The sequence below is a fragment of the Eubalaena glacialis genome, chromosome 14, assembly GCF_028564815.1.
Source record: "Eubalaena glacialis isolate mEubGla1 chromosome 14, mEubGla1.1.hap2.+ XY, whole genome shotgun sequence".
Taxonomy (NCBI): Eukaryota; Metazoa; Chordata; class Mammalia; order Artiodactyla; family Balaenidae; genus Eubalaena; species Eubalaena glacialis.
In genome coordinates this window covers 53,197,013-53,470,568 of record NC_083729.1, presented here as the reverse complement: position 1 = coordinate 53,470,568, position 273,556 = coordinate 53,197,013, and the positions used below count along the sequence as shown (strand labels likewise).

The following is a 273,556-nucleotide window of genomic DNA, read 5'->3' as shown; positions in this document are numbered from 1 at the left end:
GTAGCTAGGGGGAACCAAAATGGGATTAGACCATTGCTCTCTGCCCATCCAGTAGCTGCCGCCACCTCTTAGGTGCCCAAATGACACCTACTTGACACTGCCACGCCATCTTCGGTTTTATGAAGCCGCCCAGAACATGGCGAGAGAGGAGTTTTAGTTCTCTTTGTGGTGTCCTGCAGAGGGTTTCCTCGAGGTTCCAGGCGAGTCTCGGGAAGTCAGAAACGCAAGCTGCCCAGACGCTGGGCCTCGAACCCGCGCCGCGGCCCAAGGGACAGGGCGGATACCTAGGTGCAGCCTTAATGGCTGAACTGTGACATACATTGCCCCCGCTGGATGGGGACTTGGCGCTAACCACACCCACCCGCTGGAATTCCGGGGACCACGACGCACCCTCCTATCCCAGCGCCCCCGCCGGCTCGCCAGAGCACTGCATTCTTAGGTGAGTCCGAGTTGCTGTTGACACAACTTTGAGGGCCCGATGTAAGCCCGGCGCGACCGGATGGAGAGGTTGCCCTGGCTTGAAAGGCCCAGTGCAGTGCAGTCAGCTCGTTTCCCTTGCGCTCCGCCGGGAGGTAAGCCTGGCCAGAGGCGCACTTGAAAGCTCCTCGTCTCTTGGTATTTATCTCTCCAAGAAGAAAGCAATCCCCTTTAGATAATCAGACTAAGGAATTAAGAACACCACACCCTGAATTATTTGCATTTTTCAGAAGGCTTTCTGAGGCGGAATTAGTTGAAAGAGAAGGAATTGCTAAAGTAGTAATTTCAGGCACCTTTGAGCTCAGCCTACTCAACTATGGGCCCTTACTCTTAATCCAAACTCAGAGCGAAAAAGAAAAGCAGGTGGATGCACTGCTGGATGCACTGAGCCACGTGGGTGCGGTCCTCTAGAAACAGGAATTCTGAGTCAGATCTGGGAAAGTTTTGATTTGCAGCCTTCAGTCCTTTTTGCTTTTATTTTGATCACATGATTCTCCTAAGACTGGGATGTAAAGTCCAAACAGTCAGATTTTTGTGTACTCATAGAAAAACATCTGGAAGGATACAGACAGGCTGTTAACCACCATTACCCCAGATGTGGGATTGGGTTTCAGAAGGAGGGGAGATGAGTTTTATACCCTTATTGACTTTGAGTTTTGTTTTTTTCCAGTTATATTAACTCTCATAATTTAGAAAACTAATGAAACATTTTTAAAGAAATAAAGATATTAGAAATTCTTTTAAGAACTCTTCAGAGTGTATAAATTAATAAACAAATGAAGCCTGAGTCTTTCATTCTGTGTCAAAATAATTAATCCTGAGTCCGTGTTCCTTGGTTTAAATAAAAATATCTCTGGCAGCTCTTCTGATCTTTAAACGCTGTGATGGGACAAGACAGACATCTGAAGATTTTTTTCTGCCATCAGATCAGTATATTGTTTCTACACATATGCCTTCGCTTTAAATGCACTCCCACTAGACACAGACATACTTTCAGGGACTGCCAGCCAAGGGGTTTTAGTAAAGGAACTGCTACAATGTCAGCTGGCAACCAACAAGGAAATTAAGCTGTATTCTCTGCAGCTGCCAAAAGCTGCCCAGGCCCTGAAATTAAAAAATAAGGGCATTCTCTTCATAGTGCCGTTAATTAATGCAGCTGGGAGTGTATCTGTAACTGTTACACTGTGTCTTTGGGGGAATTACTCAATGCTGAATTCCACTATTCCGCTAAACTACTCCATGCTAAATGCACATTTGGCTGCAGTCTCTGCTCTTTGTCCATCATGAGTAGGTAAAGATGTATTGTTCATATATTTAACAAATATGTGTTGACCACCTACTAGGTGCATGGCACAGGGCTAGGCACTGAAGTGGTGAATGTAGCGGACACACTTCCCTCTTGGAGCTCACAGTCTAGCTGGAGAGAAAGGAGCTTAGCAATTAAATGCACTATCAATTGTATAATTACAGTTGTGATATTGGCCAAAGAGAGTGCAAGGTAGAGGGACCATTTGTCTGGGGAGTCCAAGGGGAGGTGACATTGGGCTCTGAAGGGTGAGCAGGATTTACTCAGGCAAAGAGGAGAGGCGAGTGGAAAAGAGTTCCTGGCAGGTTCACACTACAAAGGGGGGTGTGGTTGAGGAGGAGGTTGGAGAGGTAGGCAGAGACTAGATCATCCAGGGTGTACTATACCATTTTCAGTAAGATCACCCTGATTGCAATGTGAAGAATGAATAGGGAAGGGGGAGGAGGGGGTGGAGGGACAGTTAGGAAGCTGCTGCTGTAATATAAGGGAAAGGGCTGTTTGTCTAAGCAGTTGAGCAAATGGAGAGAAGTAGATACCAACAAGACCTGGTGATTGCTTAGCTAGGGAGGAATCAAGGAGAAGCCCCAGGTCTCTGCTTCTTCAACCAGATGGATGGTGGTGCCGTTTTCTGAGTTGGGGGACCCTCAGGGAAAGAGGATTGAGAAAACCTTGCCAAGGTTCACATTTGGTCAAGGTGGGTTTGAGGTGCCTGTAAGATGTCCAAGTGGAGATGTTGAGTAGATGTTTGGCTGTAGGATCTGGTTCTCTGTGGAGAGGCTGGGGATGAAGTAGCTGGTGTAGAGGCAGCAATAAAGTGCCGAGAGTGAGATGGTGTCCTAGGAGAGTATAGAGTTCTATCAGAAGAGGGCCTAGGACTGAGCCTGATGAACCCTTATCTAAAGGCTGGCCAGAGGCAAACTATCTGGCAGAGGTGGAGGAGCAGCCAGAGAGGCAGGAAAAAAACAAAAACTAGGAGTTTGGGAAGTGGGGTCATGGAGCCAGGGAAAGGATGTGTCGTAAAGAGGCAGTAGCCAACAACACTCAAAATGGCTGAGAGACCCAAGGGAAATGAGGCCTGAATACACCCACCAGACTGGGTGACCTTGGTGTCATTGGGACTTTTACAGAGCAGTGACTGGTGGAGTGAAGGGATGAGAGATAAACTGGAGTGGATTGAAAAGTGCGTGAGAAGTGGAGAAATGAAGAAAGGTACTGACTACAGGCAAATCTTGAAAGGGTTGACTGTGAAGGGTCAGAGATAGAAATAGCTGGAAAGGAATGTTATGTCAGCAGTGGGTTTATCTTAGTTTATATTTATTTATTTTAGGGTGGAATAAATTGAATGTGTTTAAATGCCGATGGGGAAGACCTTATAGAGAAGAGGAAGAGAAAGGTACAGCAGGGGAAGGATAATGGACAATAAAGGTGGTTCCTGTGACCATGGGAGAGGATGGAACCAGAATCTGGGTGGAAAGGCTGACCTCATGCAGGAGGCCACCTCCTCTATTATAACAGCCAGGGCGCGGTTGGAGGTCAACTGAACCAGGCAGGTTTGGTATGGAACGTTGAATCCCTCCACCTGATGCCTTCCTCTTACTCTGGGAGGAGACTGGGAGTAGGGCAAGAGAGATGAGGGATTTGAAGAGAATGGAGAACGTTTGACACAGTCATTGCAGAAGGTGAGAGGGTTGAGATGACCAGAGATATGGCAGGATGGCAAGGCAGCATGGCAACCCTCCTAAGGTTGGTGGCTTGAACTTGTAAGGTGCCCTTTGGTCCTCCTCTGTGATTTCCTCCAGCAGAGCTCAGCTGTCTGCTCTGGTGCAGGCTCAGATGAAGGAATTGCTAGGGCAGAGGAGCAAATTCCTTTTGCCAAGGAATTGAGAACCTCGACAAAAGTGGGGTTGACATGATGCGTGATCAGAGAGAAAGGACAGAAGTCAATGGGCTGGAAGGGCCAAAGGCGTCAAAGCTCAGTCATGCTGGAAGGAGAGGGGGTTGAGTCAGAGATTTTGGATGCTTAAGTTTGTGGTTCAGGAGGTGGAGAAATTTAGGACAATGACAAAGCCAGGATGTGATGGGGGAGAGTAGAGGAGAAAGTCACTGGAGAATATAAGGTCAAGAGATTGAGAGGCAGGATATTGGGTGGGTCATCTGTGTGGTTAGTGAAGCCATCCAGGAGCATGTGGTCAAGAATTGGGGTCAGGGTCATGGTGTGAAGGCCATGACGCCAGGAGCTAAAGTCTTAAGAGAGTGAGGAAGAGAGAGTGACCAGGAGTTCAGAAGATAGGAACTCCCAGGAAGGGGAGGGGACTGTGGGCTGATGGCAGGATAGAGGATGCGTGAAGGAATGACACTGAAAGCAGGAATGAGTGGCCCAGTCGGTTTTGCCCCAGTTGTCTCTATGAAGCCTGACCCAGGAGCTCTGCAAGCCAGGGCCACATCCCCCTGACTAACTTCTCCTCCCCAAGATTCCCGTCAGGGAGAAAGGCATGTGGAGGCCTCCCTTCCTCCTCCCCCTCTTTTCCACTGGGGGCTTTTTTGTCCACCAAATGAACCCCTAAGGGGCACTGGCTGATTGGCTGTCAATCAGGAATCTCAGGCTTGTCTCACCTCTGCTACACACCTTCTGTCTTCCTCAGGTGGGTTGTTGACCCCTTCTGTCTCAGCTTCATTGTCTGTAAAATGAGGATGCTAAAATACACACCCCTCTCAGGGCAATTGTAAGGAATAGAGGAGATAACTTAAGTAAAAACACTTTCTAATCTGTAAAGCACTGTAGGAATGTGAGTGATTTCCCTTGTTCAGAAGCCCCTCACATACACCCACATCTCTCCCAGGAGCCCTTCCCAAAAGATTGTGAGTCCCTGCTCCAGAGGAAGCTGTAATCTTGCCCTGGAGACAGGACAAACACACACAAAACAATTAGAGAGGAATACACAGCTGTGTCTGATTAAGTGCTAAATTGTAAGGTGCAGACAATAAGAGCTCTGAGCTCAGACAAGGGAACAATTAGCCAGAGTTGGGAAATTCTGGGAGGCTTCCTGGAGAAGGTGGGGTGGAAGGGGCCCAGACTGCTCACTTATCCTGAGGAGAATATTTGCAAATATGCCCATTCCTTTGTGGCTGCAAAGTTGTCAGTCTGACAAGGGTCTACGAAAAGTTTCCAGGTCAAGCGTTTTGTCTTGGTGCCCCTGCTTCTGTTGTCACTCCTATAGCCCTGCCCCGCTCTCAATCACAGACCTGTGCTCCCCCTAGCTGGTTGGGCAGCCTGGGCTACACAATGGATCCCATGTGCTTTGCCCTGGGCCTTTCATGTTTGGGTCTCTCATGTCGCCCATTTCCTGGTGAAACAGAGGTTGATCTTCAGCAAGTTTCCTGTGCCCTCTTTGGTGCCAGCACACACCTGGTATTTTTGCCCAGCCAGACTGCAGGCTTTTGAGCAAGGAGTCCTGGATGCCCCTCCTTCTGCCATCTGCCTCATGGCATCTGGTCAGCCTAGGGCACCTGCATGTCCCTAGAACAAAAGCCCTGAGCCAGTTCCCACACCTGCCTCCTGTGCTTTTTACTGCCTTCACCTCATTGTCCAGAAGCACCCAGCAACCTGCCATTCAGATACAGGCGCCACAGAGCTGCCCCCCAAGAGCCCAAGACCTGCAACGCCAGAGCTGGCTTCCACCTCCTTTGTTATATTGAAGCCAGCTCCTGCAGCCCTCTGGACGCTGTTCAGAATGAGGGCCTTCCTCCTCAGTGGCTAGCCCCCATGGCCTGGTTGGTGCCTCTGCCCTGGACCTCCCTCCTCCCTTTACCACAGGCCTGGAAAAGATCCCAGCATGCCACAGAGCCAAGCGCACATGGGTAGCATCAGAAGCAAAAATCCCCAAATCTTATATATGCTGTGGGCGAAGGTTTCTTCAAAAGGACAGCAGTGATTGGCTAGTCTGTTAATCAGTTCCAGTTGGGGCCATGAAAACAATAGCCACCTTCTGTCAATAGCTAAAATATTAATTTCTGATGGAAGGGGTGAAATTCTTAGAATTCTAGTCCAAATCCCTTGGAACTTACAACTGAGAAAAAGAAGGCCCCAAAAGTAGTTTTCTGGAGGCCAAACACCTGATACTAGAGATAACATCTTAAATGTTGACAATTAAGTCACATGTTAAAAATCACCTGACTCCTAAAGCAGACCCTTTCTCCCAAGGTTACTTTGACTTTGCAACAGCAGAAAAACATAAAACCTCATTATCAGATGCAGATGCTAGAAACCAATGTCATGATTCCCAGGGGATTTGTTCCATAGCCCACAGAGTCCTGATGCAGGAAAAACTCAGAATTCCCAGGTGAGTAAAGTCTAGCTTGTTCATGACATTGTGGTGATGTATAAGGTCAGCAATTTGAAGGGGCACAAAGTGTCATCTCTACTAAGGGCATCATGTTGTTTAGGGAATGGAACTCTTGTTAAAGAGAAATGCAAAATCATATTCTCAATTATTGTCAAACTCCAAAATTACATTCAAGAGGAGAGGCCCATAATTGCAGCATCAAGCATGAGACAGTGCCATTAATACGATTATCAGGGCATAAGCCTATTAGAGAACGTAATGCCTCTTTGCTGGCATCATCCTTTGTAAAGCTTCCCCGGGTCTGGAAACTATCTCAGTTGTAAACACAATTGTTACACAACAGTGATTTCCAAGGGGCATAACAAAGATCTGCTGGCCTTTACCAAAAGTCAGAGTTGCCTGGCCAAGAAGAACAGAGAACATTTCCGAAAATGAAAACTCACCTGCCAACTCTAGTGGGCGTTATTGAGAAAGGAAGTACATCTAGCCCTGAGTCCTCTCCAGCCCTGCAGCAATTCAGTCATGGGTGTACCTGTCACCTGGAGATATGCATGTGCCACCTTAAATGGACATAGGAGCTTAAGTTTTGGCTGCTGCTGGTAAAAAATCATGGTATGGAAGCCTACAAACCCAGGTTCAAATCCTACTTTCAGATCAAGCCCTGTGTGTCCTCATGGGTATAGTAACACCTATCTCAAAGAGTTTCCAGGAAGGGAAATTAAGTCACTTGTGACCAAGTGCCTGCAGACACTTGTTGCTTAATAAATGTTTGTTTCTCCCTTGGCCTTGGCAGTGAGACCAAGTCCTCACCAGGACGAAGTTCAGGTAGTATCTTGGCATAGAATCCTGGGGATTATCAATCTTTGTCCTGGGAGCCCATAGGAGAAATTACTGTCTGTCTTCACTCCAGGAAGTTCAGACATCATCAATCATTATCACCGTGTAGAATGGAAAGATCACTTGGCTGTCCCTGAAAGGAGCCACCTGATTTGTCTTTAGGAATCAGTGACTTATGAAGCTCACGTGGCAAATTGTCTAACAGTAAAACCACCACCAGGAGGGGCAGGGCCTTCTCCTTAAACATGACAGAGAAATCTGAGAGCAATGGACCCCATGGATAGTTTTAAAAGGGAAGTAGGCTACATGTAACAATGTGGGTGAATCTCAAAACCGTATCTTTCATGTTGAATGAAAGAATTCATACACCAAAGAATATACATGACATTCAAGAAGACATGAAAACTAATCTGTGGTGGTAGAAATCAGAACACTAGTTGCCTTGGGGATAAGGAGAGAATTAACTGGAAAGAGGCTTGAAGGAACTTTCTGAGATGAGAGAAATGTTCCACCTGTTGACTGGAATGATGATTTCATGGGAGCATACCACTGTCAAAACTCACCACACTGAACACTTTGCATTTGTGAATTTTATTGGTTATAAATTAGACCTCAACTAGCAAAACTAAACAAAAAGGGAAGCAGCAGTGTTTAGGCAGAGGGGAGTACAGGCAAGTGGGAGAAAGAAGAGGGCTCCCCACCATCAGTCCCACTACTGTGCTGGGCAATTTCTCCAGCAACAAACTCTGGGACAGCTATGAACTGACGTGTCAAAATAAACTACAGATAGGAGAGGATGCACTTTTCTGAAAATGAATACGCTATTCTGGGCCAAACATTAGGTTCAAGCCCTTATTCCTCTACAATTTGAAAATCTTTCCGTCACCATTTCCTTCTTTTCTCATCTAAAGCCATCCCAGAACATGGTTTTCTAGAATCAGCCTCCTTTAGAAGTCACCCTCCCTCCACCCCCAGCTGCACATACACATTATTGCATAACATTAACTCTATAAACTCCATGCCCATAATGCCATAGAAGAAGGAAACAGAGTTTAATTGATCAACAGAAGTCAAATTAATGATCATCAGAAGTCAGAAAAAAGAGAGTTTGGGTCATCAAGAAACTTCCAAGAGAAAGAATCCTGACAAACAAACATTTCAAAAAGCAGAGGCCCCCAAAGGGTGGGAAAATGGAATGGGCAGTTGGAACTGGAACAAAACTCACAGATTGTAGAGCCAACTCCATCATCAAGTCCTTGTGTGACAAATCTCTCCTGTGCTGTCAAAGGGGATTTATCACAGATGACAAAAAGATCATAAGCAGGGTGGCCTCTGCTTCAGTTTGATTTCTCTGCTGTTCTCTTGGCTCCACCTTCTTCCCAGCTCTGTTCCTTTCTACAAGCATCTCATTCAGATAGAAAAGGGTCTCTTCTTCCCCTTGTCTCTTTTTATGATTCAGGAAAACTTTCCTATGAGATTCCCCTTTGCAACTCATTTGCTGGGATGGAATCACATGACCCTTCCTAAGCCAATCACTGGCTAAGTGAATGGAACCACCTTGACTAGTTTAGACTAATTAAGGTTTACTCCTGAATCTTCACATGAAGAAGGTATGGACCCCAAAACACAGTGCTACCAACCAGGACAAAGGGGGTGTTACAGGTAGGGTTTCCCTGGCCCTGCATGTAGGAAGTTTATTGGGGAGTACTCTCAGCATCAACACCTGAAAGAAGTGAAGTAAGCAGGAATGGACAAAGGGAGAAGTTGAGCTGCAATGAAATCACAATAAAAACCTTAGCTGATCTTTCAGGGAGCTCTGGTGCTGGGCTGGCTCAGAGTTGTCTCAAATTGAGGTGAGAGAGCTAGGTCTTTTTACTCCTGTATCAATCAGACATTAGATGTGGGCTGCCCCTGGGAAGGGAGCATTACCTGGGACAAGGTGGCTCTTTTCGGCCAAGGAAAAATCTCAGAGAGGGACTCAGCTGATGACTGCTGCTGTCAACCCTCCCAGGAGATGGGGAAATGAGTGCTTCAGTCTTGGAGGGGGGATCTGGGTGGCTCAACATGTCATCCACTGTTGGAGTGATGGATGTTGCATGGGCAATCCCTCAGATCTCCTAGAAACCAACTAGGAGTCCACACTCATGTCTAGAGAAAGCATTATATGTCAGCCTTTACCAGAACCATGTCTGGAACCCAATTACCTCGTTACCCTTCCACTTCCTTAGGAAGAGATGACAGGAGAGCCTCCAAGTGTCAGCTACCATCCTGGCTTTTAAAAGTGGGACAGCTGGGAGATGGCTATGTGGACTGAGTTTGGGTGGGACCCAAGCCCTCAGACTTAAGGAACGTGGTGCCCACAAGAATGAAAATCCACAGGAACAGTCTTGAACAAGCCAGGAGCCTGCTAAGCCCTGGCATCTGCTGAACTTCCCAAATTACACACATTAAGCTGTTCAGTTCCACATTTCTATAGTGTGCTTCCTGCCAAGCTTCCTAGCACAGTCTACACAATGGGAAAATCAAAACGAGCAGTTAGACCAATTACGGATACGACAGGTCAAACAAATAAGCCTTTATCTAGGACTTAAGCAGACACAGTCAACAAGGGTCTAATCCAAAAATTGAAATTTGGACAAAGAAAGGCTTTATAAAACAAAAAGGGGGGTGGGGTGGGAGTAGAGATATTTGCATGAATTTTTTCTCTGTCTCACTGAAAATACTAAAATAACATTTTATCCAGCCTCTCCATGCTGCCCTGTCCCCCCACCCCTAGCCTCTTGAACATTCTCTAGGTCTGTTACTAATCTGGCTGTAGGGCCAACTCACAGAGAAGTGTTAAGCTAGGGTATGAAAACAGTTGTCATTGAAAGGAGCTGGGTAATTTACTTTGTTAATTGTTATGTATCTAGTTAAATGCCCAAGAATTAAAGCCATACACAGGAGTGTTTGTGTGTATATTCAGGAAGTACAGAGACTATGTGTTACAGAAACCCCAAGCATTTCAGCTAAGTGAGAAACTCTAGGTAGAGTAAGGGACTTGAATCTAATAATGCCACTATTGTAGTCAGGAGCCAGATATGATAGGACTTTATTATCTTATTATTACTTTTAACAAGAAAAACTGTTTACAAGTTTCTGGTCACTCTCATTCCAGCAGGAGAGACCTCAAGTCTTGTGGATACTCATTGTTCTGTGGAAAGGGAAATGCAGAGCAGTTTTTGTTATCCTTTTTCCCCCTCTGGACTAACAAAGGCCACCCCTCTTCATACAGGTCCATAATCTTCTCTGCAATTCTGAAGTCCATAAATCTCTGGAAAATGAACAATTTTTTTCATAGTGGCACTATAACTAACTTAGTTACTTTGGCAGTAAAACCTGATTGGAATTTATGGGGGGGATAGTTATAGTTTTCATTTATCCCATATTTCACTACAAATATGTTAATGTGTTTGATCACAGGTGTTGCTCCAGGCATATTAATATATCTGAATGAAGATATATATTTCAGGAATTATCAGCATATAGATGGTATCTGAAGTCATGGGAATGGTTGAAATGGTCCAGGGAATGAAAAGAGACTGAGAAGAGAAGAGGGCTGAGAACCAAATTTAGTGAATGGGCCTGAGGGAGGATCAGGAAGCCAGGAAGAAGTGAGAGAGGAAGTGTAATCAGCTCTTTTGCCCTTTTTTTATCCATTTCTGTTTCCCTCAAACTTTAAAAACTTAATTACAGATGTGAGATTACTAGGCAATATTTAACCTAACCCCTGTAGCTTGTGCCCCATGCTTCACTAATCGGATAGCTTTTGCAAGTCCCTGATCACACACTGCCTTGCTTAACATGTAGATTCTTTTCTTAAATTAAAGAAGTAGAAATGAAGAATAAGTAATTAATGGATGACTAGATATTTTCCCCAGCTTCCCCTTTGGTAATCCTGCAAGCAAAGTGTGTGAACAAGATAGCATCTAAAGAAAGATCACAAGGAGTCAGCAAGTCTGCACCCGGTGAAAGATGATGAAGACAGTGACCCCCTCCCGAAATGATTAAGTGAGACTAGCTTCCCTTTTTTCCCTTTAAAAACTTTCATGGCCAAGCAGAATCTTGAGAGTTGGTTCTGGGTCATGAGTCCACCTTCTCCATAGGTTGCCAGCCTCCTGAATAAACCACCTTTCCTTTTCCAACCAACACTCGTCTCTTGAGTATTGGCTTTTGAGCAGCCAGCAGCCGAACCTGAGTTCAGTAACAGAAGGTGGAAAACAGGGTGTGGAGATGCAGCAGCCCAGGGAAGAGAAGGTTTCAGCATGACAGATGGTTATCAGTGTTGGCTGCATGGAAGTCAGTGGACGACCAGAAGGTAGCAAGGGGGTTTGCAGCCTTAGAGGTCTTGTCTCCTAGGAGGCTGAGAACACATCTTAAACGTATTTTACGTTTTTAAGAGTGCTGAACTCTGCTTTGTTTATTGTAGGTGCACATTAAAGACTTGTTAATTAATTGAATGTGTCAATTAAAGCCCTTGATCAGAGGGGCAAACCTGCTTTTGTGAGGTCTCATTTGGGATAAAAGGCTGGGAACACAACAGAAAGAGCATAGAGAAAGAGCATGGAAATGACTAAGAAGTGAGGTGAGTTTGCTCACTGACATGAAGAGTTGGAAAGGAGAACATTTCGCACCTTACTACATGGAAGAGCGGTGGGGCTGGGTAACAAGAAACAGTAAAATTGGTAGGTCTTTGAAATGAAAAGAGTTAAGAACCATGGTGGAATGAGAAAGTAGATTAACCAAATAAACATTTATTCTTAAACTATGGGTCAGGGCAATTTATAGAACCTTAGAGATAACCAAATCAACTATTATTTCACAAATGATAAACACTCAGAGAGGCTGAGAGACTCTCTTAAGGAAATAGCTAGTTACCCGCAAAGCCTGGACTCAAACTGAGGGCTCAGCCCCAGTCCGGTGCTAACTCCACTATAAACATAAAATCTCACCTCTGGGCCCCTCTTTCCATTTCCTGCCTCTCTTCCCACACTTTTACTAGTAAAAATCTGGGTAAAATGAACATCTGGGCAGCTATGATCATCCGCATAAAATCATAGGCACTGGGGCTAAAGCACTCTCAATGGGCAACAGGTACCATGATGGATTCAAGGGTCAGAGATGGAGGGATTTACTCATCTGCCTCTTCCAGAAAACCCTGGGAGGGAAGAGCCAAGCATGGCGTCAGAAATTCACCCTGGAAAATCATTTTTTAAATGTATTGGGTGTGGAGAAGAGTTTATTCTCTTTTCCAAATGGTATTTATTACTTTCATAATCAGAAGACATTCATTAAAAAAAACACAAAACTTTTTTTTAATGAGAGAGTAGGCAGTTGGGGAGAAAGAGTTAGGGTGAAACAGGCTTTTTGCCAGTGTGACCAGCAACCTCTTAGAATCAGGTTGTGCCAGATGAAAACCAGGCAGGGCTCAAGGGAAACCAATTTTACTTTCCTTTCCCTCTTATTCTCTTCTGGTTTGGTTTGTAAGCTGAACTATTGTGCAAGTCAGCAACTTGCATAGGGAAGACTATGAATGTATTTTCTTGACTTGGTGAGATAGGAGATCAATTAAAGGGGGGAAAGGGAAAGGAAATGGACACGGGAGAATGGGAGAAGCTGTGACTTTGGGGGAACCATTTCAGTGAAATACTATGTGAATGTCTGTTATAAGCAAGACCAAGGAGGATGAAACATGGTCCTTGCCCTTAAAACGTGTGACTGTTTACTGCTCTATCCTTCAACCACCAGCACTGATGGTACCTGATGGGCAAAAGGGGCTCAATCAACACCCCCTGAATGAAAGAATCAGATGTCCACTCATGAAAAGATGCAGCACATCCTTTTAAGTAGAAAAAAAAAATCCCATACCATTTTCCTTGACTTTTTTGGATCCACTAGTCCCAACAGGTACCCTCTGCTTCAAGATGTCAGGAAAACCAGACCTCAGGGTACTGAAGGGCCAACATTTCTCCTCTCTTGGAATTCAACATTGCCTGGCTGGCCATTAATTTTGCCAGCTGCCCCTCAGAGTCGTAGATATTGGGAGAAGACCCAGACCTTAGCAGAGTCTGCTCCAAGACTGCCAAGTCCTCATGTCTAAGGTCAAACATGCCATTCTGTCCCTAAGGAGACCCCAGAGACAGTTTCTCCCCATTTAGTGGCAAGATCCAGGCTTGGCTGATGTGCTGTGATATTGGGGTCTAAAAGCTATTCTTATTTTGCTTCCAAAAGTCACTTTTGGATGCCAGAAAAGGGAAGTTTTAACCTCTAAAGCCTGGAACGCAACATTACAAAACAGCTGGAAAGGCCTTGGAAACTTCTCAGATGAAGTTAATTAAAACCTTCCTCTGCCCCAAGGGTCAAATCCTGCTGTTCATGGATAACCCACAAGTTGTTGTCTAGCTTAGTCTCTGGATGAGCAGGTCTCCCAAGGACTTGAGAGTTTGGTCTGGAAAGCTGTGTCCTGCAGAATGGGCCAGCTGTTCCTGCAAGGAAAACAGTTGTTTTCTGCCTCAAAGGTTCTAGGCCAGAAATGTAAGAAGAGCCCAAAGACATTTCTGCTAGCAGCTTTTACTATGGTTCATGCCCCCATTTCTCAGCCAAAGGAATTCTACCCCTCGAATCCACCCAGGAAGAAAACATCTCCATGATACACAGCTTTGAGTCCTATGCTTATCATCAGAAAGGCCAGCTTCGCTCTGGGAAGAATCGATGGTGTCAGTCTCTCTGCACAATGTCAATAACTTGTATCACTGAAACGAAATAAGAGGGTTACCATAGCAGGAAGGCAGTGCCTCACTTGCTCTCCTGCTACTGTGAGACACTCCTTACTGCAAGGATCTGAGCCTAGCCCTAGCTTGGCCACACACAGCTGGGAGGCATTTCAGGAAAAAGGGAGCCATTGTTCCCAACAGGATGCATGCTTTGCCAGCATGTCTCTTCATCAGCCTAACACAGGTCAGCTTCTCTGCCTGTGGATCAGCAAAGTCCTTCTCAACGAATGTCAAATGTCTTTGTGTGTTAAAAGATCCCCAGGAACGGATGTGGTTGAGGTATCCAATTGTAACTTAAGGGTTATTTGCCCAATCTGATTCAGTAAATATTGACTAAGTGGCTGACTTAAAAGAAACAATGCCTTTGCTACTGGAAAACCAATGTAAGACCAGGTCCCTGATCCCTGACCTCCAGGAGCTTATCGTGTGGTAGTAAGGAGCCCTGAGCATGTCAGCTGTGGGCTCTGCCACACCCAATGTCTCCTACAAAGGGGGAGCCTCCCTTACCCAGAGCCCCCTGCTCAGAGAAATAGCACCAAGCTGTTCTATGTCCAGGAATGGCCACTGATTGTCCAGGACCAGGGGCCTACCCCAAATGCCACCCCCAATAGTCAATGTAGTGGCCTTGAGTGGACTGGCATGGAAAAATGGCAAAACCTAAGGGAGCTGGGTATATGTGGAGGAAGCAGAGCGCATATGCGTAGGTAGAAGCTGGGTCCTTAAAGGCCACGCCCTGGAGTGAAGGGCCTTTGACTTGGCTTTACCACTGTTCCTGCCTTTCCTAATGTCCAACTGTTTTCTTTTTTCTGGGCTCCTCTGTGTATGTAGCTTTCAAAAGCCATGCCTTAGCACACACACTTACACATACACACCCCCATTACCACCACTACTTATAGTAACAAGAGAATTTCTATTCCTGACCAAGAGGGAAGAGAAGTAAGAGAAGTCATGCGATCACCATGCTAGGTGGTGGAAGGCTTGTGTGATCTTAAACCTTCAGTCGAGCTGTAGTTTGAGCCTCGCCCAGCTGACACAGCCACAGGGATTGTAAGCTCCAGGAGGGTTGCCTTGTTTGCTGCTGTATCTCCTGGCGCAGTGCCTGCACAAAGTTGGTGATCAGTAATGCTGGCTGAATGAATAGACTGGGAACCAGAGAGATTAACGGAGGTTTAGCATTGGCTGTCTTTCGTGTGTCACAATCTCTCTCCCTGATGCTCCATGCCTGGGAGGCTTACCTACACTGACTACATTCAAAGGCTTCCTTATCCCCTGACTTCCAGTGGGGTTCAGCCAAATGGGGAACCCTAGCCAGATATCAGAGACAAGGAGGCAAGTGATACCAGGGTATACATTCCCCCACGAAGGCTACATTCTTACAAGGAGGCCCCTTCCATACTACCCCTCTGCCTCCCAATTCTCTCACTTCTTCAGGCCTTAGACATATAACGACTCCCAATCCAATGTTACCTGCCCAAGAAAACACCAATCCTTTATGGTTCCCCCACCAACCCTTGTAAATAATGCCTTTATTAAATGCTCCTCAAAGCACCCAGTTTGAATGTAGCATCTGTTTCCTGCTAAGACCGCAAATGACAGAGGTTCCAAAAATCAAGTGTACGCTTTTTGCTATCTGGTTTTCTCCATGTTCTAGTACATTCTGCTCAGCTCTATCAGCAAACACTCATTGCTTCACAGAGGCAAGCTGGTTGGGAGGGTATTTGCCCAAACTGGACCAGTTTGAGGTGAGGGGGTGGGTGGCAGAAGGGAAGCAAGAGAGTGTCCTGCCTCAACACTAGTAATAAATATACTGCATGAACACTTAGTGAGGAAGACACCTAATTTGGTTCCTACCTTCCCAGCATGAAGTTCGGGTCAGACCTCCCATTCAGGAAGAAAGTTTTCCTTCTCTGATAAAATTACTTTCTTTAGCTAAAAATGCTTTTTTTGAGTTATGTTTTATTGTACAACCACAAAATAATAATCAAAAAGGTTCTTTTGGGCTTCCCTGGTGGTGCGGTGGTTGAGAGTCTGCCTGCCAATGCAGGGAACACGGGTTCGAGCCCTGGTCTGGAAAGATCCCACATGCCGCGGAGCAACTAGGCCCGTGAGCCACAACTACTGAGCCTGCGCGTCTGGAGCCTGTGCTCCGCAACAAGAGAGGCCGCGATAATGAGAGACCCGCGCACCGCAATGAAGAGTGGCCCCCGCTTGCCGCAGCTGGAGAAAGCCCTCGCACAGAAACGAAGACCGAACACAGCCATAAGTAAATAAATAAATAAATAAAAATATAGATTCCTAGAGTCTATAAAAAAAAAAAAAAAGGTTCTTTTGGTAAGAAGGCCATTGCTCTGCTCTAACCACACATTTAATTTACCCAAATTAATGCAGCAGAAGTTGAGTGGGGGTGGAATCTTCTTTTCTATGTCATTTATGCCTTTTTAATATTGATAAGCTCTCAAAAAGCAAGGGTTACTAAGCATATCAAGCTGTGCTCTTCCTTCAGCCTTTAGTGTGGAGTTAGGGAGGGTGGGTGGAAGCAGTAGGGATATTTTATTTTTATGGTAATTTATCCTCTCTGAACATACTAATAGGGAAAAGTACATTTTAAATTTTCTGAAAAGGAGATTAAAAGGGTCTCAAGTGATCTGAAGCTTTCTCTCGCCTCTAAAAAAAAATCTTTCCATAGCTCTCTGGTGCATATTATCTTGTCAACTTGGGATCTACTATTAATGCAGGTTTCCCACCAGGCAGATTCAACAGCAGTCTAAGATAGAAATGCCTGATTTCCTACCTAAGACTCGAATGGAAAAACACAGCATCTGAATTTACTTGTTCTGGTTTTTTTTCCCTCCCTCTCACCCCTTTTAAAAAAGGACTGGTTTCTTCAGTTCTCAGCCTTTTGGCAGCTGCCATTTAAAAGAAAGAATCACACGGTAATTATTAATTTTGCATGGGATCAACTCTGGCCTCAGCTTTCATCTGAGATGCAGTTACATGAAAAACAGACTGCGTTAATTTCATCCCCTCTGGGGTTGCTTGGCAACAAGGCCTTGTTCCAGATCATCTTTTATTCTTGGCCCAGAGTGATCTCTTTGGGGCGTTGCTCATGCTAAGGCAATCATCATCCTGTTGCTGTCCCTTCTGAATGTGTCCCTATGGTCCTGATGGCACAGGGGGTTGGTGGCTTTGCTCCAGTCATACTGGCTGGGGTCTGTAAAAGCTCTGAGCTTCTCAGCACAGAGAATGAACTATGCTTGGGGAATTGGGGATTTAAACAATAGAGGTTAGACAGGAAAGAGAGTGAGGAAGCATGAGCTATGTCTAAAGTGATGCTGGAGGATGGTGGGGCAGAGATGGGGTAAATACTAATGGGATAAATACCGAAGTCTTTTTTTTTTAATACTTATTTATTTATTTATTTTTGGCTGCGTTGGGTCTTCGTTGCTGTGCGCAGGCTTTCTCTAGTCGTGGCGAGTGGGGGCTACTCTTCGCTGCGGTGAGCGGGCTTCTCATTGTGGTGGCTTCTCTTGTTGCAGAGCACTGGCTCTAGACGCGCAGGCTTCAGTAGTTGTGGCACGTGGGCTCAGTAGTTGTGGCATATGGGCTTGGTTGCTCCACAGCATGTGGGATCTTCCCGGACCAGGGCTCGAACCCATGTCCCCTGCATTGGCAGGCGGATTCTTAACCACTGCGCCACCAGGGAAGTCCCTCAAGTCTTTTTTAAATTAAAAAAAAAAAAAGCATTACTATGTTCTGGTTTGGAAATCTTTCTAAGCTCTATTGTTAAATGATAAATGTGAGTTCCAGAACAGTTTTTTGGGTGGGAAAGAGAAGAAGGGGAGGTATAAAAATATTTTGTTTAGTTTTGCATAAAGAAAAATATATGGATGGGCATTCCCTGGTGGTCGAGTGGTTAGAACTCCACGCTTTCACTGCTGAGGGCCCGGGTTCAATCCCTGATCGGGGAACTAAGATCCAACGAGCTGCATGGTGCAGCCAAAAAAAAAAAATACGGATGATTATGAGTGTTTGTGAGGGGTGAGAATGATGAGGTAGAAGGGTGGAGGCAAAAACAAGATTTTTCACCTGTGTACCTCTTTATATTGTTTTGCTTTATAAACTAAAAGAATGTGTTACTTAGTCCAAAAAAAAATTTTTTAATAAATATTCAAAAGTGTTAAAAATTCAGTGCAAGTTGTTAACGTTTGGAAGAGTTGGGAAAGTTGGGTGAAGGGTATTCGGAGTTCTTTGTACTATTTTTGCAACTTTTTGGTGAGTCTGGAATTATTTCAAAATTAAATTTAAAAGAAATTTAAAAAAATATTAGCAACTCCAACAAATTTTCTAGCCTTTCCTTCCTGTTCAAACACCATTCTTGCTATCCTTCAGAGGCAGTCAATCTGCATATATTGAACATTCTGAGTGACTTGGTAGGAGATGGGGATATCTTTGAGCATTTGAGCTGCAGAGAAAAGACCTCAGCTAGGAACATTAGCCTTAATCAGAGTGTGGTTCCATCCCTGTCCCAAATGGCTTTAGCTGTGGTCCCTAAAAATCTCAGAAGTAAGTGACAACCTCCTTAGGGACTGGTCTCTCTGAGTATGGAACTCCCACGATGAAAGCATCACTCTTCAATTCATGTAAGCCCTCAATTGTGCCTTCATGGCTTCCCTGGACATCCTTCAGTGTTTTTTCCTCTCTGCAGCCATCTCCTCATCTTTCAAATCACTCTGTATCTATCTTTCTCCACTAGACTAAGCTCCTTGAGGGTATGTGCAATGACTGAGCCATCACTACACAAAGCTCCCCTGGCATAGCATAAGTACATACTCTTTTTCTTATGTTTTTATTTAAAATAAAAACTTGAAATAATTATAGATTCACATGAAGTTGCAAAAGAATATAAAGAGAAGCTATAAATGCCTATATTTAAAAAGAAAGAAAAATCTTAACTCAATAACCTAACTTTTCACCTGAAGTAACTAGAAAAAGAAGAGCAAACTAGATCCAAAGCAAGTAAAGGAAGGGAGGAAGAAAAGATTAGAAAGGAAATAAATGAAAAAGAGACTAGAAAAACAATAGAGAAAATCAATAAAACCAAAAGTTGGTTCTTTGTAAAGATCAACAAAATTGACAAACATTTAGCTAGACTGAAAAAGATAAAAGGAGAAAAGACTCAAATGACTAAAATCAGCAATGAAAGAGAGAACATGACTATCAACCTTACAAAAATAAAAAGGACTATAGGGAAAACTATGAATAATTATATGCCAACAAATTAGATAACAGAGATGAAATAGACAAATTCCTGGAAAGACAAAAGCTACTAAAACTGAGTCAATAAGGAATAGAAAATCAAAACCACGATAAGATATAACTTTACACCCACTTCTATGGCAATAATCAAAAAGACAGACAGGGCTTCCCTGGTGGCGCAGTGGTTGAGAATCCACCTGCCAGTGCAGGGGACACGGATTCGGGCCCTAGTCCGGGAAGACCCCACGTGCCGCGGAGTAGCTGGGCCCATGCGCCACAGCTACTGGGGCTGCGCTCTGGAGCCCACGAGCCATGACTGCCGAGCCTGTGTGCCACAACTGCTGAGGCCCATATGCCTGGAGCCTATGCTCCACAACAGGAGAGGCCACCGCAGTGAGAGGCCTGCACACTGCGGAGAGGGGTGGACCCCGCTGGCCACAACCGGAGAAGAGCCCATGCGCAGAAGCAAAGACCCAACGCAGCCAAAAATAAAATAAAATAAAATAAAATAAAATAAATAAATTAAAAAAAAAAAAGACAGACAATAACATGTGTTAGTGAGGATGTGGAGAAATTGGAACTTTCATACACTGACGGTGGGAATGTAAAATGGCACAGCATCTTGGAAAACTGTTTCAGTCCTTCAAAAAATTAAACATAGAGTTACCACATGGCCCCAAAATTCCACTTGTAGGTATGTCCCCAAGAAAATTGAAAAACTACTTTCAAACCCTTGCACATAAATATTCTTAGCAGCATTATTCATAACAGTCAAAAAGTAGAAACAATCTAGATGTCTATCAATTACGAATGAATAAACAAAATGTGGCATATCTATATCATGGAATATTATTCAACCACAGAAAGGAATAAAGTACTGATACATGCTACAAGATGGGTGAATCTTGAAAACATGCTAGATGAAAGAAGCCAGACACAAAAGAACACATATTGTATGATTCCACTTATATGAAATATCAAGAATAGGCAAATCCACAGATACAGAAAGTAGGTTAACAGTTTCTAGAGGATGGGGGAGGGGAGAATGGGGAGCGACCACTAATGCATACAGGGTTTCTTCTGGAGGGATGAAAGTGTTCTGGAATTAATGGTGATAGCTGCATAACTGTGGATATACTAAAAAAAACAGAATTGTAAGCTTTAAAGGGTGAATTTTATAGCATAAAAATTATATGTCAATTTTTTAAAAAGAATGAGTAAAAGCAATAGCTAATGCCTTTAAAAATGTAATGAGAGATTCCATTTACCCTTTACTCATTTACTCTTTACTCATTTATCCCAATGGTAACATCTTGCATAACCATAGTACCGTATTACAACCAGACAGATGACTTTAGTACAATCCACAAAGCTTATTCCAATTTCACCAGCTTTATATGCCCTCGTGTGTATGTGTGTGCACGTGTGTGCATGTAGTTCTATGCAATTTTATCACGTGTATGTTCGCGTAACCACCACCACAGTCAAGACACAGAATTGTTTCATCATCACAAGGATCCTTCCTGCTCCCTGTTTGTACTCATGCCCTCCTTCTCTCTCTATCTCTAACCCCTAGCAAACACTAATCTATTCTTCATCTCTATAATTTTGTTATTTAAAATTTTTAATATAAATTGCTATATGTCAAAGTGTTATATAAATGTAATATTTTGTGTTGACTTTTTTCACTCAACATAATTTGAGATCCATCCAAGTTGTTGTGTGTATCAATAGTTCGTTCCTTTTATTTATTTTTAAATTTTTTGGTAATGCAGTATTTTACTTATTCTATTCATAATAACTAATATTTAAGAACATTTACAGTATTAATAGAACTTAATCTAAAAGAAGTTCAACTTACTTTTTTTTTTACATCTGAATACTGGGTATTAATAAGAGAAGAGTGAAGATAATTGTGGTCAAAATTACTATTTCAAAAACATAAATGCTTTGTGTTAATATGTCTACATATAACTCAGTTTGGGGTATAAAGTTCTTTGGCTGCAAGAAAGAACACTTGATTTATCACCAAGAGGAATATCTCTTAATGCTGGGGTGACTTCTCTTGGTATTTCTTCTCCTGTTGATTTTTAGCATAGTTATCTGTGACTGTATGAACTCCAAATAAGAGTACATAGCTGGTTATTGTAGCCACTTGCTATAGAAATAGGAGATAGACAGAAAAAAAAAGAAATAGGAGGTGGACAGATAATGTAACTGTCCAATATTTTTGAGGCCGAAAGATTAAGCCTGAGGAGTTAAGCCAAGATTCAGGAATAAAAACCCACAGGAGATGGAGTGTGAAGCCAAATTGGGAGCTAAGAACAAAGGCATAAATCGCTTTTTCTGGCAATGATGACGGTGAATTTTCCACCATTTTCCCAGTGGCTTTAGACAGTCTCAGAACTGAGCCCTCTGCACAAACAAGCACAGCAGAGGGAGACAGGTAGAGAGGAAAAATTGAAGGAAAGACCAAGGGGCGATGGTGCTCCCAGTCTGGGCACAGGTGCAGTGGGACCCCCTTCAGGTGGCACAGGAACCACGCCCATTCCTTTTATTTCAAAATAAATTTTTTTTTAGAACAGTTTTATTTTTCTTTTTTATCTTATTTTTTTAACATCTTTATTGGAGTATAATTGCTTTACAATGTTGTGTTAGTTTGTGCTGTATAACAAAGTGAATCAGCTATATGTATACATATCCCCATATCCCCTCCCTCTTGCGTCTCCCTCCCACCCTCCCTATCCCACCCCTCTAGGTGGTCACAAAGCACCGAACTGATCTCCCTGTGCTATGTGGCTGCTTCCACTAGCTATTTAACATTTGGTAGTATATATAAGTCCATGCCACTCTCTCACTTCATCCCAGCTTACCCTTCCCCCTCCCCGTGTCCTCAAGTCCATTCTCTATGTCTGCGTCTTTATTCCTGTCCTGCCCCTAGGTTCTTAGAACAGTTTTAGATTTACAGAATTATTGTGAAGATAGTACAGAGAGTTCTCATATACTCCACATCCTGTTTCCCCTATCATTAGCATTTCACAATTAATGGGTCAATCTTGATACATTCTTGTTAACTAAAGCTCATACTTGAGATTTCCTCAGTTTTCCCTTAATGTCCTTTTTCTGCATCAAGATCCCATCCAGGATACAATACTACATTCGCAGTTATATCTCCTTAGGTTCCTCTTGGCTGTGACTGTTTCTTGGACTTTTCTTGGTGTTTTTTTTGTTTTTTTTTTAAATGACCCTTAAGAGTTTTGAGGGGTCCTGGTCTAACATTTTGTAGAATATCTGTCAGTTGTGATTTGTCTGACGTTTTTCTCATGGTTAGACTGGGGTAATGTGTTTTGGGGAGGAAGACCACAGAGGTAAAGTGCCATCCTCATCACATCATATCAAGGGAACATATTAACAATATGACTTATCACTGCTGATGTTACCCTTGATCACCTGGCTGATAGTGTTTGTCAGGCTTCTCTACTGTAAACTTACTCTTTTTTTCCTCTCTCTTTCCATACTGTACTCTTTGGAAGAAAGTCACCACATACAACCCACATTTAAGGAGTGGAAAATTATGTTCCATCCTCTTAAGGGCAGAATATCTACATCAATTACTTGCATGAGAGATATATCTAGTCTCCCCAGTTTACTTATTTATTCGGTCATTTATTTATACCAGTATGGAATCATGAATTTTATACTTAGAGTTATAATACAATACTACTTTATTAATTTTGTTGCTCAAATTGTTCCAGCTTTGGCCATTAAGAGCTCTATTCCATTGGCTCTGATATCCCTTTGACATATGACCATCACTGTAGGGGTTTTTGATTTTTGTGAGCTTTTTTTTTTTTTTTTAACTTCCTGGCACTACAAAATGTTCTAGGCTCAAACTGTAGCTAGCCTGCCCCATTCCTAGAATCAGCTTTTTCTCCAAGGAGCCTTGGTTCCTTTTGTTGGAGAATGGTATTAGAAACCAAGATCTGGGCTCTAGGTGTGTTCATTGTTACCGGGGTGTCATATCTTTTAGGTGCTCTCAGTTGACAGAACAAATAAACATAGATGTGTATACTAACCCATATATATACACACGTCTTAAATATTTCTATTTGTAACCACTTGTACCTATATTAAGCTAAACATGAGTTCATACTGATATTTCCAACTCTAACCCATTAGGACATGTATTATTCTAGCTTCTTCCGCTTGCTTATCTATAACCTCCCACTCTAACAACCTTGCTCCCGTCACCCATCATTCATTTATTTAATTCTTCAATTCCAATATACATGTATAGTAGTTTCAGAATTCCTAACCCACACCCCCATGGAAAATGGTACTTATATACAATTCCTCTTGCTTTTAGTCATATAGACTCCTCTCATTTCCAAAGTACTTAGGTCAGCATGTTATTTCCCTTCCTATTTCAGTGAGGTTGTTTCACACATTTGGAATATATTTATATTCTTTAGTCACATCCTGTATTCCATCATGGGATCTCTGACCCTTTAAATTACTTCTTTTAATTTGCGTACATCAAGATTTATTCTTTGTAATGCAAAACTCAATGGCTTTGAAAAATGCTTAATGCTGTATTCACCATTACAGTATCATACAGAATAGTTTCATTGCCCTAAAAAAATCCCCTGTGTTTCACCTTTTCAAGCCTCTCCAACCCTGAACCCCTGGCAGCCACTGATCTGCTCACCATCTCTATAGTTTTGTTTTTTCCAGAATGTCATGTAATTGGACTCATACATATGTTGGTTTTTTTCAGACTGGCTTCTTTCACTTAGTGGTATGCATTTAAGATTCATCCATGTCTTGAACAGCTTCTTTTTATTGCTGTATAACAGTCCACTGTATGGATGTATACTTTGTTTAGTCGTTCACCTATTGATGGAGATTATGAATCAAGCTGTTATACACATTCACATGCAGGTTCTTGTGTTGCCAGTTGGGACATCAGTTTTCAAATCAGGAGCATGATTGCTGGATCATATGGTAAGATTACGTTTAGTTTTGTAAGAAACTACTAAACTGCTTCCAAAGTGGCTCTACCACTTTGGATTTCCAAAAGCAATGAATGAGAGTCCTTGTTGCTCCTTGTCCTCTCCAGCAGTTTTTTTTTTAAGCCATTCTCATAGGTATATAGTGGTATCACATTGTTGTAATCTGCGATTCCCTAATGACAAATGATACTGAGCATCTCTTCATATGCTTATTAACCATTTATAGATCTTCTTTGGTGAGGTATCTGTTCAGCTCTAACATCATACTTAGTTGTGAGAAACTGGATGCTTTCCCCTATTATTAGGAGCAAGGCAACGATGTCCTCTCACACCACTCTTATTCAACATTGTACTGGAATTCTTAGCTAGTGCTTTAAGGTAAAAAAGGAAATAAAAGCTATATAGATTAGAAAGGAAGAAACAAAACTCTATTCACAGATGACAAGAAAATCCCAAAGAACTGACAAGAAACCCTCCTGGAACTAAAAAGTGAGTGTAGCAAAGTCTCAGGATACAATGTTAATACACAAAAGTCAATTACTTTCCTATATAATAACAATGAACTATTAGAATCTGAAATTTCAAAAAGCAATTCCACTTAAAATAGCACTCAATAGGGACTTCCCTGGTGGCACAGTGGTTAAGAATCCGCCTGCCAATGCAGGGGACACAGGTTTGATCCCTGGTCCGGGAAGATCCCACATGCCGTGGAGCAACTAAGCCCGTGCGCCACAGCTACTGAGCCCACGTGCCGCAACTACTGAAGCCCGCGCGCCTAGAGCCCGTGCTCCGCAACAAGAGAAACCACCGCAGTGAGAAGCCCCTGCTCGCAGCAACTAGAGAAAGTCCGCGCGCAGCAACGAGGACCCAACACAGCCAAAAATAAAAAAATAAAAAAATAAAATTAAATTAAATTAAATTTAAAAAATAGCACTCAATAAATGAAAAATTTAGGAATAAAGCTAATTAAATATGTGCAGGACTATATGGGGAAATTAGAAAACATTGATGCAAAGAAGGTTTAAATAAATAAAACTATTTCATCTTCATGGATTGGAAGACTCAATATTGTTAAGATGTCAATTCTTCCCAACTTAATCTGTAGATTCAATATAATCAAAATCAAAATCTCAGCAAGCTATTTTGTAGATAATAACAAGCTGATTCTAAAGTTTATATGTAAAGGCAAAGGACCTAGAATAGCCAACACAATACTGAAGAAAAAGAACAAAGTTTCCAGACTCACACTACTTAATTTCAAGACTTACTACAGTATGTCTTCAATAATCAAGACAACATGGTACTTGTGAAGAAACAGACATGTAGATCAATGAAACAGAAGAGAGAGTCCAAAAATAGACCCACACAAGTATAACCAACTGATCTTTGGCAAAGGGGCAGAAGTGACTCAATGGAGAAAGGGTAGTCTTGTCAATAAATGGTGATTGAACAAATGGTGATGGATGTCCACATGCAAAAAAATGAACCTAGACACAGACCTTACACCTTATATATTGATGAAAAATAACTCAAAATGGACCATAGACCTAAATGTAAAACGCAAAACTACAAAACTTCTTGAAGAAAACAAAGGAGAAAATCTGCAAGACCTGGGGTCTGGTAGCGAGTTTTTAAATATAACTCCAATAGCATGATCCAGGAAAGAAACATTAATACGTTTGACCTTATTAAAATTAAATTTCTTTGCAGGAGACACCATTAAAATAATAAAAAGACAAGTGAAAGACTTGGAGAAAATATTTGCAAAACATACATCTGATACAGGACTTGTATATAAATTATACAAACTCTTAGAATTCAACGATAAGATAATAAACAACCCAATTAAAAAGTGAACAAAAGATCTGAACAGATACCTCACCAAAGAAGATCCACAAATGATTATTAAGCATATGAAAAGATGCTCTGTATTATTTGTCATTAGGGAATTGCAAATTACAACAACATGATACCACTATATACCTATGAGAATGGCTTAAAAAAAAAACCCAAAACTAAATACCAGCTGCTGGGGAGGACAAGGATTTTTGTGGGTGCTCTTTGTCATACTGAGGAAGTTCCCCTCTATTCCCAGTTTGCTGAGTTGTTGTTGTTTTTTTTAATCATGAACGGCTGTTGAAATTTTATTAAGTGTGGATTCACATGCAGTTGTAAGAAAGAATACAGAGAGATCTGTATACTGTTTACCCAGTTTCCCCCCAATGCTAATAGCTCTCAAAACACTATTACAACCAGAATACTGGCATTAGTATAATCCACCAATCTTATTTAGATTTCTTTAATTTAACTTGTACTCATGCATGTGTTTATACAATTTAATCACATGATTAGGTTTGTATATCCACTACCCCAGTCAAAATACAGGACAATTACACAACCACAGGAGCTCTCTTGTTGCCGTTCATAACTACACCCATCTTCATCCTGCTCCTTCTCCTTACAACCCTAATCCCAGGCAACCACTAATCCGTTCTCCATTTCTAAAATTTTGTTATTTTATGAATGTTCTATAAATGGAATCATATAGTGTGTATCTTTTTCGATGGGCTTTTTAATCAATAGTTCATTCCTGTTTATTGCTGTACAGTATTCTATGGTATAAAAGTACCAAAGTTTGGGGAATTCCCTAGTGGTCCAGTGGTAGTACTCTGGGCTTCCACTGCAGGGGACATGGGTTCGATCCCTGGTCGAGGAACTAAGATCCCGCATGCCGCGAGGCGCGGCCAATAAATAAATAAGTAAATAAATAGAAGTACCAAAGTTTGTTTAACCATTCACCTGCTGTTGAAGGACATCTGGTTATTTCTGCTTTTTGGCTATTATGAATAAAACTGCTATAAACATTCGTGAATAGGTTTTTGTGTGAGCACAGGATTTTATTACTCTAGGATAAATATCCAAGGAATGAAATTGCTGGGTCATATGGTAAGTGTGTGTTAGGTTTGTAAGTAACTGCCAAACTGTTTTCCAGACTGGCCGTACCATTTTACATTATTATCAGCAATGTATGAGTGATTCAGTTTTTCTGCATCCTTGCTAGCATTTGGTGTCATTTCTAATTTTGCTTCAGCCATTCTGATAGATGTGTACATACTTTCTTTTAGAGAGCCATAAACATCTTGAAACAATTGAGCCAATACTAACTAGCCATGTCTGTATGCCTCGCTCCAAGTTAGGCTCTTTGAGGGTGGAGGAGACTCAGCTCCTGCATGTGAGGAACTGTAGAGGCAAGATCAGAGCAGGAGAGGAAGCCAGTTCCTCCGAAGTCATCCCTATGAGCCATCAGTAATGGGCTCACTAGTAATTACGTGTGAACAAAGGAACCTGTGTCAGGGAAATCTCTGTGGTGCTCAGAGGCAAAAAAAACAACTCCACAACTCTGTGGAAGGGTTAAAGAAGGAAATCACTGCCTGGATCCAGCAGAGCCTCAAAGTTGGCTGTTTGAAACTCCAGGTAAAAGAAATGGCATTTACTCTCTGGATCTCCGAAAAGCGGTTCAGATTCTGCCTGTGCTTTGCAAAGAAATAGGACAAAGCTAACAAAGTTCACCTGTGACAAAATGGGACTGATTTTCAACCTGAGAGAGCACCCTATCCTGTTCTAGTGGATTCTGTTAAGGAAGATTCCCAGATTATCATCCAAGTTCAAGTCTCTCATTTTCTTCAACTTCTGTTCATTGTATCAAGCTTGCGAACATGGATAAAACCATGTTACTGTACAGTTATTGGATCTCAGTTATCTAAGGAGTAGAGGACCTTGATGTACCAAAAATATTTGGCTTTAAAAAAATAACTCTTTAGACAAAGGTCAGTTTTGTCTGGAATGACACAGAACTGGGCTCAGGACCTCATAGAGGCATAATGCTATCAGGGGACTTTCCATCCTTCCTAGTATACCTGTTTCCACCCTTGCCTTTCCTGACCTTCAACCCAGGGGACATCTATTGTCCACATTCCGGTCTGATTTTTCAAAAAAGTGTTTGTTTATACCCCACCTCATGACAAAAAAGCTTTGAAGAAATTTTAAAATTAAAATATTTTATGTAAAACAGAATAACAAAAAGGAAAACAGAACTAAGATTAGTTAAAAGGAAAAATAGATGTGGCCAAATTAGTATTTATCATCCACAATGATTATATTTCGCTTTAAAGAATGCTCTTAACTTTTAATACTCAAATGCAGTAACATTTTTTTAAAAAGCCATCATTCAGCTTTTCCCATATGATGTCTTCAAAGTTTTAGGTTCACTTTATATGCCTGTATTTTCCATTTCACTATTTTGCTCTTCAATTACTGAGCTTTTAGTGGCTTATCCACTTAAGTAAATATCTTAAGAAGGATTTTCCAGTAGTCTCATACTTCAGCTGATGGTTATTAACCCTTCTAGAAAACTCAACAGATGGCCCTTATGTTGCTCTCATGGACAAGCATTATTCATCTTGAAAACTTTCTGATGATAACTAGCAAAGATGTGATAAAGCCAGTTTCTCAACAGAGAAAAATCAACTGATGAATAAATATATATTACTTTTAATATATGCTGTCTGAGGTTAGGGGTCTAGTCTCTCTTGTCCACTAGTGTGCCTCATACAGTGCCTGAGACACAGGAGAGACTCAAATATTTACTGAAAAATTTTGAGTGCTCTCTCTGAGCAGGATACTCTCTTCAGACATTCTGGGAATATGCAGAAATAAAGGATTCAGCGGGTTCATGACCGGCACCCTCCCACATACCCACCCTAGGCCCATCATGGCATATATATGTAATGGTGGATGAAAACTTCAACTTCCTATGCAAAGGCCTTTCAGAAGACCCAAGATTCCCTTTGTGGTTCCCATCTTCTCTAGAGGCCATGGAAACCCCGCAGAGGCCCATCATGTGGCACTGGGAGGGGCATATCCACTGAAAAGACTTGGGTAGCTGAATGTAGAGATATCCTAGCATATAGTCACCCCCACGGCAATCAACCTCTGGGAATGGCCACAGTGACACCATTTCATGAGGGAAACACAGTAGCACAAAGTCATGTGTGAAATGACCTCTTGGATCCTTGAAGTTCTATGGCTGTGGTTTATCCCAGTGCCATGACAAGGCTGCCTCAAACTAGGACCAGACCTCGCAATCCACAGGCTTCACTGTCCCCCTGGGCCCTGTTAATGCTGCCACCTGACTTCCCAGTTGCTGCCCTATCATCTTTTCCAAATACTTAAGTGCCTATTAGTTTATAGTGTTGCTCAGATGCTGTAGCACTTTCTGTCTGGCTCCTACCCTCTTAGGCAACAGGCAAATGTTTAGGGTGAGAGAACCAACTGAAAGACCAACTGATAAATCATATGAGATACACACATTCCACACTCCAAAGCTCTCATCTGAGAATAAAATCCCCACTCTGTTTAACCAGACCATAATATTTCTCTTTTTGATAAATACACTGAGTACCACAGGTTTCTCAATCTTGGCACTATTAGCATTTTGGTCCAGATAGGTTTTTGTTGGGAGAGCTGTCCTGTGCTGTCGGATGTTTAGTAGCCTCCCTGGCCTCTGTGCACTAGATGCCGGTAGCAGCTGCCTCCAAAATGTCTCCAAACATCGCCAAATGGCCCTATTGCAAACCACTGGAGTACAGTAAGCAACACAATCTGAAACCCAGGCCTACAGAAAAAAACTAATGAATACATCAGCCTGAAGCCAATGAAATTTGACCTTAAAAACAGGCAAAATGTCAGTGATTGGTAAATCTTGCAACTTTTTGTGACTTTACATTTTTTCCAAATAAAAAGTTTTAAAAAGAGTGTGAAAGAGACACCTTGAGGGACTTCCCTGGTGGCGCAGTGGTTAAGAATTTGCCTGCCAATGCAGGGGACACGGGTTTGATCCCTGGTCCGGGAAGATCCCACATGACACGGAGCAACTAAGCCCGTGTGCCACAACTACTGAGCCTGCGCTCTACAACCCTCGAGCCACAACTACTGAGCTGAAGTGCCGCAGCTACTGAAGCCCACGTGCCTAGAGCCTGTGCTCCACAACAAGAGAAGCCACCGCAATGAGAAGCCCGCACACCGCAACGAAGAATAGCCCCCGCTCGCTGCAACTAGAGAAAGCCCACGAACAGCACCGAAGACCCAACACAGCCAAAATAAATAAATAAATAAATTTATTTATTTAAAAAAAAAAGAAGATAGCTTGAATTCAAGCTTTTTTTTTTTTTTTAGCTTTATTGAGATATAATTCACATACCATACTACTGGGTTGGCCGAAAATTTCATTCTGGTTTTTCCGTAAGCGCCTATGGAAAACCCTAATGAACTTTTTGGCCAACCCAGTATTTGCCCATTTAGAGGGTAAAAGGCAATGTTCTTACCTGTGAGTAAGTTCACAGGTTTGAGCAACCATCACCACAATCTAATTTTAGACATTTTCATTCTCCCCCAAGGAAATCCTATACCCATTAGCAGTCACACAGGTTGCCCCCAGGCAACCATTAATCTACTTTGTCTCTATAGATTTGCCTATTCTGGACATTTGATATAAATATAATTGTAAATATAATAAGTGTAAATATAAATGTAATATGTGGTCTTTGTGATTGACTTCTTTCACTTAAAATGTTTTCAAGGATCATCCATGTGGTACAAAAGTGTTTTCAAAAGTGACTGCACCATTTTACATTCCCACTAGCAATGTATAAGGGTTTTAATTTCTCTACATCTTCCCCAGCACTTGTTATTGTCTGGCTTTTGGTTATAGCTGTACTATCTCATTGTGATTTCGATTTGCATTTCTTTAATGACTCATAATGTTGAGCATCTTTGCATGTACTTATTAGCCATCTGTACATCTTTGGACAAATGTCTATTCAAATCCTTTCCAATTTTTTTAAAAAATTAAGCTTTTTATTTTGATTTAATTGTAGATTTACATATACCTGTAAGAAATAATATAGAGATATACAAAAATCCTTTACTCAGTTTTTCCCATGTAACATCTTGCGAAACTATAGTACAACATCACAATCAGGATATTGACACTGATACCGTCAAGATACAGAACATTTCCATCACCACTAAGATCCCTTATGTTACCCTTTTATAGCCACACCCAATTTCCTCCTGCCCCCACCCCTCCTTATCCCTGGCAACCATTAATCTCTTCCTCATTTCTATAATTTTTCCATTTAGAGAATGTTATGTAAATAAAATAATATGGTATATAACCTTTTGGGATTTTTTTTCCACTCAGCATAATTCTCTGGAGATTCATGCAGGTTATTTCATGATCAATAGTTTCTTTTTATTGCTGAGGAATATTCCATTGTATGGATGTATCAGTTTGTTTAACCATTCACCTGTTGAAGGACATTTGGGTTGTTTCCAGTTCTGAGCTATTATAAATAAAGCTGCTATAAACATATGTGTACAGGTTTTGGTTTGAACACATGTCTTCATTTCTCTGGGATAAATGCCCAGGATTGCAATTGCTGTGTTGTATGGTAGTTGTATGTTTAGGTTTTTAAGAAACTGCCAAACTGATTTCCAGAGTGGCTGTACCATTTGACATTCCTTCCAGCAATGTATGAGTGATCCAGTTTCTATGAGTGAAGCCTGGGTTGGGGAAAGGAGACCCGGTCCTCTCTGCTGTGCTTGCCTGCTATAGAGCTTTTGCAACAAGGGGCTATGGTAGGGGCGTGAGAAAACTAGCAGCCTGTCCCTCCTGGGGTTAAACTGTAATCCCAGATTGGGGGATTCTGGGGAGGAGCCCCTGTCTTCTTGGCTGTACTTGTATAATATGCCTGGGGTAGAACTTCCAGAACATGAAGCAGGGAGCAGGGGTAAAGGAGCTTGTCCATGTCTCAAATGCCATAGCCCCTCCCTGTTCTTACTGAATGAATGTTTCTTCATTTGCAGTATGCCCTTAGGACAATTCTCAGAGATTAATTTTTCACCAAATTGTTGTTTGCCAGAGAGAGGGTCTGCCAAGCTCTTTACTCTGCCTTTCTGGAAGTCCCAGCTCCTCAAACTTGATTCTCGATATGTCTAAGAATCTGACAGAGGGGAAAATTCCTCCATCCTGTCCTCAAATTCTGAATTACCAGAACAGTGGATCATCCCAAATCCTCCCCTGGCTGATGATACTGGAAGTGCTGTCACCTCCCTGCAGTCTCAGACACGTAATAGGCTGGCTGAGATGCACTGCCCAGATAACAGGTCTGGCCTGCCTTGACAAGGAAAATAGAGCTTTCTTTTTTTTCCTAAAGGAGATTGGGTATGTCTCCAGGCATTACATTAATGTAATGTAAAATGGATTCATGCTGGAAGACTGAAGCTAGTACACGAATTTTACACCAAAAATACTGCCAATTCCAGGAGCATGATGCCTTGATGCATTCAGCTGAGTGGATTTTAAGCTGGTCACCGATAGAGGAATCAGCAGATCAGGCCAAAGAAGTTAGGCAGGGACAAGGTTTTTTTCTTTTTCTTTTTTTAAATGGATAATACGGTAACATGGTTCACAGAATGGTATATATAGTGGGAAACCTTCCTGCCATTCCTGTCCCTCTGCCACCCAGTTCTCTTTTTCCAACAGGGCATCCACGAAAATAGTTTCTTGTATATTTTTCCAAGGATATTTTATAAAAGCAACTACAGACATATATTTTATTTTTTCTCAGAAGACCTGGGTTTGAATCCCAGTTTTGTCCCTCTCAAAACAAGCTGTGTAACCATGGATAAGTGACTTTATCTCTTTGAGCCTCAGATTCCTCACCTGAAAAATGGGAGTAAGAGTCCCTACTCCACAAGGTTGTGGTAAGCATTAAGTAAGACTGTGTTTAACTGTGCTTTCTAAATAGAAAAGTGCTGTACTAACATCAGCTTTGTTCTATTGGGAGCAGCAACCACGTACTAATAGTGCCGTGGAGATTGGCTGTACTTAGCAGGTGCTCTGGGGTCAGGAGTTGGTGGTGCTGGGGAAGCACCTGAAGCTGATTGGGGGAGAGAGAACATGGCCACAGGGAAACTCCAATACGGCTGAATCAGGTATGAAATAGGGTCTGGCTGGTTTGCAAGGTATGAACTTTGGGAAGTCAGTGACACACAAAACCCACCATATCACCCATGTACTGAAGGCAGCCAGCAGGGTTCAAAGTTAGCTGTGGCCCTGATAAAGAGAGGTGCCTTCTCCTGGGAAGAAGCCTATTTTTGAAAAAGTGACAATGCTGGGTTTAACCCAAAACAGACTTGGGCAGGTTAGGGTATTCCAAAGACCATCCAGAAGGACCTGTTCCAAAGATCATCCAGAATATAATTTATGACAAGGCTAACTCAGGACATCTGACACAGGCTCAGGCCAGGAATCAGAAAATTAGGACCCAAACTGAGTTAAGCTTCCATCTGTTTTCAACTTTTTCCTTTTTGGCAGAATGAGTGCAACAGCAGGGAAAGCAAGGAAAACCAGAGGGTCATGACAAGGAGTTCAAAAAATGTCTTAGGTCTTCCTCTATCTGGGTTACCACCTTGAAACATCCTGCAGGGAGTCTGTCCTAGGTTCTTATTGTCCCTTCAAACCAACTTCAAAGCATCATAGAGGGGGTGGTGTGAGGGAGATACCAACAGTCTCTGAATAGGATGGGATGGACAAACCCTTGCCCAGGAGAGATGACAGAGGTGTGTACAGCAGGAAGACAGCTGCGAGGCAGGAGGAGAGGAAGCCAGTTCAGAGGCTGGAATTCCCTTTGCTCATCTTCTGGTTTTGGAGGACTTCTACATGCACAAGATGTTACCTGCCATGCTGAGGACTACCTCTCAGGCCCAGATTGCAGCTTCAGCAAGCCTCTTCACCAGGTCTGGCTGAGGCACAGAGGCCTGCCAACTGCCTGAGGTTCGTCAGTGACTGAGGCAGCACCAAGTCAGACCCCAGAGACCAGCAGAATTGTCTATCCCTCTGCAGTCTCAGAGTCTGCTTTTAGTAAGAGCTGGGTGTTCATTTCACAGCCAAAATCAACTCCAGTTGCTGAGGATGAGGAGTCTGGATCACTACCACTCTAGTCCAAAACTCCCCATCAGGAACTCTGGAATGTTCCAGAATCACATTTCCCTCTGTGTCTCTCACTCCTGCTCTCTTGTTCTCTGAGATTGATTAAACAAGGAATTGAAGAAGAAACAGAAGGTTTGAAGGAGACTGCATCTGCAGAAGACTAAAGGGTGAAAAGGAGCCAGAATGGAGTTTTTAAAGAAGGACTTTATCTTTTATTGTTTGCCTTTTAATAATTGCTTGCTTTTCAAAAAAATAGCTGTCTCTGCCTTCTTTTTCCTCCCAACTTTTTACTATGAAAAGTTTCATTTCTTCACAGCAACTCCCCCAAAAAAAGCAGAAAAAAATAAAATTTCAAGCTCACAGGAGGGTTGAAAAACATGTACAATGACATCAAAAGAGCAACCCATAAAAATAAACTGGACTTCATCAAAATTAAAAGCTTCTGCTCTTTGAAAGACACTATTAAGAAAAAGAAAAGACAAGACACAGATTGGGAGAAAATATTTAAAAAACACATATCTGATAAAGGACTTGTATTCAGAATACACAGAGAGCTCACACAACAAATAACCTAATAAAAATGGGCAAAATATTTGAACAGATACTTCACCAAAGAAGGTATACAAATGGCAAATAAGCATATGAAAAGATGCTTAATATCATAAGTCATTAAGGAAATGCAAACTAAAACCGCAATGAAATACCACTACATATGCATTAAAATGGCTGTAATCGGCCATTTGACTAACAATGTCAAGTGTTGATGAAAATGTGGAGGACTATATTGTTGATGGGAATGGAAAATGGTACCACCACTTTGGAAAAGTTTGGCAGTTTCCCATAGAATTAAACATCCCACTCCTCAATATTTACCCAAGAGAAGTGAAAATTTCTGTTCACCCAAAAATCCATATGCAAATGTCTATAGTAGCAGTATTTATTCATAATTATAGTGTTATATTTAGTGTTATGTTCATAATTATAGTGTATAAATATAAATTATATTCATAGTGTTTATTCATAATTGCCTAACACTGTAAACAATCCAAATGTCCTTCAGCTGATAAATGGACAAACAAAATGTGGTATATCCTTTTTTTACTCGGGTTGTTTGTTTTTCTGATATTGAGTTGTATGAGCTGTTTATATATTTTGAATATTAACCCCTTATCAGTCATATCATTTGCAAATATTTTCTCCCATTCAGCATGTTGTCTTTTCGTTTTGTCAATGGTTTCCTTTGCTGTGCAAAAGCTTTTAAGTTTAATTAGGTTCCATTTGTTTATTTTTGCTTTTATTTCCTTTGCCTTAGAAGACAGATCCAAAATAATATTGCTATGATTTATGTCAAAGAGTGTTCTGCCTATGCTCTCTTCTAGGAGTGTTATGGTTTCAGGTCTTACATTTAGGTCTTTAATCCATTTGAATTTATTTTTGTACATGGTGAGGAAATGTTCTAATCTAATTCTTTTACATGTAGCTGTCCAGTTTTCCTAGCACCACTTGTTGAAGAGATTGTCTTTTCTCCATTGTATATTCTTGCCTCCTTTGTTATAGATTAATTGGCCATAGGTACATGGGTTTATTTCTGGGCTCTCTATTCTGTTCCGTTGCTCAGTGTGTCTGTTTTGATTACTGTAGCTTTGTAATATAGTCTGAAGTCAGGGAGCATGATATCTCCAGCTTTGTTCTTTTTTTCTCAAGATTGCTTTGGCAATTTGTGATCTTTTATGGTTCCACATAAATTTTAACATTATTTCTTCTAGTTCTGTGAAAAAATGTCATGGGCATTTTGATAGGGATTGCATTAAATCTATAGATTGCTTTGGGTAGTATGGACGTTTTAACAATATTAATTCTTCCAATCCAAGAGCATGGGATATCTTTCCATTTCTTTGTATCATCTTCAATTTCTTTCAAAATGTTTTATAGTTTTCAGAGTATATGTCGTTCACCAAATATACAAACAGCTCATACAACTCAATATCAAAAAAAAAAAACCAACCTGATCAAAAATGGGCAGAAGACCTGAATAGGTCTTCTTTTCCAAAGAAGACATACAGATGGCTAACAGGCACATGAAAAGATGTTCAACATTGCTAATCATTAGAGAAATGCAAATCAAAACCATAATAAGCTATCACTTCACACCTGTCAGAATGGCTATCATCAAAAAGCCTACAAATAACAAATGTTGGTGAGGATGTGGATAAAGGGGAACTCTTGTGCACTGTTGGTGGGACTGTAAATTGGTGCAGCCACTATGGTAAACAGTATGAAGGTTCCTCAAAAAACTAAAAATAGAACTACCATATGATACAGCAATTCCATTCTTGGGTATATATTTTTAAAACATTAATTCAAAAAGATATATGCACACCAACGTTCATAGCAGCATTATTTACAGTAGCCAAGATACAGAGGCAACCCAAGTAATTGTCCATCAACAGATGAATGGACAAAGAATATGTGGTATATATATACAATGAAATATTAGAGCTGTAAAAAATGAAATTCTGCCATTTGCAACAACATGGATGGACCTAGAGAGTATTATGCTTAGTGAAATAAGTCAGAGGAAGACATATACTGTATGTTATTACTTACATGTGGAATCTAAAAAAATAAAACAAATGAATGTACATAACAAAACAGAAACAAACTCACAGATATAGAAAACTAACTAGTGGTTACCAGTTAGGAGAGAGAAGGGAGAAGGGGCAAGAGAAGGGTAGGGGATTAAGAGATACAAACTACTTACTATGTATAAAACAGATAAGGAACAAGGATATATTGTACAGCACAGGGAAATATAGCAATTATTCTGTAATAACTTTAAATGGAGTATACTCTATAAAAATATTGAATCACTATGCTGTATACCTGAAACTAATATAATATTGTAAATCAACTGTACTTCAATAAAAAGAAGTGTGGTACATTCATACAATGGGATACTATACATCGATAACTCCCGAAACATGTGAAAACATGGATGAATCTCAAATGCATTATACTAAGTGTCATGGGTTCAACTGTATCTCCCCTCCAAAAAATATGAATTCCTAACCCCCCAAATCTCAAAACGTGACTTTATTTAGAAATAGGGTCTTTGCAGATGTAATTAGTTAAGATGAGGTCATGCTTGAATAGGGTGGGCCCTTATTCGAATATGACTGGTGTCCTTATAAAAGACAGACAGGGAGAACTAATGCAATGACAGGCAACACACAGGGAGAACACCATGCAATGTCATAGGCAGAGATTGGAGTTACACAGTTGCAAGATATAGAATGCCAAGGATTGGTGGTGACACCAGAAACTAAGAGAAAGTCATGAACAGATTCTCCCCAAGAGCCATCCAGAGAGCATGGACCTTCTGACAAATTGATTTTGGAATTCTAGCATCCAGAACTGTGAGATAATAAATTTCTGTTGTTTTAAGGCACCTAGTTTGTGGTACTCTGTTACAGCAACCCTAGGAAACTATTACACTAAATTAAAGAAGCAAGACTTAAAAGGCATTTATATCATATTCTGGAAAAGACAAAACTACAGGGATGGAGGACAGATCAGTGTTGTCAAGGGTTGGGGGTAGGATGAGGGGATGACAACAAAGAGTCAAGGGAGAGTTTTGAAGGCAATGGAAATATTCTAGATCTTGATCATCATGGTAGTTACACAAGTACATGTGTTTGTCAAAATTAATAAAACTACATGATGTAAATTTTAAATTTTTGAATTTTACTCTATACCAATGTAAATTAAACCTGACTCCCTCAATCCCAAAACCATAAACAAACAAAAAACCTTCTACAGTGACCATCTGTATACGTTTCACCCAAATTCAATGATTGTGATATTTGCTCATATTTACTTTATCTATACATGTATTTTATTCTTGCTGAATCATTTGAATAATTTGTCTAAGTTGTAGACATCATGACACTTCACCCTAAATATTTTATCATATATCTTTTAAGAATAAGGACATTTTTCTACATAAGATATTTAAGAAAAGTAACAATTCCAAAGTATCATCTAATATAGAGTCCATATTCCAACTTCTCAAATTGTAGTTAAAATGTCTTTTGTAATTGCCTTTAACCAATGAGGAGCCAATCAAGGATCATATAATGCATTTGTATATTATGCCTGTTTAACTTTTAATTTAGAATCATCTTCCCATCTTTTTCTTTTCATGACCTTTTTTTGTCTAGGCCAGTTGTCTTGCAGAATGTTTTAAAATTTCTGGATTTGTTTGATTGCTTCCTCATGGTGTTATCAAATATTCTATCTCTTTATTTCTTGTGAAATAGGAGTTAGACCTAAAGGCTTGATTAGGTTCAGGTTTAACTTTTGATAAGAATAGTTCACAGGTGATAGAGACCTATTTTTCCACCTTGTTTGCCTCAATGCAGACCTATTTTCCTGACTTTCTCTCTCATACCATAAAGAGCTTGTATACCCGTGGCCTGTGGAGGCCACAAATATCAATAAGACAGTTTGTCCTAAAGGAGATGAATGAATGAAATAGCATCCTTTATTAGCCAATAAATATTTAGTAACTGCTACAGGGAGCAAGGTACCATGCTAGGTGATGGGGACACAGCAGTAAGCAAATGCAAACATGGTCCCGCCTCCAAGGAGTTTATAGTCTGAGACAGACATTCATGAAAAAGAACATTTAAAAAATGACTTGTGATAAATGCTATGAAAGAAAAAGCACAGGAGAATATGGCTCTGTATAATGGGGAAAGCTTCCATAGGGGTATACCATTTGATCTGAGGACTGAAGGATGGGCAGGTACTAAGGAGGTGAAAGTCAGGGGGAGACAGGGCAGTGGGAGGTGGGCTATAAGAAGTTCACCGATTGGTGGGGCATCCAGGTACAATCCTCTCCAGTGAAGCCAGAAAAGGGGTCCATGTGCTTGACTTGGAGGCTCAGAGGCAGCTTTCCTGAGAGAGTGTTGTCTGAGCTTAGGCCTGAAGGGTGAACAAGTCAGTGGAGATAAACAGAAGAAAGATGGAGAAGCAAACAGCTAATTAGTTGCTAGAATTAAATCTCTGTAGGAATTTAGGCTCAAGAAAACAGTAGATAAAATAGGTAACTAATGAGAACCTACTGTATAGCACAGGGAATTCTACTCAGTGCTCTGTGCTGACCTAAATGGGAAGGAAATCCAAAAAAAGAGGGGATACACGTATACGTATGGCTGATTCACTTTGCTGTACAGCAGAAACTGACACAGGAGTGTAAAGCAACAATATTCCAATTAAAAAAAAAAGAAAGAAAATGGAAGTATTCTTGATACAATTTTTAATCTGAGCTAATTAAGATTCTAGACTTCTGGTTTACAGGAAGTAACTTTTAAATCACAGAGGAATTTTTTTTAAACTAATTTCACCTGTTTCTCTTTACATTTATTTATTTATTTTATTATTATGATTATTTTTTGGGCTGCGTGGCATGCGGGATCTTAGTTCCCCGACCAGGGATCGAACATGCGGCCCCTGCAGTGGAAGCGTGCAGTCTTAACCACTGGACCACCAGGGAAATCCCAATCACAAAGGAATTTTAAATCACATTACCTAAATTTAAAAACCCTAACCAGAGAAGTTCAGAATTATAGTCAGACCAAACCAGTGATCTGTGCTGTCATCCAAAAGAACTGTGGAATCCTGGAAGAAAAGATGGCCTGTTAAAGCCTTTTACTACATTTCACTTTCTTGAATATTCAAGTTAGGCTAGGGCTCAAACTCATTCTCCACTAAAATAAATAGCCCTGATATTATTGCTTCTAATATTAATTACGGTAATTTTTAAAAATTATGTTTTCCCTAAGCCACACAGCTAACAAGGGGCAGAGTCAGAATTCAGTCCAAAGTTCCTGGCTCCAAAGTACCTATATTTAACCATCACGCAACACTGCCCCCAGAAATAATGATACTGATACCTACCAAGGTGAGAGAAAGGGGCTGTTTGTAATACATCAAAAGAAGGAACAGATACTCTTTTAGCACAATAAGGACATAGCAGCAATGCCAGCAGGAGGTTAATTGGCCCAGTATGAATGGTCTGGTTATTTTTAGATGCTTGAACAGGAGGCCAGACCACAGTGGCCAGAAATTTCTACCCCCCACGCTCCTTCAGGAACAGAAAATGACTGTGCTTTTTAAGAAATAAAAGCAGTTGGGATCTTTGGGGGAAGAAACAGAGAAAACGACTATGGGGAAGGGGAATATGAGAGGAGACAGGAAGGAGACTGGGGGAAGATCTGCTAGCCAGGGGTTGGCCTATAAGTGCCATGGCCACTAAGCCCCCTTACTCATGGTTGAACAGTTTATAGAGGCACTCAAATCTCTGCCATGCCATGTACTCTAGGTTGGTTAGAATATGATGCATGAGCCTGAATAAAAAGATTCACTCACAACACTCCATGATTCTGGGTTCTCCGACAGCCAACTGGAAGATAGTTTTGTTAGGAACTGTTCCCTGAAGGAATCCCATTAACTTCTATTAATGTCGGGCACTGTGCTAAGTGCTTTAGATACATTCATTACCGCTAATCCTCTCAACGACCTACCAGAAGGGGTCATTGAGACTTACTCACCTAAGATCAGAAAACTGCCAAACCAGAGAATTTAAAAAATTTCCAATCTATCACAGCCTGATAATTTTGTAAGATACATAATTCTGTAAAACACAAAATGAAATTAAAGATATGCACAATACAGGCATACCTCGTTTTATTGCACTTCACAGATACTGCTACTTTTACAAATTGAAGGTTTGTGGAAACGCTGTGATGTCAGACAATGGTTAGCATTTTTTTAATCAATAAAGTATCTTTTTTAACCTCTTTATTGGAGTATAATTGCTTTACAATGGTGTGTTAGTTTCTGCTTTATAACAAAGTGAATCAGCTATACATATGCATATATCCCTGTATCTCCTCCCTCTTGCGTCTCCCTCCCACCCTCCCTATCCCACCCCTTTAGGTGGTCACAAAGCACCGAGATGATCTCCCTGTGCTGTGCAGCTGCTTCCCACTAGCTATCTATTTCACATTTGGTAGTATATATAAGTCCATGCCACTCTCTCACTTCGTTCCAGCTTACCCTTCCCCCTCCCCGTCTCCTATTTTTATATACTTTTTTTTAGACTTAATGCTATTGCACACTTAGACTACAGTATAATGCAAACATAACCTTTATATGCACAGGGAAACAAAAAAATTTGTGTGATTCGCTTTAATGTGGTATTTGTTTTATTGTGGTATTTGCTTTATTGTGGTATTCACTTTATTGTGGTGGTCTGGAACAAAACCTGTAGAATCTACCAGGTATGCCTGTATAAGCTCAACCTTCTTATTACATTCAACAGACATTGCTATAAATGTTTCTAACACTCTGAATGTCCGTACCAATCTTGCCACAGAATGGCACTAGTATAGAATAGTTGTTCCTAGTCATGAGGGCACATCAGAATTATTCCAAGGGATTAATTTCCAAAATATACAAACAGCTCATACAGCTCAATATCAAAAAAACAAACAACCCAATCAGAAAATGGGTAGAAGATCTAAATAGACATTTCTCCAGGGAAAACATACAAATGGCCAAAAAACACATGAAAAGATGCTCAACATCGCTAATTATTAGAGAAATGCAAATCAAAACTATAATGAGGTATCACATCACTCTGGTCAGAATGGCCATCATCAAAAAGTCTACACAGAATAAATGCTGGAGAGGGTGTGGAGAAAAAGGAACCCTCCTATATTGGTGGTGGTAATGTAAATTGGTACAGTCACTGTGGAGAACACTATGGAGGTTCCTTAAAAACTAGAGTTACCATATGATCCTGCAATCCCACTCCTGGGCATATATCCAGAGAAAACTATAATTCAAAAAGCTACATGGACCCCAATGTTCATAGCAGCACTATTTACAATAGCCAAGACATGGAAGCAATCTAAATGTCCATCAACAGATGAATGGATAAAGATGTGGTATATATACACGATGCAATACTGCTCAGCCATAAAAAAGAATGAAATAATGCCATCTGTAGCAACAAGGATGGAACTAGAGATTATTTTACTAAGTGAAGTAAGGCAGACAGAGAAAGACAAATATCATATGATATCACTTACATGTGGAATCTGAAAAAAAAAAAAAAAAGATACAAACGAACTCATTTACAAAACAGAAATAGACTCACAGACATAGAAAACAAACTTATGGTTACCAAAGGAGAAGAGGGGGTGGATAAATTAGGAGGATGGGATTAACATATACACATTACTATATGTAAAATACATAACTAACAAGGATCTACTGTATAGCATGGTGAACTACACTCAATATTTTTAATAACCTATAAGGCAAAAGAATCTGAAAAGTCATATATATATGTATGTCTGTATGTGTGTGTGTGTGTATACACACACACACACACATATATACATAAAGCTGAATCACTGTGCTGTGCACCTGATATTTACAATATCTGTGTACGATATTGTAAATCAACTATACTTCAATTAAAAAAAATTATTCCAGAACTTTCACCAAATACATATGCCTGCCCTCCACCCAGACTCTGATTCAGCAGACTTGGCATGTTTAATAGATATTCCCGAGGGGATTCTGATGTCCATCCCTGGTTAAGAACTACTTGCTGCTCTAACATATTACCAAAGCTACCATTTCCAGTTAAGTGCGAATTCAGAGAATCAAGATCCTCGTTCAGAATTCACTAAAACCAGTACTGGGCATGGTAGTGGGGGAAGGAGGAAGGGCAAGAATGTCAGGAAACCTGGGGATTCAAGAGTTTCCCTCCCTAACATCTGCATTACCACCTGGTACCATTTCAATATCTTTTCAACTTAAAACTTTTGATATATGGTTCAAGTATGAAATCTCTCTGAGCAGCAAATTACAAGCAGTCATAATTGCATTTGGCAGATAACCACTCCCATCTCAGATGACACCTCTATTGTTTTCTTCTCCATAGCCCTGCCTTTGTAAAAACAGGCCATCTCCTGAATCCTGCATTTGAGGGATTACGGGAACAGTCCACCCCAGAGAAAAACTGTAGTTCTTTTTTTTTCTTTTTTTTGGTTGGGGCGATTGAATTTTTTATGTTTTATTTTTTTATTTTTTATGTTTTATTTTTATTTTTTATGTTTTATTTTTTATTTGTTTTATTTTTTATGTTTTATTTTTATTTTTTATTTTTGAGATAAAACTGAAAAAATGTTTCAATGCATATAATAAAGCATAAAATAGTATACAAAATTCACCCTTATAAGTTCATATAAGACATATTGTATATTGTTCAGAAAGCTTTACTATTTGTGCACACACTTAATTTGATCAGCTTATGCTACCCTTCAAGGTAAATTATTTATTTTCTTTATCTTTTGAATTTTATTTTATTTATTTTTTTATACAGCAGGTTCTTATTAGTCATCAATTTTATACACATCAGTGTATACATGTCAATTCCAATCGCCCAATTCATCACACCACCATCCCCACCCCCCTGCGGCTTTCCCCCCTTGGTGTCCATAAGTTTGTTCTCTACATCTGTGTCTCAACTTCTGCCCTGCAAACTGGTTCATCTGTACCATTTTTCTAGGTTCCACATACATGCGTTAATAGACGATATTTGTTTTTCTCTGACTTACTTCACTCTGTATGACAGTCTCTAGATCCATCCACGTCTCTACAAATGACCCAATTTCGTTCCTTTTTATGGCTGAGTAATATACCATTGTATATATGTACCACAACTTCTTTATCCATTCGTCTGTCAATGGGCATTTAGGTTGCTTCCATGACCTGGCTATTGTAAATAGTGCTGCAATGAACATTGGGGTGCATGTGTCTTTTTGAATTATGGTTTTCTCTGGGTATATGCCCAGTAGTGGGATTGCTGGATCATATGGTAATTCCATTTTTAGTTTTTTAAGGAACCTCCATACTGTTCTCCATAGTGGCTGTATCAATTTACATTCCCACCAACACTGCAGGAGGGTTCCATTTTCTCCACACCCTCTCCAGCATTTGTTGTTTGTAGATTTTCTGATGATGCCCATTCTAACCGGTGTGAGGTGATACCTCATTGTAGTTTTGATTTGTATTTCTCTAATAATTAGTGATGTTGAGCAGCTTTTCATGTGCTTCTTGGCCATCTGTATGTCCTATTTGGGGAGATGTCTATTTAGGTCTTCTGCCCATTTTTGGATTGGGTTGTTTGTTTCTTTAACATTGAGCTGCATGAGCTGTTAATATATTTTGGAGATTAATCCTTTGTCTGTTGATTCGTTTGCAAATATTTTCTCCCATTCTGAGGGTTGTCTTTTCGTCTTGTTTGTAGTTTCCTTTGCTGTGCAAAAGCTTTTAAGTTTCATTAGGTCCCATTTGTTTATTTTTGTTTTTATTTCCATTACTCTAGGAGGTGGATCAAAAAAGATCTTGCTGTGATTTATGTCAGAGAGTGTTCTTCCTATGTTTTCCTCTAAGAGTTTTATAGTGTCCAGTCTTACATTTAGGTCTCGAATCCATTTTGAGTTTATTTTTGTGTATGGTGTTAGGGAGTGTTCTAATTTCATTCTTTTACATGTACCTGTCCAGTTTTCCCAGTACCACTTATTGAAGAGACTGTCTTTTCTCCATTGTATATCCTTGCCTCCTTTGTCATAGATTAGTTGACCATAGGTGCATGGGTTTATCTCTGGGCTTTCTGTCTTGTTCCATTGATCTATGTTTATGTTTTTGTGCCAGTACCACATTGTCTTGATTACTGTACCTTTGAGGTATAGTCTGAAGTCAGGGAGTCTGATACCTCCAGCTCCGTTTTTTTCCCTCAAGACTGCTTTGGCTATTCGGGGTCTTTTGTGTCTCCAAACAAATTTTAAGATTTTTTGTTCTAGTTCCGTAAAAAATGCCATTGGTAATTTGATAGGGATTGCATTGAATCTGTAGATTGCTTTGGGTAGTACAGTCATTTTCACAATATTGATTCTTCCAATCCAAGAACATGGTATATCTCTCCATCTGTTGGTATCATCTTTAATACCTTTCATCAGTGTCTTATAGTTTTCTGTATGCAGGTCTTTTGTCTCCCTAGGTAGGTTTATTCCTAGGTATTTTATTCTTTTTGTTGCAATGGTAAATGGGAGTGTTTCCTTAATTTCTCTTTCAGATTTTTCATCATTAGTGTGTAGGAATGCAAGAGATTTCTGTGCATTAATTTTGTATCCTGTAACTTTACCAAATTCATTGATTAGCTCTAGTAGTTTTCTGGTGGCATTTTTAGGATTATCTATGTATAGTATCATGTCATCTGCAAACAGTGACAGTTTTACTTCTTCTTTTCCAATTTGTATTCCTTTTCTTTCTTTTTCTTCTCTGATTGCCATGGCTAGGACTTCCAAAACTATGTTGAATAATAGTGGTGAGAGTGGACATCCTTGTCTTGCTCCTGATCTTGGAGGAAATGGTTTCAGTTTTTCACCATTGAGAATGTTTGCTGTGGGTTTGTCATATATGGCCTTTATTATGTTGAGGTAGGTTCCCTCTATGCCCACTTTCTGGAGAGCTTTTATCATAAAAGGGTGTTGAACTTTGTCAAAAGCTTTTTCTGCATCTATTGAGATGATCATATGGTTTTTATTCTTCAATTTGTTAATATGGTGTATCACATTGATTGATTTGCATATATTGAAGAATCCTTGCATCCCTGGGATAAATCCCACTTGATCGTGGTGTATGATCCTTTTAATGTGTTGTTGGATTCTGTTTGCTAGTATTTTGTTGAGGATTTTTGCATCTATATTCATCAGTGATATTGGTCTGTAATTTTCTTTTTTTTTGCATCTTTGTCTGGTTTTGGTATCAGGGTGATGGTGGCCTCATAGCATGAGTTTGGGAGTGTTCCTTCCTCTGCAATTTTTTGGAAGAGTTTGAGAAGGATGGGTGTTAGCTCGTCTCTAAATGTTTGATAGAATTCACCTGTGAAGCCATCTGGTCCTGGACTTTTGTTTGTTGGAAGATTTTTAATCACATTTTCAATTTCATTACTTGTGACTGGTCTGTTCATATTTTCTATTTCTTCCTGGTTCAGTCTTGGAAGGTTATACCTAAGAATTTGTCCATTTCTTCCAGGTTGTCCATTTTATTGGCATAGAGTTACTTGTAGTAGTCTCTTAGGATGCTTTGTATTTCTGCGGTGTCTGTTGTAACTTCTCCTTTTTCATTTCTAATTTTATTGATTTGAGTCCTCTCCCTCTTTTTCTTGATGAGTCTGGTTAATGATTTATCAATTTTGTTTATCTTCTCAAAGAACCAGCTTTTAGTTTTATTGATCTTTGCTATTGTTTTCTTTGTTTCTATTTCAATTATTTCTGCTCTGATCTTTATGATTTCTTTCCTTCTGCTAACTTTGGGTTTTGTTTGTTCTTCGTTCTCTAGTTCCTTTAGGTGTAAGGTTAGATTGTTTGAGATTTTTCTTGTTTCTTGAGGTAGGCTTGTATAGCTATAAACTTCCCTCTTAGAACTGCTTTTGCTGCATCCCATAGGTTTTGGATCGTCGTGTTTTCATTGTCATTTTTCTCTAGGTATTTTTTGATTTCCTCTTTGATTTCTTCAGTGATCTCTTGGTTATTTAGTAATGTATTGTTTAGCCTCCATGTGTTTGTGTTTTTTATGTTTTTTTCCCTGTAACTCATTTCTAATCTCATAGCGTTGTGGTCAGAAAAGATGCTGGATATGATTTCAATTTTCTTAAATTTACTGAGGCTTGATTTGTGACCCAAGATGTGATCTATCGTGGAGAATGTTCCGTGCACACTTGAGAAGAAAGTGTAATCTGCTGTTTTTGGATGGAATGTCCTATAAATATCAATTAAATCTATCTGGCCTATTGTGTCATTTAAAGCTTCTGTTTCCTTATTTATTTTCATTTTGGATGATCTGTCCATTGGTGTTAGTGAGGTGTTAAAGCCCCCCACTATTATTGTGTTACTGTCGATTTCCTGTTTTATAGCTGTTAGCATTTGCCTTGTGTATTAAGGTGCTCCTATGTTGGGTGCATATATATTTATAATTGTTATATCTCCTTGGATTGATCCGTTGATCATTATGTAGTGTCCTTCCTTGTCTCTTGTAACATTCTTTATTTTAAAGTCTATTTTATTGGATATGAGTATTGCTACTCCAGCTTTCTTTTGATTTCCATTTGCATGGAATATCTTTTTCCATCCCCTCACTTTCAGTCTGTATGTGTCCCTAGCTCTGAAGTGGGTCTCTTGTAGACAGCATATATATGGGTCTTGTTTTTGTATCCATTCAGGAAACCTGTGTCTTTTGGTTGGAGCATTTAATCCATTCACGTTTAAGGTAATTATTGATATGTATGTTCTTATGACCATTTTCTTAATTGTTTTGGGTTTGTTTTTGTAGGTCCTTTTCTTCTCTTGTGTTTCCCACTTAGAGAAGTTCCTTTAGCATTTGTTGTAGAGCTGGTTTGGTGGTGCTGAATTCTCTTAGCTTTTGCTTGTCTGTAAAGCTTTTGATTTCTCCATCAAATCTGAATGAGATCCTTGCCGGGTAGAGTAATCTTGGTTGTAGTTTCTTCCCTTTCATCACTTTAAGTATATCATGCCATTCCCTTCTGGCTTGTAGAGTTTCTGCTGAGAAATCAGCTGTTAACCTTATGGGAGTTCCCTTGTATGTTATTTGTCCTTTTTCCCTTGCTGCTTTCAATAATTTTTCTTTGTCTTTAATTTTTTCCAATTTGATTACTATGTGTCTCGGCATGTTTCTCCTTGGGTTTATCCTGTATGGGACTCGCTGTGTTTCCTGGACTTGGGTGGCTATTTCCTTTCCCATGTTAGGGAAGTTTTCGACTATAATCTCTTCAAATATTTTCTCGGGTCCTTTCTCTCTCTCTTCTCCTCCTGGGACCCCTATAATGTGAATGTTGTTGCATTTAATGTTGTCCCAGAGGTCTCTTAGGCTGTCTTCATTTCTTTTCATTCTTTTTTCTTTATTCTGTTCCGCAGCAGTGAATCCACCATTCTGTCTTCCAGGTCACTTATCTGTTCTTCTGCCTCAGTTATTCTGCTATTGATTCCTTCTAGTGTAGTTTTCATTTCAGTTATTGTATTGTTCATCTCTGTTTGTTTGTTCTTTAACTCTTCTAGGTCTTTGTTAAACATTTCTTGCATCTTCTCGATCTTTGCCTCCATTCTTTTTGCGAGGTCCTGGATCATATTCACTATCATTATTCTGAATTCTTTGTCTGGAAGGTTGCCTATCTCCACTTCATTTAGTTGTTTTTCTGGGGTTTTATCTTGTTCCTTCATCTGGTACATAGCCTTCTGCCTTTTCATCTTGTCTATCATTCTGTGAATGTGGTTTTTGTTCCACAGGCTGCAGGATTGTAGTTCTTCTTGTTTCTGCTGTCTGCCCTCTGGTGGATGAGGCTATCTAAGAGGCTTGTGTAAGTTTCCTGATGGGAGGGACTGGTGGTGGGTAGAGCTGACTGTTGCTCTGGTGGGCAGAGCTCAGTAAAACTTTAATCCACTTGACTGCTGATGGGTGGGGCTGGGTTCCCTCCCTGTTGGTTTTTGGCCTGAGGCAACCCAACACTGGAGCCTACCTGGGCTCTTTGGTGGGGCCAATGACAGACTCTGGGAGGGCTCACGCCAAGGAGTACTTTCCAGAACTTCTGCTGCCAGTGTCGTTGTCCCCACGGTGAGCCACAGCCACCCCCTGCCTCTGCAGGAGACCCTCCAACACTAGCAGGTAGGTCTGGTTCAGTCTCCCCTGGGGTCATGGCTCCTTCCCCTGGGTCCCGATGCGCACACTTTGTGTGTGCCCTCCAAGAGTGGAGTCTCTGTTTCCCCCAGTCCTGTCGAAGTCCTGCAATCAAATCCCACTAGGCTTCAAAGTCTGATTCTCTAGGAATTCCTCCTCCCATTGCCGGACCCCCAGGTTGGGAAGCCTGACGTGGGGCTCAGAACCTTCACTCCAGTGGGTGGACTTCTGTAGTATAAGTGTTCTCCAGTCTGTGAGTCACCCACCCAGCAGTTATGGGATTTGATTTTAATGTGTTTGCGCCCCTCCTACCATCTCATTGTGGCTTCTCCTTTGTCTTTGGATGTGGGGTATCTTTTTTGGTGAGTTCCAGTGTCTTCCTGTCGATGACTGTCCAGCAGCTAGTTGTGATTCTGGTGTTCTCACAAGAGGGAGTGAGAGCACGTCCTTCTACTCCGCCATCTTGGTTCCTCCCAGGAACCAAGACTGTAGTTCTTAATTCATCCCAGAAGATAGCAAGCTGCTGCGGCAGCCAGTCATTTTCAGGGAAGAACAGCCTGGAGAGAACAGCATTCCACCTTTTCAGATCAGGGCCAACAGTGAAAAGATGAGGATGAGACCTCACAGGAAGACTCACAAGAGACTTCAGTGTGAATAAGAAGTGCTGGTATATATATTCCTTCAGGAAAAAAGTCCAGTGACCTAACTGACCCCAAGAGAAGTGATCGATAATATGCTTATGAAAAATACGACAAGTAGCCTGACTGAGCCAAAATACAATTTATCTATTTTTCACAGTAATTACTTGTTATTAGTACTAGTGGTATGCACATGTGTGTTCAACTGACCCTACCACAATGGTACAAAGTACACATAGAATTTGATGTACACCATGTGTACTTTTCTCTCTCAGTCCCAGTCCTTGATGGGTATGTTCATATAGCAGGTACTCAATAGAATTTGGGAATATTCCTCCAATTTTATTATCTAAAATAGATTGAAAACTACTTGAAGGACAATATATTTTCAGACTACATCAAGGGCTCCAACAAATCAGTAAGAAAAAGATGAATAAGTGAAACAACAACAACAAGAAAAACAAACAGGCAAAGGATATGGACCATTTCACAGAACAGGAAATACCGATAAAATGTGAAAAGATGCTCAACCTCATTGATGACTGGGAAAATGCAAGGCAAAATGAGGTATCGTTTTTTGACTCATATTTGCAAAAAAGTGTAATATTATCAAGACACGTTCATACACTGCTTGCGAAAGTACAAGTTGGTTGGGCTACTTCGGAGGGCTATTTGCCGTTATCTATCTGCATCCTGAGTTTGAGGAATTCTTGAACTGTGCTGGAGCCAGTTCATACCAGCTTGCAAGAGCTGATGGTGTATAACTCGTCCCAAACCCAAGTTCAGTAATGAATATTAGTAGTTTGAAATTGGCCATGGTGGGAGAACTCACACAATGGAAATAGGACAAATGCTACAAATTAGCCCCTACCCCCTTTTATGGAAGACTGGTTGTTAAACATTTATCATACTCCAGTCTATTTGCCAGTGTCTAGAATCTAAAAAGCGTATAACCCATGATATAGCAATTCCTGTTTTCTAAGATATATTTGCACACGTATATAGGGAGGCATGTGCAAGTATATTCACTGCAGTATTGTTTGCCATGGGGAAAAACTGGAAACAACCTAAAAATCCACTGATAGGGAATTAAAAAAAAAACAAAACCCAAACCTATTGTGTCTCTGTAATACTATGCAGCAGTTGAAATTAATGAGGTAAATTTATATAAACTTTTGGGAGGAAAAACTTCTCTACCAACTTAGGTCTGACTGAGGGGAGTGCGACACACATGAAGTGACAATACACAAATTAACAGGAGAAAAATGTATTAATATTATGAATGCAGGACCACCCCATAGTACTCCCTGTACTACTCTAGAGTAGCTCCCAGAATAGCTAGGAGTAAAGGTTTATATACCAGGTTAATAGGAGGGGAGGGGCTTTGGGCTTCAAAGGATGGAAGGTTCTGGTGAGATGTGTTTACACAATTTTGGGGGGATGTCCCGGTGCCCAAGGTCAGCCTCCCCAATTTGAGCCGTAAGGGTGATGGGGGGAGAGTGCTGGCAGCTGGCTCTAGTAGAGCTCTGTTCTGATCAGATAAGGGAAGTTCTAATGAGATTTCTTTCAGCATCTTCTGTAGTTCAGATGCTTCCACTTTGAAATATTCTCTATATCAGTTTGGTGGGTTGTTGGTCTCTGTAGTACTGAGTTAGAAAAGTTCCAAAACATGCTGTTGAGGGAAAAAAGCAATTTGCAGGATAGTACATACAGTGTGATTGCACTTGTGCTACAGCAATACATAAAACAGTACTGTAAATATGGCCATATATGCAGGTAGGTAAAAATAAAAAAACCATGGAAGGAGATATACTCAAAGTTACCACAGAGATTATTGCTGGGGAAGAGGAGGAAGAAACCAGGATGGACGGTATTGGTCACAGGGGACTTTAGCCTTAATTATAAGGTTTAAATGCTTCTCAAGGACAGTGTATCCATGTATTATTTGCATAAAGTTAAAACCAAACCAAAACAGCTCCTTGAAGACAGAAATGTCCATACACTTCCACCCAAAAGGCCAAGGTCCATGTTCTGAGCTCCTGGAATGGGAGGTACCCTCTTAACCCTGAAATATAATCAATCCCTCTTCCAGTGGCCTGGGCCTCTTGGGCAGCCCTATACTCCTCCCACAGGGCACCCTGGAAACTTTGTGGGATATCAGGCCTGATTAAGACCCTTAACAGTCCCTGAAAAAAGATTATGAGTCTCCTCCCTTCTTTGTACTTATAATTTAAAAAAACTGAAAAAAACAAAAAAAACTATGAAAGCACAGAAATCCTACAAAAGTGCTGATTTTTCCTAAGACTATGGTGATACTTTTGACAGTTGAAACATTTTAAATCTCTCAAAATCTTAGCTGGAAGCATGTGCTTAATTCTGACTGACTGGGTGATTTAGCACCTGGCAAAATAAGGGTGAGAAATGGAACAAGTCACCAGTAATCTTCAGTCCTTTTCCAGGACAAGGATAAGACAAAATGGAAGGAAAGGATAAGAGTTTAATCCCCCGTTGTCTCCCCAAACCAGCTCCTTAACAAACCACAGTTAAGTGGTTTATTAATTGGCTAAGCTTCCAGGTACAAAACTAGGTGTGGTGTTCCATCTACAAAGAATGGCCCTGCTGTTATGCAGCAACCACTTCTCCCCGGGGGGCTCATGCAGGGCAACAGGGACTAGCTGGGTCTTGCCCCTCCAGCAGTGATTCTCCGGCTGCTTGCCCACAGGGGCTGCAAGTTGATTCTCCCAGGGTCAGGTCCCCTGTGAGGAGATTTCTCCAGCTCTTCAGGGAACTTTAGAATCAAATTCCCTTCTTTTTATTCAACAGCTCCCTATGTGTACAGGGAGAGGAAAGGGGACTGTTTGTTAAACTTCTGCCTTACTCTTCCCCATTTACTAAAATTACATACATAAGCATAGATGCAAAGAAGGATCAGCTTTTTTCCACCTGTCTCAGCAAGGGAATTGGGTGGGTCTGATAACTTGCCCACTGGATACTCCTCTACTCGAATTATCTGGTTAGTTATTATTTACTTATTTATTATTTATTTTACTTACTTCCTGATACTGGGGGAAAAGATTTTTCTCTAAATTCCCTATAGACCATATTTAAAGTGGTGGTACACTAATCAGCAAATGGTTACATCTATGGTTTAATGGATCATACAGTAAGTAATTTATGAAGTGATTTGCTTTCTTCCACCTCAGAGGGGATCTGGGGAAAGGCACCTCCTTGGTCTATGAGGTCCAAAGCCAGGTGGACCTTCAGTGCCCAGAGGATTTGGCACCTCACCTCTAGCCCCTACCTGGGCCGGCCACTCCAGGTTAGGCTGGGGCTCCAGGGAACAGTGAATGTTACCTGGCCCGTCTGCCTTCCTGGGCCATTCTTTGGCTGTTTGTTGACAGCAAATACAAACTCTCTGGGCAAAGTTCAGTTTTGCAGAGTAACAACCTTCACCCCTGTTAAGTCGCCACAACTGAACTCTGCTTTGTGGGAAAGAGCAGGTAGGAATTTATTTTTTTTAAAGAACACTCATTCCGGGCTTCCTTGGTGGCTCAGTGGTTAAGAATCCGCTTGCCAATGCAGGGGACATGGGTTCGAGCCCTGGTCCGGGAAGATCCCACATGCCGCAGAGCAACTAAGCCCATGCGCCACAACTGCTAAGCCTGCGCTCTAGAGCCCGTGAGCCACAACTTCTGAGCCCACGTACCACAACTACCGAAGCCCACGTGCCTAGAGCCCATGCTCCGCAACAAGAGAAGCCACCGCAATGAGAAGCCTGCGCACCGCAACGAAGAGTAGCTCCTGCTCACCGCAACTAGAGAAAGCCCGCGTGCAGCAACGAAGACCCAACGCAGCCAAAAAAACAAACACTCATTCCTTCCTGCAAAGTGCTTGCGGGGCATGAACATGAATCTCATGGGCTAAGACAAAGGTTGTTTTTTATGTTCTCCTTGCTTTCCTTTCCCTTTCCAGAATCTAGGCCTTGGGGATTCTCTGCAGGAGGCAGGTAAGCGACCCTTGAAAGAACAACAGACTTCACCTTCCTTCTCAATCGAGCCAGAATGGGCCCAGAGCTCCACCAGGGATGCTACAGAAACTGCTTGTGGCCTCACCTCCTCAGGGAGGGAGTAAGCCTTGGGGTTTGTTTAGTTGCACAGTCCTACATCTGTTAGCAGTCACAGATTCTCTGACTCCAGCTACGTTTAGCTTTGTTCGTCTTCCATGGGAACACAACTGCATTAGTCTCCCTTTTCTCAGCTCTCCATTTACGACAACTCATCACCTAGAACCTGAGCCCCAGATTGTGAGCCGGATAAGATTCGGAATTGTAAACGTCCACCAAGAGAAAAGGCAGGCCCCTTCCATGAAGAGGAGTGACCCTACCCATTCCTGGAAACGGGTTCCCTTTCCACCTCCAGATCCAAAAACATACCCCTCTATCTTCACAAGTTTACCTGATTTTAAAAAGTTTTGGCTTATAAACCTTTCCGGACGACTCCAGCCCCCTCTGACCTTTTTCTTTGCTGAAACTCTCATAGCAATTGTGTTTGTACCATTCAATTTAGCACTTAATTGGCCACTGACCTGAAATGCTTGTAAACTGCTTCATGGTTACTGGTTTTAGCTTCCTAAGAAGACAGTTCCTAACAGTAGTAATAATGATAATAAAAATAGCAACAGCAAACATTTATATGTGCCAACTCTGTGCAGATATTATCCCAGGTGCTTTCTACATATTAACTCATTTTATTCTCCCAGTATGCCAACTGAGGTAGGTATTATTGTATTATCATCCTATTTTTACAAATGAAGAAACTGAGGCAAGGAGATGTTAAATAAGTTGCCCTAGTTTGCACAACTTGTAAATAAAAGAGCCAGGATTTGACCCGGGCAAAGAGCCCTTAGGTCTCTAAAAGATGTCTTTTAGACTATCTCCTAAATCCTATTTATCCTATAGTATCTAATCCTGTGAATTCGATTTATCATCCCTTAAAAAAAAAAAATCAGCCCTATTTTTCAGATGAGAAAACTAAACTCACCTGAGGTCCCACAGTCAGGCCTGTGCAGAGCTGTGATTGAAACCTACATCTCTCTGACTCTAATGCTTTCTTTTTCCCTACTAAATGGAACCACTGGATTTGATTAATACTCAACTCAATTATCACATCTCTGATGCTCATTCATCTCATGCACAATTGTGGAGACTTTTGTAGGCAGGGGGAAGGGGAAGCATACAAAGATGATGAGATAAGGTCCCTCTCCTTAAGGAGTTCACAGCCAAGGGGGGGGGTAGGGGTGGGGGGAGACAGATGTGCAGACAAAGAGGTGTACTAAAATGCTTAGGCGCTGTGATGGCAGTTGTGAAAGTTCAGCAGGCACAAAGGGATGAGAATGGAATATTGAGGGATCCTTGTCTGTCACAGAAGGGAGTGAACTGAGACTTTTTATAATGTTTTTAATTCAAAGTTTTGTAATTAAAAAAGATTTTGTGATAAACTCTGTTGACCAGAAAATTCAACTAAGAGCACCCTGAGTATACGGATTCATTAGGTTTCTGCTGTAAATAATAATCCTCTCCAAATCCACTACAAATTGTTGCTATTTTCTTGGTTGCCCCTGGCTCCATAAACCTTAGGGGATTGGTAGAGGTGGTGCCAGATTGCTTTCTGGGAATTCATGAAACTCCTGACACTGAATGAAAAATTCAGTGAATATGTGCATGTCTTTTTTTCTGGAAAAGAGAAACCATAGCTTTCATTGGATTCTTTAAGACATAAAGTATCATCTAAAAGTTAAGAACCACTAAAATGATGCTTTGAAGGTATACTTGAACATATAACTATATCAACATATATATGGATATAGATATAGTGTATGTGTGTGTAGGTATGTATGTATATACCCCCTTACTTTGATGTGCCTAGAAAGTGTCTGGAAGGAAACACACCTTCCAGACTGTTAACAGTAACTACTTCAGGGGAGAGAGACTTTTTTTTAAAAGTAAAAGGCAAGGAAGACTGATTCTATACAATTCTATACTGATTTAAAAATTAAATAATCTTTAATAATTTTTAATGAGCACGTGTTACTTTTTTTTTTTGGCTGCACCATGCGGCTTATGGGATCTTAGTTTCCTGACCAGGGATCGAACCTGTGCCCCTTGCAGTGGAAGCGTGGAGTCCTAACCACAGGACAGCCAGGGAATTCCCAACATGTGTTACTTTTATAATTAAAATGTAAAAAAAAAAAAAATCTGACTTCTGTTCTACTGCACTGTGGGTAGACCATGTTGAGAAAACCATAACAGTGAGGAAGTGACTGCTACAGAATTCACTATAGACATTGTTATAATGAATTAATGAACAAGAGTTATGCTGTATTTAGTAAGCTTGGGTCATGGTTGTCCAGCAAGGATAAGGATAATCTGCTGCCTGTCTGGGTACTGTGGACAGCCAGGAAGCCCCATGTGGCAGCAGACTCATCTTGCACATTGTCCTAGAGATGGGTGGCACTGAGTGAGGCCAAGGTAATAAGATACAGCATCAGGCTCTACAAAGGACATTAGCAGCCTCATCTTGCACATTGTCCTAGAGATGGGTGGCACTGAGTGAGGCCAAGGTAATAAGATACAGCATCAGGCTCTACAAAGGACATTAGCAGCCTCAGCACAGAGACAGGTCTAATGTGGATGCAGGTTGCAAGTGACACTGGACCTCACAGCCCTCAAGGTCATATCTCCATACAAAAATCATCACTGGAAAAATTATCATCATCTAAACACAATGAGCTAGGACATAGGTATTTTTTACAAGCACATTTTATTCTTTTGGTGAGTCTGGCAGGTAGAACATACAGATGGAAGACAGTACCCTAAGGTCTCTTCCTGACGACGGCCTTGTACAAGTCCTCTGCCCTGTCTGTCCAGATGTTTCCCCATTTTGACAAGATGATAAAATAGCTTCTACAAAAGCCTCCAAATCAGTCATTCTGAGATCAGTGCCAAATTTTAGACATGGTTCTAAAAATAGCCAGAATATGAATCATATAAAATTCCCAAATTTTTTATTTCTTTAATGTAAAAACAGTATAATAGCAGCATTAAGGATTTTAACTATTTTCATTATTCAGCCTAAATTCCTTTTAAACTAGTAGTTTAATCTCTTATTCCACTGTGCAATCAAACCCATATTTCCCCCCTTCCCATTTCTCCCCCACCTCCATCCTGTAAATCAACAGAACTTGAAACCCTAACACTAGCAGGAAACAGAAAACTAGCCAAGAGCAGGTAAGAGAGAAACAAAAGGACTACTTACAGTGCTTGGTGAGTAAAAGATGTAAATAACCATATTTTACTATCTTCTCATGTACAGGCTTAGTATTTTATTCTGATAATATATGTACTAAACTTGTAAGTTATGTCGGTTGGCACCATTTATCTGACAGGAAGCAGGCCGAGGCAGGTTCCTCTGCAACAAAAGCTAGTGAGCACGGCATGTAGTTGTGATGTGGTAAGAGACGTTTATGGCTGTCCCCAGATAAGGGAGAACTGACTGCACTCAGATAAAAATTGCTATTTCTCAATTTTGAGGTAAAAAACTGTACACTTTGCAACTAGAGTTAAACGCAAACTAATTATGTTCTATTTACGTTTTCCCTTCTGCTGGCTAAATCACCATCTAAAATATTTGAAAACCTTGGCTGGGAAGTTGGACAGTTAAGAATTATAAGGTGGCAACTGTCTCACAAAGGCCCATCTTTTCGAGCATCCTGTTCTTTTTAGAAAAATATCAAATCATTTCTGAGCTGACTCTAGAAGGCCTCCTTCTATATCCTTGTCCCTTCACTGGTCTGGATATTTATTGTGTACCTCAGAAAACAATATTTTATAACATCTGTTTAACATTTATTTTCCTTTAATTTCTATTATATTCTGTTTTCCACATTTTTACTCAGGTCTAAAAAAAGAACTTCAGTAACTACTAGCTTGACACAATGTCAGCTATTTAAGATTTCAGATACTCAATGTGATCGTTTGCTTTTCACCACCTGCTTGCATTTGGGAAAGACTAAGTTAAACTAAACTTTAAAATGTTGTAATTCCTTTTGAATCATCGTTAAAGTAAGACTGGGGGAAGAGAGGTTATATAAAGGAAAGAGGAGGCTATAATAGTCGAATTTAAGCCTCCACTGATGAAGCTGATAGGAACCAGAGCTTCCAAGAAAAGGCAATCCTGAGAATAAGGCCAAATCCTTTGCTCCCTATCAACATGAAACTGCTAAAGTCTGGAGATTCTTTCTGACTTTATTTTGAAAGCAACGTTTGGCTTGTCTGTACTGTTTCTAAACAGACTGAAGTTACAGTGCTTATGGTTGAAGCAGGGACAATTTCTACAAGGCCCAATTCAGGCTGAGGATTATTTTTATTTTGCTCCACATTTCCTGAACTCAAAATAATGTGGTTTTAACCTAGGATTATAGAGGTAGGAAACCTAGTGGGGTCTGCTGGGACCCTTATGCCAGTTTTCTCCTTTCCTGGTCCTTTCTCCATGCTTGCACTATCCCCAGGAAGATGTCCTAGTATAAGTAAGTCCCCCTTGCAAAAATTTACAAAAACAGGTCAGTACGAGAAAATACAAAAACCAGATAATATCCAATAGGCAAGAAAGGGAATGATTTAGTCGCATACTTTCTTAGAGGTAATACAAACTGATATTAACCTTTTTGGAGAGCAATTTGTAATGTTTATCAAAGTCTTAAAAACTGTGTGCTCTGTACATCAACTATACCTCAATAAAAAAAATAATAAAACCCCAAAAAACCCATGTGCTCTACTTCCAGGAATTTATGCAGGGAAAGTCAACTCTTCTTCTAGTCCTAGCCTTCTTTTTGTTATCTCTGTATATTAGGTTGATGGGTCATTTAACTCTTCTTAGTGAGTGCTATATTTTCACAATAGACTATAATAAACATAATACTCCCTTGGCAATCAGAAAGTAAAAAATCACCAGTAAACATAAAACACACGCAAACATACCCTGTCTGAAACCACTTGCATTCAAAAGTGTTTAGTGTTAAATGTGGGGCCCACCTTCAGCAACCATTTCATTATTATTATTATTATTCTGAAAAATTCAGTATACATTAACAGTTTTACTAATGACCTAGGGTTTGGGGATATAATAAAAAAGCCCATGTCCACTTTTGTGGCTATTACTTTCACAGAATGACCTAAATAGAGCTTCAAACCACAACAATGATGGCCACTCCCTGTGGGCCCATGGACTGTTCCTTAAGGCTTCCATAGACTTTCATTGGAAATGTGACTCAATACTAACATGGTAGCTACAGTTCTTCCTTTCAGTGACATCTGGAATCCCATTATCTGATGAGATATTCTTTTCCTCCATTTTACAGCAGGAGACACTATCTAAATTCTCCTGGATCACGTGACAGTAGCCCTGAGAACAGAAAGCAAGTTTTAATAGTTCTTTCGCCAAACCACGCGCCTTTTCTGAATCTATTTACCATACTGTTTCAAGATGTTTTCTGAAGGGTCCACAGGGGCTACATTTAAAACTTTCTGGTCATTGTCTGCTAACTGCTGGGATGGTTTTAATCAGGGAGGAAGCCAAATTTTCTGCTTGGGTTTTGGAAAAGCTCCTAAAATGTCTTTAAACTGATTTAGGAGAAAATGCTTAACAGAAGAGGAATTATTACTGCCCTGGAATAAACTCATTAGAACTGACATATGCTGTAACCACAGACCAAGAGCACTACATTTTTGGGACACATTACATCCCAAAGGCAACTGAAGTTTCTAAATGTTATCAGTGTCAGATGACAAAACCTGTTCAACAAGGACCATAGCCTCAATGTACTTAGTTGACAGTTCCTCCTCTTAGAATATTCTTGGTGTTTGGTATAACTTCTCTACCAGGACCTAGTTTGTTTGTTTGTTTGTTTATTTATTTATTGGCTATGTTGGGTCTTCGTTGCTGCACGCGGGCTTTCTCTAGTTACGGCAAGCGGGGGCTACTCTTTGTTCCAGTGCGCAGGCTTCTCATTGCGGTGGCTTCTCTTTGTTGCAGAGCAAGGGCTCTAGGGGCGCGGGCTTCAGTAGTTGTGGCTCGAGGGCTCTAGAGCACAGACTCAGTAGTTGTGGCGCACGGGCTTAGTTGCTCCGCGGCATGTGGGATCTTCCTGGACCAGGGCTTGTACCCGTGTTGCCTGCGTTGGCAGGCGGATCCTTAACCACCGCGCCACCAGGGAAGTCCCAGGACCTAGTTTTTATGCTAGTTTTCTTGAAGAAATTGCCTTGAAGAAGTTTTATTTGATGACTTCGGTAAAATTTTCTGAGGTAAAGACCTCCCATCACTTCAAGGGACATTTTCCCTTCCCACAATCCTGACTTGAGATAAGTGAAGGGAGACCCTTTATGATGAGGCCAATTTAGTTCTAGGTTCCAGAAAAGCCCAAGTTTCTCAGTAGCTCACATCAAACCAGCACCCCCCCCCCAGATTTAGGCAGAACTAATACAAATACCTCAATCAGTTCTAGAAGCATCTCATGTCTTACTAAGGTCAGTAAACCTCTTCTAGGTTAGGCAGGCTCCTCTAGGCCTCAGCTCAGGCCATATTTGGTCAGCCTTGTATTTGCATGAGTAAAATGTTTTCTCCCCCTTTTCTAATTCTTGCATGATTTATCATGTATAAATTCCTATAATCCTACCCAGGAATAAGCCACCATAGCAAGGGTTTCTAAAGCTGATCCCACCCCAGTCCTACTGAATCCAAGTCTCTGCGGATAGGGTCCTTAAGGTCTTTTTTTAAAAAAAAAGCTTTTATGAGTGCCTTTGTATGCTGAAGTATAAGAACGTCTGCAGTAGATCAACTATAAGAGTAAATGAAAGGAAGAGAGAAAGAAATCGCAGCAAGCTGAGGCAGGCAAGATTTGAACTTGAGGATTTAATACTATTGGGGGAATAAGATTTTTTTTTAAAAAAAGCAGATCCCTGGGGAGGGATCATGAACACCTTTGCCTCAACAGCTCCATCTTCAGCTAGGCTGGCTGCATCAGTGTGCTGATACTTTCTTCTACCTCCGAGAGCTTCTTCAGGACTTGGGTGACCTTGACCTCATCAAACTCCAAACACAGAAATTCAGATTCCTGGAAAATATAAAAGGATATTTTAGACAAGACCCTCAAGATAGCCAAGGCTCTGGATCTGATGTGATCTAGCTCCAAAGCCCAGGGCCCCTACCCAGCAAGCCTGACTCAGGCCTCAATACCTAAATGACATTTTTACCCACACAACGCCCTAAATGAAACTACTTCTATGAGGTGTTTCGTAAATGCTAAAGAGGTATACAAATGTCTGCTGTTCTCTTTAAGAGGCACATGAGAAGCTTTTCTTGTCTGTCATCACATTTAATCCCATAATAATTTTTAAGGTAAGTACTTAAGTATTGCTGTTTTATAGATGATGACTCTGAGACACAGGGAGGTTAACCTGTATCACAAAATCAGAAAAAGGCAGAGTCAGATTGTGAACTGCCAGCTCTGGCTGACTCCAAAGTCCATGCTGTCTCCATAGCACCCTGTAATAAAAACAATGGAAGGAGGATTTAGATTGGCTCTGTGTTTGCCTGGGAATTGGGCTACCTTGGATTTAGTGGTTATACTACAGTGACAAGCTGTGAACAAGTTGCTTGGGAAACATCAACCAGATAATTGAAAGATAACCAGATCTTGAAACAGCCTTAAACATTTCTGAGGCCCTTGCACTTGCTACAAGCCAACTCTCCCAAGATTTCCCTCAAATACATTCCTCTCAATAACTGTTAGGATCAATCAACCCCAAATTAGGTAGAAATCAAAGAAAAAGGCCTTTGAAGTGTGGTGACAGAAATTTCATGTACACTGGACAAATCCTAGGTCCACACTGTCTTGAGACAAGGGAAAAGTATATGATTTTAAGAGTGACCATATTCAAGATCCCAAAGAACAATAACCATGTAATTTTAGAGCAGTATGAATTCTTAGAGACCATATAACCCAACTACCTTGTTTTTCAGGTTATGAAATTGAGGCCCCAGGCATGTTAAATGACATGCTTATTATCCCTGTTTGTCGATGGCACAGCCACCAGATCAATGTTCTTTTCTCTATATTTTCCTTTCTAAATACATGGCATTTCCCACCCCCATTCAAAGTGGCAGGCAAAGGAAGACCAATAAGCCCCTTCAGAGGGAGGGAGTCACTCTGTCATCAGCTAGAAGAACCTTCAGGATCTGATTTTGTAAAAGTACCTTTGCTGTTGGTGAGCTGCTGTGCTGTGTCTGTACTGATGGCACTGAACATCACCCAGGAGAAACAAGTACAGAGGGGAAGAAGGGGCCTCTCAGATGAGAGTCTTTCAAAGGGAGGAAAGGCAGCTTTCCCTGGCTACAAGGAACTTTTTCCTCAAACATGTATTTAAATAGGAAAGGGGTATAGTCTCATATGTGAGCTTAGAAACTGCCAGGTTTTCATTTAGTCGAAAGCAAAAACCAATTTAAAAAAAAGAAAGATGCTCCTGTGTTTGAGCTACAGGCAGGGTTATCTCCTTTTGGAAATAAGAGCAAATGTATGGCAAATTAGGTACTTCACTTGGCTAAATTAAGAACAGGTCTCAGATTTGAAAGCCTCTTATTCTTCATTCAGTTTTATTGAGCTCTTTAGCCTGACTTTAAAACATTTAAAAATATTTGGCCTTTGGAACAATGGTCTAGAAACTAATAATTACCAGAGTCTAACATATATATTTAGGAAACTGGCAGAAAAGATGATGTAATCCATGTTTCACCTCAGTGAGATAAAGTCCGTTACAATAATAAATCACCTCGTTTTCCACTTATATGGGAAGAGCCTATTAAGGACAATGTTCATAGAGATAGGAAAATCTGAGCAAAGTTTATTAATAAATAGCCAGGATCTTTTTTGACTGAAGGTCATTAATTTGTTATAAGTTTCAGTGTTCAAATTATCTTTGATTGGACCTCTAAGTATTAATGAAGCTTGGTTTACTTTTAAGGGTAATCGAATACTAGAGAGAAAAAGTAGGCTAAACAGAGTCCAAAGTTAAACAAATATTTTCCACACACTCCCAACCTTCAACTCCCTCCCCTGGAAACAATGCACACTAACAGTCTTAGAAAGACACATGTAACCATACATGACTCTTGAAGAAACAGTTTACCTGAAACTGTATTATCAAGGCCTAGCTTCATCTAGTTATGTCATCAAAATATTTTATCAGGAATTCAGGGGCCTTTAAACTGGGGCTTAACACATGGAGCTTTGTTCAAATTTTGCATTTGGCTGCGGTACCCTACAGAAAATACATCTAAAACACTTGAAAATATCTTTAGAAATGCAGGTGATGCTTTTCAAGCCAGACGCAGAAAGTACAAGAGCAATCTGAAACACTTGATTTTTTTCTCAAAGTCATCCATCTTGATCTGGTCATAATGAGCGATGATAAGACTAAATTCCTGTATTTAAATATCTGAGTCAAGAGTTAGAACCTGCTTCTTAGCAGAGTGTAAATACATCATGGGATAGAGCCAGAAAATGGTTAGCAGGTGAATAAGCAGGTGCATCATTATTAAGAATATGTACTTTGTGATCACAGTGAGTACGGCAGTGTACTAAATTCAAGAGTTTAAGTAACTATTCCAAATTAGAAAAGAAAGCAAAGGTAAAATATTCAAATATTCTTTCCAAGCACAAAAGCTAAAAATTCATAAAATCCTAAGAAGAGATCTTTGAGAGGCCACCCTCTCCAAACTAACAACAAAAAAACCAAGCTAGCTTTTAATGACTTCTAGAGAAGGACATCTTACATGTTCCTAAGGAACTCCTTTCCCAGGTAACCACTCTGACATTCTTCAGGAAACTCTTACTTGTCAAACCTAAATCTTTAATGTTTTAGCTTAAACTCGTTTCCCAACAGGGTCAGAGAGTATAACTGATTATTATTTTATATAAAAATTGAAGGCTGTTATTAAGCAAGTGTTTGGTTTCTCCATCTACATACTATTAAATAACCTCTCTGTGTGTACTGTCCATTTAAATGACTTCCTTATCTAGGTCCAGAAGCATACCCTGACCAATTCTTTGGCAAAACAATACTCCAGTGACAAAATGCTAAAAATAGAAAATAAAAAGGACTATGACTTAATAAATACCTAAATAGAACCATTTAGAATAAATTGAACATAAGAAAAAAAAGAAAAAAAAAAAAAGAAAAAAAAATATAAAAAAAAAAAAAAGAAAAAATAGAAATCTTACAGCCTATCTTCTGTATTATTTCCCATGCAAAGTTTCCACAAAGCCTTATCCCCAAATTATTGGTCATATTTAGCATTAGAATACAACTTTGGCAAATTCTAACATGTGTGGTCTCTTAAAAATTCTAAAGTTGTGGGATGGAGGATGAGAGTGGGAAAGGATGCCTTAGGATCCTGCTAACCAATACTGATTCAGAAGGCCACATACAGGTGACCAGCTTTCATAAGGCTATTCCAATTTTTCTTTTGGCTTCATTTATTGACACAAAGGGACTCTTGGCTGAGCACAAACTTTTAGCCATGAAGCCTATCCCTCTGTTTGGGCTGTCCTTTCCTAAACTTAAATTAACCCTCTGAGCTGCAGCTCTGCCACTTTGTGTCTTCTGGAGAGAGAAAGAGAACATATGGCAAAGGTCAAAATTGGCAATAGTGTCCTGAAGATCAATTACATAATAAATAAGATACCCAAAGGCTTTGAACATTGCCCACCAGAAAAGTTTAAAACAGCTTCGTAAGTAAATCTGTGTTCACACTCAATCCCATACTTTGTGCAGCTTTCTCAGAATTATACCAATACTGCTCCCTAACTCTTTCAGGAGACCTCAAAATAGCTTCTCTGTGGCAAAGAATCCTCCAAGTTACTTCATAAGGGACCACTTATCCAAAATTAAAATTTTATAGTTCCCTGAAAACTGTGCTGATTATTCTCCACTTGTCTTTTCATAGCCATTCTCCACCTTTCTCTGCCTTGTTCCAGGTCCTATAAGATTGTGTCATTCCTTTGTTCTCTGGCTTACAGTTGGGTTCTGACAAGAGAAGAGAGAGGTCAGGATATTTATTCTCTTACCCCCAACTCCTTCTCCTCTGCCATTTCCAGTATTTTCTACGTGAGGGTATCATTTCTTTATTTCCTACTTTACTTCTGGCCTCAGTCACTACTTCAGTATAAACATGAGTTTCTTCAGACTGTGAAAGTACATAATCACCAAATACAAACTCCAAAGATGAGCACAGTAAGAATTTTTATCATGCCTAAGTTGGCAGAAAGGCTGCCCTCTAAGTGATAAATATGATAGTATGAACCAGAACCAGTATTTAATTTTTTCTATTATCATTTGATATTAAAATTATAACAGCATTTTGATATTAAAAAAGAAGAAAAAGAACAATAGTAACAACAACTGTGCGAGATGACATTTCATAAAGAATTTGCATCAAGGGTCTTAATACCAGACACATGGCCTCATCTCTACAACCTGTTCTTATACCCTATATCTAAAGCAATGGATAGCTTATGCTGTAGCTTAAAACAGTACTTTCCAAAAGAAAACTTGTGATTTATAATGTTTTTTAATATTTCGACAAACATTTTTAGCAATACATAATTACAACCAATGGTCCTTACTCAGGCCATTTTTAATCCTGAGGAAATCCTCATTTCAAATATAATAGCTGACAAGTCCTACATCTACTGTGTAAAAAGCATGATAAAGCAATTTTCCAACAGGGAAAAAAAAAATTATACTGTAAATCACAAAGCAAATTATGCTACTGAAGATCAGAAAATACTAAAATCAGACTCTTTGGGAAGCTACGACTGAAACTTAATGACCAAGCAACTAAATTAAAATGATTCACCCCAAAACTCAACGGATGTCCATAATGTGCTAAGACCATATGTGGGACTAAGACATGGTACTTTCAGAGCTGGAGCAGCTTCTAGAGGAAGTATTTATCTCTATTCCTGCAATCTCCTAGAAGAAGAGTATTACCAGTGTAGTATAAAAGCATTAATCATAACTGGATAACAATTACTGAGTTTTCTGGTGATGTCATTCAGGCATTCCAAAACACTTTTGTGAGGACAACCTGACAATAGGAGTTTAAAGTGCTTAAAAAAATTAAAAAGTCCCCATTCTCACAAATTCTTATTACATTAAAAGATAAACTTTATGAGAAAACATGAATTTTTAATCAGTTAACTAGAAACTCAAGGGAGAAAACAGACATTAGGTATCCAGGGAGTTTCAGATCTACCACAGATATAAGTTACTGCTAAACAAATCTAAGGCACCTAACTTCAACTTTCCAAGTGGCGCACACAGGTTTTATATAAAGTGGCAAAATTTTTAAATAAAATAACATCAGATCTTCATTATTCAGAAAGCTACTATCTGGGTCTCTGCTGCTTGACTTCCTCCTCCCTTTTGGTCCATCTTTTAAGTATTTCTACAAGATGGGAAAAGGAAGTGAAATTTAAACTGGTTAGTATGACTAAATCACAGCAGCTCTGCAAAAAGTTTTATAGAAAAGGAACTTGGAGGAACTTTCACTGTGACTTCACATAACTACTTTCGAAAATCATACCCATATGGTGGCAATTTAAGCCAGAAAGGTCTTCTTATCCCCAATATTTCCCTTCCTTTAGTAACCAGGACTACTGTTCTCAGCCTAGATAATGTCTTTAAAACAGAAATACTCCCAGGAGAGGTAATACAAAAAAGTCATTAACAGCTTTCTACAACTTAAATCAAGAGATTTATTTTCCTCCAGAAAGGATGAACCCAAGTAGCCTGCCCTAAAACATAGGGTACCTACTATTAAGAGGGACTGGGGGAAGTGGGATAAATAGGTAGGGCACAAAACATAAAAGTAGGAAAGTACCAAAGGCAAATCCTTCTCCTTATCACATAACCCATATCAGATGCACAGATCCACAGATGAAGTATCTTAAGCTAGTCAGATCCCAGATCCATACTCTCCATGCCTTTCTAATCACCTGATCACCAAGGTCACTAGGCACCAGGAAAACCTAGTGAACCTTATAAAGGGGCATTAGCAAGATAATCTCAATGAAATCCAAAGGCTGAATTTACACACACACAAACACACACACATCCTTCTGCTGGGGTGCTTTCATTTTCATCTGCAGGCTCAGGGCCTGTGACCCAACAAGGCAATGAGATCCCAAGAACACTGTCCACTCAAAGCTGTTCGAATTTCTAAGAAGAGAGAAGGTGGGAATAGGCCAAGAACAGGACCCTGAGATTCTTTTGGTTGAATATTTCTTAGCTGGAAAAAATCTAGAGCTATGACCTAGAAGAAAACTGGACATGCCTGTCCTGCCAATGTGTGGTCAAAAGGAAAACCTATTTTGGCCCAGGCAACCTGACTTGTTTCTGAAAGGCAGAAAATAGTTTTGACCTTGCAAGAATGAGTGGTTCTTTCATTGGCCAAATTCTGTACTGCTAAACCAAGACTATCACTACTCTTCTTCCCCCAAAGATTTCAGAGCAGCCTGACACATATCTGCTCCTCCTCAGTGTAGAGTGAAAGGTAAAGGTACCATCAATCTTCATTTTACCACTCAAACCAAAAGAAACCCAGAGACTAGCCCCACTTACATGAAGCCCAGAATTCCCAGCTCTTTGATTCAATCCATTGCCCACTAACATCTACATCCGACCCTCAATATGGACACTTTCAAACCTGATTAGTGTAGATTTAACAGAGTAGAAGGGGAACTAATTAGAAATACCCGATTTTGTACTGATTTACATAAGCATCAAGACTTAGACGCATTTAGTATTTTAGAAATACCCAAAAAGGAAAATAAAATGGAGCCAAGTTATGTAAACACTAAAAGCTCAATACAATTAGATCATTGGCTGATTTCTACAAAATATTGTGCTCTACCTCATTTTACAACTTTTCATTTTCAGCAGGATTTAATATTTAGCTGTTAAGATTTTCTGTATTTTGAAAAACTGTGGCTGAAAAATATTTGGGTAAAAAACGAGTTTTAGGTGCTCTGGTTTGATCTTTAGGAAATAATACAGAATTTTGGCTAAGTAGAACTAGTTTCCATGTGACAACGGACAAAGAACCAGAGCAACAACTGCTAAACAGCTGAAAAGGCAAATCACGCTGAAGGAAGGAGAAATTTTCACTTAAATTTTAGAGAAACCAAATGACAAAACTCTTTAGCACATGAGAAAGAGAGTGTTGCTAATTTTAGTTTGAAGTTCACATAGGGGCCCTTCATCATTCCTGATGAGGTACATTCCAGAGCAAACTCATTTGCAAACAACTTTGACAAACAAACTAAAATATATTTACATGAAAGGAATAGAGAAGATTAAAAAACAAAAACAAACAAAAAACCCCACCTCATCCAGAGTAGCTCATTTAGGCAATACCATTAGTTAGGCAGGAACAAAGTATGCAATGGCACTTGCTTTCTAAGGGGTTCTTGATAACCTAGAGATTAAGATGGGGGAAACACCTTAATACGTCCAATAAGAAGACAAGAGTGTGGCAATGAATGACAAACTCCTTGGCAGGGGAAGAAGACAACTAGAGGACAACTAGAGGACGTCTAATTAGAGGCCAATGCCATTGCTCTGCCAATAGCACCATCTATCTATTCCCAGCTTTCTCAATGTGGTTTCTTTTAAGTCATTCATGATAGCACAATTAAGCAGAAATAGGCATAGTTATAAAGCAGCATTTCCCTTGGCCCTTCTTTATGTAAGGAGGGCAAAGGCTGAAATGACTAAGGATAAGAAGACTTTTGAATTCAGAAAACGCTGATTTGGGGAGAAGAAGTTTTGGATGAATATATATATATATATTTTTTGGGCAATGTTGTGGAGAATGGGGATTAATTTTGTCGGATTTCCAACTAACTCCAAATACAGTAACACTCTGAGGCACTGGAGGTTGGAACCTTCATTTTAACATTTGAATTTGTGGGGGACACAATTCAGTCCATAATAATCCCCAGTGCTTGGAGTGTACTGTGTTATCAGGCATCCCCTAAGTGCAGTTATGATGATGATGATGATCTCACACGAGTCTAGGCTTGCTGTTCATATTGTATAGAAAAGAATTTCTAATAGTCCAGAAACAAGAAACACACACACACACACACAAAAGCTATCTGCTGACTGCTCAGATCTGCCAGCCCAGTTTAGCAGAAGCCATATCTGGCCTCATCCTTACTGAACTCAACTTTGAAATGTCATTTAATCAATAGGGGCTGCCAGGAAGGGGGCTGGAAAATGGCACAAAAGAAATCTTTCCTAATCCTCACTCCCAGATCCTATTAAGTACCTTGCTTGCCACACTGTATCCCAAAGTCCAGCTCTGAAGACTGACTCAGAATCTGGCATAACATTCTGTAAGAGAATATGGGGATGAGGGAAGAAGAAAGGATTTGTAGTCACTGCATGAAGTTAGTCACTAGCCTCTCTAGCTCAAATAGTTTACTGCAAACTTCTGGAGGTGGCAGAAAGAGAGGAGATTGCATCTTTATTGTCCAGGGTTGAATTCTGGCATCACTTAGGTTGCTGGGGCCTTTGTTTATACACAATAATCATCCCTCATATTAACATGGTGTTTTACAGTTTAGAAAGCCCTTTCACATGCATGACCTACCTCAGCTGATCCTTAGAACGACCCTGTAACTAAGCAGAGACCAAGCCAGAGGTAAGGTACTTTGAACAACTGTAGAAGTGACAGACCTTGTCCATCTGACCCCAAATCACATCTTTTTAGCTATATTCAGCAGGAAGACTTCGTCAGATAATGCAATGGATTTTATGGGTTTTGATATACTTCTGATCCAATTTATGGAGGAAAAGAAAGTTAGGCCTCATTTGCTTAATATTGCCCACAGTTCTAGAAACTAGGATTAAATGTTCAGCCCTTTGCAAAAGACAGAACAGGTAGTCAGGTCCTAACTGGCGAAGAAAGAGAATTTCTTACTTTGTCACCATTCATTCAGCAGGCTTTGGAAGTAGTGGAGGGAATAGAAGAGATTGAGGGGGATACAAGGATCATCTCTGAACCCTGGGGGAAAATGAAATGCCTAAAAAATGAAATGCCTCAATTAAAAAGAAGTCAGCCTGGAAGGCAGGAGTAGGAGAGATTATGGGAAAAGTGTGATAAATCTGAAAACATCAGCAAATGTAAGCGGATACTGATATTACACTAACGATAATAATATTAATAGCAATGATAACTAACAATGGCTAACATTTATCAAAGATATAAAAATGCCAGGCATAACACTAAGTGCTTTACATGTATTATTTCACATTGGTGAGGAGAATTTTATCCCATTTTACAGATAAGGAAAGATGAGCAACTTGTTTAAGGCCACACAGGTAATAAGTGGCAGAGCCAGTTTTAAACCCAGGTCTGTCTGGCTTCAGAGTCCAAGCACTTAACCATTTCACAATCCTGACTCACATTCATATATAATAACATAAACACCATTATTTATAGTCACTAAGTACCCACATGTGAAAGTTAGTCTATGATTAAGTTAACTTTAACAGACTCAAAGGAAAGCTGAGTGTTGATAGTACGATAACCCAAAGTTACTATGCAGAGACATATTATAAAGAGACTGAGTTCTTATTCTGAAGCAAGATGGCCTTTTAGTCCCTCTCTCTTTCTGCGTGTGTGTGGCGGCAGGGGGAGGGAGGGAGGATTCAACAGTATATATAGTTACTTGTCCCCATCACCACCAGTGGGAGGTGACATTTGCTTTTGTTGTTCTATTGACTAACGTGTGGACCTCCTTGACTGAGACTCCTTCTCCCAGATCACAGTCAGTAGAACCAAAATACCTGCTTAACCCTGGGGTTCTTTCCATCTATAATCAGAAGGAATTCCCAGTTCTGCCTTGTTATCTAACCCAGGAACACCAAATTATTCATCTTGAAAAAAATCACATCAGCATTTAAAAGCACTTTCGGAATACAAAAAGATAAATATGATCATTTTGCAACATATACAAATAACAAATCATTATGTTGTACATCTGAAACTGATATAATGTTATATGTCATATCTCAATTTTTTTAAAAAGCAAAGAGAATGAAAAGGTATTGGGAAAAAGAGAAAAATATATTGAATTATGAGTTTAAACCTTTAACATCCTTCATATTTGGCCCACATCTGTTCTCTGGCCAAGGCAAGGGTAAACAGGGCTGCGTGGACTGAAGGAAAAGAGTGCCCTTGATAATGCCCGAAAGAGCACAGTTCACTCATATGTAATCAAGGCTGACTGAAAACCACCTAAAACTGAGAGAATGTAGGCGGCATATACACTGTTAAAAATAAAAATAAACAAACATAAATAATTAGTAAAAATAGTGTTTACTCTACTTTGTAGTTTATTCTTTTGTTAAAAAGAACATATTTAGCACTCTATCCAAGATTATGTCAGTAAGTCAGAAATATGAACTATCTAAGAGGGGCCAAAGAAATGGGACAAAAATATCAGCGAAAACAATGAACTATTTTGAAGAAAAGAGAGGTATGTCCCCAAAGGAGATATAAGAAAAACATCTTGACAGTATGACTTATGTTTCCTATTCAAAATAACAGTCTATGTTTACCTCCTCAACTTGGTTTGGCAAGTTCTTTGCCAATGGAGGAAGCATGAATAGAATATGGTCCTCATCTCCTGGCCCCAGTTGTGTTTTGAAGGTTTCTGAAGAATTTTAGCCATATTTATAGAATATAAGGCATTTAAAAATTTTCATTACATCATTTCAAGTATACAAAAAAATGACAAAAATATGACTCTACTATACTCTTTCCCCAGATTCACCATTTATTCAATTATTTATACTTTGCCACATTTGCTTTGTCATTCTCTCTCTCTCACAACCACGTGAGAGTAAATAGGTTATGTCATGCCCTTTTATCCTAAAAATTTTAGTGTATATTTCCTAAAGACAAGAAATTTTCGTATATAGTCACGGTTATACAATATTGATAAACACTACTATCTAACCCAGTCTACATTCAAATTTTATCAAATACCTCAGTAATGTCCTTTATGAAGTTTTTTTTTCCTGCTTCCAAATCAAACCCACAATCAATCACACATTGATTGCATTTAGATGTCATGCATCTTTAGTCTCCTTTAATCTAGAATAGTTTCTCAGTCAACCTGTCTTGTGTTTCTTGATCTTGACATTTTTGAAGAATATGTTAGTTATTTTATAGAATGTTAATTTGGGTTTGTCTGCTGTTTCCTCATAATGAGATTCTATGTACGTGCAAATGCCTATCTATTCCCTTGTTCCTACCCCCAGTGATTAGTGAACATGGGTTCTGAAGTCATACAAGCCTAAATCCAAACCTAAATTAAAACTTCACTACTTTCTAGCTGTGTGGCTGGCTAAGTTTTAAATTCCTAATCTGTAAAATGATGATTGGATAGGGTTGCTGTGAAGAATTAATGAGATAATGCATCCAAGGCAACTTAACACAGATGGGGTGGGGTAAACTGTATCTTACATTCTCTGATTTTACCACAGTATCTCATACCCCAGCAACATTAAAATAATATTGGTTGATTAAGCAGCATCTCTACTGACTCCAGGTTAGAGCTGCCAAGAACGTGAACTTGTTTAGGGGAGTGCTGATGAATACCGTGACTAAAAGCAGGGTCAGGAGCTCAGATGCAAAGCCTATCCCTTCCTGTCAACTCATCACTGTCAGTTCTAAGAAAAAAGAGAACAGCCAAATCAAGCAATTTTCTTATAGTCAAATTTTAATCTTCAACAATAACACTAAAAAATCAGGAAGCCCACAGTTAAGATGCCATTCTTTCTTCATTTCCGTAATTCCCTTGCCCATAGCAAGAGGGCAAGGGAGCTCGTGTGCAGAGCATTTCCAATCTATTGTTTTAGTACGATAATCTCATTCTCCCCACCTTCTCTTAGAAGACACCAATAAAATTATTCTATTTATGTTAAATCACCCCATGTCAGAGATTAAAACAAAACAACAAAAAAAGAATTATAGTAGCTGAACCAATTCTTCAAAGTACAGAAATACAAATCCACTTTTGAGATTTGGAATCGAATTTAATTGGTATTTTTCTATGTTACTATCTCAAATATTTCATCATTTTTCTGTTTTTTCCCCGTCTGTCAATTAGAACTTCAAATGAAAGTCAAATGATCCCTAGGGGGAAGAAAAATAAAATGAAACAAACAAGTAAATTTCTGTGTCCCAAATTTCAACCTGTGAGGAGGGGCCTCTAGCAAAGCAAGCGGAAAATTAGGTTCTCATCACTGTGCCAAAATGAGGGTTTACATCTGTAGTCTGAAAAGATAAAAGAAAATTTTATTTTATTTATTTATTTTCTTTTGACGGTACCGCATGGCATGCGGGATCTTAGCTCCCCTACCAGGGATCAAATCCACGGCCCCTGCAGTGGAAGTATGAAGTCTAACCGCTGGACCGCCAGGGAAGTCTCAAAAGAAAATTTTAATGCGAAGTCTTTATTTTCATCAGTGAAGAGTAAAAATATATAGTATGAACATTAAGACAGAACTTCCAGTAATTCTGTCATTTATAGGACAGAGGCCCTAAGTCTGAGTCTGCCTTCAAGAAATACTTAGATTAAAATGAACTGTTGGGCTTCCCTGGTGGCGCAGTGGTTGAGAATCTGCCTGCCAATGCAGGGGACACGGGTTCGAGCCCTGGTCTGGGAGGATCCCACATGCCGCGGAGCAACTGGGCCCATGAGCCACAATTACTGAGCCTGCGCGTCTGGAGCCTGTGCTCCGCGACAAGAGAGGCCACGACAGTGAGAGGCCCGCGCACCGCGATGAAGAGTGGCCCCCACTTGCCACAACTGGAGAAAGCCCTCTCACAGAAACGAAGACCCAGCACAGCCATAAATAAATAAATAAAATTAAAAAAAAAAAAAAAAAAAAAAGAGTGATTTATAAAAAAAAAAAAAAAAAAATGAACTGTTTTAGAAATGGGAATTCTCAACCGGAGGTTAAGTCTAAACATATGACAATGATGATGCTATACCCTGAAGATCACTATTAACCTCTGTTCTTTAGGACGTAATGGCTCATAATTGGAAATTTCCAGAAAGTAATATATACTTTTGCAAACATCTTTAAATTTAGGGAGAAAAGTACTTCTCAACCACTCCACTGCATCACCCATTAAGATCTTACTCAGTATTATGTTTAAAAGTTCAGTATATTTAAAACATTTTTAAAGTTAAGGTTAGAAAGGAGTATGTAAATGCATGTAAACTCCGCCATTTTATACTGTTTCCCTCTCCCTCTATAGGAAGATCAAGAAATGAGACTCCTCCATCATTACACATAGAATCCAAAGCAATATCATGAAGGGAAAAAAATCATTGGCTTGAGAGTTAAGACAATTTAGATTTAGATATGGCTCCACTATTAAAAGCTGTGTAACGTTGGGAAAGTCATCTAATTTTCTTAAGTTTTGGTTTCCAAATCTAGAAAATGGAAAAATTGTATTTATCTTATAGGACTGTTATAAAGATTAAATAAGATAGCATATATGCAAGTACCCAGCACTGTCTTGTGTGAAACAGACTCTCAATAAATGTTAGTCTCTCTTCCTACCCTGTTACATACATCCTGTCCCCTGACACTTCAAAAGGAGTTCTCCTGAACACTTTAACTACAGCTCTGCTTCCTTCAGAACAGGCACTTGGCTCTTAATAGTGACAAACAGTCATGTGAAAGACTCCTGGGACCTAACATTGTCCTGGTGAAACAAAAAAGAGCTCACATGGGGAAACAGCACCAACTGCTTCAGGCTATGACAAGCCCCAAACAGTAAATCAACTCCTGCATGTTTTTACAGTGTTACTTAACATCCTGAGAGCTCTGTGCTCTTTCAACACACTTTTTTTCTCCCTGCAAGGATCAGGCACACTATTTGCCCTCTCTTCCCTTCTTAATAGAAGTCTTTATTCAACAAGACCACCCAATGGATTCAAATATTAGGAATTAGAAAAGGCTACGCTCAACCATGAAGAAACTGGCAAAGTCTCAGGACTAAACAGTAAGCCCTTCTTAACCTTTCAGAATCTGGATTTTTGTGCTTTCTGTTCTTGGAAATAGCAGACTTGCTGATACACTGGTACAAACATGTCTGTTTATTTCCCTCGCCTGCATTATCACAAAAGTCTTACCATGTAGAAGACCTCTTGCTGAAGTCCAGAACCTTAGACTCTGCCTGTAATCCAATAAAGCAATGCTTCCCAACCTCTCCCACTTCATGGTATAGATAGACAACACAGGACACTTCTGAACTGAAGGGGCTTGAAAGTATTGATGGCTACAAAGGATCAAATACAAGCAGCATTGAGAGAAAAGGTATACAAAGATAAACCTATTTGCCATGTGACTCAGAGACTTTTATCACATAAACATAATTGTTTCAGCTCCAAGCTGCTCTAGGCCAATGTCCACACTCCTTCACAGGGCTGACCACCCATGTCAGACCTAAAGGAAAAAGTGGATTTCAGAAAAACAATCAACATTTTTTTTTTTCACACACACACACTGTATTTTATTTTTACAAGAGATAAATAGACTGACACCAAGCATTGTACATGGATGACCACAACAAAAGCAACAATGAAACAATCAACATTTGACTGGAGGCAGCAGGTTCTCAATGTAAAGACATTAAAACACTAAGTCAGTGAATTAGGCATGAGATACTTATTGACTGTCTTATATCTGCTAGGTATAGTTCTAAACACTGAGGATTCAGTGGTAAGCAAGATGGAGTCTCTGCCCTTGAGGAGCTAACATTCCAACAGGAAAAAAAGGCAATAAATTAAAACAATTTAAAAGGCAATTTCACTAGATCATGTAGATCAATATTTTTGATCTACAGTAGACATGTAGATCAAGACTTTTGACATTCAGGAATTCCCTGGAGGTCTAGTGGTTAGGACTCTGTGCTTTCACTAACGAGGGCCCGGGTTCAATCCCTGGTCAGGGAACTAAGATCCTACGAGCCGCGCGGTATGGTTAAAAAAAAAAAAAAAAAAGACTTTTGACGTTCTGAGAAAACCGTTAGCCACTTTCCAGGTAGTTTACTCAAGGAGGTAAAGAAGACTGAATAAATTATAAGAGGCTGTCTCAGTTCTAAAATTCATTTCTCACATCATTGTCTCCTTGCTATGGACCTAGCGTCATTGCCCCGCCCTTTGGTAACACATACAAAAGCACGATGAGATCATTCATAGGAAGATAATGAAGACCCAGACAGTATAAAATTACAGAGCACAAGACCAGAAATCTCAAGATCTAGGATCTACTTCCAATTCTATCACTTAATACTCGTGTGAACTTAGGTAATTCAGTTAAACTCCCGGAGCCTGATGTTCTTCATCCATTGTATCCCACTTTGTAGGGGTTTTAGGAAATTTAAATGAGGCAACATAATAAAAGAACTTATTTAAAACATTGGACAAATACCAACTATTATTGCCTAATCAAAATGTTTATAGGAAGGCAGATGAGAAAAGGGGCAGTGACTACATTTAAGGCCAAAATGAATCCCTACTCCTGTATATTAGCTGTTCTGAAAGCTTTGCTTCCATTCTATTGTCCCAAAGGGCTCACCCTTTGGAGCAAATGGATCCTAAAAGTGATGTCAAGTCTCAGACAGCCTTCTTAGTGATTACTCCCTATTCTGAGCTAAGGTCAGAACATTACTTTCTGAAAGGTATTTCATTTCTTGGTAACTTTCCCATGATTAAATATCCTTACTTTCTGAGTTATTTTCGCTGATTATTGTCAATTAGGAGGTAGGAAGTAACTATGAAGTGACCTTCCTAGCTGTTAAGACAGAGACTATCAAAGACCTTGATAATCTCTCCTTTCTTCTTGGAAGACTATCCTTTCATTTTCCTTGGGTATCTCCATAGCCATCATCTTAAATTCAATTGCCTATGGGGCAGAGGGCCAAGTAGAGACCCAAAGCAGTCTGGGGCAATAAGGGGAGAGAGTGAGGAGTGGTGGGATTAAAGTGGTGAATACAAGTATCATTTAAAGGGATAATAATTTCTCAGCTCCAACCTCTTATTTGTAGAAAACTGGGCCCGGTGTTAACCAATATTTGTTATTTCAAAAAATTCTAGAAACTTCATTTTTGTGTGACACCCCTGAAATTTTTATTTGCAAAATGCTCAGTCACCTAGGATAACTATAAATTCACAGTGCATATGCCTTCTGTCAGTGAAAAGAGGAGTCATTTATTTTTAAAGCATTTATTGATGCTGATATATAATTTACATTATTTTGATTTGAGGAAGTAACTATTATGCTGGGCCTTGCAACCTAGAGATAGGAGAGAGGATATTTAAGGCTAGGCAAACGTTATGCGCAAAGACATTGAGGGAGAAATATGCCTGGCATGTTGCCGGGAGGAAGGAGAATGGATAGACTTGCTTAGCTAAAAAAGAGAATTCCTTTAGAGAAGGAATGGGATGCAGATGGGAAAAAATTGTGAAAGACCTTGAATTCTAGAGTAAAGAGCTAAGATTTTAATAGATAACCTTTAAAAGATAAAGGCCATGATAAGGAGGGGAAATCATTGCATTTCGTATCTTGCCAAGAGTTATATGTTGCTATTCTTCACATCTTTTTCAAAATACAGGATAAGGCTGAATGCTGACCCATAAAACCTGGAGTTGTGAAAAATTCCCAAATGAATGCCAGTTTAACCAACCACACTATAAGTCAATTCTGTTGGCACTGTGGTGGTCAAGGCTTTCAAAGCAAAAATTAAATGATCTCTAAAGGGCTATTTCTTTCTGATCAATAAAAACATTTAGAATTTAAAACTCAAAAAAAGGGTTACTGGACAGTTTGGCAACATTGTCAGGTTAAGCATCAGACAGACTGCCTGTCAGCTGGCAAGAAGCTGGATAGGGAAGGCTGGACTCATAAAATTCTTCCACCAGGGGCACTAGCCCCTGAATGCACCACTATTCACCTACATTCAAAATGTAGAGACACGCCTCTGGCAGCTCATGTTTCAACCCGAGAGCCATTTCTCTTTTCTTCTGCAACAAATGACGATGGGGCTCCCAGTCCAACTGATATTCTCAGTAAAGTTCCTAGAGACAAATGACCAAAAGAATAGAGCTATGGACTTTCACCATGACCTGTTATACTAAAATACCAAACCTAATGGGCTTTGTTCTTTTAGACAAAACATCCTAGAAAGCAGAGTTAAAAAGATCATATATACATTACTAAGGAACTTAAACTTTATCACAAAGGTAATGCAGAAACCATTAATGATTTTTGGCCCGATAAATATCATTATCAGGAGATTTTAAGGAACACTAACCTGGTAGTACTATTCAAGGTGGCCTGAAGTAGGGAGAAAGACCAAAAATAGGGAGACTAACTTAGGCAAATGCACAGAACTGGGAATGAGCATGTTAGGTCTGTAGGACAGTGAGGAGGCCAGGTTGGGCCTTTCAGGGCTTATGAAACCATCAGGAACTGTTATTATTCTCGCTCACATACATGCAAACTCACACACAGACACACGTGCACCCCCCCAAACCACCCCCCCCCCGCCAACACCTTAGTTCTAGTCTCTTCTTCCCAGAAAACCAATTCTGCAATATACACATGATACACATAATTACTACTCTAATGCAAGCTCTATGTGACCTCTCAGCTACAATGCTCATCACCATCTGGCAGCTTCCCTACATCAATAAGTTGAAAATCCTGAAAAGAATCTATCTCAACCCTAAACCATAGGCTCTGCCTGAGCAGAGCCTGTTACACCAAACCATGTCACAAATACCTGTTTAGCCTATGGATGGGCAATCATTGCTCAGGGTTCCCCTGATCTAATTAACTGGGGATCAGTGGGTAGGGATAAAAAGCTGGCATGGTTTACTACTCACGTAGCAAGGACTATAGGGAAAGGAGTTTCTCTTAGGTCAGTTGGCAGGGTAGCACAGGCAATGATAGACATTTTTTGCTATAGCTTGGGAAAAGCAGAAAATAAGCTACCCTAGGGAGAGCACAGAGAACTTTTAAAGCCAAGTGGATGTGATAGTCATTTAAGATTAGCAAACATGTAAGATTAACTGGTACCCGATGGAAACAAATTGTTCATTTGACTAAATATGATGCCTGTGTATGTGTGCACCCTGATTTAAGCAAACTACCATATATGTAAAAAAACCTTAGTTTCACACAAGTGAAAAATGATGGTTCATTTTCTAAAGTTTTTTAAATTAGCATTTAAATATAATCCCCTAATGCTGAAAAATTATTAAAACTTAAAAAATTTGATGTTTATGATTTCCTAAGAACTTATATATTATGTAGCATGAGTAACATTTACTTCAAAAATTATATCTAAGTTTAATAAGTTCTATTTAGGTTTAATATTTATATATTACTATGTAATTTGGAACCTAATATATTCAATACAAATCCTAAACAAAATTAGCATAGGCAAGGAATGTGATAGACAAGCAAGGATTTAAATAGATATTTAAACTCAAAGCAAGCAATTTAGCACAGACTCCAACAATCATATAGAATAGATTTTCTGTATATCTTAGTATTTTGTACAATTCTTAATCTGCTATACTGTATATATTTGCTTTCTTTACATGACTGTTTCCTGAAACTAGAAAACAAACTACATTTGTTTACAGTTGTATCTCTAGCACCTAGAATTGTGCCTGACACAGAGCAGGCGCTTCTAAATTACGAAGAGCAGCTGGTGGGAAGGCTAGAAGAATGGAACAAACTAAGGGAAGTTTTGAATTCTGTCAGCCTTTATTAATGTCCTACAACAGTTTCATAGGAAAGAATACAGGTAGAACACATACTTTAAAATTTTAAATGTTTAGAATAGTTTACTATGGACAACAGAAGAATCCATTTCTAACTACATTGCTGATTTCAGGAAACACGTCCAAAGATAGCAACTTTTTCCTGAGTTTTTACCACCTATGAAACAAAATTATTCTTTCTAGTCATTTTTTTAGTTGTAGTAGGAAGATGAATCAATTTATGAAACTGACTTGCTCAATGAATTATAAAATTCCAGTAAAAGTTGAAAGCTAAGACTACTACATGCAAAGTTATTAAGGTGTGACTGTGTTCTATATACAGTCTCCACTGACAACAAGTCATGATCGTACGAAAGAAATGTATATACACAATGAACTACAATTCAAAATAAAATGTCAAGGATGTAAAAGAAAAAGGTTTAGCCCACGTATTATGAATGTATATACAAGAGGGATATTAAGTCTGACTGGAAGAATTAAAGAGATTCATGAAGAAATGGCATGTGTATTAGGATTTCTACGGGAGGAAACAGGGATATTTTGAAGTAGAGGGAACAGCAAAAGTACAAAAATAGTGCAGAGTTTCTGTATAAAGTTTTAAAGTCTAGTCTGATGGAAGAAGAGTCAGGATGGGATACAGCCATGATGAGATTTCATCGTAAGGCATTAGGAGTTAATGCCTAATTCCATGAGGAATGAAAGCCATTCAAGAGGAGTTAAATGGTCAGGTGTATATTTCAGGAAGCAGTGTGAAAGACTAGAGATGCAAAAGATTAGAGATCAGGTGAAGAGGGCCTGATCTCAGGCAGTGCCCATGGGAATAAATGGATAGATGGGTACACAAAAAACTGTAGACATACAGGACTAGGTAACCAAATGGATTGGAGGTAAGGAGAGAAAAGTAATGAAAATCACTAATACTTCCAGCCTGGTTTGTAAGGAGGATGGTGATGCCATTAACTGAAACAGGAAATGAGTGACAGAAATATGTTTGAAGTAAGAATAACACACATTCATATGTAGAAATTTCTTTATTCAAAAGTTAATAATATTAATAATCACCCCAAATAGGTTTTGGATGCTAGATATACTATCTAGCCCTGGAGAACATTTAAGAACAAAATGTTATTCACACTGAAAACATTTAGGTGACAAATAATAAATGATAGTGTGTCCATTGTTCTTTGTAATGTCTTAAATATTTTTGATAAGAGGGACCATCCTTAACTATTTATTAAGCATCCCAGAAATGTTTGGTTGAGTATGAAGTGTACTAACCAGACCAGACTAAAATTCTCATTTCAGCCTTTTATTTTTTGACTAGAAAAAATTTCAAACTACATTATAATAATCTTTATACCTCTGAAAAGAACAATTGTGGACTCAGAGTGGTCTAGAAAGATTAAGAAACAGTTTTTACAATTCATCCTTACTTTTGCCTTTAGCTCCACGTGGAACAGCTCTCTAACCTTTTAAAGACCACAAACTACATCTGTAAATTAGGGTAATAGTAATTGCCTTCCTACTTCAGAGAACATTTGAGAATTATGAGATAATGTTCTTGTAGTTCTCTGAACTGCACAGATCAAAGGCCTTAATTATCAATGATCAGTGGGATTATTCTGATGTCATTTTTCCTACTTCAGGTTTGCCTAAAGTCTGTGCTTGGATAAGGCTATAAAATTTTAAAAAATACTTTAGATGTAAGTCTTGGCTTATCTGATCTATTACAGATTTAGGCCAGTTACAACAATTATAGAGCCTATGTAGAACACTTAAAAGAATACTAGTCAGACAAGACATGCACATAAAAATAACGGCTGCCATCTAAAGAAAAGAAAACCATTTAGAAAACAACTGATAGCGGTATATTTTCAACTAGTTACAAAAAGATAAAATGAGCCTTTTTGAGATGTCATAAAACTGAATATTTTAATAATGAATTAGGAAGTCACTGCATAAGCTACCTGCTCTCCTGACTTATGACAATGGAAGCTGTGTTTAGAGCTGATCCTACAAAGAAAAACAAAACAAAACCAATCCAGAAACCATTCAAAGTTTTAAATTTTGCTTTATTTAGGAAAGAATAAAGAGATATTTAATTAAATTTTAAAAGTCAGAATTTCAGTAGCCAATCAAACTGAATACTTTGAGGGCAATGTGTCCACTAATGAATGATCAACAGATAGGAATGGCTTCATGAAAACTAAAAAGCTCTTTGTCTCCAGTACCTGGGACTATTCTGTCACTCCCTCCTTTCTGGCCGCACCTTTCCCTCCACAACACTCTACACCCTAAAAATCATCTCCTATTCCTCCCTTTAAGAAAAATTTCTGTTTAAAAACTCACCTATGAACTTGACAAAAATGTCCAGTCTAAATCTAATCAAATCTCTAGACTTAATTATCATTTTACAGGAACACAGGAACAAAAAGAACAAGGTAAATGACACATGATGAAGTATCAACAGTAAGATATCTAGAAAGTGAGACATTCTACAAGAGCACTGGCTTAGGAAGGAAAAGGAAAGCGAAGGGAAGGGAAGGGAAGGGAAGGGGAGAGGAGAGGAAATACAGAAAACAATACTGTATTATCATCATCAAGCTTGCTAAGAGACTAAATCTCAATTATTCCAACTACTAAAAAGAAATGATAATTATGTGACGTGATAGAGGTGCTAATTAGCACTACAATGGTAATCATATTACAATATATAAACGTAACAAATCAACATGTTATACCTGTAAATTTACATGTTACACATCAATTATATGTCAATTTTAAAAATTCACTATTTCTTTTATAATATTAACTCTAACAAGTATACCTAACAAAGTTAAAAAATTTTGTAATTTTATTACAAAATTGGAACAATGGATATTTTTCCCATCTTAAACCAAATTAAATATGTATAGCTAGCTAGTGTTTAAACAACATGAAACTGAACCTGCCTCATAAGAATTATTCTTAGCAAACAGTACACGCAAAATTATTTTTATTCTCCAAAGGTAAAAAAGATCTTAACTCTTCTTCTCACCCAGTAAACAAATGTTCCTCTATTTTCTGGCTTTTGATTTCTTATCTCCTTACTCCCTCTCTGGGTAAATGTGAACCAACTCATCGCCATGACAATCAACTCTCTGCAGATTACTTTCAGATTAATAATTTTGCCCTGAAACATCTCCTGAGCACAGTTCCTATATTTCCAACTATATGCTAGGCATTGCCACAAAGCCTTCGTGCTAGTGCCTTAAATCTAGTATGTGCCCCAAAATGAGTTCTGATGTCACAGAATCCTGGTTTGAAATCCTAATTCTACCACTTACTAGCTATGAGACCATGGGTAAATTACTTAAATTCTCCAAGCCTGTTTTCTCCCCTGTAATATGCAGATATGAGTAGTTCCTTCAGCAAAGGCTTGTTACTATGTCTAAATAAGATAATGCATGTAAAGACATAAGCACAATGCCTGACACACAGAAATTACTCAAAATACACTAGTCATTTTCTCTCTCAGATTTGCTCTTCACCCTGTTTTCTTTTATTTCTCCAAATAGCATCATTACCCTTCCAGTCCCAACCTCAAATTCCCATGGTCTCCTTTGACAACTTCCTTTTTCTTGTGGCTAACATCCAATTAGTTGTCAAATATTTCAATTCTGCCCAAAAAAATCCAATTGAAATCAACAAACATTTATGGAATGCTCACTATGTTTACAGGCAAATGTGTATGGGGTAAGAGTAAGACATAGAACCTGGGCTTCCCTGGTGGCGCAGTGGTTAAGAATCCGTCTGCCAATGCAGGAGACATGGGTTCGAGTCCTGGTCTGGGAAGATCCCACATGCCGCGGAGCAACTAAGCCCGTGTGCCACAGCTACTGAGCCTGCACTCTAGAGCCCGTGAGCCACAACTACTGAGCCCGCGTGCCACAACTACTGAAGCCCATGCGCCTAGAGCCCATGCTCCACAAGAGAAGCCACCACAATGAGAAGCCTGCGCACCACAAGGAAGAGTAGCCCCCGCTCGCCGCAACTAGAGAAAAGTCCGCATGCAGCAACAAAAACCCAATGCAGCCACAAATAAATAAATAAATAAATAAATTTAAAAAGAAGACATAGAACCTGCCTTTAAGAATGGGCTAGGAGTCACAAGAATGAGGCCAGGTGAGCAGAACTATAACCAATGAAGAACGGGATATGAATTCTAGCTCTTCCACGTATTATGAAGCCTTGGGAAATTTATGTGGAAAACTCATTTAGCCAGTTTCATTTTGTTCAACTACAAAATGGGAGTTACAATGCTTACCTCACCTGACTATATCCAGAATTAACTGAGATGGCATAAACAAAGGGCTCTGGACTTTTTTTTCTTTTTAACTCAGAGATCCCTTAAAGATCAAGTTGCACAATGGAGGTAGGGGGATTGGGGAAGGGGGTAAGGATTGTGTTAAATTGTTGAGATTTCTAAACTGCTTTTTAAAGGGGACTGTAGCCAAATATTGCTATGTAGGAACACAGGCCAATGATATGTATTTTTTAATTTTAAGGTGAGTCAGAAAGTTCACATTAACGTGAACCCTCCAGTTTTTTTTTTTTAAAAATTGGCATGTAATTAAAAAAAATTTTAAAGGGTGCACCAATATAATATCTGCTAAAAACTGTAAGTCACCAATTTGCAATCTATGCCTTAATGGCTCAGAGGGAAGGGAGAAGCTGCATATTAGTTCCCTTGCTAGAAGATTCAAAGACTTGGTGAGAGCGGAATGTAATGCTTTTGGTTTCATTACTTGGTTCTTAGTTTTCCCTGTGCTGAGAAAATGATGAGACAAAATAGAGAAGACAAATTAGATACTATTGTTGATAGAAAATACCAGAAATAGACAGCAAAGGCCTTGAATACCATTTAACTCTCTGGATCAAGAGTGTTGTATAATACAGATTTGCCTGGTCTTTGTGCCTGGTTCCTGAGAGAGCATCTAGACCCTTGGGATTTCCCCACTGATAGGAATGTCTTGTTATTCAGGGTGGGCTCTGATAGTTTACACTGAAGAGGTGACTCATTGTGGGCCCCTAGATAGCTTATACTAAAAAGATGACTCAGGATGGGGTCAGACCAAGCAGGAAAGACCAACCATGTGATCAGCGGGTTGACTCTGAGCCACTTAATATCAACCCAACATCTGGTGAGGGCAGGAGGGCTGGAGATTGAGTTCAATTATGTGACCAGTGATACAATCAATCATGGCTCAGTAATGTCACCCCAACAAAAACTCTGGACACAGAAGCTCAGTTGAGATTCTTGGTTGATGAACGTATCAGTGTGCTAGGAGGGAGATGAATTCAGATTCCAAGGGGAGAGGGCATGAAAGTTCTGTGTTTGGAACCCTCTTAGACTTTATCCTATGTATCTCTTCATTTGGCTGGTCCTGATTTGTATCCTTTATAATTAAATTGAAATCATAACTTTCCTGAGTTCTGTGAGTTGTTCTAGCTAATTATCAAACCTGAGGGGGGGTTGCAGGAAGCTTCTATATTTGCATCCAGTTGGTCAAAAGTGTGGGTGTTCTGGGACACCCAAACTTGCAACCAGAGTCTGAAGTGAGGGCAGTCTGTTGGAGGACCATGCCTTTAACTGGGAGATCCGCACTAACTTTGGGTGGTTAACATCAGAATTGAATACTTCAGTATTGTAAGAATATATCCTTTAATTGTAAGATTTAACACTATTAACACATTTTGATAGATCTAAATTGTTGGTGCCAGAGAGAATTCTAGTCTCAGGAATAATCAGGAGCCTAAACTCAAGAGCTTATATTTCAGCCACAAGTGATAATGTTAGCAAAGCAAGTACCAAATGTTACGTTAAGAAGACAAAGTCAGGGCTTCCCTGGTGGTGCAGTGGTTGAGAATCCGCCTGCCAATGCAGGGGACACGGGTTCGAGCCCTGGTCCGGGAAGATCCCACATGCCGCGGAGCAACTAAGTCCGTGCGCCACAACTACTGAGCCTGCGCTCTAGAGCCCGCGAGCCACAACTACTGAGGCCCGTGTGCCTAGAGCCCATGCTCCACAACAAGCGAAGCCACCGTGACGAGAAGCCCGCACACCGCAACGAAGAGTAGCCCCCGCTCGCCGCAACTAAAAGAAAGCCCGCGTGCAGCAACGAAGACCCAACGCAGCCAAAAATGAATAAATAAAATAAATAAATTAAAAAAAAAAAAAAAAAAAAAAAGAAGACAAAGTCAAATTGGAAATTATCCCTTTCTTAAAACAAAATAGAAAACTGACATTTATTCCCCCTTGAAAACTTGTCACAAGTCTGCCAGAAAGAAATACAACCAGTGAGAGTTTGTCTTTCAGGCCCCAGCAATATGTATGATTATTTATTTTCATTCAACTTTAAATCTTTGCCTTTCCCACCTCTCCCACCAGCCCTCTTCCCCTTCACAGGCAGGCCTCCCACCTGAGTTTCTACTCCTAACAAACACAACCTGAGCTCTAATTATTTTCTAAAGCCAAATAAGCTCCTTGGCCTTAATTGATGAAGGCTCACCTTCTATCGTATATCATTTACTATCAGATTGTTAAATTATTTTGCCTGCCTTGCTGAAAACCTTCCAATCTCCCATATCTGCCTCTGTTCTTGTTCTGCAGAGTCCAAAAATACACAGAGTTAATATCATGTTAACACCAGAAAAAGTAACAATGAAGCCAGAATATAAAATATCTGTCCTGTGTTATGCAAAGCCATTTTTTCCCTAAATCCCAAGTATTACAGCTCTAAACAAAAACTGTTTAATAAAGTGGGACTGACTGATTTTGACAGTGGTTGTCCTATTTTCCAAAAAGGTCTTTAGTATCCTTTCGAAGTTAATTAAATTTCATTTCTTAATGATTTAGTCATGTACTAAAGAATTTATACAACATGTATGTAGGGCTCTAAGAATAATAAAAACACATGGTACCCAATGATGCAGTTGAAAAATTAACACAATGTCAACATCTTTGAAACCGCTGTATCCCCCCCTTCCCTATTGCATTCTCTAATCTTCCCCTTGGAGCTAACCACTATACTTGCACTAACTTCTGGGAGTCACTTTTAATTCCAAATGTTTCTTTGCTCCTATTTCTTAAAAAGACTACCCTTTCCCCATTAAATACCTTTGCATTTTTGCTGAAATCAGTTGACCATGTATATGGGAGTCTACTTCTGGTCTTTCTAATCTAGGACCACAAACCAAATGACTTCAATTTGATGTCTACATTATGATCAGTGTGTTTCTTCATTAACTGGGATTTGAGACAGTAAGCAGCAACCTATAAATAGAATACGGGACTAAGAATCAATAGAAATTAATTCTAGTACAAGTCCTACCAACAATGAACTGAAGACTCCATGTGGCTTGGGGATAATGATCCCTATTACATGGGATCAGTGAAGGTCAAGTGAGAAAACATACAGAAAAATGCCTTAAGTGGGCCACACAACTAAAATATTTTTTTCTGATTTTTCATTTAGGAGTCTACAGCCTATCAAAACTGTATAAATTTAGTCTTGATTTGCATCCCTGATCAGTCACTATAGGAGTGAAGCAGCTGTAGTCAAAATTTCCCCTCATTGTCCTCTGGGAATTTAGGCATTTTCATAATCACTTTCATACAGATATTTTGCCCTCTTCTCCTCCCTCAAACTATAGTATAAGTATTGAAACGCTAAACAAAGATCATCTTAAGAGTTAGAGCACAACAACAGTAAAGAAAAAAGAGAGGGTGGGGTGGTGAGTTTTTTTCTACTCGTAGTTTCAGGAAGTAATTGTGAGATTAGAAATGATAATTCAATGAATCCAGCTGTCCTCCCTCCAACTTTATCTTTCAAAAAAAAAATGGGGACAGGCTTAGTAAATTCAAATTAAGTCTGAATAATGTCAGTTTCACTGCCTATAACCAGATAAAATTGAGTGGGAAATATCCCTGTTAATTCTGCTGTACTTCTAGAGTGGTAACAGGGAAGACCTAACCACCACACCACCACAGGGTTTGTCACATACTCCCTCCATGCACCCCCCCAAATCTAATCTCCCAATTCATCCCACTCTGTTGGGTCTTCGTTTCTGTGCGAGGGCTTCCTCTAGTTGCGGCAAGCGGGGGCCACTCTTCATCGCGGTGCATGGGCCTCTTCACTATCGTGGCCTCTCTTGCTGTGGAGCACAGGCTCCACACGCGCAGGCTCAGTAATTGTGGCTCACGGGCCCAGTTGCTCTGCGGCATGTGGGATCTTCCCAGACCAGGGCTCGAACCCGTGTCCCCTGCATTAGCAGGCAGATTCTCAATCGCTGCGCCACCAGGGAAGCCCCTGAAAAATACTGTTCTTGAAAGAGTATTTGAAATAAAAATAACAATTAAATTCCAGGTTCCCCTTAAAGTAAGTGCATACAAAATGTCACTATTGTAAATTTCTGGGTCATGGTAGCCTGGAGTTACATAATCAGTTTTGACTCATATATACATATATTTTTTTGTTTGTTTGTTTTTTTAATTTTTAAAAAATTTATTTATTTTATTTTTGGCTGCATTGGGTCTTTGCTGCTGTGCGGGGGCTTTCTCTAGTTGCAGTGAGTAGGGGTTACTCTTCGTTGCAGTGTGCGGGCTTCTAATCGCGGTGGTTTCTCTTGTTGCGGAGCACGGGCTCTAGGCCCACGGGCTTCAGTAGTTGTGGCTCGAGGGCTCTAGAGCGCAGGCTCAGTAGTTGTGGCACACGGGTTTAGTTGCTCCACGGCATGTGGGATCTTCCTGGACCAGGGCTTGAACCCATGTCCCCTGCACTGGCAGGTGGATTCTCAACCACTGCACCACCAGGGAAGCCCCAAAAATGATTTTTAAAGTACTCTGAAACATCTGAAAAGTGCTCCATGAGTAGGGAATGTACCTTTTCGCTTGTGTTAGAATTATTTCTAAAACATCTGCAATTTAATAAAGGACACAAAAATTCTTGGTTTTCCAGGCCTCATTTTATTTTATTTTATTTTATTTTTTTAATTAATTAATTAATTTATTTTTGGTTGTGTTGGGTCTTCGTTGCTGCACGCGGGCCTTCTCTAGCTGCAGCGAGCGGGGGCCACTCTTCCCTGTGGTGCGCAGGCCTCTCACTGCGGTGGCCTCTCCCGCCGCAGAGCATGGGCTCTAGGCACGTGGGCCTCACCAGCTGTGGCCCGTGGGCTCAGTAGTTGTGGCTCACGGGCTCTAGAGCGCAGGCTCAGTAGTTGTGGCGCACGGGCCCAATTGCTCTGCAGCATGTGGGATCCTCCCGCACCAGGGCTCGAACCCGTGTCCCCTGCACCGGCAGGCAGACTCCCAACCACTGCGTCACCAGGGAAGCCCAGGGCTCATTTTAAATGGACAAATTTAAATATAACAAAAAATATGACAACTACAATACCTCATTCACAAAAGGCTCTTTTCTCTGGGGTAAAGGGTGTGACACCAATGTGATAGCCATGGACATTCTCACTGTTCCTCGGAATTTGGTCAAATGTGTTTCCAGATGTCCTGCTGGACTGCATTATGGCCAAGCCAACCATTTCAGTCATCCCTGAAATCCAAGTGAGATCAGTCGAACCCAGGAATTCACTGGGTTCATTCAGACAACTGAAAAGAAGGAACAGGACCTGTCTATTCTTTTTTCTTAGAGTCCCAACATTAGACTCAGTTCATTAGTCTCAAAAATGCATTTGTTTTTGTTTTTTTTTATAATACATGTTTTTTAATTGGAGTATAATTGCTTTACAATGTTGTGTTAGTTGCTGCTGTACAATGAAGTGACTCAGGTATATGTATACCTATATCCCCTCCCTCTTGGACCTCCCTCCCTTCACCCCCCATCCCACCCATCTAGGTCATCACAGAGCACTGAGCTGAGCTCCCTGTGCTATACCTCAGGTTCCCACTAGCTATCTATTTTAAACATGGTAGTGTATTTATGTCAAACCTAATCTCCCAATTCATCCCACTCTCCCCTTCCCTCCCTGTGTCCACATGTCTGTTTTTTACATCTGTGTCTCTATTCCTGCCCTGGAAATAGGTTCATCTGTACTATTTTTCTAGATTCCACATACATGCGTTAATATACGATATTTGTTTTCCTCTTTCTGACTTACTTCACTCTGTTCAAAAATGCATTTGAATCATTAAGAATTGAGAATACTGTTTCTCTCATCCACTGGAAAAGCAAGGTGGAAGCATCTCCCATTTCTTTCCATTATATAAAACCCTATTAATAAAAATTTGATGCTTAAAAAGCAAGACAAGTACCTCCCCCAATATAGGGACAAATTATTTCCCATTAGCTGATCTTGGCCCTCATTTCTTTTCTAGAGATCCCAACTTCTCAGGGTTCCATGTTCTGTTGCTATGGACAGTATCCTGCCCTAAATGCCCTGCATTACTAGGAAAACTTTTCTATTAACACTGTTTGTGTCATTTTTTTCCCTGTAACGGCTCCCACACTCATCTTCCTCTCATTATTTTGTGACTCATATTTGAATCCTCCGATGCACTCAGGAGCTCACCTTTATAAGAAGGTGATGTAGGCATCAAAATTATAAAAGACATTGAGAATGATACTTTTTAATCAATCTAGGTTTCATGCTCAGGACTCTTTGAAGACTACATGCTGTCCCTTTGGACCAAATGATAAAGAAACTGCAGTAATTAGTGAGAAAATAAATTGTAACAATATATGGAAATTCAAAAAGAGAAGAGCTGTGTGACCACACTGACGCATGCTCATGACAGTTCTATTTCTCCTCCTCATCTTATTTTTTTTTAAAGTCCTTATTGAATTTGTTACAAGATTGCTTTTTTTTGTTTGTTTTGGTTTTTTGGCCCCAAGGTATGTGGGATCTTAGCTCCCCGACCAGGGATTGAACCCGCACCCCCTGCATTAGAAGGCTAAGTCTTAACCACTGAACCGCCAGGGAATTCCCTTTCCTTCTCATCTTAGTCTATTAAGTTCTTATCAATAATATCCCAAAGACACTATGCTAAAATTGGGATGAAACCATGTTGAAATTTATTCTATTCAATGACAGTGGAGGAAACAGAAATAATGGTGAGTGTGACAGACTGCCATCTGTTCCTCAATATCTATCGTCCCTTCTTCCACGGTACTAAAGTGGACACGTAGCTACCTAGAATAAAAACATGTCTCTCCCTTCCTTGCAGCTAAGTACGACCATGTGATTTAGCTCTAATCAACAGGATATAAATGTAAGAACAGTTGTGGCAGCTTCAAGGAATCTTTCTTAAAAGATAGGCGATATGTAACTTTTGCTCCTCTCTTCTTTCACTCTTTCCTGCATCCTGTTGCCTGAGATGTAGATACAGTGGCCTCTTGGGATTCACAGAAATATAGACAAGATGAAAAGGCAGAGGGCTATGTACCACATGAAGGAACAAGATAAAACCCCAGAAAAACAACTAAATGAAGTGGAGATAGGCAACCTTCCAGAAAAAGAATTCGGAATAATAACAGTGAAGATGATACAGGACCTCGGAAAAAGAATGGAGGCAAAGATCGAGAAGATGCAAGAAATGTTTAACAAAGACCTAGAAGAATTAAAGAACACACACCTAGAAGAATTTAAAGAACAAACAAACAGAGATGAACAATACAATAACTGAAATGAAAAAATACACTAGAAGGAATCAATAGCAGAATAACTGAGGCAGAAGAACGGATAAGTGACCTGGAAAACAGAATGGTGGAATTCACTTATGTGGAACAGAATAAAGAAAAAAGAATGAAAAGAAATGAAGTCAGCCTAAGAGATCTCTGGGACAACAGTAAATGCAACAACATTCTCATTATAGGGGTCCCAGAAGGAGAAGAGAGAAAGGACCCGAGAAAATATTTGAAAAGATTATAGTCGAAAACTTCCCTAACATGGGAAAGGAAATAGCCACCCAAGTCCAGGAAGCGCAGAGAGTCCCAGGCAGGATAAACCCAAGGAGAAACACGCCGAGACACATAGTAATCAAATTGACAAAAATTAAAGACAAAGAAAAATTATTGAGAGCAACAAGGGAAAAACGACAAATAACATACAAGGGAACTCCCATACGGTTAACAGCTGATTTCTCAGCAGAAACTCTACAAGACAGAAGGGAGTGGCATGATATACTTAAAGTGATGAAAGGGAAGAACCTACAACCAAGATTACTCTACCCAGCAAGGATCTCATTCAGATTCGATGGAGAAATCAAAAGCTTTACAGACAAGCAAAAGCTAAGAGAATTCAGCACCACCAAACCAGCTCTACAACAAATGCTAAAGGAACTTCTCTAAGTGGGACATACAAGAGAAGAAAAGGACTTGCAAAAACAAACCCATAACAATTAAGAAAATGGTAATAGTAACATACATATTAATAATTACCTTAAACGTGAAAGGATTAAATGCTCCAACCTAAAGACACAGGCTCACTGAATGGATACAAAAAGAAGACCCATATATATGCTGTTTACAAGAGACCTGCTACCAAAACCAGAAAACGATATCACAAAAAAAGAAAATTATAGACCAATATCACTGATGAACATAGATGCAAAAATCCTCAACAAAATACTAGCAAACAGAATCCAACAACACATTAAAAGGATCATACACCACGATCAAGTGGGATTTATCCCAGGGCTGCAAGGATTCTTCAGTATACGCAGATCAATCAATGTGATACACCATATTAACAAAATTGAAGAATAAAAACCATATGATCATCTCAATAGATGCAGAAAAAGCTTTTGACAAAATTCAACACCCATTTATGATAAAAACTCTCCAGAAAGTGGGCATAGAGGGAACCTACCTCAACATAATAAAGGCCATATACGACAAACCCACAGCAAACATCATTCTCAATGGTGATGAAACTGAAAGCATTTCCTCTAAGATAAGGAACAAAACAAGGATGTCCACTCTCACCACTATGATTCAACATAGTTTTGGAAGTCCTAGCCACGGCAATCAGAGAAGAAAAAGAAAGAAAAGGAATACAAATTGCAAAAGAAGAAGTAAAACGGTCACTGTTTGCAGATGACATGATACTATACATAAAGAATCCTAAAGATGCCACCAGAAAACTACTAGAGCTAATCAATGAATTTGGTAAAGTTACAGGATACAAAATTAATGCACAGAAATCTCTTGCATTCCTATACACTAATGATGAAAAATCAGAAAGAGAAATTAAGGAAACACTCCCATTTACCATTGCAACAAAAAGAATAAAATACCTAGGAATAAACCTACCTAGGGAGACAAAAGACCTGCATACAGAAAACTATAAGACACTGATGAAAGGTATTAAAGATGATACAAACAGATGGAGAGATATACCATGTTCTTGGATTGGAAGAATCAATATTGTGAAAATGACTATATTACCCAAAGCAATCTACAGATTCAGTGCCATCCCTATCAAATTACCAGTGGCATTTTTTACAGAACTAGAACAAAAAATCTTAAAATTTGTATGGAGACACAAAAGACCCCAAATAGCCAAAGCAGTCTTGAGGGAAAACAACGGACCTGGAGGAATCAGACTCTCTGACTTCAGACTATAATACAAAGCTACAGTAATCAAGACAGTATGGTACTGACATAAAAACAGAAATATAAATCAATGGAACAGAATAGAAAGCCCAGAGATAAACCCACACACCTATGGTCAACTAATCTATGACAAAGGAGGCAAGGACATACAGTGGAGAAAAGACAGTCTCTTCAATAAGTGGTGCTGGGAAAACTGGACAGGTACATGTAAAAGAATGAAATTAGAACACTCCCTAACACCATACACAAAAATAAACTCAGAATAGATTAGAGACCTAAATGTAAGACTGGACAGTATAAAACTCGTAGAGGAAAACATAGGAAGAACACTCTTTGACATAAATCACAGCAAGATCTTTTTTGATCCACCTCCTAGAGTAATGGAAATAAAAACAAAAATAAACAAATGGGACCTAATGAAACTTCAAAGCTTTTGCACAGCAAAGGAAACCATAAACAAGATGAAAAGACAACCCACAGAATGGGAGAAAATATTTGCAAATGAATCAACGGACAAAGGATTAATCTCCAAAATATATAAACAGCTCATGCAGCTCAATATTAAAAAAACAAACAACCCAATCCAAAAATGGGCAGAAGACCTAAATAGACATTTCTCCAAAGGAGACATACAGATGGCCAAGAAGCACATGAAAAGCTGTTCAACATCACTGATTATTAGAGAAATGCAAATCAAAACTACAGTGAGGTATCACCTCACACCAGTTAGAATGGGCATCATCAGAAAATCTACAAACAACAAATGCTGGAGAGGGTGTGGAGAAAAGGGAACCCTCTTACACTGTTGGTGGGAATGTAAATTGATACAGCCACCATGGAGAACAGTATGGAGGTTCCTTAAAAAACTAAAAATAGAATTACCATATGATCCAGCAATCCCACTACTGGGCATATACCCAGAGAAAACCATAATTCAAAAAGATACATGCACCCCAATGCTCATTGCAGCACTATTTACAATAGCCAGGTCATGGAAGCAACCTAAATGCCCATCAACAGATGAATGGATATAGAAGATGTGCTACATATATACAATGGAATATTACTCAGCCATAAAAAGGAACGAAATTGGATCATTTGTAGAGACGGGGATGGATCTAGAAACTGTCATACAGAGTGAAATAAGTCAGAAAGAGAAAAACAAATATCATATATTAACGCATATATGTGGAATCTAGAAAAATGGTACAGATGAACCAGTTTGCAGGGCAGAAATAGAGACACAGATGTAGAGAACAAACGTATGGACACCAAGGGGGAAAAGTGGTGGTGGGGGGTGGTGGTGGTGGGATGAATTGGAAGATTGGGATTGACATATATATACTAGTATGTATAAAATGGATAACTAATAAGAACCTGCTGTATAAAAAAATAAATAAAATTAAATTGAAAAAAAAATGGCCTCTTCAGACACAAGGACAAGGATTACACCCAAGGAACAATAGAGCTATCTGATGGAAAAGTCTGGAACTCTGAAGGCTGTGTGGAACAGAAACAACTCTGGGCTTTCACATAAAAGAGAAATAAATTCCTATCTTTTTAAAGTCTTTGTTAATTTGGATCTTTGTGACTGACAGCTGAACTTAATCCTAACTAATTCAATAAGTAAAACAAAATAGGATGGTGAAGAGATTCCTTTTGATTCAGTCGGAGAGTCATCCCTCTAAAGCAGACTGGAAGAGGATGATACATTCTTTGAGAAAGGAGATGAGGAACTTTTAATTACTATTCCTCCAATATAGTGAGGCAGGTCTGAAGGGTTGTTTGTATGGCATAAATAAGAGTCTTTTAAAGAGTGAACTCAGCTGAGTGGATCAGCTAAGTCTTTGGCATATTCACAGAATGCTGATAGTTGCTATGAAGCCTAATCATGTTGATGACTTGACAGAGTACATGAGCTTACTGAACCATTAACATGCTTTACTGAACATATGGCTTTAAAAACCTTTGGACTATTTACAGCCGTTGCTTTCAACCAATTCTGGGAGGCCCAAGTGGAACCAATTATTATATAACTATAGAAGACTTAAAAAAAAAAAAAAAAAAACCATTCCTAAAAGAGTCACACCTGAGAAGATCTGTAAAAGAATCACTCTCAACAGCATAACAGGGCCAAATAACCGATGGGATACGTTATATAATCACTCTCAGAAATCTGTTAACTTAAACAAAGTATCGGGAATTCCCAGGCAGTCCAATGGTTGGGACTCATTGCTTTCACTGCCGGGAGCCCAGGTTCAAGCCCTGGTTGGGGAACTAAGATCCCACATGCCAAATGGCCACAAAAAACAAAACAAAACAAAAAAGTATCAAGAGGCTTGAAAGATCAAAGAGAGCAGAAGAAAGTTTGTTATAAATCACTTAGATTGACAATTATGATGCAATATGAAAAAATGGTAAACTTTTCAGCACAGCAATAAAAGTTCTGAATCAACTATAAAATGACTACAATTTTTTTTAAATTGATGCTTTCTACAAATTATGGGTTGAGTTAGAGAAGTGCACATGGTTCACTAAAACTTCAGAGACCTCAGGTGGCTTAAAAGTTAAATGGACTTTTAAGATAACCAAAAAGTCCAGAGTATATGCTAATTGCTTGTCAATCTAGAAGCCTTTCATGAGACATACTGAGCCTAACTAAGGTGAGTAGGTGATAAGACAAATAAGCTGCATCAAAAGCATAGAGCAAAGGGTAATTTTCTCTAACAACCTGTAAACTTCTTTACAATCTTCTCATTAGAGGGCACTAATATAAGTAAAGACGGTCCCAGACTTAACAATGGTTTGACTCATGATTTTTCAGCCTTAAAATGGTGCAAAGAGATCCGCATTCAATAGCAACTGTACTTCGAATTTTGAACTTTGATCTTTTCTTGGACCAGGCAGAGAGCCACAGCTTCCAGTCAGCCACACAATCACAAGGGTGAACAATCAATACATTCACAACCATTCTGTACCCAGACAACCATTCTGTTTTTCACTTTCAGTATAGTATTCAATAAATTACTGAGATATTCAACACTTACTATAAAACAGGTTTTGTATTAGATGATTTTGCCCAACTGTAGGCTAATGTAAGTGTTCTGAAGCACTTCTAAGGTAGGCTAGGCTAAGCTATGATGTTAGGTAGGTTAGGTGCATTAAATGATTTTTGATTTATGATATTTTCAACTTAACGATGGATGGGTTGTAAGTTACTGGGACATAACCCCATCGTAAGTCGAGGAAGATCTATAAGTGGAAAATAAGATTCACAATCACAAATATTCAACTCACTCACAGACTTTCAGTACCTGCATATATCAACGTATGCCTGTACTTTAATCTCACATTTATCACTGAGCTTCCAATTACGAGGAATAAATGTTAGTTCCGTAAGAAAAAAACTGTTCAATTTCAAATAGCAATGACATGTTCCTTGCCTAGGTCAAGTTCCAGAATATCAGTTATGCATTCTCCAAGGAGAAAGGAAATCAAATTTAAAGGAACAGAATTTTCTCAGCTTTGTTTTTCCCAATGATGAGAAATATATTTTCAACTGCCACATGACATAAGTCAGCTTACAAAATGAAGTCTTTACAGCAAGGCACGTGATCCTTTATCCCTCTCAGCAGGCCTCTTCCTAAGTGATAAATTCTTTCCTAAACTAAATTATTCAAAGCTGAACAATAAAATGCAGTAGTAGAGAGGACAAAGAAAATGAGAAAAAAATAAAGGGGAATTTTTTTCTTCCTTTTTTCAACAAAAGCAGATACAGAATTGTATAATGCATATATTGTATTTAAGGATATATATTTTAAAGCCCTTAAGATAAAATAACAGAAAGAAAATATACAAAATATAGTAACTTTATTGGGGTGGTAGAGATTAGTACTAGAGATTTCCCTTTTTTTGTTGTTTTTCAAATGTTCTCCGACATTAATTTTATCATTATTAAAACCAGAAAGTGAAAATTAAAAATAAGTTAAAAGCAGAAAAAGCCTTTTAATCTTCTTCTCTTTGGTTGGAGAATAGTGATACTTCAAGCATACTTATTTTGTGCTGTGATCTAATGCTTCACCTAGCCTTCCCACCCAGAAGCTTGACAGAAATGCAGAATCTCAGGCCTCACCTCAGATGTACTGAGGCTACATCTTAGTAAGATTTCTAGGGACACATTAAGCTAGTGAAGCACTGTTCTAGAGTATTCACCTAGAAATAATCACCTATGTTGATTCCTTTCTAAGTCCTTCCTATCTGTTAATCTATAATGATCATGTTCTGGGATTTACCTATTAGATATAGACATGTAATTCAGTAAATACGACAATAAGAGATAATAATAGGAATATATTAATCATACCACTACAGTTTGGGTAATTTTTTAAAAGAAAGCATAGTTCCAAACTTCAAACCCAAGCCACCATCCCCTACTACTTTAACCATACCCACTGAAATGAACCAAAAGCAGAATATGAGTACATAAAGGAGTCTTTAAATAAAGCCTGAAACCCATTAATGAGGAAACAGTAGAACCTTAGGGTGGCATGACATTGCAGTATTGAAATGCCTGAGTAAGTCCTGACTCTACCTTATGAAGGCAATTTCATTCAGTTACTTTGAAACGTCCATCTAGGGCAGGGTTTCTCAATCTTGGCACTGTTGACAGTTTGGGCTGAATAATTCTTTGTTGTGGAGACTGTCCTGTGCATTGTAGGAGATTTAACAGCAACCCTGGCTTCTATGTACTAAATATCAGTAGTATCTCCCCAGCTGGAACAACCAAAAATGTTTCCTGACATTGCCAAACGTACTCTGGGGGCAACCCTTTCCCTGCAAGCCCTGATGAGAACCACTGATCTAGGAAGAGAACAGCCATCAGAAAGGGGTCCTCTCAATATCAATGATCTTATTTGGGATTTTCCCAAAAAGACAAATCTAAGAGTATAACTGAGTTCATAAGTTATAGACACATTTGCAAAGTTTGTTTTGAAAGCTCTATAAGAACAAGGGCTAGGTCTGTTTTTTTCTGGCTATTGTATTCACAGCAGTTTCTGGCCCATGTCGTGTGTAACAATGTCTGTTAAATGAGCTAAAATATATGGATATTCTACCCTTCGTATTGGGCAGTCAATTATTACTCAATTTTCAGAATAAACTATCATGATTTCTACTACGTGTATTGTCATTGCTTAGATGTATTTCTCTCACCCATTTTACCTAAAAAAAAAAAACTTCTACTAGTTAAATCATATCTAAAATTAATTATTAAGACCTATGATGTAACCACTATATCCAAACCAATTACCTGTACACTCTTGGAACATGGGGGATAGTAAAGGGAAGTAGGAAAATTAGCACAAGAAAGAAAGTAAACCTCATCAGGAATCTATGCTGAAGATCTAGCAGCTCAGGGCACTATTTGGAGAAAATAGAAGAAATTTTAGGTGCTGTCACTTTTCTGTTCAGATTGCTCTCTCTTCGCTTGGCTTATTGTTCAAAACTCATCTAAGGCCTCACTCTCTAAGTGTTTGCCAAATACTCTAGACAAGTAGTTTTTAAACTTTTTTTTGAAGCCACAGACTCGCTTTCAAAACCTGATGAAATAAATGGCAATTATACATCAATTGAAAAAAAGGGGGAAAAATCTGATGAAAACTATGAACCCTCTTCCTAGAAAAATGCACTTGCATACAAACTTTACCACAAAATGTGAGGGAGTTTGTGAACTGCCTAAAATCTACTGATGGACAATGGTTTCTCTCATTCCTCCACGACCTTTAGTATTTATTGTCCATACCATACATCTTAGCAGTTCAAGTAAGTGGTGAAATTTAGTTTCTCATCCAAGTAACTTAAATCATATAGCTTCTAGTCTGTCAACTGGGCAGCTGGTATGGTGATTCTGAGAATCTCTTAAAACAGAATATTTGAGAAAAGTGCTTATGAACTGTAAAGTACTAACAATACATAGCCTTAGGTTATGTTCTTCATTTCTGTCTCTCCAACCAGATTATAAAGAACTTGAGAGTAGGGACTGTATATTTTAACCCTCTTGAATACTTTTTGGTGTCCAGTAAAACTGAATGAATGTTTCTTAATGTCTATCTCAAGCAAGAAACTCTGGCTTATTTCCAGAGTTGAGGGTGGTGGTGGCAGTAACTACCTCTAACCTGCATCCAAAGATAATACAGAGAGACCAAACACTTTATTTGCTTCACAATAATGTCACTTGCCTAGTCCTATCTTTGTAAGTCATGTATTAGTTCACCTACTCACCTACTCCAGTGCTATAGCTATGGTAGAGAGGTAAACATTTGAAAAAATGAAGGCTTTGTAAATCATGAATTGGAGAGAAAGAGAAAAAAGAAATCAATCAAGTTTCTTTCCTTAAAACTGTCATCTGCTAAATTCTTTGAATCATGTTGTCAAGATTCATTGCAAAGAAAATGAACTGTTTTGAGGACCAAGCCAAGAGGTAGTACGTCTAAGCTCTTCTCTTTGCTTAACTTCTTCAAGGAATGTTTCATGGTGAGTTCTACACTAATTTTAATTTTCAGGCAAAAAGTTATGGCATGTAATGAATACCATAATGGACAACAAACCCCAGCTCTGTTAAAAGCCAAGGGACTCTGGATAAATCCTACCTTTTTTTGGAATCCAACTCATATCACCTTTTCATGAACTCTTTTCCCTTGACTTTGAGTTGCCTAGCATTTTTGTCCACAGTCCTTCAGATCACATTATCATAAACTTTACTGGTCAGAATTGCATACGTAAGTGCCTGTCTTATCTCCTTATCCAGATCAAATTCTGTGTAACATATTTGTGCAGCACAGATTTAGCTATACATTTAGCACTTGCTAAAGGATAGCAGAAATAGAATGAAGTTATATGACTTATCCAGGACTCATTTTCTTCTTCTATAGAAACAATACTAATAATCCCAGTTCCCCAAATGTCTGTATCACTGATCAAATTAACGTGAATGTGGTGACAGAAGGCCACTAATAGTTTATACAGGGAGAAAATAGGCCATTCTTCTCATGGTCAGAAGCCTGTTCCTTGGAGATCCTATATATAAATGAGCAGAAGCCAATTCTCACCAGACTGTTTCTTTGATAGTTGATAGGAGAAAGAATAGAACCCTGGTCCCTAAAGTCCTGTTCTGTTACTTCTTTTCGCTTTTCCTTGACACTGGCTGTTAGTCCACAGTACTTGGTTCACCCTTTGAGAAAAAGAATATAAAAAAAAAAAAACCAGAATAATTCCAGTCCTTTTAAATCTATTTTGTAAAGATGCCAAGAAGACAAATAAGACACTTATAGAACCAGGGAAGGCACTATGCAAACAAACTATATTAAAGAGCTACTTTCACATTTCTAAATTCTGTGCCTAATTTCCAATTTAAATTGGTAGTTTTAAAAAGAGGCCAACATAGAAATCAGTTAAAAGGATCAAAGTAGGATGAAATCAACAAAAAACAAAAGTAAGAGATGAACCAGGAGGTAGATTAGAAGGCTATCAGAAATAAGATAAATACCTCTCCCTTCAAAATGACATCTCTCTTCAACCTAATGTTACAAAGATTAATTGGAGAGAATGAAAGTTTGTTACATAAGCCACAAATTCAAGTAAATCTACAAATTAAAATCTAGTCTTGGTTAATCACAATGCAGGAAAAGAATAAACAAATGGATTACAAATTTGCTGCCAAAATTTGCAAAAATTTTGGAATTTAATTATTGGTATATTTAATACAAACAAGGGGGAAGCCAAAGAGCAAAAAGAACACCTGCAGGTTAGCAGCAGGAAGGCCATAAAACAGCAAAGAACAAAACTTTACTCCTTAAGGATCATGGTTTTTCTGTGGAAGATGTTTTGATGCGCCCTTCCTGCTAGAGACACAAAAACATTCTACAAATGATACAACAAATATTCCTAAATGACACAGTGAGTGATACAGAGCTATTATGAACAATACTGCTTATTATTTAAGGCACGGTTTAAAGGGTCATTCAAATAATTATTTTATTCCCCATCTTTCAGGCTCTACCCCCACACAAATGTACCCTCCGGTAGTTACTATGGTAAAAACCTATGTATCTGTAATCTCTTTTATAAATCAAACCAATGAACGCTCAGACAAAAATCATAAGCTGACATGAATATCCAAGAAAAAATTTATATAGAGCTTAACCAGGAAGAAGTAGAAAAATAAAATACACATACCCCAAAAGCCCAGAACAATAAATTTAGAAACAAATGGCTAAGTGCACCTGTGGTTATTAAAAAATAAGTTACTACCCACCTGGTAAAATTATATAGGACCTCCCTTAAAACAACTAACTTACTCCATATTCATCCTTAATGTTCTTCTCTCTATCTCTACTTAGACAAGGTAGTTCAAAGATTTTAGAGGGGAGGTCTTACTTTAGAGAACTAAAACTCTGGGGAGAATGAGTTAGGCAAGTCCTCACCCAGAATTATTAGTCTCTCATAACATTTGAACATTCATTTGCTCATTAATGCAACAAGTTTATATTTGGCATCACTATGCCTGGTATTATCATAAGCACCTGTGACTCAACAAGCAATAAGAATAGCTAATTCCTACTTTCATGGCCCTTACAATCTCGTGAGATGGATAGTTAAACAAGCAACCACAACTGGGATAAGGTATTGTAACAAGGGAAAAGGAAAAGCTATGGAAGGTATGTAATAGGGGGGACCAAGACAGGGAAGTCAAGGAAATCTCCACAATCAAGGAACATTTGAGACATGAAGGATGAAAAGGAATTGGTTAGGTTAAGTTTCCCAGGGTAAGCACCTAAGTTTCCTCCTTGCTATTCATATGAAGAAGAATAGTACTCCTTCACCTTCTCTTATACCAGTTTGCCATCTTTGTTTCAGGTTCATCCTGAATAGCTTTGTATAAAAGCAGGAAGTAGAACACTACAGAAAAGTCTATTCTGCCACTGTTCCCAATCATTTGGCAGGCAGATTTAGTTGGACCTAACTTCCAGAAGTAAAGTTCAAGTTAACTCAAATTTACACGTAAGGACAGAGCAAATAGGGACATACTTTCTGCATATGAGATACCACTAAATGACAACAACAAAAAATTTTTAAACCTTTCCTTGTGGGATTGAAAACCGATTCTAAAGAGATTTGGTCCTTAAAAAATATATATATATATTTTTCTATGTGTAGATATATACATATATATGTATAGATATATATATGGAGAGAGAGAGAGAGAGGAAACTGAAGAGAAGGCATCTAATAAAGAAATAAGAAATAAGGCAGTGAACTCAAGTCTGAGAATTTAAAGAGACACCTTAGACCACCTAGCCATTATTAAGTAGAGACATCCTTAGTGAACATGACTGCTATTCCTATTTAATCTCCAACCAGCCAAGGGCCAAGGTATAAGCTATTCCCTTTGCCTAAAGCCATACCCAGAATCACCGGCTTAGCTGGTTATTTCCAAAGGCTCTAACTCATTGACAAATCTCAAGATGATGATAGGGCTTAACCTCTTTGAATAAAACAATGTGTGTTTAGTGGGTGAAAGACTGTACACTCAGTGTTCCTTACTCCAAAGTTAGAAGATACTTGACAATCTTCTCAAGTGTCTAAATCTGCACAGAAAAATAGGTTTGAAGTATTGTTTGGCCTTAAAAATAAAACGAGGTATTTCAATTTCTCGTAAACACCTTTGGAAGGTAAAAGCATGAACTAGCCTGATATCTCATCTTCATCAAAGGGTTGTTTTTACCAGTGGCACCATCACCTCAGTGTCAGCATATAAAATACGTAAAAACAATGCAGTTATTACTCAATTTCTTTTATTAATAAAACAGACAGCAGAAAATACAAATCAACTTTACAAATGTAATTTATCAAGCAAAGAAAACTAGAAGTATTTTTCATTATAAACAAAACAGAGATCCAAAATTGTTGACCCAGAAAGTAGAAATGGATTCATTTAAAATAAACTAAAGCCATGAATGAAAGAAGTTTCAGGCTGAAGCACATGATGTTAGATGATGGCACCTACTGACTAAATGTAATATTGCATCCCTATATTAGTCATGAATATCTGAAGGAAGAACAAAGTTTCTGGTAGTGTGGACCTAAAAGATCCCCACAATCTCTTAGCAGTAGGGAGTACAGCAGTGTGAAGAGGAAAATGGTGATCAATGGTCAAGGAAAAATTCTGTACTAAAGAACATAACACAAACAAAAAGCAAGCTGATAGAGGTGTACTAAAAGCTTCAGCAAGGCAAATCAATGTTGGTAATATATAATCCCAAGGAGTCCAAACTTAACTTTCATTTAGTTTTTTGGATTTTAATTTTTAGGTATATTATATCTAATTTCACCATGAAAAATAAAAGTAAAGTAGGATTCACTTGACATAAATTGTCGTAAAGGTAAAGTATACTCTGAAAACTAAGAGAGAGATTTCATGAATAATTCTTCACTGAGAAAGAGCATGGTTAGGGAAAGAGAATGAGTTTTACAGCCAGGGAAAATTGTGCTCAACCCTCTAACCCTCCTACTTGAGTTGTATGACCTTGAGTACATTGTTCAACATCGCTAAACCTTTTTCCTCATTTACGTACCTTAAAATAATATTTTAAGAACTGGCACATAAGAGGCACTCAACAAGTGACTATTATTAGAATTATTATGGAATTGCTATATTTTTCCCAGGAGGACTTCTGATCAATAAAACTGCATGTTACTATGCCAGAAAATACCCGACCAGTTAAAAATTCCTTAATTCCTTTGGAATTCCTGGTTCTAAGGACTTTTTTTTTGTTCAGTAGAAGGAGTTTTAAATAAGGAAAAAGAACATATCTTTTCAGATATTTTATTTTGTTAACTTCCAGAAGATAGGACATACTACCCTTCTGGCATATCTCACATTTAATACCCCATAGGCAGATACATTCCTTTGTCAGATAGGACTGTGCTTTCCCATACATCCATAACAACCAGCAGAAACTGGCCAGCTTTGCTCAAAATTGTAACCTGGGCTATCCCATTCTGGTGGTATGATGCAACGAACAGGTTAATCCCTCCGATATTTAAAATGCATATGCTGTGCAAGAGCTACAAAATCAGCCAGCACCACCTAACCCTACAATGTTATTCTCACTTCTTTCTGAATCAAATTAGCTAATCAACTCCTTTAACAAGAGGCCATTATAATACTCCATCAGGTAAAAGAGAAGAGCACAGATTTGTTCTCTTTAAGGCTGGAACACAACTACTGAACCTTTTCTGAATAAGATCTGCTCTTTATGCATGTCCCTGTGATTTCACAAGCTGTGGCATTTAAATAAATTTACAGGCTTGGGATGGCTTCCTAAAGAAAACATGAAGCTTGTATTTGCTGCTTCAAGGAAAGAAGAAAGGAAATGGCACCCAACCCAACTAAGCAGAGTAACGTAACAGCAGTTTCAGAAATGTGCTAACCCAATTTCAGGCACAGTTTTCTGGCCCTTCAAAGACTGGAAATTAATGCAAGCATCCCAGACTTGATTTCTCTTGGGAATGCAGAGACAGTTAAAATTTTCTCCAAGCTAAGCTTCATTTATCTACTTATGTTGTTAGAAACAGTGGAATAAAATTAATATAAAAATTTAAAAATAAATATACATACCTTTGTTTGTGTTTATAAAGTCATTGGCTTCCATTAGAAATCAAGTTTTAAGGAAGGCTATCAACAAAACTTATTTTTAAAAAAAGAAGAAGAAATAACAATGCCCTAGACCACAGAAAATTAGGGGAAAAAACCATAGCTATTATTATGATAAATTCTACAGCAAAATTCAAAACCATTTTGGATTTCTCAGTTATTGGGAATTACACCTATTAATAACCATATCTTTATTATACTTTTTGATTCATCAGTTTTAAAAACCACTATCTGAAAACAACTCTATCAGTTAGACAGAATTAGTTCTATTTTACATATGAAAAACTGAGAAAGATATGTTAAGTGACTTTCCTAACACTACAAAACTAGTTAATGGATAGCCAGAACTGGTACCTAGGTTTCCTAACTCCTAGGTCTTTCTACTAATCTGGTAGTTTCAAAGTTTAGCCCCAGAATCCTCTATCAAACTAAATATTTTGTGGAACCCCACTAATTCAATAGGTAAAATTGCACCTGCTCTGACTGAAGTGGATACTGGGGCCAGAGCCTGGTACACCTATGCTCCACCTTTCCTCCCCCATGATGGGCTTTGAGGCACTTCTGGGGGTCATCATGACTCAAAAACAACAACAACAACAACAACAAAACACAGCATAAAACACCACCATCAAAGTTCATATTTCTGACTCATTTCCTATGGGAAATCCATAAAGTAAATCTAATCTAAATATGAACAAGACTAACAAAATAACACTTTTCACAGTTACCACAAACATATATTGATGGGAGTAAAAGTAAAAGTTACATCTGATATGTACCGTTCCAAAGATAATGAATACATAGAGTTTACTAATTACTGAACTACTCCCATGATATTGTGTGATATAACAGGAAGGAAGGAGGAGCATTTCATTCTTTGGCAATACTGTCACCTCATTTACAATGCTGACATAAAGACACTAGTTAAGTCATTTGTTTCCAACGTTAAATATAGCCACCTTTCTTCAAATAAAATTTAACTGAAATCTTAAATGGAAATTATAAGCTATTCTAGTTAAATGGGGTGGAACGGGGTGGGGCAGTGCCAAAAAGTCAGCCAAGCCTCTCCAAAACTGCTGCAGGCTCTAGGAACACTAAAATGGAAGAACAGCTGGCCAAAGTAAAGGATTATTTCAAGATTTCCGAGCAGTTTCTGAAATATAAATGGTGAACAGCGTACACTGTTGATGGACTGACACCTGAAGTAGAAGCAGAGGCAACAGCGCTTGATTTTTCGGCATAAATAAATGGACTTGAGTGCAAAGTACGGCATAAACTTCTAGTCCACACTCACGTAAGTAACCATTATATAATAACTCTGTATGCTCTGCAAAAGGACTATTGCCAGAGGCACACACAAGGCTCATAAATCAAAGAAGTATTATTTCTTAAAATACCAGCACAAACTTTCCAGGGTTAGAGCAGTTATCAACTAGCAGGCCAAGTTTATTAATCCCAAGTGCCAAATAGAGAGCAAACCTCAAACTTAACTTACCTTTGAAAATAAACCTTAAATCAGGAAGAGAACCAGGATGAAGATGATTGATAGAGTAAATACAAAACCACCAAACAATGAGACTGCAACTACAAAAAGCATCAGGAAAGTCAGAGCTGATCTCAAAGTTTAAATCATACAAGGTCAGAAAAAAAAACAAAAAACCAATAACCCTTGTATCAGCTCCAGAGAAGCCAATATCAGCTCCACTACTTTCTCACCACCAAACACATTATATCAAATAAACTAGCTGTTGTACCTAAAAATATATCCCGAAATTGTAACACATGATAATTTAAAGACTCTGTGGTCTTCTGAAAAGGATAGCATACTGGGAGGTGACTTTGTTTTCTTCTTGCCTGTGCTACAGATTACCCATGTGAGCTAAAGCAAATAATTTTTCTCTCAGCCTTTTCATTTGTTAAAAAGAGATTCTAACAGCTACACTACTTACCTCACAATAGTGTTGTAATTATCTGATAAAATAATATACATCAAAGCATGATTTAAAGTACTAAATACCATGTAACTAGTACACTATGAGATATATCTATTTACCAATCAGCTATAGTAAATAGAAGGTTAATTTATCTTTGTTAACTAAACTTGAAAAGAATCTATATTAATTTACCACTGTTGACTGAAGAAGAAAAATCCCTATACCTATAGGCTGGAAAACCATCCTATCTTGACAGCCACAGATTATACACAAGCTCTGGTTCTCTCTCAACATTACAGATACAGAACTGAGAATCTTCACCAATCAGAGGTCACAGTCAATAAAAACTTATTTCAATGGCCTGAGCAATTTTTCACTTAAGCTTTGAATTTCATCATAAAAGTTATGTATTAAAATAAGAGTGGAGAGATATTTTGTGTAAACGTTTAGAGAAAGCATTAAGTGAGAGGTGCCAATTTTTTGAAAGAAAATATATCAATATACAAAAATGATACGATTCACTTAAACATGTAGTGAACCCCTACTCTACTCTATCCAAGGCCCTTTGCTGCATAAGTTTGTGCTGTAGAGGCCTGGACCTATAGGCACTTTAACAAAATTTTTATCTAAATCAAATACTGAAATCTTGTTCTAAGCTTGCTGCTTGCTGGAAGAACTGAACGAATTAAACACGTGAAATAACTCAGTGACAGTTTCTGGCTGTTTCATCATCAAAGATGCTGATGATAAAGCATGTGATTTGGGCCTCATATGCTAACTGTGTCACGTATCACTTGGTTTTCCTATTTCATATATAACTAAACTGAAGCTCTAACAGTCTAGCATTCAAACACACAGGCTGAGGCTTCTTCTTCTTTTTTTTTTTAAAACTATTTCTCAAAGGTCAAAGACACTTCTGATATTATGTACATTGAGAAACTTACCAGTAACCCATTAAACATGTATCTGGTGACTGGCCATTATACTGCAACTGCTGTGTATTTTATACTATAACAACTTCCTGGTCAAGGTATATATGGCCCAATTATAAAATGATGAGCTGAGCCCTGAACATCTGGAAACATTTAGGAAATATTAAAGGAGAGTTTGTTAGCTACGAATGAAAGGTTAAACTGAAAGGTTGTGAAGGAGAGAAGGGCTAGAAAAGACATAAGAATTACACATACAGCAGCTATGATGAAGCAACCAAAAGCAGCCAGTCCAAAGGGAGAAGAGAATGGATTAAGTATACAGAGAAAGGCTGAAAGTGACCATGCAGAAAGGGGAGTTAAGGAGGGGAAAGAGACAGAGAGAGAAAAAAACAGAGGGTCAGAGAGAGACTGAGTCCTGGAACATGCACCCTTATAATACATCCTCCTTTCTTTGACATAATTTGAGTGTGATAGTTAATGGAAACCAAAAGGACCCAACTAAATCACAGTCTCCTACCTGACATTTCCACTCCAACAGGCTGAATTTCTAAATTCATGATCTCTTTTGATACGTTTTCTAACTTCAGCTTTCATCATAAATTGTAGAGGTAGGCCATCACACCCTTTTATGGGTATCCCTCCTATAAGGTGGTATCTACTAGCTGACCATCTATGATTCAAATTTAACAACTAAATGTAGTCACTTGAGAGCAGGGCAATTCAAACAATCAAATATTTGAATTCTTACTATGCAAGGCATTTCTGTTTCCTTTTTTTTCTTTTCTTTTTTCTTGAAGTATAGTTGGTTTACAACATTGTGTTAGTTTCAGGTATACAGCAAAGTCATTCAGTTATATACATTTTTTTTTTCAGATTATTTTCCATTATAGGTTATTTCAACATACTGAATATAGTTCCCTGTGCTATACAATAAATCCTTGTTGCTTACCTATTTTATAACTAGTAGTTTGTATCTGTTAATCCCATACAGGCATTTCTTTTTAAGAAGTAACTTTTAAAGAAGATATTTTTCTGATTTTCCCTCCCAAAGCTCTCTTAATTCAACATTTTCACTACAAAAAATATGCCACACTTGCCTTTGTTCAGTAACTGAGGAGAAAGGTGAGTAGAAGTGTAATTAAAGCAAATCCTATCAGCAGAAATCATCTAAGAACTATAGTTTCTTCACTCAACTCTGGTAAATTACTCCTTATACCAGATATTCTTGCTTTCAAAGAATCAGGGAAGTAAATCAGGTCCTGTAATATTCATGTAATTTACTAACTTAAAGTTAGTAAAAAATAGTAACTAAATACAGAGTAGTCATAAATGGCCCAGGAATCCAAAAATGAAATTTAAGGTAATATACTTTTATTTCCGCCCTGTTTTAAAGAGGTTAAACCAGTAGAAAAAGAGCAGCAAGGGGAAGTCTATATGAGTGGATTAGGTTCCACTAAAGTAAACAATTCTCAATTTCAAAGAACATAGTTTGGGCTTCGAAAAACAGATACATGGCTTTTAACTCCTATGAGTCAGTGGTTTCTAGCACAATCAAATTTGAAGTAATTCTTCCTAAGAACAATTCACAAAATCCGCACATTCTGGGCAGTTTATAATCATTTGACAATCAATCACAGGCATATTCCGAGTATTTTCTATATGTTCAGTGTAAAATATGTATCAGACAGTTCCTGTACTCAAAAAAAATTAAATTCAACTAGAAAAATAAGAAACCATATGGTAGAAGAACTTGCAAAGTATAAAGGGACATGTATTGATAATTGTTAGACTGTGTTACACAAACTAAAGTGCCAGAAGACTATAAAGGAAAGGTTGACCATGTAGTAGAAAAGGCCGTTTCACAGAAACAATAATCAACTAAGTGTTGCTGTCAATGTGATAGCAGATGTTCTCAAAAGCAAATTTAAAAAAAAAAAAAATATATATATATATATTTATTTATTTATTTGGCTGCGCTGGGTCTTAGTTGCGGCATGTGGGATCTAGTTCCCTGACCAGGGATCAAACCCGGGCCCCGTGCATTGGGAGCGTGGAGTCTTAACCGCTGGACCACCAGGGAAGTCCCTCAAAAGCAAATGTAAAGGAAGCTAAAACAACTCAGTTTCTATCTATTTCAAACACAGAAAATCTAAGTAAAGGTCACCAGAATCCCACCATACAAGCCTTTTCTTCATGATTCAATTAGAGATCAAATTCTAACTCTTTTTCAGAATGCAAAACCATTTTTAATTCACCAAAAATCACAGAGTGAAGGTCTTCAAAAATAAAATTCAATGCAAGTGTGGCATCACTAAAGTAAGTAACCAAACAAAATTTAGTTTAACATAAATGGCAATAGGTTCCCAGAGAAAAGATGAACCCAGTGAAAGATGATACCCTGGCTCTTCAGTTTGAAGTAAAATGGAAAAACAGATATGTTAATAAATTTTAATTACCAACAACTTTCACTGGTGAAGCACATTTAGGGACAAGCAGTGTGCTTTGGTTTGTATCCTACCAATGAGAATTATGCTTCTTTATTACCAAGATTTTTTTTTCAATTAATTAATTAATTAATTTTATTTTTGGCTGCGTTCGGTCTTTGCTGCTGTGCGCCGGCTTTCTCTAGTTGCGGCAGTGCGAGGGCTTCTCATTGTGGTGGCTTCTCTTGTTGCGGAGCACGGGCTCTAGGCGTGCGGGCTTCAGTAGTTGTGGCACGTGGGCTCAGTAGTTGTGGCTCACAGGCTCTAGAGCGCAGGCTCAGTAGTTGTGGCGCACAGGCGTAGCTGCTCCGCGGCATGTGGGATCTTCCCAGACAAGGGCTCGAACCCGTGTCCCCTGCACTGGCAGGCGGATTCTAAACCACTGCACCACCAGGGAAGTCCCAAGGATTATGCTTCTTAACATGCTATAAGTCAAGCCAATATTGGGATGGAAAAAATATCTATGATCTTCAGTAATAGAGTTGAGTGCTTAAAGGATCAAATATGAAACAGTATCTACTGAATGCATTTGAGTTTCCAGGTAAACGTGATTGAAAAAGAAAAAGTATTCATTAAACACAGTAGCATTTATTTAGGACTTAATTATATTTTGTTTTATATCATATAGAGGCCTGGTTCACTAGAATCAGGGATATTATGTCTAACGACTGTGAAGATTTACAGAGGGGGGTAAAGAAAGAAGCCTAAAAGTGAAGGCAACCCAATCTGAGCCGGGGCTGGCAGGTATAAGGTCAGACTAAGTGGAGCTCCTGAGAGGAAAATAAAGGCAAAAAGAAGGCAGATAAATTAGTGAGGGGATGTGATGCTTTTATACTGGAGCAAGCAAGTTCTCATACTACAAAAGATGAAAAGGAGAAGTCAATTAAGAGGTCAAAAGACCAAGGTCAATTGCCAAGAAAGTGAAAAGAGTAGTGAGGCACTGACCAATGTGGCCAGGAGCTGAAGAATTGAGAAAATGTTTCACAAAACCTCAAAGGTATACTTAGCCTGTGTACATACTTTTATTAATCATTTGGAAATCTAACTAATGATAGTAAGTATTACCCCTTTTTAAATAACTGGTACTTTGTTAAGATAATATTAAAATAAGGAGAATCATCTGCATACATAACTGTAAACCTATATTCAAAACCTGGGGACCATAAAAGAAAAAATTTTAAGAGGATACATAGTCACCTTGTATATTGTAACTGTGTATTTTTATCAAATTGTAGAATATATTGGTTCTTTCTAAAGCTCAAAATAAATGGCAAAATAATATATTTTGGATGTCAGCATATAATATGCTCAAATAAATGTTAAAAGTCAAAACTAAGGCTACTAAAGCATCAGGAAATATTTTAAGTATACAGTATGTTAAGAGAATATGTATGTGACAAAAGTGATTAAAAGTGGTGCTCAGAAAAGGGAGAAAACACCACCACCACATATAAAGGATTTTTGCCAAGAATATCATAGATAGTGGTTCTCCACAAGGGGCGATTTTTGCCCCTGGGGCATTTGTCAATGTCCAGAGCCATTTTGGTTTTCACACTGGGGAAGCAAGGGAGGTATAATTGGCATCTAGTGGCTAGAGACCAACAAGGAGGCTAAACAACATGCAATGCACAGGACAACTTCCCACAACAAAAAATTATCCAGCACAAAACAGCAGTAGTGGGAGACTGAGAAACCCTTCTCTAGGTCTAATAGGAAATATAGCGGTCATAGAAACAGGCTAAATTAAGAACTTCATGGTAATACAATCAGCAAAATCCAGAACTTGGGAAACTCTACAGGACAAATGACCTAATTTCATAAACTAGTAAAACTGCAAGGGAGAAAACCATGACGGGGATATACAGAGTAAATGAGACTTAAGAATCATATGAATCATAGACAGTGTGTGGACTAGAACAAAAAACTTTTAAAAAGTTATACAGTTGGGGAAGTTTTAACATCAGACCGTTGATGATGTTAAGATACAACTGTTAATTTTTTTCAGATGTGATAATAGTATTGTGGTTATACATGTAAAGAGACATATGGTTTTTACAGATGATTTTTGGAATTTGCTTCAACAATAATCCAATTGAAGATTTTGACAAAAACTAAATAGCTTTATCAGTCAACTGAAAAAAAATCAATCAAAATAATGGTGCTAATAAAACTACTGGATTCTTGAATTATAAAAGATACACATTTACAGTTTACGTAAAGCGTTGAAAGCTAATGTTTTAAATATCTGCTAAATTATTACCAAACATTAAAGTGTGTCAAAATTGGAGATTAAGCCCCTGTAAATTTCAGAGAAAGCTATCATCTCTCTTCTTTCTGAAAACGACTTCCCTTCGCTTTCCACTGGAAAAATAAGACCTTAGAGCAGACCGATGTAGGAGTGATCATACTGGAAACCTCGTCTCTGCAAAGATTCTTATATAAAACCATAAGTGGAGTCATCTGGGCAGCAGAACTCTCCCTGGTGACTATTAGTTCCTACTCCATTCCTTCTGAATACGCTGGCATTGTCACTAGGTCTCTAAAGTATTCTAAAGTGAAGATTTTCCAAACTGCTGTCTGCTTTCATGTCCAAAACAGGCTAACATGAACTATCAAAATTAGGAACCCAAATTAGTTGCTACTACTACTCATTTTTAAATTGACACAGGACTTGAAGACATTACTGTTCTTTTCTGTCACAAAATTATGCTAAAAATTTAAATGTCTCCAAAATATGCACAGCAATGCCCATATTCCAACATGATTCTATAGGAGGTGTCTCCATGTTGCCAGTAACTTTTACCTGACATGACACACATGACAAAAAAAAAAAAAAAATAGTAAAAACAATCCTATACAGGGTATGTTACTAAGAATAAAACAACCATTCTTAGTAGAATTACTACCTATGCTCTTCTAAAGAATTAGCAATAACATAGTCAATTCACTAGACCAAATTACTATAGAGATGGCAAATATTAGAACCATGGCTTTATAAAATCTTTTAGCTCTTCATTTTGTACCAGCCAGAAGAGAAACATGAGCTGGAAATGTAGGATGCTGCACCTATAGTCCACATAATTCAGAATTTATCCATGATATAATTAGACATATTAAGGAAGAAGCCACCAGACTACACTCTATCAATGATGGGGATTTAAGGTTTTAGGCTAGTGACTTTTGAGAAAACTACAAATTAATGGCACATGATATCATAATAGTACTAAGATAGTGGTTTATCATTAAAGAAATAAAAAAGGATTAGAGTATACACAAAACCAGGTGGTACCAAAATAAGTAGCAAAAGAGATCATTAGAATCCCCAAAAAAGAATTTTGACTAAAATTAAAGGAATTATAGGTGACAATGATAGTATATAAGTTGTGGAAAGAATGAATCTTTTTCTTTAACCATTTAGTTTTTTTTTTTTAATTTATTTTATTTATTTATTTTTGGCTGTGTTGGGTCTTAGTTGCTGCGTGCGGGCTTTCTCTAGCTGTGGCAAGTGGGGGCTACTCTTCATTGCGGTATGCAGGCTTCTCACTGCGGTGGCTTCTCTTGTTGCGGAGCATGGTCTCTAGGAGCTTCACTAGTTGCGGCATGCGGGCTCAGTAGTTGTGGCTCGCGGGTTCTAGAACACAGGCTCAGTAGTTGTAGCGCACGGGCTTAGTTGCTCTGCGGCATGTGGGATCTTCCCGGACCAGGGCTCGAACCTGTGTCTCCTGCACTGGCAGGCGGATTCTCAACCACTGTGCCACCAGGGAAGCCCCATTTAGTTATTTTTTAAGTGTGACAGGCACCACGAAACATATACATATTATATACCTTATATATTCATACACATAATATACATTATCTTTAACCTTCAAAATAACATTTAAAAGAATATGTTACTGTGCCCATTTTATGAATGAGAAAGCTGAGGACCATAATGGTTAAGTGACCTGGCCAATAAGTATCAGAGGTGGAATTTAAGTCCAGGAATGGTAGGACCCAGAATCTACCATCCTTCCCCTATACCTTTCATGACAACATCACCTCCTTAGGAAACACAGGGGCCTTGGCATCAAAGGGTGAGGTATACCCCCAAGAGAGACTAGCCCTAAGTGGCTAACAGTGAGGGAGAGCACCGATCACACAGCAACAGGTAACTAGATGGGTTGCTGAGTTATGACATAAGGTCTGATTGAACTCAAACAGGCCTGTGTCTGAATTCTAGTTCTATCTTCTACTAGTTAGTTCTGTGATCCTGGGCAAGTTACATCACCTCTCCATGCCCAAGTTTTCCTATGTGCAAAGTAGGGATAAGAACAGTACATCGCCACTGGGCTTTTGCTTACCTGTCAGAAAGCAAATGATATCTTTTTTATTATTATTGGCCTAGCACCCTTTTCTACTGTCAACTAAAAAATATCGCTTGCCATCTGGTTCTTCAAGAATTAAGTCACTAGCCACTGCGGACGCCAACCTTTTACACACCCTGAAAGGAGCTCAAGGTGGAGATGAGGAATGAGGCACTCTGTGCTGTGGGAAAAACTGGCAGAACAGGTCTTCAGATAGATATTTTCAGGAGAAAATTTTATGAATCCAATTTTTTGCATCGTATACCTAGAAAAGCATTAAAATCATTAACAGAGACATCTGCTCCTCGTAACTAGCAGCAAACTTCTATCGAGATGTGTGCTTGATTGCTTGCACTCCCTTCACCAAAATCATATATCTACTGACCTCCCCTGCTACCTCTTCAGAGCAGTTCCTCAGAGCTATCTGAGAGGCTGTCTCCCAGGCTACAGCCCTCAGTAAGTTCCCAAATAAAACTGAACTCACAGCTCTCATGTTGTATGTTTTTTTTCAGTCTACACTTGGTTGAGAGGAAAAGAAATTACAGGTCAGAATGGTATTAGATAAGTTTGGGTAGAAAATAATATTATGGTAAATATTCGGAATTTTCAAAATACCATGCTGATAAGGTAACTCACATTAGTTAGATAAAGTAACATCACATTACATACTTACAGGAGCCTATAAACAAAGAACACTCTTAAGAGACTAGACAGGTAGGGAAAGGTCTTGTTTAAATTTGAATTTATACAGGTCCTGTAAAAGCAAGATTCTCTGAGATATTCATAGATAACTTTAAAGTTCTTCCTGACAGGTTCAATACAAAATTCCTATTTAACCTCCCTGGAATGTAACCATCAACAGAAAGATACAGGTATAATTTGATTATCTATAGAGCACAATCACATATACTATAAAGAAATTCACTAGGCTTACAATTAACACCAAAAATCTTGTACATATTTCCTTTAGTTGAAAAAGATCCTACCTAGGTCTAGCTTTTTCTTGTGCAGATTGCAAGTAAAATAAAATATTGTCTCTAGCAGATTTAAATCCAAACACAGTGCAAAGATTTCTTTACAACTTCATTACCCAAATACTGCTAATTATGGTTTAAAATATATATGGAGAGCATTATTGACCAGAAAATATTAACACAAATATTTATTAATAAATTTTAAATCCTCAATGAAATGATGATCTTAACTTTCTAGAATGATGTCCAATAATAAGAAAGAACCTAAAACATTATCAAAGAGTTTAATTTTAAACCTCATTCAATTTCTTAATTAACCTTTTTCCTTATTATTAACCTGATGCAGTATAGCATTTTCTTGGACATATGCCAAAAATGAATCATTCAAGCCCTTCAGCCTTTTGTATGATATTTCAAAGCAAACAAAGAGAAAATAAACATTTTATTTAAATGACTAAAAATAAAAGAAAGAAACATTACTACTTTCAAGCTTAGAATGACTCTTTAGGAATAGGAAAACAAACAAACAAAGCATGTGAGAATGTGGAAAATACTAAAACCAATGAAGAATAAGAAATACAGAGATCTCCAACACATAAAAATAATCTCTGAGAACACTTCTTGTATATTTTGGTGGGGGGGGCATTTTTTCCTATGCAAGTAAATATGTATTTCTAAAATTTGGATTATGAGGGTTGCACACTGTGAATGTACTAAATGTCATTAAAAGTGGATTTTATGGACTTCCCTGGTGGCGCCGTGGTTAAGAATCCACCTGCCAATGCAGGGGACACGGGTTTAAGCCCTGGTCTGGGAAGATCCCACATGCCACGGAGCAACTAAGGCTGTGCGCCACAATCAACTGAGCCCACATGCTGCAGCTGCTGAAGCCCGCACACCTAGAGCCTGTGCTCTGCAACAAGAGAAGCGACCGCAATGAGACGCCCGCGCACCACAATGAAGAGTAGCCCCCAGTCGCCACAACTAGAGAAAGCCCACTCGCAGCAATGAAGACCCAGCGTAGCAAAAAAAAATTTTTTTAATAAAATAAAATAAATTTTTTAAAAAGTGGGTTTTGTTACATATATTTTACAAGAATAAAAAATTTTTTAATTTGGATTATACTACATATACTATACATACAGTTCTGTATTTTGCTTTTTTCCCCCCCACACTGAACATTATCTCATTTTCTAATATCATTAAATAATTTGTAAAAACATTGATTTTTTTAAAAATAGTGATTGTAGAGTATTTCATAGAGTGGATCTAAACATTTGTATGGTTATTCACTTATTCTCCCTCACTGGCCCCCATTTATTCACCTATTATTGGACATTCAGTTGTTTCTAATTTTCCATCACATAAATACCATAATAAATATTTACATAAATAAATATTTGTAGAATCTCAGGTTGTTTCCTTAGGCTAAATTCCTATGAGTACCCCTTCTTCCCCACAACACACACACACTCAAATTTTCTTTTTGTTTTTGGATATTTTTTAAGTAATAAAAGTTTACGTTGTGCCACTGTTTTCTTCCCTTATCTCATTTTCCTCTCTTCACTCCTCAGAGGTACCTACTATTTACCACCCCATGCATATCTTTTAAGTGATCTGGATATTTTTTCAAACTTTTTATAAATTGTATATGTGATATGCATTTCCTTCCTTTGACTGCACAGGAATCAAACTCAGCTACCAACACTTATTGTGGAGACTGAAGACCCACGGTTTTAAACTCATTCATCACCTTGCTCTTTGATTCCATTTCAGGTTCACAGACAAGTTTATCATTTATTAATGTGGCTAAGCCTTTTGAGTTTCTATTTTTTTATTACTATTATCATTTCCACTAGAGCAGAGAGGGTGCAAAGTATGAATTTACAAGAATCATGTTATTCAGAAGTGCCCACATACTCAATTGTTAAAAGCAAATAAAAATGTGAAACTAGAATTAAAACACATTCTAAAAAAATATTTAAGCAGACTGCTAAAAATACTTTACCCTCATAATTTGTTCACCAAGTAACTCAACTTACACTGGTCCCCACTTCATGTAAAGGAAAAGGAAGCACTTGGTATAAATAACATTAGAAGACTGATCTTAGAATATCTAACTTACAGTTTCTACAGCTATCCTCCTTCATTATCAATATTCAAAAGGTTAAAAAAAAATTTTTTCAAAAACTATGAGTTAGCAACTTGCTTAGAGTCTCATAGAAGAATTAAAAACTACATTATAGGATGGGGTTCTTTCGCTCTAAAATATAATGTCTAAAGAAAATATAACGTCAAAAAGAAAAATTCATTCAACACCTACCTCACTCCATATATAAAAATTAACTCAAGATGGATCAATGACCTAAATACTTACACTGACCTATTTCTCTTAAGCTAAATAGGGGTAAATCTTTATGACTCAGATTTGGCAATGGATTCTTAGACTTCACATTAAAAGCATGAACAACAAAAGAAAAAACAGATAAATTGGACTTCATAAAAATTTAAAACTTCTGTGCATCAAAGGACATTACCAAGTGCATGAAAAGACATCATATAGAATAGGAGAAAATATTTGAATCATATATCTGATAAGAGTTTAACATCAAGAATATATAGGGACTTCCCTGGTGGCACAGTGGTTAAGAATCCGCCTGCCAATGCAGGGGACACGGGTCTCAGCCCTGGTCTGGGAAGATCCCACATGCCACAGAGCAACTAAGCCCGTGTGCCACAACTACTGAGCCTACGCTCTAGAGCCTGCAAGCCACAACTACTCAGCCTGCGTGCTGCAACTACTGAAGCCCATGCACCTAGAGCCCATGCTCCGTGACAAGAGAAGCCACCGCAATAAGAAGCCTGCGCACCGCAACAAAGAGTAGCCCCTGCTCACTGCAACTAGAGAAAGCCCGCGCGCAGCAACGAAGACCCAACGCAGCCAAAAATAAATAAATTAAACAAATTTAAAAAAAAAGAATATATAAAGAACTCTTAAAACTCAACAACGAAAAAGACAACCTATAGTTTTTTAAAGTATGAATGACTTGAAGCATATAGCATTCTTTTCTTTTCTTTTTTTCTTTTTTTGCTGTGCTGGGTCTTCGGTGTGGCATGCAAGCTCTTCATTGCAGGCTTCTCTCTAGTTGCAGAGCATGGGTTTCTCTAGTTGTGGCATGCGTGCTCCAGAGCACACAGGCTCTGTAGTTGCAGCGTGCGGGCTTAGTTGCCCCACAGCATGTGGAATCTTAGTTCCCCGACCAGGTATTGAACCTGCATCCCCTGCATTGGAAGGCAGATTCTTAACAACTGGACCACCAGGGAAGTCCCTAGCATTCTTTTCTACAGGAGTTATTTCTACACTCACACTTTATGGCCACAGAGGGCAAGCTATATAGATATGTTCTTCAACTTTGCTTCCATGGTGGTGTTTTCATCCTTCAACTTAATAGAAAGGCTAATGTCATAAACTTTATGATATAAAGGTACTGATCTCCTTGACTCAAAGAGTTTATATGAAGAGGAAACTGGAAACTTTCCACTGAATTCAGCATGTAAAGTAAGTGAGGCAGTGCTATCGTCAATACTTCTCCAATATTGTACTCTTCATTTCTCCAGTCTATCGCTGACTCTCTCCCAGCCTGCCTCCCTCACACTCTTTATTCACTTGCCCACTACAGGTCCACAATTCTCAAAGTTCTACTCTTGGCCTTCATTCTGCTCCTCAATAACTTCTTAAATTCAATGGCCGCTGAATAAATGCTCATGACTCCTAGACCTTTCTTTTTGCCAAGGCTACACCACTGAAACCCAGACCCAAATTTCCAAATTCCTAATAAACATCTCAAGAATGGTTTAACAAAAGGAGCCAGAACTTGTTGGTTTTGAAGATTCTCAATCTTTCCAGATGCAAACAATATTAAAGTAAGAAATGGCTTCCAAGAAAGTTCAAATCCAAGGCATTGGGACTTCCTTGGTGGCACAGTGGTTAAGAATCTGCCTGCCAATGCGGGGGACATGGGTTCGAGCCCTGGCCCAGGAAGATACCACATGCCGCGGAGCAACTAAGCCTGTGCGCCACAACTACTGAGCCTGTGCTCAAGGGCCTGCGAGCCACAACTACTGAGCCTGCATGCCACAACTACTGAAGCCCGCACACCTAGAGCCTGTGCTCCACAACAAGAGAAGCCACCGCAATGAGAAGCCCGCGCACCGCAACGAAGAGTAGCCCCCGCTCACCGCAACTAGAGAAAGCCCGCGCACAGCAACAAAGACCCAATGCAGCCAAAAGAAATAAATTAAATAAATAAATTAAAAAAAAAAAAAAATCCAAGGCATTGCCAAGAATACATGGTCTAAAAGACAAGGTTGAGAGTATAGCTATAAAATTCTTTGTTACAGCCTCAGAAAGCTCTAAGATGGTGACTCTGAGTGCTATTCAGTTAGACAAAAGATCTTCTAAAGATTTAAAAAGTATGACTCACAGAGTCTTTTAATCAAACACTAGAGTTTCTAACATGCTAAAAGCCATTGTCCCTTAGCAGAATCCTAAAACAGAAAATGGCTTATCTCACGTAGAGAGTTTTAGGTGTGGCTTTTACCTAATGGAGTGAGCTCAAATAAGATTTACAGGAGTGCCATAAAGTTGTTAAGAGAATTATACAGGCAGAAAAATCACCCATTTGGACTGAAAGGAGCAGAAACAGTACAAAATGAAGAGTCCTTTAGGTGTCCAAACATCTACAAGCAGGAAATAGGTAGAAGAAACTACACAGCTGCAAATGCAGGCTACCTTTCATAGAAAAGGAAAGAGAATGCAGAGTGTAGAAGTAAAAGCCTAAGAGATGGAGCTAAGAGCCATGGAGAGTTACTCCCAGACTTTAAATTCTAATCAAGGAATTACCAGCCTATGCCCTATGAATTTCAGAAGTGGTATGAAGTAATGACACCTTTGTGCCAACATTTTCCCTCTCCTTGAACAAGAGTACCTATAGTGGTTACCTTCTTCTTACTCAACCATTGCATTTTGGGTGTTTGCAGAGCAGATAATTTGCCTCCTTAGTTTCACAGGTCTTCAGACAGAGGCAATGGACCCAAAGGGCTAATATTAAGGAACTACATCTAAGAAGCCTCATCCAAACCTAGACTTGATTTAGATGACAACATCCTGGACTATAAGCTGATGCTATAAAGGAGAGACTTTTGCAGGATACTGGGAGAGGGTGAGTGTATTTTACAGGTGAGAGGAGTGTCAATAATTTTGGCTAGAGAGTGAACTGTGGTGGTTTGAAATACGTTCACAAATTCTTTGACACCTCCCTCAAAAGGTAGAGCCTAATTCCCCTCCCCTGCAGTGTGACTCACTTCTAACAACAACAACAAAAAACAGTAACTTCCAAAGAATAGAGTAGGGAAAGGGAAAAATATTAACTTTACAATGGAGAAACGTGGTAAATGCTACTACCTTAACGTGTGATAAAGGTTAACATCAACAGTGATGCCATGTGTACTGCATTTATCCCCTAATATGGTGTGACATGAAAGGCACTTCACTTCTGTTGAATTCTTTCCCAAAACCCACAACCCCAGTCTAACCATGAGAAAAACAACAAACAAGCCCAGATTGAGGGAAATTATACAGGATATCTGGTCAGTACTCTTCAAGACTGTTATGGTCATGAAAAAGAAGGAAAGATGAGAGACTGTCACAGATCAGAGGAAACTGAGGAGATATGACAACTAAATGCAATTTAGTTTATTTAGCAATTCAGTGGTACTCTGGATTGGATCCTAGAACAGAGAGGAAAAATAAATGGAAAAACTAGTGAAATACAAATAAAATCTGTAGTTTAGTTAGTAACAATATATCAGTGTTAGTTTCTTATTTTTACACATGTACCATGATAATGTAAAATGTTAACAGGGAAAACTGGATGAGTATAAGGGAACTCATTGTACTATCTTTGCAACTTCTGTGTAAATCTAAAATTATTCAAAAATAAAGTTAACCTAAAGCCAGAAAAAAAAAATCATACCTATTTCAGAGAGTTGGTAAGAGAACTGAATGAGTCAACGCATAAAATATGTTTAGAACAGTACCTGGGACATGGTGAGGATATAATAAATAATAGCTATAGTTACTCTGATATTAAACACTCAGCAGGTATTTGCTAAACAGATGAAAACTAAAACATACAATAACAAGCCAACAAGAGCTAACTTCATTAATTTCATACTTGATGTACTGCTCTATCCCTCATTATTTCCCAGCAAAAATAAACTGTGACATGTATTTACTTTTTTTTTTTTTTTTAAAGCAGAAGTAATGGTGTTTAAGTCAGAGACTAGGTCATACAAGGCACTGTGGCTTCCTGCTTACTTTTTCTCTCTTGGATCACCCACCGTGGAAAAAACCAGTTGCTATGTTACTTAGTGGCGAACAATAAGAAAGGAATTCAGGCCTCTTCCAACAGCCATGAGTAAGCCTGGAGGCAGATCCTCCAGTCCCAGTCAAGCCGTGGGATGGCTACACCTTGGCCGACACCTAGTTTAACTCACGGGGGACCCTAAGCTAGAATCACTTACCTAAGCTGCTCCCAAATTCCTATCCCAATTACTATGTGAGATAATAAATGTTTGTTGTTTTTTAAGCCCCTAATGTCGGGGGTAATTTGTTATGCAGTAGCAGATAACTAACACATGGATTCTCTCCCTTATCAATTCATCCAAAAATGTATCAAACACCTACTTTAATATTTTGAGGCTATAAGGGATACATATATTAATGATAAATTGTAGGCTTCTTGGGAATCCCCTGGTGGTCCAGTGGTTAAGACTCCCACGCTTCCACCGCAGGGGGCATGGGTTTGATCCCCGGTCGGGGAACTAACATGCTGCGCAGTGCAGCCAAAAAAATACATACATACATATATATATATACACACACACACACACACACACACACACACACACACACACACATATAAATATATCGGCTTCTTGAAGGCATAAACTAACAAGGCACTGTAGTGGACATACACTGGTTTTGTTTGTCCAATATGCCTAATTCCTTTGGGAAACTACTCCTCACCTATTCCCTGTGGTATCAGCTGTCAATCTGTACCTTACCTTACCCCTGGTTAAAGAGCTGGGCAAATACTGCAAGTTTCAATTACCCTAATTCCTGTAAACAGTGACTTCTCCATGGGTAGCTATGTGACCTAAGCAGGGTAAATAAGAATTTCAGCCTTTAGTCAATATATATACGTTGGGAAGAGAGAAGTACCTCTTTCCACTGGTATTGCAAAGCTGAAAAGATATAAGTCTGGGCTTGACAGCCATCATTTTACCTCCACAGGGCGTAAGTTTGTTTACAGAATGACATGAACAGAGCCAGAGAGAGCCAAGAGGTATCTGAAGCCAAGAACCACTTTTGGGTTTCCTAAGTACATAACCTGCTAACCTCCTTTTTTTTTGCTTAAGTTAGACACTAATATAGGTGCTTTGTTTTTCATTTTAAATCTAAGTTGTATGAAATGTCAAAAAAAGGTTCAAATATCCTGAGAATTCAGATTATCTGCTCCAGCTGAGATAACTAGGGAGGAATTCATGGCAGAGATAATCAGTAATATGAACTCTAAAGAAGAGAGAGGATTTAACCAAGTGAAAATGGGGATGGATAAAGACCATTCCAAGTAGCAACAGAAAAGGATATGCATGTATGGAAAATACAGTCCCTCTTGGTAGGACTGTACAATATAAATAGGTGATAGAGCATGGAAACCTTAAAGTCTATTCCTAGAGGGCTAAGCTGGTTTTTCTAGACTAAGGGAATGTGTGAGGGGGAGTTATCTATCATAGGATAACTGGTCAAACTCACTTTGTTTTTTTGCTTAATTTATTTATTTTTATTTTTATTTATTTTTGGCTGCGTTGTGTCTGTTGCTGCGCACGGGCTTTCTCTAGTTGCAGGGAGCAGGGGCTACTCTTCGTTGCAGTGTGCAGGCTTCTCGTTGCAGTGGCTTCTCTTGTCGCGGAGCATGGGCTCTAGGCACGCGGGCTTCAGTAGTTGTGGCATGTGGGCTCAGTACTTGTGGCTCGCGGGCTCTAGACTGCAGGCTCAGTAGTTCTGGCTCACGGGCTTAGTTGCTCCGCAGCCTGTGGGATCTTCCTGGACCAGGGCTCGAACCCGTGTCCCCTGCATTGGCAGGTGGATTCTTAACCACTGCACCACCAGGGAAGTCCCAAACTCACTTTGTGATCAATATTGTTTGGATGTCACCACTCAATTAGCTATGCTCTCATGAGCTTTATCATCTTAATTCAGTTCTTGTTTCTCTACTGTAACCACAGACTATTAAATGACTTATTAAAATTCAGATATACTTCCACTATTATTGACTTCCTCTAATCTACTTAAGTTAATAACCCTGACAATGAAAAGGATGTTGAACTTATTTGGCAGTTAATCTGAGCTCATTCCTAGTGACTACCACTCATTATTAAGTGCCATCTGTAACTTGGGTGATACTACTGAGCTCTCTTTGATTAATTACAGACAGAGCTATCTAGAAAGTTCAGAAACATGATAAAACTGAAACTTAGCTTCTAAATTCAAATGTCCCACTTTCTGTTCCCTCAATTGAGAAATCATTTTTTAAAAATCCATTCAGAAGTGTTAAGAAAGGCCTTACACCATATATAAAAATTAAATCAAAATGGATCAAAGACCTAAACATAAGAGCTAAAACTATAAAACTCTTAGAAGAAAACAGGGGAAAAGTTTCATGACACTGTATTTGGCAATTATTTCTTGGTCATGACACTAAAAGCACAGGAAAAGAAAAAATAGATATATTGGACTACATCAAAATTAAAATTTTTTGTGCATCCAAGGATATTATCTAGAGAGTGAAAAGACAACCCACAGAATGCAAGAGAATATTTGTAAATCATATATCTGATAAGTGATTGATATCCAGAATACATAAAGAACTCCTATAACTCAACAACAACAAACAACCAGATTAAAAAGTGGGCAAACGACTTGAGTAGACATTTCTCCAAAGAAGATACATAAATTACCAATAAGCACATGAAAAGATACTCAACATCACTAATCATTAGGGAATGTTCACATCCATTAGGATGGCAATTAAAAAAAAGAAAAGGAAGGAAGGAAGGAAATAACAGATGTTGATGAGGATGTGCAGAAATTAGAACCCTCACACATTGCTGGAAAGGATATAAAGTGGTTGCAGCCACTGTGGAAAACAGTTTTGCAGTTCCTCAAAAACTTAAACATAAAATTACCATATGCTCTCACAATTCTACTCCTAGGTATACACCCTATGCAGGGACTCAAACTGATATTTGTACACCATGTCCACAGTAACATTATTCACAAAAACCAAAAGATGGAAACAACTCAAATGTCCATCAACAAATTAATGGATAAATAAAATGTGGTATATACATACAGTGAAATATTATTCAGCCTTAAAAAGCATTGAAATTCCGAGACAATGCTACAAAATGGATGAATCTTCAGACATTATGCAAAGCGAAATAAGCCAGACACAAAAGGGCAATTATTGTGTGATTCCACTTACATGAGGTACCTAGTAGAACAGGTAAATTCAAAGACACAGAAGGTAGATGAGAATGAGAGAGGCCAGAGAGAGGTGAGAATGGGGAGTTATTGTTTAATGGGTGCAGAGTTCCTGTTTGGGATAATAAAAAAGTTCTAGACATACAGAGTGGTGATGGTTACACAACACTGTGAATATACTTAATACCACTGAACTATACACTTAAAAATGGTTAAATGGTAAATTTTATGTATGTATAGTTTACATAATAAAAAAAAGTGCTAAGAATGGGCTTGGGTCAGAGGCCTTCATCTTGGCTGTAGAGCAGTAGCATACATGGAATGAAGCCCACAGCCCACCAGCCAGTACACAAATACTAGACAAACACAAGCAGTTTCAACATTCCTGGGCAGGATACACTGTCACCCTGAGTTTAGCACAAAAATTGTTTCCAAATCCTCTTAAGGCTTGGTTTCCTGGCTTCCTCTCAAGCACCCCAACTGTCCACAAGAATAGAACCAAAGAGCCTGAATGGTAACAATCTGAAAGAAGTCCAACACCAGGGGCTGCCTGTTGGCAGGGTATTAGTCAGAAGCCAAGGACTTCAGCTGTGCTAAAGCCCTGTTCTCACAGGTGCAACGAGTTTGCAAAGACAAACACATCTCTACCTCTTTAAATCTTTATATTGAAGCATAATATACATACAGAAAAGGGTACATCATAAGAAACAATGACTATTTTTTAAAGCCTGTTAGGTAAAATTTAAGCTCAATAATCTCAAACGCATCTCTTCATAAACTGGGGGTTTTTTAAATAAAATTACTTCAGCACAAAAGCATTTTCTTAACTGCCAAATGTTAATTTCTTTTGATTTACTTTTTTCCCCAGTGGAAGGGCTGGGGAAAAACTCAAGTTGTGTATTAGATGGCCAATTTATCAATAAGACTGTTAAACAAAGACTAGAGTTACCAATTTACACTAACATATTCATGCAAAAAAAGAGTTATCCCCAATTCCTCACTTTCTTTCATTTTCTACATCCCTTCCAACCCATCCCAAAGCAACTCATCTACAATACATTAAAATGTTTCTTCTATCTGCTCACTTCTCTCCACATTGACTGTTAAAATTATCTCCATCTTCCTGGCTAATATTATATTACCTGGACCAGTACCATAGCGCCCTCTAAGTGTTCTCTTGGCTTCACTTTTTTCCCTTTTGGCACAATAATGGTTTGTATTATCTCTGGGCTTGCCGAATTTTTTAAAATTTTATTGTATTTATTTATTTTTGGCTGCATTGCTGTGCGTGGGCTTTCTCTAGTTGCGGCGAGCGGGGGCTACTCTTCCTTGCGGTGCGTGGGCTTCTCTCATTGCAGTGGTTTCTCTTGTTGCGGAGCACGGGCTCTAGGCGCACGGGCTTCAGTAGTTGTGGCACACGAGGTCCAGAGAGCAGGCTCAGTAGTTGTGGCGCACGGGCTTAGTTGCTCCGTGGCATGTGGGATCTTCCCAGACCAGGGATTGAACCCCGTGTCCCCTGCATTGGCAGGCAGATTCTTAACCACTGCGCCACCAGGGAAGCCCCTGGGCTTGCCAAATTTTGAAACATGTTACAATAAAATTTAAAAAGGAAGGAGATTGTCATAATTGTGGAAAAGAGGTAAAAATGTGGAATGAAGATTGTCAGAAGTCCATGTAACCCCATTTTGAAGTGGAGTATTAATTTTGGCTCTGTTCATTCTGTATACCTAACCTTGCTAACAGAATGAAGGATGAAGTTTTGGGGTTTTTCTATTTTTACCTTGAGACCACATTTTACCTAACTACTACCACACAGAGATTTGTAAGCAAAAGAGAATAGCTTTTAACGTGCAAAAAAACAGTTCCAACCATAGTGATTTTTTTTAATGAGTTCTCGGTATCATGGCTTCACTCTTGATTATATTATTCATCCTTCACACATGAATCAGGGATCCTATGAGGACATAAATCACATTGCATCAGTCCCTTATTTGAAGCCCTCCAATGGTTTCCTATTATACTTAGAATAAAATTCAGATTTCCTACCAAGGCCAACTTCTTGCCTTTGCTGTTCCCTCTGCATGTATTTTGTGCTCTCAGATCAGCTTGCCTCCTTAGAGAAGACTTCCCTCTCTCAAACGAAAGCAAAAGCCCTTTTCTAAAGGCTTTTAAATAATTTTTAAAATCTCCTTCAGTGAGTCTGATACCCAGTGATGCTGAGAACCACTGTAGTAAATGAGTCTTGCTTTTGCTTACAATGATTTTTCTGCCAATTTACTTCTTGGTACCTGTTACCACCTGTGGTTTAAGACACTGGAAAACCAACATGTAGGAAGTGGAGGAAGGAAAGAAGGAAGGGAGGGAGGGAGGGAGGAGAAAGAGAGAGAGAGGAAGAGAGGAAGAGAGGAAGGGGAGGGAGAGGGAGGGAAGGAGAGTGGGAGAGGGAGGGAAGGAGGGAGGGAGGGAGGAAGAAAGAGAGAGAAGGAGAGAAAGAAAGAGAGAGGGAGAGAGGGAGGAGGAAGGGAGGAAAGAAGGGAAGAAGAAAGGAAGGAAGGAAGGGAGGAAGGGAAGGACAACCTGTACTAATCCAGTGCCAAAGGTCACACCTATGTGCTAAACACAAGGGTTATGTTCATAAACTCTAGAGAAGTCATACTACCTGTACCAACTTTTTTTGTTTTTCTTAGTTCATGACATTTAACTCTGAATCAGAGTTGAAATCAGAGAAACCAAATGCAAATGTACCTCCTTAGAGCTGCCTTCCTCAGCTTCCTGGGTAAAGAGAGCCATTTCCTCTTCTGAGCTTTGATAAGGCTCTTCAGTCTCTGATACACTTTCTTACACTAATTACTACTATTTTTTGTTTACTGTCAGCTCCTTAGGATAAGAGACTTGGCCGTATTGTTCACTGATACATCCTCAACACCTACACAGTGCATGATACATGGCAGATGCTTAGTAAAATAGTGAATTATATGATTCATTTATTCATTCAACAACTATTTCCTGAATATCATGTGCCAAGCAGCATCCTAGACTTTGAGAATACAGCTGTGAACAAAACAGCAATAATCCTCACCCCATTACATGCTAATGTGGAGCACACACAAGATTAATAATTACAATAAAATATACAGCATGGCAGATAGTAATAAGTGCCAAGAAGAAAAAACAATGCAGAAAAAACTAATCTATGATGATAAAAGGTAGATCAGTGGTTGTCTAGGAACTGTGCTGGAGAGAGAGAGATGGATTGTACAGGGGAAGAAGGAGACTTTTAAGGGATGATGAACACATTCTGTCACTTGACTGCCATGGTGGTTTCACAAGTGTATATACCAGCCAAAATTAATCAAATTGGACACTTCAAATGGATACAGTTTATTGTATGGAAATTATAGCTCAATAAATTTTTCAAAAATTAAAGCAGAAAGTAGAGGACTAAACTTTTAGAGAGGTGGTCAGTGAAAGCGTTATTGAGAAGATGAATTTTTTAAAAAAGACCTCAGGAAAGTGAAAAGGCTAACTCTATAAATATCTGAGTGAAGACCAATCCAAAGAGAGGGAACAGCAAATGCACAGACCCTAAAGAGGCAGCACGCTTAGCACGATCCATGAATCAGCAATCAGCATGGGTCTAGCTAGAGCAGACCGAGCAAGGGAGAAAGCTATTAATCTGATTGTGAAAGGAAGCCCCTAGAGTGAGATGAGAGCCATGAATACATTAACTGACTTAGGCTTTAACAGAGTCACTCTGTTGACACCCTGCTGTGTGTTGAGAATAGGCTAAAGAGCAGATGCAGAGAGGTCAGTTAGGAGGATGTTATTATAATCTAGGAGAGAAGTAATGGTGATCTGAACAGAGTAGAGGGGAGTAGTGAAAAGTAATCAAATTAAACCCAACAAGATTTGATGATGGACTAGATGTGGGCATGAGAAAAAGAGGATATGAACCGGAAGAATGGAGGTACCACTGACTGAGATGATAAAAAATATAGGAGGAACAAATATGGGAGGCAAAGAAGGAACTTAGTCTGGGGCATATTCAATTTTTTGATACCTTTTTCACATTTAAATAGAGTTCTCAAGTATGTCATAAGTATATACCCGGAATTTAAGGGAGAAATCCAGTTTGGAGATACAAATTTGGGAGTTGTTAGGCTATAGATAGTATTTAAATCCATAGAACTGGGACTTCCCTGGTTGCGCAGTGGTTAAGAATCCGCCTCCCGATGCAGGGGATACAGGTTCGAGCCCTGGTCTGGGAAGATCCCACATGCCGCAGAGCAATTAAGCCCGTGTGCCACAACTACTGAGCCTGCGCTCTAGAACCCGAGAGCCACAACTACTGAAGCCCACGCACCTAGAGCCTGTGCTCCACTACAAGAGAAGCCACCACAATGAGAAGCCCACTCACCGCAACAAAGAGTAGCCCCCACTTGCCGCAACTAGAGAAAGCCCGCACGCAGCAATGAAGACCCAATGTAGCCAAAAATAAATAAATAAAATAAATTAAAACAAACAAACAAAAAACTAAATGAGATCACCTAGGAAGTGTGTTGTAGATAGGGAAGAAAACAGGACCAAAGACTTAAGCCCAGGGACACTCCAACATTGAGAAGTGGGGTAAATGAGAAAGAACCAGCAAATAAAAAAGATATGAAAAGGGAAAAAAAAGGAACGGACTAGAAAATTAGGGGGAAAATTAGGCAAATGTGGTGTCCTGGAAGACAAGTGTTTCAAAGAAAAGAGAAGTCAAGTATGTCAAATGTTGCTCATGGACCAAGTCTCAAAAGGCTGTCATTTAAGACCAAAATAAATGCAAAATCATTATATAAATTTTTGAACAGAGGCTTGGTTAAGAAAACCAAGCATATTAATAGTAGAGCATTCTAATCTTAATACATCAAAAATATTAAGTACCACTTATTATTATACAATTCTTACATAAAACATACCCCCAAATGTCTAGTTTTTAATGGGTAAATTATCAACTACTGAAAAGTTCTGATTTTAATGGTTTCAAAACTAGATGACCACTTACATTTTTTTCCCCACTAGCTATTACCTATTCTCTGTTATGTAAATATTCATTCTAATTAGTAACGTTAAAAGTTTTTTAGCATCTTTTTCTCTTTTGTAAAACACTTCCATCTGTACAAAGTATTTTTTGTAAATAGCTAATTCAGAGTTAGTCAGAATTTAAATATTAAGTTGTGGATCCCCATGTTTGTTTTTTAGCAAAAATGAACACAATGAAAATCACAATGGCTTTCGAGGACGACCAAATTTTTTATTCTATTTATTTTCTGTGTTGTTATAGACTTTAGGCACTGTCCTTCTACAAATTATATCTTGGAACTGTAAGTTTAGGACCACAACTTTAGAAAACAAACTATTATGAAACACATCTTCGAGCTACAAAAAAGGGTTGACCCCTTCAGAATTAAAGTTTAAATAAACTCAGTGTTCAAAACCTGATATAAAATATAAAATGGAAAATTCCTTTATTTAAAAAAAAAGTGGGACTTCCCTGGTGGTGCAGAGGCTAGGACTCCGCGCTCCCAATGCAGGGGGCCTGAGTTCGATCCCTGGTCAGGGAACTAGATCCCACATGCATGCTGCAACTAAGAGTTTGCATGCCGCAGCTTAGGAGTCCACCTGCAGCAACTAAGAACCGGTGCAACCAAAGAAATAAATAAATTAAAAAAAAAAAAGTATTCTAAACGATTTAAGCATCCTCAAGCTGTTAAATTTCATCAGTCGTACTGACAAAGGGTGGTTTGTTTATTAGATTAGCTTGACTAATTTCTCTGGAGGCTTTCCTTTATTACATTGTTAAAAGTGAAAATCCAACCTTAAAAACAAGAATTATCAGAAATAGACCAAGCATTACAGCGTGTATAACCAAATAAGATTATCTAAACTTTCCTCCATAACTACTGAGAATAAAGCAACATGATCTCAAAATGGTGAATAAGTGTTAATAAAATAAAATGGCATTTTATTTACTCTCTATATCCCATCTTTACAAATTTTCCCATATATTGGTACACATATAGATGTATGTATGCATGTAAGAGAGAAAGGGCATGAGAAAGAGAATGTGCTTTAAACTTTGCTTCTTCTATGACACAAAGCAGGGAGTTGTGGTGGCTCTGCTCCGGCTTATGAAGCTACAATGCTACGTAAGAGAGCTCAGCATAAACTGATTATTAATCACAGGTTTTAGCAGGTTCTTATTCCTTACCACCAGAATTATACAAGGAGATCAGTGTACCGTGTTGTAGAAGGAATTGTGGAAATTAAAAATAAGTGACTACTTTCTTTTGAGATTAGATGTTTACCTATGTTTTGGACAAAATGCTGGCCTTTTAATCCAGAGCCTAACCTGTCTTGATCCTAGAAATCAGAGTGTGTTTACCATTGTATATACTCTTTTTTTTTTTTAACCATTGTATATAGTCTCTTGATATGTGATACTCTCTTATCTAACTGCTTGAAAATGATAGAATTGAGCATATGATGAGTTGGCCAGAAAAAAATTATATCAGTAAAGGTAAATTCTATCTTCTTCCCTGTGTCTGCTGAAAACACAACCCAAAACTAGAGGAGTTTTGGTAGACTAAAACTTAAGTCTAGAAAAGGCAATAACATTATTCATTGTTTTAAAAAGACAATATGGACTTCCCTGGTGGTCCAGTGGGTAAGACTCTGCACTCCCAATGCAGGGGGCCTGGGTTCGATCCCTGGTTGGGGAACTAGAGCCCACATGCATGCTGCAAATAAGAGTTCACATGCCACAATTAAAGATCCTGCGTGCCGCAACTAAGACCAGTGCAGCCAAAATAAATAAATATTTTTAAAAAATAAAAATAAAAAAGACAATAAAGAAACAGAGATTTATATTTCAGGATCTCTACAGGCAGGGAATCTCTAAATGCTTATTTAAGAACAATTCAGCAGAAGAAAGAAGAAATAATTTACTACTAAATGGTTTAGCACGGAAGCTGTGGCTAAATGTTTCCTCACAAAACATCTTATTGGTTTTGAAAAACAAGAAATCACAAAAGAAAAACCAACATGTCTTTATAAATGCCAAAATTCAGTCTCAAAAAAAGAGAAATAACCATGTATGAGACTCTACTAAGCATATAAATTATTTCCCCAAAAGTTACCATTTAAAAAAAGAAAACACTCTATGAGAATTTCTATTTAAGTTCCAGGAATGGAAAACACAACAGTGGTATTAATGAAGTAAGCAGAACAATAAAACTTTCCTAAAGACACATGCCAGATTCCAACAGTCCTCAAGGCTTAGGTCCCTCAGTGATTTATGATCAAATATGAAAGGATCTTAATTATACGAGTAAAACACTGATGTTCTTCCCTTTGGACATGAAATGTTCACTGCAGAGTTTTCTGTGTACTTTTATAACTGAATTCATGTTTTATTCTTGCAAAAATTTTATTTCTCTTGAAGAAAAACATTTACTACAAGAAAGGTATTTAGGTCACTAGTGCATAGTCATTTCCTCTAGCTTTACGTATTTCCATAAATATATACTGCCTTAGTTACTTCTCTATTACTTTGGCTTCCTCATATCCCAAACGCATTATATACTGTGGTTAATAAGAAAAAAAAGTTAATGCATGCACTTGGCTGCCAATTGTCAAATGCACTTTTTGGACCAAAGAAAGAAGTAATGCAGACAAACTGAGCAGGAGAGAGAAATTTAAAAAGAGAGGGAAAGACAGAAAAAACCTACCACATCTAGTGTCTGAATAAATAGTCCCCAAGCACTTCACAAATTATGGCAAGTAGAAGTAATATGCCAACATATAATGAATTCTCACAGTAAAAATTTAATACCAAGCTATATTAACATTTCAAATCAGAGTAGTTGGCACCTTTAACACGGTGGTTCTCAACCTTGGATGAATACTGAAATCACCAGTTTTTAGTTGTTGTTGTGTTCTTTTTTTTTTTGGCCACGCCGCGTGGCATGCGGGATCTTAGTTCCCCGACCAGGGATCGAACCCGTGCCCCCTGCAGTAGAAGCGTGGAGTCTTAACCACTGGACCACCAGGTAAGTCCCCCCACCCTTGTTTTTTCTTTTAAATCACCAGTTTTAAAGAATACTGATGCCCAGGTCCCATCCCCACAGATTCTTACTTAATTGTTCTGAAGTATGTCCAGAGCATGAAAAATTTTAAAGCTCCAAAAGTGATTCTTATGTGCAGCCATGATTGAGAACCACTGATTTAAAATGACATAAATTGAAGACAGTAATTTAGTTGTTGGGGTACATGGACACACACACCCCAGAGTTCAAAAAACTTGGTCATTCTTCTTAGAAGCAACCTCTTAATATCCTAGAATCATTAATTCTCTCACAAGCTCATCCAATGACAGCAGTGTAAAAATAACTTTGCCTTTGTTGCCTATATGTGTTCTAAAAACTGGTAAGTTGATTTAGTAGAGTATTTCATAAATAACATTCACCTAGAAGCTGACAGAAGTACTAACCAAGGATCCAGGCCTCACAAAAACATTTCTGGTAGGATCTGGGTTGTATATTTTACTGCCAGCCTAGGTTCTATTACAGTTTACTTCTTTCTTTACAACTTTTCTTGATTTAAGAATATATTTGCGTTCAAAGGATTTTGTGGGTTAAAGTGCATTTTCAATCATTTTCACAGTGACCATTTTCTTTACAACTTTGAAGTATAAGTAATGTACAATAAACTGCATATCTAAAGCATGCAATTTCATAAGTTTTGACATACATATATTTACATCCATAAAACAGCTGCCACAATGAACATAAACATTTTTTTCACACTTAAAAATTTTCATGCACCCCTCTGTAATCTAATCTATCCCTCCCTCTACTCTTATGCCCAGGCATCTGCTTTCTGCCACTACAGATTACGTTGCATTTTCTAGGATTTTATATGAGTAGAATCATACATTATGTTAAAAAAAGTTTTTATCTGGCTTATTTCACTCAGCAAATGATTTTGAGATTCAACCATTTTGTTGCATATATCAAAAGTTCTTTCCTTATTACTGAATGATATTCCTATCAACGCTCATGATTACCACACTGTATAACAACCAACATGTTTTATAACCAACATGTTTTCTTGGCACAGACTATTGTGAGAAGCTAACAAAAGCTCCTAGATGTTGGTGTCAATGGTTTTTGGAAAAACTAAGTCTGGTGATCCCCATTTTATTTTTTTAATTTTTATTTAATTTTATTTATTTATTTATTTATTTATGGCTGCATTGCGTCTTTGTTGCTGTGCTCGGGCTTTCTCTAGTTGCAGAGAGCGGGGGCTACTCTTCGTTGCGGTGGATGGGCCTCTCACTGTGGTGGCTTCTCTTGTTGCAGAGCACAGACTCTAGGCATGTGGGCTTCAGTAGTTGTGGCTCACGGGCTCTAGAGCACAGACTAAGTAGCTGTGGCGCACGGGCTTAGTTACTCCCCGGCATGTGGGATCTTCCTGGACCAGGGGTTGAACCCGTGTCCCCTGCATTGGCAGGCAGATTCCCAACCACTGAGCCACCAGGGAAGCCCCGATGCCCATTTTAGTTCTCACTTTACCACTTATCAGCTATGTTTGAAGCAAGTCACTTATCTGTCTCATACACCTTCTCTGGAAAATGAGGATATACCACCTCACCTATGTAATTCACCTTAGATGAGTACTTAAGGACTCTCTGACTTCTAAGACCTACTGATTCTATTGAAATAGGTAAACCTTCTAGAAAGATAGGAGTGCCCATTTGTTTATATATTGTCTGTGGCTGCTTTTGAGCTGCACCAAGAATGATGAGTACTTGTGACAGAAACTGTATAGCGGTCAAGCATAAAATATCTGTCCTCTCAAAAAAAAGTCTACCAACTTGTTCTAAGTAATCATGAAATGTTCCTCAAGCTAGCTAAAAAATCATGTGTAGTGATGTTCAGATTTACTGATTGACAAAAACACATTCTACTGTTCTAAAAAAAAATGTTTTTTCTTGTTACTTTAGCTAACAAAATGAAAGAAAAACCATAGGAACTTAAAAATAGATTTTTAAAATCCTTGGGTCAGTACCCAATAAATTCAGATGGTATTTAAGTTACTAAAATCAAAAGGCACATTATAAACCCCAGTTCAAGAAATATTAGGAAAATATCGAGTTAAAGAAATACTATAATAGTTTTCTAGGAAAGTCAAAGTAGATAAGTATGTTTTCATATTCCTGCCCAAATGATAAATACTTGACAAAATGAAATAATCACTACTGCCAGAATAAAAAATGAACAGCCTATAAAAATGGCTGGTGAAACTTAGATATCCAAGAATACTTTCTGCACCTTTCTGTCAGATTTCTGGTCTAGGAATAATAGGAGGAAGGCTGTATAACACAGTGGTTAAGAAAATGGACTTTAGGATCAGAGAAACCAAAGTCAGTAAAGGCAATTCGCACTACTGTAAAATAACTGAATAAAAGGTCCTCAAATTATATTTTGAAAAAGAACAATTTTTTAAAAGGAATTATCTTAATTAAAATTAAAGTCATTAGGGAACTACAAATACTGGAAAAACCCTAAGAAACTCAAGAAGGGATTATGTGAGGAAAGCTGCCAGCTAAAAAAATGCTCTCATCATTAGAAGAAAAGATATAAATTTCTATTATAGGATGTAATAGAACCACTTATTTGATTATTTATCTGAAAATAAATCTGGTTAGCTAATTCAGTGATCTGGGTTTTCTCTTCCTAATTACAAGTTGCTGCTTTTTTTTTTCCCAAAAGACATATACCAGGTCATTAAAAGTCTGATCTGGCAGTCATCTGGAGTACAAACTGAAGACTTCAAAGAAAAACCATGTAGATGTCTGCTATAATGACATTGGAAACTGCAAGGAAAGCAGTACTGTTTTGTAAATAATCAAGATCAATTAAAAACAATTTGTAGGCTCAAGGTCAGAAATAGTATACTTTAGGGTCTTTAGGAACAACACAATGTTGTAATTAAAATACATTGCTGGGACTTCCCTGGTGGTGCAGTGGTTAAGAATCCACCTGCCAGTGCAGGAGACACGGGTTCGAGCCCTGGTCCAGGAAGATCCCACATGCCGCAGAGCAACTGAGCCTGCGAGCCACAGCTACTGAAGCCCGCATGCCTAGAGCCCGTGCTCCACAACAAGAGAAGCCACCGCAATGAGAAGCCCGCACACCGCAATGAAGAGTAGCCCCCGCTCACCGCAACTAGAAAAAGCCCGCACACAGCAATGAAGAGCCAATGAAGCCAAAAATAAATAAATAAATAAAAATAAATTTATTAAAAAAAAAACACATTGCCTCCTATACCTGAATGCCTATAAAGATGAGTTTTGTGAGATAGGTTTGTTCTATGTTGTTTAATCTCAATTCCTGGTCTTTACTTAGCATCTTTATCATTGCCTTGGAGATTCTGACCAAACGCCATGAACTCAGATCTAACCAAAAGGGAACAGTGGCCAACTTCTGTGCAATCACCTTATTGACCCATTTTGTTCTTTTGAGATAGCTGCCGGAGGCTGGTTTTCAGACTCTATCCACAGTTGGGAATATCCAAACTTTCAGATGATTCTATCTTTGAAAAGGGATTCTGAAAACCAGAATCTTTTCCTATTATCATTATCTCTGCAAACAAAGACTGTTACATAAAATCATTCTGAATGTACGGTTAATATGTAATGGAAAATACAGTTTACAAAGGGAAATTGAAATTGAACTCACCTGTCCACTTTTCCCTATTTCCAGCTCCATTATGGCAACAGGAGCGTGCATTTGAGCTGAGTGTCTTGACTGCGATTTGCCATCAACTCTCCAGCTCAAGCCCCGAAGCCCACTGTCCCAGCGGCTCTGGTTCATGAGGCTCTCTCGGATTTTTGTCTTATGGCTCTTCCAGAATTTGGAAATGACAGCAGCTTGGTCAGATGTGATCCCGCCTTGCTTTTTGGTTTGAGCAGTCAAGAATGCCTCCAGCTGGTTGAAATCCATGTCTGCAGATGCAACAGACTATAATGACAGAAAAAATAACAAATATGAATTTGGTAGATAACTAGAAAAAGATGCATCTTAACTACAGATCACATTTTGAGTGATTCTTAATCACTGAATAAGCTTTCAAAAAGGGTCATCAAAAGACAGTAATGAGAATAAGCACTTCATAAATACAAAAATATTCCCTTTGAAAATACTGAATATCAGAAAAGCTATTGTGAAAAATTCCATGTTGGGAATTCCCTGGCGGTCCAGTGGACAGGACTCCACGCTCTCACTGCCAAGGGCCCAGGTTCAATCCACAGTAGGGGAACTAAGATCCCACAAGCCACATGGCGTGGCCAAAAAAAAAAAAAAATCTGTGTCACTCAAATTCTCTATCAACAACTAGAATCTATAAATATCCAGTTCCATGATGAGGAAATAATAAAATATAAATAAAATTAAAATGTAAAAATAATAAAACAAGAGAATAAAATGAATTAGTGCTCTGATGAAATCTTACATAATTTCACAGTGCCTTATAGCCAGGCTTGGTTTGATATACTATAACTGGGTAATGCCTTGTCCATACGAAGTACTAAGTAAATTTTGTTAAGTGAATGAATTAGTTTAGTTTTATAGTCCATCTTCAACCAAATAGCTCATATCCAATAATACTACTCTGAAACTGTATACTACTTTATTCTTTTCCATAAATTTTCAAACCTTAATTGCCATTGTTGTTCTGAGAACAGTAAGCAGCTAAACTGAAGCGGGAAATCATCAAAGGGCTGGGGCAATGGAGGCCTGAATAGGTCAGTGATGGTTAATGATTTGGTCTCAGAACAAGTTCCCCCTGCCTGGCCATGAGGATTGGTATGAGCTCCAAACCAAAATATCACAGTACCTCCTTTCTCTGGGCACAATGATTGATCCAAATTAATCTCCCAATTTAGGAGGAGAAGTGGTCTTGCCTCCTGGGGTCATGGTACCAGAAGAACATGAGACTGGAGGGTTGCAGACAGACATCTTTGATCTTTTGGCAAAAGCCTGATTGCAATAAAATAGAATGAAGCCAAGCAGAGATGAGAGTGGGTTCTAATGGAGTGATATCCTGTTCTGTAATCCCCAAGGCCTTGGTTCCTGCAGACCTTTCTTCAACTCTGTATGTTATCTCGGCATCTTTTCCACCTGTAGGCACCAAAAACTCCCATTTACTATTCAAGATAGTTTAAGCTGTATTCCTATCATTTGGAACCAAGAGTCCTGCCTACACTTGAGCAGTAGCAGTGAGAACAGAGGAATGTAAAGGTAGACAGTGTACAGGTGGAGTATAGGTAGAATAGGTGGAACGGAGGCTGAAAGACAAACATGCTGTCTTTCATTCCTCCATTAATATGAAAAAGTTGTATGATAAATATTACAAAATAGATTAAAGATATTTCACATTACAATTCAACAAATGTTTACTGAATATCTGCCTATTTACCAGGTAGGAGGACCCAAAATCTCTGGCTATGCCACTCAATAGAAACATTAATTTGTATAATATACTATAATTAAATAAAATTATTTCCACTGGCACTTTGCTTCACACTATCACATCACAACACAGGTGATGTGTAACATTCTTTTCCTCAAAGCATATTAAGAAATCTATTCTGATTTAACTTCACTTGTGACAAGTTATTTTGGTTGGGTTCCAGTCAATAATATCCTGAACTGGGGTCAATTCATCCAAAAAAGGTATTACCGTCTCTGTAACATATTCTTCTTTTTACTTGCCCAACTCTTTAAAAATGTAAAAACCATTCTTAGCTAATGGGCTATACAAAAATAGTGTGTCCTGCAGGATGTAATTTGCCAACCCCTGCTCAAGAACATCCTACAAAACAAACTGACACATGTCCTACATGACTTGGCAATGTCCCATCTAATATTATGTGGAACCTGTTTATAACTACCTGGGCCTAGAAATTAATCTTTTTCTTTTTACATAAAAAATTATTTTTTGGCACAGTTTTATTAATAAGCTCTAAATTTTCCAGGAATGCAACTAATACAGCTTGTATCAATACTTTGGTTTGGTCAGAACTTTACAAATAGGTTGTTGAGCATTTTGGAAAATCTCATTACCAGTGGCAATACCATTCATATTTTGATATCTGAACTACCAAAACAACACATGTCTGCATTTACCGCTGCACATTCACAGTGATTCTACATATAGGTGCAAGTATTTGATTAATTCATTACATGTTCTAATGCAGTAATGCTTCAACATTTACATTGTTAAATATATATTTTAAATTACTGTATTATTTTATTTTCCTTATAACTTTCCTTTATATTACATGTATGTCATCATATTATTAGAAATTATACATGTTAATTTTACTATATGTGAATTATAATTATACATGCATTTCATTTAAGGTTAATAAAGGAACTGTATGGTCAGACCACTCAAGATGGCTGTTCTCTTTTTTTTTTTTTTTAATTATTAGCACCTTTAATTATTATTTATTTTATTTTTTATTTTTTTTGGCTGTGTTGGGTCTTCGTTTCTGTGCGAGGGCTTCCTCTAGTTGCGGCAAGCGGGGGCCACTCTTCATTGCGGTGCACGGGCCTCTCACTATCGTGGCCTCTCTTGTTGCGGAGCACAGGCTCCAGACGCGCAGGCTCAGTAGTTGTGGCTCACGGGCCTAGTTGCTCCGCGGCATGTGGGATCTTCCCAGACCAGGGCTCGAACCACTGCACCACCAGGGAAGCCCAAGATGGCTGTTCTCTTGCTCTCTGTACATCCCCTGCCTGACCAGTGCCTGCTTCACCTATACCCTACACTATGACTGACCTTCCTACAAACTTGCCCCAGACCCCAGCTAGTGACTGTTCTCATCAAAAGGGCGGTGAGGGGTGTGCCCCTCTGCTGGTTTCCCTGGTAACTAATGAGCCAACCTGACGTAATTCCCCCTATAACTGGCAATCTCCCCTTCCACCCAGGAGCGAAGCCTGCCACCATGTCCTGCCTGCTGTCTGTCACACATGGTGGGGTGTTGCTCCAGGACCTTGCTGCAGATGTGTAAGCTCCCCCATCTATTAAACCACTGATGTCTCTGTCGCTGACTCTGAGTTCTTTCTTCGGTCTTGAAGCTGGGCAAGTGCAGGCCTTCTAGGCCTGCAGGGTGCAGCCCAACAGGGACACTGGAAAATATTTACTATAAAAAGGAAACCCTGGGTCTGATAGGTTTGAGAGCTACTGAGGATCAAGTCCAAACCCAACACAACAGGCCCTTCAAAATGTGAGCTGACTTATTATAAGCAGATAGGCTAGAGGGTCCTTGGAGAAAGAGAACCAAGAATGGCTCTCTTGACATAAGAGAACCCATTTAGGCCTAAGCCATTTTGTGATCTAAGCCTGGCTGCCATGCTTGCCCTTGAACAGATCTCAGTAATTAATGATCTTAAGGGAGGGAATGCAGAAACTAGGGAGGAGCAGTCAAGAAACAACAGTGCAGCCTTGGGGCAGGGTCCTGGTTCCTCATGGGATATACATAATATATCTTTGAGTTCTGCAGGAACTAAGGCCCCCACCAGGTGGAGGATGGAATGAAGATGTTGATAGTCTAGACTTTAATCAACTAAAGCTTGGACTCTGCCAACCTTTGTCCCAATTCTATGCTGAATTCTCCTCTGCTCAAGCCCCCTCATGAATATACATGTACCCTTAGTTTAAAACTTCCCCAATTTTGCTGTTCAGGAAGACACTGCTTTGAGAAAGATCTCCAGTGTTCTCCTTACTTGCTGCAAGTAATAAATCCTTCCTTCTCTCGATCTCTGGCTTGGTTGCGGCTATTGGCTCAATGCCCACCACTCTTGGGCAAACCCAGTTTTCTGGTAACATTATCCTCCTATCTTACTTTACTCCCTGCCTCCCACACTTGCCACTCAAACAGCACTAACTTGTTCATAATGCCCCTGCTACCAATCCCAATATGCTAGCTGCTTCTTTCTGTGTGCCTCTGTTCACGCTATTCTAACTGCCTGAAATGTCCTTTCATCACCACTTTCACCGGATTAACTTCTATTCACCATTCAAGACTCAGTTCAAGCATGACTCCCCCAATATTCCTCCTCCCCTAGTAAGGTAAGGGTGCCTCTCTATTCCAAAAATGCCCTAATATCTCTATCATAGCACTTACCTCAATGTAATGAAGCTTTCTGTTTACAAGTCTATTTCACCCAACAGACTTTAATCTTTGACAGAGTCTAATTTATGTATCTCTGCAAATATAGGATCTAACACAACTTTTTGAATTTATGTTCTAACAAGCACAACTGTATCAACAACTTTTTAAAACAAAAGTAATAAATGTTGCAGATTAAGTCTAGAAGTATCTACAGTTACCAACTCCTTGCTCTACAAAATCTTACCATGTATATCACAAACTATAAACTCCTAGATAAAGTAGAAAATAATCCCATGGTGTTGATATCTGTTTGCCTAATCTAGCCTTGCAAATTAGCAAGGGGCTCAGAGCTAAAGGATATTTAGGCTAGGAAATCAGGAGAAAGGAAGAATCTGATTGAAAGATAAAAATGCAAACCATCATATTAATGTTATTGACAATGTTGTGCTGCTAGAATATAATCATAGAACAACCCCACATGATGTGGCTGCTGGTGGGCAGCTTGGAGAAACCACTGGTCACCTAGTCAACACAGATCAGCAATATGCTAAAAATGTATTTGACTGAAATATGATGATCCAATTACAACTTTTAAATGTTAAAAATTAATAATTATCAGTTTGAAACTGAAATTTCAAATGAACAAAAAAAGTGAGGTAGTAGGAGACAGGAAAACAGAAGAGACGTAAAAACATGCCAAGTTGTTCTGTCTATTTCAGAGAAAAGAAACAGACTGATATGTATGCAGTTCCGATCAAAATCCTAGCAAGATTTTTTGTAGGTACAGACAAAATTATTGTAAAATTTAAATGGAAATTTGTTGGAAGTGGAGTAGATAAAACAATTTTGAATAAGAACAATAAAGTGGGAGGAATTGGTCTTCCGCATTTCAAGATTTAATTCACCGCTACAGTAATCAAGGTTCTGTGATATCTGCAGACAGACAGATACATAGACCAATGGAATACACAGACCAATAAAAAACACAGAAACAGACCCCCACAAAATGGGCAACTCATCTTTGACAAAGGTGCAAAAGCAATTCAATGAAGGAAAGAAAGATAGCATTTTCAGCAAAAGGTGCTCAAGCAAGTAGGTATCCATAGGTTAAAAAAGAGAACCTCAACCTTAGTCTCATAACATATAAAAGTAAATTTTAAGTGGATCACGGGCTTAGATATAATGAAAAACTGTAAATCTTAGAAAGAAAAAGAAAGACAATCTTTGGGATCTAGGACTAATCAAAGCATTCTTAGACTTGACACCAAAAGCATGATCCATAAAAGCAAAAACTGTTAAATTCGACCTCATCAAAATTAACCTTCACCATGTGCAAAAAACCCTGTGAAGGGGATAAAGACATACTTCAAATTGGGAGAAAATATTTCAAGCCGCATATCTAACCAAGGACTAGTATCTAGAATATATAAAGAACTTTCAGGGACTTCCCTGGAGGTCCAGCGGTTAAGACTGCACACTTCCACTGCAGCGGGTGTGGGTTCCATCCCTGGTCGGGGAACTCTTTAAGATCCCGCATGCCACACGGTGCGGCCAAAAGAAAAAACAAAAAAGAACTTTCAAAATGCGATATTAAAAAATAAACAATCCCATTAGAAACTGGATAAAACATATGAGAGACATTTCACCAGAGCAGATATTCAGATGGTAAATAAGTACAATGAAAAATGCTAAACATCATTAGCCACCAGAGAAATGCAAATTAAAACCACAATGAGATGTCACTATACACTTATCAGAATGGTTAAAATGTAAAAATAGTGACAAGACAGGATACAGAGACTCTGGATCACTCATACATTGTTGGTGGGAATGTAAAATGGCACACCCACACTGCAAAACATTTTGGCAATTTATTAGAAAAGTAAACATGCAACTTCCATATGACCCAGCAATAGCATTCCTGGGCATTTATCCCAGAGAAAGGAGAACTTACACCCATACAAAAAGCTATACACAAATGTTTATGGCAGCTTTATTTGTAATAGCCAAAAATTAGAAACAAACCAGACATCCTTCAACTGGTGAATGGTTAAATAAACTGTGGTATATCCATACCATGGACTGTTTCTCTACAATAAAAAGGAAATGGGCCATTGATACTACAACTTGCATAAATTCTCAGAGAATTATGCTGAGTGAAAAAACCCAATCAGGAAAAGTTACACATTATACTATTCCATTTATATCATATACTTGAAATGGCAAAATTACAGAAATGGAAGACAGATTAGTAGTTGCTAGCGACTAAGGAAGGGGTGGGGGCTCTTTGAGGAATATGTGGCTGCAGCTGCAGCTGAGCTCGGGTCCACCCGCTCCTGCTCTTAACTCGCCACTGTTTGCTCTCACCCAGGAACGAGTCAGTCAGGGAGGTACATCACAACCATGGCTTCGAAAGATACCAGAAAGATACCCGTGGAACCAGAGGTGGCAATTTCACCAAATTAGAATCACCCTATCCAGTCACAACGTAAAACCTCTGGAGAAGGTTTGTGCAGACTTGATGAGAGGTGCAAAGGAAAAGAATCTTAAAATGAAAAGACCAGTTTGGAGGCCTACCAGGACTCTGAGAATCACTACAAGAAAAACTCCTTCTGCTGAAAGATTTGGTCTCTTTTTCAGATGAGGATATACAAGAAACTCATTGACTTGAACAGTCCTTCTGAGATTGTTAAGCAGATTACTTCCATCAGTATTTAGCCGGGAGTCGAGGCTGAATCACTACTGCAGATGCTTAAATCAACTATTTTAATAAATTGATTATCAGTTGTTTAAAGGGAAAAAAAAAAAAGGAAGGAGCAAGGGTGGGTGGGAGGAAAGTAGATGTGGCTATAAAACTGCAACATGAGGGATCTTAGTGGTGATGGAAAGTTCTGTATCTTGACTGTACCAATGTTAATATAGTGGTTGTGATATTATACTACAGTTTTGCAGTACGTTATCGTTAGCGGGAATCAATAAAAAATACAATGGTATCTCTTTGTATTATTTCTTATAGCTGCATGTGAATCTACAATTATCTCTAAATAAAAATCTTAATTAAAAAAAGAAACCTACATCAGGCCTATTTCTTGCTCTAAATGTAAGTTCTTTAAGAGGGCAGAGACCTTGCCTCTCTTGTTTAATATTTAACCCCTGGAGCCTCGCACAGTGACTGGCATATAGTAGGTGATCAGCAAATATATACTGAATGAGTGAATAGTTGGATGAGCATGAAATCTGGAATCCCCCCCCAAAAAAACTAGTCCTGTACTCACTTGATCTTGGGAAAGTCTTTTAGTCTTGTTGTACCTCAATTTCCCCATTTATAATATGTAGATATAATATAGAATATGGTTATTTTAAAACTTGGCTCCAAAATTCTTTGACCCTTCTCCCACGAAGAGTTAAGGGTCTATGTCCCATTCCCTAGAATATGGGCTGTGTGAGTGTTTGATCATGGCAATTCTGACTATATGACATTCTGGAAAAGTCAAAACTATGGAGACAGTAAAAAGATCAGTGGTTGCCAGGAGTTCAGAGGGAGGAAGGGAGAGATGAATAGGTGGAACACAAGGGATTTTTCAGGCAGTGAAACAATTCTGTATAGTGTACAAAATCTGATACTAAATGGTGGACACACATAACTAAACATTTGTGTAGAAAGAATATACAAACAGAATGTACAAGACAAAGAGTGAATTCTAATGTAAACCGTGGATTTTAGTTAATAATGTAATCAACACAGGCTCCTCAACTGTAACAAATGTACCACACTAATGCAAGATGTTCATAATAGGGGAAATTGCTTGGGAGCAGAGAGCAAGGGAGTATATGTTAACTCTCTGCACTTTCCATTCAATTCTTCTGTAAACCAAAAACCGTTCTTAAAATAAAGTCTATAAAAAAAAAACAAAAACTAGTGATAGATACAAAAACATGCATAAATTTCAGATATTATGCTGAATTTTAAAAATTAGATACATCAAGTATATACTGTATGATTCCATTTATGTTAGGTTCTAGAACAAGCAAAACTAATCTGTGATAACAGAAACCAGAAAAGTGGTTACCTGAGGCAGAGGTGAGGCTGACTGGGAAGCGGAATGAGGGAACTTTCTGTGGTGATGATAGGATGATAAGATGATGATAGAAGTGTGGATTACACAGGTATATACATTTCTCAAAAACTCAAACTGAATACTTAAGTACTATCATATAAATTATACTCAATTTTTTAAAAAGCAAAAAATAACTTCTTACAAAAAAGATACTATTTTTTAAAGTTACAAATTCAAATGAAATACTGACATTTTGTAAAGTATATAACTGACAGAAGAGTAGTATGCAGAATATATAAAGAACTCCTTGAAATCAAAAAGACCTACCAGCTAAAAACTTGACCAAAAATATGAGCAGACTATTCATAGAAAGGGAAACTTAATAATAAATCAATCAATAAAAATATGCTCAACATTAATAATAAAGAAAATGTAAACTAATACCATTTCCCTTCCATTAAACAGACAAAAAGTAAAATGCCCCACAAGATTAAAAACTGTTTCTTCACTTCCTCACCAACAATTCTCATATACTGTTGTGGGAACAGAACATTTTTGAAGAGCAATTTTGCATTATCTGTCAAAATTTAAGATGTACGTATTCTAGAACTCAGCAACTCTTCTGCAATGGAAAAAACTTAGAGGAACTCTTAAACCTATGCACTGGGAGTCCTATGCAGGAATGGTTATTGCAACAATGTTGGTAATAGTAACAAATTAGAATCAACCCCAATGTCCGGAACAACAACAACAAAAATGGGTAGTGACATTCAAACCATGGACTAATACATAGTAAATGAATTAGAATTATATCTATCAACATGGATAAAGCACAAACACATAATGCCAAACAACAATAACAAAAAAGGCAACTGCACACAAATACCTAAAGTATACTATTTATATGAAATTTTATAAGATAAAAAAATACTATAAATTTAAAATATGTATGTAGTAAAAATGTAAAATTATGCATGAGATTGATAAACACCTAATGCAGGCCAGAGGTTACTTTAAAGGACAAGGAGAATGAAATCTGAGAGGCATACAGAGGGCTCTAGTAGTATCTACAATTTTTTTTAATGTTTTTAATAAAACTAACTTTAGAACAGATGTACAGAAAACTTGTGAAGATAGTACAGATTCAATATACCACACACTCAATTTCCTAGGCTATTAACATCTTACATAAGTAAAGTCACACTTGTGACAATTAGTGAATCAATACTGATAACATTATTATCAACCATAGTCTACATGTTATTCATATTTCCTTAGTTTTTACCTAATGTGCTTTTTATGTTCCAGGATCCCATCCAAGTTACACTACATTTAGTCAACATGTCTCCTTAAGCTTCCCTCGGCTATGACAGTTTCTCAAACTTTCCTTGTTTTTGATAACCTTGACAGTTTTGAGGAGTACTGGTCAGGTACTTTGTAGAATGTCCCTCAGTTTGGATATGCCTGTTTTTCTCATGGTTAGACTGGGGTTATAGGTTTTTGGAGAAAGACCAGAGGTGAACTGCCATTCTCATCATACCACATCAAGGGTACATGCTATCAACATGGCTTACCACTGTTAATGGAACCTAGCTGAGGTAGTGTTTTTCAGGTTTCTCCACTGTAAAATAACTCTTTTCTCCCCCTTTTCTATAATCTACTCTTTGGTGGGAAGTCACCATGAGCAGCCCACACTTAAAGAATAGGAAGTTATGCTCCACCTCCTTGGAGGCAAAGTATCTATATAAATTATTTGGAATTCTTCTGTGTAGGTCAATAATGTTTTAAAATACCCAAAAAAGAAAGAAATAATAAAGATCAGAGCAGAAATAAATGAAATAGAGACTAAAACAAAACAAAACAAAAACAAAAAGATCAGTGAAACTAGGAGCTGGTTCTTTGAAAAGATATACAAAATTGATAAACCTTTAGCCAGACTCATCAGGAAAAAAAAGAGGGCCTAAATAAATAAAATCAGAAATGAACAAGGAGAAGTTACAAAGGATCATAAGAGATTACAACAAACAAGTATATACCAATAAAATGAACAACTTAGAAGAAATGGATAAAGTCCTAGAAATGTATAATCTCCCAAGACTGAATTAGGAAAAAATATAAAATATGTACAGACCAATTACCAGTAATGAAATTGAATCAGTAATTAAAAAACAAAAACAAAACAAGCAAAAAAACTCCCAATAAACAAAAGTCTAGGACCAGAAGCCTTCATAGGTGAAATCTACTAAACATTTAAAGAAGAGTTAATGCCTATCCTCAAACTATTCCAAAATAGATTGAAGAGGAAGGAATGCCTCCGAACTCATTCTCTGAGGCCAGCATTACCCTGATACAAAACCAGACAAAGACACTGCAAAAAGAAGAAAATTACAGGCCAGTAACACTGATAAACACAGATGCAAAAATTCTCAACAAATCAAATTCAACAATACATTTAAAGGATCATAGGTCATGATCAAGTGGGATTTATCCCAGGAATGCAAGTACAGTTCAAATCCGAAAATCAATTAATGTGATACACCACATTAACAAACTGGAGAATAAAAATCCTATGATCATCTCAATAGATGCATAAAAAGCTTTTGACAAAATTCAACATCCATTTATGATAAAAACTCTCAACAAAGTGGGTACAGAGGGAACATACCTCAACATAATAAAAGTCACATGTGACAAACCTGCAGCCAACATCATACTCAACGGTGAAAAGCTGAAAGCATTTCCTCTAAGATCAGCAACAAGACAAGGATGCCCACTCTCGTCACTGTTATTCAACATAGTATTGGAAGTCCCAGCCACAGAAATCAAACAAGAAAAAAAAATAAAAGGAATCCAAATTAGAAGGGAAGAAGTAAAACTGTCACTGTTTGCAGATGATATACTACATATAGAAAATCCTAAAGATACCACCAAAAAACTATTAGAACTAATAACTTAATTCAGTAAGTTGCAGGATACAAAATTAGCATACAGAAATCTGTTGCATTTCTATACACTAACAGAGAACTATCAGAAGAGAAATTTTTAAAATAATATCATTTACAGAAGAATAAGACACCTAGGAACAAATCTAACTAAGGAAGTAAAAGACCTGTACTCGAAAAACTATGACACTAATGAAAGAAACCAAAGACGACACAGACAAGTGGAAAGAGATACTGTGCTCACAAGCTGGAAGAATTAACATTGTTAAAATGACCATATTACCCAAGGCAATTTAAGATGCAATGCAATACCTACCAAAATACCAACAGCAGGGACTTCCCTGGTGGCACAGTGGTTAAGAATCTGCCTGCCAATGCAAGGGACACGGGTTCGAGCCCTGGTCTGGGAAGATCCCACATGCCGTGGCGCAACTAAGCCCATGTGCCACAACTACTGAGCCTGCGCTCTAGAGCCCGTGTGCCACAACTACTGAGCCCACGCACCACAACTACTGAAGTCCGCACGCTCTAGAGCCCGTGCTCCGCAACAAGAGAAGCCACCGCAAAAAGCCCGCGCACCACAATGAAGAGTAGCCCCCGCTCCCCGCAACTAGAGAAAGCCTGTGAGCAGCAACAAAGACCCAACACAGCCCAAAAAAAAAAAAAAACCAAAATACCAACAGTATTTTTCACAGAACTAGAACAAATAATTCTAAAATTTGTTCTAAAAGGCCACCTACTGAATGGGAGAAGGTGTTTTCAAACAATATATCTGGTAAGCAGTTAATATCCAAAATATACAAAGAATTCATACAACTCAATATCAAAAAAAAAAATTTTTTTTAAATGGGCAGAAGACCTAAACAGATATTTTCCCAAAGATATACAGATGGCCAACAGACACATGTAAAGATGCTCAACATCACTAATCATCAGGGAAATGCAAATCAAAGCCACAATAAGATATCACCTCACAGCTGTCAGAATGGCTATTATCAAAAGTCAACGAATAATAAACGTTGGCAAGGACATGGAGAAAAGGGAACCCTCATGCACTGTTGGTGGGAATATAAATGGGTGCAGCCGCTATGGAAAACAGTATGGAGATTCCTCAAAAAATTAAAAATAGAACTACCATACAAGAATCAATAATCTCTCTAATTTTACTCCATATCAAAAAAGGAAAGCAAACTTGCTAGTCTAATATAATAAATATAAATGAATGTGAAAAATCGTGGTTCTTATGACCAAGAAGAATAAATACTGGGGACATAATTTCAACAACCCAAAAGTACTACTTCTTAAAAGTGCATCAAATATAAGTGATAAATCAATGCAATTTAATAACTTGTAGCTCTTTTTAATCAACTCGATAAAATATTGTCAAAGATAAATAATAAACTTCTAGGATAAGTATCTTATTGACTCAAATATAAGATGACCTTGAATTTGGGTAATTCTATTTTTCCAAGAAAGAAACAAAGTTTAATTGTAAGAAATATTCTTTATCATGGTCAGTATTGCTAGTAACTCATATATATAATTAAAAAAAAAAAAAGCAGAAAATTCTCATCCACAAATAATATACTTACCATCAATCTCATCCTGCTTGGAAATAACTGTCTTTTTCTAGTTATATTATATGTGGGGTTTTTAATATTGTAAGAAAAAAAATATTGCTGGAATATGACAAGGCAGTTGTTTGAATGGATAGCTATTTCTTTAGTGAGTAAGTTATATCCAAGAAGAAAGAATGATTAGGAATTAAGCAAGATAATGCATGAGATATAAATATTTGCTTCTCCAACCCCTTAACGGGAACAGTAATTAAGAATTTCAGAAAGTTATTCACTCCCCTAACTTCCATTAAGTAAGTGAACTGGAACACATCATGCAGATTTAAATTCATCATTTCTGAAGAAAACAGACTGACAAGCATAGGAGGCTAACCAAGAACTAACAATAGTTCAACCCCCATAGAAACTACTCATGGTAACCAAAAACAAATCTTTACTTGTCAACAGTTCTGTGAAGGTTCCAAGAATATGTTATGCCATAATGTGCACACATTCCTTTAGTTAAGCCTATAAACTACAGAATGCTACCAGCTGTCAACACAAAGAAATTAAGACCTTGAGAAAGCAAAAGCAATTTGCCTCTAGTGACTATTAGTATTAGCTTGTTAGTAAAGGGTAATAAAGAGAATGTTTTTTCTTCTTATTTCACCAGAATATTTTCTGACAAAAATATATATTTACACAATTAAAGATCAAATACCAGGTCAAAAGATCTTAGTTGCATTTCTATAGCCTCTTGGAATAAAAAAAATCATATGATGAGCTAAAGCAAGTGAAACTGTCCAAAAAATGGTTTAGGTAAACTAGTGTTTTCTAATGCTCTTAAAAGTTTTCTTTTTCTTTTTTTTTTTAATTTGTATTTATTTATTTATTTTATTTATTTGGTTGCACCAGGTCTTAGTTGTGGCAGGTGGGCTCCTTAGTTGTGGCATGCGAACTCTCAGTTGCAGCATGCATGTGGGATCTAGTTCCCTGGCCAGGGGTAAAACCCGGGCCCCCTGCACTGGGAGCGTGGAGTCTTATCCACTGCCCCACCAAGGAAGTCCTCAGTTTTCTTGTTTTAAAAAAACTAAATATTTCCCTTGAAATTGCTTTCATAAGCAATTTCTTATGAAATAAGATAATAATATCATTATTCATTATTATTCAATAATATCATTATTATTTTAAGTAGAACATAGTCCAAAACATAAGCAGAAATAGTCCAAAAGAAAAGCAACTCAGTTTTTGTGTTTTTGTTGTTGTCGTTGTTGTTTTAATTTATTTGGCTGCGCCGGGTCTTAGTTGCCGCACACGGGATCTTCGTTGCGGCGTGTGTGCAGGATCTTCGTTGCGGCATGCATGTGGGATCTAGTTCCCTAACCAGGGATCGAACCCAGTCCCCCTGCATTGGAAGCACAGAGTCTTAACCACTGGACCACCTGGGAAGTCCCGCAACTCAGTTTTGCCTTTTATTTACCTTCAGTAAATTCGTAAAATCTGGTTTACTGTACTTACAGTTAGAAAATGGTTTTGCTGTCTGAAACATTTCTCTGGGCTTTAGTTTCCCTAAAATTAAATGAAGGGGATTTGCTAAATGATGTCTATGTACTCCGCCCCCAGTATTAACATTCCATGTTGCCGTATCTATACATTGAGCTACACAAAATTGCCAGTATGCAACTGTTTCTGACTTACAAAAATGGTAATTTGAAGTGGTTCAACCTTGCTAAGTTTCCAAAGCTTTATTCCCTCCTATACACTATCTTTGGCATAACTCAGCTTTTGTATTCTTTTTTTTTTTTTGAAGTATAGTTGATTTACAATATTGTGTTAGTTTCAGGTTACAGCAAAGCAATTTGGTTATACATATATATGTATATATCTGCATTTTTTTCACTTCTCATTATAGGTTATTACAAGATATTGAATATAGTTCCCTGTGCTATACAGTAAATCCTTGTTGTTTATCTATTTTATATAATAGGTAGTGTGAGCTTTTGTATTCTTAAAGTAGACCAAAATGATGAAAGCTGGCTCTCAATTGCCATTCAGGATTGAATGTACTTTATTAGAAAATTTTTGTAAGGCCTATTTTATCCCTGAAGAAAAAGTAGATAATCTGATATGGAAACCCTCCTATGTTACTACTTCACAATTCAGTTTTGAATATTTGCAGAATTTGTTCTAGCCCACTCAGTTTTGACTCCACTTGTTATCACCATATAATGTTCATCACCGAGTTTCAACCACCTTCCTATCAGGCCCTGTCCTAAGCTCTCAAAAAAGATGAATAACATGAACATGACTTTGAAGAGCATACAATCTGGTGTGTAACCAAAAGCACAATGTAGCATCCTTGGCTTTCCTCATTTGCCAGGAAATCTAGAGCAGTACTACCCAAAGTACAGTCTGCAGACCAGTGCCAGTCTACAAACTTCATTACAAGTCCACTAGGAGGTGGCCGTAGAGACTGAGAGTAAACCTTCAGAAACTTTTGTGGCAATGTGACAGTATTTTTGTGTTGATTATTCTAACAAAATAATTGAACCTTATATTTTTATGTATTTTTGGTGAGAGACTGAAAATTCTAAAAACACAACACACACACACATACACTACAAATCTGGTCCTCAACAGACATCATTTAAGAAGCACTGGTGTTGAGGAGTCTATTGTTTTTGCAATTTAGGTCAGCTGTATTTTAAAGTAAAAACACTCACTCATCTCATATCAGACTGCAACAACTAATAGCTAATTGGTCCCATTTCCACTATAATAAAAATCCTGGCTACATTTAAACAGGGGAAAAAAAGGTTACCAAGAAGAAAATAAGGTGCTGGCTATGGACAACTTGGAAAGATTAAAGTCAAAGCTAAAAATAAGAAAAGAGAAAAATGCTATTCCTTTTCACTGGGGAGAAAGGAAAATATTTCAAGTTGACAGCAAATTTTATAAATCACTGTTGTCTATGCCTGGTCCCTCTTACAGGAAAAAAAAAAAAGCTATAATCATTTGAACTTCTCAACTTACACAATTCAGAAGTGAAAATTACCAATAGAAGGAAACTTCAGCAAAAAGAAGAGCTATGGAGTGGATAGGAGAATTCATTCCTCTCTTATCTGTGTAATTAGTCCTGTTTCTTGCCACCTGTGATAAAATAATAAAGTCTCTGTTTATCTGATGTCTCCATGCCTGGGAAGTTACTGGAGCCTTTGTAAACAAAATACAACCATGTTTCATTTGGCACAGGTAAACACAGAAGTGCAATCAAATCGTATTTCAAAGGCAAATTCATATTTCCCATTACTAGGTTTAATACACAACTGACTAGCATGTCTGTTGAGTACTACTGCCATATTCTGCATGCTAATTTAACAAATTTACACATTAAAAAAGAAACTAATTTGGTTTCATAAGACAAAAATTTGGTCAATGACGGACTCGCCTAGAGTACCTCTGGACACATTCCAAAGTTCAGTGACTTACACAACTGCTATGTAACAGTCACTATGTCAGGAACTTTCCAGTTTCCCGGTTGCTTTAACATCCAATTAAGGGCAGACAGGTGAAAAGTTAACCAAGCCCAAAATCTGGTGATAGAAAGCTAGGTGGGAGTGAGAAAAAATAAAAGTATACACTCTAACAGAGTGATGAATCTGGTTAAATATATTCATATCAGGTAGCAGCACACCAGTGAAAACTGAAGCTTGAACATCAACAATTTAAAAACAGCCTCTAAAAAATAAATAAATAAATAAATAAATAAATAAAAACAGCCTCAAGCAATTGGGAAGTCTTTGGTATACAGCAATTAGTCATTGTGCTCTAACAAAATATTTTTTTTAAGTGTAAAGGGTTTTTTTTTTTAAATTATGTGTTAACACAAAGTTATTTAAGTCAATAAATTTTTAAGGAATTTCACATGTTCTGATTCTTTCCACTGCCAATCACCTTAGTTCCTCCAAACTCATAATCTTCAAGATAAAATAGCCCTTTCAAAAAGAAGTTATCATATAAGTCAGCCCACAATTCTTTTAGTTAGGCTTCTTTGATCTCCAATGAAATATGGACACACTTCAAAATTCCCCACCTGTAATCTTTGGGATCCAATTTCCTCAAGCAATTTACTTTAGGACCATGTTTAGGGTCAGGAGATGGATCTGCCTGGTTCTGAATTTGACACCCTCTAAAAATGTATTAGGTTCAAATCATATTCACTCCTAAGCCATCACACCCTAGAACAGTACAGATCATTGGGATATGCCAATACCTAAGATAAAAAGTTTGTTAGGTTTTTCATAGTTTACTTGGCATGTGCTCTAACAAATTTTAATCATGTGTTCTAGGAGGTATGCTTAGCTAGTAAGCATACCTACCCAACTTCCCAGAATTTTCAGGGCAGCTTCATGGAACTTGTTTCCTTAAGGATATCAAACCTTGATACTTCAATAAAGGTAAATACTTATTTACCCTTTTGTATGTTTGAAAATGCTTAAAAAAGTTTTTTTTAAGGCAAAAAAAATAAAATACTGAGGGAAAAAAAGGCAAAGGAGTCTCATGTGAGATGGGTAGCTGAACTTTGAAGCTCCAACTCCTGTCCTTGAGATTTATCGTGCCCTTAAACATGACTCAACCCCTTGCAGCAGCCATTTTTTTCACATTTAGTAACTACTCCGGTGGATTTTTAAACATCTATCCCTAACTCAGATTACACTTGTTTTTTCAAGATCTTTCTTAGTCATTTATAAGATTTCACATACTTTAGTCAGCATTGGTCAGTTGATCACCAAATATTTATTAAGTGTTCACAAAGCTCAACACCATGTTGAAATACCTGCTCACACTATGTTTACAGTTTAGTAGGGAGACTACTGATCACATCTATAATTTTCTCTATTGAAGTAGTTTCGGCTCTGGTTTTTGAAATAGTCCACTTGGTAGCTAGGCCTAGAAGATAAATCACACTGCTAATCCAGACAGTCTTCTCCATTAAATAAGATATGTAATTTATCAGAAATTGTCAGCTTGAAATTATAGAAATTAAAAATAGTTCAGCACATTTTACATGAAATTTTATTTCCATGTTTATGCTTCCATATTAATAAAAACCTGACCACAGTAATTTTAGAATTTTTAATTATATTCATCTACAGCAAAATAAATACACCTGCTATTCTAAATATTCACAAAACATTTATTTATATATCAAACACTCTAAAGTCAACTAGCTAAAAAAAATAAAATTCAGGTAATAATAGGTACAGAAAAACTACTCAATCTCTCAATTGTTTATCACAAACACAAAACTGAAAAATATAACAAAGAAGATGGCAGAAATAATAGAAAATAGTAAGAAACGAGTGTTAGGACTTCTGGGTATATAGATTTCTCTGGTACAGCTAAGAAGCAATTCCCACTGTAGAACTCCAGAAAGACAAAGATATGGAAAGCACTAGGTACTTCTGAGTCAAAGAGAAGTTGGAAACCAAAGAACTGGTTGAAAATCTGCTTACTTAACCCAACTACTACCCCATCACTTCCCCTGGTGAAAGACTGTGGGTTTCCATTCTACAGAGTAAACTAGAGGGCACTGGACTCAAGGACTCGAGGCACAGCTCAAGGTAAGGGATTCATTCTGAAAACTGGAAGATAACTCATTCTGAAAACTGGGAGATAAAGTGTAGGTCTACTTACTGAATGATGGGCTACCTAGTCCCCTTCCACCATCGACCCTGCAATGCAATTGGGACATGAATGACCCAGAGTTGAGCCAGTCTTCATAAGTTAGGGCAAAATCCTTCACAAAGAGGATACCACCTCAGAAACCAGCCATGGAGCTGAGGGATTCCAAGCCACCCATACTTATGACCAAGTGGCTATAAATTTGGGGTTCCAACTACCCACTTAAGCTCAATAATTTAGCAGAACAAGCTGCAAAACTCAGAAAAACACTATACTTACAATTACAGATTATAGCAAAAAAGTACATAAATCAGGATCAGCCAAAATAAGATATGCATAGGGCAAAGTCTGAGAGGGTCCCGAATGCAAAGTTTCCATGTCCCCTCCCCAGAGGGTCAGGATGCATCACCCTCCTGGCACATCAATGCATAACAATACACAGAGTATTGTTTGCCAGAAAAACACACCCAGGGTAAAAATTCCAGTTTTTATTGGGGTTTCATTACATAGGCATGACTTTTTTTGTTTGTTTGTTTTGCTACTGAGTTGTATAAATGCTTTGTATATTTTGGATATTAGCCCCTTATCAGTAATATGATTTGCAATTATTTCCTCCCATTCAGTAGGTTGCATTTTCATTTTGTTGATGGTTTCCTTTGCTGTGCAGAAGTATTTTACTTTAATGTAGTCCCACTTACTTATTTTTGCTTTTGTTGCTTTTGCTTTTGGTGTCAGATTCAAAATATTATGGCCAAGACCTATGTCAAGGAGCTTACCACTTATGTTTTCTTCTAGGACTTTTATGGTTTCAGGTCTTATGTTCAAGTCTTTAATCCATTTTAAGTTAATTTTTGTGTATGGTGTAAGATAGTGATCCAGTTTCCTTCTTTTGCATCTGGCTGTCCAATTTTCCCAATACCATTTATGGAAGAAACTGTACTTTCCCCATTGTATATTCTAGCCTCCTTTGTGGTAAATTAATTGATCATATATGTTTGGGTTTATTTCTGGACTCTCTATTCTGTTCCATTGATCTATGTGTCTGTTTTTAATGCCAAAACCATACTGTTTTAATTACTATAGCTTTGTAATATAGTTTAAATTAATCAGGGAGTGTGATGCCTCCAGCTTTGTTGTTTTTTCTCAAGACTGCTTTGGCTACTCAGGGTCTTTTGTGGTTCCATACAAATTTTAGGATTGTTGACTCTATTTCTGTGAAAAATACCATTGGAATTTTGATAGGTATTGCATTGAATATGTAGATGTAGGTAGTATGGACATTTTAACAATATTAATTCTTCCAATCAACAGGATAGGTTATCCTTCCACTTAACTGTGTTCTTCTATTGCTTTCATTAATGTCTTGTAGTTTTTCAATACACAGGTCTTTCATCTCTGTCAGATGGATGATAAGCCTTTTAGATTATATGTGTGGGGACATATGTTACTAATACAGGTATTCCAGAAATTGTTTGAAGATCACAGAATTTGTCAATATCCTTGCTGTCCAATTATTATCTTAAAAAATAATTTTTTTTTTTTGGCTGCATCGGGTCTTAGTTGTGACATGCGGGGTCTTTGTTGAGGCATGCAGGATCTTTTGCTGCAGCATGAGCTCCTTGTTGTGGCACGTGGGCTTCTCTCTAGTTGTGGCATGTGGGTTTTCTCTCTCTAGTTGTGGCATGTGGGCACCAGGGTACGTGGGCTCTGTAGTTGTGGTGGGCAAGGTCCAGAGCGCAGGGGCCCTGGAGTTTGCGGCACGCAGGCTATCTCGTTGAGACGCGAGAGCTCAGTAGTTGTGGCACACGGGCCTAACTGCCCCGCGGCATGTGGGATCTTAGTTCCCTGATCAGGGATCGAACCCGCATCCCCTGCATTGGAAGGCAGATTCTTTACCACTGGACCACCAGGGAAGTCCCTATCTTAAATTGTTGCATCACAGAAATAACTAAGTTTTCTTATTAAAAGTGCATCAGATCTTTAACCACGACCATTTTTAAAAGTCTTTTGTCATTTTTAGACACTTACTATTTAACTCTGATACATTTGCAAAAGTACTTCATCTTCAGAAAGATTCATGGAAAGGACTGACAAGTACTCTAGAATACAGATTTTGATAACTTTAAAATCATACCACTGAAATGGATAAGAATTTCCAGAACTCTAATGGAAAAACAGGACTCATGCAGAATAAGAATTAGTAACATGGGATTTAGTGAACTGATGAGAATGATTATATTTTATGACTTTTTGTTTGAAACACTGCTGGTTCTTTAATGTTTTGAGTTAAACAAACAGGTGTTTGGAAGAAATCTAAATAATTTCATTCTTAAAGAAAAATCAAATAGTTCCCTGACCTTGCAAAATATATTTGAACTAAAATTTTTGAAAGCCATCTTTTCCCATCCATTTCACTATGAAATAAAAATTTCAGATGCAAATTTTTTCTTGGGGAAAGATATAAACATGCATCTTCCTTCAACGAAAAATTATGCATTTCTTTCACATAAAAATTATAAGGAAATAATCTTGAGGTGCTCATTTATTTATTTATGTATTTATTTATTTATTTATTTATTTTTGGCTGTGTTGGGTCTTCGTTTCTGTGCGAGGGCTTTCTCTAGTTGCGGCATGCGGGAGCCACTCTTCATCGCGGTGCGCGGGCCTCTCACTATCGTGGCCTCTCTTGTTGCGGAGCACAGGCTCCAGACGCGCAGGCTCAGTAGTTGTGGCACACGGGCTTAGCTGCTCCGTGGCACGTGGGATTTTCCCAGACCAGGGCCCGAACCCGTGTCCCTTGCATTGGCAGGCAGATTCTCAACCACTGCGCCACCAGGGAAGCCCTGAGGTGCTAATTTTTAAAGCACCTGAAAAATTATTCTACCTATTATATGTGACCTTAAAACCAAGTTATCTGACACAGATCAGTGGAACAAAATTGAGAGTTCAAAAATAAACCGTTATATTCATGGTCAATTGATTTTCAACAAAGGTGAAAAGGCAATTCAATGCAAAAAGGATAGTCTTTTCAACAAATGGGGCTGGGGTAACTGTGCACCCACATGCATAAAGTTTAATTTAGACTGTGCTCCTTAAGTTTTCATTATCACATTCCTAAGAAGTGCCTCTAGACATTTTAAACTCAATTGTGCCCTACCCTCAAAAAATTTTAATGCCACAAATATCCTGTTTATCTGTTTATGCACTATAGATCTCTGCTTTATACATAAAAAATTGGTTCATTCTTAAAGAACCAATTCTCTCCTCCATTGAGAATGCATGAGAACATTAACTCACAAATACACAAAAATTAACTCAAAACGGATCATATACAAAAATGTAAAACCTAAAATTATAAAACTTCTTGGAAAAAAACAGAAGAGAACATCTTTCAGAACTTTTGATTATGCAAACAGCTCTTTAATACAACAGCAAAAGTATAACCCATAAAGAAACAAATTCATAAGCTGGTCTTTATCCAAATCAAATACTTTTGTAGTTCAAAAGACAATTAAATAACAAGCCACAGACTGGGAGAAAATACTTGCCAATCATATTTCTTATAACAAACTTGTATCCAGAATATATTTTTTTAAAGTTCTTATAACTCACTAATAACACAAAATGACTGAATTTTAAAATGGGCAAAAGATTTAAATAGACATGTCACTTCTGTAGCTTTTGGGGCGGATATTTCTTGGATCCATGCCTAAGCCATAAAAAGGCATATGGTTTGAGTCACATTTTGAATTAGCATATTCTCTGAAGCTGGGTTAGGGTCCCAGGCTTATTTTTTTAAGGTACACCTTGGGCTGGAAGTTATTCCTGGCTTTGGTTTCAAGGCCTCTCTGTTCTTTGCTTCGAATCCTCTGTTTTCTCAGGCTGCAAGTTCTTCTTGGATTTTTGTTTCAAGGCCTCTCTGTTCTCCCTACTTGATCCTGCTCCTGTCATGGGAACTTAGTCAACTGACATCCTCCTTCTCAAACCCCTGCTGACTATATGCTCTGCCACTATGGCACTAGCTCTACTTTCTCCCTTGTTGACATGATTTTACTAAGAATAATTTAGAACTTTCAAGGCTCCTGTGGAAAAACTTAATGATTTCCCAAGCTGGCTCCTCTAAGGCTTCCCCATTGCACTCCAGCCCCTCAACTTCTTACAGTCATTGGAATTCCAGACCCCTGCCGACTCCCTCTAAGGACTCAAGGAACACACAGAAGCAACCACTTAGATAAAAAGGTCCAATCACATAAGTTAGTTCGCATGTCTGGAGTACACTGTCACGTGCGTGCATGCTCTACAAGTGGTTGTGCTTTTGTGTACTTTACTGTACAGTACTGTATAGAGTACAGTAGTACAGTAAAGACAGTAGTACCTTTATTTCAAGCCCAGGATGTCCGGAAGCAAGTGTAAAAGCAGTAGTGATGTAGCTGGTACTGCTAAGAGGCGCCAAGCAATAATGAGGGAAACAAAAGTGAAAATAATTGAGAGAGTGGAGCGACAAGAGGAAGAAGAAGTAACTAAAGAACTGAAGAGATTAACGACACAGGATATGGCAAGGGGATTTTCTTTATTTGAGGAGGCACTGTTAGTTTTTGAGGCACAGGACCCAAACGTAGAATGGTACACGAAGGTTGCAGCAGCAGTTCAGAATGCAATCCATTGCTACCATGTCATCTATGATGAGAAAAAAAGAGCTACTACCCAGACATCACTGGATCATTTTTTCAAGAGGGTAGATAGAATTGAATCCAGCAAGGAACCAGAACCTGTGCCATCAACGTCAGGCATGAGTGAAACTGCAGCTTGCCCTCCGTCTCTTATTGCTGACGATCTTTCAGCTCTACCATCTCCCAACTCCTCTCCCTCCTCCAGTCAGTAACTCCTCTTCCCTGTTCACTCAATGCCAGCCCCTGTATGCCAGCTGTTGTACTGTACTACTGTACTTTTCAAGGTACTGTACTGTAAGATTAAAAATGTTTATTTTTTGTTTGTTCTTTACGTATTATTTGTGCAAAAAGTATTATACACCTTTTACATTACAGTACTATATAGCTGACTGTGTCAGTCGGGTACCTAGGCTAACTTTGTTGGACTTACGAACAAATTGGACTTACGAATGCGCTCTCGGAACGGAACTTGTTCATATGTAGGGGACTTACTGTAAATATTCCTAAAACTCTCAGAAATATAGGAACTAACCAAAATATTTTTCAAGTTCACGTGATTTGAAAATAATGTGATTTGGTAAATAACAAAACTTTAGTATTGTTGGTTTAATGAAACAGGAAGGTCCTCAAACCTGTCAGCATTAAGTTTAATGCAGACGTACATTTTATTCTACTTGGACTTACTAGTCAAATAAGCTAATATTATATTTACTAGATGCTTAAGATTATAAAACTTACAGGTTTGATTTTAATCAAATCGAATCATTATTCTGACAAACTTTATTTCAACAATAATTGTGTTTTAAAATGTGACTGTTTTGAAGTACTTTCTAAAATCTTTTTGGTAACTTGAACCTTCAAGTTATACTATGTTAAATAATAGATATTTATTGAATATGTGGGTCATTCCTAAATAAGATAAAACACTGAAACATTATTACTGAATATAAGTTTAAGTGCATATAGTTTTGTTTTCTTATTCTTACAAAAAGACTAAAGATATTTAGGTCTGTTAATAAACATGTTCTTGTCACACTGAGAAGGTATACTATGAAGAAGCATATATGTCTAGAAGTTATGAGATAATATATTCATCAAATGTGCTAATCTGCTACAAAATGCTAGTACATGACAGGCAATTCTGTTGTCTACTAACTAGTTTTCTCTATAAAGGTTACTAATGGTTAAAAATTATCGTCATTTTGGAGAATAAAAACCATATGATCATCTCAATAGATGCAGAAAACGCTTTTGACAAAATTCAACACCCTTTTATGATAAAAACTCTCCAGAAAGTGGACATAGAGGGAACCTACCTCAACATAATAAAGGCCATATATGACAAACCCACAGCAAACATCATTCTCATTGGTGATGAAACTGAAAGCATTTCCTCTAAGATCAGGAACAAGACAAGGATGTCCACTCTCACCACTCTTATTCAACATAGCTTTGGAAGTCCTAGCCACGGCAATCAGAGAAGAAAAAGAAAAAAAAGGAATACAAATTGGAAAAGAAGAAGTAAAAGTATCACTGTTTGCAGATGACATGATATATACATAGAGAATCCTAAAGATGCCACCAGAAAACTACTAGAGCTAATCAATGAATTTGGTAAAGTAGCAGGATACAAAATTAATGCACAGGAATCTCTTGCATTCTTATACACTAATGACGAAAAATCTGAAAGAGAAATTAAGGAAACACTCCCATTTACCATTGCAACAAAAAGAATAAAATACCTAGGAATAAACCTACCTAGGGAGACAAAAGACATGTATGCAGAAAACTATAAGACACTGATGAAAGAAATTAAAGATGATACAACCAGATGGAGAGATATACCATGTTCTTGGATTGGAAGAATCAATATTGTGAAAATGACTATACTACCCAAAGCAATCTACAGATTCAATACAATCCCTATCCAATTACCAACGGCATTTTTTACAGAACTAGAACAAAAAAATCTTAAAATTTGTATGGAGACACAAAAGACCCCAAATAGCCAAAGCAGTCTTGAGGGAAAAAAATGGACCAGGAGGAATCAGACTCCCTGACTTCATACTATAATACAAAGCTACAGTAATCAAGACAATATGGTACTGGCACAAAAGCAGAAATACAGATCAATGCAACAGGATACAAAGCCCAGAGATAAACCCACGTACCTATGGTCAACTAATCTATGACAAAGGAGGCAAGGATATACAATGGAGAAAAGACAGTCTCTTCAATAAGTGGTGCTGGGAAAACTGGACAGCTACATGTAAAAGAATGAAATTAGAACACTCCCTAACACCATACACAAAAATAAACTCAAAATGGCTTAGAGACCTAAATGTAAGACCTGACACTATAAAACTCTTAGAGGAAAACATAGGAAGAACACTCTTTGACATAAATCACAGCAAGATCTTTTTTGATCCACCTCCTAGAGTAATGGAAATAAAAACAAAAATAAACAAATGGGACCTAATGAAACTTAAAAGCTTTTGCACAGCAAAGGAAACCATAAACAAGATGAAAAGACAACCCACAGAATGGGAGAAAATATTTGCAGACGTATCAATGGACAAAGGATTAATCTCCAAAATATATAAACAGCTCATGCAGCTCAATATTAAAAAAACAAACAACCCAATCCAAAAATGGGCAGAAGACCTAAATAGACATTTCTCCAAAGAAGACATACAGATGGCTAAGAAGCACATGAAAAGCTGCTCAACATTACTAATTATTAGAGAAATGCAAATCAAGACTACAATGCGGTATCACCTCACACCAGTTAGAATGGACATCATCAGAAAATCTACAAACAACAAATGCTGGAGAGGGTGTGGAGAAAAGGGAGCCCTCTTGCACTGTTGGTGGGAATGTAAATTGATACAGCCACTATGGAGAACAGTATGGAGGTTCCTTAAAAACCTAAAAATAGAATTACCATATGACCCAGCAATCCCACTACTGGGCATATACCCAGAGAAAACCATAATTCAAAAAGACACATGCACCCCAATGTTCATTGCAGCACTATTTACAATAGCCAGGTCATGGAAGCGACCTAAATGCCTACGGACAGATGAATGGATAAAGAAGATGTGGTACCTATATACAATGGAATATTATTCAGCCATAAAAAGGAACGAAATTGGGTCAATTGTAGAGACATGGATGAATCTGGAGACTGTCATACAGAGTGAAGTAAGTCAGAAAGTGAAAAACAGATATCGTATATTAACACATATACGTGGAACCTAGAAAAATGGTACAGATGAACCAGTTGGCAGGGCAGAAATTGAGACACAGATGTAGAAAACAAATGTATGGACACCAAGGGGGGAAAGCAGTGGGGGGTGGGGGTGGTGCTGTGATGAACTGGGAGATTGGGATTGATATATATACACTAATATTCATAAAATGGATAACTAATAAGAACGTGCTGTGTAAGAAAATAAATAAAATTAAATTAAAAAAAAAAACTATCATCATTTTCGGACTTCCCTGGTGGTTCAGGGTCAAGGATCTGCCTTCCAATGCAGGGGACATGGGTTCAATCCCTGGTCGGGAAACTAAGATCCCAAATGCCACGGATCAACTAAGCCTGCATGCTCTAGAGCCTGCGTGACACAACTAGAGAGCCCACGTGCTGCAACTATGAGCCCGCGCACACTGGAGCCTGCGTGCCACAACTAGAAAGAAGCCTGTGCGCCGCAATGAAGAGCCTGTGCACCACAACTAGAGAGCACACACACTGCAACTACTGAGCCCACGCGCTCTAGAGCCCACACGCCACATCTAGAGAGAAGCCCACATGCCACAACTAAAAATCCTGCATGCCACAAAGAAGATCCTGCGTGCTGCAACTAAGACCCAACGCAGCCAAATGAATAAATAAATAAAAGTGTTTTTAATTATCATCATTTTATATGTAACCAAAACTACTAGAAACAAATAAGGGTTAAGGGAAACATCTCTGTATGAAAAGTATTCAAGGAATGTAGGATATGTTTTCACTGAGGGAGAAAAAAAAAAAAGAGTAATTTTGTCCTAAAGTAGTTGTTTGGAGGTCATTTAAAGATTGTTCCAGAGAAAGAGGAAAGTGAAAGGACAAAAAGGTGAATTGATATAGAAAGTTGTAAAGGGTCTGTGGGGAAAACAAAGAGTAAGAGAAATTTATCTCATGTGGTGAAGGTAGTTAAGATTGAATGGATTTATTATAAGGTTTTAAAATGAGCTTTATTTATTTATTTAAATTAATTTATTTATTTTTGGCTGCATTGGGTCTTCGTTGCAGTATGCAGGCTTCTCATTGCAGTGGCTTCTCTTGTTGCGGCATGCAGGCTCTAGGTGCACGGGCTTCAGTAGCTGCAGCTCGCGGGCTCAGTAGTTGTGGCTCACGGGCTCTAGAGCGCAGGCTCAGTAGTTGTGACACACGGGCTTAGTTGCTCCGCGGCATGTGGGATCTTCCTGGACCAGGGGTTGAACCCGTGTCCCCTGCATTGGCAGGCAGATTCTTAACCACTGTGCCACCAAGGAAGTTCTAAAATGAGCTTTAATATCAATAGTGTACACATGCAACTAGAACTGGGTTCTTTTCTCTCTTGAAAGAACAAAGATTATTGGACTACTGGTCTGCTCTTAAGAGGCTGTAACAGATTTTTCTTTACCTTTTAAGTAATCCACCTAAGAAAACAAAAATTCTGTGTCCATTGGAATAATTTCTGGTGCTTTACCATGTCTTTATTTAAGAGAACTGAGTCTTCCTTTTTTAAAAAATGACCTGTGATCTATTTAATCAAGTGTTCAAACCTTTTGACATTTTGACAACTTTTGATATTTTGCCTTCCCCAAATGAAATCCTAAATAAAATCTTGATCTTGAAAATCTCAAAGGATCTGTTCTTTCATCTTTTAAAAAGAGAGATGTTTGAGATAATTAAGTTTATTTGACACGTTAAACTGCATGGGAAACACTGTCAAATAAGAAGTGATGCTTAACCTTCCCTAGATTATATTTGTATGAGTAAATGTTATTAATATAAGTACTCCAGAAATTATTGGGTTGGCCAGAAGGTTCGTTTGGGTTTTTCCATAATATGTTATGGAAAAACCCGAATGAACTTTTTGGCAACCCAATATACACAGTTCCTAGAAATTTGTCAATGCTCCTGAAGTCTTTGATATATCCTGATACAATGTTATGAATCATAATTCCAGTTATTATCTTAAAATGTGTTATGTCACAGAAACCAAATTTCTCATCAACTGTATTATTTTTATAATGATGGCATTGCTTAAATAACTTCAAGGTCATACCACTGGACTGAGCAAGGAGTCCAGAACTCTAGGGAAGAGGCTGATGGATTCATAAAATTGATAACCCAAGATCAAGCAGAAAGAGAATTAACTACATGTGACCAAATCAACTGATGAAGAATAATTATGATTTTAATAGTTTTTTTCTTTGTTTGGAACATTGCTGGTTCTTTAATGTTCTATTTTCTGGAGATAACGTACCCGCTTTCTCTCTTCTCTTAAGCTATCTATAACTCAAACAACTTCATAGATTATACCTTTGTAAACAAAAATAAAACATATATCTTTTTCTCCCTGCCTGAACCCTCTAGATTTTGGAAACTCTTATTTCATATTCTTATTTTCATGGCAATACAGTTATTCTCATAAGTTCTCTTTGTATCAGGACACAATTGGAAACATTGGTTATATTATCAAGGCTTGGACTGAAATGCCACATTTGAGAATGATGTGCATAGAATTAGATACGACCAGACAGTTTTAAGGAACTATGTGGTTGATATAAAGAGCCAGTGTTTACAAAGCCCTCTTGGAAGTTAGCCTGGAACTTAACTTACAGGTTACCAGCCTTACAGGTGACTAAGGAAGGTCACTGGTGGCAAGCTCAGGAACTTTAAGACATTTAGGGGACCTCAAGAAGAGAGGAATTCACCCAAACTGATAGATTACTGCAGGTGAAGTCTGGTGGTGAGTTCTTGGCTTGGCTTTCTGGCCTCAAGAGAGTTTTAAGTCCAGCAAAGAAAAATTGAAAAGGTCTATGTGGTCAGTTATCATTCTTGCTGCCTTTATGTAAATAATTAGGCCAAATTTAATTATATTAGACTTATTTTATAAATAAGGATAATCTTACTTTGCTATCATTGATCAAAATGGGGGCGACTGTACAGAGAAATTTTATGATTGCAGAGAGAAATTTTTTTCAATAGAAAACTACAACCCAGGACTTCCCTGGTGGCACAGTGGTTAAGAATCTGCCTGCCAATGCAGGGGACACAGGTTCGATCCCTGGTCCAGGAAGATCCCACATGCCGCGGAGCAACTAAGCCCGTGTGCCACAACTACTGAGCCTGTGCTCTAGAGCCCACAAGCCACAACTACTGAGCTCATGAGCCACAACTACTGAAGCCCACACGACTAGAGCCCGTGCTCCACCACAAGAGAAGCTACTACAATGAGAAGCCCACGCACCACAACGAAGAGTAGCCCCCGCTCGCCACAACTAGAGAAAGCCCGCGTGCAGCAACGAAGACCCAACACAGCCAAAAATAAATAAATAAACACATAAAATTTATTTTAAAAGCCCAATAGAACATTCCATACCTTCCCACTGAAGCCCTAAACTGACCACCACCACCCTTGTTAAATTTGATATATAAACCTTTTATCACTGGCTATTGAGCACTCCCTCATGTATACCATGCAAGCCTAAACAAACTTTGTCTTTTCTCCTCTTAATCTGTCTACTGTCACAATCTGTAGGCACCAACCACTGGACCCAAGTTGGAAAAGTTTTCTTTCAACAACATCAAGCAATGAAACAGGAACAAAATTTAAAAATAAAAGCAATGAAACAGAAAAGATATTCTTAATACAGTCTAGTTCATAAAAATAACCTCAACACTCTGAAGACAATGAACACCCTGGAGAGTAATATTCGGCTCTAGTGGGCTCTTCACTAATTTATAAAGCCTAACTGACAAACCAGTGAATGCTTCACTACCCTAGCCATTTGTCATCCATTTTGTTTACTTCTCAATTTCATATCTTTAGCCTTCTCCTTTAACTGAAAATTTCAATCCACAACATGAACTTGTAAAGCCTTTTAAAAGAGAAAAACAGATTTTATTTACGATCTTATTCTTTCATGCTGATAGCCCAGAAGGGCAGAAGCCTGAGGAAAAACTCATTTAGGGTGTGTGGTATGGGCATCCCCCGATACTCTCTTCATAAAGCATCACTCCCATGGTCCCTCCAGGGCAGCTTTCCCAACTGTCCCACCTAGGGGATAAGCCTACTAATTAATAAAACTTATTTTTCATTCTCTGCTTCCTTCTACGTGCCACATGCACACACACACACACATATACAAACACATCTCAAATCCATTTTGTTTTTACATGTAGTTGCTGATGTTTAAACAGGACTTAGGTATTTTAGCATTATACCGAAAAAGAAAAATGAACGTTTGTTCCCTTGTTTTTCTTTGCTCCTTAGACGTAGTGCCAATCTCTGCAAAGTTTATGGTGAACTAAGGACTGAAAAGAGGGAGCAGAGAACATAAAGCCAATAGGTCTTCTATTTGTCTGTCTCACTTGTGCTCCATGCATGGAATATAGCTGCCTGTTTTACTATTAAGGGTCTGTAAAACATGGGTGGTATCTGAATCTCCCGGCCATTCAGACAACTGAAATAACAGCAAGGAAATGCCAGGAATAAGAGTACTGTTTTATAGAAATCCACTTGTGAAAAAAAAAAAAAAAAAAAAAAAAAAAGAAATCCACTTGTGGCCTTCATATACATTTTATCCAAAGACCTTTCCAGATGTAGACATTACTGTCAGAGAAGAATTAAAGATGTCGGCAGAGAAAGAAAGAGAGATTTGTAGCCAATTTGAAAAAGAGGACAAGGCCTCCAAAGTTGGCAGGGTTTGCTGAAAGGGTGGTTTTAATTCCCATCAATGCCAAATTCCCAAAGTTAAATAGTAAGAGAAACACACAGGTTGCCTGGAGTTTCTATATATAATGGATAAAAGAAAATTTTAAATCATCAACAAATGGAGAAAGGTGCTTTCTGTTAAAGGGATGATTTGTTTTATTTATAATCTACTAAACTTGAACTTGAAAATAACAACATAATCAAATGTGATTATTCACACTGAAATCTAGGGCTTTATTCCAGGAAAATGAAGAGGCTAATTTTGGGGATCCAGACATGCAGTCTGCCTCTGGAACTCTACCAGTAGACCCCAAGATATTGACATAGAACAGAAAGAAGACAAAAAGAGGGGTATCTGACAAAACAAAGACCCCAAAGCTATGAGTATTTCACTTATCTATATTACAAATTAAAATGTTTAGTTATTCATTTATCAAGTGCTTGAGTACCCCTGTTGTTAAAGCCAGAGAGCTTGATGATAAAGACCATGGGGTCTTTCAAGGGTCTTAGACACAACTGGGATAGAAATCCTGCAGTGTTCAGCTACATCCCCATATGCCAAGTTCCTTTGGCACATATCTTCCCAAAATTTTAATTTCCCAGGTCGCCTTTCCTAACTTAAGCTAACAATGCTTTTCACCAAGCCTTCTGGAATTTATCCAGTTGTTGATCAAGTCTCCTACACCCTTAGCATACTTGAAACTTCTTTCTTCTCCAAAGAACCCCAAAGACACACACCCCCTCAACTCTCTCTGCCCCAATTAAAGCAACAAACCAATTATTAACTTTGTAGATAACTTAAGTCTCCAGGTAACACCTCTCAGAAAGAAGTGTCTTGAATGATGGATACGAATATTTTGGTCAATGAAGAGGTGAGCTCAACCATAAGGTGACAAAAAAAAAAGCTTTCTGGGTTATACAGCAGTCTCTTAGAAGTCCACTTAGATTGTTCTCTGAGAGACTGACCAGTTCCGAATGCCGGGACAAAAGAGAAACGTCTGTATAGCATCAATGCTGAATCCTAGTCACTCTCCAAATTCTGCCATGTAAAGTGGACTGTCCTGGGAGTTGGCTGGTTTCCTCTACAACTCCTATTTTTCTTGAACTCCAATAGCAGTCACCTGGAATTTTAATAACATGTAGTCACACTTATATAGATAAGGTGGTATCCGTGAAAAAGCCAATACATGACAAATTCCTTTTCCAAAACTGAAAATTTTAGTTAGCACTTTAGTATATTGAAAAAAGATATTAAAAAGCCCCCAGCTGCATATGACTTAGCTTCTTACAAGACTGTTATCATTGTGTCTAAAAGCTTATTCCACTGCAGATGGACATGGCTCTCAAAGACAAATAACTAAAACCTAACTTTATAAAGAGGAAAGTCTTACTTGTACATTACTTATGCAAATGCTTATGTTTAATTTAAAAAACACTAACTCTGTAACTGGTCTCTTTTTTCAGCTGTGGAGGACCCTTGTAATAGATTCTGTATCCACTGGATCTAAATACAGATCCCTGAAGTAAATGACTTTCCTAAAGGAGTAAAGAGAATTAACACTTTACCACAAAGCAGGATTTTAATATAATAATAGCTATAATTATTAAATACAAACCATATGCCAAGCACTATTTAGGAGTTTTACAAATAGTATCACATATATTATATTACTAATTCTAGCTGAATTATAAATATTTTTCTTATTCTGTATATGAAGAAACTGAGGCTCAGAAAGATTAAGCAACTCACCCAACTTAACTAGTAAACTGTGTACTGGGAATTTTAACTAAAGTCTTTCTGCCTCCTAAATCCTATTATTTCCAGAGTAATAAACTGTCCCCTAAAATGCATAAACTCACTAAAATGGTCCAAACCTCATTTTCGGTAACCAACAGAATGATTTCTTCTTTTAAGCAGGAAGATGGGAATTGCTGACATTTCTTTGTACTTATTGTTCCCCAAATATCCCAGGATCTTTTACATCTCAATGCTCTGGCTCAAGGTGCTTCTGGTTGTGATATCCTCTACAACCCCTATCTTTTCTCCAACTCCTTTAGAACACAGTGCAGGAAACTAGTGGTTTCCTCCTGTTTATCTACATAGTACCATTTTTATATCTGTTATGGGTGATTAAAACTACAGATTAAGGAGTCAAAATAACCTGTGTTCAGTACTAACTCTTTCCACTTTCCTAAGTAAGATCTTGGGCAAGTTAGTCATCCACTCTAAGCCTCAATTTTGTCATTTCTGGTATAGAGATAAGATTATCTCCCCTGCTGGACTGTAGTGAGAATTAAATGAGGAACTCGGAACAAAATATCCTATGTATCCTCTATAGCACACTTTTCCAGGCTATCGGATTCTAGTCCAGTTAAATGACTTGGAGCTACTTAGCAACTCTTCATAAGTGGTATACTACTGATAGATATGTAAATTATGTCCTGTCAAATAGTAATTTAATTGACATCCCCCCTCCTGTGGGGAAAAATCTAGTTTTGCCTAGTCTCAATTTACAATTCATACCATGCCTTTACATCACATTAACTTGTGCTGCTTTGATTTTTCCTTTGAATGGGTTGTATCTGCCTGGCTGTCTCACATAACATGAGTAAAATTAATTCTTTAATGTGTGTTCATTTTTGTTTCTGTAGGAGGGTAACAATTTGACTTTTTTGGAAAATTACATTTTAACAGTACTATCATCATCATTATCACGACAACTCCCAATCTTGATCTTTCCTAAACTCCATATTCCTTATATTCAAGCCCACTAGAATATTCACTTGAATGTCCCAATAAATGGTTTTCTTTACTTAGAAAACTTGTTCCTCCTTATAGTAAGTAGCCAGTCTCCAAGATGATCCGCAATGATCCTGTCTCTCCAGACTTTTTTGAAGAGTCTAGGGTGGCTGTTTTGCAAGATTATTCATTAGAGTAGGTTTATGTTTTTTGGGCAGAAATATCATATATGAGGCAGAGATGTCAATTTGTCTATTGACGATGCTGAGTTTGATCATTTGATTAAGGTGGTATCCATTATTGACTCTCAATGCTTCTGTTGCTGGACATTCTCATCCACCAAAGCTACCTAGCATCTATTTCTCCACCTCTGACTATATTTATCCCAAATCTTTTCTAGCCTCTCCAGACTCCAAATCCTCCTTCCTACCCCTCAGTCTCTGCAGGGAATCTATGTCCTACTTCATTACTAAAATCCAAAAATGACTCCCTCAACCTCATCTCTACTTCTGATTTTCCTTACAGATATAACAACCAAATTCAATGTTGTGGTCTATGATCAGATCCTGGTTTGAATAAACCAGCAATAAAAGACATTTCTGGGGGCAATTAGGGGACAATTGAATATTAAGGAATTATTGTTACTTGTGTTGGTCATATAATCATATTGTGTTATGTAGTTTAGAGACACACACTAAAGTTAAAGTGAAATATCATGGCATATACTTTAAAGTACTCCAGAAAAAAAAAAAAAAGGAAAGAAAATATAAAAAAATATTAACAATTGATAAATTAGGTGAAGGGTTACTATTCTCTACTTTTCTTACGTTTGAACATTTTCATAATAACTCAAAGTTTTGTTTCTATCTTTAAAAAAAACTGAAGCACAGATTAAGTGACTGGCTCAAGATCACAAGCCGTAAATGGGATTTAATCAACTAGGATTCTAACCCAGTCAAGGCTCCAAGTCCGGGCCCTCAGCTTCTTGTGCTACACTGCCTCTTGTTCCATGGATCACAGTTTGTGAGCCACTAGTACTTGGGGTGGAGGAAAAAAGAAGATAGAGGCACAGCAGAGACTAACAAATTAATATATGTAAAGCACTTAAAACAGTGCCTGGCATATAGTAAGAACTATGTAAGTGTTAACTATTATAGACCACCTGTTCCACAGAAAGCTATTACGGTTGCTATGGTGTGGGGGGTCGGGGAGAAGAGCTTCCATGGACTGAGTAAGTTTGAGAAACCCTAAGTCAAAGAAAGTCAAACATGTTTCTCTGTGCAGAATGTCTTTGTGTCTTTAATATGTTAACACCCATTTCCAAGAAAGAAATCTAGTATGTGGCATTTTCCAATTCTAATTGATCACTAAATGCTTTTTTTTCTTCCAAAAAAATAACTTGAGGGACTGATATTCTGTGGGACAAGCTTTAGGATTCCCTGATTTACATGAAGAAATCAGGTTCTCCACAATAAGGCAACATTTTATTTCAATGGTTAGAGAAAAAGAATCAAATGATAAATCCATAACATTTTCCTGGACAAACACAATGTTCACTTTCAAATGTTTGTTATCAGTATGCCTAACAAACAGTCTTTCTGAAGTTTGCTAACATGTATGACTACTGGCTCCATCTATGTCCCTCTCCAAGGTTGAGTATCATGAGATCTCATGTCGTCTACCTGAGATTCAAGTCTTCTCTTTTCTACCTGTGCACCATGAGAACTCTCCTCCCTGCTGATAAGTCAGTCCACTCCCCTCTCCTCTCCCCACACAAAACAGGTCTCTTATAAAAAAGAAAAATATAATTTTGATGTACTAAGAAAATGAGATGGCAATCCTCACCATCTAACTGGTGAGCACTCCCCTCCTTACTTCCTGCAATGCAGTTCTTATAAAAGCAAAATCTTTATTTTAAATTTTGAATCTTTTTCTCTTGCAACATGACTTAGCACATAAGTGATATATAATTTGTTATATATTTTGTTTGCTGTTGATATAATTTGTTTTCAAGTCTTATTTTTGCTTTGTTTGAAGAAAAACATAATCAAGGAGAACATTTGTCAAATTTCAAAGGAACCTAACAGAATACATTAAGAGTGGACTTTAAGAATTTTAAGGTGAGAAGTCATTTAGCAATCTGAATTACCGACCCATGGGTATGGTATTTTAGGTATTTTAAGAATCATTAATGTTTTAAATATACAAAGTCATTAAAATCCATGGTAGCCCACACTCTACTTCTTATCAAATTGCCATATTTATGGAATATAATCAAACATACAGAAAAAAATGACCAAGTTTAAGAAAAGATTTTATAAATGTGTACCTAACAAAAACAAATGTCACAAAGACGTAACAAAAGGCCTGGATTATAACTAAAATCAACTCAAATATTAAATATTTAACACACATCCTGGAGCTGTCGGCATGTGGGTGGCCTGGCCGGGGCTCCGACTGTAGCTGTGTCAGCGTGTTATGATGCCGTCTCGTACCAACCTGGATACTGGAATCCCCAGTAGTAAAGTGAAATACTCAAGGCTCTCCAATACAGACGATGGCTACACTGACCTTCAGTTTAAGAAAAGCCCTCCTGGGCTTCCCTGGTGGCGCAGTGGTTAAGAATCCATCTGCCAATGCAGGGGACATGGGTTTGAGCCCTGGTCCGTGAAGATCCCACACGCCTTGGAGCGACTAAGCCTGTGTGCCACAACTACTGAGCCTGCACTCTAGAGCCTGCGAGCCACAACTACTGAGCCTGAGTGCCACAACTACTGAAGCCCACGTGCCTAGAGCCCATGCTCCACAACAAGAAAAGGCCGGCAACGAAGAGGAGCCCCCGCTAGCCACAACTAGAGAAAGCCCACGTGCAACAACAGAGACCCAACGCAGCCAAAAATAAAAATAAATAAAATAAATAAATTTATAAAGTTTCCTTCTAGCTCTTCTTTATATGCATATATGATTTGTGATTCTAGTTATAGTCAGAGTATAAATATATATTAAAGCAAAGTAAACATTTAGACACTTAAGACTCTTTGGCAATTGCAATTAGATTCTATTCTGATATATTGTCTGTCATGAAAGATATTTAATAACACTTTCACACAATCAAGCAGTCCCTAGAATTTTCAGAAATAAACCACCAAATCAAAAAGTAACAGCAATACACCCATTACAATGGACAAAATCCAGAACACTGACACACCAAATGCTGGCAAAGACGTGAAGTGATGTAAAATTTCAGTCATTGCTGTTGGGAATGCAAAATACTAAAGCCTCTCTGAAAGACAGTTTGGCGGTTTCTTACAATACCAAACATACTCCAAAACAAACAAACAAACAAAAAAAACATACTTTTAACCATACGATCCAGCAACTGCACTCCTTGGTATTTACCCAAATGAGCTGAAAACTTATGTCCACACAGAAAACTGCACAAGGATATTTATAGTAGTTTTATTCATAATTGCCAAAACTTGGAAGCAACGAATATGTCCTTCAGCAGCTGAATGGATAAACTGTGGCACATCCACACAATGCAATATTATTCAATACAAAAAAGAAATGAGCTTTCAAGCCATGAAAAGACATGGAGGAAACTTAAATGAATATTACTAAGTGAAAGAAGCCAATCTGAAAAGGCTATACACTCTATGATTCCAATTATAAGACATTCTAGAAAAGGCAAAACCATGGAGACAAAAATAAATAAATAAAATTTAAAAACAGTGGTTGCCAAGGAGAAGAGGCAGGGAGAGATGAACAAGTGAGCCCTAATGTAAACTATGGTCTCTGGGTGATAATGATGTGCCAGTGTAGGTTCATCTATTGTAACAAATGTACCGTTCTGGAGGGGATATGGAGAATAGAGGAGGCTGTGCCTATGTGGGAGCAGGAAGTATATGAGAAATCTCTGTACTTTCTGCCGTAAACTTAAAACTGCTCTAAAAAATTAAGTCTATTTACATTTTTTAAAAAGTAACAGTACTGTGTTTCAGTGATCTTAGCTACTATAAAGAAAATTAAATGCACGTTTTCATATCAGGAGACATACGTGGTCAAAAGAAAAATTTTAGTCTCTTTTTTTTTTGGCTGCATTGGGTCTTTGTTGCTGCACACAGGCTTTTTTTTCCTCTAGTTGCAGCGAGCGGGGGCTACTCTTCGTTGTGGTGCGCGGGCTTCTCATTGCAGTGGCTTCTCTTGTCGCGGAGCATGGGCCCTAGGTGCATGGGCTTCAGTAGTTGTGGCTCTCGGGTTCTAGAGCGCAGGCTCAGTAGTTGTGGCGCATGGGCTTAGTTGCTCCGCGGGATGTGGGAACTTCCCAGACCAGGGCTCGAACCTGTGACCCCTGCATTGGCAGGCGGATTCTTAACCACTGAGCCACCAGGCAAGTCCCTTAGTCTTGTTTTTTAAGGGGAACGGGAGACAGAGTTGTTTCGCCAGAGCAGACACTGTTACCTACTTCTTTAGTCAAAAGATAAGAACAAGCCAGTATCACCGCTCAAACACATGTCCAACTCCCGTTCTGTTTACTGCTTGCTCTCCCTGTGCAAAAAACAACTTGGATTTGGTAGACTTCAGAATGAGCACATTCCACAGGTTTTGATTATGTGAATCTGAAAATGTCAAATTCATTAGCTAAAAGATTCTGATGGCTATTAATTTCTCAAGAAGCAGTTTATACATAAACTAAACAGTAAGCATGAAGATTAATTTCCTCTTCAAACATGAATAACAATTTATGTCTCCCCTAAATTCATATGTTGAAGCCCTAACCTCCAATGCGATGATCTGCAGATGGGGCCTTTGGGAGGTAATTAAGGTTAGATGAGGTGATGAGGGTAGGGCCCTCATAATGAAATTAGTGCCTTTATAAGACAAGACACCAGAGTTTATCCTCTCTCTCCCTGCATGCATGCACAAAGAACAGGTTATGTGAGCACACAGTGAAATGGCAGTGCCTATAAGCCAAAAGAGGACTCAGAATGAAACCTACCTTGCTGGCACCTTGATCTTAGACTTCCCAGGCTCCAGAACTGTGAGAAATAAATTTCTATTGTTTAAGCCTACCAGTTTATGGTATTTTGTTATGGCAGTCAAAGCAGGCTAAGACATAGTGGAAACTAAAAGCAATTCTAATGGCTTGCCCCAATTAGAGCCTGATCCAAACCAATGACTCAGGCCCAATACTTCTAGATTTATACCTATTAACTTTTTTAAAAAATTTTTTAATTTATTTTTGGCTGCGTTGGGTCTTCATTGCTGCGCGTGGACTTTTTTCTCTAGTTGCAGCAAGTGGGGGTTACTCTTCGTTGTGGTGCGTGGGCTTCTCATTGTGGTGGCTTCTCTTGTTGTGGAGCACTGGCTCTAGGCATGTGGGCTTCAGTAGTTGTGGTACACGGACTCAGTAGTTGTGGCTCTCGGGCTCTAGGGCGCAGGCTCAGTAGTTGTGGCGCACAGGCTTAGTTTCTCCACAGCATGTGGGTTCTTCCCAGACCAGGGCTCAAACCCGTGTCCCCTGCATTGGCAGGCAGATTCTTAACCACTGCGCCACCAGGGAATTCCCCCCATTAATTTTTTAAGTAAGTTTACTATCAATGAATACAAATTCACAATAGGAGAGAAAATAAAAGCAAAAGGTAGTATACTATGGGAATCAAAATTCAGTATTTCACACTGTGGAAAAATATTTAAAATTCAGGATCCATCTCCCATCTTGTGGATCATTCAGCTTACTTTGCTTCCTTCTGCTGCACTCATGTGACCATTTTGTTGTTTACTGAAAGTCTGAGCTGAGTAAGTAGCAACAGAATGTTGTGAAATTCAAACATTAAATTTGATCCTTCTAAACAACTTTAATGATGAAAATGAAGCCTTATCATTTGGTGGGTCAGGTGTTTTAAACTAGTAAACTTCAGGCTCCGTGTGAAATTCACAGTGTCTTACGCGATTCATATTCCCCCCAGTACTTAGCAGGATACTTTGCACACAGTTAAATGAATATAGGAATGAACGAAAGAAAAATGTCTACCACCATACTTGTTTCATGACCTGATTAAAATAAACACTTCAATTCTGCACTACCTATCATCCAGTCTACCTACCTAGTCAGAGAAAATTAATGACTATGACTAACCTGATGGAGTGTTAAAAGGGTTTACAATTTAATAATGAAAAAATCTTGACAGATATTCTATGAAAAGTGGTGTTTTCTGTTTTCAAATCCACTAATCAAGCCAGCTTTCAAATCTTAATATTCTAAATGCCTGAAAGAACAGCCTAGTATCTGCTTCTGCAAAGATCTCTTGAGGCTAGATATCTTGGAAGCAGTTTGCTGCTTTCTATATTACCCTAGTCTAATTTCAGAACATTATATTAGGATTATATTAAATTACACTGTTACTCAACAAAAAGATCTACAATTTTAGTGATTCTGGAACAAATTAAGATGGTTACTTCAGAAATCATGCAAAGTCAATAGTGATTCTATGTATTTGATTCTAATCATTTTCCTCCAAACAGATGTTTACCCCCATCTTAACCTTCTCCTACATAGGTAATATACAATCTTTGGCCAGATGTCTATAAGGGATCTTTAAAAGTAATTATACTTAATAGTATCTCTGGAATTGCTCCACATTTGTTTATTTTAATCAAATTCAAGTTGCATAAAACTGCAAAAGGGGAAAAAATTAAATTTCACAAACTTTTGAAAGATAATAAAATAGCCACAAAGCTATAAAAAATAGGAGGGAAACAGAACCAAAAAAACAGACAAAGAATTTAAGATTCTGTCTTCAGGGCAAATCTTTAGAATACTTCCTGCATTGGCCCAGATTCCTCCAAAAAAATAATCCCATGTCATTGTTAAACACCAAAAATTACCAAGTTTTCTAGTGTCATAATATGAAACATTATAAGCCAAGACCTGATCATTTTCTGTATTAAATAAGGCTATAGGGATTTCTCTGGTGGCGCGGAGGATAAGATTCCGCACTTCCAATGCAGGGGGCCCAGGTTCGATCCCTGGTCAGGGAACTAGTTACCACATGCATGCCGAAACTAAGAGTTCACGTGCCACAGCTAAGGAGCCCACGAGCTGCAACTAAGGAGCCCACCTGCCACAACGAAGACCCGGCAAAACCAAATACATAAATAAATAAATAAATAAATAAATAAATATTTTTTTAAAAGGCTATAAACCTAATTATTACCTCCTACATTTCTTCTTGTGCAGTCTGTTATTAAAGTGGTAACAAATATAATTTTCAAGTCCAAAACACTCTACAGAACACATTATAAGAAAAAAATTGTAAAGTTAAATAAGGGTTCAAAAAACACTAATTTTCTAGTTTGTACCTATATAATGAAGAAAATATAGTAAGTTAATAAAAGAAACAAAGGAAGCAGTAGCACTTCCAATTTTGGACTGCTTCTTAGATACCAAGATGAAAAAAATTCATGCAAAACAGGTAGGTAAACCAATGTTCACAGCAGCATTATTTATAATTGGCAAGGTATGGAAGCAACCTAAGTGCCCATCAACAGATGAATGGATAAAGAAGATGTGGTATATACATATGTGTGTGTGTATACACACACACACACACACACACACTGCAATACCACTCAGCCATAAAAAAGAATGAAATTTTGCCATTTACAGCAACACAGATGGACTTGGAGGGCATTATGCTAAGTGAAATAAGTCAGACAGAGAAAGTGGAATCTAAAAAATAGAACAAACTAGTGAATAAAACAAAAAAGAAGCAGATTCACAGATACAGAGAATAAACTAGTTGTTACCAGTGGTGTGGGGGAAAAGGGGCAAAATTAGGGTAGTGGGGAAAAAAAGGGGGTATTATGGGATTATATGAAATCGTGTGTGAAACTTTTGAAAACTGTAAAGAACTACAGAATTTAAAGAATCTTTCATTCAATAAAAGAAAAACAAAAAACAATGTGCGTGCACACGCACACACACACACACAAACACACACACAAACCAGGTAGGTAAAGAAAGGTAAAGCAAACTCATCAATCACCCCTCCCCTCAAAATAAGGCTAGGTTGGTTTAATTCTAAGAAACAATGGCCAATTGGATATATTTACGTAACACTTTAATGCTTCTATAAATGACTAAACTCAAGAATTTAACACATTTTAAACGATTACAAATGTTTATCTTGAGCATCATAATTAAAGATAGAAAATATATTTCTGAGTAAACCCAGGATTTTCTCTACTAAAAATCTTTTAGGCTTAGGATTCCCTCTATTCACTGGAGAAGCAAAGAGTGATTTGGATCTGTTGTTAAGTGGCTATTTATGCCACAAGGAGAGCACCTAATGTTCTGGGTGCTTCCAAATTACACTCTTTACTACTAGAAGTTCATGGTTACTAACTGGCTTTCATTCTTCCAAGTTACTTTTACCCGATAACTTACTCATCTTCTATGTTTTTCCCGTTTGGGGTAGGACTTCTGTCTCTGTCAGCAAGCGGCAAAAAAAAAAATCCATGATGAGGTACAATGAAAGTTTCCTCCTATTAAACACTCCAAGCAAGACATTAGCCTCTAACTTCATGGAGGAAGAACTTTGCCCTTTCAAAAAGAACATTTTGTGGCCAGCTCAGGGATGTAAGTGTGGGAAAATCTCCAGAAGCAATTACAAAATTTAAAAAATACCCCTTCTTCCCTTTCTCTTGACAGACCATAAAGCCTTCTCTTGGGAAAGAGCACATGATTAGTATAGTATCCAACCCAAGTGCCTAAGTTAATATTTATGTAAAAAAAAAATACTGTACAAGAAACAGAATTGTGGGACTTCCCTGGTGGTGCAGTGATTAAGAATCCACCTGCCAATGCATCAAACACAGGTTCGATCCCTGGTCCGGGAAGATCCCACGTGCCACAGAGTAACTAAGCCTGTGCGCAACAACTACTGAACCTGCGCTCTAGAGCCCGTGAGCCACAACTACTGAGCCCGCGTGCCACATCTACTGAAGCCCGCACGCTCTAGGGCCCACGTGCTGCAACTACTGAGCCCACGTGCTGCAACTACTGAAGCCTGTGTGCCTAAGCCTGTGCTTGCAACAAGAGAAGCCACCACAATGAGAAGCCTGTGCACCACAACAAAGAGTAGCCCTTGCTCACTGCAACTAGAGAAAGCCCGCGCGCAGCAACAAAGACCAAATGCAGCCAAAAAAAAAAAAAAGAAAGAAACAGAATTGCTTAGAGATCATCTTTTATTATAACCAGAGCCCCACTACCAGATCAAGTTCATAGGTCTGCAATAGGAGACAAAGTTCTGACCCTGTGGAAATATAAATGACTTACTAATAAAGGAAAAATAAGAACAAGAGAAAAGAGATTGGTTCAAGATGGTGGAGTAGAAGGACGTGCGCTCACTCTCTCTTGCGAGAGCACTGGAATCACAACTAACTGCTGAACAATCATTGACAGGAAGACACTGGAACTCACCAAAAAAGATACCCCACATCCAAAGACAAAGGAGAAGCTGCAATGAGAAGGTAGGAGGGGTGCAATCACAGTAAAATCAAATCTTATAGCTGCTGGGTGGGTGACTCACAAACTGGAGAACACTTATACCACAGAAGTCCACCCACTGGAGTGAAGGTCCTGAGCCCCACATCAGGCTTCCCAACCTGGGGGTCCAGCAACAGGAGAAGGAATTCCTAGAGAGCCAGACTTCGAAGGCTAGAGGGATTTGATTGCAGGACTTCGACAGGACTGGGGGAAACAGAGACTCCACTCTTGGAGGACACACACAAAGTAGTGTGCGCATTGGGACCCAGGGGAAGGAGCAGTGACCCCATAGGAGACTGAACCAGACCTACCTGCTAGTGTTGGAGGGTCACCTGCAGAGGCAGGGGGTGGCTGTGGCTCACCATGGGGACAAGGACACTGGCAGCAGAAGTTCTGGGAAGTACTCCTTGGCATGAGCCCTCCCAGAGTCCGCCATTAGCCCCACCAAAGAGAAGCGCAGGCTCCAGGGCTGGGTCGCCTCAGGCCAAACAACCAACAAGGAGGGAACCCAGCCCCACCCATCAGCAGACAAGTGGATAACAGTTTTACTGAGCTCTGCTCAACAGAGCAACACCCAGCTCTACCCACCACGAGTCCCTTCCAATCAGGAAGCTTGCACAAGCCTCTCAGATAGCCTCATCCACTAGAGGACAGACAGCAGAAGCAAGAAAAACTACAATTCTGCAGCCTGTGGAAGGAAAACCACATTCACAGAAAGACAGACAAAATGAAAAGGCAGAGGACTTTGTACCAGATAAAGGAACAAGATAAAACCCCAGAAAAGCAACTAGATGAAGTGGAGATAAGCAACTTTCCAGAAAAAGAATTCAGAAATAATGATAGTGAAGATGATCTAGGACCTCGGAGAAAGAATGGAGGCAAAGATCAAGATGCAAGAAATGCTTAACAAAGACCTAGAAGAATTAAAGAACAAACACCTAGAAGAATTAAAGAGCAAACAAACAGAGATGAACAATACAATAACTGAAATGAAAAATACACTAGAAGGAATCAATAGCAGAATGACTGAGGCAGAAGAACAGATAAGTGACCTGGAAGACAGAATGGTGGAATTCACTGCTGTGGAACAGAATAAAGAAAAAAGAATGAAAAGAAATGAAGACAGCCTAAGAGACCTCTGGGACAACATTAAACACAACATTTGCCTTATAGGGGTCCCAGAAGGAGAAGAGAGAGAGAAAGGACCCGAGAAAATATTTGAAGAGATTATAGTCGAAAACTTCCCTAACATGGGAAAGGAAATAGCCACCCAAGTCCAGGAAGCGCAGAGAGTCTCAGGCAGGATAAACCCAAGGAGAAACATGCTGAGACACACAGTAATCAAATGGGAAAAAATTAAAGACAAAGAAAAATTACTGAAAGCAGCAAGGGAAAAATGACAAATAACATACAAGGGAACTCCCATAAGGTTAACAGCTGATTTCTCAGCAGAAACTCTACAAGCCAGAAGGGAGTGGCAGGACATATTTAAATACCTTTTTTCTAAAAAATATTTATTTATTTATTTTGGCTGTGTTGGGTCCTCATTTCTGTGCGAGGGCTCTCTCTAGTTGTGGCAGGCGGGGCCCACTCTTCATCGTGGTGCGCGGGCCTCTCGTTGCGGAGCACAGGCTCCAGACGCGCAGGCTCAGTAGTTGTGGCTCACGGGCCTAGTTGCTCCGCGGCATGTGGGATCTTCCCAGACCAGGGCTTGAACACGTGTCCCCTGCATTAGCAGGCAGATTCTCAACCACTGCGCCACCAGGGAAGCCCCAGGACATATTTAAAGTGATGAAAGGGAAGAACCTACAACCAAGATTACTCTACCCGGCAAGGATCTCATTCAGATTCGACGGAGAAATCAAAAGCTTTACAGACAAGCAAAAGCTAAGAGAATTCAGCACCACCAAACCAGCTCTACAACAAATGCTAAAGGAATTTCTCTAAGTGGGAAACACAAGAGAAGAAAAGGACCTACAAAAACAAATCCATAACAACTGAGAAAATGGTAACAGAAACATACATATCGATAATTACCTTACACGTGAATGGATTAATTGCTCCAACCAAAAGACACAGGCTTTCTGAATGGATACAAAAACAAGACCCATATATATGCTGTCTACAAGAGACCCAGTTCAGACCTAGGGACACATACAGACTGAAAAGTGAGGGGATAGAAAAAGATATTCCATGCAAATGGAAATCAAAAGATAGCTGGAGTAGCAACACTCGTATCAGATAAAATAGACTTTAAAATAAAGAATGTTACAAGAGACAAGGAAGGACACTACATAATGATGAAGGGATCAATCCAAGAAGAAGATATAACAGTTATAAATATATATGCACCCAACACAGGAGCACCTCTATATAAAAGGCAACTGCTAACAGCTATAAAAGAGGAAATCAACAGTAACACAATAATAGTGGAGGACTTTAACACCTCACTTACACCAATGGACAGATCATCCAAACAGAAAATTAATAAGGAAACGCAAGCTTTAAATGACACAATAGACCAAATAAATTTAATTGATATTTATAGGACATTCCATCCAAAAACAGCAGATTACACTTCCTTCTCAAGTGCACACAGAGCATTCTCCAGGACAGATCACATCTTGGGTCACAAATCAAGCCTCAGTAAATTTAAGAAAATTGAAATTATATCAAGCATCTTTTCCGACCATAACACTATGAGATTAGAAATCAATTACAGGGGAAAAAATGTAAAAAACACAAACACAAGGAGGCTAAACAATTCATTACTAAAAAACCAAGGGATCACTGAAGAAATCAAAGAGGAAATCAAAAAATACCTAGACAAAAATTACAACGAAAACACGATGATCCAAAAGCTATGGGATGCAGCAAAAGCAGTTCTAAGAGGGAAGTTTATAGCAATATAAGCCTACCTCAAGAAACAAGAAAAATCTCAAATAAACAACCTAACCGTACACCTAAGCAACTAGAGAAAGAAAAACAAACAAAACCCAAAGTTAGTAGAAGGAAAGAAATCATAAAGATCAGAGCAGAAATAAAGGAAATAGAAATGAAGAAAACAATAGCATAAATCAATGAAATAAAAGCTGGTTCTTTGAGAAGATAAAATTGATAAACCTTTAACCAGACTCATCAAGAAAAAAAAGGGAGAGGACTCAAGTCAATGAAGTTAGAAATGAAAAAGTAGAAATTACAACTGACACTGCGGAAATACAAAGGTTCATAAGAGATTACTATAAGTAACTCTATGCTAATAAAATGGACAACCTGGAAGAAATGGACAAATTCTTACAAAGGTATAACCTTCCTAGACTGAACCAGGAAGAAATAGAAAATATGAACAGACCAGTCACAAGTAATGAAATTGAAACTGTGATTAAAAATCTTCCAACAAAAGTCCAGGACCAGATGGTTTCACAGGTGAATTCTATTCAAACATTTAGAGAAGAGCTAACACCCATCCTTCTCAAACTCTTCCAAAAAACTGCAGAGGAAGGAACACTCCCAAACTCATTCTATGAGGCCACCATCACCCTGATACCAAAACCAGACAAAGATACTACAAAAAAAGAAAATTACAGACCAATATCACTGATGAATATGGATGCAAAAATCCTCAACAAAATACTAGCAAACAGAATCCAACAACACATTAAAAGGATCATACACCATGATCAAATGGGATTTATCCCAGGGATGCAAGGATTCTTCAATATATGCAAATCAATCAATGTGATACACCATACTAACAAATTGAAGAATAAAAACCATATGATCATCTCAATAGATGCAGAAACAGCTTTTGACAAAATTCAACACCCATTTATGATAAAAGCTCTCCAGGAAGTGGGCAAAGAGGGAACCTACCTCAACATAATAAAGGCCATATACGACAAACCCACAGGAAACATCATTCTCAATGGTGAAAAACTGAAAGCATTTCCTCTAAGATTAGGAACAAGACAAGGATGTCCACTCTCACCACTATTATACAACATAGTTTTGGAAGTCCTAGCCAATCAGAGAAGAAAAAGAAATAAAAGGAATACAAATTGGAAAAGAGGAAGTAAAACTGTCACTGCAGATGACATGATACTACACATAAAGAATCCTAAAGATGCCACCAGAAAACTACTAGAGCTAATCAATGAATTTGGTAAAGTTGCAGGATACAAAATTAATGCACAGAAATCTCTTGCATTTGTATACACTAACAACAAAAGATCAGAAAGAGAAATTAAGGAAACAATCCCATTCACCACTGTAACAAAAAGAATACAATACGTAGCAATAAACCTACCTAAAGAGGTAAAAGACCTGTACTCCAAAAACTATAAGACACTGATGAAAGAAATCAAAGGTGACACAAACAGATGGAGAGATATACCATGTTCTTGGATTGGAAGAATCAATATTGTGAAAATGACTATACTACCCAAAGCAATCTACAGATTCAATGCTGTCCCTATCAAATTACCAGTGGCATTTTTTACAGAATTAGAACAAAAAATCTTAAAATTTGTATGGAGACACAAAAAACCCCGAATAGCCAAAGCATTCTTGAGGGAAAAAAGTGGAGCTGGAGGAATCAGACTCCCTGACTTCATACTATACTACAAAGCTACAGTAATCAAGACAATATGGTACTGGCACAAGAACAGAAATATAGATCAATGGAACAGGATACAAAGCCCAGAGATAAACCCATGCACCTATGGTCAACTAATCTATGACAAAGGAGGCAAGGATATACAATGGAGAAAAGACAGTCTCTTCAATAAGTGGTGCTGGGAAAACTGGACAGCTACATGTAAAAGAATGAAATTAGAACACTCCCTAACACCATACACAAAAATAAACTCAAAATGGCTTAGAGACCTAAATATAAGACCAGACACTATAAAACTCTCAGAGGAAAGCATAGGAAGAACACTCTTTGACATAAATCACAGCAAGATCTTTTTTGATCCACCTCCTAGAGTAATGGAAATAAAAACAAAAATAAACAAATGGGACCTAATGAAACTTAAAAGCTTTTGCAAAGCAAAGGAAACGACAAACAAGACGAAAAGACAGCCCTCAGAATGGGAGAAAATATTTGCAATGAATCAACGGACAAAGGATTAATCTGCAAAATATATAAACAGCTCATGCAGCTCAATATTAAAAAAACAAACAACCCAATCCAAAAATGGGCAGAAGACCTAAATAGACATTTCTCCAAAGGAGACATACAGATGGCCAAGAGGCACATGAAAAGCTGCTCAACATCACTAATTATCAGAGAAATGCAAATCAAAACTACAATGAGGTATCACCTCACACCAGTTAGAATGGGCATCATCAGAAAATCTACAAACAACAAATGCTGGAGAGGGTGTGGAGAAAAGGCACCCCTCTTGCACTGTTGGTGGGAATGTAAATTGATACAGCCACTATGGAGAACAGTATGGAGGTTCCTTAAGAAAGTAAAAGTAGAATTACCATATAACCCAGCAATCCCACTACTGGGCATTTACCCAGAGAAAACCATATTCCAAAAAGATACATGCACCCCAATGTTCATTGCAGCACTATTTACAATAGCCAGGTCATGGAAGCAACCTAAATGCCCATCGACAGATGAATGGATAAAGAAGATGTACTACATATATACAATGGAATATTACTCAGCCATAAAAAGGAACGAAACTGGGTCATTTGTAGAGACGTGGATGGATCTAGAGACTGTCACACAGAGTGAAGTAAGTCAGAAAGAGAAAAACAAATATCATATATTAACGCATATATGTGGAATCTAGAAAAATGGTACAGATGAACCGGTTTGCAGGGCAGAAATAGAGATACAGATGTAGAGAACAAACATATGGACACCAAGGGGGGGAGAACAGCGGAAGTGGTGGTGGTGGTGGGATGAATTGGAAGATTGGGATTGACATATATACACTAATATGTATAAAATAGATAACTAATAAGAACCTGCTATATAAAAAAATTAATTAAATAAAATTCAAAAATTCAAAAAAAAAAAAAGAACGAGAGAAAAGATAAATACTGCACTAGCTGTACTAGGTCATAAGACCATTAAAGAACTATTGGAAAGGCTGTAGAATGTACGATGAGAGATAACAGAGTTATAAAAGTTGAGGAAAAGAATATACAAACATATTTAATTATTTGCAGCTTCAAAGCAGAACACATCTCAGTTATATAGGAGTTCAAAAGAAATACAACTCAGGGACTTCCCTGGTGGCGCAGGGGTTAAGAATCCGTTTGCCAATGCATCGAACATGGGTTCGAACTCTGGTCTGGGAAGATCCCACATGCCGCGGAGCAACTAAGCCCGTGCGCCACAACTCTTGAGCCTGGGCTCTAGAGCCAGCAGCCACAACTGCTGAGGCCCGTGCGCCTAGAGCCCGTGCTCCGCAATGAGAAGCCACCGCAATGAGAAGCCTGCCTGCGGCAAAGGAGAGTGGCCCCCGCTCGCCGCAGCTAGAGAAAGCCCGTGTGCAGCAACAAAGACCCAACGCAGCCAAAAATAAAAATAAAATAAATAATTAAATTTATTTTAAAAAAGTAGCATCTTCTATCCATAATAAGGCAAAAACTGGAAACTTCTCAAATCCCCAACAACAGTAGAATGGATAAGCATGTTGTGATATATTCAAACACTGGTGTATTCAGCAGGAGTTGGCAAATTTTTCCTATAAAGGGCAGACAGTAAGTATTTTAGGCTTTGCCAACCATCCCGTCTCTATTGCAACTACTTAATGCTGCCCTTGTAAAGCAAAAGCAACCATACACTTTATTATGGACACTGAAACTTGAATTTCATATAATTTTCATGTGCCACAAAAAATTCTTTTTCTTAAACCATTAAAAAAAGTAGAAACTATTCTTAGCTCACTGGCTGTACAAAAAGAGGCAGGGGACCAGATTTAGCCTATGGGGCATAGTTTACTGACCCCTCCTCTACAGCAATAAGAATGAATGACTCTACAACTATATGCAATAATACTGAATCTCATAAACATGGTGAGTGAAAGAAACCAGACACAAGAGTATGTACTATAAGATTCCATTTATATAAAGTTCACAAACAGGCAAAACTAAACTATGGTATTACAAGTTAGGAAAGTGCTTCCCTTGGAGGTGGGTGCCTAGTGACAGGAAGAGGGCATAAGGAGGGCTCCAGAGTACTAGTAGTATTTGGTTTCTTGATCAGGGTGCTGGTTATATGGGTATGTTCAGTTTGTGAAAATTCATTAAGCTGCACACATGTGATTTGTGTACGTTTCTTTATGTATGCTATATTCAATTAAGAAGTATCTGAAAATAAAATTTAAGTGTTCTTTCTAGGGAACTAGCTGAAAAGCCAGAAAAGATACAAAGCTCCACTGACTTTAGGGACAGATAATTAAAGAGATCTAAAGAAGAGTACATCTCATGTATGATATATGTATAGGAGTGGAATCCTCAATAGAAAAATTAAGTCACTTTATATCTCTATACCAAGAAATTTATTACATACCAAGCAAATCTGGAAGGTAAAAAAATAACATACTAGGAGATTTTGTTCTAAACATGAAATTTATATAAAATTAATATGTTAACATCTATCACCTTGATTTTAAGTAAAATCTAGTGGTTTTCTTAAAAGAAAATCAAAGATACTAATGATTTAAGATTCATTATCCCAGGGAAGTGTCTGTCATTGACTTTAATGGATTTAAAAAGGTTATTAGAGGTGAAGGGGAGGAAGTACGTAAAAAATGAATACATTTTCTGCCACCATTCCTTTATGCACATATTCTTGTTTACTGTCAGGAAATCACAGCCCCCCTTCAGTGTAAGGTTCAGGAGGCAGGAAAATTGTCAGTTTGGTTCATTCATATTTCCAGTGCCAGGCACAGGACCTGGCACATAGCAGGTACTCAATAAATGTTTGTTTGAATAAACAAACATATTTTAAATAAATGATAAATGATTTGTAAATGTTTGATTATTTCTTACGTAATATATGCTCAGGAAAAACAAAACAGAAATTTAAGGATTTCATAAATGGTAGCTTCTTTGTACAGAAAGAGGTCTATAGGGACTTCCCTGGTGGTCCAGTGGTAAAGAATCCACCTTCCAATGCAGGGGACGCGGGTTCGATCCCTGGTCAGGGAACTAAGATCCCACATGCCACGGGGAAACTAAGCCCGTGCGCCACAACTACTGAGCTCGTGTGCCTCAACTACAGAGCCCACACGCTCTGGACCCCGCACGCCACAATTAGAGAGAATCCTGCATGCTGCAATGAAGAGCCCGCACGTGGCAACGAAGATCCCACGTGCCGCAACTAAGACCCGTCACAGCCGAAAGGAAGGAAGGAAGGGAGGGAGGGAGGAAGGAAGGAAGGAAGGGAGGAAGGAAGGAAGAACTCTATAGAAAACTGTGGAAGAAATCAGATGACATGACAGAGAACAGTATCTTTCAGAGATAATCCCATACTGGCATATAAAAACATTAAATTTAATCATATATACAGCACACATAACACAACCCATACCAAAATTTCTACAATTTAGTATCATATGGCTTTTTTTTTTTAAAAAGGAACTAGTTGAAACATAAATTTTTATTAAAGATGAACCATAATGGAAGTTAAAATTTATAAAAATTACATTCTAAGTTAAAACAAAGCCAAAAAAAGTAGGTGTTTTATTATGACCAAAACCCCCTGACTTTTTATATTTCTGTAGTTTATAAGGATTATAAATTAGGATCCATTCTAGCAGAACACATTATTTATGCCTTTCTTAAGGAATTTACCATATAATACAGGATTCTTTAAGACATGGACTATCACATTCACCTTTGTGTACAGAGCAGGGTATAGCACATTAGGGACTCAATAAATACAGTTGTCCCTTGGTGTCCACAGATCACAGATGCTCAAGTCTCTTATATGAAATGGCATAGTACAGTTGTCCTTCTGTATCCTCTGATGCAGAAGCCATGAATAAGCAGGACTGACTGTATTTGAGAGGTAAATCAAAGATAGAAATTTTCTTTAAAAATCCTACCCAGGAACTCCTTCAACCCAAGTCAAGTTTTCAGACCTAGAATAGCTGCTTTGAGATAGGAGAACCAAAAAAAGGTCTTCAGTTAATATGCATTTTACTCTAAACGAAGAAAGAAAGGAAAAAAACTTACAGAACACCTCATTACAGGTCATTTGAGCCTATTCACATAGTCTGCAAATTCTAGCTGGTAATCTGCAGTTGCTGCTTTATCATGTGATGTTCAGTGACATAAAAAACATACCATCAAACAGTTGTTTGCCAATCCTTCAGAGAAGTAGGAATACATCTCATGAGTTATTATCTTAATTCCCAAAAGTGAGGGAGGGGCAAGATAGGGGTTGGGGATTAATAGGTACAAACTATTATGTACAAAATAAATAAGTTACAGGATATATTGTACAACACAGGGAATATAGCCAATATTTTATAATAACTATAGAGTATAATCTTTAAAAATTGTGAATCACCATGTTGTACACCTGTAACATATAATACTGTACATCAACTATATCTCAGTTAAAAATATATTATAAAAATTAAATTAAATTTTAAAAAATCATCAATGAAATTAGCAAAATTTACTTACACAAAACCTAAAGAACTATAGCAAAAGGAATCTGTTTACAGAGCTTTACGTTTTCCAGAAAATGATATTACTAAATTCAAAATATCAAACCAAATATTTAGACTTCTTTTGGATAAGAAATTCTTATTGTTGAGTAGCCAACTTTGTTTTCTGAACTAGAACAATTCAAGAGAAAGAACATTTTAAACATTACGTTGCTTCCAGCATATCTTATCAGTGTTACTAGCAAGCCAATATTCTACTGCCATCTAAAGTAGAAAAAGAGAATTACTGCTTATAGTTAAGAGAAGACAAATTAATCCTGAAAATATGACAGAATAAGTCAAATGTTTTCAGTCTCTCCTATTCATGTCTCCTGATCTAAACATGTTAAGACCAGATATTTTGCATCCATTTTTTATACTCAAGTTAATTTCTTATTACTTAATATTTACTGTCCAAAACGTATACGGGTGAAGTTCGTTCTTAAACTGACTTAAGTATCAAAAAGATACTGATTTACATACTTTTCTTCATTTGTAAAGAAAGGCCAATACCAGATTTTAAAATATCTTACACAGTAAAATCTTTTAACATTATATAATAAATCCAAAAACCCTACTGCAGAGACAAGAAAGCTCAATATTTAAAAGCTTTATGGCTTTTTCACAACTGGCTTTTTCACTGCATATATGCCACAAGATAAATTTCAAAAGAGAAGCTAGTAAAACCGTTCTTTGACAACAATAACAAAATCACTAATGGGCAGTGACCTCGAGTCATTTTGTAAACTTGATACCAAATTCACTTTTAAGCCTTTGCTTTTACCATAAATACTTTCCACAAAAGTTTCCAGGTTATTGGGGTTTCCCTGGTGGCGCACTGGTTAAGAATCCGCCTGACAATGCAGGGGACATGGGTTCGAGCCCTGGTCCGGGAAGATCCCAGATGCCGTGGTGCAACTAAGCCCGTGCACCACAACTACTGAGCCTGCACTCTAGAGCCTACGAGCCACAACTACTGAAGCCTGTGCCACAACTACTGAAGCCCACATGGCCTAGAGCCCTCGCGCTGCAACTACTGAGCCCACGCGCCAAAACTACTGAAGCCCACGCGCTCTAGGGCCCGTGTGCCGCAACTACTGAGCCAGTGTGCTGCAACTACTGAAACCTGCATGCCTAGAGCCTGTGCTCCACAATAAGAGAAGCCACCGCAATGAGATGCCCGCTCACCGCAACGAAGAGTAGCCCACGCTCACCGCCACTAGAGAAAGCCTGTGCGCAGCAGCGAAGACCCAATGCAGCCAAAAGAAAAAAATACGTATTCAAAAAAAGTCAAATTTTTTAAAAGCCAAATGCAGAAAATTATGTATTGTATGCTCTCCCTTGTATTTTAAAAAAGAGAGGAGAGGCTGGTGGTGATGGGGTTCTGGACTTTCTACCCGAAATTATGGCACCTTGGCATACTGAATATCTTAAGGTGAAGTAATTTAAGAAAAGGAAGAGGAGGAAAGTCACCCTGACCTCCTCACCAACCCTTTTCCTCAAAACAGGTCATAAAACCCTCACGTGAGAGGTGCCCTCACTATACCCAGAGGAATGGAACGTCCATTCTTATCTCACAAAACAAAGGAATGCCAAGAAGAAGCCTACAAACAGGCCTTGCTAAATTCCCTCAGTTTACTACAATTACCTCATACTCCCTTAACCTATCCTATTTCTCCATGAACTGTCCACTCGTCATCAAACATATCATAAAATACTCAGGTCTGTTTCTTTGGGTTTTCATTTCCTTATGAAGGCTCCCTTGTCACATAAAACTTATATTAAACAAATTTGGACACTTCTCGGGGTTTCCCTGGTGGCACAGTGGTTAAGAATCTGCCTGCCAATGCAGGGCACATGGGTTCGATCCCTGGTCTGGGAAGATCCCACACACTGTGGAGCAACTAAGCCCGTGTGCCACAACTACTGAGCCTGTGCTCTAGAGCCCGCGAGCCACAACTACTGAAGCCTGTGCACCTAGAGCCTGTGTTCCACAACCAGAGAAGCCACCGCAATGAGAAGCCCGCGCACTGCAACAAAGAGTAGCCCCTGCTCACCGCAACTAGAGAAAGCCTGCGCGCCAGCAACGAGGACCCAATGCAGCCAAAAGTAAGATAAATAAATTTCTTTAAAAAGGAAAAAAAAAGTATAGAGGGAAAGAAAAATGGAAAAATTAACATTTGATTGACAGAACTGAATAAAGAATTATATCAACAATAGACCAAAAAAATTCAATAGAAATTTCATCAAAAATTTTTGTTTAGGGACTTCCCTGGTGGTCCAGTGGGTAAGACTCTGCGCTCCCAATACAGGGGCCCGGGTTCGATCCCTGGTCGGGGAACTAGATCCCGCATGCATGTCACAACTAAGACCCGGCAGAGCCTAAATAAATAAATAAATATTAAAAAATTTTTTTTTGTTTAACATGAGATTTCAGTGATGAAATATAACATCATCACCAACAGAGGGCAGTAGTGAATACAGAACATAAGTGTACAAACTGTGATCCAGCTTCATAGTTAAAGATCTTTCTCTAGAATTCTAGCAAACTAGAATTAAGGAGCATACCCGCGAGGTTAACAGCAGGAGCAAGAAATAGAGAGTATGCAAACACATATCTATGAGAAGTTGAAATTCCAAATGTGAGCAAAAAAAAAAATTAGATAAAAACAGCAGAATAGGACTTCCCTGGTGGACCAGTGCATAAGACTCCCAGCTCCCAATGCAGGGGGCCTGGGTTCAATCCCTGGTTGGGGAATTAGATCCCACATGCATGCCGCAACTAAAAAGATCCCACATGCCACAACTAAAGATCCTTCATGCCGCAGCTAAAGATCCCCCATGCCGTGATCCCGCAACTAAAGATCACGTGTGCCCCAACTAAAACCTGGCACAGCCAAAATAAATAAATAAATAAATATTTTTTTTAAAAAAAGGCAGAGTATTTATATAGGATGTCATTTCCCTAACTAAACACACCACTCTCAATTCACTGATTTCACTGCTTCACAGGAGATACCAAAAAATAAAACTAAATCAAGTGAACAGTCAGCTTCACGTATCTACAAGCAGATGAAGGGTTTGTCCTTTTGTGATCAACAGGCAAAGCTACAGAGGGTCAATGTCCCAGCCAAGTAGGGTAGAAAAGCTCCAGTTCAAGTGGAAAACAGGGACCAGTACAAATGTGAGCAATCAGTACACTACACCCGGGCAAGGAACGTGAAGATTAGAGGGAAAGGCTACAGCTCAGGAAGCACCTGAACTTGAAACACAGGCTATGAATAAATGAATGCATGCAGCTGACAATAAGGAGATTATTAATGTGTACCCACTGCCCATTCCCTGCTGGGAGTTACACATCCCTCCTTTCCTTTCCTCCTATCCCTGTTGTCCCTTTTCATTTTCACTCTCTTTACAGAACTTGATGTTCTATAGATGATTGAAAGGTATGGCCACCAAATGACAATTGAGGTACTACTCCATTTTTATCCTCAGTTTTTTCCCTCTGCTTAGACGCCTACATTTTTTTCTTTAGTATTTTTCCTCACTGCTTTTATTCTAGCCTGCATGTTGAATTTAAGATTGTTGAGACTCCACAGACAAAAGAAAAAACTGTTTTGACCTGTGCTCTCATCAATATGTAAAAACATATAATCTGCTCACTTCATACTCATTAGTATGACTACTATCAAAACACACACACACACACACACAGAAAATAACTGGTAAGGATGTGAAGAAATTGGAATTCTTGTACACTGTTGGTGGGAATGTAAAATGACACAGCTGCTGTTGAAAACAAAATGGCAGTTCCTCAAAAAATTAAAAACAGAATTACTATATGATCCAGCAATCCCACTTCTGGGTATATACCCCAAAGAATTGAAAGCAGGGTTTCAAAGCAGTATTTGTACACCCACGTTCATAGCAACATTATTCACAATAGCTAAAACAAGGAAGCAACCTAAGTGTCCACTGACAGGTGAATGGATAAGCAAAATGTGGTATATACATACAATGGACTATTATTCAGCCTTTAAAAGTAAGGAATTTCTGACATATACCACAACATGGATGAGCCTTAAAGACATTATGCTGAATGAAATAAGACAGTCACAATAAAGACATATACTGTATGATTCCACTTATATGAGATACTTAGAGTAGTCAAAATCATAGAGACAGAAAGTAGAATGGTGGGGGCTGGTGGGGGGTGTGGGAGTGGTTTATAGGGAGTCATTGTTTAATGGTACAGAGTTTCAGTTTTACAAGATGAAAAGAGTTACAGATACAGATGGTTGTGATGGATGCACAACATTATGAATGTATTTAATACCAATGAACTGTATACTTTAAAATGGTTAAGGAGATAAATTTTACGTTTTATGTATTTTACCAAAATTTTTTAAATTGAAGGGGAAAAAAAATACCCTGCTAAAAATGCAGGAGTAAAGGTTAGTAGGAATAAAAAAGTTGTTTCACTTTTTCTTGCCTCCTACACCAATACTCCACATTGGGTATGGCCATGCATTGGTCAAATTGGGCTATTCACCATTTCTTGAAGCTGCTCCACATTTTCCTGCCCCACCTCAGCTACTTTCTTAGCCTAAATGCCCTATGTGGTTGCCCTGCATTTCAGTCTAAAATACTCTACACGTTCTTCAAGAGCAACAAAAATGGGGCTTCCCTCGTGGCGCAGCGGTTAAGAATCCGCCTGCCAATGCAGGGGACACGGGTTCGAGCCCTGGTCCGGGAAGATCCCACATATCGCACAGCAACTAAGCCCGTGCGCCACAACTACTGAGCCTGCGCACCACAAATACTGAAGCCCACGCGCCTAGAGCCCGTGCTCCGCAACAAGAGAAGCCACCGCAGCGAGAAGCCCGCGCACCGCAACGAAGAGTAGCCCCCGCTCGCCGCAACTAGAGAAAGCCTGTGCGCAGCAACATAGACCCAACGCAGCCTTAAATAAATAATTAATTATTTGGGGAAAAAAACCAACAAAAATGGCATCTCCAAGAAATCTGCCAGAAGGAACTAATATCGCTTTTCTGTCCACAGTAGTCCACTCAGACCTCTATTTCCAAATACTACAGCATCCTTGCATCATGTTTATTTGTGTATGTTCTCTTTTATTGCAGCTAGACATTCCATCTCTGCTCAAAGCCTTTTTGTTTAAAAATCATGTTTGCTTTTTATGTTTCCATAAGAATTAGAGAGATGTTTTATCCCTCTGTGTTGCTTATAAGGTAAATGAAGATTGGAACTAGATGTTATCTTGAGCCCATAGTTTCAGCCCTAAGTCAAACAATCAAAGGCTATTTCCCTTGGTACCTCAGACCAATCAGCTGTGCAGAGGCTGTGCTGCCAGGCACAGGCAAATCTTCTATTCTACTCCCAATATCAAAAGAACCATGCTACTCAAAAACCACTCAGAAAACTTAAGTATTCTAGCCTCAGGCAGAGGACTAAAAATAGTGAGAGCAAGACCTAGATATTATTTAGCAATGTATTTTAAAGAAAATAAGAGAGAGAGTTTCTAGACAATCTTTTCTCACAGTATACTGCAATTTTTATCTCATAACAAAACAAAAGAATCAAAATACGGGCCACCTAGAGAGAAGTAGCCCCCAATATTTAGAAATCCTAAGACATTGCCTACACAAGTGCTGTTCTTACTTTTTGGCCTGCAGTCCCTTATCCTCATCCCCTGTAGGCCTAACAAACACTTCAGAAACTCAGGTAAGATGTCAAATTCTCTAGGAAACCTTTTCTGACCACTCAAAGAGTAATATTTGATAGAAATACAAGGTATTCACTAGTGATTTATGATATCAACTAAAATTATTTAGAATGTCTAGAATCACATATGAGATATTACTCCTTACATTTCTATGAGACAATCCATTTACTTTCTGTGAAATAATTGCTTTGCTTTTTTTTTCCAGATTCAAATCCTCTAAGCAAAAGCAGTTTTAAAAAAAGAAACATAGGGGACTTCCCTGGCGGTCCAGTGGTTAAGACTTCACCTTCTAATGCAGGGGGTGAGGGTTCAATCCCTGGTTGGGGAGCTAAGATCCCACATGCCTCATGGCCAAAAAACCGAAACATAAAACAGAAGCAATATTGTAACAAATTCATAACCATAATTCAAAAAGAGACATGTACTACAATGTTCATTGCAGCACTATTTACAATAGCCAGGACATGGAAGCAACCTAAGTGTCCACTGATGGATGAATGGATAAAGTAGATGTGGCGCATATATACAATGGAATATTACTCAGCCATAAAAAAGAAATGAAACTGAGTTATTTGTAGTGAGGTGGATGGACCTAGAGTCTGTCATACAGAGTGAAGCAAGTCAGAAAGAGAAAAACAAATACTGTATGCTAACATATATATGGAATCTAAAAAAAAATGGTTTTGATGAACCTAGGGGCAGGACAGGAATAAAGACGCAGATGTAGAGAATGGACTTGAGGACTAGGGGGTGGCGGGGCTGGGGGGAAGGGGAAGCTGGGACGAAGTGAGAGAGTGGCATGGACATATATACACTACCAAATGTAAAATAGCTAGTGGGAAGCAGCCGCATAGCACAGGGAGATCAGCTTGGTGCTTTGTGACCACCTAGAGGGGTGGAATAGGGAGGGTGGGAGGGAGGTTCAAGAGGGAGGGGATACGGGGGTATATGTATACATATAGCTGATTCACTTTGTTATACAGCAGAAACTAACACAGCATTGTAAAGCAATTATACTCCAATAAAGATGTAAATATATATATAGCAACAAATTCAATAAAGACTTTAAAAATGGTCCATAACAAAAAAATCTTTAAAAAAAAAACATAACTGCCTTTTTAAGGTATAATAAGCAGTTTTGAAACACAGTAACTGCAAAAGGATAACAGATGAAATTTCAACACTGACTTTAATCAAAGTGGAACGTTTAGGCTAAATGCTTAGACTCCTTGAGCCTGTTTCCTAATCTTTAAAATGGGTGTAACACCACCTAAGGTTTTTGCAAGAAACAAAGTAAATAAAATATAACATGTCTAACAGAGTTCCTAACACATAGGAGGCCCACAAAAATAATTTTTACAGATTATCTCTAGAGTACACTTAATTACTAGATTCAGTCCTATCACTAGTTCTTAGTCTAAACCAGTGTTGTCCAACATGGTAGCCATTAGCCACAAGTGATTGTTGAGCACTTGGAATGTGACTAGTCCAAACTGACATGTGCTTTAAGTGTAAAATACTCACCAGATTTCAAAGACTTAGTGAAAAAAATAATATAAAACATCTCATTAATATTTTGTATGTTGATTACATGTGAAGAGATAATACTTTGGATATACTAGGTTAAACAAAATGTTAAAATTAATTTCACTTTTTTCTTTTTACTTTTTTAATGTGGCTACTAGAAATTGTAAAATTACATGTTTGGCTCTCATTACATTTCTATTGGACAGGCTGAGCTACGCTTTGACTTCAAGCTGGTGAACGTGCTCTCTTAACCATACAGTGGACTGCTTGACAGGGGTTCACTCCGGCTAACCCACCCCTTATCCCGACATACACATGATCACTTTAGCATTCTTGAACACTTCCACGGCCAGGGAAAGCTGATAGCTTGATCGCTCTTAATTTTAAGAAGTATGGAGCGCACAGATCCGCCGAGGCAACTAGAAATCGTGACCTACACAGGAGAGAAGTGTCTAGAGGCAAAACCCAAGAGTTTTCTCCGGTGGGTGTCGGTCAGCACTGCTGCGGGGAGCCCTAAGAAAGTGAGAAAAGGGACAGAGCGAGTGCAGGGGATCTGAAGGAGCGTAATGTGGAGCCCCTGGAGTGGAGGTCTGAGGAGGGAAGCCTTTCAGCTTCTGGGGGGACGAGTCGGAGGGCGGCGGGGAAGAGATTCGGCTCCGCGGCGGAGGCTGTAGGGAGTACCGGTACCTTAAGAATCCCCTTCATCTTCGCCATAAAGGGGCGGAACTCCTCAGGTGGCACCTCCGGATAGAGCTGGCTCCGCAGCACCTCCTCCGTGATGCCCGGGTGCCCATGGAAAGCGTCCTGAGCCAGGCCGCTCAGCAACCCGCTCAGCGGCTTAGAGCCCTCAAGCTCGCCCGCCATAGTTGGCGGAAGCCCCGCCCCCCAACAGCTGAGCGTGGCCCTGCCACGGCAGCCGATATGGGCCTAAACAGCTGGACAAAGGCGCGAGAGGAAAGCGGCGGCGGAGTTCCAGCAGGGGTCGGTGTTGGCCCCTCCCAGCTCAGCAAAACCCAACCCTTCGGTTTGCCACCGCGGAGCTATCAATCCATTAAGTTCCAGACCGCTCACTTTGCATCCGCTGATTTCCTTCATCATTCCAGGGGCTTGTCGAAGAAAAAATTGCTCAGTGGAGATTACCTTAGATGGAGTAGCATCCTATGCGGGTGGCAGTTTAACTTTCGGATGGCTGTATCTCACTGCAAGCTTTGCCAGTCCATTAACTGAATAGGATCTATCACTCAAATCTGATCTCTGCCTAATCCTTACCTGTGCACCTTTGTCCACGAAAAATTTAACTACACCCTGGTAATATGTTTTCTTGGGTTGTTAATTGCCTTTTTACATACATGTGTCTTGTCTTTCCAGCTAGATCAGTGGCTCTGATCCAATGTTCCTTTCTATAACAAATATTTTGTTAACACTTTCTTTACTATCCTGAAATAAAGTGCATAGATAATATAACTTCTTACCCATATAATTTGCAAAAATCAATATATTATTCACCAATAAAAAGGAATGAGTTACTGATACATGCTGCAATATGGATGAGCCTTAAAAACATGCTAAGTTTAAGAAGACAAACATAAAGGGCCAGATAGTGTATGATCCCACTGATATGAAATGTGCAGAACAGGCAAAGCTATAGACACAGAAAGTAGATTAATGGTTGCCAGCAACTGGAGGAGTGGGGAATGGAGAATGACTGTTAATGGGTTTCTTTTGGGGATGATGAAAGTGTTCTAGAATTAGACAGTGGCTATGATTGTACAACTTTGTGAATATACTAAACCCACTGAATTGTACACTTTAAAAGAAAATGAACTTCACAGTATGTGAATTATATCTCAATTTAAAAATCAATATAATGACCTAACTGTAATTTAGGATAAAAATAAAAGGAAAGAAAGTTATAATATATGCATTTCAATGTATAAATGTTACATTTCAGGCTCAGACAATAATAAACAGGTAGGTTTTTCACCTACACGAATGTCCCCTGCATAGCAAGATGTCTTGTATCCTTGGTGCCTGTCCAGCCTGGGCCATTCCTCCCCCTCCATTATTGTGACAACTGAAATACCCCTTTCGAAGTAGTGCCACCCTGCTGAGAATCACTGATCTAGACTACTTTAACTAATATTTATCCAGCATTTGCCTGAAGTCAGGAGGTATTCTTTATACTAGAAAAGATATAAGATATTTCTTTCCCTAAAGGAATTAATTTTCTAAAAAGCAAATTCAGAGATGCTTTCAGAACTCCAAGAAAAACAAACCTAGAGATAAACTATACATCCTGTTAAGTGTGCCTGCAGGAGTTGCAGAGAATGGTCCATGTAAGGGAAAAAGTAATATAAGGGTGGTGAGTGGATAGAAAGCACTATGAAGCACATGACTTCCAAATTACCCACCAGAAAGGCCGTACCCATTTATTTCCATGAAATCTTACTAACACTGACTGGTATTATTCTTTAGAATCTTTGCTATCTGATACATGAGAAGTACTATCTTATTGTTTTAATATGTATTTCTTGAGAGTGAATTTTTTTAATTTATATAATTGACAATATAACATTATGTTAGTTTCAAGTGTACAGCATAATGATTCCATATTTGTATATATTGCAAAATGATCGCTACAATAAGTCTAGTTGACATCCATCACCACACAGCTACATTTTTTTTTCCTTGTGATGAGAGCTTTTAAGATTAACTCTCTTAGCAACTTTCAGGAATTCCCTGGCCGTCCAGTGGTTAGGACTCCTCGCTTTCACTGCGAGGGCCTGGGTTCAATCCCTGGTTGGGGAACTAAGATCCCACAAGCCACACAGCTCGGCCAAAAAAAAAAAAGACAATACACTATTATTAACTATAATTAACATGCTGTACATTACATCCCCAGGACTTATTTTAAAAATGGAAGTTTGTACCTTTTGAACTGTTAAAAAAACAAAATTCAACTCTGTAAATTTTAAAGGTCTTATTGGCTTTATTCAACAATTCATGAATAGGGAAGCATCCAATCTCAGCTAGAAAGGTGCTCCAAGGAGCTGTACAAAATGAAATACTTTTATAGGCAGAAGGGAGTGAGAATAAGGAAATTGTACCTCAAAACAAAAAAGCAGGTTGGTTATTACAAGGTCACCTTCCTTTAGGGGATGTCAGGGATCTATCAGGCAGATTACCTAACTAGCGCTGATTAGGCGGTTCCTGATTGGCTGGTTTAAGATTCCATTTCTGGGAAAGGTGAAACTGTAATTCTCGGTTTGGTGATGTGAGGCTGGTTTAGCATAAGTGACTCCATTTGGGGCCTGCTGTCTTGTTTTAAACAACCACCTTTACGTGAGGACTTTTTTATATATACTTATTGACTGCTTGTATTTCTTCCCATCTCCTTGTCCACCTTCTATAGAGGTTTGTCACTTCAGTGATTTCTAACAGCTCTTTATACATTAGTAATACTAATGTTTGTCACTTACATTGCAATATGTTCCTTAGGTTTATATAGTTGAATCTATCAACCCGCCTAGAAAAAGTCTGGAAAGTTATTTACCAACATGGTTATGAAGTATATCTCTGAGCAGATGGTTTTTTTTATTTGCTTCTTTCTGCTTACCTGATTTTTCTAAATGTCTACAGTGTACATGTCATATTGTTGTAATAAAAAGTTATTTAATGAAAAGATAAAGTGCCCATCAGGAGTTGCCTGGTGGCCTAGTGGTTAGGATTCTGGACTTTCACTGACGTGGCCTGGGTTCAATCCCTGGTGGGGGAACTGAGTGAGATCCCATAAGCCGCACTGCGCAGCCAATAAAAATAAATAAATAAAGTGCCCATCAACAGACAATTGGTTTAAGAAGATGTGGTATATATATGTACATATATATACATATATATATGTATACAGACACACATATTGGAATATTACTGGAATATTGGAATAATGGAATATTACTCAGCCATAAAAAATGAAATATTGCCATTTACAGCAACACGGATGGACCTAGAGAATGTCATACTAAGTAAAGTAAGCCAGACAGAGAAAGACAAATATCATATGGTATTGCTTATATGTGAATCTAAAAAAAATGATACAAATGAAATTATATACAAAACAGAAACAGACCCACAGACATAGAAAACAAACTTATGGTTACCAAAGAGGAAAGGAAGGGAGAGATAAATTAGGAATATGGGATTAACAGGTACAAACTACTATACATAAAATAGATAAGCAACAAGGATTTACTGTATAGCACAGGGAACCATATTCAATATCTCATAATAACCTATAATGGAAAATAATCTGGAAAAAAAAAATATATATATATATCTGAATCACTTTGTTATATACCTGAAACTAACACAATACTGTAAACCAACTATATTTCAGTTTTAAAAAAAGATGTGTGTCCTAAAATCAGAATTCTTTTAATGAAAAGCTTTAAAGAACAGGTGTTCTGCATTACTGAGAAAAGCCACACACCTTACATAGTGTTTCATAACCATTTTGATAAAATTAGATGCTTTCAGAATCTTATAGAAGCCTCAGATATTTTCTCCCCAAAATGCAAATACACACCAAATGTAGTCTACAATATCTAAGGGTTAATTTACCCCTCTGAAGTTTCTGTAAGCCTGCTAGTTTTCCACTGGTTCTAAGAACTCTTAGTACTCCCAGTTCTAATTAATCCTTACAATAAATAGATTGCTCTTTTATTAGAAGCAGGGGGAAATTCTGCATATCACTATCATTATTCAACTTTTATTCCAATGTATGTTATACCTGGACATATCACTTGTTAAAAATAAGAAAGGAGGCCCAAAATGGAGTCACTTACGCTAAGCTCCACATCACCAAACTGAGACTTAATTACCAATTGGGAATCTCCTAATCAACACCAGTTAGGTAAACTGATAGATCCCTGCCATCCCCTAAACGAAGGTGACCTTGTAATAACCAACCTTTTTTGTCTAGTGTAACTTCCATGTTCCCACTCCCTTCTGTCTGTAAAAGTCTTTCATTTTGTACAGCTCCTTGGAGCAACTTTCTACTTGCTAGATTGGATGTTGCCTGATTCATGAATCACTGAATAAAGCCAGTAAAATCTTTAAAATTTACTCAGTTGAATTTTGTTTTTTAATACAGGGCCTGCCTGAGCCTACAAGTTCCAAAACACCAAGGTGACCAATAAAAGAAAATCATCCCTGTGCCACCAGGGGCTGCTATTGCCAATGTAACTGTTCACGGCTGGTAACAGCCGCATTTTTAGAATGCGTTTCAAACAAAAGGATCAAAGCACAAGCTTTATTTTATTAAATTTCAAAACACAACCTGTTTCGCAGATGATAAACCTGGACGCAGGCCTATTAAAAGAATTGCCTAATTGCTGTGAGACAACAGCAAGGAAAATACCCTGAGCCCTGGCTCAAAGGAAATTATAAGCATCTAACTAGCGGCCCTTCTGCTAAACAGGTTTCCTTTTCATTGTGGTCAAATAGGTTCCCATTATAAGTCTCATTAAGCAACTAGTGGCTTCCCCTATTAAACTGCTCCTATTATGGCTTACAAGCTGTTTGGTCTCAGGCCAGCAATACATGTTTTTATAAGATTTTCCAGCTCTGCAAAATGTTAAAATTTAAAATGTGAACTGAAATAATGTGGAAATACAGGGGCCCCTAAGTTTTGCAATAAACTCTCCTTGCTCCCTGTCTCTCCTCTGCCTTTTCCAGTTCTACTTTAATCTCCATTCACTCTCCACTCAACAGATATTGGTTGAGAGCTTTGTGTCAATCATTCTGCTAGGCTCCAGGGGATACAGAATGAATAAGACACTCTGCTCTAAAATCTTACATTCTGGTAAAGGAAAATAATATGTAATGAAGGGTAGCAGAATATGCCACCCCAAAATATACCACTTTGGCATAAGGATTCTTTTGAGCTGAAGGCAACTGAGAATAAGCAGATACAAGGAAAGCTCACAGCCCTTCTCCTATTCACCTAAAAGCAGGACATACATTTTCAAAGGTGTCCCTCCTTCCCTGTCTACCAGAAAGTACAAAAACCAATCCCAGAAGACAACTTTAGACCCTTATCAATGGAGAATGCACCAACTTAAATCTGCAATAACTTACTCTTGTTTACCATGCTTTTCCCTGTCATCTCTCCATAAATGAGCTCCTGGACATGGTCCTTTCTTTTGTCTTTGGCTGAAGATGGTATATAAACAGGAGTTCTAAGCCACTGCTTTGAGTTACTCATTTTTCTCTGGGTGTGTCACATGTATACATGAGGTATACACGTTAATAAACCTCTGTTTTTCTCATTAATCTGTCTTTTGATGCAGGGGTCCCAGCCAGAACAGAAAAGTGGGAGGGAAAATTATTTTTTCCTCCTCTATATCAATAAATTATTAAAATGCAATGAACTAAGGGTTGTTACTACTTAGTACCTAGAAGTAGCTATCAGAATTGGTGGTGAAAGAAAGAAAATAATTATTAACTCAGTTTGAATCAGTCAAAGAAAGGCTTAATGTGAATAGCCAGGTATGTTGCGGGTGAAATAGCACGTCCCTATATATGCAAGCACAAAACACAGTGGTGTATTGAGGTACACTAGGAACCCCATAGTGTAATGATAGGATTCAGGACACACTACCCCAAAATATGGCACCTTGGCATATTGAATATTTGAAGGAACTTGAGAAACGACAGGTGCAAGAAGGATTCTCTGACCTCCCCCTTCTCCCCTGAAGCAGGTCATAAGACCCTCATGTGAGAGGTACCCTCCCTATACCCAGAGCATTCTTACCTCCAAAGATAGAGGGAAGAACAGGCTTTACTAAGTTTTCCCAGTTGACTACCCTTAGCTCATATCCTTTTGTCCCATCACATTTTCCCACAACTTTCCACTCTTCATCAAATCACAGCAACACTCAGTTTTAACCACTTCTTCAAGTCTTAATTTCCTTATCAAGGCTCTCCTGCCACATAAAACTTACATTAAATAAATCTGTATACTTTTCTCTTGTTATCTATCTTTTGTTACAGAGCCCCAGCCAAGCACCTAGAAGGGTAGAAAGAAGAAGATATAGCTTCCTCCCCTACAGTAGCAAAGTGGAACCAGGATCCTAGGATAATAAACCTGGAAAGATAGACAGGGCCTCGGTCATAGAGATGGAAAGTTTACATGTAATGCTGATTTTTATATCTGGTCCTTGAAGAGTCACTGAAAGGTTTTAAGCAGAAGAGTAATAACAAGATCAGATTTGAGCTTTTAAGATTCCTTTGTGGTAGTGGTGTGGCAATGAACTGAAGGAGCAAGGGAGGCCAAAAGCTAGACTATCACAGTAATCAAATTGATGATGATGTGGGTCTGATCTAAGGGAGCTGCACTTAGGATGGAGAATATGAGATGGATTTTTGACATAAAGGAGGTAAAATTAGCAGAGTTTGGATGAGGGAAGAGGAAAAGGAATGACTCCCAGGTTTCTGGTTTAGGTGACAGAGTAGATGATGGTTCAGAGCATACGGGGGCTCATTGATTTGTGGGCTACCTCTCTATGTATCTTGTGTGTTATTTTATCCTTTAATGAGCTGTGTTAATCAAGATAACTATCACAGCAAGCATTTGGAATGAAACTGCCACAGAACAAAACTCTCATTCTGCATTTTTAAGTATTTTAATTCAAATTCAGACTCAAAGATTTAAATGGGATTGAATTTGGAAAGATGGAAAATACATGGAGAAATCTAGTCTTGTTTTCTTTTTGAATAGCCAAACATTTTTAAAAAACATTTTCTCATGGAAAATTTCAAACACATAAAAAGTAAAAACAATAGTATAATGAGCTCCCATGTCCCCATCACCAACTTCAATGAATACCAACACATTGCCTATCTTGTTTCCTTTCTACTCCCATCCACATCACCCTTCTATTTGGAAAATCCCAGATATCATAGCAGTTTATCTGTAAATATTTCAGTATGCTTCTCTAAAAGATAAAGGCTCTTAAAAAAAACCATAATACATTTTTCCATATTCTACATTAAAAAAATACTTTCTTAATAATCAATCATTGAATATCAATCAGTATTCAAATTTCCGATTGTCTTACAAACTTCATATTTTTTAACTGTTTGTCTGAATATTTAAGTAGTTGATTAGCCAGCCAAATGCAATTACCTACAGGTTCCCCTTCCAACTTCATTGTTTTTTGTTTTCATTTTCTTGCAATTCATTTGTAGGTCATTTGTCCTAATGAGTTTCCCACGATTTAGATTTTATTGATTATATCCTCATGGTATCATTTTTTAAAAATATATTCTTCTATACTTGTATGTCCTAAAAATCTGTAAATTTGTAGTTAGAGCTAGGAACTTGATTAGACTCAGGTTCAGCTTGTTTCGTGTTCCATCAGGAGGTATCTAGTGTTTGCTGCCTCTCTTTTTGTGTTGTGTCCCTCCACACCCTAGACCTCCAAAATAACAGTCATCTATTTTGTCCACAAATTTGCAACTTCTATGGCTCTGGGTAGTACTACAATAATTAAATATTAGTTCATTTCTGTTTTTGGATAGGACATCTGGTTACTTGTTTACTTATAATAGATCACAAAACTTCTAAGTTTTCCAGCACCCCCCTTTGGTTTTTCCTTCTCCCATTTTCAGACAGAAATCTTATAATTGGGAGGGTTAGAAAGTGATAAAAATGTGAACTAGAAACCTTCCAGAGAAAATTAGAAAAATCAAAATGTATTTAAGGAAAACAGGCCCCTGCTTCATGTTAACATATTGCAAGCCAAACTTTAAAAAAGAATGATGCAAACAATATGGTTTCGGAAAACAGAGCTTAATGGTGGTCTCAACAACATAAACTGATTCAGAAGAGAAGAAATATGGATAATAAAAATAACAATTAAAAAATTGTCTTTGCGGGCTTCCCTGGTGGCGCAGTGGTTGAGAATCTGCCTGCCAATGCAGGGGACACTGGTTCGAGCCCTGGTCTGGGAAGATCCCACATGCCGCGGAGCAACTAGGCCCGTGAGCCACAATTACTGAGCCTGCGCGTCTGGAGCCTGTGCTCCGCAACAAGAGAAGCCGCGATAGTGAGAGGCCCGCGCACCGCGATGAAGAGTGGCCCCCACTTGCCGCAATTAGAGAAAGCCCTCGCACAGAAACGAAGACCCAACACAGCCATAAATAAATAAATTAATTAATTAATTTAAAAAAAATTGTCTTTGAGATAGAGTGAAAACCTAAGAGAGAAAAGTTAAACACATTCCTGCCTCCTTTTCCAATCCAAAACGGTGCCTGGCTCGGTCTTATTATTGAGGGCTTAGCACATGGTTCAGCATCCATCCTAGAGAGGAGAACCCTCAATTGGATGGTTGGCCAAATATTATTGTTTTATAAAAACTATTTTACAAATCATTAGAGAAATTCTATAAGGCTACTGTTATTGCCAGCATTCCCACATATGTCTTAACTCTGCTTGGATCTGATACAATAGGAATTTTTCCAACATGTCTATCCTTCACTAGCAACAGTGCTTTGTATCTATAAAGTATCCTACAAAAGTTGTATGTTTTAATACTTATTGAAATCCCATTCTAATGGAGAATTAGTGTACATCAATACTTCTAAGCAATCAAATGTTCAGCATTTATTATTGCTTAATCCTAGGAAGAAAAATAATTCCAATATCAGTTGTCACAGAAAAAGAAAAATATGTATTTATAACTTGAAACCTCTCAGATAATTAAAGCAATTGTCATACCTATGGAGACTGTCCTCAAAAGCCAATAATGGCATCTTCCAAATTCTGCTTTGTCCTTTCTGGCTGACAGGTCTCCTCACACTGATAAAACTAGTAGTTTAATAAGCCTTTAGAAGCCATCTAATTCAACCTTCTTATTTTATAGATGAGGAAAATGAGACCCAGAGAACTTAAATGACTCGCCCAAGATTACACAGCTAATATGTAGCAGAAGTGGAACTCAAGCCAGAACTTTGAGCCCCCAAATTAATGCTATTTCCATCATCATCACACTTGTTTCCATCATACTACACTAGTTGTTTTAACAAATAATCATAGCATGTTTGTGGGTTGCATAGAAGTAATCTGCTCCTTTGAAGAGAAATCAGCCCTAGACTTATGGATCTCAGAGCACCTAAGAAGGTTCATCTTCTACAGCCAGTATCCTGAGTGAGTGTAAAAGCTCCTAAGGATCACAGGATTAAGTACTATGAACAATTGTCCTTGAACTTATCCCAGGCATCCATCATTTTATGGATGTTAAGTAACTATTTGTGAATGAATATCAAAAGAACCTCACCTGTATTATTTTCATATTAACATATAGAAGTAAAAAAAGCCCAGCAGTTTAGCTCATGACCTCTGAAGTCGTTGCTCTATTGGAATACTTCTTCCATTTATTTACAGGTTTACCTTGGGCTTCAGTTCTCTCTGTGCTTCGATCCTTTATCTCCTACCAAAAAAGATAAAGACACCTACTTCATAGGATTGTTGAGAGTATTAAATGAGATGAAACGTGTAAAGGGTTTAGCACTGCAACTAGCACATAACTGAACTAAATGATTGTTATGAAAATGTTCAGGCTCCCTAAGAATCAGTGGCTATGTTATGCAGGAGAAAATACTGTAAAACTAAGGCACTGTACTAACTGGACAGGCAGTCCTGATTTGGTAGGCAATCACAGGTCCAAAACTTTTAAGATTCTCTGGTATTTAACCAGTGTATATTTAAATTTCTAACTACCACCTAGTATCAATCAATATTCAACAACCAACTCCAACATCTAAATCAAAGAAAAGCAGTCACAAGGAAACAAAAGCAAAAATAAACAAATGGGACCTAATTAAACTTAAAAGTTTTTTTGCACAGCAAAGGAAACCACTGACAAAATGAAAAGACGATCTATTGAGTGGAAGAAAATATTTGCAAATGATATGATACGACCAATATGGGGTTAATATCCAAAATTATAATATAAATGGCTCATACAATTCCGTACCAAAAAAAAAAAAGGAACCCAATTAAAAAATGGGCGGAAGACCTGAATAGACGACATTCTTTTTGTGAAAAGATGCTCAACATCGCAAATCATCAGAGAAATGCAAATCGAAACCACAATGAGGTATCACCTCACACCTGTCAGAATGGCTAGCATCAAAAAGAACACAAATATTGGCAAGGATGTTGGTGGGAATGTAAATTGGTGCAGCCACTGTGGAAGACTACATTGAGGTTTCTCAAAAGACTAAATATAGAACTACCACATGACTCAGCAATTCCATTTCTCCACATGTATCTGAAGATGAAAACACTAATTCCAAAAGATACATGCACCCAATGTTCATAGCAGCATTATTTACATTAGTCAAGATATTGGGCTTCCCTGGTGGCACAGTGCTTAAGAATCCGCCTGCCAATGCAGGGGACACGGGCTCGAGCCCTGGTCCCGGAAGATCCCACATGCCGCGGAGCAAAGAAGCCGGTGCGCTACAACTACTGAGTCTGCGCTCTAGAGCCCACGAGCCACAACTACGGAAGCCCCGAAGCCCGCGCACCTAGAGCCCGTGCTCCGCAACAAGAGAAGCCACCGCAATGGAAGCCGGCGCACCACAACGAAGAGTAGCCCCAGCTCCCGCAACTAGAGAAAGCCCGCGTGCAGCAACGAAGACCCAACATAGCCAAAAATAAATAACTAAATGTTCTTAAAAAAAATATATATATATATATATGGAAGCAACCTAAGTGTCCATCAACAGATGAATGGATTAAGAAGATGTGGTATATACACACAATGGAATACTACCCAGCCATAGGAAGAATGAAATTCTGCCATCTGCAACAACATGCATGGACCTAGAGGATATTATGCTAAGCGAAATGAGTCAGAGAAAGACAAATACTATATGTTACCACTTATATGTGTAATCTAAAAAATAAAACAAATGAATGAATATAACAAGAAAAACAGACTCACAGATACAGAATTGAGAAAAACTAGTGTTTACCAGTGGAGACAGGGAAGGGGGGGAGAGGCAAAACAGGGATAGGGGATTAAGAGGCAGAAGCTAGGACGTATAAGATAAATAAGCTACAAGGATATATGTATTGTACAGCACAGGAAATATAGTCAATATTTTATAACTTTTTTTTTTTTTTTGTCTGCGCCACACGGCTTGCAGGATCTCAGTTCCCAGACTAGGGATGTAACCCGTGCCCCCTCAAGTGGAAGCACTGAGTCCTAACCACTGCAACACCAGGGAATTCCCTATAATAACTTTAAACGGAGTATAATCCATGAAAAATTTTAATCACTGAGTTGTACACCGGAGACTAATACAATGTTGTAAATCAACTATACCTCAATTAAAACAAGAAAGGGGGAAAAAGAAGTCACCCCTGCCAACCCCTCTTCCAACTCGCTTTCAAAATATATAAAACTGAATAAAATACACGTCTACCGCCAGTAAAAACCGGCTCAGCCCTGCCCCACCCACCCGGGAGTGACTCCCTGCGGCTACAACACCTAGCGGACAGGTCCAGCTTGAGTTAACAGAAGGGACCTCAGGGCCAAGAAGGGGGTAGTGCGGAGATGGGACGTCCCAGCACAGCCTTTACAATCGCAGGCTGTCCTTTCTGCCTCCCAGGAGCCCGCCCACCGCGCCCCCCATCCCCCCGCGCCCCCCATCCCCCCGTGCCCCCCGTGCCCCCCGTGCCCCCCGCCCACTGGGCCGCAGGCCAACAGCTCCCAACAGCCCTAAAATCTGCGGCGCGGCCGCGACACCCACCGCACCCGGCATGCAGCGGGCAGCCTTCTACGTCACGGCGGCGCCGGGCCTCCAGGCAGGCCCCTTTCCCCGCCTCCTCCTCCCGGCGCCGGTGCCGCTTTCTGGAAGCTTCGAGAAGGCGGTGGGCGCTTACTGTTAGTCCCGGGCCAGCCGGAATCCGTGTCCATCCGTCCTTCCAGAGCTCACGCAGACCCGTCCAAGCTTGCCATGCCGGAGAACGTAGCCCCCCGCAGCGGGCCGCCCGCCGGGCTTGCCGGCGGCCGCGGGAGGAGCGCCTATCAGGACCGCGATAAGCCGGCCCAGATCCGCTTCAGCAACATCTCCGCGGCCAAAGGTATCGCTGCCCGGCCTAAGCCGTGGCCCTCCGGGCTTAGCTGTGCATTCTCACTCCCAGTCTTGGATGGGCATGATTCGTTTTCTGTTCCTTCAGATGATCCCCTGTGGGCCTCCCACAGAATAAGCTCAGTGCAGGGATCCTCCTGTCTGTTCTCTGCCCATGATTTCCCACCCCGAGTATGGAGGCCTTTGGACTTGCCCCATTCTGCGTCTTAGACGTCCATAATTTTTCATGCCGGGCCGTGCTGCATTCATTCATCCTATTTAAGACAGGGGCCGAGGCCCGCATGCAGCGGTCCAGTGGTAGAATGTTTGAACAATACTTTTCAGTTTTCTTGTTCTTATTAAAAAACTTCTTTCGGTACAGCGATTGAAACGAATTCGGGTAAACTCTCCGCGCCTTAAATTGGGGCGGGGCCCATTGTACTGGGATGTGGGGACCCATCTTGTTTGAGAATAATTATGCGGCTGCCTTGTGCTTTGATGTCTTTGCACGTGCAACGAGCAAATGGAGAACAGTTTGGCCTTTGGTGGAATTTAAGAAGTCCTGGGTTTCATTCAGTTACGTTACTTCGTGGCTTTGTGACCTTTAACCAAGGTTTCTTTACTTATAAAATCGGGGAGGGAAAGTTGCCCTTTTTTTAAAAAAAGGAGTTGTGAGGATTAAGAGAAGTCGGGTTGAGATGGAAGAGTCTGGAAGGAAAAGTGAGAACAAATGCTTAGAGATCTTGCCGTTATGTGTATTGGCTACAGTGAGTATTTCATTCGGGTTAGAGCATAAGGTGCATGAAGAAATGAGAGGTGAGATCGGAAAGGTAAAGGGCCGAATCTGGAAGGGCCTGGTGTCTTGGAAAGGGTTTTAAACAACTCGCGCAGCTACAGATTGTTCTTCAGTGTAATGAGATAGTACCTAACTTGGAGGGTTGCTGTGAGGATTAAATGAGAGAGCATATGAAGAGCCAGATGTATATAAAGTACAGCCTTACAAATATTTGAGGTTATTTGTCTAGGTGACTGAGGGTGTGATGCTGCTGCTGGAAGAAACAGGTGCACTGAAGGGAGGATGGTGGAAGAGGAAAGAATAGGTTCTCATTTGAGCCTGAATGAGTTGAGGAGGTCAGAATGACCAGATGGGTAAATTTAGGAGTCATTTGGAAGTTAAAGAGAGAATATTTACCTGGAAATAAAAGTTGGTGGATAGTTATCTAGGGAGCATAGTTGAAGCTTAGATTTATTACATTAGAAACAAGATGTTAGATCAATTCTGGGGCTGTTGGAGGGGGGGTGGGCAAGAATGCTATATAATATGGTAGATTTTCAACAAACAAGGAGGATACAAGATGGGATGTTTACTTTGGTAGCTTTTGAAACATCAGTGCACAGAGAATTAAAACTGGACGAGGGAGGTATGCATATAGGAAGAAGAGGCCACCTATTTACCTATAAACATGACCCTTACATCTTAAGTGAGGAGAGCTCGTGGAACAAAGGGGCACTCGTAGTCTGTCCAAGTCAGGCAAAACCCTGCAAACTGGTTGAGAAAAGCTTTTGCTGGATGCATCTTTAGCGTAATTCATGGAGCCAGTTTTTTATTTTGCTAATAACCAAAAAGTATATTAAGTACCATTGGTTGGTGATATCAAAACCACACACACAAAAGTAGTAGTGGTCGTTTAGTACTATTCAGCACGAGTCATTTAACATATAATTGTGTACTACACAGTATGTTAAACTTCAAACACTTTCAGAGAGGTAATCAGTCTAGAATTTTTTATTTTTTGCACAGTGTGTCTTTCTAGAGTCTTCACATAGATGGATATAAGGGCGCATTCTTAAAATGAATTGGTCTGCTTGTAGAATTGTGGCCATGTGGGTCCGCTAAAATCACCTGAAAGGGTAAGGATGGCTGAATAATTAGGAAATGCAGCCCCAAATTATGAAATAATTAAGTAGAATATAATTCTTGAACTATACCAAATATTTTCTCTTACCCTCTTTAAGATTATGTATTTTTTTTAATTATTACTATTATTTTTTGTTTTGGATGCGTTGGGTCTTCGTTGCTGCGCGCAGGCTTTTCCGGCTTACCTCTAGTTGCAGTGAGCCAGGGGTACTCTTCATTGCGTTGTGCAGGTTTCTCATCGCGGTGGCTTGTCTTTGTTGCAGAGCACGGGCTCTAGGCGCGCGGGCTTCAGTAGTTGGGGTGAGCAGGCTCTAGGGTGTGCGGGCTTCAGTAGTTGTGGCGCACAGGCTTAGTTGCTCCGCGGCATGTGGGATCTTCCTGGACCAGGGATAGAACCCGTTTCCCCTGCATTGGCAGGTGGATTCTTCACCACTGCACCACCAGGGAAGTCCAGATTATGTGTTGTTTACACAATGAAGGGGAAGCATTATGCTAGTTGTGGAGTATACCAAAATAGGGCACTATCTTAGCTCTTTGTATATGGGGTGAAATGGTATATGAGAAAGGGGAAGGCGGACTTTCCTGGTGGCGCAGTGGTTAAGAATCCACCTGCCAGTGCAGGGGACACAGGTTCGAGCCCTGGTCTGGGAAGATCCCACATGCTGTGGAGCAACTAATCCCGTGCGCCACAGCTACTGAGCCCGCGCGCCTAGAGCCCACGCTCCACAACAAAGAGAAGCCACCACAACAAGAAGCCCACGCACCACAACAGAGTGTGGCCCCCGCTCGCCACAACTAGAGAAAGCCCACGTGCAGCGATGAAAACCCAAAGTAACCAAAAATAAATAAGCCAAAAATAAATAAAATAAAATCTTTTTTAAAAAAAAGGGTGGGGAGATTTAATCGTTTGTCCTGGACCTGTCGCAGTAAAGGGGATCAAGTACATCAATTACAATTTCTCTTAGAAAATAATAAGTGGATCAATAAAATAGAAACATGCTCATGGACAAGTAATAAGAAGAATGGAGTGGTAGACTATATGTCCAGAGATGGTTCATAACATAGTAATGATGACTAAAGACTATGATTTTAGGGACTTCCCTGACGGTCCAGTGGTTAAGATTCCGTTCTGCCACTGCAGGGAGCGCAGGTTCAATGCCTGCTCAGAGAACTAAGATCCTGCATGCCACACGGCGTGGCCAAAATTTTTTAAATAAATAAAAATTTTAAAAAATACTGTGACTTTAGATTTGGTTTTTTAGTTAAGGTTTTGAGGTTTTGTTTTTTTGTGGGGTTTTTGTTTGATTTGGTTTTGGGTTCAAAGAGGGTTTTTGTTACTGTTTTTTAAACTGTGGTCCATCCATATACCAGCTTCACATTAGTAAACAAAAGTCTTTGCCCTCAGAAATTACACTATAGTTGGGAGAGACAGAGTAAACAAATAAGCAAATTATATAGTTGTCCTATTATTGCGGCTTGTTTTAAGGAATGGAGAAAATAATATAGTCCTCATTCAGAGCGCATAACTAGGTTATACCATTTTGATACTTAAAGGAAGATTAGGTGAACCCTCAAAATTTATTCTACAACATGCAGAGTACAAGTGCTATGTATAGTGATTTTAACAACAAAAAGTGAAGCGTCATACAATTAAAGGAGTAAAATAATCACTCTGTTTCCAGTAGATTATTATTAGACATTGAATTTTCTTTAGTGAACATGGTGAATTGTCCACCATATTCTAACAAGGACAAAATGATTATTTGAGGGTAGAAATGCTCTTTAAAGAGTCTTGATTTCTTTTTTTCTTCTGTTTACAGCTGTTGCTGATGCTATTAGAACAAGCCTTGGACCGAAAGGAATGGATAAAATGGTAAAAGGCTCAGTCATTCATTACTTACTGAGTGCTGCTGTTCATACTGCAAGCGCTCTATAGAGGGTTAAGATGTGCTGTTTAAAAAGTAAAGTGTTAGAAAGGCTTTGAGAGTTCAGAAAGGGATAGATTACTTTGGGATGAATGGGACCTAACTATAATTCATGTTTTGTTTATGATAATGATTCTTTATAATATCTTTTCTATCCCTTTTTTGGTGTCTCAGTTCCTTCACTTTTAAGTAGGAAAAAACCCAGCTATTTCATTTGCAAAGCTGGACTATTACTGCATATTCTTAAATCATTATACCAATGTAAGGGAAAACAGTTTGAAATTAAGCAAACATAAGTTAACTTCTGTACAAGAAGTGTTAAAATTAGTAGAGCTTTTAGGATTTCACATCAATACTGGATGAAGAAAACAAAATTTTTGAAATACAACTTTCTTTAAAAAAAAAAACAAACTTTGTAGATTCAAGATGGAAAAGGTGATGTGACCATTACAAATGATGGTGCCACCATTCTGAAACAAATGCAGGTGTTACATCCAGCAGCCAGAATGGTAAGTATAATTTTTAGGTGGGGTTTTGTGGGTTTTTTTAAGTGTATTGTTTGATATTTGGTAAACAGTTAAATTTTTTTTATTTAATCACATGATATTGCTTAAAACATGGTGAAAATTTTTCCTTTTTTATGCTAAACAGGCATATTTTTAGGATACGTTGTATGCCTAGCATTATGTTCTCCATTGCAAGTTGTAATAAAACATGAATCTCCTTGTCTTTGTTCACAGCAATGTGCCACACATATGAGGAAGGAAGAGAGAAAAACATGAAATTGTACAAATTATTAGTTCAATGGGTGTTAACTGAAAGAGAGCAAAATAATTTTAATTGTTTGCAAAATAAATCTTGTGTTTAAACTTGCGCTGACATTTATTTTTAAAAGCAGTTTCTAATTCAACTACAGATCATAATGGTGATTGCAGTGTCAAGTGAGAAGTCACCATATCAGCAAAAACAAATTCCTTAGAAGTTCCTATCTGTTAAAAAGTCTCTTTTAATTAGTTAAAGATGACTGAAAATGAATCAGATTATGCTTCATGCAGGGTCAGTTTAGATAAACTTGGCCAAGGATTTCAAACTGACAATATTCTCTCATCTGAATGCTGCATTTCATAGCTTCTGAGTCTACAGGGTACCCATAGTTCTTTTAAGTACTGGGAAGAAAAAATTTACAACCCTTAGTCTGAACTGGAAATCATAAAATAGCTTGTTAGAAAGTATGTAAGTAGAATTTTGCATGCCACAACTATATAGGTCGTCATTTTTAAATGAGACCAAGGTGGACAGCGAATCAGAAGTCAAGTATATTGAATCTTACAGTGTTGATAAAATCAAATTCTATATGTGAACCTCATGGTGAAAGTCATTGATGTTATATTTGAATTAGATGTTACTGGGTTCTCATAGTTCTCATAGAGCAACTTGACATGTTCTGTTCACTTAGCTGGTGGAGCTATCTAAGGCTCAGGATATAGAAGCGGGAGATGGCACGACATCAGTGGTCATTATTGCTGGCTCTCTCTTAGATTCCTGTACCAAGCTTCTTCAGAAAGGTGGGTAGGACATAGGACATGCTTTATTACTGAATAAAGGCAAAAAAATATTAAGTAATATGAGATTTACAATTTAATTTGGAGCAGAATTTTTTAAGCAGGAATTTTTAGATTAAATTTTGCTATATTTACCATATGAATTAGAAATTTTTTTCTTTTTGCTTCTGGGTTTGGTTTTGGGGGGGGTTGGTTGTTCTTGTTTTATTTGTTTTTGTTTTGGCTAGGTTTCCTTTTGAATGGAACTTGGTAAAATTTTGCTTTTCAAAAGTGACTGGTTGGTGGTGTACTAAACTTAAGATATAGATGAGAACTGTGATTCAGGAGAGAAAGTATGGGTTCCTGCTTTGGTAAATAGTGCCTAAATGTTGTAGTGACTCCCCAGTCACTTATTCTAATTATTATGTAGATTTGTAGAGTTTTGAAAAGTGAAAAATTGGTTTTAGTCTTAAATATCACAGGAGTATGTAATTGATTTATTCCAAATTAAATGGAAATAATAAATTATTAGACATATTAGTGGTTAAGGTTATTCAAACCAATATTATTTAAGATTAATTTAAAATTTATGACTACTTTGAAATTTTAATGAACAGAAATTTTAAGTCATATCAAATATGAAGTTTATCTGTTACAATTAAATAACCTTTCACAAATGGCAGGGATTCATCCCACCATCATTTCTGAGTCATTCCAGAAGGCTTTGGAAAAGGGTATTGAAATCTTGACTGACATGTCTCGACCTGTGGAACTGAGTGACAGAGAAACTTTGTTAAATAGTGCAGCCACTTCATTGAACTCAAAGGTGAGACAAGCACTATGGGATCATTGTAAAATTACAGTTTAAGGTTCATTAAGAAGCACAGCTGCGATTTTTATTTTTATTTATTTATTTATTTATTTTGCGTTGGGTTGTCATTGATGCGTGCAGGCTTCCTCTAGTTGTGGCGAGCAGGGGCTACTCTTCGTTGCGGTGCGCGGGCTTCTCATTACGGTGGCTTCTCTTGTTGAGGAGCGTGGGCTCTAGGTGCGTAGGCTTCAATAGTTGCAGCACGTGGGCTCAGTTAACCACTGCACCACCAGGGAAGTCCCTACACTGATTTTTGATGCTATACAGTTCATAAATGTTAACTCTCAAGAGTGACTACGTAGCTAATTTGTGTAACTGAATTAGTTCAAGTAAAATTTACTCCTTCAAGGCTTTCAGGTAAGTTGTAGTATCGTCATTTTACAGATGGGAAAAGAGGTCTAGTGAAGTTATATAACTTATCCAAGACCCACTAATAAGAGGTAGAACTGTGATTTGAACCCAAGATAGGGCTGCCCATCATGGTCCATCTCTTAATAATATCTATGCTGCTTTTCTTATCAAACTTAAAGAAGTGATGTTAGTTTAAATTTCTTGGGAACTCATGTCACCTGTTTTCTGTTATGTTGTGTGTCACACCCCCACCCCATTCTTTTTCCTTTTCATCAGCATTATTTGTATATTAAGTGGAAAGCTAGATAGTATTAGTGATATTAAGTAATATTATTGATAAACGTCCCCACAACTAATATAGACAGAATATCATAGTGGTTACAAGCATTGGTCATAGAACCTAGACTGCTTGGGTTTAATGCTGGCACCACTTAATTAAGCTGTTTCAGATTTTTTGTCTGAAGGTTGAATGAATATATGAATGTACAGTGCTAAAACCACTGCCTGACATATAATACGTGCTCAATAAATGTTAACCATTAGCTATTTTTGTCAGCCCCTCAGTAATAGGGGTGCACATATATAACATCTGATCATAAATTCATTTTAGATAGGAAACCTCAGCATAAAATTAATTTGTTCTTTTGGATTTCCTGTAGAATTACTAGTAATCTAGTCAATCCTGTCTACTATATTAATAAAAGAGGAACACAAGCATATGTTTTTAAATGGTGACTGACAAACCTGAGTGGAAAAGACAGTTTATATGGAATGTTTTCTCATATGCTCTCCACCCCAGCCAAAAAAATGATTGAGATTACTTCTTGAATATCTTTATCATTAAAGAACTAGGACTTTTTGTGTTACGACACTGACTTTATTTTCTTTTTTAATAATTCTAGGTTGTCTCTCAATATTCAAGTCTCCTTTCTCCAATGACTGTAAATGCAGTGATGAAAGTGATTGACCCAGCCACAGCTACTAGTGTAGATCTTAGAGATGTTAAAATAGTTAAGAAACTTGGGTAAGCATCTCTAATTATAACTTTAATAAAAATTAATTTTGAAAGTAAACATAAGCTCTTGCCAAAAATAAATAAGTTAAATGAAAAATACATAGGTGAAAGTCACATACATTTGGTTGTTTTGTTTTCATGACAACTTGTGTTAATGTGGGAATTTCAAGAATTTGTTTATATTCCCTAATGGTGGCAGGGCAGTGGTGTGATCGGAGAGGTTCAGGAATGGGGCACTAATAAATGTGAGTGAGGCTGAAGCACATTTTATCAGACTGATGATTTTTAATCTGTTAGCAATCTATTAAACTTGCAGATTTCCGCCCCCTCATAACTATCTCCTCGTTTTCTTTTTTCTTAGTGGGACAATTGATGACTGTGAGTTGGTGGAAGGTCTGGTTCTTACTCAAAAGGTGGCAAATTCTGGCATAACCAGGGTTGAAAAGGCTAAGATTGGGCTTATTCAGTTCTGCTTATCTGCTCCCAAAACAGATGTAAGTAAAACCAAGTGAAATGATTCCTTAGGTGTTTGACTTTCTAATAACGAAATTTTTCTTTTTATAAAAATAGAAAATGCTGATACTAGTGATAAAAAGCAAGGATCTAAAAATAGTAAAATTTAGACAAAAGTAGAAAATGTTGGATGCCACACATGATAAATCTATAATCTCAGTTGGCTATTTATTGAAATTGAGCGTTCACTTCACAAATGAAGACAAATAATGATAGGGATATCTATGAAACAATAAAAATAGGTTATGTGAAAGTGATAGTATAAGTGGACTTTCCAGATTCTTTCTAGCTGTCTGAGAACAGAAACCTTCACCCATCCTTCCCTAGCAGGCAGATCTTTTGTCTTTATGTTTGCACAATGGAACTTTAAAACCAGTTTATTACCCATACTCCGAAAAACACAATTTTTTATTATTCCCATATCTATCAGTCATAAGTACCATCCCCTGAAGGAGTGGTTGATCTTTGTCATCTCATTCAGGTTTGCTCTCATTTTACATTGTGTTGGCATACAAGTTTCCTGTTGAGTCGTTTGTTTCCCAAATTTTAACCCACATAAAAACGTTGTTTTCTAGGTCTTTGATATAACAATATTTGTCCTTCGTAGTTCCTATCAGCATACCAGTTTTTTTTAACAATCCATAGAGTAAAAAGGATGCAACTGAAATTATTGATATTTCAGTAATAACGTAAATTCATATGAAAAGAATTGACAGTCACGAAATAGGATAATCATTCTTATGTTTTATGATCACCAAAAATGTACTTGTAAAAAATAAGACAGCAATTTGTATAGATGAAAGTGAAAAACCTGAGTTAAGTTTTGTGTGTATTCCTTTCTCTAAATTTTTTTTGTGCGTGTCTATATAATTTCTTGTTTGGTATGATTTTGGTTGAATTTATACTATACATAATATTTTCATTAAAAGTCTCACTTTTTTGCTTAAGGACTCTTAAAATGCAAATTATTAATATGTCCTTTTTCTGAACAGATGGACAATCAAATAGTAGTTTCTGACTACGTCCAGATGGACCGAGTGCTACGAGAGGAGAGAGCCTATATTCTAAATTTAGTGAAGCAAATTAAGAAAACAGGATGTAATGTTCTTCTCATACAGAAGTCTATTCTAAGGTGTGGGGCTATTTATTTTGTTCACCTCTTAATGATAATTGATTTTGGATCCCTTCTAGCAATTTTTTAAGAAACATTTGAGGTGGGTAAACCACTAGAAATCTGGAATGAATCTGCATTTTAGGGTATTGTATTCTGGTAAATGATCTAAAGTGAGTTCTCTTCGTGTTATGATCATTTAAATGTGGGATATATTATCCTTCTAGACCAAGATCCTCACTATCAAGTAAAAAGCTAACTTTAGTCTAAAATTAATTAGCTAGCTAAAATTTTAGAGGCATTTATTTAAAGGTCCGTGCAATAGCTTGCCTTGAAATTTTAGAAGTTCTTTTGGGGGAAATGCTGGATAGTCCATGGATTGGAAGAATTCTCCAAAGTTTGAACTGATCGCTTTTTTGTTTGTTTTCAGTGTTTTCTTCTAATAGGTAGACACATTCTCATGTACTATATTAATATGTTATGCCAGAAAGTATTATGGATGCTCTTGATATAGAAACCTTAATGAAGAGGTGGAATACCTGGTTCTAAATACAAGTTATGTAATAGCTAGTAACCTTGAATAAACTGCTCTCAAAACTCTGTGCTTATTTGTAAAACAAGGATAGTAATATCTGCCCTTCAGTATCAAGGGTTGTCAGGAGGATCATTCCAGGTAATTTGTGTAAAAGTGTATAAATTTGTGGAGTCTTGAATTACATCATACTTAATTTCTAAATTCATAAAGCATCGATTATTATCAGAGTTATACTTATTTAGTATTAAGAAAAATGACATAATTATCTTTTTATTGTGTGTTTTACAAATCGTGTCGTCGGGGTACATTTTAAATATTATCCATTAGAAATCTTATTTAAGAATTTTGAGGTCATAAACTTGGTAAGCTGTTTAAACTTGGTAAGATGTTTAAAGCATCTTCCTTCACAAATAATTTGTTAAATCATTGGCCATTTAAACAACAGTAAAATTACTAAAACCATAAAAAAGGAGTTGAACAGCAAAGTTTTTTTTCTAACCTAGTATTGACATAAGCACTGATTTTGTATTTTAGAGATGCTCTTAGTGATCTTGCATTACATTTCCTGAACAAAATGAAGATTATGGTGGTTAAGGATATTGAAAGAGAAGACATTGAATTCATTTGTAAGGTAAAATATTCTTAGTATCTGTATGTGTGAAAATGTTCACTATTCAGACTTCTCAATTTGTGGATTTCACTATTTTTCCCAGACTATTGGAACCAAACCAGTTGCTCATGTTGACCAGTTCACTGCTGACATGCTGGGATCGGCTGAGTTAGCTGAGGAGGTCAGCTTAAATGGTTCTGGCAAACTGATCAAGGTAACAGTATTAAAATTAAGCTTCTATTTGCCTGGGTTTTTTTTTTTTTTTTAATCCTTCAAATACCTAATTAAGAGTTTGTTTACTAAAGATTACAGGCTGTGCAAGCCCTGGAAAAACAGTTACAATCGTTGTTCGTGGTTCTAACAAATTGGTGATTGAAGAAGCTGAGCGTTCCATTCATGATGCCCTATGTGTTATTCGCTGTTTAGTGAAGAAGAGGTAACATTAAATTACCAAGGAACATTTTGAACATAAAAACTTGTGTATTTTTATTATTAAGGTATAAATACTAAGTTATTATTTAAAAATAGCTTTCTGTTGGATAAAATAAGCTAAAAATATATTTGTGAATTTCAGGGCTCTTATTGCAGGAGGTGGTGCTCCAGAAATAGAGTTGGCCCTGCGATTAACTGAATACTCAAGAACATTGAGTGGTATGGAATCCTACTGCGTTCGTGCTTTTGCAGATGCTATGGAGGTCATTCCATCTACACTAGCTGAAAATGCTGGCCTGAATCCCATTTCTACAGTAACAGAACTAAGAAACAGGCATGCCCAAGGAGAAAAAACTACAGGCATTAATGTCCGAAAGGTAATAATTTAATCTTTAGTTACTGCAGAAAATGTTGATTATTATAAAATACTAAAAGCTTCATAATTGTCGAATGAAAGGCTTTGTAATTAAAAATAGAGTTAACCTTGGATTTAAGTATAAGACCTGCAGGTTAATTAATGTATGCCATCTAGTGAGAATGAAGGTGATGCCTTAAGTGAGAAGAATTGTTCATTAAGTCTGCCATCTAATGGTTGTACAACTTTTTAGCAAGTTACTTAGTCTGTGCTTCAGTTTTCTTGGTTGTGAAAACAGGGACTATTAATAGTTCCCTCATAGGCCTGTGAGGATTAAATGGATTACTAATTAGAAAGTTCTTACAAAGATGCCTGGTGTGTAGTCAACCATTGCTGCTGTTGTGAGCACCAGCCTAGTGTAGTTGTATAGGGTAAACACATAGAACAATAATAATTTCCCCTTTTGTATTAATGTTTTATGTCTCCTTTTATTGAGAAGACAAATAATATGTAATGGGAAAAAATTGACAATCCAAGATGATATTTTTTGAATGGTTACAGAACTCAAAGGAGGGCACTACCTGGTTAGGGAAAGTTTCATGAAGCTGCAGCCTTGGTTGGTAGGGAATGAAAAAGTTTCAGATGGGGAAGCAGTGGTTTACAGGTAAGAGGGACCAAGAAGTTACTCATTTTGTCTAGAGCAGAGGTTATATGGTGGTCATACAGTGGACTTTAAGATTGGAAAGATCAGATAAAAGCTAGAATGAGGGGTCCTTTGAGTTGTTGAGACAGGCATGGGTGTTTGTGTTCTTTTGTGTTTTAATTCCAGTAGTTGGGAGCCACTAAAGTTTTTTTAACCAAGAGGCTAAGGTGCTGAAAAGAGTATTTTAAGGAGGGAAGAATGGAGACAGGGTCACCTGTTAGGAGCATCACCAGTAATCCTAGGATAAAGGTGACTAGGATAGTGGCAGTAGGAATCTAAAAGTGGGAAGTGAGAATGATGTAAAGGCTGGGTAGAGCAGACATGGCCAAATTCAGAATTGGGAATCAGATGATTTAAAATCTTATAACTTTTTTCTTTAATTGCAGTATAGTTGATTTATAAATTGTGTTAGTTTTGGGTGTACAGCAGACAAATCTCATAATTTTTAATAACTATGATCATCTACGTAATTTTTGCCAGGATACTCTTTTTATTTTTTAATAAATTTATTTTTTATTTATTTATTTTTGGCTGCGTTGGGTCTTCATTGCTGCACGTGGGCTTTCTCTAGTTGTGGCGAGTGAAGGCTACTCTTTGTTGCAGTGCGTGGGCTTCTCATTGTGGTGGCTTCTCGTTGCGGAGCACAGGCTCTAGGCGCGCAGGCCTCAGCAGTTGCAGCACGTGGGCTCAGTAGTTGTGGCTTGTGGGCTCTAGAGCGCAGGCTCAGTAGTTGTAGCGCACGGGCCGGCATGTGGGATCTTTCTGGACCAGGGATCGAACCCATGTCCCCTGCAATGGCAGGCAGATTCTTAACCACTGCGCCACCAGGGAAGGCCCTTTGCCAAGGTATTTTAACTAAAAGATGCTTACAAGGAGTTGTTTTGGAGTTAGGCTTGGAATTCAATTTTTCCAAATTTTAGTTGAAGTACAACCTACAGCGTAGAGAAGAGCTTAGTAGAGAGTATCTTACTCTTGACTAGACTAAGGGAAAACTAAGTTTGAGAGGCCTTGAGGTTTACTGGTAACTGTAGTTGGTGATATGTATCAGTTACAAACACTAAAAGCAACTTGTACTGGTTTGCAGGGTGGTATTTCCAACATACTGGAGGAACTGGTTGTCCAGCCTCTGTTGGTTTCAGTCAGTGCACTGACTCTAGCAACTGAAACTGTCCGGAGCATTCTGAAAATTGATGATGTGGTAAGTATATACAGGTCGTGAATTTCCCTACAAGGTCAAAAAGGCATATTTTTGAAGAGTTGGGGTGGAGGGCAGTAAATGTTGTTAGTTTGCTAGTCATCAGGGTGAAAACAGTTCATACTTCTAGTCTTTTTTCACCTATAAAAATAGGGAGATTTGGATAACCACCTTAAACATCTTCCATGCTTAAAATTCTGTCCTTACAGGTTTTGAAATCTAAGTTTTTCTCTTTTCAGGTAAACAGTCGGTAACATGGATAACACTGGCTGACTGGCACCATCATGGCCACTAATAGCACAGCTGGAGTGGAAGAGCACCTTGGCATTCCTTGTTGTTTGGAAGGTTGTTTCCTTTACGAATTTCTGGGCCTGGTCTTCCAGCTGGCATTTGCTTGAAATTGTATTGACACAGTTCGATGAAAACATTAAAAATATGGTTTCAAAGGGCAGATTAATTGATTGTGCTCTTGCATTACCCCCACTGCCCTGCCCTCACAACCTCTGTTACCTCTGATCCTCTTGAGAAATCTGTATAGGAAGGGAAAGAAGAGTTCACACTTACCTGTTAACTTCCTTACGGGCTTAATCCTGGGTACTTTTAAGTTTTCTGTTAGTTTTTTAACAGAAGTATTGAGAAGGAAAAATGGCCCAATATGCTCATCACCCTGATAAATCCCTGCTTACAATAATATATATGCTGTTTGAAAAGTTAACAATACAGAAGAAAAGTGAGTCTTTCTCATGCTAATCCCTTTCTCCAAGAATAACCACTGTTGTGTTAATTGGGATTCCTTCTGAAAATAAAAATGTAGCAAATCTTATTTGTACAAAAAGGATTCATAACTAGTAAGTCTTTTTCCAGTGGTTGAAAACATCTTTATTGCCTCTACCCTGATCAACAAGCATTGTCTTGCACCATGAATGGTGTAAAATCTAACTAGTGTCCGTCCTTGCTTTAGCCACCTTCCAGTCAATTCTGCATACACTATATATATAGCTAGTGATCTTTTTAAACTTGTCAGGCACTCCTTTATAAAAGCTTTCATGACTTCTGATTGCCTTTGGAGAAAGGCCAGACCCTTAAGGTGGACCACAAATTGGGCCTCTGTAATCTGGTATCACACTCAACCATCTTTCTTTTGTGTATTTCACAAAAGTGTTATGAAAGCAGCTGGGGGGAGCTCCTTCACATCTGGAGAAAGAACTTCAAACCAGCCTGAAGCTTGGTTGTGTCTGACAACTCCGGTAGTTAATTAAAATGACTAATTTGGTAAATGGTAAATTCAGATAAGTCTTTGGATAGTCTGGAATTTAATAATTCAGTGATTATCATTTTAGTGGGTATTAGGAGCTTGCTGTTAAAAAAATCATAGCTGCCATAAAACAACTGAATTATGTATATCCTAAATTTTTTTTTTTTTGGCTGCGTTGGGTCTTCGTTGCTGCGTGCAGGCTTTCTCTAGTTGCGGCAAGTGGGGGCTACTCTTCGTCACGGTGTGCAGGCTTCTCATTGTGGTGGCTTGTTGCAGAGCATGGGCTCTGAGCATGCGGGCTTCAGTAGTTGTGGCTCACAGGCTGTAGAGTGCAGGCTCAGTAGTTGTGGCGCATGGGCTTAGTTGCTCCACAGCATGTGGGATCTTCCCACACCAGGGCTCGAACCTGAGTCCCCTGCATTGGCAGGTGGATTCTTAACCACTGTGCCACCAGGGAAGCCCTATCCTAAATACTCTTAAGTGAAAATACTTTAACCAAAATTATTTATATTGGAACTTTTAATTAAGAGTTATTCAGCATCCTTCTGTGTGTGTGTCTTAGGCTATACCTATATATCTAAATATATGAGTAGTTTATATTTAAAACCTTGTAAAGGGAACTCTAACAAGACAAACGTTTCCTAGTCATTTATTCTGTTAAGTTTGATATAAATTAAGCCACTAACTATTTAGGGTTTGACTTGGGTTTTACAACAGTTTATAAAATAAGTTATGTTTTAGGAAATGGAAGCCCAAATGACAAAACTCAAAATAGTGGTTTGATACAGTTAAATAATTCTAAAGTAATGAAAGGGAAATGTATCCTGTTAAATATTTAAAAGGTATGCTTTTAACAATGAGGAAGGATGACTATCCTAATGAGGCAAAGGTTTTGCATACTTTTTTCCTCTTGAGTACTATTTATTCCTCACCCTCAGTTTTTCTTTTCTTTTTTTTGGCCACACGCAGCAAGGCTTGCAGGATGTTAGTTCCCTGACCAGGGATTGAACCCCGGGCCCAGGCAGTGAAAGCACCAAGTTCTAACCACTGGACCACTAGGGAATTCCCACCCTCAGCTTTTCATTAAAATGAAAAAATTTTAATATAGTGAAGTTCAAAGAATAGTATGAGCACCGTATACCCTCCACCTAAATTTAACTACTTCGGCATTTTTGCCATTAAGTCAGTTCTGTAACATGTATAACTAAAAATCATGGTGTGCAAAATTGTGCAATAGAAATCACAGGGCTTACAGAAGAAATGCGGTTGAGGCACAACCCCAAAACTTAATCAGCAACGCAAAAGGAACCTGATAAAACAGTTTTACAGATGCTAAATGGTTAACAACTGCATAGTATATTAAATATGCCACTTGGAAACACCTCAAGTTGTGAAAGTGGCTGTCGGAAGTAGGAGCTAATGTCATTGCAAAATAGTAGAAGGAGGGTTATCTGAAACCTGACAAAGTTGTAATACCTGATGTGATGAGTGTGGCTAATAAAAGTTAATTGATGTCTCAGTATTTTGAGGTATAAGTGTGTGGTTTTGTGTGTTACTGGGCAGTTTGATTCAGATAGATGCATTTTTCTGTCTTCGCTTTTTTTTAATTGTCATTTAATTTTTTTAAAAAATGTTTATTTATTTAGGCTGTGCCAGGTCTTAGTTGCGGCACGTGGGATCTTTAGTTGCAGGATTGCGGCATGCGGGCTTCTTAGTTGCGGCATGCATGTGGGATCTAGTTCCCCAACCAGGAATCAAACCCAGGTCCTGTGCATTGGGAGCACAGAGTCTTACCCACTGGACCACCAGGGAAGTAAGTCCCTGTGTTTGCTTTTTTCTTTTGAGGAAATGACACAAATGTGAAACTGGGATTTTGCTCAAATTGTTCACTTGCTACTTAAAGATTCTTCGTATTTTGACAGTTTGACTATTGTGTCTTAAGTGTGGGTCCCCTTAAGTTTTCTTGAGCTTTTTAGAGGTACAGATTAATATTCTGTCCATCAGTTTTGTTGAATTGAGATAGGGATCAAAGTTCCAAAAGACTGAGTTGGCTAGAAGTTGTGGAATGAAGTACTAGAAAACAGGAAGTTTTACAGAAATAGTTCCCAGACATGTGTAGAGGTGTAGCCTTGAGTATTTGGCTGAGTACTTATTTCTGTGTCTTGGGTAAAACTAGAGTTCAAGGAACAACCAATGAAAAGCAGTAGACTGAAGTTTACAACAGGCTAGGAATAGTTTAAATTCTCATTAGCCAAATTGGAGAAACCTTGCAATATACAGGGACTGAATAGAGCCTTCAGAAGGGTTCCGCCTTAGTAGTGAGGCTAAATTTGCCATAGAGTAAAGATTGCTGTGGACTCTTCATAGCAAAGGATTTCTTTAAAGGATCAAACCAATCCCAAGCAACATACCTGTGTATCTGAACAAAGCTTAAAACTCTTAAAGAATACAATAATATAAAATTCACAATGTCTGGTATTCAATCAAAAATCATCAGTAATGTGAATGGATAAAGAAGATGTATATATATACAATGGAATACTAAGCCATAAAAAGGATGAAATTTTGCCATTTGCAGCAACATGATAGACTTGGAGGGCATTATACTAAGTGAAATAAGTCAGAGAAAGACAAATACTGTCTGATGTCACTTATATGTGGAATTGACAAAATACAACAAACTAGTGAGTATAACAAAAAAGAAACAGAGTCACAGAACAAACTAGTTACCGGTGGGGAGAGAGAAGAAGCGGGGGCAATATAGGTGTAGGGGAGTAAGAGGTACAAACTATTAGGTATAAAAGAAGCTACAAAGGTGTATTGTACAACACAGGGAATACAGCCAATATTTTATAATAACTATAAATGGAGTATAACCTTTAAAGATTTGTGAATCACTATATTGTACACATGTAACATAATATGGTATAGCAGCTACATCTCAATTTTAAAAAGGGCATCAAAATATGAAAAAAAAATCAGTCATGCAAGTGAAAGCACAGTAGAGAGTAACTCAAAGCCATATGGAGAAATAAAGACCTCAATAAGGGTAATTACATGGGCAATATAAAAGCTAGTGTTTTTGTAACAACAGTTTCTACTTTTTGTCTTCTATATGATTTAAGAGAGTGATATATTTAAAGAAAAAAATTAGTCTAAGTTTTACAAACTTTGGTTTGTAACTTCGAATCTTGTTTTCTACATAATTTAAGAGAGTAATGCACTTAAGAGAATTATTAGTTTATGTTTTGGGGCACATAGTGTATAAAGATGAAATTTTGTGACCTCAAATGAAAGGTGTATGAACAAAGCTATGAAGGAGCAGTTTTTGTATGCTGTTGAAGTTAGTTAAGCTGCTATAAATTCAAATTAGAGGGTTATAACTTTAGGATATTAAATGTTATCCCCATGGTAACCACACGCACACACAAACTATAGAATATATACAAAAGGGAATGAGTAAAGAATTTAAACAATTTGCTACAAAAAATTAAACACAAAAGACAGTAAATCATAAAATGAGGGACGAAAAAACCTATAAGCCATATAGAAAAGAAGTAGGAAAAAGACAGATGTAAGTTCCTCCTAACCAGTAATTAAATGTAAATAGATTAAACTCATCAAAACAGAGATTGGCAGAATGGATATAAACACATGATCCAACTATATGCTGTCTATAAAGACTCACTTTAGATCCAAAGACAAATATATTGAAAGTGAAATGATGGAAAAAATATATTCCATGCACATAGTAACCAAAAGAAAGGAGTGGCTCTACTGGTAACAGACAAAATAGAACCTAAAAAAAGTCACAAGAAACAAAGGACATTGTGGAGATATAACAATTAGAAATGTTCATGCACCCAATGACAGGACATCAAAATACTGTGAAGCAAAAATCATCAGTCATGCAAGTGAAAGGACAGTAGACAGTAACTTGAGGCTGATGGAGAAATAAAGATCTCAATAAAGGTAAATACATAAGCAGCATTACTGGCAATTGAAGGGAGATATAATTATAAAATAATAGTTGGAGACTTAAGTACCTCACTCACAATAATGGACAAAACAATCAAGAAAGTAAGGAGATAGAAGACAGCACAATAAACCAACTAGACATAACACATACAGAACACTGCTCCACAATAAGAGCATACATATTCTTCTCAAGCACACATGGGACATTTTTCAGGATATGCCATATGTTAAGCCACAAATCGTCTCAATAGATTTTAAAAGGTAGATAGCATACAAAGTATCTTCTTTGACCACAACAGGATGAAGTTAGAAATCAATAAGGGAGGGAAGAGTGGAAAATTCAAAAAATTGTGGAAACTAAACACACTTTTCAACAACCAATGGGTCAAAGAAGAAATCATAAAAGAAATTAGAAAATACCTAGAGATGAATGCAAATGAAAACACAACATACCAAAACTTACGGGACACAGCAAAAGTGGTGCTAAGAAGGAAATTTATAACTATAAAATGCTTACTTTAAAAAATAAAACAACCTAACTGTACAACTTTAACTAGAACTAGAAAAAGAAGAACAAATTAAATCCAAAGCTAGCAGAAGGAAGGAAATAAAGATCAGAGAGAAATGAAATAGAGGATAGAAAACAATAACGAAAATTGATGTTTGTTGGAAAAGATCAATAAAATTAACTCTTTAGCTAGATGGATTAAGAAAAAAAGAAAAATTACTAAAATCTACAAGAAATTAGAAAATACTTAGAGATGAATGCAAATGAAAACACAATGTACCAAAACTATGGGACACAGCAAAAGCAGTGCTAAAAAAGTGAGGACATTACTACCGATTTTACAGACGTGAAAAGGATTATAAGAAAATATAATAAACAATTTGTATGCCCACAAGTTAGATAACCTGGATCGAATGGACAAATCCTAGAAACACAAAACCTACCAAGTCTAAATCATGAAGAAACAGAAAATCTGAATATACCTATAGCCAGTAAGGACATTGAATCAATAATCAAAATCTCCCAACAAAGAAAAGCCCTGGACTCAACCCAGTGGCTTTACTGGTGAATTCCACCAAACATTTAAAGAACTAATACCAGGCCTCCTCAAACTTTTCCAAAAATTGAAGAGGAAGGAACGCTTTCTAATTCACTCTATAAGGCCAGCATTACCCTGATACCAAAGCCAGACAAAGACACTACAAGAAAACTACAGACCAATATTCCTTATGAACAATGATACAAATATTCTCACTAGTAGCAAACCAAATTTAGCAGCATAGTAAAAGTATTATACACCATGACCAAGTGAAATTTTATTCCTAGAATGCAAGGATGTTTCAACATGTGAAAATTAATCAATGCAATATATCATTAAATTAATGCAAAAAAAATTAAGTGAAAAATACCTACATGGGACTTGCCTGGTGGCGCAGTGGTTAAAAATCTGCCTGCCAACGCAGGGGACATGGGTTCGAGCCCTGGTCTGGGAAGATCCCACATACTACGGAGCAACTAAGCCCATGTGCCACAACTACTGAGCCTGCGCTCTAGAGCCCGTGAGCCACAACTACTGAGCCCTCATGCCACAACTACTGAAGCCCGTGCGCCTAGAGCCCGTGCCCTGCAACAAGAGAAGCCACCACAATGAGAAGCCCGTGTACAGCAACGAAGGTGCAATGCAGCCAAAAATAAATACATAAATTTACTTCTAAAAAACCAAAAAAACAAAAGAACACCTACATGATCGTGTCAATTTATGCAGAAAAAGCATTTGACAAATTGCAACAATTTCATGATTAAAAAAAAAAAAGGAATAGAAGGAAACTACCTCAACATAATGAAAAGCCATATATGAAAAACCCAAAACAAACATCAGACTCAATGGTGAAAGACTGAAAGCTTTTTCTTTAAAAAAGCCAAGGATGCCCACTTTTACCACTTCTATTCAACATAGTATGGACGTTCTAGCCAGAGCAATTAGGCAAGGTAAAGAAATTAGAGGCATACAAATTGGAAAGGAAGACGTAAAATTACATCTGCAGATGATATGATTTTACATGTAAAAAGCCCCAAAGATTACACACACACACACACACACACACACACACCCAAAAAAGCTGTTAGCACTAATAAATGATTTCAGCAAAGTAACAGGATACAAAGTCAACAAACAAAAATCCTTTGCATTTTTATACACTAACAAACAATCTGAAAAGGAAATTACAAAAACAATTCAATTCATAATAGCATCAAAAATAAAATATTTAGAAATTAACCAAGGAAATGAAAGATTTGCTCAGTGAAAATTACAAAACATTGTTGAAAGAAATTAAAGAAGACAAATAAATGGAAAAAGATCCCATGTTCATGGATTCAAATACTGAATATTGTTAAAATGTCAATATATCCAAAGTGATCTACAGATTCCATGTAATCCCTATCAAAATACCAATGGCATTTTTCACACAACTGGAACGAATAATCCTAAAATTTGTATGGAACTACAAAAGACCTTGAATGTCCAAAGCAATGTTAAGAAGAACAAAGCTGGAGGTATTATGCACCCTGATTTCAAGCTATACAGCAAGCTACAGTAATTAAAACAGTGTGGCACTGGCATAAAGACCCACATTTAGACCAGTGGAATAGAATAAATAAACACAGAAATAAACACATATATGTTCAAATGAGTTTTGACAAGCAAGCCAAGACCACTCAATGTGGAAAGGTCGATCTTTTCAACAAATAGTGCTGGGAAAAGTGGATGTCCACATGCAAAAGAATGAGGTTAGACCCTTACCTAACACCATATACAAAATTTAACTGAAAGTGGATCAAAGACCTAAGACAATAACACTCTTAGAAGTAAACATAGAACAAAATCTTCACGATATTGGATTTGGCAATGTCACTTCTTAGATATGACATAAAAGACACAGATAACAAAAGAAAAAATAGACAAATTGTACTTCATGAATATTTTAAAGTTTTGTACATCAAAAGACACTATCAACAGAGGAAAAAGCAACCCACAGAAAGGGAAAAAATATCTGCAAATCCCATATCTAATAGGGATTAGTACCTAGAATATATAGAGAGAACTACTAAAACTCAACAACAAAATAACAAACAACCCAATTTAAAAATGGGCAAAGAAAAAAAAAAAGGGCAAAGAACTTGAATAGACATTTCTCCAAAGAAGATATACAAATGGCCAATAAGCACATGAAAAGATGCTCAACATCACTAATCATTAGGGAAATGCAAATCAAAACTACAGGATATCACCTCATACCCTTTAGGATGGCTACTATCAGAAAAACAAAACAACGGGAATGCCCTGGTGGTCCAGCAGTTAGGACTCTGCACTTCCACTGCAGGGGGCATGGGTTTGATCCCTGATTGGGGAACTAAGATCTCGCAAGCCACGTGGTGCAGCAAAAAAAAAAAAAAGAAAAGAGGGACTTCCCTGGTGGCGCAGTGGTTAAGAATCCGCCTGCCAATGCAGGGGACATGGATTCGATCCCTGGTCCGGGAAGATCCCACATGCCGCGGTGCAACTAAGCCCATGTGCCACAACTACTGAGCCTGTGCTCTAGGACCCACATGCCGCAACTACTGAGCCCACATGCTGCAACTACTGAAACCCGTGTGCCTAGAGCCCATGCTCTGCAACAAGTCACTGCAAATGAGAAGCCCGTGCACCACAATGAAGAGTAGCCCCCACTAGCCGCAATTAGAAAAAGCCTAAGTGCAGCAACGAAGACCCAACGCAGCCAACAAAAAAAAAAGAAAGAAAAGACAAACAAAACAAGATACTGGAACCTGTGGGTATTGTTGGTAGGAATGTAAAATGCTACAGCTGCTGTTGAAAACAGGATGACAATTCCTCAAAAATTAAATATAGAATTACCACATGATCCAGCAATTCCACTTCTGGGTATATACCCAAAAGAATTGAAAGCAGGGTCTCAAATAGGTGTTTGTACACCCATGTTCGTGGCAACATTATTCACAATAGCTAAAACGTGGAGGCAACCCAAGTGTCCACTGATGGATGAATGGATCAGCAAAATGTGATATATACACACACACACACACACACACACACACACACACACACAATGGACTATTATTCAGCCTTAAAAGGAAAGGAATTTCTGGCATATGCCACAGCATAAACAAACCTTGAGGACATTATGCTAAGTGAAATAAGTCAGTCACAAAAAAAGACAAATCCTATATGATTCTACTTATATGAGGCACTTAGAGTAGTCAAAATCATAGAGACAGAAAGTAGAATGGTGGCTAATTAAACTTAAAAGCTTTTGCACAGCAAAGGAAATCACCACCAAAATGAAAAGACAACCTACTGAATGGGAGAAAATATCTGCAAATGATATGGTCATTAAGGGGTTAATGATGGTGGTGTCATGGGCTACGTGAGCTGAGGAGAAGTGAGGTGTGAGAGAAGGAAAACCGTGCCTTCTGGTGGGTGGTGGGGAGGGACTTCTCTAAAAGGGAAAATCTCTTTCTGGCACTTCTGTGGGGATGGAGAGGCATTCTGAATTGCCACCTGCCTACCTCACCATTTCTCATGTAGGACTTCTGGGTCTATCATCACCATCATCATCTGAGGAGGAGCTGGTTTTATCGTCTGATTTGGTGTCTCTGCTGCACAGAAAATGCAGCAGCCATTTTGCCACCTTTGTCCTCTGATTCAGAGAACTCGACTTTTCTAGATGAGGGAGCCTCTTTTCTCAGTACTTTCTTTTTCTGTTTTATTTTCTACAATTAAAAAAAATTTTTATTTATTTATTTATTTGGCTGCGCTGGGTCTTAGTTGTGGCATGTGGGATCTTTTAGTTGTGGCACGTGAATTCTTATTGTGAACTCTTATTTGCAGCTTGTGGGATCTAGTTCCCTGATCAGGGATCGAACCTGGGCCCCCTGCATTGGGAGCATGGAGTCTTAGCCACTGGCCCACCCGGGAAGTCCCTATTTTATACAATTTTTAAAGGTTACTTTCCATTTACAGTTATTACAAAATATTGGCTATATCCACCATGTTGTGCAACACATCCTTGAGCCTATCTTACACCCAATAGCTTGCATCTTCTACTCCCCTACCCCTACATTGCCCCTCCTCTCCCCACTGGTAACCTCTAGTTTGTTCTCTTTATCTCTGTCTACTTCTTTTTTGTTATATTCATTCCTTCGTTGTTGTTTTTTTTTTAGATTCTTTTTATGGCTGAGTAGTATTCTATTTTATTCTCAGTAGTTTTATCACTTTTTGTCACTTCTGTCACTTTTTGTCACTTTACCTGAAGTTCTCCCTGGAGAAACAGAAATACAACTTTTTCTTGTAGGGCTTTGCTGCTGGGTGCTGGGGAATGATGAATTTCTGGTGGTAGAGTTGCTGTAGGTGATGTTTGGTGCTTTTGCCTTGGAGGATTTGCTGAAGGAGATAACCTGCTGAAACCATGCAACTCAGATTGGGACTTGAACCCACGGTCTTTTAACTGAGATCACACACCTGGTCTCAGGACTTAATGAAGCTCAGGTTCTTGATGTCTTGTTGTAGAAAGAATTCTGTGAGAGACAAAGTGATAGGTAAGAAGTGGATTTATTTAGAGAGAAACACATTCCACAGATGGAGCGTGGGCCATCTCAGAAGGCAAGAGTGGCATCAGGGTTTGGGGTTGTCAGTTTTTATAGGGGTGGGTAATTTCATAGGCTAATGAGTGGGAGGAGTGGTCCAGCTATTTTGGGGAATGGGTGGGGATTTCCAGGAATTGGGCCACCTCCCATTCTTTGACCATTATGGTTGGCCTTGGAACTGTCATGGCACCTGTGGGTGTGTCATTTAACTTGCTGATGTGTTACAATGAGCATATACTGAGGCTCAAGGTCTAGTGGAAGTCGACTCATCCACCACCTTGGACCTGTTTGGTTCTAATCAGTTTATGTCACGTCCTCAGGCTATGCCGTTCTTTTAAAGGTTGTGCCCTGCCTCCTTTCCTCCTGTTTCACTACCAGTTTTTCAAGGGGGCTGAAGGTCCTCTTGGGAGACTTCTTTGTCAGTGACCCGACACAAGACAAAGTGGACAATGAACTACTCCTAGACAAGAATGCTGATGAGCGCCTCTTTCATCTCACTGGAGATCTGCTCCATCTATGCTTTGGTGGAGTTCTTCCTCCAGGTGATGGCTGCCTCCTTGGGCTTAGCTGTCTTCGAGGTGAATATGATCTTGGGATCTGTAGCGCCAGCAAGATCAAGTATGAGAAGAAGCGTGAGATTTTGGTTGATTCTTCTCCTTTTCCTTTTCTTTTATGGAATTTTTTTTTTTTTTTTTCCAGAGAATGTCCTTTAGCTTTGGTACAGTTTCAGGCTGGGGAAATTTCAGGATATCACTAAGTGTCAGAAGTGGCCACTTGTACTGAAGGTTCCGGGAGTGCTGGAGTGTTCTTTTCTGGAGCAGAGGAAGGACTCTGGCTCTTGGTTCTTTGATGAGAAGGCTGAACATGATTGTGCTTTCTCTCTGTCCTGACTGGGCAGGATTGTCTTTTAGGGTAGGAAATCTGGACTGGAGTCTTCTTGGACTTCAAGATCTCTACCTTTTCTCCCTACTGCTTTCTTTTTCTTCTTTATCTCTCTTTTCTTTGTCTTGCTTTTTTCATAGGTGGCAATTTTTCTTCTTCAATCTGTCTGTTTCCTTTCTTCTTTCTTCAGGTCTAGGAAAGTGAAAGGGATTCCAGCGATATTTTCCTGTGGAGGGGCCACAGTTCTCCCATAAACTCTGTAGAATTGTTTTTTTTTCATTCAAAACGCCAGTCTGGTTGATTCGCATCATTTTAGAGCCTGGATTCTCCAAAAACAGCCAAGAGAATTGGGCCAGAGCCACACTGGGTCACTCTGTTGTGACCTAATAAAGTGATGGTACTACACTTCAGATGCAAAGAATAATTTCCATCTTGGTTCAGCCCTTCACTTCCAGTTGGTTGACTAAACTCAGTAATAACATTCTCTTTATTTTTTAAAAAATAAATTTATTTATTTATTTTTGGCTGCGTTGGGTTTTCATTGTTGCGGCAAGTGGGGGCTACTCTTTGTTGCGGTGCGTGGGCTTCTCACTGCGGTGGCTTCTCTTGTTGCGGAGCATGGGTTCTAGGCGTGTGGGCTTCAGTAGTTGCAGCACATGGACTCAGTAGTAGTGCGCGGGCTCTAGAGCGCAGGCTCAGTAGTTGTGGTGCGTGGGCTTAGCTGCTCCGCGGCATGTGGGATCTTCCCGGACCAGGGCTCGAACCTGTGTCCCCTGCATTGGCAGGCAGATTCTTAACCACTGCACCACCACGGAAGTCCCATAACATTCTCTTTAAACCCAAGGATTTCTGTTACTCGTTTTGTTATCCAAGGCTTTTTAACCTCAAAATTTATTTTTCTCATGTCTGCCTTTTTTTTCTAAGCATTCTGCACATTTCAGCTACTTCAGTAGCTTCTGTTTGCTGCTGAACCAATGATCTTATCCTGCACTTGTTCTGTGGAAGAATCCAGGAGTCATATTGCTCTGAGAACACTCCCTATCCCAAGGTGCATGGGAGATTATATATGTATATATATGTATATACACACACACATACATATATATATTTATTTAATACATTTTAAGTGGTTTGAAGCCACTTATATTATTATAACTTATATATTATAAAATTATGTTAACTTATACATTATTATATAAATATATAATGTTACATATAATATATATTTTATGTAATATTATTTTTTATTTTTAAAAATCTACTAATATTTTATTGGGTCGTTCAATCCCAGGACATCAAGAATGTAGAAGAAAGGGAAATGAGACAGCAAAAGATGGAAAACAAATACAAAGGTATGAATTACTAAGCTGGCCATTTCTTTAAAAAAAAAAGATCGGTTTCTTGTCATCAGTGACTTGCCCAGACAGTATCCATAGAATCATCCTGCCTTAGAAGAGTCTATCAGGTAAAGGAAGGGAAAGAAATGTATTTGCCAGTTTCACATCTCTCATTGGTCAAAGCTTATCCTAGCACGTTGATCCTTGCCCAGTGCCTCCAGTCAGCTGCTGGGGAAGCCCAAAAGCTCAGTGCTTCATCTGAGTCTGGAAGTGGTGTAAGTAGCGAGAGCCTCTGTGGGTGTAGGCAGTGTTGCTTTAGCACAAGAGATGCTACTTTGCTACTACAGCAGCGAGCCAGAGGACCAGAGAGCAAATGGAACTGAGCAAATAATTAGGTATCCTAGAGAAGAATTAGAGCCTTGGTTCTCCAACCTGTAAAAGATTAGAATCATCTGATGCATTTTGGAAGCTATCTGATAATCCAATGTTCAAATTATCTATTTCTGCATTTAAAAAATTACTCCAGGGAATTCCCTGGTGGTCCAGTGGTTAGGACTCTGTGCTTTCACTGCGGAGGGCTCCAGTTTGATCCCTGGTTGGGAAACGAAGATCCCACAGCCCATGCGGAGCAGCCCTCCCCCCAAAAAATTACTCTAACACATGGCTTAAAAACCACTTAAAATATTTTATTAAATACATTAATATACTATCACAAATGAATATAATTATATAATATTACATTTTGTATATTAATATGTAAATTTAAATATAATTAATATATGGTTTCTATTTATTTAATATACCTTTAAGTGGTTTCTAAGGAACATATTAATATATTAATAAATATATTTATTTCATATATAATTTAAGTATATATACTTACTATATATTTTATAATTTCTGTCATGAATTCTCCTGTAACCCATGAATTGTTTTTTAGAAGTATTTTAGAGTTTCCAAACTGAAAGCCTTTTCTAGTTTTTAAAAAAAATTAATGTCTAACTTAATTGCATTAAGTGATCAGAGAATGTTAACTGTATAATATTAATCCTTTGAAGTCTGTTGAGGCTAGCTTTATGGCTGAGTGCTATGGTTTCTTTTTATAATGTTCCATATGTTCCTAAGATAATATATATTCTTCAATTGTTACATATATATTTATATAAATTTATTTCTATATTATAATATATAAAATATATTTATATACATATTAGAAAAAATATATTTTCTAATAGACATATGTTACCTAATTATAATTGTGCTGTTCAAATCTTCTATATCCCTCCATATATACACACATGTATCAAAGACACTTACAGGACTGTTCATAGCTGCTTTATTCACAATAGCAAATGTGGCAGTCATCTAGCTTAGCTGCTTAGATCTCCTTTAAAGACAGGCTCTGCTGTGAGGAGTGCAGTCAATTGACACAGCAGTGTGCAGGGGCCTGTTAGTACTGGCTTGAGAGACCTGACTGTAAAAATTTCAGGATATTTGCAAACTGTTTGTTAAACACAGCCATTATTAAAAATTAAGTTTTGCTAAATTGTAATTAAATAAATTATATTCAAAACAAAGATAATTTCTCAAAACTCTTCACTTCCTCTTCTGTTACTACATTTTACTTATACTTAGGCTCTCAAGATTATTTGCATCTACTCTATCTGTATGGTGGAAAAACTATATAATGGTGTCCTATTGGGCATCATTCCCCAAGTTCATGTTCGGTGATGTCACACTGGTTACTTGAAATTGGCCTTGGTGAGGGTACTGACATCATGGAAATCAGCGAGTGCTACAGGTTGGCTTTTAAACTTAAAACAATGAGGAAAATGCTAATAATGCAGAAAAAACTTAGTGTGTGGTGTCTGTAGCTGTCACATTGCGAATAGCACAAAAATTTAAGGAAAATTCTTTTAGTATTAGAAAAGTATTTATCTATTCTAGCAAAAAAGTTACTCACAACATTGGCAGACAAGTGAAATTCTGACATACATGTTGGTTGTTTCACTTTCATCTTAGTCATTAATATAAACAAAAATATCAACCAGCATTCATGTTGGAACTATATTCACCAGCTGCAACCATAGGTTGGCTATAGATACAAGAGTTCAGCAAAAACCAATGAAAGTACTCTGGGAGAATCAATTGTGAGGGATTTACAGTAAAGAGTATGTTTTATTTATAAGTTGTGTGCTACAATTCTTTATATTACTAAAATTTATAAGCACAATCACATACACACACACTTTCTCCCAGAGAGCCAGTCATCAACCATTTACCAGCATAACACTGGCTAACAGCCGGCAACCACAGAACTTCAGGGTTTTCCCAAAGTGTTCCATCTGAGAACTTGCTCTTCAGAGGGAGTGCTAGCCCCTCCCTGATTCAGAGGCAGGGCTGATTCAGATGGCAGGGCTGGTAGGGTCTGTCCATGTCTGCTCTATGAGCAATCTTTGTGCTGGAGTTCTCTTTTCTCTCTGAGACTTTCTCAGACCCTCACTGTAGTTTCAACCTTCTCCTACACAATTATTCTCCTTTCCCTCTCTTTTCTAAGGTGTCAGAATATATCTTGTCCTGAAAACATTCCTACTCCTCTCCCTTTATCTTTCACAGGAACTTACCCCAATAACTCTCTTTCACTTCTAACTCCTTCCTGGTGTCATCTTCCTGAAGGACCCAAACTGACAGCTGAAAAAATGGAAACAACAGGTGAGTGAATAAACTTAAGAAAGTGATAAAGACAATGTTAATGGCACGGATTAAATTTAAGAGTATGCCTTGACTGTAACTGTTACATTATGAATAGCACAAAATAAAGAGGAAAATTCTTCCAGTATTGGAAAACTATTATCTCAGCAAAGAATACTATTCAGCAATTAAAAAGGAACAGACTACTCATATATACAACATGGATGAATCCCCAGAAAACAGTATGCTGATCAAAAGAAGTTAAGAGCAAAAGGAGTACATACAGTATGATTCCATTTATATGAAGTTCTAGAACAGTCAAGGGAATGTGGAATGGGGAACAGACTGGGAAGGGGCACAAGGGGTCTTTCCGGGATGACTGAAATGTTCTATATCTTAATATGATTTCATGAGTGTATACATTTGTCAAAACGCATCCAGCTATACATTATTTATACACTTAAAAAATATATATCTGTTTATTTATTTGGCTGTGCTGGGTCTTAGTTGCGGCACATGGGATCTTCCTTGCGGCATGTGGGATCTTCAGTTGCGGCATGTGAACTCTTAGTTGCAGCATGTGGGATCTAGTTCCTTGACCAGGGATCAAACTGGGCCCCCTGCATTGGAAGTGCAGAGTCTTAACCACTGAACGTCCAGGGAGGTCCCCCAACTATACATTTAAGATCTATTCATTGCACTGTATATGTTATATCTCAATACAAAAGTGCAAAAATAATTCTTCCTATGATGATGTAAGATTTGTCATTTTCTTCTTGTAGATCTGTCCATTTCTGCTGTATATATTTTGAGGCTATATTATTAGATATCTGCAAATTTATGTATATATAACTGAATGACTTTGCTGTACATCTGAAACTAACACAACATTACAAATCAACTATATTTCAATTAAAACAATTTTAAAAAGATTTGCAAATTTAGAATATTGCTGATGAATGGAAGCTTTTCTGCTCTTCTATAAACACATACAATGTGTCCTCTACACTCATTCCTTCTATCCTATTCTAGCCTAATCTTCCATTTGCAGTGCTTCAGCACGTAGACCTGTCTTGCTGGTTTTGGGTCGGACTTAAAACGAATCCCAAAAGGGGCACGTGCAGCCACAGAACTAGCTGCATGCGAATGACTGGAAGTCCCTTCTCTGGTCACTTGGGGCATCCATACCTCATGGGCTTCCAACTCTGGCTTCTGTTCAGAATCCAGCCAGCATCTGTTCCAGTGGTCGAAGCAAATGCTCAGTCAAAACAAAGAGCAGCCTGAAGAAGGTGAGGGAATAGGGGATTTTGCAAGTGTTCACACTCCAGACCAGCGAACAAGGAAGACTTGGTATAAAGGGCTCAGATCACAGAGAAGGGTTCTAGACATCGCGCTGCATACTCTACCTTTGTGGTGGCGGTGGCAGGTTGTAGCGCAGGGAGTGGGAGGGGAAGGTTGCTGCAGCCTCAGCCTCAGGAGTTAGGGGCTTAGGTAGCAGGTGGCTGGACTGCACCACGCCGGCTATTTTAAGGCTAGGCCTCTCTTCCAGGCGCGTGGTGTAGAGGGAAGGCGTCATTTGAAGCACCCACATCCCAGGTGGGAGATGTTGATGGGGGTGAGATGGAGATGAGACTTGTCTGTGGCTACTGCTGGGCGCTCTCGCCCTCCGACCCACACCACTATAAAGCTGAGGAACCCAAGCAGCAAACACGCGGTCATACACTTGCACTGTCACTCACCGGTGGGTGGACCAGGCTCCACCCAACTCTGGGCTTTTATTGGTCAGCCGAGAGGGATAGCTAGCAGCCTCCTCCGGATTGGTCGATTTCTGCTAGCTCTCAAGTCAATCAGAGCAGAATGTGCTGGACTCCCATTCTCTGGCTTCCGGGGAAGCCATGCTGGGTAGCGGCATGCAAACCCTCCAGTTCTGAGACCGCAACATAATAACATCCTCAGCTTTCCTCTGCCGCCGCTGTCTTCTCTTAACAGGTTATTTCAATGAATAAAAATGCGCTTTTTCACTCACAAAACGTGTCGTTTCATTAGTATAATGTGAGAAGCCTGCGTTTAGGCGGTGAAGCGCGCAGGAAGGGAAGAGGTGTCCTATTCTGCCCACCAGCCCTCTAAACCAGCAAAGATTCAATACTGATTCCCGCTATCCAGGAGGCCCCCACTTTGGGTCTCCCGCAGCGTGCGCCGGTTTTGAGTGACGTTTGGCCCCTTGCGGCACCTGTAGCGTCCCTAGTTACCGGACCCCTAGTAACCACCTCCCCAAGCAAGGAGCCATCGGGCGCCTACGGCCGCGCCGGCTTCCACGCCCCGGGCCAGCGCGGGCGCTCGGGCCTCGGTGGCGTGGTGATGGCCGCCTCACACCGAGCAGCGAAGGTGGTGGCCAGCAGTCTCCAAACCCCGGTCAATCCCAGCACCGGAGCGCGGGTCACCCATTACGAACGCAAAGACCCCGTAGAGTCCCTGTCGGCGGCGGCGGCGGCCTTGGAGGAGGAGGAAGAGGAGAAGAAGGAGAAGGAGGAAGAGGAAGAGGCAGCGGGGCCGGCGCGGGCGCCGGTAATGCAGGGGCGGGAAGTGGGCTGGGGCTAGGCCCCGGGGGGGTGCAGCTGCAGGCTGGTCGGCGACCCCGCTGGTGAGGCGCGGGCTGGGAAACGCGCGCCCTGTCCAGATCCTCACTACCGGTGAGCCTGGCCCACCACGTTCTCTGCGCTCCCACGGAAAATACTCAAAACCAAGGCGTTGAAAAGTGTTTTAATTTTAACTAAAGAGATTGTTGTAAAAATTTCTTGGAGAGCATTTACGTTAGTCTGTTTCCAGAGAGTGAAAAGTACAGAACTTTACTCCTTATGCCCCAGCATCTGTTGGGAGTAGATATTTGCTTTTCTTTTTTTTTCTTTTTCTTTTCAACTTGAGGAAAACTGTTCTATCCATAGAGGATAACCCATAAAACGCAAGTGAATCAGCTGTGCTGTCAGGTGTGTTTTGTTGTCATCTTGATGTCTTGGTTATTAGTGCATTTTAATACACTAAATGAGAGTGTATTAAACTCTCAACTCTTGTTGCAGAGCACAGTGTACATGAGAGATGATGTTTAAAACCAGCAAGAGTTCGCTGGGTAAATCAGACAGATATAGTTAAGCCTGCAGAGAAACAAATTACTGAGGTTCCAGTGTTTCCACACGGCTCTTAAGGGTGGGGTGAGACAGCTTTTTCACTGATCAGTGTCAAATGTGTTGTGACCACCTGTCTACCAGGTAGAGAGTCAAGTCTGCCATCTGCTCTATTCACTTAAAAGATGGGAACCTTGAATTTTAACTAGCAATCTGCAGACATACACCTCCTTAACCCCAGTTAAAGATTCTTAATACCATTTGTCCAAAGCTTCTCAGATTCAAAACATTGTGGTCTAGGGCTAATAGAAATTACTGGATATTTTGGAATTCTAATCTCTTTAATCTACACTAAAACTGTTAATGAGAAAATCTGTAGCAACACCTTTTATGGGCAGTATTTTACCAACAGATAAACTACTTGAGGTTGTCCAGAGTAAGGCAGATGGAGACCCTGAACATGAACCAGGGTCAGTGACCTAGGACCAGATTCATTCATGATAAAGCTTCCCCTCAACACAAATTTCAGGAGCCAACGAAGGAGGCAAACTGATGTTGGAAAAAGATTTGAATGGAGAAAAAGGATTTGGAGTCCCGGGTTAGGATCTGTTCATTTGCTAGTTGATATTCAGAAGTAACTTCCTTCAATCTCAGTTTCCTTATCTGTAAAAGAACTATAATAACTGTCTTTCTTGTCTCACTGGGCTCTTATGAGAACCAAATGAGAGAGTATGTCATAGCTAAAGGGCAGTTTGTATAAATTAGTAATAATAATAACAACTGCCAGTGGGACTGTTATTTGAACAACTCTCGCAAAGATTAAGTTCTACTTTGGCTTGCTGTGGTGGAGGAAGCAGTCAGTTCTGTAGTCACAGGTATACTTCCAGAGTGCCCTGGTAAACTGCAGATTTGTATGAGAAACATCACCTTAGGAGAGGTTAGTTTAATGAGCTAATTTCCAAGGGGCATGGTCCTACTGAAAAAAAAAAAAAGGAAGCTAAGTTTGGAGTTTGACACTGTTTTGAGACCACTGTACTTGAAGGATCCAAAAGCAAATCTGGATAAGCTGCCACTGTGGTAGGCCTGATGGTCAGAGGACATGGGGTTGGCAGACAAAGCACTGCAAAGCCAAGAAAGAGAGTGCAGGAGCCAAGCTTTGCCTTCTTCACAGTTTGGCTTGGTCTCCACCTTGGGTTTTTTATTTTTCTATTTATTTGTTTTATTTATTTATTTATTTAGGCTGCATTGGGTCTTTGCTGTGGTGCGCGGGCTTCTCATTGTGGTGGCTTCTCTTGTTGCAGAGCACAGGCTCTAGGTGCGCGGGCTTCAGTAGTTGCAGCACGCGGGCTCAGTAGTTGTGGCACACGGGCTTAGTTGCTCCGCAGCATGTGGGATCTTCCCGGACCAGGGCTCGAACCCGTGTCCCATGCATTGGGAGCGCAGAGTCTTAACCACTGCACCACCAGGGAAGTCCCTCCACCTTGGTTTTTTAAAGGTTAGTTTGTCTCAACTTCGTCATCTATAAGATGGAGTAAACTCAGCTTGCCAGAATCACCACACAAAATTGATTAGAGAACCAACTGTCACAGTAGGCCCCTTTAAGTCCTTTGGTTTGCCAAAGCAACCCCCCCCACCCCCCCGCCCGCTCCATGCACACCCCTTGCAGGACTCCATGCCCATATAGGGCACTAAGTCATATTTCTTGAATCTAGCCTCAGTTGGAGATATCAGTTCATAGACCTTGCTATGGGGTTGATGATGACATGGGTAAAGCACTATTCTATAATTCACAGTTAAAATTTCACTGACTTTCCTAATGGGATGGCCTTCTCTTTTTCAACAAATATTGAGCATTTATTAAGTGCCAGTCACAGACTATTCAGTAGTGAATGAAGCAGACATAGCTTATGTCGTCACAGTGCTTCCAATTCTGATGGGGAAGTTAGACAATAAAAAATGAACAGTCAAATGATTATAAGACAGGAAATGTTGGGAAAGAAATGAACAGGTTACTATAATTTAAAAAAGAAATAGGAAGGAACCTATTTCAGTGAGTTAACATTTAAGCCAATGCCTGATCAATGAGAAAGAACAGCCATTTGAAGAGTGGGGGTGGGAAAAGCATTCCAGGCAGAGGGAGCGGCACATGCAGAAACCCAAAGATAGGAAGAGAGAGAGTTTTGTGTGGTTAAGGATCTGAAAGAAAGCCAATGGGACTGGAGAAGAGAGAGGGGGAGAGGGGAGGGGATGAGGTTGGAGAGGTAAGGAGGGCCTTGTAGACCAAGGTAAGGAGTTTAGTGTTTATTGCAGGTGCAGTGAGAGGTCCTTGAAGACTTCTAAGAGATCTGACATGTTCCTATTTACATTTTAAAACGATGACTCTGCTGGCTTTGTGGAGAATGATTGGAGGGTTCGACAAAGAAAGGAGACTGGGTAGGAGGCTCTTGCAGTAATTCAGGTGCCAGAAGTGGTGGCTTGGACCTAGAGCCCGGGGGAGATGGCAAGAAGTGGACAGATTGCATAGGACTTAGATTAGATTGGATGTGAAAGCCAAGGAAGAAGTCAAGAATGCTCATTCCCACGTTTCTGGTTTGACCAGCTGCATAGAAGATAACGTCATTTACTGAATTGGGGGTAACTTGGGGAGGAATAGATTCAGGGGCTGGGTGGGAATCAAGGTTTCAGTTTTGAACATGGTAAATTTGAGATACCTGTGAAACTACCAAGTGAAAAGATGTAGGAAGCAGTTGGGCCTATGAAACTGTAGTCCTGTTGGGTGTGGGATGGAGAATCTCCATCTGGGAGTTTTCAGCATTTTTGAAACACTGGATTAAGTCACTTAAGGGGAAAGTTCAGAGAAAGAAGAGAAGGGGCCTAGTATAGAACTCTTAAAACCCTTGACATTTAACAGTCAGGTAGAGAAAAAGTGGGCAAAAGAGATTAAGACCAGCTACAGTGGTAGAAGAATTACTGCAGGGGTGTGGAAGTTTCCAATTCATTGGTTTCAATGCTAAGGGAAAGGGGCAAATGCTGCTAAGAGAAGGACATTTCATCCCCGAAGCAGGAGGGAAGGAGCAAAGGAGCACAAAGGCAGGCAGTTTTGTAGATGGGAAGATGAGGGAACTTCCCTCTGACGGGTTTTTTTTACTGAAGAAATAAAGGAATTATCATGGGCAGTTGGGATTCGGGGTGGGAGCAGGTAGAAGAGCAAGGGACAGGTAGGCAGGATCTCTGGGGCAGTGTGAGAGCCACTTCCAGAAGGAGCACGGGAGGTGCCAGGCAGACCAAGTAGCCATGAGAAATTGTTCATTTTTTAATTTAGTATTAATATTCACAAAACATTCTTTTTCTTTTTTTTTTTAAGTTACATTTTAATTATAGAAGTAATACATGAACACATTCTCCTTTTAAAATTTCAAATGTTATATCGTGCTTGCTTTGGCAGCACGTATACTAAAATTGGAACGATACAGAGAAGATTAGCACGGCTCCTGTGCAAGGATGACACGCGAATTCGTGAAGTGTTCCATATTTTTATAAAGATGTTAAAAAAAATGTTATAAATAAGACTTAGGCCCTTTTAACACTTCTCCCCTCAAAAAGAAAATCTGGTTCCCCCCTCCCTCCTCATCAGTAGCCACTGTTTTGAAACTGATATATATTCTGGGCTTTTTCCTGTCTCCTGTGTACATAATATTTTAATATATGTTAGCATTTTATAGATACATATTGTTCTGCCACTTGCTTTTTTTCTCTTATGTACATTTCGATCTGCCTCATTCCTTACAAATCCATTTAATGCAAAAAATTTTTTAAATAAAAATTCCATAATTGTAGATGATAGTAGATCGACTCTAACACAAATAATTATGAGTGCTGATTACTAATGAAGCAATATGTGTTGGAAGGAGACATCATCTAAATGGGTCAAGCCAATCTAGGGAAGATTATCCTCTAATCTAGTGGCTGCATGTACAACAACATTCCACAGAAAGCTCAACAATTAAAGGGAAAGGGTGCTATTTTAGGCTCTTGGAAAATAATGTCCTTGGCCTAGATTATTTGAACTACTAAATGTTTCCTTCTGTGTGGAGACAATTTAAGGTGAAATTAGAGTTGGAAGTCGCTTATTAACCATTTATCTGTTTTGGGTAAAACACTGTGAGATCAGTTTATCCAAAAAGTTCAGGCTAGTGTTACCAGTATTAAGCTGAAATGGAATGGATACTGTGCAAAAGTCAGTGCATAAGTATAATTATCGTTTGCCGCATCTCTTCAGAAGCTACTCATCCTTCTGTATCTTTTTCAAACAGTTTTTCCAGGTTCAAATAAACTTCATCCTTTCTGTGAAAATGATTGTTATAAGGCCTTCTTTTAAGGAATGTTCTAAAAGAATGAATGGAGAGCACGGGGATGCTTTTGCCTAAAAGCGAGTCTTTGGAATATCCACTCTGTTTCAATGGTAGTTTTTGGAAAATAAGCCCTTTCCTTAATACTCAGTAGGATATCACTCTTGAGCAGCCAGTATTTCTTTGATTCAGTCTTTATGAGGGAATACCTGTCCTCTTCCCTTGGGAGAAACTTAATATTGTTTTAGCTGGACATCCGCTCATCCAACAAATACTTATTGAGCATCTGCCATTGGCCAGGCACTTTTCTAGGCACTGGGGACACAACTGAACGAAGCACACAAACGCTTGCTTCTGTGATGCTCACTTTTTGGTGGGGGCAGGCATCCAATACACAAATCAGCAGAGATATGTAGAATATCAGTTGGTGGTGAGTACTTATGAGAGAAAGCAGCAAAGGGAGGCTGACAGTGAGTCAGGGGAGAGGCTGTAATTTCAAACAGGGTAGTCAATGAAGGCCTTGCTGAGAAGATGACATTTTGAGTGAAGGTCTGAAGGAGTGAGCAGGTGGGCTGTTCAGATATCTGGAGGCAGGGAGAGGGAACAGTAAGCCCTTGAGGTGATCTTGCTGATTCTGTGAGCTTCGGAAAAACTGCAAACTGGAATCGGCCGCTGCTGCTAGAATGAGCTCCTGCTGCCAGGACGAGGAACCCTGCTGAGGCAGTACAAGCGGATTAGCAGATGGAGAACTAACAGGAAGGAATAAATCCCTGCTTCCTCCTCCAGCCTTGCAGTCTCCCTGTAGCCCCACTGTTAGCAGAGTCTAGTGGGAAGCAGCTGGCAAAGCGGAAATGTGGTTTGCAGAGTCCCAAGCCCAGCATCACATAGCACGGCTTTGGAGCTGAGAGACAACGGTTTAACACCTGGCTCACATACTTTATGTATCGTAAAGCTGAAGTTCAAAAGGCTAGGGCCCATGTCACATGGCTAAGAAGTGCAGAACCTAGGCATGAATGAGAATGCTGACACCCCGTCTGTAATCTTTTCCCCACGCCAGGAGAACGCTCCAAACTGAAAAGTTACTTAACTTTCATCCAACCCTTTCAGCTTTGAAGGGTTGTGAAGGGGCTGAAACCAGGTGACCCGTGAGTGGTCAGGAGCCAGTGGTAGACAAGAAACAGAAACCACCGCCTGCTTGCCCTAACCTCCCTTTCCAGGCTTGCTTCCCAAAATTGCTTTATGCATTTTTACTTTCCTTTTAGCCTGCAGCTGTGTGCACGTTGCTTTCCACCACGCACCACCGCCCCCATCCCCGCCACTTTTGGTAACGTCATTTCCTTTGGAGTACCTGTTCCCTCTTTCCCCATATATAATACTTTCTGTGATCCTCCAGATTCTTCCATTCGTTGACTCAGCCCAAATATCACCTTCTCTAGGAAGCCTTCCCTTATCTTCCAAACTCAAACCAAACCAAAGCTCCCTTCTTTTAAATACCCTTATCACTTTGTTGCTGAACTCAAGTTTGTGTGCCCAATGCACAGTGAAGCCAAACAAACCAAAATAGTGGAGTTTGGAGCAGAGAAAGGTTTATTGCTGCCCCAAGCAAGGAGAATAGGCGGCTTGTGCTCAAAAAGCCCAAACTCCCCTGATGGGGAAGAGTTTTTATAGGCAGAATTGGGGGGGAGGGCTGCAGGGTGTGTAACCTTCCTCTGATTGGTTGATGGGGAGGTAACAGGGTGGTGTTCCAGGAATCTCAGTCATCAGCCCTCTGGTTCCAGCCAGTCTGGGGTCCATGTACTTAGGCTCAGCCTAAAGTTACCATCCTCCACCTGGGTGGAGGTCTTAGTTCCTGTAGAAGAACTCAGAGATTCGTATCAGATTGTTATGTGTATCCCTTGAGGAGGAACCAGGACCCTCCACTTTCCTCCACTACTGTTTCTTGACTGCTTTTCCTTTGTTTCTGCATTCCCTCACTCCTCGAATTAGTAACTGTTTGAATCTGCCCTTTGAAATGGGGACACAGAAAGACTTCTGTGCCGAGGAGGACCCCACAGGGTTCTGCTCAGTTTCAACTAGATCTTTGTATCTCTCATGACCACTGTCCGTTTCATGTTAGTCCTCCTGTCACTGCTTATTTAGATGCTGGTGTTTGCCAACATTTCCATCCTCAGGTTCTTGCCTCTCATTGCCCACAGGCAGCCTTATCCACACCCAAGGCTGCACCTGCACTTCTGTGTGCATTGCTGGCTCCCATATCTTCATCTCCAGCCCAGCCTTCTTACCAGGTCTCCAGACCTATTTCCCCCCCTGTTTCCTGTACATTTGGCTGCCCTACTATCCTCTCACACTTCGTGTGTCTAAAACAGAGATTAGTTTCCTTCCCTAAAATACTCTTCTTCCCTGTATTCCCTATGTTAATGAATGGAAGCCCCATCATCTACCTAGACATACAGCACAGCACTCCAAACAGAAACCTTTTCAATTTCTTGCCCACAGTCCAGGCTATTATCAAGTTGATGATTCAGCTTCTTAAATCTCCCAAGGCAGCCTCCTTTCTTGTGTTGCTGGTGCTGTTCCCTAATTCTGCCCTTAATACCTCTAACTCGGACCCTTGCAGTAGCCCATCAACTGCTGCCAACCTTGCTTCCCTTCACTACACCTCACTTGCTAGCAGAGAGTCCTTCTGAGTATTACTGACAATGTTGCTCCTCTGCTCACATCCTTTAAGGCTCCTGTTGCCTGTGGCTTGGCCCCCTGGACTCTTGGTACTCTTGGTTGGGGCTTTTTTTTTTTTTAATATTTATTTATTTATTTTTGGCTGTGTCAGGTCTTTGTTGCAGCACGTGGGATCTTTCGTTGCAGTGCACAGGCTCTTCGTTGTGGCGCGTGGGCTTCTCTCTAGTTGTAGTGCGGCACAGGCTCAGTAGTTGCGGCACATGGGCTCACTAGTTGTGGTGCCCAGGCTTAGTTGCCCCGTGGCATGTGGAATCTTAGTTCGACCAGGGATCGAACCCACATCCCCTACATTGGAAGGCGGATTCTCAACCACTGGACCACCAAAGAAGTCCCTTGGTTGGGACTCTTGACTTGCCTTTTTCACCTTGTTTCCCACAAGCACAGCATGCCTGTTCCTTCCTCTTGTGGCTAAAAAACCCTCCTGCCCTTGGGAGGAGTGTGGTGTGTCTTTGGAGCCTAACAGACTTGGGATTGGATCCCAGCTCTACTGCTTACTAGCTGTGTGACTGTAGGCAGGTCACCTAACTCCTCTGAGCCTCAGTTTCCTCACCTAGGACAGAGTACCTGCCAGTTGCATCATCATGAAGTAACATGATGAATGTTCTAGCACTGTGCCTCAGTTTCTTTGTTTTTCACTGTTTCCCTGCTCTGGCAAACTTTGTCCTTATCCAGCCTTATGTCTCCAGTCTGGCTCACCTCTGCAAATTTTGTCTCTTCTTTCCCCCAGTCAGAATTATGTATTCCTTCTGTGAGTTCTCATGGTCTCTGATAATGTAACATACATGGTCACTCATCTGTCTACCTGCTCAGCTGGGAGCAACTCGTGGGCAGGAATCAAGAGTTCTGTCTCATTCAGAGTCTGCTATCAATTATTTATCTACATGTCCTGTCCTAAACTAGCTGGAAGCTTCTCGAAGGTGGAGTTTTCATCTGATTTGTATCTTTCAGCAGCTAGCTGAGTGCTGGGTGTCTCTAAATATTGAATGAATGAGGAAATTAACAAAGTACTTATTCCCACAGCTAAGAAGGTAATGGTGAAGAGCACATACAGGAACAGCAGAAGATATCAGAAAATTCTCTTAATTGAGTTGTATGACTCATAAAGCAATTCTCCAATTTATTTGGTAATAAATTTCTGCACACTTGTTCTACTGAAGGAAACTTGTTTTCCTTCATGTGTTTTCTCTAAGTTATCCCAAGTGGTAAAACACTGGCCTCCCGTACACCATTTTTAGCCCATTAAAATATCATATCTATAAATATTATATACAACTGACTCTTCTGAATTTTCCTGTTGGGAGACGCTACTCAGATTTATTTTCTAGAGTCTTATCAGATTGGATCTCTAATTTTCCATGGCAAATATGCTTTTTCCATTTTGAGTCTATTTCAGGCAGTAAGCTAAATTTAAAGCCATGGTCAGCAGCCTTTTATGCATAGTATCATAAATAATTTCAGTTGTTTCTCACCTGAGAAAATATAAACTTTTTATATTTCTGGAGAATATGGGGTTTTACCTCTTTAGTTTCCTCAGTTAAAAGAACTTTGAAAGGTATGGGAAAGGAGTGAGGGGAAAAGATCAGTCATGCCCTTCTAGGCATGTATATAGAATACCCACCCTATGTGTTCTTGTTCTCTTGTCACCCCACAGTCCCCGTCACCATGGGAGCTACTGCTCTTGGTGCCCACGGGAGCGGCTATTCTGGAAGTCCCTCCCACCTCCTCCCAGGCCCTCCTACTCCCTCCTGAGGTACCCGCCCCGCCTCCCGCACCGTCCCCCTGCGGACATCCTGGAGGGCTTTTCCCTGGCTCCTTGATGAGCCCCTGAGAACCTTGTTGCCTCCATTCCCGCATTCCCCTGACTTTTCTGTTCCCCACTCTTCTCTCCATTGGAACACCCACCCTTGGGGCCCACACTGCAGAGCCCAGCTGTGGGCTACGGTTGCTTGGTTTGCAGCCCGAGGAACTATGTTCTTCATCTCAGGTAAACCTACACTCAGAAGGAGGCTTTTTTTTTTGGGTGCCAGACTTTTTTTTTTTTTAACACCTTTATTGGAGTATAATTGCTTTACAATGGTGTGTTAGTTTCTGCTTTATAACAAAGTGAATCAGTTATACATATACATATGTTCCCATATCTCTTCCCTCTTGCATCTCCCTCCTTCCCACCCTCCCTATCCCACCCCTCTAGGTGGTCACAAAGCACCGAGCTGATCTCCCTGTGCTATGCGGCTGCTTCCCACTAGCTATCTATTTTACGTTTGGTAGTGTATATATGCTTACCCTTCCCCCTCCCCATATCCTCAAGTCCATTCTCTAGTAGGTCAGTGTCTTTATTCTGGTCTTGCCCCTAGGTTCCTCATGACCTTTTTTCTTTTTTCTTAGATTCCATGTATATGTGTTAGCATACGGTATTTGCTTTTCTCTTTCTGACTTACTTCACTCTGTATGACAGACTCTAACTCCATCCACCTCACTACAAATACCTCCATTTCGTTTCTTTTTATGGCTGAGTAATATTCCATTGTATATATGTGCCACATCTTCTTTATCCATTCATATGTCGATGGACACTTAGGTTGCTTCCATGTCCTGGCTATTGTAAATAGAGCTGCAATGAACATTTTGGTACATGACTCTTTTTGAATTATGGTTTTCTCAGGGTATATGCCCAGTAGTGGGATTGCTGGGTCGTATGGTAGCTCTATTTTTACTTTTTTAAGGAACCTCCATACTGTTCTCCATAGTGGCTGTATCAATTTACATTCCCACCAACAGTGCAAGAGTGTTCCCTTTTCTCCATACCCTCTCCAGCATTTATTGTTTGTAGATTTTTTGATGATGGCCATTCTGACCGGTGTGAGATGATATCTCATTGTAGTTTTGATTTGCATTTCTCTAATGATTAATGATGTTGAGCATCCTTTCATGTGTTTGTCGGCAATCTGTATATCTTCTTTGGAGAAATGTCTATTTAGGTCTTCTGCCCATTTTTGGATTGGGTTGTTTGTTTTTTTCATGTTGAGCTGCATGAGCTGCTTGTAAATTTTGGATATTAATCCTTTGTCAGTTGCTTCATTTGCAAATATTTCTCCCATTCTGAGGGTTGTCTTTTGGTCTTGTTTATGGTTTCCTTTGCTGTGCAAAGACTTTTAAATTTCATTAGGTCCCATTTGTTTATTTTTGTTTTTATTTCCATTTCTCCAGGAGTTGGGTCAAAAAGGATCTTGCTGTGATTTATGTCATAGAGTGTTCTGCCTATGTTTTCCTCTAAGAGTTTGATAGTGTCTGGCCTTACATTTAGGTCTTTAATGCATTTTGAGTTTATTTTTGTGTATGGTGTCAGGGAGTGTTCTAATTTCATACTTTTACATGTACCTGTCCAGTTTTCCCAGCACCACTTATTGAAGAGGCTGTCTTTTCTCCACTGTATATTCTTGCCTCCTTTATCAAAGATAAGGTGAACATATGTGCATGGGTTTATCTCTGGGCTTTCTATCCTGTTCCATTGATCTATATTTCTGTTTTTGTGCCAGTACCATACTGTCTTGATTACTGTAGCTTTGTAGTATAGTCTGAAGTCAGGGAGCCTGATTCCTCCAGCTCCATTTTTCGTTCTCAAGATTGCTTTGGCTATTCGGGGTCTTTTGTGTTTCCATACAAATTGTGAAATTTTTGTTCTAGTTCTGTGAAAAATACCAGTGGTAGTTTGATAGGGATTGCATTGAATCTGTAGATTGCTTTGGGTAGTAGAGTCATTTTCACAATGTTGATTCTTCCAATCCAAGAACATGGTGTAGCTCTCCATCTATTTGTATCATCTTTAATTTCTTTCATCAGTGTCTTATAATTTTCTGCATACAGGCCTTTTGTTTCCTTAGGTAGGTTTATTCCTAGATATTTTATTCTTTTTGTTGCAATGGTAAACGGGAGTGTTTTCTTAATTTCACTTTCAGATTTTTCATCATTAGTGTATAGGAATGCTAGAGATTTCTGTGCATTAATTTTGTATCCTACTACTTTACCAAATTCATTGATTAGTTATAGTAGTTTTCTGGTAGCATCTTTAGGATTCTCTATGTATAGTATCATGTCATCTGCAAACAGTGACAGCTTTACTTCTTCTTTTCTGATTTGGATTCCTTTTATTTCTTTTTCTTCTCTGATTGCTGTGGCTAACACTTCCAAAACTATGTTGAATAATAGTCGTGAGAGTGGGCAACCTTGTCTTGTTCCTGATCTTAGTGGAAATGGTTTCAGTTTTTCACCATTGAGGACAATGTTGGCTGTGGGTTTGTCATATATGGCTTTTATTATGTTGAGGAAAGTTCCCTCTATGCCTACTTTCTGCAGGGCTTTTATCATAAATAGGTGTTGAATTTTGTCAAAAGCTTTCTCTGCATCTATTGAGATGATCATATGGTTTTTCTCCTTCAATTTGTTAATATGATGTATCACGTTGATTGATTTGCGTATATTGAAGAATCCTTGCATTCCTGGAATAAACCCCACTTGATCATGGTGTATGATCCTTTTAATGTGCTGTTGGATTCTGTTTGCTAGTATTTTGTTGAGGATTTTTGCATCTATGTTCATCAGTGATATTGGCTTGTAGTTTTCTTTCTTTGTGACATCTTTGTCTGGTTTTGGTATCAGAGTGATGGTGGCCTCGTAGAATGAGTTGGGGAGTGTTCCTCCCTCTGCAGTATTTTGGAAGAGTTTGAGAAGGATAGGTGTTAGCTCTTCTCTAAATGTTTGATAGAATTCGCCTGTGAAGCCATCTGGTCCTGGGCTTTTGTTTGTTGGAAGATTTTTAATCACAGTTTCAATTTCAGTGCTTGTGATTGGTCTGTTCATATTTTCTATTTCTTCCTGGTTCAGTCTCGGCAGGTTGTGCATTTCTAAGAATTTGTCCATTTCTTCCAGGTTGTCCATTTTATTGGCATAGAGTTGCTTGTAGTAATCTCTCATGATCGTTTGTATTTCTGCAGTGTCAGTTGTTACTTCTCCTTTTTCATTTCTAATTCTATTGATTTGAGTCTTCTCCCTTTTTCTCTTGATGAGTCTGGCTAATGGTTTATCAATTTTGTTTATCTTCTCAAAGAACCAGCTTTTAGTTTTATTGATCTTTGCTATTGTCTCCTTCATTTCTTTTTCATTTATTTCTGATCTGATCTTTATGATTTCTTTCCTTCTGCTAGCTTTGGGGTTTTTTTGTTCTTCTTTCTCTAATTGCTTTAGGTGCAAGGCTAGGTTGTTTATTCGAGATGTTTCCTGTTTCTTGAGGTAGGCTTGTATTGCTATAAACTTCCCTCTTAGAACTGCTTTTGCTGCGTCCCATAGGTTTTGGGTCGTCGTGTCGCCATTGTCATTTGTTTCTAGGTATTTTTTGATTTCCCCTTTGATTTCTTCAGTGATCACTTCGTTATTAAGTAGTGTATTGTGTAGCCTCCATGTGTTTGTATTTTTTACAGATCTTTTCCTGTAATTGATATCTAGTCTCATAGCGTTGTGGTCGGAAAAGATACTTGATATGATTTCAATTTTCTTAAATTTACCAAGGCTTGATTTGTGACCCAAGATATGATCTATCCTGGAGAATGTTCCATGAGCACTTGAGAAAAATGTGTATTCTGTTGTTTTTGGGTGGAATGTCCTATAAATATCAATTAAGTCCATCTTGTTTAATGTATCATTTAAAGCTTGTGTTTCCTTATTGATTTTCATTTTGGATGATCTGTCCATTGGTGAAAGTGGGGTGTTAAAGTCCCCTACTATGATTGTGTTACTGTCGATTTCCCCTTTTATGGCTGTTAGTATTTGCCTTATGTACTGAGGTGCTCCTATGTTGGGTGCATAAATATTTACAATTGTTATACCTTCTTCTTGGATCGATCCCTTGATAATTATATAGTGTCCTTCTTTGTCTCTTGTAATAGTCCTTATTTTAAAGTCTATTTTGTCTGATATGAGCATTGCTACTCCAGCTTTCTTTTGATTTCCATTTGCATGGAATATCTTTTTCCATCCCCTCACTTTCAGTCTGAATGTGTCCCTAGGTCTGAAGTGGGTCTCTTGTAGACAGCATATAGACAGGTCTTGTTGTTGTATCCATTCAGCCAGTCTGTGTCTTTTGGTGGGAGCATTTAATCCATTGACATTAAAGGTAATTATCGATATGTATGTTCCTATTCCCATTTTCTTAAATGTTTTGGGTTTGTTATTGTAGCTGTTTTCCTTCTCTTGTGTTTCTTGCCTAGAGAAGTTCCTTTAGCATTTGTTGTAAAGCTGGTTTGGTGGTGCTGAACTCTCTCAGCTTTTGCTTGTCTGTAAAGGTTTTAATTTCTCCATCAAATCTGAATGAGATCCTTGCTGGGTAGAGTAATCTTGGTTGTAGGTTTTTCTCCTTCATCACTTTAAGTATATCCTGCCACTCCCTTCTGGCTTGCAGAGTTTCTGCTGAAAGATCAGCTGTTAACCTTATGGGGATTCCCTTGTGTGTTATTTGTTGTTTTTCCCTTGCTGCTTTTAGTATGTTTTCTTTATATTTAATTTTTGATAGTTTGATTAATATGTGTCTTGGCGTGTTTCTCCTTGGATTTATCCTGTATGGGACTCTCTGTGCTTCCAGGACTTGATTAACTATTTCCTTTCCCATATTAGGGAAGTTTTCAACTATAATCTCTTCAAATATTTTCTCAGTCCCTTTCTTTTTCTCTTCTTCTTCTGGGACCCCTATAATTCAAATGTTGGTGCATTTAATGTTGTCCCAGAGGTCTCTGAGACTGTCCTCAGTTCTTTTCATTCCTTTTTCTTTATTCTGCTCTGCAGTAGTTATTTCCACTATTTTATCTTCCAGGTCACTTACCCGTTCTTCTGCCTCAGTTATTCTGCTATTGATCCCTTCTAGAGTATTTTTAATTTCATTTATTGTGTTTTTCATCGTTGCTTGTTTCCTCTTTAGTTCTTCTAGGTCCTTGTTAAATGTTTCTTGCATTTTGTCTATTCTATTTCCAAGATTTTGGATCATCTTTACTATCATTATTCTGAATTCTTTTTCAGGTAGACTGCCTACTTCCTCTTCATTTGTTAGGTCTGGTGTGTTTTGACCCTGCTCCTTCATCTGCTGTGTGTTTTTCTGTCTTCTCATTTTGCTTATCTTACTGTGTTTGGGATCTCCTTTTCACAGGCTGCAGGTTCGTAGTTCCCGTTGTTTTTGGTATCTGTCCCCAGTGGCTGAGGTTGGTTCAGTGGGTTGTGTAGGCTTCCTGGTGGAGGGGACTAGTGCCTGTTTTCAGGTGGATGAGGCTGGATCTTGTCTTTCTGGTGGGCACGTCCACGTCTGGTGGTGTGTTTTGGGGTGTCTGTGGCCTTATTATGATTTTAGGCAGCCTCTCTGCTAATGGATGGGGCTGTGTTCCTGTCTTGCTAGTTGTTTGACATAGGGTGTCCAGCACTGTAGCTTGCTGGTCGTTGAGTGAAGCTGGGTCTTGATGTTGAGATGGAGATCTCTGAGAGATTTGTGCCGTTTGGTATTACGTGGAGCTGGGAGGTCTCTTGTGGACCAGTGTCCTGAAGTTGGCTCTCCCACCTCAGAGGCACAGCCCTGATGCCTGGCTGGAGCACCAAGAGCCTTTCATCCACACGGCTCAGAATAAAAGGGAGAAAAAATAGAAAGAGAGAAAGAAAGAGGATAAAATAAAATAAAATAAAGCTATTATAATAAAAAATACGAAAAATATTATTAAGAAAAAATTTATTGAAAAAATTTTTTTTAACTTTTAAAAAATAAATTTATTAATTTTTTATAATAAAAAATAAGAAAAAATGTATTAAGAAAAAAATTTTTTAAATAAAAATTAAGAAAAAATTATTAAGCAAAAATTTTTTTTAATTTTTTTAAAAAAATAAGGAAAAAATTATTAAGAAAAAATTTATTAAGAAAAAAATTTTTTAAGTTAAAAAAAAAAAAAAAAAAGATGGACGGACCGAACCCTAGGACAAATGGTGAAAGCAAAGCTATACAGACAAAATCTCACCCAGAAGCATACACATATACACTCACAAAAAAAGGAAAAGGGGAAAAATTAATATATCCTGCTCCCAAAATCCACCTCCTGAATTTGGGATGATTCGTTGTCTATTCAGGTATTCAACAGATGCAGGTACATCAAGTTGTTTGTGGAGCTTTAATCCGCTGCTTCTGAGGCTGCTGGGAGAAATTTCCCTTTCTCTTCTTTGTTCGTACAGCTCCCGGGGTTCAGCTTTGGATTTGGACCCACCTCTGCGTGTAGGTCGCCTGAGGGCATCTGTTCTTTGCTCAGACAGGACGGGGTTAAAGAAGCAGCTGCTTTGGGGCTCTGGCTCACTCAGGCCGCGGGGAGGGAGGGGTACGGATGCGGGGCGAGCCTGCGGCAGCAGAGGCCAGCATGACGTTGCAGCAGCCTGAGGCGCGCCGTGCGTGCTCCTGGGGAAGTTGTCCCTGGATCACGAGACCCTGGCAGTGGCGGGCTGCACAGGGTCCCAGGAGGGGAGGCGTGGAGAGTGACCTGTGCTTGCACACAGGCTTCTTGGTGGCGGCAGCAGCAGCCTTAGCATCCCATGCCCGTCTCTGGGGTCCGCGCTGATAGCCACGGCTCGCGCCCGTCTCTGGAGCTCCTTTAAGCGGCGGTCTTAGTCCCCTCTCCTCGCGCACCAGGAAATAAAGAGGCAACAAAAAGTCTCTTGCCTCTTCGGCAGCTGCAGACTTTTTCCCGGACTCCCTCCCAACTAGCTGTGGTGCACTAGCCCCCTTCAGGCTGTGTTCACGCCGCCAACCCCAGTCCTCTCCCTGCGATCCGACCGAAGCCCGAGCCTCAGCTCCCAGCCCCCGCCCGCCCCGGCGGGTGAGCAGACAAGCCTCTCGGGCTGGTGAGTGCTGGTCGGCAGCAATCCTCTGTGCGGGAACCTCTCCGCTTTGCCCTCTGCATCCCTGTTGCTGTGCTCTCCTCCGTGGCTCCAAAGCTTCCCCCCCACCCACCCCCCATCTCCGCCCGCGAAGGGGCTTCCTAGTGTGTGGAAACCTTTCCTCCTTCACGGCTCCCTCCCACTGGTGCAGGTCCTGTCCCTATTCTTTTGTCTCTGTTTTTTCTTTTTTCTTTTGCCCTACCCGGGTACGTGGGGAGTTTCTTGCCTTTTGGGAGGTCTGAGGTCTTCTGCCAGCGTTCAGTAGGTGTTCTGTAGGAGCTGTTCCACATATAGATGTATTTCTGATGTATTTGTGGGGAGGAAGGTGATCTCCGCGTCTTACTCTTCCGCCATCTTGAAGCTCCTCCAGAAGGAAGCTCTTTATAAAGGGTGGTTTGGCTTGATCCTACTATAGTGTATGGGTTCGTACATGATCTGGGACTCTAACCATCCTTTATAAAATGGATTAAGTAACATTTATTTTCTGGCAACTTGGTCTCTCTCTCTTGTTCTTAATAAAATGTCGTTAGGAGAAAATGTGCATAGCCCACAAGTAACTTATAATCTGTTATATGTACATAGTCCACAAGTAACATATAACCTATTTAAGTGGACTTTTTAAAAAGCAGCATTGGGAACCAGTGTCAACTTAATTTGTCTTTCAATTCCAGACATCATATAACAGGTTTTTTCCTCCTACCAGGCTGATTTTAACACCAACATTTCTGGGGTAAATGAACAAAAACGTATAAGCTGTGAGGATTTTGTGGACTTTTCTGATATTTACCACTCTAATGAAGAGTACTTCAGGAAACTAGAAGAGCTGAAGGCAGCCCACATGGAAACTATGGCAAAGTTAGAGAAAATGTACCAGAATAAATTAAATTTAAAGGAAGTTCAGCCAGCGATCACCATGGAAGAAGCTGCTAGTGTCTCTTCCAGGTAAGTTTGTACATAATATTATTTGTGGACTGTAAAGTAAAATGTATACTTAAAAGTGCAGAACAAAATTATTTCAGAATATTTTCTCTCAAATATCCCTTTGTGCTTTTAATGATATACAGAGGTGAGATTTTATTCAAATTGCTTGATGGCTTATCAACCTATTAGGTGGCTTCTTGCCTTGAGGGTCATTTGGTGGCCCTTTGTTCTTTTCTCTCTGACCCACCACTCTTAGACATGTATCAGAATATTTAGTCTGGGCCATTTTCAAATGATGAATATTAAAATTTAACTTTAAAAGCCCTTTCTTTATAATATGTGGATTAATATGAGCTCAGTAAAGATATAGTACAAAATGTTCAGAGCTAAGACATAGATCTGATTTAAGTTTTCAAAATAGTCATTTTTGCCATAAACTTGCTTCTTTTGAAACTTGAGTTGGTCAGCTCTGATTGTGCATCTCCTGTGTGCCAGACCTTGTCTGGGCACCGAGAAGTCAAAATCAAGATGCCCTCAAGGAGGTCAAAGACTAGCTGAGATCCAAACACACAACGTGGTGTAACAGAGTGTCATGGAGACAGAGGAAGAGCAGTTGATCATGTCAGGGTGTCAGTGGAGGGATGCAGGCACATCGAGTGTCGTATCTGAGTTCAGTCTTGAAGGAGAAATAGCTGAAGCAGATGTAGGAAGCAAGGAGTGGCCTTCTAGGCAGCAGGAACCATGTGTGCCAAATCATGGTGCCGTGAGAAATCACTGTGTGTGTGAGGAACTTCCCGTGATTGGATCTTTTTTGTTTTCCCCTTGTGCTGTGTCTCCGTTGTGGCACACAGGTTCTTCTTCGTGGCAGGTGTGCGGGCTTCTCTAGGTATGGCGTGAGGGCTCCAGAGCTCACGAGCTCAGTAGTTGCAGTGCACGGGTTCCCTAGTTGCAGTGCGTAGGCTTAGTTGCCCCGACGCATGTGAGATCTTAGTTCCCCCACCAGGGATCGAACTCACGTCCCCAGGGAAGTCCCCTGTGATTGGATTTTTTTTTTTTTTTTTAATTGGCTGCGTTGGGTCTTCGTTGCTGCACGCGGGATTTCTCTAGTTGCGGCGAGCGGGGGCTACTCTTCGTTGTGGTGCACGGGCTTCTCATTGTGGTGGCTTCTCTTGTTTCAGAGCACAGTCTCTAGGCGCGCAGGCTTCAGTCGTTGTGGCTCGCGGGCTCTAGAGTGCACGCTCAGTAGTTGTGGCGCACAGGCTTAGTTGCTTCGTGGCATGTGGGATCTTCCCGGACCAGGACTCAAACCCATGTCTCCTGCATTGGCAGGCAGATTCTTAACCACTGCACCACCAGGGAGGCCCCCTGTGATTGGATCTCACTTAAGAATGGTGACGGGGTAGGGAGAGGCAAGAGGTGAAACTGGAAAGGAAGGCAGGGGCTAGTCTTGAAGGGCTTTAAAATCTAGACTTTTCTTTTTTCAATTAAAAAAATATTTGGGGTGGGGGCTGCGTTGGGTCTTCGTTGTTGCTCACAGGCTTTCTCTAGTTGCAGCGAGTGGGGACTAGTCTTCGTTGCGGTGCACGGGCTTCTCATTGCAGTGGCTTCTCTTGTGGAGCACGGGCTCTAGGGCGTGTGGGCTTCAGTAGTTGTGGCACGTGGGCTCAGTAGTTGTGACTTGTGGGCTCTAGAGCGCAGGCTAAGTAGTTGTGGCACACGGGCTTCAGTAATTGTGGCACATGGGCTTCAGTAGTTGTGGTGCACGGGCTTAGTTGCTCTGCGGCATATGGGATCTTCCCGGCCCAGGGCTCGAACCCGTGTCCCCTGCATTGGCAGGCGGAATCTTAACCACTGCGCCACCAGGGAAGTCCCTACAATCTAGACTTTGTAACAATGACAAATCATGGGAAAGTTTCAGGAAGGAGAGTGATGTGATCAGATGTATGTTTTAAGATGGTGACTCTGGAAAATGTGTGGAGAATTCAATAGTGATTAGACACAAGGAGCCTCTGCTGTCTTAGGTTCCTGCCCTGTAAAATGAGGGAGTAAAACTAGATCATTTATAGGCATCTCCCAGGCTCTGTTCTAAAAAAAAATCGATAATTTTCACAAGCCCTACCCAGCTTCTATTTTCTAACTGATTTTGCCTTGATCTTAGAAATTATGTAGTTCTTAATTTTTATATTTGGTCACATGCAACTGAAAGAGTAACCTAATTATTCTTCTCATTTACTTAGGTCTGTATCAGAAAAGAGCTCCCATCATCCTGTTTCATTAATGACATCAATTTCAGAGCCTGATTTAGGTCAGTCTTCCTCCTTGATTGTGTCTTCCTCTGAAGATGAGTTGCCCAACGTAGAAAAAGAGTATTCTGAGAGAAGCAGAATGATGACCTTTGCTAAGGAGCTCATCAACAACATGTGGACAAACTTCTCTGTTGAAGATTATATTCAGTTTGAAGATGCTGACTTGCCAGCACTTGAAAAAAAAAAAAAGAAGCCAAAAGAATGGGTGCCAAAGATTACAGTACCTGAGCCTTTTCAAATGATGATTAGAGAGCAGAAGAAAAAAGAAGAGAACATGAAATCTAAATCAGATATTGAAATGGCACGTAAACTGCTCAAGAAACAAGAAGAAGAATCAGAGTGTAAGAAAAAATTCCGAGCCAACCCAGTTCCTGCGTTCGTCTTTCTCCCCCTTTATCATGATATAGTCAAGCAAAATGAAGAACGGAGGAGGTCTATGAAGGAGAAAAACAAAGAAGCTCTTTTGGCCTCGCAAAAGCCGTTTAAGTTTATTGCAAGGGAGGAACAGAAGCAAATTCGGGAAAAGCAGCTGAAAGACTTTTTTAAGTCTAAAAAGAAAACAAACCAATTTAAAGCCAGACCGATACCTCGATCTACTTATGGTTCAACTATCAATGACAAGTTAACAGAAGAAGAACTCTATAGAAACATTAGGACGCGGCAGAGAACCCAAGACTTTTTACAGAATTCATTCCCTCTGCCTTGTAGTCCAGCTCGCAGAAGTTATGCTACAAGGAAGCCCAAGTGTCCTGAACAGGCTGAAAAGTCCAAGTGTAAACACAAGGTTAGGTGCCAGACTGCTGATTCTGAAGACCTTCCTGAGAGATATCAGAAACATCACTCAGAACAGAAGTGTCCAAAACCCCTGACAGTCTGTGAACCATCTGACCTTCATGCAGCCTCACATGCATCCACTAAAAGAGAGAAAATCTTGGCAGATATTGAAGCAGATGAAGAAAATTTAAAAGAAACACGTTGGCCTTATCTGTCTCCAAGGCGCAGGTCACCAGTGAGAAGTATAAATGCAAAACCTGTGCCTTGTAGCTGCAACCCTCCCATGCCCACGGTGTCCTCCAGGGGAAGAGAACAAGCCACAAGGTAAATAACTGATACAGCACTGATTGACTCATGGTTGCTCCATTGATTTTGTATTGGGGAATTTGAAAATATGACGTTATTTTATCTGGTAACATATTTTACTATATAATATAGAACATTTTGCCAGAGGGTGTTCTTCTAAGAAATGAATGTATTTTCCATTTTATGAATCTTTGGGGATAGAAAAGGTTACAGTCACCCTATTGCTTTTCTAATTACAACTCAGATCCTTCTCAGAAGGTTGCCCCTTTTTTTCTACCGTTGAATTATCCCGTGTTAAGTCTTTGCTAAACAGCATTCTCATTGGCTTAAAGTGAATTAAGCCTTAGTTTGTTGCCCTCAGGAGATCACTTGAGGAAAAGAAAATGTTGGAAGAAGAGAGAAATCGGATCCTAACTAAGCAGAAGCAAAGAATGAAAGAATTGCAGAAACTCTTGACAACCCGGGCTAAGGCTTATGACTCACATCAGAGTTTAGCTCAAATGTCTAAATCCAGAGTAAAATCTCTCAGGTATCATGAGAGAATCCTGACCCTCCAGATCATTGGTTTTCAAACTTTTTTTTTAATCAGTGGACCCCCAATATATGAACAAATTAAGAGTAGTATTAGTATTTCAGTTTCTGGATTCAAGTTACTATCAGTTACTTATAGTTAACTTACACGCACGCACACACACACACACACACACTCATACTCACACACTCACTTCGTGGTGAGAACCAACATGTATACTGACTCCAGGACCATGACGCCATGTTGATGAACAGAAACATATTGTGGCTATGGTTCACAGTTGTAATCTTACATCAGCATCTAAACTTTTTCTTTATATTATTTTTTATTGCACAGTGCAATATTGAGAAAAATCTTGATTCACACAGATAAAGCTCTTTTTTAACAGCTTGCCGTGTAATCTCAGAATATTCTTCAATAAACAGATATGTCAGAGAGCTTTGTTCTAAGGTCTGCATGAAATCTGATAGCACAAATTAACACATCGATGTTAATTAACATCAGTTATGTGGTGTGTCAGTTAACACATGTGTTAAGGTTTAGTAGTATGTATTACACGCTGCAATTCTGCAGTACAAAGTTTGAAAATCAGTGTTCCAGAGGAACATTTTTATGTTACAACATAAAAATGTTCATGTTTAAGTAGTAAAATATCTCCCTCAAAGCTGGGTAAGTAATATGATTTATTAATTTTTAATCTGATTTATAAGTACCCCCAAATCTATATTTGCTTTTAATTATGAGTTTTCCTTTTTAAATGTATATTATGTATAATAATTATTATATTCCTTTGTAATGGATGTTATGTATACATTCCTTATAATGTGTATCAATGTAATTCATTGATAGAAGAAGCTTGATTTGATGAACTTGAGCAAAATATTCTTTAGAAATATACTGGTCATCCTTAGAAAGTAAATGGGATTTTCCATAATGCTAAATTGTGTATAGTTAAGCATAATTATCATTTTATGGTATAATTATTTTTTTCTAATCCATGAAGTCTTATGATCTTGGTAGAATTAGTGTATTTTACATAGAGAAAGTAGCATAATTTAATTTATTATAGGATCTGGTTCAAATAGTAAGTATACTTACTGTGAATTTATGTATTTTGGTTCCTGTTCCTCTCTATGTGGTATTCCCATACTCCCTATTTCTCCCCTCCCCTGTTCCCATTTAATTAACTGTGCCATCAACCTATAGGAGATATCATTTAGGGGAAAAAAGAAGAGCAAGGTCTTGTTTTCAGAAGAAATTCCTTAAAGAGAAGATACCAAATTTGGACCAAACTTTTTTGGTTTATAAATACTTATAAATGAGATAAGAGGGCATTCATTTATCTCCTCAGGCCAGTTTGAAGCCCCTGAATCCATTATGTTTTGAAGATTTCAGGAACCTCAAAGTACCCAGACTGTTCCTGGGATGTAAAATGTGTGCTCTCAGAACCTAGAATTTTTATCCTGCATTCCATAAACATTTACCAGTCTAGAAAAGAAATTGTGGTAAACTGTGCTCATGACTTAATTTCTGATTTGTCATCTACGCTAAATGTTATATGTGCAAGTTCTTATTTCTTTTAAAAAATTCCATTCCTTTTATTTGATTTTAGAAAGAGTGAAAAAGAAAGGATGAGAGAATACCGACGAGAACTAGAAGAAAGAGAAGAAAAATTAAAAAACAGGCCGCTGCTATTTGAAAGAGTTGCTCAGGTTGTGTTTATTGGAATTTGAGAGCTATTGTCAGCTTTTTCTCTTTTTTTTTTAACATCTCTATCTCCTAATTTTTATAGTCCATTTTTCTTATGTGTTATATAATTTACTGAGACAGTATTATTTCTGTGACAGCTTCATCACATCAGTCAAGTAAGTAGTTTTGCTTAAATCTGAGCATTGAATCTTGATGAGGCTCGTAAGCTTGATAAAGAACATGCTGCTAATCCAATCATTTTCAAAATAATAGTTTCACAACCTGTTTTTAATGGCTAGTGTTTTTTCAGTACCAACTTGGCCAAATATTAAGGTGAGTTTTGGAAGTCTTTGAAAAATTAAAAATTGAAACAAAATGGCTAATTGAATCAGATTTATTTCTGCCAATTTTTTTTTCAGTTTTCTTGGGATAAAATTGACATATAGCAGGTATAAGTTTAAGGTATACAGCATAATGACATACATATATTAGGAAATGATTACTACAATACGTTTAGTTAACATCTATCACCTCGTATTGTTACCAAAAAAATTTTTTTTCCTCGTGATGAGAACTTTTAGGACCTACTCTCTTAGCAACTTTCAAATATGCCACACAGCAGTGTTAGCTGTAGTCACCATGCTGTACGTCACACCCCCAGTACTTATTTATCTTATAACTGGAAGTTTGTACCTTTTGACACCTTCATCCAATTCCTCCAGTAACCACAAATCTGATCTCCTTTTCTATGAGTTGTGTGTGTGTGTATTTAGATTCCATGCATAAATCAGATCATATAGTATTTGTCCTTCTCTGTTTGACTTACTTCCCTTAGCATAATGCCTCAAGATCCATCTGTATTGTCACAAATGGCAGGATTTCCTTTTTTTTATGGCCGAATAATATTCCATTGTGTGTATATATATATGTATACCACATTTTCTTTATCCATTCATCTTTTGATGGCCATTTGGGTTGTTGCCATGTCTTAACTATTGTCTATAATGCTGCAGTGAATCGACATAGTGATTTCATTTTCTTTAGATAAATACCTGGGAGTGGAATTGCTGGATTGTGTAGTAGTTATATTTTTAAGTTTTTGAGGAACCTCTATACTGTTTTCCGTAATGGCTGCACCAATTTACTTTCCCACGAACAGCACACAAGCGTTCCCTTTTCTCTACATCCTGACCAGCATTTGTTATGTCTTGTCTTTTTGAGACTAGCCATTGTAACAGGTATGAGGTGATATCTCATTGGGGTTTTGATTTCATTTCCCTAATGATTAGTGATGTTGAGCACCTTTTCATGTGCCTGTTGGTCATTTGAATATCCTCTTTGGAAAAATGTCTATTCAGATCTCTTGCCCATTTTTAAATTTGATTATTTGTTTTTTGCTAATGACTTGTATGAGTTCTTTATATATTTTGGATAGTAACCCCTTATCAGGTAGATGATTTGCAAATATTTTCTCCCATTCAGTAGGTTGCCTTTTCATTTTTTTTTTTTTTTTTGCCTTTTCATTTTGTTGATCAGTTTTTTTAAGTGAGTCTATAATTTTTAGTCTTATCTACAATCACTGAAAGGACTTCCTTTTTTAAAAAATTGAAGTATAGTTGATTTATAATGTGGTATTAGTTTCTGGTATATAACAAAGTGATTCAGTTATATATGTATATGTGTGTGTATATATATATTCTTTTTCAGATTCTTTTCCATTATAGGTTATTACAAGATATTGAATATAGTTCCCTGTGCTATACAGTAGGATCTTGTTGTTTATCTGTTTTATATAAAGTAGTGTGTATCTGTTAATCCCACCTCCTAATTTATCCCTCCCCCCCCAATTTGGTAACCATAAGTTTGTTTTCTATGTCTGTGAGAAGGACTTCCTTTTTGTCAGAAAAAATAATTTGATCCTACGGACAATGAATTCTGATTTTACTAGATTTATACTCAGTTTTACAGTCTTTCCCTTAAGAGAGATTTGTCAATTTCAAATGATCTTCCCCTTTGTATCCATAAGGGAGGGGCTCCTATGGGCTACATGGTTTAACAATGGACAAAATCACTGGAGGTTACAGGTGCTGTGTTGTGAATTTCAAGCTGCTACATTTGGAGCTTCCTGCCAGCAAGTGTCTGGGACAGATGAGTGTCCTTATAGGACTGCCCGTGTCAGTGACTCACTGAGGACAAAGGACATGTGTTATGGGTAAATCTACATATTACAAAGTTCTACATATTCTCAAAGTTATGGGAACCCTTTACTGACTGATTTGGATATAATTTTATGTAATGCTTTTCATTTTAAGGGATGGTTTGGTTTTTTTTTTTTCATATCTCAGTTTCAACTTTAGGGGGAAAAAATTATCTTAAGCTGTTCTGTGTTACTCAGCATAAAGTGATTGACTTTCGCCTCAAAGTAGTTATCTCCAGCTCCCAACTGCAGGTTTTATGTCCACTTGTCTGGATGTATCTACCCAGTTTTCCCACAGGCGTTTTACATTCATCTTGCCCCAAACTAGATCTTCCTCTTTGAGTTCATGTTTTTGTTGGGCCGCAATTTAGATGACTGGGAACCTCTTTTTCTCTCCATTCAGTTGTCACTGAGAGACGTGACAAGTTCCTTTCTAAATAACTTGTGCATCTACCTTTCTCCATTTCTAATGTGAAATGCTAGGTGAAACCTCTATTATTTCCTATCTGAGTTATAATGGTTTCACTGGTTTTCCTGCCTTGCATTCTGTCTTCACTTTGCCATTTCCATTCCCTTGCCACCACGTTCACCCTGAGTAGGTAGTTAATAACCCCGATAATAGTGGCAATCATCCATTTCACTGATGCCATTCGTTCTCATTTTCATTGAATGGTATCAAGGGATCTTGACATTGACTTCTCCAAACAATGCTGCAAGGTGGGTATTCCTGTATTGCAGAGGAAGAAACTGAAGTTGAAAGAAAGTAAGTAACTCATAAGGTTTATAGTTAGTAAATAATGGAACTAGGATTGGAACCCAAGTCAGTCTGCTTCCAAACACTTAACATTAAGCTGTCCTACTCTCTCCTGGAAGAAAGTCCACGAGTCTTAGCCTGGTGTACAGAATCCTCTATTATCTGACCCCTGTTGACCTCTTTAGTTCATCGACCACTGCATGCCCCCAACCCCCACTCTGTACACCCTTTACTTTCAGACCGTACCAGACTACTAGTTTCAAACTTGAAATCTTTATTTATGCTGTTTCTCAACACCCTTAGAGCTTCTTCCTATCTTTCCTCTTACTCTTTCAAGGCTTAGTGTAAAATCGCTTCTTGCATTGTTTCCCCAGGTTGGGTTGCGTGCCATTTCCTCTATGTTCTTTTTTTTTTTTAAAGTAAGTATTTTAGTCTTTTTATTTATTTATTTTTGGCCGCGTTGGGTCTTCGTTGCTGCACACAGGCTTTCTCTAGTTGCGGTGGGGGTGCTACTCTTCGTTGCGGTGCGCGGGCTCCTCATTGCGGTGGCTTCTCTTGTTGGGGAGCACGGGCTCTAGGCGTGCGGGCTTCAGCAGTTGTGGCTCGCGGGCTCAGTAGTTGTGGCTCACGGGCTCTAGAGCACAGGCTCAGTAGTTGTGGCACACGGACTTAGTGGATCCGCAGCATGTGGGTTCTTCCTGGACCAGGGATTGAACCCGTGTCCCCTGCATTGGCAGGCAGATTCTTAACCACTGCACCACCAGGGAAGTCCTCCTCTTTGTTCTTTTATTACCCTTTTGTGCATCTCTGTCGTTGCTCCTACATGTTGTGTGGAAATTATCTGTTCAATGCTCTCTTCTCTTTCAGCTAGTTACTTTTAAAGGTGTTGGTCAAATCTTTGTATTCCTAGCACTTAGCACCTAAGACAATGTATGGCACAAAGGGGATGTTAATAAACATTTGTTGAACCCAAACTGAACTCTCTCTTCCTGGGATTAGTCCCAGCTGAGAGCACTACCCTGACAATACTAGTGATGAGTCTCAGTATTAACAAGCAGTTTTACCATGCTATGAATTCCCACTCTTTCTAAGCACCAGAGAAAATGTGGTAAAATAAGTGGTGTGTATGAAATTAAACCCATAAAGAAATGTTAAATATTGAAAACATAGGTTAGTTTCATAGCTGATATTTCTTCCACCACCTTTGGCCCACACATATGCTGTTCTCTCTCCCCATATACCCTCTACCTCCCGTGAGGGCTTGTCACAAAATAAGTATTCAGTTATTATTAAATAAAGGAAAGAATTACTATAAACTAAACTTAGGCTCATAAAAATTAAGTATTTTTTCCCCTTCAAACTAGGGCAGTGATTGTAGACTAACTTTCATCATTACTTATTATTTTGGTTTCCTCAAGAAACAAAGTTAATTTGGTTTTTTTGCAGAGTCTTAGATAGAAAAACAAAATAACCATAGTTATTTTAACTACTTTTATTTCATAGTCTTTACAATTCTTTTGCATTGTGAAATTCAAGGGGGAAATGTTTGTTTCAATTAGGAACAGTTACACACTATTCACCTTGATATAAAATATTAAAAGGTAATAAATTCTATATACAGGGTGACTGACAGTGACTCACCATTGTTTTGGTTTTGTTAACATAAATTAGAACATCTTTTTTTCTTGCAGTGACTATTGCTGCTAATTAACAGCTGTTATTTAATAAATTCACTCACAACTTTATGCATTACCCATTTATAAGTGTTAATTGTGGTCTTGCTGCTGTTGAGTTATCCCCTAGCAGAGTAAGCCTGTGATCCAGGACAGAACAAACCATGTTTTCCTATTTCTTGAAAATCACAGGATTTATTAACTGAATAGATGTTAAATTGGATTTTAAGCCAAATTCAGATGAAGGCTTACAAGCACTAACATTGATTTAAATCTTTTAAATTTTTAAATCATTTAAATCTTTTATATTTCATTTGCTTAAAATTAGAATATATTTTTCTTAACACATTGGGTTACGTTTGGGGTTTCTTTATTCTGCTTTACAGTCTTTGGGGCATAGTCCTCATCTCACTTTGCTGTGCCTTTCAGTTCCCCAAGTCTTGTCTGTTGGTGTTCATAGCCTCTGGTTGCATTTTTACTTACTTTTCTAAAAATTATTATTATTAACAGTGGGTGCATTTTAGCAGCAGTTTGAGTGCTTCTTTTTTCAGTTTTCTAGCATGTCAGGAAATGCACTGGTGATAGTTTTATCCATTGTAATCAGTCTTTGCCATTTTGGTTTCTCCCATGGAACACTAGACCCATGGTCCTTCCTTATGCCGGAATCCCTGGGTTAGGAAAATATCTGACACTGCATTGCTGAAGTCAGGCTTTAGGCTACCTTCAAACTCCAGGATAACCACTACCACTTAGAAAGCAGCCTGGTGGAGTGGAGAAGACTCAGGAAAGGATTAAGAGACTTGGTTTTCCCTCTCACTATATCCTGTGACCCTAAGCAAACTGCTTAACCTCAGCAAGAGTGGAGGGAGTATCTTACTTATTTGTTAAATTTGGGGTGAGACTGGGTGCTCTTCCACACCCTTTCCAGAATGGGATGCCATTGGTGCATTGGGGCTGGGCCATTCCTCGGGACTTTCCTTTAGTTTGAGGTCCAGATGACGATTTTTGGCCCTATACTAGTTCATGTCCACTCATAGGAGATAAAATTGGACTAAAGCCAAGGCACTAATGAGAACCCCAGTCATCTTATGTCTCTGTAAATCCTGTGGTCTCAGGAACTGTGACAACTGACTTGCTTTAGGTATGAGAGTGTCATCACAACTCCCATGGGTCCCAAAGCCAGGAAGTAACATTCTGGAGAGTTGAACCCAGTTCTAAATTCATGTTTTTCTTGCTGTATCCCTTGCTTCCTCTACAGAATAAAGGTAACAACATTGATGATTTTATCATCTTCGGTGGATTAGAGATATGGCTTGTAAAGAGTAAAATTTACAGTAGGCACATAAAGAACTCTCTGACAACTATCACAGGAACTTATTTTCTTACTGATTTTTTTCAGATATCCTTGAACAGTCATGAAACAGTATAGAGTAAAGAATAATTATAGATCAAAACTCATGTGGCCACTACCCAGGTTAAAAGCATTAGAGTATTGCCAGTACTCCAGAAACCCTGTGTGCCCCTCCCAGATCAAAACCCTCTCACCTAGAGGTAACCACCCTTCTAACTTTTGAGATAAGCATTTCCTTGTTTTCCTTTACAGTTTTACCACTGATGTACCTATCCCTAAACAACATAGTTTAGTTTTGCCTGTTTTTGGACTTTATGTAAATGAATCATACTACGTGTACTCTTCTGTGGTATGCTGCTTGTGAGATCCGTCCGTGTTGTGGCATATAGCTAGAGTTCATTTTCATTGCTTTATTTTAGTCTGTTATATGAATACGCCACAATTTATTTGTCCATCCTACTGCTGATAGATATTTAGGTTGTTTCCAGTTTTGGGTTGTTACAAACAGTACTATTCTGAACATTTTGTTATGTCTCCTTGGGCAGGTATGTAGGAGTTTCTCTGGGCATATACCTAGGAGTGGAATTGCTGGTCAGAGGGTATGCATATTTTTCAACCAACTGTGATTATTGAATTTAATTTTCACTGGAGCTTTTAACCCGTACATTTGTAATGGAAACTTAAAGTCTTTTGTTCTTATCTAAAAAGGTTTGTCTTTCCTATAGAAAAATGCAAGAATGGCAGCAGAAAAGCATTATTCTAACACCTTAAAAGCACTAGGAATATCTGATGAGTTTGTTTCAAAGAAAGGCCAAAGTGGAAAAATATTTGAGTACTTCAGCAATCAAGAGATGAAAAGTTTCACTGAAGATAAAGAAAGGTAACATATATAAGATGTCTGAATAGTTTACCTTTGAAAAAATTCTTACTTGCAGGAAAGCATAAAATTCTGTTCTATAATATTTTAAAAGGTCTTTTACCTAATGGAATACATGTGAACTATTGTAAAACATAGTGACATTTTAACATGTTTGATGCTTCAAAATATTACACGGTGGTGAAGTATTTTGTTTTTAAAGTAAAATAATTTAAATTTCTGACATAAATAATGAAAATAATAACATGCTTTCAAATGAAGTTTGAGTCAATCAAGTTTTGAAATGAATTACTTCTCAGAAGAATATCTACTTCCCCAATTGGTACTTTTATAGACTTCTCTTGATAAATCGGAGCTTATACACTTGAGGAAGACTAACTGCAGGATGGCGTACATTACAGAGGGTTTGTTTACCTTTAAACCAAATCATTTTCCCTTTGAAAGATTGATAAATTTCTTCCTCTAGCTTTAATGAAGAAGAAAAAAGAGAAGAAAGAGAGAATGGGGAAGAAAATTATCTTACTGATACCAACAGCCAAGATTCTTGCAAGGAAACAGGTAAAGCTGATGAAGAGAGTGGAGAAGAGAATTGTGTTGAAGAATAAGACTGAATCAGTCGGCAGGGTCTCCTCTCTGTTCCCCTGCTGTTGTTGGCAGCATTGCGTGTCAGAAGCCGCGCTTGTGGTGTTAAGGACATCCATGGGAACCCGTCTGATACGTGCAGGTCTCTTGAGCAAAGTCCTCGTGTAGCCTGAAAAGGCCGAATCCAGCTGATGGGTCATTTGGTCAGTTAGAGTCAGGCTTTGCCTATTCAGTTTTTAAAATTACTACATACGGTCTGTTTGCAACTTTGATCTTACTTCTATTTTTAAAAAGTGTTTGAGAATCACAGCTGTCACAAACTGATTAGGTATAAAAATATACATAACTTTATCATTTTGGGTGGAAAAAATTGCTTAGCATTGAGAGCAGAGGGGAGTATTGGCCTTTGGTTTGAAAAAAAAGTTCTGGAAAGCATGAATCAATAAATATTTTTAAATTATACTACTTGCTCCTTCTTTTTCTCTGCAGTGCATCTCACAAAATGAATCCTCAAACTTATTTTACTAGGTATTTTAAATTTCTTATCTGAGCCATTTTTAAAAAGTAATAAAACAGGAAAAAAGAGATAACTTGCACATTTACATTCATTTATGCACTGAGAGTTACTGGTTTTTTTTTTTGAAAAATCCAAGTCTATTGTTTCATATGCCCTTAGGGAGCTGCCATTAAGCTAAATAATGGAGGATGTCAGAATATAGAGGCCAACGAATAAAAGTCAAGAGTTTTCAAATGTAAAAAGAAAAAAGAAAAAGAAGAAAAGTTGTTATTTGGGTAAGTTTAACGTCTAATTGAGTGTGGATAAATATACACCTGAAGGCTTCTAAAGGTTTGATGGGACTGGACTGCTAAAGAAGCTCCAAGCCTGGTCTGGAA

General features: G+C 38.8%; 3 protein-coding genes, 1 non-coding gene and 1 pseudogene across 12 annotated transcripts; 3 read left to right on the top strand and 2 right to left on the bottom strand.

Annotated features, from left to right (window-relative positions):
• Positions 1-21,006: 21,006 nt before the first annotated feature.
• LOC133105412 (phosphatidylinositol N-acetylglucosaminyltransferase subunit P-like) lies at positions 21,007-21,408 on the bottom strand (annotated as a pseudogene).
• Positions 21,409-60,519: 39,111 nt separating this feature from the next.
• On the bottom strand, positions 60,520-198,398 carry COMMD1 (copper metabolism domain containing 1). Of its 2 annotated transcripts, none has more exons than XM_061210656.1 (3): positions 198,206-198,398; positions 136,950-137,231; positions 60,520-60,736 (listed from the first exon to the last, which is right to left on the bottom strand). In XM_061210656.1, the coding sequence occupies exons 1-3, from the start codon at positions 198,380-198,382 to the stop codon at positions 60,629-60,631; spliced, it is 567 nt and encodes a 188-aa protein (XP_061066639.1). In that variant the 5' UTR covers positions 198,383-198,398; the 3' UTR covers positions 60,520-60,628. The 2 variants fall into 2 exon arrangements, with proteins under 2 accessions (XP_061066639.1, XP_061066640.1); XM_061210657.1 differs by lacking the exon at positions 198,206-198,398 and adding an exon at positions 138,106-138,373.
• A 12,000-nt stretch (positions 198,399-210,398) lies between these two features.
• Positions 210,399-224,187, top strand: CCT4 (chaperonin containing TCP1 subunit 4). Of its 2 annotated transcripts, XM_061210943.1 has the most exons (14): positions 210,399-210,674; positions 214,400-214,452; positions 214,924-215,013; positions 215,961-216,069; positions 216,729-216,871; positions 218,170-218,291; positions 218,644-218,776; positions 219,788-219,927; positions 220,976-221,072; positions 221,155-221,265; positions 221,357-221,487; positions 221,626-221,860; positions 223,626-223,739; positions 223,976-224,187. In XM_061210943.1, exons 1-14 carry the CDS (start codon positions 210,548-210,550, stop codon positions 223,988-223,990), a joined length of 1,620 nt encoding a protein of 539 aa, XP_061066926.1. In that variant the 5' UTR covers positions 210,399-210,547; the 3' UTR covers positions 223,991-224,187. The 2 variants fall into 2 exon arrangements, with proteins under 2 accessions (XP_061066926.1, XP_061066927.1); XM_061210944.1 differs by lacking the exon at positions 214,924-215,013.
• Positions 224,188-241,814: 17,627 nt separating this feature from the next.
• FAM161A (FAM161 centrosomal protein A) lies at positions 241,815-273,124 on the top strand. Of its 7 annotated transcripts, none has more exons than XM_061211018.1 (8): positions 241,815-242,115; positions 259,404-259,642; positions 261,859-263,025; positions 263,369-263,536; positions 265,152-265,251; positions 271,749-271,802; positions 271,929-272,083; positions 272,547-273,124. In XM_061211018.1, the coding sequence occupies exons 1-8, from the start codon at positions 241,909-241,911 to the stop codon at positions 272,683-272,685; spliced, it is 2,229 nt and encodes a 742-aa protein (XP_061067001.1). In that variant the 5' UTR covers positions 241,815-241,908; the 3' UTR covers positions 272,686-273,124. The 7 variants fall into 7 exon arrangements, with proteins under 7 accessions (XP_061067001.1, XP_061067003.1, XP_061067004.1 ...); XM_061211020.1 differs by lacking the exon at positions 272,547-273,124 and adding an exon at positions 267,313-267,440 and having other exon boundaries at positions 271,929-272,067; XM_061211021.1 differs by lacking the exon at positions 263,369-263,536.
• On the top strand, positions 246,099-246,205 carry LOC133074850 (U6 spliceosomal RNA). The gene has a single exon (XR_009697257.1). It is a non-coding gene; the product is annotated as a U6 spliceosomal RNA (small nuclear RNA).
• Positions 273,125-273,556: the final 432 nt, after the last annotated feature.

Coding starts and splice junctions, on each gene's coding strand:
- FAM161A (XM_061211018.1), top strand. CDS start 241,909: ATGGCCGCCTCACACCGAGCAGCGAAGGTGGTGGCCAGCAGTCTCCAA. Junction 242,116..259,403: donor CGGGGCCGGCGCGGGCGCCG/GTAATGCAGGGG, acceptor TCCTCCTACCAG/GCTGATTTTAACACCAACAT. Junction 265,252..271,748: donor TATTTGAAAGAGTTGCTCAG/GTTGTGTTTATT, acceptor CTCCTTGGGCAG/GTATGTAGGAGTTTCTCTGG.
- COMMD1 (XM_061210656.1), bottom strand. CDS start 198,382: ATGGCGGGCGAGCTTGAGGGCTCTAAGCCGCTGAGCGGGTTGCTGAGC. Junction 137,232..198,205: donor AGATGAAGGGGATTCTTAAG/GTACCGGTACTC, acceptor CTGTCATTATAG/TCTGTTGCATCTGCAGACAT. Junction 60,737..136,949: donor AAATAGGGAAAAGTGGACAG/GTGAGTTCAATT, acceptor TATATTTTCCAG/GAATCTGAATTTCTGTGTTT.
- CCT4 (XM_061210943.1), top strand. CDS start 210,548: ATGCCGGAGAACGTAGCCCCCCGCAGCGGGCCGCCCGCCGGGCTTGCC. Junction 219,928..220,975: donor ATACAGAAGTCTATTCTAAG/GTGTGGGGCTAT, acceptor TTTGTATTTTAG/AGATGCTCTTAGTGATCTTG. Junction 221,073..221,154: donor ACATTGAATTCATTTGTAAG/GTAAAATATTCT, acceptor TATTTTTCCCAG/ACTATTGGAACCAAACCAGT.